This window comes from Myotis myotis, unplaced genomic scaffold (genome assembly GCF_014108235.1).
Source record: "Myotis myotis isolate mMyoMyo1 unplaced genomic scaffold, mMyoMyo1.p scaffold_m19_p_3, whole genome shotgun sequence".
In the NCBI taxonomy this organism is placed as follows: Eukaryota; Metazoa; Chordata; class Mammalia; order Chiroptera; family Vespertilionidae; genus Myotis; species Myotis myotis.
This window is the reverse complement of record NW_023416335.1, coordinates 160,409,539-160,692,702: the sequence shown is the minus strand read 5'-3', so window position 1 is coordinate 160,692,702 and position 283,164 is coordinate 160,409,539. Positions and strand designations below refer to the sequence as shown.

The 283,164-nt window shown below is 48.3% G+C and overlaps 9 protein-coding genes and 3 long non-coding RNA genes across 15 annotated transcripts; 10 read left to right on the top strand and 2 right to left on the bottom strand.

The window, feature by feature from the left end:
• Positions 1–118,782: 118,782 nt before the first annotated feature.
• On the top strand, positions 118,783–126,727 carry HOXC13 (homeobox C13). Its single transcript, XM_036302072.1, has 2 exons — positions 118,783–119,562; positions 125,086–126,727. The coding sequence occupies exons 1-2, from the start codon at positions 118,839–118,841 to the stop codon at positions 125,340–125,342; spliced, it is 981 nt and encodes a 326-aa protein (XP_036157965.1). The 5' UTR covers positions 118,783–118,838; the 3' UTR covers positions 125,343–126,727.
• An 8,177-nt stretch (positions 126,728–134,904) lies between these two features.
• On the top strand, positions 134,905–136,508 carry HOXC12 (homeobox C12). Its single transcript, XM_036297706.1, has 2 exons — positions 134,905–135,514; positions 136,270–136,508. The coding sequence occupies exons 1-2, from the start codon at positions 134,905–134,907 to the stop codon at positions 136,506–136,508; spliced, it is 849 nt and encodes a 282-aa protein (XP_036153599.1).
• A 16,334-nt stretch (positions 136,509–152,842) lies between these two features.
• Positions 152,843–155,421, top strand: HOXC11 (homeobox C11). The gene is made up of 2 exons (XM_036301736.1): positions 152,843–153,649; positions 154,894–155,421. Exons 1-2 carry the CDS (start codon positions 152,962–152,964, stop codon positions 155,124–155,126), a joined length of 921 nt encoding a protein of 306 aa, XP_036157629.1. The 5' UTR covers positions 152,843–152,961; the 3' UTR covers positions 155,127–155,421.
• A 9,472-nt stretch (positions 155,422–164,893) lies between these two features.
• HOXC10 (homeobox C10) lies at positions 164,894–169,968 on the top strand. The gene is made up of 2 exons (XM_036301717.1): positions 164,894–165,729; positions 168,835–169,968. The coding sequence occupies exons 1-2, from the start codon at positions 164,979–164,981 to the stop codon at positions 169,110–169,112; spliced, it is 1,029 nt and encodes a 342-aa protein (XP_036157610.1). The 5' UTR covers positions 164,894–164,978; the 3' UTR covers positions 169,113–169,968.
• Positions 169,969–174,609: 4,641 nt separating this feature from the next.
• On the top strand, positions 174,610–233,972 carry HOXC4 (homeobox C4). Of its 2 annotated transcripts, XM_036298611.1 has the most exons (4): positions 174,610–174,763; positions 231,097–231,212; positions 231,361–232,295; positions 232,788–233,972. In XM_036298611.1, the coding sequence occupies exons 3-4, from the start codon at positions 231,857–231,859 to the stop codon at positions 233,141–233,143; spliced, it is 795 nt and encodes a 264-aa protein (XP_036154504.1). In that variant the 5' UTR covers positions 174,610–174,763; positions 231,097–231,212; positions 231,361–231,856; the 3' UTR covers positions 233,144–233,972. The 2 variants fall into 2 exon arrangements, with proteins under 2 accessions (XP_036154504.1, XP_036154503.1); XM_036298610.1 differs by lacking the exon at positions 174,610–174,763 and adding an exon at positions 225,028–225,563 and having other exon boundaries at positions 231,097–232,295.
• LOC118650298 lies at positions 178,721–179,533 on the bottom strand. Its single transcript, XR_004965982.1, has 2 exons — positions 179,394–179,533; positions 178,721–178,960 (listed from the first exon to the last, which is right to left on the bottom strand). It is a non-coding gene; the product is annotated as an uncharacterized LOC118650298 (long non-coding RNA).
• Positions 179,860–183,081, top strand: HOXC9 (homeobox C9). The gene is made up of 2 exons (XM_036298612.1): positions 179,860–180,423; positions 182,134–183,081. The coding sequence occupies exons 1-2, from the start codon at positions 179,886–179,888 to the stop codon at positions 182,376–182,378; spliced, it is 783 nt and encodes a 260-aa protein (XP_036154505.1). The 5' UTR covers positions 179,860–179,885; the 3' UTR covers positions 182,379–183,081.
• HOXC8 (homeobox C8) lies at positions 188,906–192,397 on the top strand. Its single transcript, XM_036298614.1, has 2 exons — positions 188,906–189,379; positions 190,732–192,397. The coding sequence occupies exons 1-2, from the start codon at positions 188,944–188,946 to the stop codon at positions 191,022–191,024; spliced, it is 729 nt and encodes a 242-aa protein (XP_036154507.1). The 5' UTR covers positions 188,906–188,943; the 3' UTR covers positions 191,025–192,397.
• HOXC6 (homeobox C6) lies at positions 196,310–209,972 on the top strand. 2 transcript variants are annotated; one of them, XM_036298616.1, is made up of 3 exons: positions 196,310–196,828; positions 207,712–208,057; positions 208,790–209,972. In XM_036298616.1, the coding sequence occupies exons 2-3, from the start codon at positions 207,904–207,906 to the stop codon at positions 209,095–209,097; spliced, it is 462 nt and encodes a 153-aa protein (XP_036154509.1). In that variant the 5' UTR covers positions 196,310–196,828; positions 207,712–207,903; the 3' UTR covers positions 209,098–209,972. The 2 variants fall into 2 exon arrangements, with proteins under 2 accessions (XP_036154509.1, XP_036154508.1); XM_036298615.1 differs by lacking the exon at positions 196,310–196,828 and having other exon boundaries at positions 204,912–208,057.
• HOXC5 (homeobox C5) lies at positions 211,989–215,897 on the top strand. The gene is made up of 2 exons (XM_036298617.1): positions 211,989–212,767; positions 213,457–215,897. Exons 1-2 carry the CDS (start codon positions 212,314–212,316, stop codon positions 213,669–213,671), a joined length of 669 nt encoding a protein of 222 aa, XP_036154510.1. The 5' UTR covers positions 211,989–212,313; the 3' UTR covers positions 213,672–215,897.
• Positions 233,973–254,606: 20,634 nt separating the features above from the next.
• LOC118651775 lies at positions 254,607–258,137 on the bottom strand. 2 transcript variants are annotated; one of them, XR_004966345.1, is made up of 3 exons: positions 258,041–258,137; positions 255,785–257,904; positions 254,607–255,026 (listed from the first exon to the last, which is right to left on the bottom strand). It is a non-coding gene; the product is annotated as an uncharacterized LOC118651775 (long non-coding RNA). The 2 variants fall into 2 exon arrangements; XR_004966344.1 differs by having other exon boundaries at positions 255,785–258,125.
• On the top strand, positions 256,735–273,013 carry LOC118651776. The gene is made up of 3 exons (XR_004966346.1): positions 256,735–256,870; positions 269,925–269,979; positions 272,228–273,013. It is a non-coding gene; the product is annotated as an uncharacterized LOC118651776 (long non-coding RNA).
• The last annotated feature ends 10,151 nt before the right edge of the window (positions 273,014–283,164 follow it).

The following is a 283,164-nucleotide window of genomic DNA, read 5'->3' as shown; positions in this document are numbered from 1 at the left end:
AAAGTATATACAGGATTGCTATGTTTACCGGGAGCCCAGGGACTTGATCACCTGGCCCAGGGCTTTTACAACCAGTTTCTGGAGCACCTCAAGGAAGGAGAAGGGGTCTTGCTTATCTCCTTTCCCAAATAAGAGGAAAAGTGATCATTCTAATCTGGAGATGCTGAGGTTAAACTTAGCAAAGGACTTCCTGACAGGAAGCACAACACGACCAACTTAGTGTAGAGTCCCTTCTGTCCTCCTCCCAGGCCTTGTCATCTGCTGCCCCATGTTGAGTACAAGAGCCAAGTATGGTTCTGATATCTCTCACCTCATCCGTTTTCAGGGTTGCCTGGACAGAAGTTTCTCCTCCCCTCTCCATTTCATGTACATATTAAAAAACAGCAACACCCCAAACAGGAAGTGCTTTTCTTTGGTGAGAAGTGCTTTTTGGTTAGACAGGAGCAGTCTTCCCTGCTAAGCCTCTGAAGAAGCCCCCTTGTTTTAGTGACGTCTAAATATGCTAGCCCTGGCCAGTGTGGCTCAGTTGGTTGGAGTGTCGTCCTGTATATCGAAAGGGGGTGGGTTCCATCCCCGGTAAGGGCACGAGCAAGAGGCGAGCGAGAGGCAACCGAGGAGAGCAATGCGGCCAGACAAAGAAGTCTATGAGGAGCACAGAGCAAAGATTCCAGGGGGTAGAACTCCTAGGGGGAAGTGCGCTCTCATATGACTTTCCTAGGAAAAGAAGTCATTGGTGAAACTTAAGGCTTTCACCACTCTCTGGTATAGTTGGGTTTCTCCCAGCAAAGGGATAAATGGACACATGTTGTCTTGAAGAGTCTTACCATGCCATGAACTAGTCTGATTTATACTGGGAATGGACCAGTTTTCATGGAGCAATAGCATCTCAGCACAGGGTATTCCCAATGACCAAGCCCCTCTTCCCCTCTGGTTAAACTCCCAATCATTTGGTACCTCTGGTGGTTCATTCTTGCCACAACTTGTGTTCTGGCTCAGTGTTCCCCCACGCAACAGCTGATGACATCTCTTGGCTTCCCCCATCCATTCAGCAACGCCTTTCCCCGCAACCCGCCTCCTCTGCCTGCTGTCCCAGCCTGTAACCCTGATCTCATTTCCTCCTACCTCTCACACCATTCTAAGACCTCTTGCCTCAACCTGTGCCGGGGCTTCTTTCTTTGCAGCCCCTCTCATTCCTTTGGAGAGCCCACTTCTTTCTGATGGAGGATCTCCCCTGAATATTTGTACTTTTCCCAAGACTTTTAGGAACCAGAGGACTCCCAGAGAGGAGCGTGGCTCCTATCCCCGAGGTTGCCCCCAGCTCCTCAGTGGGGCGGATTTCATGCCTGGGTTGTGTGTTGTTTGTCTGTCTCAGACTTTGCAGCCCCTGAGGCAGTGGCTCTGTCTTTGCAGGCTCAGGGAAGCCTTGGCAGCCAACAAATAATAAATAATACCCTGGTAACACCACCTGCAACTTGCTAATGAGAGTCTTTCCCCTGCCTCGCTCACCTCTTGGAGGTTGGGGGTGGGAACTCCTGAATTCTGGGCAAATGGATGCTTTCTCCTTTTTTCTGTCTTGGGCAGTTAAGGTTGGAGGATGGGGGAAGGTCTTTTTTAGGGGCAGAGGAATATAGAAATGGCCTTGAGGAGCATACTAGATAAAAACTGAGTATACTAATATTTCTTCTGATTGCAGAGTTTTGGAGAGATGGAAATCTTCAGGAGCGGGACAACAGGTCTGGGACTCTGCATTTTTTAGGGTCTTCTGGGCTTTGGTTCTAGAGGCAAACGAGGGAGCTATTACCAGACCCCATCTCTCTCCTCAATGAATGTCTTTCTAAGTCAATGGTTTTCTAAGTTTGATACTCAGGAAGTCATCTTCCTCCGATTCCACAGGTGAGGCCACTCAGTGACATGACTGTCTTCTTTTACTTTGGGGAGTATTAGTGTTAGCACCAAAGGCAGTTTTCTAGAAGGACTTGTACCAGAAGTTCTAGCAGTTGCCGCCAGGAGAATCAGTGGTGATTTGGCTTTGGGTCACCTAATGAGAACAGGATAGATGTGCAATCTTGTCCATTTATGCATTTTTAAATTGTCACCAAAAGTGCCATTATTTTCTGATGTAGGTTTGACTCTATTAAAAAACATATGCTAGCCCTGGCCAGTGTGGCTCAGTTGGTTGGAGTGTCGTCCTGTATATCGAAAGGTGGTGGGCTCCATCCCCGGTAAGGGCACGAGCAAGAGGCGAGCGAGAGGCAACCGATTGCTGTTTCGATGTCTCTCTCTCTCCCACTTTCTAAAATCAATAAGCATATCCTTGGGTGAGGATCAAAACCCCCCCACAAAAACAAAACACATATGCCATCAGGCAAAAGCCCTTTAGACCTTTGTTGTGGTAGTTATAGTAGCAAAAGGGAATGAGAAGAGGATATGATTTTCTGAGATGTCTAATGTCCCATCTGAATGGTCTATCTGAATTAGTCTGTGGTCCATTTTTTCAAAGGCAGGCTTTGTGACCTCTATCAGAAGAGCCATTCAGGATGATTTTGGATTCACTCTAATGTAGTGACCACTGGGGGTGGCAGGTTGGAATATTTGCATTTACCTGATGCAGGTAGCTCTTGGAGTGCCATTATAGAGGCTCTAAAGTGGGGCAGGACAGCAGGGTCGGTGGCAAATAGAAATCACCCCGTGATCTATACTCCATGGCTGCAGAGTACAGTGGATGACAACTCTCCCTTCTCAGTCTGAACCTAGGCTTTGCATAGAGGCTACTTCTGTAGAAACATTGGTTTTGCCTCTGTTGATACCCAGGAAAATGAAGACCAGCTCATCCTTGCTTTGCTGTCCAGTGTCACTCCTAAACTCGAGTTTCCCAGAAACATCCTTCGCAGGCCCCCTCTTGATTCAGGGAGTGTTTCCTCACCATCATCCATCCATCCTAATTTCTGCTTCTCTATTCCAAAATTACTGTTGCTCATGCCCACTGTCCCATGCCTCCCACCAGTTCTTGGGGTGTAAACAGTCCTGTCTGGTATTTGGGGTATATGAGCTCTGTGTTGACTTAATTCTACATGACCCTGCTTGTAGACTGCTGGGGGAGGAGCTAGCCTCCTTTTCATTCCCCTGCATTTGGGATCCAGTCCTGGGCCAAGGAGGCTCATTTTCCCATGTGTAGGAAGCTGATGGGCCCCCTCCTCTGCAACATTTGGCTCCCTGGGTTCTCTGAGTCACCCCTGACCCTGACAGTCTGTAGCAAGGGCTAGACCCATCAAACCAACCTCATCCAAGAGGGCTTAATGAGCACCTGGCGGCTAAGTGCTTTGAGATCTTTCAGATGAAAAGGGCTGTCAGTGGTTCGGTGTTATTATTGTCAGGGTGGTGGCGGCGGCAATTACTAGATAATCAGGGCATCCAGCTCCCTTTGTGGCTCAAGGGAGTGCCAGGCTCTCAAGAGGAATGGCCATCTGCCTTACTTTATCTGCCTTGGGTTCCTATGGGCTTCCTTTTACTATCTGCCATCTTCTCTCTGTAGCTGGACAGGTAGTATTGCAAAAGCTCAGGAAACTCTGAAACGCTGACTCTCTAGGGGGTGAAGTGGTTCTGAGGGGTATAGAGCAACACAAACCAGACTCCTCTTTCCAGCTTTGGTATCGCAAGAGGGACTGGATGTGGAGGAGCATTCAGAACTTAGGGATGGAGGATGACCACCTCATCTGACCTCTGTCTCTAGGATATAAAGAGGTGGGGTGGCTGGTGCAGGGGAACTTGAGAAAACCAACTGCACTGGTTAGCCATGAGGAGAAAAGGAAACAGGTTCTGAGTACAGCTGCTCAGGAGCAATGTGAAGTGTATAGAAGAGAGAGGAAACATGTCAAACGAGGGCAGTGACAGAGGCACCTTCTCTGAAGCGTTCTAAATGAAGAGACTTTTCATCTCTGACTTGGATGGTTGAAGTGGAAGAGCATTCCAGGGACAGAAGGATACTGGGGATAACTTTAAGGAATATGCACTCCTAAGTGAGTAAATTCACAGGCCACAATGATGCTCCGATTTTCTGTCTGAAAGGGGTGGGGTTTATGTTCTGGGCTTTCGTTCCTAATAATAGTGGATGACGTGAGAGTATTTTCAGGGTTAACTCCAATAAAGTTGCTGTTCAGTTGCAACCACAGAGAAAACCTTATCTCCCATCTTGCCCTTATCTTCTACACATTTACTCTGGGAATGAACACCATTTCAAAAAACAACAATCCACCAATAATCTTCCTTGGGGAGGGAGGAAGGAAAGGCACAGAGTTTCCTTGAGGGGTCATTTTGTCCCATCTTTCTGGGAAGGTATTGTTTACCTCCTGAAAAAAAATCTTCTAACTCAGGTAGGGGAGATGCTTTTTTGTGTATAAAAGCCTGAAATGAACATTTCACACACTAGAGCATCTTAAAACTTTCACCTTAACCACAGATGGTCTTTTCTCCTGTTTTTAAAGCCGCAGATTGTGAACAGTGCCATCTTCACTCACATCTACACTGATCAGTTATTACCCTCCAAGTCTACAGATCCTTGCGGTTTGGCCAACATTCTGCATTGTTTGCTGCCAAAAGTGACTGTTGTTTAAATAATATATTTTACCCACTCTGAATTAAGTGATAGTTGTTACAATTATTAGGGGTTCTAGAAAATAATTGTTTAAATGTCACGTGGCTTTGAAAAAACGAAATAAATAAGACAGCTGTGATTAATATGGAGAAGAGAAAGGTTGGACATGGAGGAGAAAGATAGAGAAAGTAGGGAGAAGAGAAAATGCTGACCAATGGATTTAAAGTATTAAAACCTCAAGAAAAGAAGAATGCTAGCCTTTCCCGAGGCCAAAGCAGAAACAACTGGGACATTAACATGAGAGATTAGGGTTAGACTGAAGGAAGCATTGCTATCCTAGGAAGTTGAATAAGGCTGCTTCTGAGCAAGACTGTGGACTCTTCTGTTCTTAAAAATCCTGTGCAAAGGAACAGTGAAAGTGTAGGGGGAGCCAGTGGGAGGGGGAGAGGGAGATGAGAGAGAGAGAGAGAGAGAGAGAGAGAGAGAGAGAGAGAGAGAGAGAACACTGATTAAAATAATCCTTTGCCACCCTCCTAAGCTGTTTTCTGTCTTCCTTATCAGTCAGGATAGTCCAATCCCGCTGACTGAAACAGATTTGATGACTCAACAATGACCAATTAGGCGTTAACACATCTATCTTTGGAGCTATCTAGCCATCTTTATGGAGAACAGGATCTTAAATCTCTGCTCCTCAGGACAGCCAGAGGCTTTGCCTAAACTGCGGAAAGAGCCGTAGACATTTTTCATAATTATAATGACTTTTTACAGGGAGAGCCATAACTCCTGCTCCATAACTCCAGTGTGAGAGAAGAGCCCATTGCAGGCTCTGTGAGGCGGGGAATTGAGCCATCTGAGGGCTGTCTTCTTCAGGCAGACTGTGCTTTCCTACCATGCACAACTTTGGGGAGCAAAATTCACATATAAGGATAAGATGATTTCTATTCTGGGAGCTCTTGAAATAAGAGTCTTGAAATAAGACAGATTGCAATTTTCAGAAGTAGACAGTAAGCGACAAAAGGTGAGGAAGTGGCCCAGCCAGAATGGCTCAGTGGTTGAACGTCTACCTATGAACCAGGAGGTCATGGTTCAATTCTGGTCAGGGCACATGCCAGGGTTACGGGCTTGATCCCCTGTGGGGGTCATGCAGGAGGCAGCCAATCACTGATTCTCTCTCATCACTGATGTTTCTATCTCTCTCTCCCTCTTCCTTCCTCTCTGAAATCAATAAAAATTTATTTAAAAAATAAGAAAATAAAAAAGTCTTGTCATCTTAGTTTTCCAGTTGATTCTTTAGTTCATATTCCTATAAATTTCTCCTAGTGATCTCCTACAGTATGCCTCTAGCTTTTATAAGAATTTCATGACACCCTGGAAGCAGGCCTGAAATCTTCCTATTTTATCACCATTCTCCTTGGCTCACCTTGTTTAATGACTTTTTGGTCTAATTCTCCTGTAAGATATATGTAAGAATATGAATATCTTTTTCATATTGCATTTCAGGCCTTGATTTCCCTCAAACTGCAAAATAGTCTTTTTCTTATCCGTCTAGAAGTCTTGCTTTCCTCACTACACTTAAGAAGCTCTCCTGGGACAATGAGAGGGCAGCTTGTCAAAACGTGAATGATCGCCTTAACCAGTGTGGCTCAATGGATAGAGCGTCGGCCTGCGGACTCAAGGGTCCCAGGTTCGATTCCGGTCAAGGGCATGTACCTTGGTTGCAGGCACATACCCAGTAGGGAATGTGCAGGAGGCAGCTGATCAATATTTCTCTCTCATCCATGTTTCTAACTCTCTATCCATCTCCCTTCCACTCTGTGGGAAATCAATAAAATATATTTAAAACAAACAAACAAAAAAACATGAATGATCAGGCCAGCCAGTGTGGCTCAGAGGTTGAGCATTGACCCAGGAACCAAGGAGGCGCCAGTTCAATTCCCAGTCAGGGCACATACCAGGGTTGTGGGCTTGGTCCCCAGTGGGGGGGCGTGCATGAGGCAGCCGATCATGATGTTCCTCTCTCATTGTTTCTATCTCTCTATTCCTCTCCCTCTCCCTCTCTCTCTAAAAAAATAAAAATAAAAATAAATAAAAAAATTTACCTCCCAGAGCTTTACCTTGTTTGATGCCTTTCTTTGGCTAATTGCATGGCATTAATGGTCTTCAGCGTATGTTCATCCTCACTGATGTGTTTCCGTCTGGGTGTCCTTGACAACAGAGCCTGTGTTTACATTTTTTGCTTTATTCCACACCCCTCACAGTGCAATTTAGAGCCTGAATTCATAATATCCCAAAGTGCTAGAGGTGAATAGTTACCTAGATAATTTGATCTGTATAGACAACTTTTGTTTTTCTTGAAGCATGTTTAGAAAATTAAAATATATATGTGACTGCTTCTACAATCCTCTACTTTGATCAAGTAGACACATTATTATGGGTGTATTTTTTATCATAGAGATTGACCTTTGATATTCTCCTAAAGGATTCTTTCTTTGATCATAACACTAAAAAGATAAGCTACTGTGCTTCTTTGATTCAGTCAGCAAATTGCCTTATTTGTGATAGCTATTGCTCTGGACAAAGGATGCAAAATGAGTAAAACATAGTCTCTACCTTTTAGGTGCTTTCAGGTTGGTGGGATAGACAGATAAGCCAGCATTTACAATAGAGAGTGATCAGACCAGTGATACAAGTGTGCATAGGGTTCTGTGATGCAAGGGGGTATCATTTACTGGCCCACTTGGCAAAAGGGGGTGAGTGGTTATGGAAACATAAGACTAAGGCTAGACACTAGAAAGTCTTTCTCAATTAGATTATAATAAAGCCTGCACACTTCTATTGCACACCTCTGTCGCAGGTCTGATCATGCTCTATTGACTTATTGACTAGGATAGGTCTTATTTAAAGATGAATACGATTAATCCCTGCCATCAAGGAGCTTCCAATCTAGAGAGGAGGACAGCAGAATAAATGTTTAAAATATGATATGATAAGGCCAGAGGTGGAAGCATGGGAAAACTGACAGTTCCTTAGTGAAAACCAGGGGAAATGTTACGCTGCTTGGAATGCTCAGAAAGGATATAAAGAGGATAATTTCAATGACTTACCCTCCTGCTCCTTTCAAGGCTGTGAATAGGTTGATTCAAATTCCACTGTGCAGTTTATTTATCATCTGGAATTTCAGCAGTTTAAAGATCCAGTATATATCAAACTTCCTAGGTCTCTGTCTGGACACCCTTCCTAGTTCAGGAAGCAATTAGTCTGAGAGAGAACAGAAGTGAGAGTGTAGGAGCAGAATATATATCCTTTTACAATAATTTAGTAACAACCCTAGGTAAGTGACCAATAATTTATAGAGTCTATTCTTTTTATAGAGAGATTTCCTTGCTGCTCAACCAGCAAGCTTGCTGGGTTTAGAGGATTAATCTTTGATGTAGTAAATATGCTCAAGTTGTAATTCAGTTGCAGGGGTTAAGGGAACTTAGACTTGTCTTGTGTAAGGGGAAAATATTAAATGGATTTGTTAAGGAACTGCCACAGTATCCTGATTGTCTCTTGCATCTTAGCATTGAGACTTTTAAAACTGCAAGGGACCCAGTAGATCCTCTAATCCAGCGGTTCTCAACCTGTGGGTCGCGACCCCTTTGGGGGTCGAACGACCCTTTCACAGAGGTTGCCTAAGACCATCGGAAAACACATATATAATTACATATTGTTATTGTGACTAATCACTATGCTTTAATTATGTTCAGTTTGTAACAATGAAATTGGGGGTCACCACAACATGAGGAACTGTATTAAAGGGTCTCGGCATTAGGAAGGTTGAGAACCACTGCTCTAATCCAATGCCCTTATCTTACTGATGAGAAGACTGAGACCTATAATACACGAGATGGTAGCAGATCCAGGACAGGAACCCATGCCCCTTGACTCACTCTTTTAATACTACATTAGACTTTTAATTCTACCGTGCTACTTACTATATGGCATATTCAAACGCTAGCTTTACTTTCAAGACTCTTATTGCCTTCCTTCCACTTGGTTCTTTTCTGTCCCTCCTTATTGCCTACTTTAGCCTCCTGTCCATGCTACACAGGGTTTTTTGTTTTTTGTTTTTTGTTTTTGGCCTCTAAAACCTGGGATCCCTTAAGCACGTCCTCAGGCTGGAAGATCTTCACTTCCCTGTTCCTTCTGCCCCTTTATTCTTCTCCAACCCAGCTTCATACTCCCTCTTCCAGGAAGCCTCCCTAAGTAACCTCTCCTGTTTTTGAATGCCTCTTGGCTCTTCGTCTTTTTGGCCCAGGTGTTGATTTGCATTTGCTGGTTGGTTGCTTAAAAGCATTTCAAAGTCAGTTTTAGATATTTATGTTCTACCAATTTACTTAGATTAGGAGCTTCCTAACAGCAAGGCCTGGAACGCACAGGGGGTATCTCGTGTTGTTGCCTGACCACAGCCGGGATTGGATAGGCCAAGAAAGTGAAAATTACTTCTGTAATTGGGGAGAGGAAAGACAAAAAGAAGACTGACTTAGAGGTGGGTGAGTATGGTGATGATGCTTAGGGGTATTTGAAATAATTTCTTACGGTTCTTTCTAGTCCTGGGATTCTATAATCTTGTGAGTCAACTTGGATATGCCACAGCCTTAACCTGATGCTTACCAGTTTGTGGCCTGTGTTAAGTAATAAGACATCCTGCAACTAGTAGGTGGAAGACTGGTGTGCCTCCTGCATGTTATGAAGACAAAAAATAGCTTGGTGAGAGGAACTTCTTATGCGGAATGCATTGTTAGGTGGAGCACCTGGCTGCCCAGTGGATGACCTCGGTTGCCGCCTGGAGGTCTCTACCTCAGGGAAGGGAGGCCCTGAGAGCCATTTTGACCTGAGTTCAAATTCTGTAGAACAAACAAGCTGATCTCTTGCTCCAAGGCCCAGTCTAAGAGGCTCCAGTGTGTTTATTAACTCTTGCATGTCCTTGCCCTGGAGAACAAACAAACAGCTCAACCTGACTCATTCACTCCACCAACTGTGCTTAATTTTATTGCTGGGGTTTGCCAGGAAAAATTCCTCAGACCCTGTGGAAATAAGAGAACCAGTGGTTATCGGTCTTATATATATTCCTATTCCTTTCCCCCATATAACAGTCATTCTCCTCGAAGGTGCAGAAAACTAGAAGTGACTTCGAATTCACTTGTCTTGGGCTCTCTTGTTGCTTGAGGTAAACCAGCTTGCTTCACTGATTCAGTCATTCAACAAATATTTACTGAATGCCTACTATGTGTGAAGCTCTCTCTACTCTCATGATTAGGGCTTGCCAACTCTTTTTTTTTTTTTTTAGTATTTATTAGCTTTTTAAAAATATAATTTATTTAATAAAAGTTTATATAATTTAATTTTAAATAATGGTTGTGTTTAATAACCAGTTTCAAAAATTCTTGAACATTTTACAGTCAGCTCTCAGGAGTGAATGAACCAGTTGCAGCACACCATTGGTTCGATGCGATTTGAACCAGTGTCCACTGTCAGACAACATTTCCAAGAAAGGCTAATGCCTGTGTTTCAGACATACCCCCTCCCCCGCCCCAGAGTCACCGTCTCTCCCAACACTTCATTAAACGCTGCTCATATTTTCCTCCAGAGGAAGGAGGCAGTCTTATGCTCATGTTTGTACTCAATTCCTTCCCTCCCTGTTTTAGAAGAAACCCAACTCAGACCCTCCCCATTGCTGTGATGGGCTGCCTAAACGGTGTAATCCTCAAAACACTCGTGTTCATATGATGTTAATAGGAGTGTCTTTAAAAAGTATTATATGATCAGGTCAGTTTCTGAAACATTGGACTGGACAAAACTAAAATTGTAAACTGCAGGACTTCTCAGAACCTTTAACATATTAATAATTCATTTTGGATCTCCAAGAGAGGACATAATGTGCAATATTATTAGACCACAGAACCTCTTTAAAAAAAAAAATCTCATCGCTTTTTGGGAAATTAGTAAAATTCAGTTTGGGAAATGCTGACACTGTGGAAGGTGTACTGGCCTAAGAGACAGGAACCTGGAACTGCCTCCCTTTCTGTCATTCATTTTTCTAGGTGACTCTGGGAAAGTCACTTCACTTCTCCAAATCTCAGTTCCTTTACTTTGAAAAATGAGGAGTCTGGATTAAATCATCCCACAATCCTCTTCAAGTTCTGACATTATAGATTTTTTTCCTTATTATTCTGTTTCTTTCTTTATGTTTGTTTCTACCATCAGTCTGAGATTCCCTAAGATGGTATTATATCTCTTTTTCTCTGTGTGTCTTCCTGAAACACCTAAGACAGGGTCCAACCAAATATTGAGTGGAATAGAATAAAAATACCCAGCAAGTGTTGGCCACTGTACAAAGGCATCCATAGACAGACGCAATCCCCTAAGAATCAGAAGCATAAAATCTAAGATAGATATCTTGACATACCCATAAAAGACATATAAAAATGGAATAAAACATTATACCTGTGTACGCGATTAAAGAGGGCTGGAATAAATGCACTTTAAACATTACAGGAAAGAAAAACTATTTATGGAAAAAATAACTGTTTTACATGCAGCTGAATGTCTTAAGGGAAAGATCTGAGAAGGCTCCTTGGAAGAGAGGAGCACTGATACCAAAGGAGGAAAGGATATTCTCTGCTAATGTGGTGGGTGAGGCGAGGGGAGTATCCCTGGTTTGTGGGGCAACTTACTTGGCTGAAAATTCAGAGAATGGGAGAGTGTTCATTGGGGAAGTATGATGAAACATAGACCACATACTGGGGTCAGTGAGGGTGAAGAGGAGATTTACCTGGGAAAGTAGGTCAACAAGGTTTCATTTCCAGTGATCTGTGGTGAGGTTGAAATCCCAGGGTACTTGGACAAGACATGCACATGTATGGACGGCCTTGGAGACAGACAGGCTCCCTAGTGGGTGGTCCACACCTTTTGCCTTCTCTTGCATTGGGTGTGATGGGCTAGAGCCCTAGGTTAAGTTCATGCCTCTGGGCACTGTCACTTAGAGAAGATAAGAGTGATGAGCAGAGACACTTATCTTTATAGCTGTTCTGATTTGATTTGCTCTGTGTGCATGTGTATGTGTGTGTGTGTGTGTGTGTGCGTGCGCACGCGCGTGTGTGTAGTCTGTATGCACCTGTCTGTGTATGAATGTGTGCTTATATGAGTGAGTATGCACTCACACACACATATTGCAATGTGGCCGTGTTTTTATATATATATGTTAGCAAAAGTGCTTATATGTCCATCTATTATGACTATGGCAATTGTAAAAGGGTGAGGTTTAATTTTATGTGTATGTGTGTAAAATGATGTGTGCACTACATGTGAATAGTGGTCTGTTTTATATACATGAGACATGTATTCATATATATTTTTATGTATAAATGTTTATATGTGTTTAATGTCTGTATCTTAGGCTGTATCAGAGTTACTTATTTTTATATTCCTTTGCCTTTATGGGTGGATTTGTTTCATTAATTCACCAAATATTTTTGAGAGCCTACCATGTACGAGGTACATTCTAGATATGTACGTGGGGTGTGTCTGTGTTTGTATACATGAATGGAAAGTGCACATGCACTTATGTATATGTCAACAAGCTTATGAAATGTCCGTGTGTATCCTAATTTTCTCATCTAATTTTTAAATCTTGCTGTGCATGTTACTGTAAGCTCTCCTAAATATTTTTGTAAAAAGCAGGAGATTAAGTAGATTTCGTATAAGCATCTAATGTGGGTATGTCCATGTGGAGTAAAATGGCCTGCTCATTATCCGTTTGCAATTCCCTCCTAGGCCTCTCTACCATCTCACCCTACAGCTTCTTGCTCCCAAAGGGCTTGGAAAACAACCGAAGACACTCGTGTGTCACTGTAAGTAAATGGCGCGTTTCCCTTCCTAGTGTGTGCAACCAGGAAGAAAGGCTGGGCGATGGTCAACAATGGATATTAAGCTCTCGCTGTTTGAGAAGACTTTTCTTTTCTTTTTGCTTTTTCTGGCCTCATCTTTTCTTCCCTCAGCAAGTTTTCCTAATGCCTCGAAAGAAAGGCACCAGGTTTTTTCTGCCCCAGAGAAACCAGAAAGAGAGCAAAAGAGATTTTGCTCCAAGGGAATCTGCTCGCATTTTATGGGGTTTGTCAATAATGTTCCTTCATTAAGATAGCATCTCGGCGGAATGAAAGAAGACTCTGCTCTCTGGGAAGAGAGCTGTTTTTTCTTGGAGGAGGTGTGTGTGAGGGGGGCATTAAATAAACCTGTTTTTTAAAAAAGTACCTCTGCTGCAAGGAAATGTGTTATTATTGTAATTGTCTGATGCTAATTATACTTATTACTATAATAACCATTTTGTTGTAACAAATGATGTAATCTTCTTTATTTCTGTCGCTGCCAGAGGTGAGTGGTGTGTCTACAGCAAGAGGGGATTGGGGAGTGTCCTTGGTGGGAGGTGCAATCTACCCAGTGACAATGAGGAAGCTTGGGCTGGTGAATGGCTTTGTAGGGCAGAAGGTATCCGGATTGTTTTATTCCCAATGTTGCTTCTCTCTGGAGTTTCACATTTTAGGCCTTTTCCTGAAAGTATTTAGTCATTCAGTCAGATCTTGGTTTATTCATTCAATAAATATTCATTTTGTAGCTGCTTGGTTCCATATGTTAGAGTCGGCCCCAGTGATATGAAATAAGATAGGATCTTTACTGCTGAGAAGCCCACAGGCTAGTGGTGAAGCCTGATCTGTAAAGCCTGATTATTTTATTTGTTTTTTTGATAATCCTCGCCTAAGGATGTTTTTTTCTACTGATTTTTTTTATTTATTTTTTATTGCTTAAAGTAATACAAAGGGTATTACATATGTGTCCATTTTTTCCCCCCCGCCCTAGACAGTCCCCTAGCCTCCCCTATCCCCCAGTGTCGTATGTCCATTGGTTATGCTTATATGCATGCATTCAAGTCCTTTGGTTGATCTCTTACCCCCCTACCTCCTGTCCCCCAACCCTCCCCGGCCTTCCCGCTGCAGTTTGACAATCTGTTTGAGGCAGCTCTGCCTCTGTATCTATTATTGTTCAAAAGTTTATAATGGTCTCTATTATCCATGAATGAGTGAGATCATGTGGTATTTTTCCTTCATTGACTAGCTTATTTCACTTAGCATAATGCTCTCCAGTTCCATCCATGCCGTTGCAAATGGTAAGAGTTCCTTCCTTTTTAGAGCAGCATAGTATTCCATCTACTGATTTTTAGAGAGAGGGGAAGGGCGGGGGAGAGACAGAGAGAGAAACATCGATGTGAGAGAGCACATTGATTGGTTGCCTCCCACATGCACCCTGACCAGGGACGGGGTATCGAGCCTGCAACCCAGGTACATAACCTTGATCGGAATCAAACCCTCCACCCTTCAGTCTGAGAACTGAGGCTCTAACCACTGAACACTGGCCAAGGCTGTAAACATTATTTTCAATGAACTCGGACAAGTGCTATGAGAGCATGTATGGAAGAGATGAGTTATTCTGTGTATGGATGCCTGAAAAGCTGGGTTTTTTGGAGGAACACTAGGAGTTTGTGGCACAGAGGAGGGCAGTTGGTCATTCCAGAGAGAGGGAACTGTTAAAGGTATGAAGGCATGATAAAGCCTGTTTGTGTTTTAATATTAATATCAACAATTATAGCTAATATTACTTCACATCAGGCACAGTTCTCGGAACTTGCACAATGCTGTGAGGTAGCACTGTTGGAAAGATTAAGTGAATCAATAGATGAAAATGCTTAGAACAGTGCTTGATACGGAGTAATAATAGCTATTTTTATTAATTGGTATCCCTATTTAACAGATGCAAAAACTGGGGCTGCCGAAACCGGTTTGGCTCGGTGGATAGAGCGTCGGCCTGCGGACTGAAAGGTCCCGGGTTTGATTCCGGTCAAGGGCATGTACCTGGGTTGCGGGCACATCCCCAGTGGGGGATGTGCAGGAGGCAGCTGATCGATGTTTCTCTCTCATCGATGTTTCTAACTCTCTATCTCCCTCCCTTCCTCTCTGTAAAAAATCAATAAAATATATTTAAAAAAAACAAAAACACAAACAAACAAAAAAAACAAAAAACAAAAAAAACTGGGGCTTAGATTGAACAACTTACCCGATCTCATAGACAGTAAACAACAATGTTTGGATTTAAAACCCAGTTCTGAATAGGCCCAGTTTGTAACCACTCTTGTAATTAAGGTGTACAGTACATGCTAGGGAAGGGTGATAATTTGTAATGAGACTGTCAAATAGTTTAGGGTTGTAGTGTGAATGGCTTGTGTACCATTAGAGGTCTCTAAACAAGGGGAGTAGCAAGATCCGATCTGTGTTTTAGTAACACAGTTCTAGAGAACCCGAATCATGTGGACAACTGGCCTCTAAGATGGCTAGTCTGATTCAATGTGTTTAGCTCAGCAGCCCACACAGCCACAGGAAGCTGCATCACTACCTTAGTTGGCTGTCTGTGAGACATGGAAGAAAGAAAAGTTGGGGAAACTATCATGTTAATAAGATGTGGGGAGAGAACCCAACCAAACTTCCAAAGCCCCAGAATTGGGCTGTCTAAATGCATCACAGTAATATAATGTTGATAGGCCTTCCCTTCTCTCAGCGTAAGTAGACACTTCAGAATTTCCCAAGGCTGGGGTCTTGTCTGTCTTGTTCACCACTGTCTCCAGTACCCAGCAAAGGGCCTGGCAATAGTATATGTTAATAAATCCATCATATGAATGGCTATTCACTAGTCCTAGAACTCTGGGTACCCCAAACTTGGCCTAATGCCCCCACAATTGAATTTTTCATTTCAATCAAAAAAGCTATTCCTCTTGTTGTTAGTGCTCTTCTCTCCATCCCACCACCACACACACACACATATCCCCCTGCCCCCTCCCCTCCTGTCACCTTAAGTTCAGCCAGTTCTGCTTGGTGGGATTTACAGAGTGCATCAAAGAGAACATTAATAATGCTAACATTTTTGCATACTTACCAGGTACCAGGCACAATTCTAAGCACTTTACATGTTAACTAATGTCTCACGACAACTTTATGAGGAGATACTATTATTATCCCAAATTTACAGATAAGGAAACTGAGCTATGAAGAAGTCAATAACTTGCCCAAGGTCACACAGCTGGTAAGTAGCAGAACCTTGTCCAACATACCAGTGTCTCTTTTTTTTTTAATTTTTTTTAAAAATTAAATCTTTATTGTTCAGATTATTATAGTTGTTCCTCTTTTTTCCCCCATAGCTCCCCTCCACCCGGTTCCGACCCCACCCTCCGCCCTCACCTCCCCCCGCCCCCACTGTCCTCATCCATAGGTGCACGATTTTTGTCCAGTCTCTTCCCGCATCCCCCACACCCCTTTCCCCACCCAAGAATAGCCCACTCCCTTTCTATGCCCCTGATTCTATTATAATCACCAGTTCATTCTGTTCATCAGATTATTTATTCACTTGATTTTTAGATTCACTTGTTGATAGATGTGTATTTGTTGTTCATAATTTGTATCTTTACCTTCTTCTTCTTCTTCCTCTTCTTAAAGGATACCTTTCAGCATTTCATATAATACTGGTTTGGTGGTGATGAACTCCTTTAGCTTTTCCTTATCTGTGAAGCTCCTTATCTGACCTTCAATTCTGAATGATAGCTTTGCTGGATAAAGTAATCTTGGTTGTAGGTTCTTGGCATTCATCACTTTGAATATTTCTTGCCATTCCCTTCTGGCCTGCAAAGTTTCTGTTGAGAAATCAGCTGACAGTCGTATGGGTACTCCCTTGTAGTTAACTGACTTTTTTTTTCTCTTGCTGCTTTTAAGATTCTCTCTTTGTCTTTTGCTCTTGGTATTTTAATTTTGATGTGTCTTGGTGTGGTCCTCTTCGGATTCCTTTTGTTTGAAGTTCTCTGTGCTTCCTGGACTTGTAGGTCTATTTCTTTCACCAGGTAGGGGAAGTTTTCTGTCATTATTTCTTTAAATAGGTTTTCAATATCTTACTCTCTCTCTTCTTCTGGCACCCCTATAATTCGGATGTTGGTATGTTTAAAGTTGTCCCAGAGGCTCCTTACACTATCTTCGTATTTTTGGATTCTTTTTTCTTTTTGCTTTTCCGGTTGGGTATTTTTTGCTTCTTCATATTTCAAATCTTTGACTTGATTCTTGTGATCCTCTAGTCTGCTGTTGGAACTCTGCATAATATCCTTTATTTCAGTCAGTGTATGCTTAATTTCTAGTTGGTCCTTTTTCATAACCTCGAGGGTCTCACTAGATTTCTTGAGGGTCTCACTACATTTATCGGCAGTCTCACCAGACTTTTTGAGGGTCTTACTAAATTTATCAGTGGTTTCTAGAAAGTTCTTGAAAAACCTTAAAAGTGTGGTTTTGAACTCTATATCCAGTCATTTGCTTTCCTCCGTTTCTGTCATTTGTGACCTGTTTCTTTGTCTCCACATTTTTTATGCTTCCCTGTGTTGGTAGAGTGGCTTTGTGTGCTAGGTGTCCTATAGGGCCCAGTGGCTCAGCCTCCCCAATTACCTGAGGTGGACACTCTTGGTGCACCCCTTTGTGGGCTTTGTGCACAGTCTTGTTGTAGTTAAGCCTTGATTGTTGTAGGTATCACTGGGAGGAATTGACCTGTGGCCAATTGGCTGTGAGAGTCAGCTATGTCTATGGTGGGAGAACTTCTGTGCTGAAGACACCCTTATGAGGCAAGACTTGCTTCAGTGGGGCTTTGGTGCTCACTGAGTCTGCCCCCTGAGTGTGTCCCTTATGGATCTGAGGAGTTGTAATTGGATGGTCCCACTCTGACCACTGGGTACACTGGCTCTTGGATCTAAGGAGGTGCTAATTTAGCCCCTGCCTGAGGCTACCCATCAGGAGCTATGAAGAGATCTGCAGATTCCCCTTCCTTGTTTGGGTTTTGAGGGGCCCAAATGAGGCCCAGCTGTGAAGCAATGCAAGCTGCTGTGGGCCTTGGGCCGTCTCTTGGAAGTTCTGGGTCTGTCTGGCCCAGCTGCAGTTTGTTAGGTAATTTTGGATGGCAAGGATGGCAAAGGGCCAGGGCATTCCTATGCAAAAGCCTCTGCCGCAGCTTGGGTGGGGCGGGGTCTCAGGGAATCAACAGGGCAGAGCAAGCAGCTATGGCTGATCCTCAGCCCTGCCCTAAGGTGCCCCGTGTCTCACTGTCCCGGTAATTGCTGCAAGCACCTTTGAGAGAAAGCCGCCCTCGAGTTCCGAGTTCTGCCCACTGCCGGACAGTCCAGTTTCTCCCTGTATGAGTCTGGGTCCCCAGAGACTCACCAGGAACTGGAGTTCAGAGCAGTCGGGGGCTTGTGACTACCTCCCGATTCAAAAAGACAGCCGTGTCCTCAGTTGCCAGCCCTTGCCACGTGCGCCTCTGTACCTCTGCACTTCCGCACCTCCTCTGAGTCTCAGTGTGCTTTTCTCTTTGCTTCTAGTTGTAGAATTTCCACTCAGCCAGCCTTCCTGTGGTTCTGGATGATGTCTGTTTTGTCTTTTAGTTGTATTTTTGAATTTGTTGTGGGAGGCAGCAATTTCTGGTGTTTACCTATGCTGCCATCTTGGTTTCTCCTCACCAGTGCCTCTTAAACTTTAGTAAGCATGCAGAGTGCTGGAGTCTGGTTAAAATCATATCCTAATTCAGTGAATCTGTGGTGGGGTCCAAATTTCTGCACTTTTAATAAGTTCCCCAGGGATGCTGATGCTGTTTGGTCCATGGACCATGCATTGAGCAGTGAGGTTCTACACCTTGTTTATAACCTCAACCACTTTTCTGGCTCACCTTTGTCAGCAGCTGTCAGAGTTATTTCCTGAATAGACAAGACATTTATTTAAAAACAGTTCTATAAATCATAGGAGCCAGCTTCTTCCTGGAAGGAAAAAGACAGTTGACAATTGGCCAGTTGTACTGACACATCTTTGTGATCCTTATGTGAGGAACTGAACCTAAGCAAAGGGAGGGCGGCTCTAGACTTACTCGGTGAGGCTATGCCTACTGTAAGCTCTGAGCACATCTACGGTTTGCTGCTACCAGTGGAGGCACCTCCACCCTATTCCATTGCAGTCATTAGTTGAATTAGACCTAGGTATTCAGGGTGAAAGTGTCCCAGCCTCAGGCTTCTGCTGTAGTCTGTGGGGACTGCCTCTGGAAGTCCCCAAGCTCAGTTGTCTGGATTTCTCTGTTGGCTCCTTCCAAATGCCCAAGTAATAAGAGAAGGCAGGAAGGGATAGGAGAACAAAGCTTCATGAAAAGAGTAGATCACTAAATTTATTAACAAGTATTATTGAAGTCTTGATATTAAAAAAACAATGATTTTATCTCCTCCCTCCCCCCTCCAGGCCTCAGATTAGCTGCAAGCATAGTGTTATCTACTCTCATCCAATATCTTTTCCTAATCAAGACTGCTGTCTCCTTTATGTCCCAGCAAGACCTAATTCCTAAAATAATTCTGAAGACACAGATACATTTTGGAAGATTAAAAAAATACTGCATTAAAAAGTCCACAAATTTGCCCTAGCTGGTTTGGCTCAATGGATAGAGCGTCATCCTGTGGACTGAAGGGTCCCAGGTTGATTCCTGTCAAGGGCACAAGCCTAGGTTGTAGGGGGTGTGCAGGAGGCAGCCAATCTATGAGTCTCTCTCATCATTGATGTTTCCAACTCTCTCTCCCTCTCCCTTCCTCTCTGAAATAAATAAAAAAATATATTTTTAAAAGTCCAAAAATTGTTATTTACTTTTTCTACAGACTTGGTGAGAGCTGTCACAGCTTTCCTGCTTTAGTCCAGATAGCTAGGACCTGACTATAGCCATCTAGGTGAGAGCTGAACCTTTGAGGTCCCTTCTAACTTTAAGATTCTCTGATTTCATTTCAATCACGCCTGAAGACTTCTGCTGCTCAAGTGAGTCAATTAAGACCCCACATGGGGTCCCAGACAGCTTGGGTTTTCTCTTGGAAAAACCTTGGGCAGTTCAGTTCTTAGAGATGGAGCTCCCAGTGGGGGAAGCAGATACCTTGGTGTTGTGGGTTTCTCTCATCCTTTCCATTTCTTCTTACCCCATGACTGTCCTTACAGTGCAGAATAGCACCAGCTATCGGATTGAGTGTTCAGCTTTCAGACCTTCTTTACTTTTCCTATTTAAATAAAACTTAAAACTAGGTTATTGATGCATTCAATAAACATTTTAAAGTGCTTCTTATGAATAACACATTGGGCTAGTTGTTATGGAATATAAAAATGCAAATTAATCATTGTCTTCAAGAATATCCTAGTAGAATAATAAGTTGTGAACTGGAGTTTGTACAATAAGAGAGGTACATGTAAAGTCCTATGGGGGTCCAAAGGAGAGAGAGCAAATGAAGTGATATGTGTGAAAGGAATTTTTAAACTGTAAATACCCCATACATTTATGCTTTTAACTTCTTAAAGCAAAGAGAAGAGAACAAGATTGGGAGTGAGGAGACCTGGCCCTACAGGTTGGCAAACTATGACTCAGTGCCTGTTTTGTTCAACCTGCAAGCTAAAAATGTGTTTGAGCGGTGTTTTTTAAAATGTTTTTAAAGGGTTGTATTTTTTTTTTTTTTAAAAAAGAAAGAGAATGTCAACATAGACCACATGTAGCTTTCAAAACTTAAAATAATTACTTTTGGATCCTTTACTGAAAGAAAAGTTTGCCGACCTTCTGATTGGGACCACATTTGCCATGACTGTATGGCTATGGACAAACCTATAAGCAATGGGGGAGCTACTCATTAAGTGAATAAGATAGCTAGAGTTGGAGGATGAACTGGAATGGGAGTAGTAAGGAGAGATGTCTAGGAGGCAATTCAAAATTCTAATCTAGCATCTAGAAAACCAGTGGGAGATGTAGATGTGGGGTCATCAGCACACATACAGGGATTGAAAATAGAATGGATGAAATTACTCAAGGAGAAGACCAAGGATGGAAACTTGAGAATAACTACTTAAAGAGGAGTATGGAGGAACAAGAAAAGAGTGAAGGAGACAGAAAAAGTGATCCAAGAGGTAAGAGGAGAACAAGAGATTAATCATATCACAGTTAGAGTAGGTTATCAACAATGTTAAATGGTAAAGTGGAATGAAGAATGAAAAGAACCCATTGGATATGTCACTGGTGACTTGTGAGAAGTTTCAGAGTGGTGGAGTTGGGGGTGGGAGGCAGTGTACCAGTAGTGTCTCTCTGGATGTTGGTGGTAGAGGGAAGGATAGGGACCAGCTAGTAGGCTGAGGCGGAGTGGTTAACATCCATTTTGTCTACCATTCAGGGGGTTTATGAGGATCACATTAAATACAGGCAGTCCTCAGGTTACATCGGACTCGACGTACATCGTTTCGTGGTTATGTCGCCATCTCCCATTTACAGTATTTATAAAAAAAAAAAAAGTTCCATCATTTTGGCATATGTACATATGTGCTTTATGTTTTTTATTTATTTATTTTTACCACAAGTAAAGGTCAGGAATTGTTATCTTTCTTTTAAAATTTTTTTACTGTTTCACTTCATTACTGCTGTCTATGTGCTCCATGTGAGTGATGTAGGTGCTTATGTAGGTGGGTTCTGACTTATGGTGAAAATTGTGTTACCTCGTGCCATTGGAACAGATCTCCGACGTAACCCAAGGACCTACTGTAATGTACGTGAAAGTGCTTTGAAACGTTTAAAATACTATGCAAATAGAAGGTGTACTATATAATAAAAGGCTAATATGCAAATCAGCCGAACGGTGAAATGACTGGTTGCTATGATGTGCATTGACCACCAGGGGGCAGATGCTCAATGCAGGAGCTGCCCCCTGGTGGTCAGTGTGCTCCCACAGGGGGAGCGCTGCTCAGCCAGAAGCTGGGCTCACAGCTGGCAAGTGCAGTGGCAGTGGCAGGAGCCTCTCCTGCCTCCACGGCAGCGCTAAGGATGTCCCACTGCCGGCTTAGGCCCACACCCCCTAAGGAGCAGGCCTAAGCCATCTGTTGGACACCCCCCGGGCGCTCCTGGACTGCAAGAGGGTGCAGGCCAGGCTGAGGGACCTCCTCTCCCCCGAATGCACGAATTTTGTGCACCGGGCCTCTAGCTATATTATAAACTAAAATACCTTCCAGTTCTAAATTCTATGAAACTATTTTTTCCCTTTCCTTGAAGTTTACAACTTAGAACCAAAGACTTTCTATTCTCTATCCTCAAGTCTAAACTTTCCATTCTTCAAAAAATTCTGGCAGCTGACAATGACCACATCGTCCCAGTTTTTGACTTTCTGGTATGGAACTACCTGCACCAACTCAGCAAACCTATTTCTCATCCTCCCTGAAAGCCTTGTTTTCCTTCACTTGGGAGACTTACTCAGGCAATATGCCATGATTTAAGGTTGAAGAGTTGCTTGCTTTAAAGGTTGACAGGATGCCAATGAAATTTGAACTTCAGATAAACACAGAATAATTTTTAGTGTATGTCTCATGCAATATTTGGGCCTGGGCATCCTGTATATCATTTGGCAACCCCACCTCCCTTTTCTTTTAGTTTATCGGTATGTGTCTCTTCCTTTAGAACTCAACTCAAAGCTATCTCTGCTCCTTGGCATGATCATTTAATAAAAACGATAAAGCCTTTTGTAGAAAAATAGTTCTAGATTCAAACCCTGGCCCCCTAGCATGCTGTGTAACCTTGATTAAATCCCTTCATTTCTCTGAATCTGTAAATTACCTTTCAAGGCTTTGGTAAGGATTAAAGCAAATAATGTTTGGTATGTTTGCTTAGAATTTAGATATTTATATAAACCTCCTCTATCCCACAGATCATTTCTTTGCTCTGCATGCCTTCTCTGCTTAGATACTCAACTTGTACTTTCTTCATTCATATTGCTGCTTAAGTTTTCAGTCTGGGTCAGAGTCCTGGAGAGGGGGTCTTATCTTTCCCATCAACCAGGGGATGGTCTATCTGGATCATTCCTTGTAGCACCTAAGACAGGGATCTACGCACAGGGGGCCTCAGGATAAGGATAGACTTATAGGCTCCCATGTGCTTTTTTTTCTCTGAATCACTTGGAAAAAAGCTCAAGGTCAAGTCCTTAGGGAGCTCAAGAGTGAGTCTTCCAGCCCACATTCTCTTGCTACTGCTATGGCTTTCTGAGTGGGTTGATGGTGAAAAAGGGTGTGGTAAGTTCTTTGGTGTAAGAAGTGGGAAATCGGGGGGGGGGGGGGTGCAGAGTAATCATTATTGTTAATGTTCTTCTCTGTGACTCAGACTAATTATAAATACTCATAATTCTCTCATAAGAGAGAATCGTAGTGATGGCTTATAGGTAGAAAGCAAAGGTCTTCAATGGATTTTCTTTTTACCCCCAACTTCCAGCCAGAGGACATGACTTCTTTGGCCCAGCTGGGCTTCTCTGTCTGCCCCCAATACCCCTAAGAGGCAGGTGGGAGGTAGAGTATGATGCTCCTATTTCTTTCTGCCTGAAGCGTACTTGCAACCATTTGTATTGTAATACCTACCCACTTCCTCTCCCCCTAGCTGCTGGGGATATGGGTAAGCCGCTAGGTTATCTAGATCTCCCAGCTTTGATTTTTATCTCAAGCCCAGGGGGGTGGGAAATCCTATACCTGACCAAACTCAGTAATACAAGGTGGTATTTTACTCCCCTGCCCCCCCCCCCCCCCCCCCCCCCGCCTTTTGGGTCCCCTGGAGCTTATTTCACTGGAAGGGAACTGCAGGCTGATGTATTTTTAAATGGCTTTGATTTTATCACCTTGCTTAATGATTTGGCACATTATTTATTAGATGGGGAGCTTCCCAGAGGGGCCTGGCCCATTAACGTATAAATAATGTGGCAAATAGTTCAATAGAGCCATAAAAAAAGTGATTTAGAAATAAACTGACCTCTGTTTGTTACATGTAAACGAAGGCTCAGGGTCATAATGTATTTCTTGCCCTTAAGCTGGAATGGTGGGGTTGGGGTAGAAAGGGATGAGTAGGGGGCTCATGCAGACACTAGATTTTTCTACCACAGAAGATTTTTGTCACAGTTCTTTTTTCTCTGCCATGGTTCATGGTGTGGCAGACATGTGTAGGCTGCATCAGCTGTGCGTAGCAGGGTGAATAGATACCTGTGACCTGGGGCAGCCATATGATTGGTAAGGATAGGAGGGTGGTTTCAAGTAGAGGTTTTTTTCTGGACACAAATCCCTATTTGTGATTTTGCCATTACTGAGAAATTAACATTGAACCCAGATGTGTGGAAAGAGAAGTTGATGGTTTGGGAAGCAGGGGCTTATCTGTCCTGGTGCATTCAGGTCACCTCAGTGAGCACCTCAGGTGGAGACACTATCTGGTACATTTCTTCCTGGTATAGTGCATAGCACATAGTAGGCAGTCAGTAAATGTTTATTAAATACATATCCACGTAGTTACTATGATTAATGGAGGGAAAGAATGGGACAGATAATTTCTGAACTGCCGGTGGATAAATAATGGGTATAACAGCTAACATTCATTGAGAACTTAGTATCCACTAGGTATTTTATTAACCCCTTTGCAAATGTGAACTAATTAAATCTTTTTATTGTTTACATTGTGAAATATGACACATTAATTAGAGTATATAAAGAATATAGGTGTATTTTAAAAAGCATATTTTTTAATTGATTCCAGAGAGTAAGGGAGCAGGAGAGAGAAATATCAATAATGAGAAAGAATCATTGATTGGCTGCCTCCTGCACATCCCCACTGGGGATTGAGCCCGCAACCTGAGCATGTGCCCTGACCAGGGATCGAACCGTGACCTCCTGGTTCATAGGCTGACACTCAACCACTGAGCAACACTGGCCAGGTTATACATGCATTTTAATGAGTAATGTGGCACATAGAAACATCCAATGAAACCACCACTCATAAAAAAATACTTTGCTAGCACCCAGAAGCCCCCTTTCTGATCACAATTGCTTCTCTTTCCCAAAGGTAACAACCCTGTATTTTGTAATAAGAATTTTCTGGTTTTTCATCATGGTTTAAGTACCAATATACGCATCTTTAAATAATACGGTTTTGTCTTTTAGAATTTTTATATAAATCCACTCAAACTGTATTCTTGTGTGCCGTGCACATGTTACTCAGCATTTTATTTGTGAGATGAATCCACGTTGTTGCTTGTAGCCGTACTTTGTTCATTTTTTATTGATGTACATATTTCAGTGTATGAATATACCCTAACCCACTCATCTCTTCTACTGTTGATGGGCATCTGCATCCTTTCCAATTTTTATCAATTGAAGACAATGCTGCTTTGAATATACTGAAACGTGTATTCTAGTACTCACATTTTGTAGCATCTATACCTAGTAGTGAAATTTCTGGGTTGTAGGTTATGTGAACATTCAAATTTACTGGGTAATACCAAATTGTTTTCCAAAGTATTTGTACCAATTTTCACTTCAACCAGAGTATCTGAGAGTTCCTGTTGTCCTACCATCCTTGCCAATTCTTGGTAGCCTCACAATTTTCCAATTTGACCTTTACAATATCATTTGAAGTTGGAATTGTTCTTATTCCCAATTTACAGATGATTAAACTGAGGTTCAGGGTGTTTAAACAACTTGCTCAAAGTTGTATAACTGGTGAATGGCAGAGCCAGTATTTGAACTGAAGCCGGACTCCATGCCCCACTTGGTAATCTTGATATTTACACTTTGTCTTGATAATGAATATTTGATAGATTTTGAATAATTATATAGCAAAACTTTTCTGCACATTTAACATTGTTAAACAATTTAGAAATGTGTTATATATTAAATGGACTCTCCCTCTTTGTGCTTACTACCAACTTGTGCAGTGGGGAAGGGGGCTTGTTTCATATTTGGGTGCGGGGAACCATTGAAGTTTCAATATTTAACCTTCAGTATTAAACATCTGCCAGAGAGTATCTAACATGGAGTTGACTGTAGGATGTCCAGAAGAAGCTTCCAGAGATGATCCAGACCACCCCTCTCAATAGGTAGGCGAAAGATCTGTAAATAACTCCAGACAAGGGGCTCCACCCAGGAGCCAGAAAGTCCTAGGTTTTTCATGCTACTTTAATTCTTGCTGCTGTTTTAACTCATTCCCTCTAGTTCATTCTTCCAAAGACAGCCCTTCATATATGATCAAAGGCCCCTTTTCTGGTTTCAGGGTATCTTGTTGGCTGGGCAGAGTTTCCAATAGAGTCAGGGCTTTAGGGTGTCTTTCATCCCAAGAGCTCAAAGCCTCCCACGGACATTAACCCATTAATCACCAAGTTACTCTGTGAAGTTGAGAACTAGTCAGTGGGCGCCTCCCCCGCTTCCCAGGTAGAGAAACTGAGTCCATGACTTGTCTAGAACTGCCCGGGAGTCAGAGTGGAGCCAGGAAAGGAACCTAGATGTCCAGGGAGACCATATCCTCTACTGCTAGTGATTCAGAGCTCCAATTTTCTGCACATTCAGCAGAAAAAGAACTCACTAGAAAACAGTGAAATTTGGGTCTAGCATTACAGGATACTAGAATCCTTTTTGGATTGCTGGGAAAGACAGCCTTGCCCAAGGAGATGTGCATTCTTCAAGACCAAGGCGAGGGTCATCCATTTTTGTGTCTTTAGTTGTGCCTGGTTGACTGTGCTTGGTACATAAAAGACCCGATAACTGTTTGCTGAACGAATGTGTGAACAAGGGAATGGTGGAATGCCTGAATTTGTCTTATTGGTCTGGGCTTCCGCTTCACTCCCAAATTTTCCTTCTAATATAACTATCTTTGGAAAGGGCACGGGCATGAGGAACTGAACTTTGAGTCAAACTTCTCTGGATGAAATGTGATCCTGGGTGCAGCAGTGAGGAGAAGCTCCTTAGGTTGATGGGCTGGGCATCAGGGAGGCGATAGGTGGGAGGTGTTCCTGAGACTCACTCTTACTTTGCCTAAAAAGATCTATAAAGGAAACTAATTTTTAAGCTTATTTCAGGAATTCTCTGAGTTCCTGCCCTTCACCGGTCTGAGTATTCATCTGGGACAGACACCTTGATCAGTTAGTTATAGCCTTCATCTATTTTGCTGCAGAGAGCAGAGCTCTGGGCCACATGACTAGATATGAATGTGAATTTCATTCCCTCCAGGTACCCATCATTTTGGTGACATTCTCAATGGTTTCTTGTTTAGGGGAAGCAGTGAACATATGTCACTTTAAAATACTCTCAGTGTGCTCAGAGATCACAAAATCAAAGACTCTTTTAGTGCTAGAAGAAATCCCCAAGGTCATGACAGACCTTTGTTTCAGTAGATGTCTAATTCAGTTATGAGGTGATTGGAGGAAAGTTATATTGCTGAGAATGTTTGTGTATGTGAGAGTGCTTATGTATATCTCTACATATGAGTATGTATATACATGCAAATCGATTGAACTGTTAGGTGTGAGAATCTCTATGAGTGGATGTGTCAGGAGCAGGGAGGATCACATTTGTGTAGGCTGCTCTGCTTCCTTTGCTAGCATCTTTCCCTTAAGACCTAGTATAACTTTTCTCTACCTTAAGACCTGCCTTCTCCTCACCCATCACTTGATGCTGGTTGGAAGCCCCTGAGAAATCTTGAGGTGGGGGTTGAGGATACTCACTCCCAGTTCTTCTCCTGGCATGACTTTATCAGCCACCCATCGGATCCCATCCTCATTCCTAGGCAGGCTCCCTGCTGCCTGCATTTATCTCCCTTTTTTATGATGTCATTTAATTAGCTCACACATGGTGGTTTTATGGGACAAACATGGCCTTGTTTGCCTTATAACTGGATTTCATGTCTCTGTGGGGATGGGTCAAGAAATCTCAGTCTCACAGTGTTTGGAGTTCAGGAATGCTAGATCTTTAGGAACCTAGGAATTTTGGGAATGATCTGACTTGGAACTCTGTCTTCTGTCAACTAGAAAAGAGTCACTTTTTTATTCTCTAGTTCCCTGTCCCATAGCATATGAGTAATCCTGTTGGGGAAGTGACAACCATGAGGGTGTGTCCTGAATCTGTTGCTCATTTGTCTGTCATACTACCTTTGGCCCATAGACAGAGTGGTCACTTATAGGATAGTTATAGGCTCCTGAGCAATAACTCTAGTGGAATAAGGTACTGATCATAGGAGAGACACTAACATAGGGCTTGTGAGCTTGAGGTCCCCAAGTGAGAACAATGAAGAGAATCTTATTCCTTTGACAGGGGGTGTTGAACCAAACAGTGTTCATCCAGATGCTACTAGAAAATTGGGGGTCACTGTTTATGCAAGTTTATATTACAGTGTACTTTTAATTGGTTGGTTTTTGTCTCATTAGTTGGTTAGGTCAGGAAGGTCTAGAAAGATATCAGAATGAACTACCCAGAACTATCTAGAAAGATGAATTCCATCTGATTTTCCTACGTCTCTAATAAAGGATGCCCTGCTCTCTGCTGCCATGTGTGACAAACTTTTGTCGAAACGGCTTTCCTTCTCTTGCCAGAAAAGTCACCAGTATGTCTTCACATGCACACCTTGGAAATGTCCACAAGCAAGTTCTTGATAAATGCACTGTTCTTTTCTCAGCTTTAGACAACACATTTCTCCGGTTGGTGTTGGTGAATAACTAAGTATGTGTATGTGAAATCCGCACAGAGGCAAGAGATGGGCTAGAGGGGCCACAAGAATCTCTGCTTCTTTTATTTTCCCTTTGCTCCCCTTGCCTCCTCTGCCCTTAGGGATGAGAGTCTCACCCTTAGGCCCTCACTGCTGTCCTCTCCCTCCTTACTCTGGCTTCCATCTTTTATGTCCCCTCCTTAGGCTGTCCCAGATACAACACCCTTCGGGGGTCCTCCTTCTGAAACCCATCAGTCTGCTTTCTCCAACACACACAACAGAAAGACGGGTATGAAAAATAGCCTGGAAACAGGCCAAGTGCTTCTAAGTAAAGGGAAGCTGAGGCTGGTGTCAGTCTGGGTTTGGGAAGAATGTAGGAGAGAATGGCAGTTGGGAGAGGAGCACCCCAAACTGTAACTATGGCTAAGAAGAAATAATGTAATCCTAATCTCAGTACAGACTTCTTTGAATATATTAATATGTTATAAATTTAAAATTGGGTATTTTAAACATCACACTCCCCACCCCTTCTGGAATAGTCTGGATCTCATTCTGTCTAGAGGCTGAGGGTTAGACCAAATGATTCCCAAACTCTCAGAGGAAGGACTCAATCTCTTTGGGACCTCTGTTTCTAGAATCTACTTTGTCAGGATGTCTTCAAAAAAATGTAGCTTAAATCACTCCTGCTGTGTGTGCAGCACTGTGTGACTGGTGATGCAGACAATTCATCTTGTCCCCTCCTACCTGGGAGCTTGTGACAGCACATCTCACCTGAAAAACCATTAGGCTCTGAAAGTGTTGGGACTGGCCCTGGCACGCCTTCGCCCTTCTGTGTGTCCCATCTCTGGATGACTTCAGAGAAGGTGAGGGTGGTGTTCAATGGATGCTCCAGCCTTTCCCTCCTCTTTCCTCTGAATCGCCAATATATTTTCTCTGACAGTTTGCACAGATAGTTAAGATACCGTGTAATTAGCACTGCATTTGAAAGCCAAACATGATTTATATCTGACAAGCTCAGTCATCTTTGAGATGAGTTGGTGTATGCATGTGTATGTATGTGTATGTATTTATGTTGGTTATATCTTTTTGTGGGAGCAGAGGAGGTGGTTTGGCCCTGTGTCTCTCTTCCACTCAGTTACCTTCCTTTCCTGAATCAAGAAACTGGAGTATACAGAGCACTGGACAGAGAGCGTCCCTATTTTTCAGGAGACTCTCGTGTGGTGGGAACTGTGTGATACCCAGAATCCTAACAAACACACAGGCCTAATGAGATAAGGGCAGAGATTTGGGTAGTGATGGAGGATGGAGAGACACTACTGGAAACAAAATGGGTGACATTGGCAGGACTTCCTTCAGGAAGGGTTGTGGGGAGTGTTCGGAAGAGGTGAATTAGGACCAAAGAGAAAAGAATGACCTTAAAGGTCAAAGGGAGAGAAATTTTTATCAAATGAAGCAGTTTTGCTTAGCTGAAAGGAAGTGTCTGAATGAAGGAGTCATAAGACAGTGGAGGGGGAAGAGGGGTGTTTCAATGGGTAGAGCAGTCAAAGTGCTTGGTGGTGTTTCATCAAACTGCTGTTGGGAGACATTTAGGTAGTGCCTTTGAAACACTAGGCCAGCCGTGGGCAAACTACGGCCCATGGGCAGGATCCGGTCCGTTTGAAATGAATAAAACTAAAAAAAAAAAAAGACCGTACCCTTTTATGTAATGATGTTTACTTTGAATTTATATTAGTTCACACAAACACTCCATCCATGCTTTTGTTCTGGCCCTCCGGTCCAGTTTAAGAACCCATTGTGGCCCTCGAGTCAAAAAGTTTGCCCACCCCTGCACTAGGCCCAAGGTGCGGGGTGCGTGTGTATGGGGCGGGGGGAGTGGGGGGTGGCATTCCCTGCAGTGAGAGATCAAACTTGAAAAGAGCAAGGAGTCACAACAATGAAGAGATGAGGGCAGCTGATAGAAGCAGGAGTGAAAGATGAGAAAACACTACCAGAGCCTTTCTGAATATTGCTTAGGAGCTTGTGACAGGGGAAAGGGTGACTGGTTCTTTCCCACTTTCCTTATAATTCCAGTAGGAGAGTTTAAGGTTGGACAATAAAAAGGATTATATAATTTCCCAAAGCAAAATGCGCCATTGCATTGTCTCTGTGCCCTATAATGGATTTGGGTTGTGAGGAGGGTGCCTGGCTTTGAGGCAGAAAGATGAGCAGGGATAGGGCTCATCTTCAACCCTTGGGTATAATGGGAGTGGGGGTAGTTGGTGTTCTTAAGTTTTGCTCTCGGCGTCTCTGGCTCAGGCTTCTGTCAGTACAGACCTGCATCCTGGCCCCGCCCCAACTGTTGATTATACCCCTTGGGATGCATCATTGCTAGGAAAGCAGATGTGCCAGATGTGACATGTTTGAAAGAAAAAAAATTCCCTTGCCGCTGAGCCTTGGGGAGAGTTGCTAATCACCGTCTTGGTGCTGCTCGTGGGGAGGGCAGGGCTGAGGTGGGCTTTGTGCCAGCTCCTAGCCCTTCTGCAGGAGGACCTCCAAGCACCTATGGAGGCAGATGTGGGGGAAGGAGAGTCAGAAGAGAAGGAAGAGGGTCTGAAGCCCGTATCAAATGGAGGAGTTTTTGGTTGCACAGTAGTGGGTGGGCTGCCAGCTTGTTTATCTTTCCAGGTTGAACAACTTATGTAAGGAGGTGCTGGGGTGTGTGTGTGTGTGTGTGTGTGTGTGTGTGTGTGTACATGTCTCAGAATGGGTTTCTAGGAATTCAGCCCATCACTTTTATCTACCAACTTCTCCTGGAGGACCCCCATGACTTCCTGTGAAGCCTCCTGCTCCATATCCCTCCCCACCCTGGACTGTCTGCAATTGTTTCTAGTTTTATTTTCTTCCTGTCCTCAGAAATTGAGCTCAGAACTTGCAGTGTGTCTTGTCCTTTGCCTGAGGGGAGCCTCCTGAGTCTTGCTGACAGATGTCTCAGTCAGGGAAGCCCCAGCATGCTTTGCTGAGTGCCTCTCCACCAAGACGGCGCCTGAAGTGCCCAAATGTCAGGTCCCGGTGCTTCAGCTACTCCCCCAGCCATTTCCCAATGCTGGTGGGCTAGAGGAGTAATTCCTTTGATAAAACTAGGAGAGGATTTGGAGAAGAAATCCAAGACTCTTGGCTCCACTAGAAAGTTCTAGGTCTGAGGTCAAGGTGAAGTAAAAAAACATTGCACAATGCCTGGGGAGTGGATATAATGGCTTTACCGTATCTACAATCCTTAGGAATGTAGTTGATTTAAAAAAAAACACCTGTGCTCAGATTCCTAGGAGATGATTCTTGATTACATCCTTGTTCAGTGTTGACATTTTCCATTTTCTAAAGCAGATTCTAACTCTTCTAATTTGACCCCCGAAAAAGTGGACCTATCATCAGGACATCTAACACTGGCTAACCCTAGGACTTTAACGGGTATAAGTTAGTAGAGTTCTGTTGTCTCTACTAACTAAAAGTCCACTGACTAATCAAATCCCAAAGTAGCTCTATCCGTAGCCCGATCCTTAATCCTGATCCTGAAATTAACCTCAACTCAAATCCCAATTCTAACCATTCTTGTCTCCCTCCACTTCTTCAGGGAATAATTTGAGGGGAGGAGGGGCTTGGGAAAAGAGAGCTGGATGAGGAATGCCTTTGGGGAAAAGGAGGAGGAGGAGACCCAGCCAGGGCGACCTGGAGGAGCCAGTGTGGTATCTGGGAGCCTGGGGCATGATCCCAGTACTTGCCAAGCCATGAGTCACAACATCATTCTCCATGGCATTTTGTTGGGGGTGTGTCTGGGCTGGCAGCTGGTAAACAAGCTTGCTGAGAATGAAGTGCTTCCCCTCTGCCCCCCTCTCTAATTTGGGAGAGAAGGGAGAAGTCTTCTGTCCTGAGGGTCCTTCTCTCCTCTTTTCTCTTAGATTTCACAATACTAAAGTAAAGCAAGAGGAAAGGCTTGGCACTTTGTCAGTAGAGATCATGGAGAGACGAAATCACTGAGAATGCAGAGTCTTGAAGCTTCCAAAGGAGAGGTGACCTATCTAGCCCCCTGAGTGTCATCCCCTCAGGGATGCTGAGTTGCTCCATTCTGCCTGGTGCCTTCTTATGACAGGGCCCACATTCTGCTCCACCTCCCTCCCACTCCAGTCATTGCCAAAATCCAGATAAGCATCCTCTGTGGCTGGATAGAGATCTTTATGGGGGTAAACCTGTGCCCCTGGATGAAATAACAGCTGGAAACACCCGGAACTTTTTCCTGAACCTGCTACCTGTTCCTGGCTAACTTCAGTCATGATGCATCAGTTTTCTATCTACAAGATAAGACCAGCCATGACCCTTTCTCTTGGGGGGCGGAGAACGGGGGAAGGAGCAGGACACTAATGATTGTTTTCTGATGTTGAGGGATGATTAGGACTATTATTATTTATTCCTTGAGGAAGCCAGACCATTAACCTGACTCCAAACACATGTAGTTCAACACAGTAGCTGTCCTGAGGGCTCATGGAAGCTCTACTCCTTAGCTCTTTATCCTTAGCCCACATCCTACTGTAACTATTGTAGTTAGGATTTGGGGGAGGGATGGTGCCTGATTCCTTGATGTGTTCCCTCTAGGCCTCATTTTCATGGCCCGGAGCAGAATTTACACTCCCCTCTCATGGAAGATTTAGCTCCTTTCCCAGCCTCCTCCACAGGGTTTAGAGGCTAAAAGTTCTTTAAAACCAACTAGGAAGTGACAGTAGCAGGACTAACATGCAGTGTGTTATGAAAGGCCTCTAAAGTTCCATCTTTTGGATGACACACAATACTCCAACAAAGCTTACCAAGCTTCCAGGTGCTACCACTTGGCGAGGATTTCAAAAATGCATTTTGATTTAGAAAAAAGTCAAAATATTGCTGGCGGAGGAGAGTGGAAGAAGGTGGAGGAGGGTATGGGGGATAAATGGTGATGGACGGAGACTTGACTCAGGGTGGTGAACATATAATACAGTGTACAGATGATGTGTTGCAGAATTGTGCACCTGAAGCTTGTATAATTTTGTTAATAGTGTCACCCCAATAAATTCAATAAAAGGGAGAAAAAATGTTAAAATGTTTAGGTCAAAAGAGGGTTGGTTGGGATCAAAGTTCTTGCCAACTGCCTCCTTTTTCTCTCTTGCAGTGCTGAAATTTTTTTATATATATTTCTTACTTTTTAAATATTTTTATTGGAAAAAAAAATTTTTTTAGAGAGGAATAGAGAAACAGAAACATCGATGAGAGAGAAACATCAGCTGCCTCCTGCATGGCCCCTGCTGGGGATGGAGCCCACAACCTGGGCATGAGCCCTGACTGGGAGTTGAACCAGTGACTTCTTGGCTCCTGGGTCAATGCTCAATCTCTGAACCATATCAGCTGGGATAGTACTGAAATCTTATAGTAATAATAGCTAATGTTTAAGTGGCATTTTACAGTTCTAAGTTGTTTTTACTTATAAACATACCATAACCTTGTATGCTTGAAATTCTTACCCTCATTTTACAGAAGCGGAAACTGAGGCACAGAATACTGTACCTGTGTGATTTCCTTAAGGTTATAGAACTAGTATGTGGCAGAGTTGGCATTTGATCAAAGTCTAGTGACTGTTACAAAGAATCTGAAGATCTTTTTAGTGTCCAGCTATGAAAGGAAAAGTTAGGGAGCACTTTTTGAATAATTTCTAGGGTGGGGGGTACAAAGTTTCTAACAAAGTCACCGATGTGCTCCTAATTCAGAGGGTTGGGATAAGATGGTCTTGGCCTAGAGCCCAAAAGAAATGAGGTATAAAAAAACAAATCTAACTCTAAGGTCAAGAAAATATTAAGAAAACTGGGAAATAAGTTCCATCATCTGCAAGCTGATAATATTTTATTGATGAAATTGTGGATGTCCCAAGTAGTCTGATGTAGAACGAATCTCCGGAGGCTACTCTGTCCAGGTTCCCAGCTCTAGGCCATACTGTCAATGTGTGGTTGGATGCTCAGTTTTTAAAGACACAGGGGAACAGGAACCCATTGTAGTATTTGATCCATCTTCCTATTATTAATTTTATCTTAGGCCTAATCAATATCTCTTTTGCTACTGTCACACCAGCTCTGTGTTAGTGGGAGTTTGGGGTGGGGAATATCTATATTTACCTATATCTATATCTACATCTACATCTTAATCTATCTATCTATCTATCTATCTATCTATCTATCTATAAAAAGATATTTGGGAAGCTATCTAGAAGCTTCCAGTGTAATATCCACTTGTGAGTTTATAAACAGAATCCATACTTTTCAGGCTTCTTTAGCCTAAATGACTCCAACTCCCTCGGCCTTTTCTTCTCACATCATCTTTTAAATAATACTGGTTGTTCCAGATCTCTCTGGGAGGTCAAGACTCCAAGAATATGAAGAGATGTATTTCCTTCCACCCTGATTCAGGCCATTCTTGCCTTTTTGCTTCATTTGTTGTAAAACCTTCTTAACAGGATTCCTCTCCTTTAATTCTCTTCCTCATAACCATCCTAAACTCTGTTGCAAGATTTGTCTTCCTAAAACATGGCCCCAGTCATGCCACGTTTCTGCTGGTTCCCATAGCTCCTTTGTTGAGTGCTTACTATGTGTCAGGCATTATACTAAGTGCCCTATATGCATCATCTAAATTAATCACTACATCAACCCTGCCTAGTAGGGACTTTTGTTCTCTCTGTTCAAGGATAAGGAAACAAAGCCACAGAGTAATTACAGAAATTGTTCAATGTCTCATGACTAGAAAGAGACAGAGCAGAGATTTGAACTCAGGTACTGGCAACCCCGAGCCCACACTTTCCCAATCTCTCTGTATATTTTTAAATGTATATATCAGGTCGCCTGATGGCAGTACCTGTGATATCTGTCACATCAAGCACCAAGTACAGCACCCTATTTAGTTATATTCAATAAATGCTTGATGATTATGACGATAGAGAAAGAAGCAGTTCTATGGTGAACATGATTGGGAGGAAGGGAAAGTTTTAATTGTGATTATCCATTTTGCCTTGGAGAACATGGACTTCTGATTCACGTGGGCTTTGCTGACTCCGTTTCAAGAGCCCCAACTGTGCACAGAGCTCTCCATTCAGTGAAGGAATCTTCTAGGGACAAGACTGGATTTATGTCCTTGGGAAACTCCCAGGTTAATGGAGGTGGCTCCACTCAGATCTAAGACACAGGTATTTGTATTGAATGTGCATGACTGTTGCAGGTTTGGAGGCTCTGGGTTGTTCTACCAGTAGAAGGAGATAGTGATGGCAAGACCATGCGTACTCTTTGGTGTCTGCAGCTGTCCTTCAAGATGCATAGTCTAGTTGTGGCACAGGGAATTCGGCTGAGCCGTGTAGGTTGTGTCCACTCTGTGGTCTTCAGTGAGACACTCAGCAAGAACTAAAACTACAACTAAGGTCTCAGATGAACCTGCCTGTATGTCTTGGCCTCACTGGGCGGGGGTGGAGAGGTGGCGCCATTTCTATGTCAGAATAACTCCAATCCCTGGGTTGCGCTCTTCCCTCGCCCCCGCCACCCAAACTTTGCTTAAGTGCCCTGCCCTAAAGCAAGAGCTGAGATCTCAGTTTTTGGGGAAAGTGAGATGCAGCGTTGCCTGACAAATGGGTGGGACCCACCCACCCCCTCCCCACCACCCCGCCCAGTTTACGAGCCCAGGGTGGTTCCCTCCTGACACCCTCCCTCTCTTTATGGCCCTGCCGCAATCTTTGATGTCTTCTTCTCGTGAAGGGATAATGGGGAGAAAGAAGCCAACCTCAGCCAAAGAGGTTCTGCCCACCATAGTTCTCAGGCAAGGGAAGAGGCTCCAGGGAGGAAGGCAAGGATTTAGTTTAAGGAGCAGTAGGTTGGACAAACTGACACAGCATCCTTTCAGATCTGTATCTCTTTGGGAAATGCCAACATTAGAGTTGGCCTCTGTCATTGTTAGAAAGAATGTGCATGGGCTTTGAAGTGAGATAGACCTGGGTTCAAATCCTAGATCCTCAACTTTCTGGTTTTTTGACCTTGGGAAAGTTGCTTAACCCTTTGAGCATTGGTTTCCAAATACAAATTGAGTAATAAACTATTCATCTCACAGGACGTCATGAGAACAGAGTAAAACACCTACATAACGTGCCAAGCAGAGTGTCTTAGATCCAAACTTGCTCCCTTAATTAAAAGATAAATTCCCTGAGGGTGGGGATCACATCCCCTTCACATCCCTCCACCTTCTTTAGCACCACAGGCCTCTTGGCCTCTTCTCTGCTTGGGTAAAGAGGCATTTGTACTCCAGCATCCCCCCTTCCCTCACAAATCCTATGATGTGTGCCATTTTTTTCTATGATCTGTAGGCCCCTATCTCAAAAGCCACTTACTCCAGGGAATCCTATAAGTAACCCTCTCTCCACACTTGGCAGTTTTCCTCTTCTCTGCCATATTCTCTCTCTCCTCCATTAAAATGATTTTATTTGCTTTGCTCCTATTCTTATCCATCTATAATTTTTATTTTATAGCTACTCCATAATGGTCTAGGGCCGTCCCTACTGAATCACCAACTGGTCTTACTTTAGGATTTAATTTGGTTTTATTAAAATTACCAAAATTCTCCCTGGCCAGGTCTACACCTGCCCAGGGCAAAGCTCTCTAGGCTGTTGACTGTGAGGCCCCTCCCCTCACTGGTAGATTTCCAGGCTCTTCAGTTTTTCATTCAGCCACAGCGGGGAATGTTCCTGGTAAAGGCACTGTGTGTGTGTGTGTGTGTGTGTGTGTGTGTGTGTGTGTGTGTGTTTGCCCTACTTTGCCTTGTAAAATCTCAGAAAATAAGTTTCCCACTCTCACTACCTTTACTCATCCACTTTTTGGGAGGAGAAAATGCTCACCTACCTTCCTTTTGCTTTGCTAAATCCATAACTGGGAACTTAGAGAATCCCAAGGTATCTGGTTTAAGTACAGCTGAGACCAGTGAAGGTAGCTCGGGTGACAGGTGTATGGGGAGGAAGCATGTGCATGCACGTGTGCTTGTCTAAGTGTGGCTTGAAGTGTAGATGCTTCCCATTTAGCTGTGAGAACATAGGTAGGTTTACACTGCGTAGGGAAAGAGCTGTAATGCCTTTTTAAAAAGTCCATTTAAAAATGATTTTATTGATAGAGAGAGAAGAAGGGGGAGAGAGAGAGAGAGAGAAAGAGAGAGAGAGAGAGAGAGAGAGAGAGAGAGAGAGAGAGAAACATCGATTGGTTGATTCCAATACACACCCCCAACTGGAAACTGGACCCTCAACTTGGGTGCGTACCCTGACCAGGTATCAAATGGGTGACCTTTTGGTGCATGGGATGATACTCAACCAACAGAGCTATACCGGCCAGGGCTGTAATGCCTTTTAAGTGGCTAAAGAAGCTGCCTATACTTGCACTTGGAAGTATAGACACAGTCTATCAGAGGTAATATTTGGTGTGAAATCAATGACAGCCATAGGTTTTAGCTGCTTTATATCTTTACTTTTTCTGTCAAGAGGATATGGGGTAGGAAAAGCTTGGGAGACAATAGAATTTCCATTTAGATTTTCTAATATATTACTTATTCCCTTGAATAAAGATATCTCCAATTAGAAGCAGAAATTTTAGCACTCTGGGTGTCAAACCCAGAAGTGGTAAAGGAGGAAATAGAATTCAACGAAAATGAAAATAACAAAATTAAAAAGAAACCGCCTGAGTTAGATGTCTCCTAATCACACACAGAAACCACTGAGGGATAGAACTCAGGCTTAAACCTCTCCTCCCCCCAATTCCTTGGACATCTTTGTTTTGTTCGCCTGTCTGAAGAGAGACATTTTCAGTTAATCAGAGCGTGAACTTCCCTCTGCCTTCTCCCCACCCTTCTCCATAGTCCTCGCATCCAGGAGAGTACTTCCCGCTTCTGTCTGTATATCCACATCCCAAATACCTCCTAAGGAACGTGGGAAGAATTCTACAGGGGAAACATCAGCAGTGCACTTTTTTACTAGAAAATCCAACAAAGTTAGGTCAGCGAGCTGTTGGGCTAAGTGTCTCTGTTTTGGTGCCTCAACGTCTGTTTCCTTCCCACAGGTTGGCTTGGCTGGAATCAATGGACATCAAATCTACCTGTTGTTTTTAAGAGATGTAGGAATAGAGCTGGAGTGAAAAAGAGTTAGCTTCCTACTGGGAATAATGCAGGGAATCCAGTTTTCCCTTCAGGATGGAATTTTGAATCTAGAGGGTTGAATGAGAAACGAGGCCATTTGAGGTAGCGTAACACTGGGCATTTGAAAATTGACATTTTTCTCACCATCTTTCCTTTCCTTTTAAAAAAAATAATGTAACTTGGAAGAATATGATCATCCTAAAACATTTTATTTTTAATTAAAGAGGGTTCATTATGCTACCCGTCTCATCTCGTCCCAGCGGAGGGAAACCCTGTGTTCAGCAAGTTTGCTAAGAAATAATTATAGGTTCAGATCTTCCCCAGGCCCCGAAATTCAATTAAAATTTTTTTGTTTTAAGTTACTTGCAGTCACATGGTATGTATGTGTGCATGTGCATGGTTTTATTCGTGTATGTTTGTGTGCTCCAGTTTTCCTTGTAACTACGCTGGGAGTGGGTTCTTAAATGTGAGGCTTCTAGAAGACAATCTTCTCCACATTCCCAGCCCAATTTCGCTGGCTGATATTAACATGATGAAATATGCTTCTGTGAAAGGAACCTTACCTTGTTTTTGTTTTTTAGCTAGAATCACCCTGACTGCCTACCACTCCCCAACTCCTGGGATCCTTCTCTGGCTTCTACTGAATCAGGTCAGTATAAACAAGTGGCTCCTAACCCTCACTATGGAGCAGAATCAGGAACTTTTAAACATTAGAGACACCTACGCTCAGATGTGCTGATTCAGCTGGTGTGGAGTGGGCCCAGGCATCAGTACTTTTTAATAACGTGTAGCCAGGGATAACAACCACTGGAGCGCCCAGCCGGCGTGGCTCAGTGGCTGAGCATCGACCTATGAACCAGGAGGTCAGGGTTCTATTCCCAGTCAGGGCATATGCCTGGGTTGTGAGCTCAATCCCGTGTGGGGCATGTAAGGGGCACCCAATCAATGATTCTGTCTCATCATTGCTGTTTCTATCTCTCTCTCTCTCTCCCTCTTTGTTCCTCTCTGATATCAATAAAAATATTAACAAACAAACAACAACAAAATACTGGAGTGATGAAAGCTGTTTCCGGCATAGATGATGCGGGGATTTGGTGATTAGTAAAGATACCCAAACAGGGTCATGAGGCCCAAATTTGACGGCCTGCATTGTTTAGCTCATTTTACAGTTATATGAAACCAGAGGCCCGATGCACGAAATTCGTGCAAGGGGCTTGGCCCTCGCAGCCTGGCTGCCTCAAGGCCCCGCCCCCCGCCCAGTGGTCATTCAGGAAGGTCATTCTGCTGTCCTGTCTAAGTAGCATATTAGCTCTATATTATATAGGATAGTGTTAGCATAGGGCAAACTCTGAGTTATATTTAAACCCAGATGAGAACAGGAATCCATAGATGACCACCTCTCCTCTTCCCCCATCCCAGAGAGGATTGCTTCGTTAATCTACTTAACGAAGATTATTTATAGGGAGGATAGTTATGGAGGATTTTTTTTTTAATTAAATCTTTATTGTTCAGATTATTACATTTGTTCCTCTTTTTTTTCCCCCCATAACTCCCCTCCTCCCAGTTCCCGCCCCACCCTCCGCCCTCACTCCCCACCCACTGTCCTCATCCATAGGTGCACGATTTTTGTCCAGTCTCTTCCCGCATCTCCCACACCCCTTTCCCCCCCAGGAATAGTCAGTCCATTCCCTTTCTATGTCCCTGATTCTATTATAATCAACAGTTCATTCTGTTCATCAGATTATTTATTCACTTGATTCTTAGATTCACTTGTTGATAGATGCATGTTTGTTGTTCATAATTTGTATCTTTACCTTTTTCTTCCTCTTCCTCTTCCTCTTCTTAAAGGATACCTTTCAGCATTTCATATAATCCTGGTTTGGTGGTGATGAACTCCTTTAGCTTTTCCTTATCTGTGAAGCTCTTTATCTGACCTTCAATTCTGAATGATAGCTTTGCTGGATAAAGTAATCTTGGTTGTAGGTTCTTGGTATTCATCACTTTGAATATTTCTTGCCACTCCCTTCTGGCCTGCAAAGTTTCTGTTGAGAAATCAGCTGACAGTCGTGTGGGTATTCCCTTGTAGGTAACTGAGTTTCTTTCTCTTGCTGTTTTTAAGATTCTCTCTTTATCTTTTGCTCTTGGCATTTTAATTATGATGTGTCTTGGTGTGGTCCTCTTTGGATTCCTTTTGTTTGGGGTTCTCCGCGCTTCTTGGACCTGTAAGTCCATTTCTTTCACCAGGTGGGGGAAGTTTTCTGTCATTATTTCTTCAAATAGGTTTTCAATATCTTGCTCTCTCTCATCTTCTGGCACCCCTATAATTCTGATGTTGGTACGCTTGAAGCTGTCCCAGAGGCTCCTTACACTATCCTCGCATTTTTGGATTCTTTTTTCATTTTGCTTTTCCGGTTGGGTGTTTTTTGCTTCCTCGCATTTCAAATCATTGACTTGATTCTTGCGCTCCTCTGGTCTGCTGTCGGGAGTCTGTATAATATTCGTTATTTCAGTCCGTGTATGCTTAATTTCTAGTTGGTTCCCCAATATAAGATCGAGGGTCTCATTAGTTTTCTTGTAGATCTCATTAAGTTTATCGGCGGCTTCTAAACAGTTCTTGAGAGACCTTAAAAGTGTGGTTCTGAACTCTATATCTTCCATTGACAATTTTGTCCTGTTTCTTTGTCTCCGCATTTTGTTATGCTTCCTTGGTGCACCCCCTAGTGGTCTTTGTTCGCAGTCTTATAGTTAAATCTTGATTGTTGTAGCTAATTCCAGGGAGGGTTTGACCTCCAGGCCAAGTGGCTATGAGAATCAGCTGTGTCAGCAGTGAGAGAACTTCTGTCCTCTAGGGAGGTGCTAATCTAGCCTTTGCCTGAGGCTATCCGGCAAATGCCTCTGTGCAGGGCTTGGGTGGGGCGGGTCGCACAGGATCAACAGGGTGGGCCGGAGCGAGCAGTTATGGCGGCTCTCAGTCCTGTCCCCAGGGACTCTGCCTCTCCGAGTCCCAGCACCCGCTGCAAAGCTCAGAGAGAAAGCTGCACTCGCTCTGACCGAAGCCAGACAGTCCCGCTTCTCCCGTTTGAGTCTGGGTCGCTAGAGACTCGCCCGTATCTGGAGCTCAGAGTCTGCGACTCCCTCCCGATTGAAAACGCCAACCGCGCCCTCCGCCACCAGCCCGCTCCTCGCACTCCGCACCTCAGAATTTGACTTCAGCACTGCGCCTCCTCTGAGTGTCCGTATGCGTTTCTCTTTCCTCCTAGTTGTAGGACTTCCACTCAGCCAGCGTTCCTGTGGTTCTGGGTGATGTCCCTGCCGTTTTTTGGTTTCACTTTTGAAGTAGTTGTTCAAAGCAGCAACCTCCGGCGTTAACCTATGCCGCCATCTTGGTTCTCTCTAGTTATGGAGGATTGACTCTAGATAAGCATTCCAGGAGATGGGACAGTATGTTTGGATTTGTTTAGGCCATGATTGACCTTTTCCCCAGTTTGAAGAAAGTAGCTAAAAGCCCCCAGGGTTCAGGGCACAAGTCTTCCTATCAGCCAGGAATATGGAAAGAGGGAGGGCAGGGCTATGTGAGGCCAGATTCTCACCACATAATAAACCAAAATAGACATGTCTAATAGAAATCTAATAAATAAGTTAATAAAATAAATACATAAATGAATCCCCATATATCTCAGCATATAAACATATATAACTTTATATGTATTAGTGGCTTACATAAAATATATGTGTATGTGTAGATTGAAATAGAGTGGTATATAAACATATTTATATGACTACACCAGCCTTATGAGGCATGGAGGTAATTATGCAGATATCTCAGCCATATTTTTTGAAAACTGTAGCCATTTTCATATTTTGACTGAAAATTTATCCAGTATCGTGATGCTTCCAAGTATGTAGATTTATAAATTATGCATATATTTTCTATTTTGTATATAGATGTTGGTTGTTTCTATGTTAGCTTTTTAAGGAAAAATACTAACTTCTGTGTAGATAGCCAAAGTGGACAATTCAGAATCAAATAATCTACTTTGGGGCTTAGATAATCCGCATTTACTACAATTATGGGAATTTGGTTCTAGAACTGCGGTTCTCAACCTGTGGGTCGCGACCCCTTTGGCGGTCGAATGACCCTTTCACAGGAGTCGCCTAAGACCATCCTGCATATCAGATATTTACATTATGATTCATAACAGTAGCAACATTATAGTTATGAAGTAGCAATGAAAATAATTTTATGGTTGGGTCACAACATGAGGAACTGTATTTAAAGGGCCAGAAGGTTGAGAACCACTGTTCTAGAATCTTTACTTATTTGGTGCTACATAGATATGACCCTTTAAACTTTGAACCAAATGAATGCATTTCCTTTTGCCTTTGAGGATATAGGTGTCGGTGAATAGCTAGTAGGACCTATTGGGTTTACTTTTAGTCATCTGCATTCTTGAAGGGAGGAAGAGTGGAAAACTATCCAAGAAATAGCTACGAGAAAGAATTCCAATTTGGCTTTATGATGAAATCAGAATCAAATCTCTCACTCTTTATCCTCTTCTCTCACACACAGTCACACCTGCACACACAAATGCAGGTACATGCATGCATAAATATGCACTCACCTTTTGTCAAACTGACTCTAATTTCTTTCTGGGCTGGACTGACAACAGCTGATGCTCCATAGAGGGGAGGAAGCAAACCTAAGCAGTCTCCAGAGGCAAGAACAGAGCAGCACACTTTATCCACATAGTGGATACATGCCAACCTATGTAGAGATATGCTTTTGTCCCAAAAGGGCTTGATGAAGAAATTGTTTACAAACAACTACAAAATCTTATCTAACTTCTTTGACATTTCTACTTATCTCCCAGCTTGGTGGTGTATCTGAAAGGGGAACAGATATTGGAACTGTGTCTCCCCAAACTGCTTTGAAGAGCTGGGGCTCAGAGTCACATGGTGGACAATAGGGAGTGGGAGGGAGGCCATCCACTGCATCTTCCTGTCCCCGGTGGATAGTTCAGACTGAGTCAACTACAGAGGCTCCCAAGACTCCTCTTTACAGGTCCATTTATGATGATTTTTTTATGAAGAAGAATATAGATGAGTGTTATTAAGATTCCTCTCTGTCTGGGTTGGCTCAGTGACAATTTAGCTGTATACATGCATCTCATTCTCCTAACGGCTTCTTTTAACTTGTTGGCAAAACCAAGATGAGTCCTATGAGGAGAAGAAAACAACCTGGCATTGGAAAGAGGCAACCCTGTCTAAACCCATGATCAGCTACTTATGGATGAAATAAAATAAAAGAGAGTTTTGCCCTAGCCGGTTTGGCTCTGGTTAGAGTGTCAGCCCTCAGACGTAAGGGTCGGGGTTTAATTCTAGACAAGGGCACGTACCTCAGTTGCAGGTTCTATCCCTGGCCCTGGTTGGGGTACCTGCAGGAAGCAGTCAATCTATGTGTCTCTCTCATATCAATGTTTCTCTCTCTGTGTTTTCCCCCTTCCCTCCTACTCACTCTGAAAATCAATGAAAAAAATATCCTCAGGTGAGGATTAACCAAATAAAAAAAAATAATAAATAATAAAATATAAGGGAGTTTTCTGAATTGGTCAGTTGTCTCAAACATTCCACTTTATTAAATGCATCCAATGCAAAACCAATTTTGGTTGTTTTACTTGAATCCAGATCTCCACTTTGGCATGTGTATGCAGGAAGAGGGAGTGGAAATGCTGTGTTAGTTTCATGGATGCTGTGCTAGTTCATCCACTACTGGTGATGCCATTACTCATAATTTAGACATATCAGCCTTTTGGTTTTCACCTGGGAGATATGTGGTCACCCACTACCAAAGCCTGTGCCAGCAGAATGAAGTGGGACTAGAAGGACTGGACCAGCTACTGGTTTACTCACTCAACAAAGATTTATGGAACCCTACTATGTGCCGGGCACTGTGCAAGGTAGCAGAGAACAAGATCTCGTCTACAAGGTACTCACAGTATTAGTGGAAGAAACAGATGTGTTAACAAATGAGTACAATACAATGTGTAAAGTGTGGTGAAAGAACCAATGCACTAAGTATCATGAAAGCACAAGGAACAGTATCTAACCCACTCTGGGTGGGGGTGTGGTGTGTGTGTGGGGGGTGAACTGTCAAGGAGGAGCAGGTGATGAGAGCCAGAACTTTATTTTATTCATCCTGGCATCTCCTTGTCCTAATTATGATGCCATGCTTGTTGAATGAATTGATCAAGGATTCAGTAAGTCTCTTGAAATGCAGTGGCAAAGCACTGTAATAGGAGTCAGGGGGTCTGGGTTCTGGTCTAGGCTCCTCGATTACAGTTCATGGTTTGGCCCTGTCACTGCTTGTCAAGATGAAATTAGGGGAAAATCCTGGACAAATTCCAGACCTCCACTTCTCTGGTTAAATAAAATATACTGTCCCTCCTTCCAATATATGTATAATACATAAGAAATAAAACCAAAGTTTTCTTTCTATAATCCATTCATAAAATCGTTGTCAGCTCACTATAACCATGTCCTTTCCCAATTTTCTGTTAATCTTCTATTTATTTATTTTATTGGATTTATTGGGGGTGACATTGAGTAATAAAATTATGTAGGTTTCAGGGATATAATTCTGTAATACATCATCTATATATTGTATTGTGTGTTTACCACCCCAAGTCAAGTCTCCTTCTATCACCATTTATCGCCTCTTTGCCCTCTTCTACCTCTACCCACCCCCTTCCTTCTGGCAAGCACCATACTGTTGTTCATGTCCATGAGTCTTTCTTTCTTGTTTTTCTTTGCTTAATCCCTTCATCCTTCTCACTCAGCACCCAACTCACTTCCCTCTGACAGCTGTCAATCTGTCCTCTGTATCCATGAGTCTGTCTCCACTTTGATAATTTATTTTGTTCATTAAATTGCACATATAAGTGAAATCATATGGCACTTGTCTTTTTCTGACTGGTTTATTTCACTTAGCATAATACTCTTAAAAAGTGTTAGAGCTGAAGGGGTACTTCTTATAGAATTATTAGCTCTGGGCCTCTAGAACACTTAAATTCTTGCTAACCTCAGTTTTCTCTTCTGCAAAATGGATATGGTAATTCTGCCCTACTTACTATTCAGTGTGCTTTTATTTTATGGTACTTATCACAATTGGTTATTTATATGTAATTAATGCTTGGCAGCAATAGTCATGAAGACAGGAACTGTGTTTGTTTTCCTTTCCTTTTAATTCCCAGCATCTAGTACAGTGCTTGCATATACTAGTCACTCAAGAAACACTTTTGAATAAATAAATGAATGGTATTGTCAGAATCAAGTAAGATGTAGTATTTGAAATACCTTAGGAAAAATGTACAGGTAAAACATGTGTAAAGCATTTTTTTTCCAGTTAACTAGGTTGTACGTTCCTTGAGTTTAGAAACCAAGTCTTGTACTCTTTATTTGACATTCAACCTAGCAGAGCACTTGTCACTTAGTTGGTGCTTTTGAAATAACTATGTTTATCACTGTTGTACTTAAAAGAAAAATATAATACCTGCAATAAATAATCCAAAAGTGGATTTAAGAAAAAATAATTCCATTTATAACAGCATCAAAAATAATAAGATACTTAGGAATAAATTTTAACAAGAAAAGTATAAAACTTGTACTCTGAAAACTACAAAACACTGTTGAAACAGATTAAAGAAGTACTAAATAAATGTAAAAAAATCCCATGTTCACAGCAATACTTCCCAAACTGATTCAACACAATACCTAGCAGAATCTCATCTGGCTTCTTTGCAAAAATTGACAAGCTGATCTCAGAATTCATATAGAAACTCAACGGTCCCAAAATAGCCAAAACAATCTTGAAAAAGAACAAGGTTGGAGGATTTACATTTTCTAATTTTAAAACTTACAAGCTACGGTAATCAAGAGAGTATGGTGTTGGCATACAGAAAGACATGTAGATCAATGGAACAGAATGGGAGTCCAAGAGTAAACCCTCACATTTACAGTCAATTGATTTTTGACATGAGTGCCAAGACAATTCAGTGGAGGAAAATAGTTTTTTCAAGTGGTGCTGGGACAATTAGATAGCCACATGCAAAAAAAATTAAGTTGGATCCCTATCTCACACTACATACAAAAATTAACTCAAAACGGATCAAAGACCCAAAAGTAAGAGCTAAAACTGTAATACTCTTATAGGAAAACATAGGTATAAATCTCATGACATTGGATTAGGTAATGGTTTCTTAGATAAAGGCACAATAAGAAAAAATTAGATAAATTGGACTTCATAAAACTTAAAAAAAAGATTTTAAAAAAATGTTTAGAGAGGAAGGGAGGAGAAAGAAAGAGAAACATTGATGTGATAGTGAAACATCGATCAGCTGCCTCCTCCACAGCCCCTACAGAGGACCGAGCCCAAAACCCAGGCAAGTGCCCTGACCAAGAATCAAACTAGCAACCTTTCAGTGCACAGGATGATTTCCAACCAAATGAGCCACACTGGCCAGGGCCATAAAACTTTTTGCTTAAAAGAATACCATCAAGAAAGTTAAAAGACAACCTGCAGAATAGGAAAAATATGTGCAAATCATATATGTGATAAGAGACTTTCATCTAGACTATATAAAGAATTCTTATAACTTAATAACAAAAAGACAAATAGCCCAATTAAAAATGGGCAAAGGACTGAATAGACATTTCTCTAAAGAAGATATATCCTATATAATTAAAAGCCTAATATGCAAATTGTTCGACTGGGAGTTCAACCGGGATTTTGACCGCTTGCTATGACGTGCGCTGACCACCAAGGGGTGGTGTGGAACATGGCAGGCATCAGGGCGGCGGTGGAAGTGCTGCTGGCCCCAGTGGGCCCCAACGAAAGTGAGACGGCGGGATGGTGGAACAGGTAAGCGGGAAGCGCCAGGCCAAGACAGATGTGAGCAGGGGCCCAATGACCCCGCCAATGGTCCAGCAGTGGTGGGGGGTGGGGCTGCCGCCTGGCTCCCAGGTGCTAAGGGAGCTGGGTGGTGGTGGCGGCGGGGAAGGTCTGGCCCTGACGATCACCCCGCAGATGGCGACCAGCAGCCGCAGGCCCTGATTGCCCAATCAGGGCTAGGCCCTGGGCTGGGCTGGGGAAATGGGGGTGGGTGGCAGTGACCAACCTCCCACAGCGCCTGGGCTGGGCGGGAGGGAGGGGGGGGCTGCGACCTCTTGCTGGCTACCTAGGGGCGGGGGTGATGGGGAAGGATGTGTGGTGAGAATGCAGGGTGTCTGCCAAGCTTGCTCTCACTTCCCCTGCTACCCTCCCCCAGGGATGCCAAGCCTCGGGTGCTGTGACTCAAGCAGAGGGGGGTGCACGGGCCAAGGACCCAGGTACTGCTCAGCGCCCAGAGGTCATCTGGGACCTGCCCTTCCATGCCAGACGCTTGCGCTTCAATTGCTGACCAGGCCTAGAGACCACAGCTGTGCACGAATTTCATGCACTGGGCCTCTAGTAAATATAATAAGCACATGAAAAATATGCTCAATGTCAATTATCAAGGAAATGCAGAACAAAACCACTGGGATGCCTATAATAATAATAACAAGGAGGGATGTGTGGTGAGAATGCAGGGTGTCCGCCAAGCTTGCTCTCACTTCCCCTGCTACCCTCCCCCAGGATAGGGTGAGGAATGGAAAAAACTGTAGTCCTCATACATTGCTGGTGGGTATACAAAATGAATACATCTTCTTTGGAAAACTATCTGGCAGTTACTCAAAATGTTAAACCTAGAGTTACCATATTATCCAGCAGTTCCACTCTTAAATGTATACCCAAGAGAAATGAAAACAAATTGTTCACATAAAAACATGTATATAAATTTCATAGTAGTATTATTCATAATAACTGAAAAGTGGAAACAACCCAAATATCCATCAGCTGGATAATATAGTGTGGAATAGTCATATAATGGAATATTATTTGGCAATAAAAAAGGAATGAAGTACTGATACATGTTACAACCTGGCTAAATCTTGAAAACATTAAGCTAACAAAAAGAAGTCAGTCACAAAAACCACATATCATGTGATTCCATTTGTATGAAGTGTTCCAAGTAGGTAACTCTAAAGCGAAAGAATGGATTAGTGATTCACTAGAGCTGGGAGTGTTGGGGGTGAGGGGAGAAAATGGGGAGTTAATAGATACAGAAATTATTAGCGTGATGAAAATATTCTAAAATTGATTGTGATGATGGTCGCCGAACCCGTGAATATATTAAAAACCATTGAATTGTACATTTTAAATAGGTGAATCATATAGTATGTGAATTATATCCCAATAAAGGTTTTATTTAAAAAGAGAGAGAGAGAGAATTATAATACAGTGCCTGCCCTTACAGAACCTACAAGCTAGTTGAAAACAATTTTTTTTTTGTTCTTAATCTTAAAAATCCTGGCTAACCCATTTTGAAAGTTTATTTTTTTTTTAAATTTATTTTCTATCAGCTACTGCAGCTTAGTGTTTCAGAGTTTAGGGTAAAGTTGCAGGAAGGACATTAGAGGAGGCAAAAAAGGCAGAGAACAGGGGCAAAAGGGAACCCAAGGAGCTAAGTGTTTGGGGAAGAATCCTGAGAAGTCTAGCTAATCTAATTAGTTAAGAACTGTGTCTTCAAAACTCTAAACAAGAATGTTTTTTATTGAGATTTTTAATTTTAGTTACGGTGTTTGGAACTGAGTTGGTCCAGCCACCTTCTTTTGGTCCAAAGACACTAAAAATCTGAAGCATTGCCCGTCCTCAGTGGCTCAGTAGTTGAACGTTGTCCTGTGAACCAGGAGGTCAACGGTTTGATTCCTGGTCAGGGCACATGCCCAGGTTGTGGGCTGGATCCCTTGTGGGGCATGAGCAGAAGGCAGCCGATCAATGATTCTCTCTCATCACTGATGTTTCTATCTCTCTCTCCCTCTCTCCCTTACTCTCCGAAATCAATAAAAAAAATTTTTTTAAAAAGAAGCATTGACATTATATTCTTCTCTGGTCTCCCACATCTGCCTGAAGATCTGGATAATTGGTGGGTGTGGAAAGAAAGCCGTGGAGAACTCGCATCCATCTGGAGAGTGGGAAGATGAGAAGGAGCTAGGGAATGACTCCAGAAGCCTAAGAACAAAATGCTCTGAAAACCTCCCGAGGTACATAATGAGAAGGAATGTGGATGTCTTGATGACTGAATTGACTCTTATCATGCTGTAATTTTAACTCTAGTCTTGGTTTCCTTCTTTTCTCCAGAATCCAGATTCTAGTGACCTGAGTACCTGTCACACCCATTTGTTCTGAACAGCCCCTTTGAATAGAGCCTGTCTGCAAAGAGAGAAGGAATACAGTTAGGCGTGGGAAACAGGAGACTTAGCAAAAAAAAAAAAAAAAAAAAAAAAAAAAAAAAAAAAAAGTTAGCTCTGGTCTTTAGGAAACTATCAGTCTGATGGGAAAAACAATACTCAGCTCTTGAATTTAAGAAATAAAGAATCAGCAAATAGAAAGGCTTTCCTTATTTGAAAAAATAGTTACGTGGATAAGAAAACGTTGAGCTAGTTTTTAAAGGAAGGTCAGATGTGGATTGAGGAAACATTCCCTCCTGTGACACTGGGCCCCAACCACAGGAACAGCTGTGTCCAGAACTGGTTAACTGTGGCCCTTTACCTGGATATCCTGAGTGGTGTGATGTGATGAGGTGAAGTCCATTTCAGGGCTGACTGAGGGGGCAAGGTAGGAGACGCTTAAGAAGTAGTGTTTTGGTTTAAGTCTTGAGTGGAGAATTCGGAGTATTTGTAGTTGCCTTTAAGGGGAGTAGAATAAAAAGGCTAGAAGCTCTTGCTGTCATGTGGATTACCTACACCAAAACAGACTTGTGTTCTGCTCTCTGACCAGCCCTATTCTCTGCTCTTCTTATCCCAACTTGCCTAATTGATACCTTGGTCGATGGTGTCATTAACAATGCTTGAATAATAGCCTGACCGGTTGATTTCAAAATGGGAGAGATGATTAATATGTTGGAAATCCAGCTGGGGGGAACTGGGTAGGGGGTGTTCCAAGAAAAAAAATGGGTAATGGGTCCATCTGTGACCCCCATGGCTCATCCACTGTCTCCTACTGAAGGGAAGAACTTGGGGATATGAGTCTGATTTCCATTTCCTTTTTGGTTTGCTGAGCCCTCGACATTTCCCCTCCCCTACTTCCCCCAACAGCACACGTTCTGACACCTACAAGCTCGTTACATGATGATGACCTATATTTTTATCTTTTTTATGAGCATCAAACACACATCGTCTTGCAAGCACATGTGTTTTTTTCTCTATTGACGTGTGAGTGCCTTTGATGGTAATTTATGGTAGGGTTGAGCAGCCAGGTCTTAATTGTACCCTAAAATTGCTTACCATTTTGATGCCTCCAAACCATCCCAAAATGTACCTTTTTCCTACAGAAGGGTGTGGGGCAACCCCCCTTTTACTGTTTTCTGTGGTAGAATGTGGAGCTCAGAGAGAACATGAGGGAGAGATTCTCCAGCTGGGTTTCAGGGATGCCTTGGTTCCCAGTTAATAAATGCTTTACACGGTTGGGCTGTATGAAGGTCTTGCTCTACTCAGCGAAATTGAACCCAGTTTTTCCTTCATGGTTTAGGGTCAACATGGCTTCACTGGTTGCTCAGAATGGTCAATAAACAGCTCCTACTCTGACATTTACACTTTTCAGGAAATTTCCATTGTGGCCACTTGTGAATTCAGATAGGATTAGAAATAATGTTGTGCCCTTAGCCTAGGCAGCTAACCCAAAGCATAGTAGTCCTTCTGAATTCATCCTATAATACCCCCTGCTTCCACACCTGACCACTCCCTTACCTGGATTAAGTAGAATTCAGCATCCTACAGGATTTCCAGGGGGAACAGAGGAAGAAGAGAATGAGGAATGGAATTCTGAGAATATAAGTTTAGTCCAAGCAGAACTTAGTTCTTAAGTGTAATTTGAATTTGGGCCTTATAGCCTTCTCTGGCTCGGCCTCACTTTATCCCTCAGTACAGTATAGAGCATCATAGAATACTCAGGTTCATTACAGGAGGATGAGTCAAGTCCAGAACAAATAGGAATGTAACCTATGTCTCATGAGCTTATAAGGGGACAATGGAGACTGAAGTTTCTTCTTATCTCTGGAGAGGCCAGGAGTAGCATCCGATGTTGACCCAGGCTGTTGTGCTGGAAACTGGGCTACATATGGACTGAGTCCTTGTTAGCTCTTGTTACAGACTGTCCATTCCAGCTGAGTTCATTTGTTCTCTGTCTCCCACACATGACACTAACCACATGTGCATGCTGGTACTTGTCTTCAAACATTTATTTAGGACAGTTCCCTCCTCCCCCAAACTTATGTACTGTTTTTCTGTCCTCCTTGTTCAACTCTCTCCCTTTCCTCTTTGTATAGCTGGTTCTAAAGCCTTTTCCACCAGAAAGCAGCCTTACCTGGTTCCTAGGACTCCGTTATTCTACAGTTTTCAACATTATATTATTTGCATGTATCTCTCTGTCCTACTGTTTAAGTCTATCAATGGACTGCTTGTGGCCACCTGAATGAGCCTTCTGATTTAAAGCAAAACTATTACCATCACCTTCTTAGGTGAATGAAAATCTCTTTTCTGTTAAAGCCTTTCAAAAAAGAGACTTTATATTCTTCCTTGGCCTCCCATTTTTATGTCCAGTGAAGTTGTATAGATGTGGGTGAACTTGATCAAGACAGGAGCTTCCATGGTGGAATCCATGTGAAATGCCATTTTCCTTATGATAACTTGAAGATTGTTTATTCTAAAACTTCAGAAATTGAGTCAGTTATGAGGCATCTTATCATAATTACTTGATTCTCCATTATATGGCAAGGAGAATCCAAACTCTGTTTCTTGGTCTTCTTAGCCCTCTATAGTGACACTGCCTATATTTACATCTGCATCCCTTCATATCACCTACACACTACAGCTTCATGGGTCTATGTGAGGTTCTTGAACTTGTTCTTTCCTTTTTGCCTCAAGGTCTTTGTACATATTGTTCTTTCTTTCTGGAATGGCATTCTTTTTCTCATCCACCTATAAAGGTCCTAGCCTTCATTTAAAGCCGAGCTTAATATTTTGTCCTCCAATAATACTTCCTAGATCTCTCTAGAGACAATTATTTGTCTCTCCATCAATTATGCTGTCATATTATTTGAGCCTCTATAATAGCACTGCTTTGTACTGGATTAATTTATATATGTAGTTGTCTCTTTCCCTAGATTATGAGCCTTGGGAAGGTGAAGATTATATATATTTTTAACTTTATATTATTTTCTGTGTTTAGATAATGCTTTGCACACTAGGTGCTCAATGATATCAATTAATTGGATAACAAGGTCATGTTTTATGTTTATTTTGCTCTTCTTTAACCATGTCACCTTTATCACTGTCCAGATCAGTCTTTGGGTATTCTCCACCTCCGTCTATGGTAAGAGCAGAGCATCTAAAATAAATGTTAGACTGCAGATGGAACTGACAGGTTTGAGCAGACCCTGTAAACAGATTCATCTTTGGAAAGTTTCTGGACTGATTTGAGATGAGCTTTTCTGCTTGGCAAAGGGTATTTGAAGAAATGTCTGTGCAGAGCCACTCAGGGAGAAACCAGGATCAAGGGAGAGGCAACTGAAGATAAGAAGAAACTGATTTCTGGGAACAAGATTAGTTTATGGATTTTGTATATCAGCAAAAAGGGCAGTATATTTGCTTAGAGGTATTTATTTCACTCTTGGCATCAAGCTTGTTTCCTTAAGCTACAATAATGTCACTGACAGCGCTTTCCTGTCAGGTGCCAAAGGAGGGGCTCACGGTTCTGCTCCCATGTGCTGTTTGGTAGAAGGTGAAGAACGGGCTGTTTTATGACTGCTAATATTCCATATACTTAAGAAAAGACACATCTAAACCTCCAGGGTCTCTTACCAATTCCTCCTATCAACTACTCACACCCCACCATCTCAGTTCTCCTGACTTTCAACAAGGCATTTTCATCCTAAGATAAACTGTCAAACTGTTTTCCTGTTACCCTCTTTCATTTCTGATGGCCCACGTGAGTAATTTCTTAAGTCCTCCTCCTCTGTGCTCAATTCTGTGGCTTCCTTCTTGCCAAAGAAGTAAACTAGAGAAACATAGCCTCCAGTTTCTCCACTCAGAGAAGTGATTGACTGGCCTTCTCTTGCCTAGAAAACCAACAATATTAACAGGTAACAATAAAGAGAGGTTTAGAAGCTGTTGACTTTCTTGATCCCTTTCTAACTCTTTCCACCTTTTCTTTACTCCACAAATGCTGGCTGAGGATCTGCTATGTATGAGGCACTGTTTATTTTACAATGCTTTCCCTCTGCGAGTTTATAATTAATGCTCTTTGTGAGTGGGAGTTTAGGCATTGGTCTGATATGAGAAATCACTTATCAAATATTCCCAAACTATGTTGGAAGTGTGGAAGTCCCTGATAGAGTACAGAATTAAGATTTCTTTTTTTTCGTTAACAATTCTCCCCATTCTTGGTATTGTTATTCATCATTGATCCATCTCTCAGAACTTTACACAGAAAAGTTGTTCTGTGTCTCATTCTGTGATGAGCAGTTAGTCTGTCTGAAACATAATTTTAACATTTCCTGAAGAACTCTAAGGGATGGGGTGGGAGGCTAGATAGTCCAAAAAAATAGAAACCATAGTCCTTGCCCTTAAGGAACTTAAAATGTAACAAATGAGACAAAAAACCATAATTTTCCCAATATCCTATAAAACATATACATATATGCAATGAAATATTATTGAAACCAAATAGTTAGGTGAAACTGGAGCAAAGAAGTCATCTCAATTAGTTAGAGTTAATAAAGCAAGACTCTTTGGAGGAAAGGGTTGTGAGCTGGGTTTCTAGTGGAGGCCATGAAGACAACATTCTAGCAGATAGGAGACAATGTTCAAGCACAGGCTTAGCTGTGGGAATAACTGCGAGTGTGGGGGTTGGTGGATGGGTTGGTGAAGCACAAGGTCTAAGAAGGAAAAGTCAATAGGAATGGGTTTGGTGAGAGATTAGGGTAGAATTGGTGGAGGACCTAGATGATCAGCATAGGATAATGTGTCTTCCTAGCTGGAGTCAGGGGAATAAATAAAATAACTTTAGGATAACTAAAAAATTTATTATTTCCATTAGCTTTTGAGAAAAATGGATTAAGGTTTTTGGAACTCTGACTACTACATGACTAAGGTGCTGTGCTAACATGAGGTAAAGAACAAAGACCAATAACAATAAACCTCAGGTCTAGTTTATTCTAAAATGTGGGCTTAAATTTCAGCAGTAATTATTTATCCAAATGGTCTCTGAACTGCATTTTGATTGGTTCTATTTTGGAGTCATAAAATGACCCTACAGAAGTAAGTTATCCAGTCACATGCTCTTTTATCCTTCAGTCTACTCATTTTGTCTGTATAACAAAATTTCGTGGTAAAGCAAAGAAACATTCACACGTGGTGTCTATCCACTGACCTTTACCTTTCTGGATGGACCATGCTTGAGAGGAGGAATATACACCAAGAAACTACCTCTGGTTTTCCCAGTCTTTTAGAGAAAGATTTCCCAAATCTGGGTTATGCTAACTGACTACAGGAGAGGAGAGTCCCAGACTTTTATGATATTTCCATCTTGGACCTCTGCTGAGATTTCCTCTGCTACAGAATGAAGGGGGGCTCCTTTTCATATAAAGCTTAAATGCTTATGAATGAGGAGGGAAAGATATTGTGTTGTGTCTACATCTTCCCTTTGGTAAAGTTAGGCTTAAAAAACAAAATTCCAGCTGAAACCGGTTTGGCTCAGTGGATAGAGCGTCGGCCTGCGGACTGAAGGGTCCCAGGTTCGATTCCGGTCAAGGGCGTGTGCCTGGGTTGCGGGCACATCCCCAGTAGGGGGTGTGCAGGAGGCAGCAGATCGATGTTTCTAACTCTCTATCTCTCTCCCTTACTCTCTGTAAAAAATCAATAAAATATATTTTTAAAAAAACAACAAAAAACAAACAAAAACAAAATTCCAAGTAGAGAAAGGAAGACTAGAATTATCAAAGAAAGAACTTCCCAATAGAGTGGATTATTGAGATGATTGAAAGAAATTGTGTAGTCCCTTTATCTGAGGAGCTAGAGGAATTGAGTCAATTACCAATTGTCTGCCTGATTTTGGAGGCAACAGAATGAATGAGAAGATCTCCAAAGTTCTGTCTTCAGGCCTAAGGCTCAGTGATTTCAGAATAGGACACAGAGAAAAAGAAGCTAGAACAACTTGAACCCATCTTTTCAGGTCTCTCTTTCCTGTGGCTGCATGTCCCTCTGGTTCCCCCCAAAATATTTTTTGTCCTTCTACTTCAGAGACGGAAGACTTTGAGGAAGTGAGGATAAAATTTATTCAATTGAGATGTGTAAATGGGATTTTGTGACCAATTTTGATATTATTTTCATATCTAGATAAATAGCCAAGGTTGATTTTCATACTGACATCTTTATTACAGATTTTTAAATTATCCACTTTGTGGATTTTTTCAGACTCCATATTTCCACTGCATTGGGTTTGGCAGAAAAGCATCAGAGATAGACACAGATGGTGTGTGTGTGTGTGTGTGTGTGTGTGTGTGTGTGTGTGTGTGTGAGTGACTGACTGTGTAGGTAAAATAATGTACATTTATTTAACTTTTCTGTAGTACTAATTCATTTTGAGCTGATATATTTATTTGTGAGTCTGTTTAATGGTAGCCTCTACCATGAGACAGTAAGCTGCATGCAAGACTTATATCTATTTTGTGCACCATCGTATAGGACTTGGCACATGGTAGGCACTCAACAAATGAAAAATTATGTGTGCCTCTGTTCTCATCCACCGAGTTGGACAATGAGAAGTGCCTATGTCTCAGGGGCTGGGAGATTCTATGCTATGGCAAGCGGATGAGCCACAGAGACTGTGATCAGATCTCCCCAGTGAGGCTGCCAGCTCTAGGGTAGATCCCTTGTCCTCTGCCTATCACTGGCTGCATCTTATCATAATACCTGAGGCACAGGCCAGGGAGTGATCCAGGGCTGGGGATGGGAGGAGGTAAGTCCCAGCTATCAGAACAGACATCTTATTCTACCTGCAGTTGTTCCAGATGTGGCAGGGCTCCCAGCCCACTGACCTGCAGGGCACAATGGGGGGTTGGTGGCATGAGTCAGAGAGGAATGTGGAGCTGGTTGTTTGGGAGTTTCACTCTGTGAGGAGAAGCCGGTTCCCCATGCCTGCCAGTTCTCTAATGGCATCTCCAGGGGCAGAGCCCAGAAACAATTAGTTGAAGAAGACAGATTGAACACCCACACATTTTTGAATCCCCCAAGATGTTGGCAGGACAAGAATTTAAGAGGACAATTGATAGGTAGAGGACAATTCATAGACAGCAAAGTATCATAGAATATTTCAACTGAAAGGAAATTTGAAAGATCAGCTTATTCATACTTCTGCGTTCGTTTTAGATAAATAAAAACCTCTGCCCTTGGATATTTTCTGACCGATAACATGAAGGTCATATCAGGGCAGTGGAAGCTCAGTGTAAGTTCTCCAAGCTTCCATATCCTCAGTCCCCTGGTGGGAGTGAGTGGACACACCAGACAGACCCTCACCTCGGCATCACTCAATGCTCTGCTTCTTCATACAGTGCGCAGCAACGAGCGAGGGCTGCAGGTGAGAGAGGCCTTCATTCTTGGGTCTTACTGGAGAGGTGACCTATGAATCTTGTAAATGTGATGACATCGGCAATGACAGACTCTTTAGCCGCCTGGTAGTCTGTAATTGAAGCCAGGAATTTAGCACACGTTCTGACACACCCAGTCTTCACAGTGGGTTCCCAGAAGCGGGTTCTTGCATAGCCACTAGGCTGGGAGGACCCTCACTTAATCAACTCCCTGACAAGCTCCAAGACCTCAAAGCCAAATCCTAAATTCCCAAACCAAGCAATAATTTTATCCCTCTCTGTTTTCATTCCCAGTTGTGCTTAAACTGTACTAGCTAATTATTCCCAGTTGCAAACTCCCAGTAAGTGAGATCCAAGCTCCATGAAAGTATCCCGGGATATTCTTTTATTTTGTTTAACTGAAATCTTTTTTGTTATAATCAGAGCCTAAAATTGATCAAACCAGAAAGTTTCTATACTGCTTTGAAGCCCCAGGCAAATAGGTTGGGGATTTTTCTTGCTGTTCTCCACCTCTCTCCATAATAAGATGCTTTGTTTTCATGAATCGGCCCTGATCCAGACTTCTAGACTCTGTGACAGGACATTACAACCCTCCCTCTGCCTCCAGGCAGGACTGAACTTAACTCATCCCAGACTGAAGGGTGTCTCCTCTACACCTTGTTTCAAGGTTTCCTGAATCTTCGGCATCATGTGGTTAAACATGCACAGCTTTTGCCCTTGTTGTCTAATCTTACTTTCTTATGGCAATTCCAGCCCATTAGTTCTCATTGTGGAAAGGGAGGTCCATGTTCCTCTTATATCTTCTCAAATGTTAGTTTAGCCTCATCTCTTCTTTATGCCAAAAGAGTAAAGTTGGTGTTATTTGAAATTCACCTCATATCTGAGCAGTGCTGACCTCAGCTAGTATTACATATTTTGGTCACTATTGTTATTGTGCCCCAAACCCAACATATCTCATCCTTTCTTTAGACTGAGACTTCAAATATCAGTTTTCTCCACCTGAGATGCCTTTCCCTCTCATCAGTCCAACCTTCCATTCCTTCTGAATCCTGTTCCATCTCTCAATCTAGATGCACGCCCCCCCCCCCCGCCTCTGCATTCTCTCTGTATTCTCAATCATTCCAATTCCCCTAGAAGCAATGTAAAGAACTTCACTTATGTGGCCTGAAGTTCTGCTCTTGCCTCACTGTCTCCAAATATGAAGTCCGGATTAAGAAAAGGCCTGAGGGGAGGAACCAAGATGGCGGCATAGGTAAACACCTGAACTTGCTGCCTCACACAACCACATCAAAACTACAACTAAAAGACAAAACAGATATCATCCAGAACTACAGGGAGACTGGCTGAGTGGAAGTTTGACAACTAGAGGGAAAGAGAAAAGCGCATCTAGACTGGTTGGAGGTGCAGCGGTATGCAAGAGCAGAGGTATGGAGTCGGGTGAAACGGGCTGGCAACTGGGTGCACTGTGGTCTTTTTCAATTGGGAGAGAGATACAAACTCCTGACTGCTCTGAACTCCAGTTCTGGGTGAGACTCTGAGGACCCAGACTCATACGGAGAGAAACTGGACTGTCTGGCATCGGGCCAGACACGAGGGCGGCTTTTTTTCAGAGGTGCTCGCAGCATTCATTGTTCCTGCATGGGGCCGCAGGACACAGAGACCCAGGGACCTAACCAGGGCAGGGCCAACGGGCAACCATTGCTGTTTTCACCACCCCTTGATTCCCTGAGACCCTGCCCCACCCAATCTACAACCCCACCCAAGCTGTGCGCAGAGGCTTTTGCATATAAATGGCCTGGCCTTTTGCAATCTAAAACCTAACAAACTGCAGCTGGGTCAAAGAACCCCAGAGCTTTCAAAAGAAGGCCTAAGGCTTGTCAGCAGCCTGCATTACTTCACAGCTGTGCCTCATCTGGGCACCTCCAAACCCCAAACAAAGAGGAGGAATCTGCAGATCTCTCTGTAGCTCCTGCTGGGTAGCCTCAGGCAATAGCTGACTTTGCACCTCCTTGGAGATCCAAGAGCCAGTGTACCCAGTGGTCAGAGTGAGACCACACCAGATTACAACTCTTCAGATCCATAAGAGACACAATCAGGGGGCAGACTCAAAGCCCCACTGAAGTAAGTCCTGCCCCATAAGGGTGTTTCCAGCACAGCAGATCTCCCATTGTAGACACAACTGGTCCTCACAGCCAATTGGTCTGGAGGTCAATTCCTCCCAGTGATACCAACAGCAATCAAGGCTTAACTACAACAAGACTGTGCACCCAGCCCACAAAGGGGTGCACCAAGAGCGTCCACCTCAGGTGACTGGGGAGGCTGAACCACTGGGCCCTATAGGACACCTAGCACACAAAACCACTCTATCAACACAGGGGAGCAGCCAAAATGCAGAGACAAAGAAACATGTCAGAAATTAAAGAATGGAGGAAAGCAAACTACTGGATATAGAGTTCAAAACCACGGTTATAAGGTTACTCAAGAATCTTCTAGAAACCTTTGAGAAATTTAGTGAAACCCTCAAGGATATGAAAAAGGACCAATCATAAGTTAAGCATACACTGACTGAAATAAAGAATAATATACAGAGCTCCAACAGCAGACTAGAGGATCCCAAGAATCAAGTCAAAGATTTGAAATACGAAGAAGCAAAATACACCCAATTGGAAAAGAAAAAAGAATCCAAAAATATGAAGATAGTGTAAGGAGCCTCTGGGACAACTTCAAGTGTACCAACATCTGAATTATGGGGTGCCAGAAGAAAACCTATTTGAAGAAATAATGACAGAAAACTTCCCCTACCTGGTGAAAGAAATAGAATTATAAGTCCAGAAAGCACAGAGAACCCCAAACAAAAGGAATCCAAAGAGGACCACACCAAGACACATCATAATTAAAATTCCAAGGGCAAAAGACAAAGAGAGAATCTTAAAAGCAGCAAGAGAAAAACAGTTAGTTACCTACAAGGGCGTACCCATACGACTGTCAGCTGATTTCTCAACAGAAACTATTCAGGCCAGAAGGGAGTGGCAAGAAATATTCAAAGTGATGAATAGCAAGAACCTACAACCAAGATTACTCTACCCAGCAAAGCTATCATTTAGAATTGAAGGTCAGATAAAGAGCTTCACAGATAAGAACAATCTAAAAAAGTTCATCATTGCCAAACCAGTACTATATGAAATGCTGAAGGGTATTCTTTAAGAAGAGGAGGAAGAAGAAAAAGGTAAAGATAAAAATTATGGACGACAAAGTGACAACAAATACATATCTATCAACAAGTGAATCTAAAAATCAAGTGAATAAAAAATATGATGAACAGAATAAACTGGTGAATATAATAGAATCAGGGGCATAGAAAGGGAGTGGACTGACAATTCTCAGGGGGAAGGGGGTGTCGGGGGTGTGGGAAGAGACTGCACAAAAATCAAACACCTATGGACGAGGACAATGGGGGGGGGGTAAGGGCATGGGGTGGGGTGGGAACCAGGTGGAGGGGAGCTATGGGGAGAAAAAAGAGGAACAACTGTAATAATCTGAACAATAAAGACTTATTTAAAAGAAAAGAAATGAAATAAGAAAAGAAAAGAAAAGAAAAGAAAAGAAAAGAAAAGAAAAGAAAAGAAAAGAAAAGAAAAGGCCTGAGGAACTTACAGGGAACCAGCAGTTAGACAGGTGTGTAATAACATGGAAGGCAAGAGCCCCAGGGTTCTAGTGTGGGTCTATAACTTTGGGCAATTCATAACATCTCTGGCCTTTCAGTTTAATTATTTGGACAAGAAAGCATGAAATCAGGGCCTCTCTAAGAATTCTTCAAACTTGAAAATGTTATGAATTTGTGTCTTCCTCTCTTTCTTAGTCTTCAAAATCATGGAGAATTCTACAAGCAAAGAAATCATAGAATAGGAGAGGAAGAATCAATTAAAAGACATAATAACTCACAGAGGAAGGACCATGTGAAGACACAGGGAGAAGCTGGCCACCTACAAGTGAAAGAGAGGGGCCTCAGAAGAAGCCAAACATTCCAACACCTGGATCTTGGACTTCTAGCCTCCAAAACTGTGAGAAATCAATTTCTGCTTAAGCCACAAAAAGGAAATAAATGATAGAAAAAAAGGCATGTTAATATATAAGTGGTACTGGTAGTAATGATTGGTAATTTGTAGTGAATAAGAGAGGAGTAGTAAGGCTCCTGCATCTCTTACCCTCTTATGATCTTGCAAAAATGGCTGTAATACATTTTAGAGGGTAGGGAAGTGGTTATGGCTTATGCCTTCCATCCTCTGCACAGTGGCCTAATATCCTAGACATATGCTAACTCCACTGTGGAAAGCCTGGCCCACCATCACTAAAGTCACTGAAGAGAGGCACTATATTAAGTTCTGACTCGTTTCTTCCTTAGAAATTCCCAAATACTACGTGAATAAAAAAGAAAACGATTTCTATCTGGAACCAAAAGAATCTTTATTTTCTAAATGGAACTCGAGTTTCTTCTATGATATATTGGTCATTATGCTTCATAACAATCCTTGTAAAATAAAAGGCCATAAAACCCAGTAATTTACAAGGTTCTGTGGCTGAGAGAGAGAGAGAGAACAATTCATGTGATTATTACTGTGGATTAGAAGAGAGTTAGAGAAATGTCATGCTGACCATGCCCACTTACCCTAAGCAGGGCCAGACTCACATTAGTTTACTAGTAAACAATTAGACTAATTAGATTTTTTTAAAATGGGGAGACCCTGAAGAGCTACTGGAGAGAGAGGTGGAATAGGCTAATATTTATTAAATACCTACCCTATGCTAGGTATTATGAGACTCTTTATTTACCATATTTGCCTAAATACAAGGTAAAGTTTTACCTTTGCCAAATAATTTCTCAGAAAGAGAAAATTGCCTTATATTTGAATTCTTACATATTATAGAATATGTTTGTTCTCAATCACTTGATTTTTAAAAATTGGGTTCTTTTTGGGAAGACACATTAGCCAGCAAAAACAACAAACCAACTAACAAATAACCCCCACCCCCAAATAAAAAAAAAACAATGCTAGTTTGGATTGTTTATAGAGACTACTTGATGGAAACTGTTATTGTTTTGCTTTTTAAACACTAAAAACTAAAACCACTTCAGTTTCTGGGAACATGATGGGCTAGGTTATTTTAATCAACTTCCTGCTATTTAAATGTACAACTAAAAATGCTGTGTAAAATATTTAAAACATCTTAAAAGCATCAAAGAGCTGACAAGATAGTAAGGGAATACTAGGTCAAATCTAATGAAAAGTGAAAGCTCAAAGTGTAAGTGGAACAGAGAGGCCCCTTTAGACCAGAAGGTATTAGCTGATAAAGGCAAGCTTGAACTCTGGTTTTGATGGATGGTCTCAGAAATTAAAACTCAGGGCTGGCTCAAAGTAGGGAGTCTAATAGAAGACCCTCTCTGCATTAAACTGAAGGCTCAAAGGGTTACACCCTTAGGGTATGGATAAAACAGAGGTACACCTAACCCTTCTGCCACCTTCTTAAGTCTTCTTAAGGATTGCAAGAGACTTTCCTTGGTGCTAAGCAGAGCCAGGGGAAAAATTATAAGCCAGGCTGACATTTGTCGCCCAGATGTACATTACCTAGGCAATCAGGGAAAACCTTGAATTTATTTTAAAATGATTCCAGCCCTAGCCGCTTTGGCTCAGTGGATAGAGCGTTGGCCTGTGGACTAAAGGGTCCTGGGTTTGATTCTGGTCAAGGGCACATGCCCAGGTTGCGGGCTCAATCCTAGTAGGGGGCATGCAGAAGGCAGCCGATCAATGATTTTCTCTCATCATTGATGTTTCTATCTCTCTCTTCCTCTCCCTTCCTCTCTGAAATCAATAAAAAAATTTTAAATAAAATAAAATTATTCCAGACAAGTATTTCTTCTAGGCACCTGGAAAAGGCAAATACAAATTCTCCCTCATTGAAGGCCCCTACATGGCCCCTGCATTCTAAGCTTAAAAAATCCTCTCAAGTAATTCTTTTAATGCAGTGAATAAGCAAGCACACAGGGAGAGAAGGTACCATAATGAGAATTGAGAGAGAGAGAGAGAGAGAGAGAGAGAGAGAGAGAGAGAGAGAGGAGAAACAGACTCACAATGACTTTGGACATCAAAGTTATCAGGTATATATTATATAACAAGCTAGAAATGGTTCTAGGGAACAAGAAAATATGAAAAGTGACCTAGTGGATTTGAAATAGAACCAAATAGAATGAATCTAACAGCAGATTGGATCTAGTTGAAGAGAGAATTAATAAACTAGAAGGCAAGTCAGAAGAATTACGGAAAGCAGTAGAGAGACAAAAATGTAAAAATATGCAAGAGGTTTGGGAGATAGGGAAGACAGATCAAGAAGACCTATCACACATTAATTAAAGTTTAAAAACAAAAGGAGAGAAAGAATAGGGTAGAGATAGTATTTGAAGAGATAATGACACAATTGTCTAAAATGGACTAAATTTACTAAGAAGCCCAGTAAATCCCAAGAAAGATAAAAAGAAATTCACACCTAACATGTGCTAATGAAACTACAGAACATGTAAAGTGAAGAAAAAAAGAAAATAAGGAGCCAGGTAAAAGATCTGCTTCTGACCACAAAGAAGTAACTGATATGAAACTTATCCTTTTACTGTAAAGAACTAGAAAACATATGCAAAAAACTCTTTTGAGACATTGGGATAAGAAGCAACGCAGCCCTAGCCAGTTTTCTTAGTGGGTAGGGCACCGGCCTGCAGACTGAAGGGTCCCAGGTTCAGTTCTGGTCAAGGGCACATACCTGGGTTGCAGGCTTGATTTCCAGTTGGGGGCATGCAGGAGGCAGCCAATCAATGATTCTCTCTCATCGTTGATGTTTTTATCTTTATCTCCCTCTCCCTTCCTCTCTGAAATCAACAAGAAAGAAAGAAAGAAAGAAAGAAAGAAAGAAAGAAAGAAAGAAAGAAAGAAAGAAAGAAAGAAAGAAGCAATACAGACCATGATCCCTGAGAGATCGGAAACAAACAAGGGGAAATCTATAATCACTCTGAGTTCCAGCCTGGGGGCATTTTTCAAACAGCGGCAGCAGGGACAGGGGTCATCAAGCAGAATATCATGGTCATCCTACATTGAGGAGATGGAAATTGGAGTTCAGGGAAGCTGAGGCAGCTAGAACTGGTGGGTTAGAACACTTGAGAGGAGGGAGCTATGCAGAGAAAGAGTTCTAGAAGTCACATACAGTCTCTTGAAATCTTTGGCTGAACACTAATGTGTGGGTAGGGTGAAATTCCATGGTGCTGAGAAAACAACAACAACAGGTAAGTGTAAGTTGAATAGTTCTTAGAGTTTAGGCAGGGCTGGGAAATATTCAAATTCCATCCACCCAGAGTAGGGATATCATTGAACAACATCTAGATAATCAGTTGAGACTTCAGAAGAGTTATGCCTTAGTATGAAGGTTAAAGTAGCCCATACTCATTCCTAACAAAGCTTTACAAGCCTCAGAAAAGCAAAGCTTGTCTTCAACTAACTTAATGTTTGTCAAAACAAACTTCAACACTTTTTAAAAGAGAAAAGAATATAAATACTCAGCAAGGTAACATTCAAAATATCAGGATTTTTAAAAAATTACTAGACACACCAAAAGGCAACAAACTTTGATCCATAAACAGAAGGAAAATCAGTCATAGAAACAGACATAAAAAAGACAAAGATAATGTAATTAGTATACAAAGGCCTTAAGACAGCAATTAAAGTATGCACAAGGATTTAAAAGAAGACATGAGCCTAAAGAAGACAGAAGTAAAAGATAATTTTTATATATTTTTTGTTTCTTTTTTTGATTAATTAAATCTTTATTGTTCAGATTATTACAGTTGTTCCTCTTTTTTCCCCCCATAACTCCCCTCCACCCAGTTCCCACCCCACCCTCCTCCCTCACTCCCCACCCACTGTCCTCATCCATTGGTGCACGATTTTTGTCCAGTCTCTTCCCGCATCTCCCTCACCTCTTCCCGCCCCACCCCCCAAGAATAGTCAGTCCACTCCCTTTCTATGCCCCTGATTCTATTATAATCACCAGTTCATTCTGTTCATCAGATTATTCACTTGATTTTCAGATTCACTTGTTGATAGATGTGTATTTGTTGTTCATAATTTGTATCTTTACCTTTTTAGAAGTAAAAGATAATTTTTAAAGTGTGATTTCTCTAAGTGAAAATGGAATAGCATTAACGGAAATTTTGCTCTATGGACTCAAAAGCAATTAGACACTGTAGAAGAAAAGATGAGTAAGCTTAAAAGCATGGAAACATACAAACCAAAGCACGCAGAGAAAAAAATACTGAAAACCAAAAGAATGAATCTCAGTGACCTATGGGGCAAGATCAACTAATTTAACATCCGTGTAATGACACTGAAAAAAATACTTGAAGATATAGTGTCCAGTTTCTTCCTACTTTGATAGAAACTATAAACCTACAAATTCAAGAAGCTCAATGAACCTCAAAAAGACAACTGCATCAAAGCACATCAGAATCAAATTGGTAAAAATTTGAAAGTAGCCAAATATATTAAAATAAGGAGAAAACATAATGAAAGACAGTAAAATAAAGAAGCAAAGATAAATATTATTAAAGATGTTTTGCCAGAAACAATGCAAGCCAAGAGACATTAGAAGAACATTTTTTAAATGTTAAAAGTATGTCATGTATATAAGCCAAACCAATGGACATGGACAACAGGGGGATGGGAGCATGAGTGTGCGGGGCCGGGGGGGGGGGGGGTGGAGGCTGGGGTTAATGGGGGGGATGAGGACACATTTGTAATACCTTAACTAATAATAATAAAAAAAAACTAAAAAAAAAAAAATTTTAAAAGTATGTAACAACATAGAATTCTATATCCAGTGAAAATGTTTTTCAAACTGAAGGTGTCATAAAAACTTTTTTTCTCCAGGCAACAGAAGCTGAGTGAATTTTGAGTGTTAAAGGAAATTTGTCAGGCTGAAGGAAAATGATAGTTGATGGAAAGGTTTATGTGAATCTAAGAAATGGCAAATATGTAGATAAATATTAAAAGACTTTTTTTGTTTTAAAATTTTCTTTTTTTTTTAAAATATATTTTATTGATTTTTTACAGAGAGGAAGGGAGAGAGATAGAGAGTTAGAAACATCGATGAGAGAGAAACATCAATCAGCTGCCTCCTGCACATCTCCTACTGGGGATGTGCCCGCAACCCAGGCATATGCCCTTGACCGGAATCGAACCTGGGACCCTTCAGTCCTCAAGCCGACGCTCCATCCACTGAGCCAAACCGGTTTCGGCTAAAATTTTCTTTAAAAGATAACTGGTTGGCCCGGCCAGCATCGCTCAGTGGTTGAGCATCGACCTATGAACCAGAAGTTCAGTGTTCGATTACCTGTCAGGGCGCATGCCCAGGTTGCAAACTCAATCCCCAGTGAGAAGCATGCAGAAGGCAGCCGATCAATGATTCTCTCTCATCATTGATGTTTCTCTCTTTCTCCCTCTCCCTTCCTCTCTGAAATCAATAAAAATAATATATTAAAAAAAGACAACTGGTTGTTTAAACAAAAATAATAGCAATGTATTGTGGGGCTTATAACACACATAGAAGTAAAATGCATAAAACAATAACACAAAGTTAATGGAAGTAAACTTGTAAAGTTCTTACATTATATACAAATTGGTGTAATATTATTTGAATATAGATTTTGAGTTAAACATGCATATTGTAAAAATCCTTGAGCAACCAATAAAATAATAAAATGGAAAAGCATAACTATTAAGCCAACAGTGAAGATAAAAATGGAATCCTAAAACTTAATTAATTTTAAAAAGAAAACAAAGAACAGATGGGAAGAATAGACTTAATCTCAATTATACTGATAATAACATTAAGTATAATGGCCTAAATATCCTAATTAAAAGGTTGCAGTTAGAATGAAAAAAAATGACAAAATAATATGTCTTCTATCAGAAATGCATTTTAAGTATAGAGACACAGATAGGTTGAAAGTAAAAGGCTGAGAAAAGATGTGGCATGCCAACACATTGCAAGACGATTGAAGGTACTATATTAATCTCAAAGTAGACTTCAATACATGGAATAGTACCAGAGATAAAGAAGAATATTTCATAATAATAGAAGGTTCAGACTATCAAGAGGCCATCTGTACTAATAAAGCTTAGGTGGTCCTCGTCCCTCACGCGCGATGTCATCACAAGATGGCCACACGCACAGTGGAGGCAGGGCCTGGCAGCCACTCCACACAGTGAAGCCTGGGGGTCCCGGTGTCTCCACTGTCTTACAGGGAGGAGGTGGGTCCCGGTGGAGGAGGTGGGTCACAGCAGGAGAGGGCAGTTGTGGGTGATGGGGCTGGCAGGGGAGGGCAGTTGGGGGTGATGGGGCTGGCAGGGGAGGGCAGTTGGGGGTGATCCGGCCGGCAGGGAAGCTGTTAGGTGTCAATCAGGCCAGCAGGGGAGCGGTTAGGGGATGATCAGGCTGACAGGCAGAAGCAGTTAGGGGCAATCAGGCAGGCAGGCAGGCAAGCGGTTAGGAGCCAGTGGTCCTGGATTGTGAGAGGGATGTCCACCTGCCAGGGATTGGGCCTAAACTGGCAGTCAAACACCCCCCAAGGGGTCCCAGATTGGAGATGGTGCAGGTCGGGCAGAGGGACAACCCCCCCATGCACGAATTTTGTGCACCAGGTCTCTAGTAATAATAATAAATAAGTAGTTGGCAAATTATAGAGCATCAAAATATATGAAGCAAAACCACCATTACTATAAGGAAAAATAGACAACTCTTCAATTACAATTGAAGATTTTAAGTATTGTCTCTCAAGAACTGATAGAACAAATGGTCAGACTATTAGTAAGGATATAGAAGGCTTGAATAACATTACTAACTAATTTGATCTAGTTTTCCTTTATAGAATACTAGAGGCCAGATGCATGAAATTCGTGCAAGGGGCTCAGCCCCTGCTGCTGCAGCTTCGTCCAGAAGGTCATCTGGAAGGATGTTCAGAGGATGTCCAGTCTAATTAGCATATTATGCTTTTATTATTATAGATTGCCACCAGTGACTGCAGAATATATATTATTTTCAAGTACACATGGAATATGCATCAAGATAGGCCATTTGCTGGGCCATAAAACAAGTCTTACTAAATTGAAAAGGACTGAATTCATACAGCATATGCTCTCTGACCACTACAGCCATCACCAAAGAATTAGAATAAAAACCCTAACAGAAGGGGAGTTTTACATGGAGTTTGGAAAAACTGAAGTTTAACTCATTAGCTAGGTAATATTGGGCAAAATGCCTAATCTTTCTAAATACCAGTTAACTCTTTTATAAAATGCAAATAATAATAGTACCTGCCGAAAGATTGTTTTTTAATGTTAACAGAGATGAGATGTGCAAAAAGTTTAGCACAATGCCTGGCACATAATAAATGATCAAGAAGTTTTAACTATAATTATTTTTAAAGGAGAAGAATTTGAGTTACTGGAGAGGAGGCAAACGTTTTTGATACGAAGGCTTGAAGCTTTGCATGAGTATGTCATGTATGAAAGAGAAGAAGCAGAGAACTTGAACCAGAGAGGAGATTCCATTCAGGAAGCCATTAGATGGGGGTGGTAGGGAGGTTGAGAGGGAGGGGGAAGCAGCACAAGAGGTTAATTAAGGCCAAATCAAGGAGCTTTGATTTGATATGATGAACAGCAGTAGCTGTTGCATAACACGTGGACCCCATGAAAACAGCTTTTTTGAATTGTTGACTTATCAGTGACTACTTGCTTTAAAGAAGGGAAAGCCTAGACGCATGAAAGCTGGTTAGAAGTCTGTTGAGATGATCCAGACATAACCAATTTGGTTCTAGACCACGTTAGGACTATACAGATGGTAAGGAGGTATGCCAGACTCAGTTGCTGGGCCACGCCAGTCTTGCTTCCCGGGGATTGCATTCTTCAATAAAGTATTATCACATGAACATCTGCTTCAGGCTCCGATTTCTACAGCAAAGAAGAGAAAAGAGTAATAAGATAGAGGAATGAGAAGGCTTTGGTAATGGCTTGACTGTATATGCCAAAGATTTGGGCAAATTTAAAAGTTAGCTGCAAGTTTGTGGACCTGGGGACCCGAGAAGGGAGGTGAGAAAAGGTGCTCTCCCTGCAGCCAGGAAACGGGGGACTAAAAATCCACTCTAGAGCTCCTTAAGGTGTGGGGGCTCCAGTGTCTGTATCACAAATACATGATTAGAAAGTCTCTGGTTTCCTGGGGACAGTCCTCTCCCTGTATCCTCTTATCACTATTTTGGTATGTATACATTTTCAGTGGGGCTGGATCAAGCTAGGTTTGGCTTTTAATCCATTTTATGGCATAAATTTTAGTAAAAAGGAATGCAATCATGATGACAGACTTATGAAATCATCTTCCCTATCTTCAGTTTAACATATAGTTAAACAACTTAAAAACCTAACGAGTAGACTCATTTCTGCCCCACACAAGACTGCACTGCATGAAACACAAGTTTTTTCCTGAAAACCATCTTTGAAGAGCTCACTTTCCTGCAGACACCCCAGTTCCATTTTTAATAAGAAAAAAAGAGAGCACACTGAAGCAACAAAGCCTTTTGTCAAAATTGGGCTATGCTGGGTCCAAAGAAACATCAAACAAACAAGGATTGGTGTGAGGTAGGAGGTTTCTCTGGAAGGGCTTTCAAATATCTTTTTTCCAGGTAATAGCCCCATATGAGGTATCAAAAGGGGAATAAAAAAGAGACATTAGGCCTCAGACTTATCCTCTTAGGACATGAAATGTGGTAGGAGGTACAGACCTACTACATGGGAATGAAAGAGTAAACCAGGATACTAATACATACACAGAGCCAGCAAGTCTAATACAGACTGAAGTATCCAGTCTTCCCCCAAGTAGCTCAGGTTTAATATGCCCTAAAGCACAACTCACCTACTGCCTCTAAACCTGCTTTCTTTTGTAGTCCCTATTTCAGTTGGAGATGCTCAGCTGCCTGTGCCAGAAACTTGGTCATCATTCTTGACCTTTTTCTCCTTCCATCATCTCCCTCTCCACTCTTATTTAAATTACCAAATCCTGTCGGTTTTAACTCTTAAATATTTCTCTAATCTATCTCTCGGGGAGGCAGCCTGTATTGACAGGAATCTAGGCTAACAGTTTTCTAGCTTGGAGATCCCTATGGTGAGGAGTCCTTTCAGACTCACATTCCTTCTCTAGGTGAGTGACATACAATAATCTTCAAATTTAACAAAACCGGGAGCTTGTCGGCACCCTTCCATCTACAGGAAACTTTCATTGGCTCTTGAAGATGGCTGTGTACGTCAAGCCAAATGGCAGAGAGAAAAGGTGGTTGAGGGATCCAAGGACCCTCCACGATATCCACATGGCCACATTTTATTGCGAATTAAGTTCACCAGGGCTTGGTGCTGCATGTGCCCGTCTCAAGACGGTCAGCTGCCAGGGTTTGGAGAAGCACAAAATTGGATGGATGAGTTTGATTATTCAAATAAAGTAGTTTGACACTTAAATTACCTGAACAATTGCCACTTTGTGGTCTAGGGCAGCGATTTTCAACCAGTGTGCCTCAAGAATTTTTCAAACATGCAGTACCTGACCTCTTTTCTCTTAGATTGGCAAGTTAAAAAAAATGACAACAGCAATAACAATAACCATCTGGTGTAAATGAATAAAAAGTAGACCTATTTTTTGTGTGTCAGATCGGCAAAAAATTTAACAGATTTTTTGGTGTGCTGCAGAATTTTAGTAATTAGCTTTTGTGTGCCTTGAGATGCAAAAGGTTGAAAATCGCTGGTGTAGAGCAACCTGACCCTCACACTGCTGGAGCCACAGGAGATGTGAGAGCCATAATTGTCTGTGAGCAACTGAATGAGGCGTCTGAAGTGGTGTCTGCAGTGTAGGAAATGAACAGACTGTTCAAAGTGGCAAATGAGTAATGTGTTCATTGTGGCAGGCAAAATATCAACCGGGTTGGGAGTGAGTCAGGGGACAAATTTGGGTGATCTCTGGCAATTTTCTTATCCTATTTTTTTTAACTTGGGTTGATTCATTCCCAAGTAACTCTATTTAACATACACTTACCCCAGCATTTCCAATAATTAAATTTCCATCCTTCATGAAGCAATTCCTGGTTCTCCTCATCCAATATTGGTTTCTTGTTTATTCATAGCACCAGGGGACTCAGTCTGTACTGTATTTGTTTGCATTTTATTTATATGTTGCTTTGTGCTTTTAAGCTATTTTTCTCTGTGTGTGTTGTGTTCCCTTAAAGTGGATTTATGTTCTTTCAAGAAAGTCTCTTTAGTAGCCATTTTCCCTTTTCCTTTCACTTGCATTTTATAACTCTGTTCATTTGGTATTATCTCATCAAAATCTCCATGTAATTTCTTAATAATTTTATCTACACATTGCTCTTTCTGCTATTGACTAGAAGTCTGAAAGCAATGCTACATTTGCAGTTAGGATATAGCACATGTGCTAGTAGGTTTTGCTTTACAGATGATCTGCTGTAAGACATCTTTAGGAAATCTTTGCATCTTAAAGCCTGGGTTCCTTGTGCATCCTCTGACTCATTGCCAGTAAACGGGGCCCTTTCCTGTTCCCTCAAAGCATCATGGACTTTGCCCTACTCTGCTTGGAAAATCCTTTCCTCTTCTGTGCGTGTTAAGTGAGGAAGAGCTCACGCTTCAGAACCTAGCTCAAATAATTCAAAACCGATCTCCTCGCCACAGTCCTTTTTACAAACTGTCACTAAGGCCCATGCCCATGTTATTCTAGTTGACTGTTTTCACATTGTTTTTCACCAAAGTACAAACCTCAAGGCCACAGCTTGTTCATCGTTATAACCACACCACCAAATACTGAATCCTCCACACCGTGGGCGCTTATAAAATATTAGAGAATAAATACTCCGTGGAAAAGTTCTTACATAGAACGTTTGCAGCTCTCTGCTCTACCTTCGCATCCCTCCGAGGAGCCTGCCTGTGCTAATTCTTCCCGATGCTTTCTTAAGTATCAGTATCCATCTGGTTCTAGTTTGTCCTTGGCAGCATCCCAGCTCTCAATTGGCAGGGCCAGAATGAGCCCAAGCGTGGTTTAAAACAATTTTTCACTGATGTTTACTCTAATACTTATTTCAAATTGTCTCACATCTACTGTGCGCTAGGTACTCTTTGTTCTAGGTGCTGAGGATACATGAGTTGACAAGACAGTCAAAATCCCTGCCACCATGAACCTTGTATTTGAGTGGTTTACTCTGAAGATTAGACTGAAAAACTAATTAAGAATGAAAAAGTGAGATATACTAGAGGCCCGGTGCACTAAATTTGTACATGGCGGGGGTGGGGGGAGGTCCCTCAGCCCAGCCTGCACCCTCTCAAATCTGAGACCCCTTGGGGGATATCCGACTGCCTCTCGCAATACAGGACCACTGGCTCCTAACCACTCACCTGTCTGCTTGATCGCCCCTAACCCCTCTGCCTGCCAGCCTGATCACCCCTAACTGCTCCCCTACTGGCCTGATCACCCCTAACTGCTCCCCTGCTGGCCTGATTGCCCCTAACGGCCTCTGCCTTGCCCCGCACCCGGAACCCAGGATTCCCTCCTCCCACGGGTCACAGGCACCTGGGACCCAGGCTTCCCTCCCTCTGGCCGGCCGCAGGCACCCAGGATCCAGGCCAGCTTCGCCCCGGCCGGCCGCAGCTGCAGGGGACTGTGGGCAGGCAGCTTCACTCCGGCCACAGCCACAGGTGCCCAGGACTGCAAGGGTGGGCAGCTTGTCCCTCTCCCAGGCCACAGCCTGGATGGTCCCCATTCCTCTCTCATGAGCTCATTTGTGCCTGGCTGGCCCCCATTTCTCTCTCCCCAGTGTTGAGTGTCTGAGCTGTTATGGTGTGATGGTGTGAGGGCATGACAACCATTTGCATATTAGCTCTTTATTATATAGGATATATATATGTATGTATGTATATGTGGCTTTGTTTTTCCACTTTAATTTAGTAATTGAGTTCTAACTGCATGTAGCTTTCTGTCATCATATTTTCCAGTGACAGACACCAACATATACAATATACACACCTGTTCCCCTAGCACCCATGCCATGCTAAATATACACTGGCACCTATACATTACACTTCCAAAGTTGTCCAATCTATAAACTCACTAACCATACATTCTTCCAAATATCAAACCTTCCAAGATGCAAATTCCACTACCTTCCCCTCCACAAATACATATCTGTTCTGATGCACTTTCTAATGTGCATGCATATGGATGCACACACTTGCAGACCTTGGCTCTCTGTCCACTCTCCTTTCTTCTTTCTCTAGCAAGGATTGTTAGGAGCAGACTTTCTTTGAAAACTATCATGTACTTTTATTGGACCAATTTTAGAAATGAACTTAGCAAGCCCTGGATGAAAGTACCTTTTTTTTTTTTTTTAAATCCTCACTCAAGGATATTGTTATTGATTTTTGAGAGAGGGGAAGGGAGAGAGAGAGAAACATTAATGTGAGAGAGAACATTGACTTGTTGCCTTCCATATGCACCACAACCAGGAATCAAACCAGCAACCTAGGTATGTACCCTGACCAGGAATTCAACCCACAAATTTTGGTATATGGGACATGCTCCAACCAACTGAGCCACACTGGCCAGGGCAAAAGTACCTTTTTTAAAAAAAATTGCCAGTACTCGTTCTCCATTCTCCTGGGCAAAGCAGGCCTGAAAGGCTAATTTGAGGCTGGAGACCATTTGACGTAGCACAGCATTCCTAGGGAGGGAAAGTGAGGGATCTCTATTGGGGAAGGACACAGAAAGAGAAGAAAAGATTAGGGAAAAGACAGCCATTCTGTGTAAGGTGCAGCAGTCCTCTTTTAGGTGCTCTTTGTCATTCTCCCTGCCCCTCAGACATTGCTCCAAATCCTACATTTTTAGAGATCAATGTGTTCACTCTTCTGTCTCCAAGCAGAACCCTCATCTGTAATGGGATGCAATGTATGTCATGTGAAGTGAAAGGAGAAAGAGAACTATACTCCAAAGACCATCCTCAATAGGCCAAGCTTTTTATTTTATTAAAACTTTAAAACAATCCAAATGGTAGCCCGGCTGATGTTGGCTCAGTGGTTGAGCATCAACCTATAAACCAGGAGGTCACGGTTTGATTCCTGGTCAGGGCACATGCCCGGTTGTGGGCTTGATTACCAGTGTGGGGCTTGCAGGAGACAGCCTCAGTGATTCTCTCTCATCATTCATGTTTCTCTCTCTCTCTCCCTTTCCCTTCCTCTCTGAAATCAATTAAACAAATATATTAAGAAAACAAATTTATTAAAAAAAAAAAAATCCAAATGGTAGATAGTACTTATCTTCATTTTGTAAATATGGAAATCAAGGTTCAAAGATATTAATAGTGGTGTTGTGACTTAAACTCAGGTTTGACTGACTCTTAGCTTATGATCTTTCTTCTCACCTAAGACTGACCCACCATCAGGGGGTGGGGGGAGGGGTTCAGCAGTGAAGGGGTATTTTTCTGCATGAGTAGCAAGGGTTATGGAGATAGCCCTTCATGAAACAAAGACACTGACTTGGAATAAAAGGGGTCTGTACATTCTAGCAGCTGGTAAAACACTTTCATAGAGATTCTAATGATAACATATAATTCTGTGTCCAGTGGTTTACAATTTCTAAGTGTTTTCCATCCATTAAGCCCCTTTGATCTTCATACCAAGTTCTCTGAAGGATGTAATACCCATTTTACATTTAATGAAACTGAGGGGGAACCAAAAGAGGATCTGTATTTACTGAAGAAATTATTTCTTTCTCTCTCTCTACTGGGGGCCTCTCATGGGGCTATGCATTTTCTCACATATCATCTTTATGAAACATTATAATTTTATTTGAACCATATGATAAAAAATTACATTTAGCACTTTTTTCTAACCAGCTCAATGAATTGACATCTGTCATCTTGATGGGTGGGTATAGTAAAGACCACCCTAAAGGCTACCAGACAGGGGGATTGGTTCACTCAGGAATGTCTCCTCTGTCTGACTATCCTTTCTTCTGTAGCTTCGTTCTATTTCCTTGTGGTTTTTCATTTCTTCAGAAAGAATGAAGAATAGCTATGGGTGGTCCTGTGAATAGTAAGTCTTCAGATATTTGAAGCCCATTATGTGTGGACGATGGTTATCTCCCAGTCCCTATCATTTCATATCAGAGTGGACTTAGCATTAAGTGTTCCTCAGTAGAGGCTCAGAGTCATAATGTGAGTTCACTCTTTTTCATTCTCTGGACCTGAAGACATATTTCAAATGGGTCAAATAGCCTTGCATAAAGCTACTGGCCAGCCCGTCAGTGTTGAATGTGGATTTGAATAGAGAGTGAGGGAGAATAGAAGGCTTGTGACCTAGTTTTTACCATCCTTACATCACTCCTTTCTGCCTTTCATCTCCTAGGCTTCTTCCCCAGACTTAGGACCCTTTTCTTGATTCTCTCTACCTACAGTTCTAAGTTCACACCTATTTCGCCACCCTTTCCAGCTGCTCCTTGCAAAACACACACACAGAGGCACACACAGGAATCCCATGCATATCCCTTCACTTTAATCCTTTATTCCCTGACTTAGTTTCTCTCTATTTAGTCTATTCACATCTTTTTCGCACTTCCCTGTGGAGTTCATTAAAGGGCCTTCTATTTTGTCCTTGTATCTCTGTGCCTTGGTCCCTTTGTCATGAGTTCTATCCCATCTTCCCCACAAGACTGGACTCTCCCTGTGGGAAGGGACTTTATCTTCTCCTGCCTCTGTAGTTTCCCTCTACTCCCTGAATATAAGATAGTCATCTCAGAAGTGATTGACCTACACATCATCTGATAATTCTCCAAGTCAGTGGATTATTTCTTAAGTCCTATTTAAAGTCTTGCTTTAATTTTGGATATGAATCCAGAGTTTGTCAAGAACAAATTTTCCTTGCTTATGACATTAATTCAGGGTGACAGGGGAAGTGTGAGGGAAGGGAAAAAATGATTTGAGGGATGAACACAATTTCATAAGCCAAGTAACTGAGACAGTTTACATGTTTATTATGTTTAAACTATTGGGTGATTAATTTAGGGAGTTTTATAGACAGTTTAATACTTTACCAGATTAAGGAATAAGCCAGTTTATATAAAAGAAGAAAGAACCCTGGTATATATCTACATCTGATATTAAACATAACAAATGAAAGATGAGACATTAGAAAATTGTTCATAAATTTTATGGTTCAGAATGTGGGTACAAATAGCCAACTCTTAAGTATTGGCATGTAAATTGTCTTTAGGAAATTTAAAATCCTAATTTGACTCTTCCTTGCCCATCAGCATTCATCTTGGCTCCCAGTCATCTCCAAATTGGTATTACACACCCTTTTCAATGAATGCTTATCATATATAATAAAAGGCTAATATGCAAATTGTCCTCTCAGGAGTTCGACTGGGAGACCAGGAGTTGGATCGCTCGCTAAGATGTGGGCTGACCACTAGGGGGTGGCATGGAACATGGCGGGCGACCAGCAGTGGTGGCTGGGCGCTGAGGGAGCGAGGGAAGAAGGAGGCAGGGAGGCTGGGAGGCGGGGAACCTGATCAACCCTGATCTCTGGCCAGGCCTAAGGACCCTATCTGTGCATGAATTTTTTGCACTGGGCCTCTAGTTGCAAAGATATAACTCCTTGGGTAAAATCAAATTTAAAAATTAGTCTGAGCTTTTGCCGGGTGGCTCAGTTGGTTGGAGCATCATCACATACACCAAAAGGTTGCAGGTTCAATTCCTGGTCAGGTCACATACCTAGGTTGAGAGTTTGATCCCCAGGTAGGGCATGTAGGGGAGACAACCGATCAATGTATCTCTCTCTCTCTCTCTCTCTCTCTCTCTCTCTCTCTCTCTCCCTTTTCCCCTTTCTCTCAAATCAATAAACAGATCTTCAGGTGAGGATAAAGGAAATCAGTCTGATAATTTCTAATAGTTCATGGTTCACTTCATTTTATTAGCACAGTTGACAAGAGTTGCCTGAGATAAAAATCAAAACTATTTATTGAGTGCCTGAAATAGGTATGGGAAGAGTGGCAAGGTAAGGTCAGTTCAAGTCCATAAAAGAACTAAATCATGTTACTTGAAGTAGATTTGGCCCTATGGACCAACCCCAAATCCTCTCGGTCTACTGCCTGAAATGCCTATTCTGTCCCATACCTTTTTCTCTGACATATAGCTGGTTTAGTTTTTGTATGTTTTTTAAAATTTCACCTGCCTATTCTCTGCTCTCCCGGCCTGGCCTTTTCAGGATGGCTATATATACATACTCACATAGAAAAAAGCTCCCGCCCTTCTTTGTTCCTCTCTTTTGATCACTAAATGCATATGTACAATGCTAAAAGTGCTTTTGGTATTGTCAACTCTGTCATGCAATTGGTGATTTTAGTGGGGAAAAGTGCTTTTCTGAAAGGGCCACTTGATTTAAGTAGCCCGACATAGATAGACCATCAGCTTACTTTGCCCCTATTATTTTGTCTCTCTGTAATCTTTTATTTATTTAAAAAAATCTATTAGGTACTTACTATATGCCATGGATTATACTATACTTGTGGTTCAGTAGTGACACAATATTGTTGTTTCTCTCTAACTCCAAGATATTTAAAAAGCCTAATGAAGGCCAAACCGGTTTGGCTCAGTGGATAGAGCGTCAGCCTATGGACTGAAAGGTCCCAGGTTCGATTCCAGTCAAGGGCATGTACATTGGTTGCAGGCACATCCCCAGTGGGGAGTGTGCAGGAGGCAGCTGGTCGATGTTTCTCTCTCATCGATGTTTCTGACTATCCCTCTCCCTTCCTCTCTATAAAAAATCAATAAAATAAAAAGCCTAATGAAGAAAGTGATGTTAAAAAAAAACAAAAACAAAAACAAACAGCTGTAAGAGGAAGTTGATTTTTTTCCCCTTATCTCTCAAGGTTTTATTATTTGGGAAGAAATTGGTGGCGAGAGGGCCAGCATTGCTAGTCAGAGATTTCTTCTTCACTTAGTTCCTGCCCTGTATAGCAGGGCCTGGTACCCCCATCCTTCTCACCCTTATTTTCTTGCCTCAGGGCTCCCCCCAACCAAAAGGGAGTCAGTCTGTCACTGTAATTAAGCAGCCTGTAATCAACAAAGTCCCATTAAGAAATAATGAGGCCAGTAATGCAATGGGTGCTATTGATGGGGGATTAGTGAAACTCATGTGGTTTCCTACAACTCCCCCACTTCCTGAGAAAGTGGGGGTGGAGAAACTGTTGACTTGGTTTAGCATTAATGAAGTCTTAGCGTTAATACCCGTGCTCCCCTCCACACTCCAGAATTAAACTCCTTACTGAAGATGGATGTGTTGGATGGGACATGGCTCCCCACCATGTATGTGAGCACCTTGCTGGCAGGGTCATATTACAATAATTTCTATATTCCCAGTCTTGTACCTTGTAAGTGCCTAGTAAATGTTCCATGAATTCTGGGGGAGGATGGGCTAGAAATACAAATTGAGCGTAAGAGTCAAGTGCCCTGCCCTAGCTGGTTGGGCTCAGTGGATAGAGCGTCAGCCTGTGGACTGAAAGGTTCCGGGTTTGATTCCAGTCAAAGGCATATGCCTGGGTTGTGGGCTCAATCCCCAGTAGGGGGCGTGCAGGAGGCACCCAATCAATGATAATCTCTCATCATTGATGTTTCACTCTCTCTCCCTCTCCCTTCCTCTCTGAAATCAACAAAAATATATTTAAAAAAAAAAAAAAGAGTCAAGTGCCTCACATTTTTGCTCAAGACTTTGTCAAATAAATCGTGGTTCCATTAGCATCTGGGTAAATATCACTGACTGAAGAGGCTCTTGGTGCTAATGCCATAAGCTCTTTTTATACTTCTCCCATGTTGAGTCCTAGTTTTTATTATAAGTACCTGCAAATAAGGGCATAAGTTCTTGGAGGACAATGACCATTTTTACACAGTTTTATGTTCCACGGAGGGTATGTAAAGTGCTCATGTTTCCCTTGCAGCAGCATGTGGGAAAACTGCCATTGCAGGAAGTCAGTGAAGATCCCAAGAATATCCTTTTCTGTTAATTTTACTGAGTCCACTGAAGCAATGAAAGGACTAAATAATTGAAGATTAAAAATCTAGAGGTTCATGAAAGGCTTTATGCGATCTTCTATGTCAAGGGAGCTTGCTCTGTATTAAGATGTAGTTCATCCACTTGCCTAAAGTGAACGCCATGGAGTCTGAAGAGGCTTCTATGTAGAATCAGGAGAATGATTTCCAAAAGTGCCTTTCAACCAAAGGCTCCTAGAAGCTTGTGCAACCTTCGTATTTCTTGAACGTTTAGTTTTTGTTTTTGTTTTTAAGGGTTGGGTGGACCATGCCTTGGCCGTTGTGACTCAGTTAGTTGAGCATCATCCTATGTACTGAAAGGTCGCCAGTTTGATTTTCAGTCAGGGCACATTGGAGGCAACCAATAGATGTTTCTCTCACATCTGTGTTTCTCTCCCTCTCCCTTTCTCTCTCTCTAAAATCAATAAAAAAAAATTTTTTTTTTTTTAAAAGAGTTGGGTGGACCAATCAGGCAATAGAAAGATACAAGTTCATATAATTCATTCCTCTACTTTGACAACACTGCCTCTAAGTTGTACATCCTCTTCTTAAACAAAGAAAGAGTTTATAACTTCATTCAAGGTAGAAAGTTTTTCTAAAGAAAGAGTCAATATGGGATGGAGGCTAAAAGCACAAGTTTCGAGTTACATAGGTCTGGGTTTCAGTCCAGAAGAGTCCCAATTCACTCCCTTGCTTATTAAGGCAAGTTAGTTAATCTTATCTTTGTGATAAGAATACTGACCACAAAGGTTTGTGAGGGTTAAAAGAAAAGAATGTAAAGTACCTCCAAGCACTGAGCCTGGCTGATGGTGAATGCTCAAACATGGCAGTTGAAATGAATAAAGCTACATCTAGCTTCAGTCCCTCCTCTTCTAGCGTGTGCTGTGTAATTTTGCCTGAATTTATGTGAGCTTTGTGATTGTCCTCATGTGTCTTTGTGTTTTGTTTCCCCACTTGGACTGTAAGTGCCTCTGGAGCTGGTATTCTCTGACATTATTCTTTGATATTACTGAATTCCATAGAAGGTTTTAGGGAAAGTTCCCTGCCCATGTATCAAATTATTATTATTGGCCCATTTGCCATTTCAAGTTTATGGAATGTATTACTTGAACTTCCATATCAGAGGAGCTTGCTCTGAATTAAGACATAGTTCATCTACTTTCCTTAAGCGCATCCAGTGGAGTCCAAAAAGCCTTACATGTATTTTAAAGAAAAAAAAAAAAGGTCAGGAACATAGGTGCACACTGCAGATTGTAGGGAAGAGGAGGAAGTCTGTGGAGTGGAATAGGGCTGGATGAGAAAATTGGGCTTCTTAGACTTGGCTGAGCCACACACTGAATAGAACCTCTCTTCCAGGGCTGCAGGCATGAGCTTTGCAAGTTTGAAAACACAACCACTGGCCTGAAATCTCAGCTGCAGAGTGATCCTGGTGCTAGAGTTCCTTTCCACAATCACCTTCCTTTCCCCAAACTAGAGAGTTCCCTTTCCCCTTCTTTCTTCTTCTGATGAAGATATAATCCTGACAAAAGTTGATTATCTCGTGCTTATTGTCTTTTTTTTTTTTTTGCCATTATCTCTGTGTTACCCATTTTTGTAATATTTGCAGTAAATGTTTTGTCCTGGTCTGGCTTGTTCCTGTCACCCTGCATCCTTGGGTGTGGCCATCTCCTTGCTCTATCATTTGGTGAGGGCTAGAATGAAACAAACTCCTCATGATATCCACTTCTCCTAGGGAAACCCTTCATGCTAGATCAGACCCCTCAGAGAACACCATTCCACATTGCATCAGAAAGCTCCTACTTTGGCTATCAGTGTCATAGTTTGCTACCAGAAGAATGGACAACTGAGACTACAGAGAACCCTTCCTAAAAGGGTAAAAGGCCTGGAAGCCTTTGGTTTAAATAACGTGGAACTCAATCCCTAAGAACTTATAAAGTATAAATGCCTCTCCCAACCCTCATCCTCCTTGCCCCACTATGTCAGTATTTTACTTACTAAAGAATATTTAGCAATAGTGCTCACCTTCACCTAGCAGCATATTGGCTGGTACTATAACATGTCTCCCAAGGGGATAGGTTCATTTGGACAGCAGAAAGCCTTTGCTATTCAGGATATGGGAATGGGGGAAATGGAACCAGAAAAGGTTATATGGGACAATGAGAGAAGGAAAGGAGAAACACCCAAAGTAAAAATGACCTGCCATAAGCTGGATATAAGACCCTCCAAACTGAGGCTTTTGTAACATGAATGATGACTATTAAAGCCAAAAGGCCTTTACTTTCAAAAAGGGATAGTCCTAAACCTACCAAGCACAGGAGAATCCGTAACAATCCTTTGTAGCAGAAAGGTCCTCTGAAGTTTAACCTTAATCTCTCCGGTGCTCTTTTTTGGCCTATATTAATGTGTTGCTTTGTCATCGTTCTTAGGTTGCTTTTATTGTGTATGTTTTGCCTGCACAGGTTAATTCCTCCTGGGAAGGACCTGATTCTTTAGAGCAATTTTTTAAATCTCCTCAGAGGAGCTTGCTCTGTATTAAGGCCCTGCTAGACCTCAAGAGCAACGATCAGTCAACCACAGTTGAAGCACAGAAAACATAATAATCAACTCCCTGCATCTGCGGGCTTTGCTCTAGACTATGATATAATCCAACCATTTTTTAAAATATATTTTTTTATTGATTTCAGAGAGGAAGGGAGAGGGAGAGAGAGATCGAAACACCAATGATGAGAGAGAATCATCGATTGGCTGCCTCCTGCACGCCCCACATTGGAGATCAAGCCCACAACTCAAGCATATGCCCTGACTGGGAATCAAACTGTGACCTCCTGGTTCATAGGTCGATGCTCAACCACTGAGCCACACTAGCCAGGCCCAACCATTTTCTTTTCAGAAGACAAATGTTCTCTGAAGGAGTCTGTGTGATTTTAAAGAGGAAGGGCAGACAGAGCTGTAGAATCGGGTATCACTTTGCCTTTTATCTGAGCCTGTGAAAGGGGAAAAGAAGGGAACTCTTCTCTGAGATGGCTGAGCAAGCAGTAGAGAAAGAGCTTTAAGATTCATAGTGGAAAGAGGCTATGCTTATCAGAGTTTTCCTTTGAGGAACTCAACTATCCTCGTTTTAACCTATTCCCATTCCTTGCCATTCCCACCTGTAATTCTGTCTTGGCAAGAACCTCACACTGAATGTTCTCAAAATACTTTGTAAACTTTAATTAGTTCTGTGGGAAGGAAGGCCAAAGGAGATGATGGTGGTGGGGGCGGAGGGAAGGTAAAGGAGAAGATAGGCAACCAGAGCAGATATGCAGCTTACTAAAGGCCTTTCGGTACAGGAGGAACTCCTGAGTCCCGAGTTTTGGTAAAAATTCCTTAGCCCTCCAGATTCCTAAACAGGTAGTAGGCTCATTCCACTAACCTACTTTGCTAGGGTGTTGTTGATGAATGCTTATAAACCCTAACCTAGATGATAGGTTTGGAAGATTGTTAAGGAAAGCATGTCATTAAGTCCCTACTCACCCCCTCCTTGACAAAAAGCCCTGAAGGGAAGTGGGTGTTAGCCAGAACTGGAGGGTCACCACTTCAATGGGAAGAACTGAGATTCAACAACTGGAGGAATTTTCCAAGAGGGAGGGAAATCCAGGGCACATGTTAGGGGTGAGGGGTGGGCCTGGGTGGAAAGGCCTAAAATAGGTGGTGGTGACACATGGTCAGGTAGTCCAGAAAAGATCATCAAGAAATCATTGTGGATGTCTGTTTTCCTAAAATTCAGGACACAATTTTGGTGGTAGTTACTTTTCCTGCCATTCTAAGATCAGAAAACCTCTTTAAGGCCTATCACGAGAGAATTGGGTATGCGGACATTAGGGACATGGTTTGAGCCTGGGATTGGTCTATGCTTCGCTAAGAGAAGTAGCTAATAATTAAGCTCTGAAGTCAGAGACCTAGGTCTGAAGTCTTCTTTGCCACTTCCATCACTTTGAACTTCATTAAGTTACCTAACTTCTCTAAGCCTTGATTTCCTCATCTATAAAATGGGTCCAATAATAGTACTTAATTCAAAGGTTGTGAGAGTTAAATACAGCAATTCAGGTGAGGCCTTAGCATAGAGCCTAACATGTAGTAAGCACCTGATTCATTTTAGCTGCCATCATTACCTACCTTTTTCCTCTTATACAGGCTATCCACTTTGGAGTTTATACATGGTCATTTCTTTGGTCAGTTCCTGATCTTCTCTGGACTCTTAACTATCTTCTTCCAACTTTAATGAGAAGTCGGGGAGCACTAATATCAGATTCTTTTTCATGTCAGTTAGGACAAAGCAGAATTGGGAAGGTCAACCTGCAGCTGTAAAAAAGATTACCTAGACTAGCACAGCTCTGCACACTAGATGTGCTCTCATAACGGCTGTTAGGTGGCCGTTTTTCTGTTGGATAATTTCTAGATAACTTTCTTTATGATGCTGAAGTAATATTCTCATAGAAACAAGAATCACAGTTAAGGGAAAAGGAACTAATATTTGAATGTAAGACACTTTCCATATCCAAGTCTAATTGAATCCTCCCAGTCACCCAATAAATAGGTCCTTATTATTCCCATTTTATGGATTAAATAACAGAAACTCAGAGAGGTTAAGTGGTTCATTCAACATCACTCTTCTAGGAATGGTGAAACCTAAATGTGAATATAGTTCTGGCTCCTAAACCTGTCCATTTTCTACTACATCCCAATCAAAGGAGTATTCTGTTTTTTTCGACGGTCAATCTATATGCATTTAAATCTCATAACGAAATTACAGAAGAACTTGATCCATCAAGCCATAAGATCTTGAGTATTAATTTATTTAAAAATCTTTCCCCTTATGACTTAAATATATATTTTAATATTCCTTTAGTATGGTGTGTCAAAGCTGAATGTTGCTAATAAAAAAACATAGTATATAGTGCCATTTACATAAAACTCTATAAAACACAAGCTATTCCATAGTGGCGAAGTCAGATCAATGGTTGCCTGGACAAGGCTAAGGGTTGGAGGAGGAGATGGCAGAGAAGCAAGAAGGAACTTCTGGGGGTGATGGATATGTTTATTATCTTGACTGTGATGCTGCTTTTATAAATGTATACTTATGTCAACATTTATAAATAAATAAAAATCTGACTATATTAATCATCTATATACAGAAGTAATGCTGCATTAAAAGTAAAAACAAGGTACATATGTAATACTTTCAATAATAAAGATTTTTTTTAAAAAAAGTAAAAACAGAGTACTAATTTCCCTAAATCTCAATGTATATAAAAACATCTACACACCAGAGCGAAGCTGACCCACGGCCCAAGGAAAACGGCTGTGTCTTACAAGTCCCTTTTCCCTAGCTTCTAGTGCAGCACCTGGGACATAAATTCTCAAAATATGGTCAATGGAACTGGATGTTTCTTTGGGAATTTGCACTAATTCCATAAAATTCAAATATTGAAGCAGCTTGCTAAATATTCATCAGATTGGCTGAACTGAAAGAGCCATGCCAAGAAGCCTTTGCAGATGTCTGAGTTCTTAGTGATCCCGATTTTGCACTTAACCATAAGCCCAGGAAGAAATTACACTGATCTGCTAACTGAACGTGTTCTGGTGTCAGCCAGCTTTGTGAATGCCCATGTCTAGTTGGAAGAAAGAGGTTCTAAGATAACTAAGGAATGATAAGACTGTAAGAATAGCAAGCATTTAAGCTACAGATTGTAACTGGGGTTTACAATCGCAATATCGTTAATATTATACAGATAGGAAAGTACATGTAATAGCATTTTTTAATATCTCGCACCTTCTATTCATCCTCAACAGATAAACTTCCCTTCTACTCTCTTCTCCCAATTAAAAACATCTAATGCTAACTTCCACTTCACCCCACCCCCTTGCCTTTAAACTTTATTATAACCACATAGTCTTTCCCCAAGTATTTTATATTAATCAGAGGAATATATGACCTTACTATTTTTGGATTGGCCTCTCCACTTCTGTTCTCACTCCATCTCCTTCCTCTTTCACCTGTCCTTGACCCATGTTCTCATTTTTTCTCTCCCAAAATGAACCTTTCCTTGAATCTCTTTCCCCTAAAACTTTTCCAATTCCCTTTAACTCTTCAACACATCATGTTTCCAAAGCCTATTTCTCCTGCCTTCCCTACCCAGTTCATGGAGTCACTATCCACACCGACTCTCAAGCTAAAAACTTTGCAGTTACCCTCAATTCTCTCTCTTCTGGATCAAGTTGACCACCAGGGCTTCGACCAACTGAATTGCACATCTGAACTAGCTCTTGATTACATTTCTGCTCTCTGCCCTGTTTTGGTTCAAACTCTGGTTACCGTTACACTGAACTATTGCAACAGTCACCACACACTTCTTTCCCATAGACAGGTTCCATTCTCCAGCAACTTCCACACCACCACCACCACCACCAGAATTATTATAGGAAGCAGGGAGAGGCAGAGTTCATCCAAAATGGTAGTTAATCTAAAACATCAGTTAATCCAAAGAATAGAAAAAGAGCAAATATCATTGGCATTTGTCTTTGGGGTATGTTACCCTGTAACTGCAGATTATTCACTTGATGAACTTTCTCTTGCACATTTGAAAAAGTTGTGTTGTTAACTTCACATCCATTGCCTAGGACTGCCCAGTAGAAATTGCTGCCTGTGTAGTCACGACAAATGTTTATTGGCCTCTACTAACTAGATGCCAATTATTGCTCTGGGTACAGCAGATACAAAGATAAATAACATTTGACTCCTTTCCTGAATGAGCTTATTTATAGAGAGGTGGTAGAGAGAGATTTTTCAAAAAAACTTTAAAACAACATCATGGCCCTAACCGGTGTGGCTCAGTGGATAGAGCGTTGGCCTGCGGACTTACGGGTCCCAGGTTTGATTCCGGTCAAGGGCATGTACCTTGGTTGCGGGCACATCCCCAGTAGGAGGTGTGCAGGAGGCAGCTGATCGGTGTCTCTCTCTCATCGATGTTTTTAACTCTCTAGCTCTCTCCCTTCCTCTCTGTAAAAAATCAATAAAATATGTATTTTTTAAAACTAAAAATAAAAACAACATTATAAAAGTTAAAATGGAATTATAAATAAAAGGCAATGGGCACACAGAGGAGGGAGCGTCTAACTCTTCGGAGGGGAATGCATCAACGTAGCCTTCTCAGAGTGGTGATGATTTAGGCAGTATTAAAATGCAAGTAAAAAGGTTTCATTAGAGCCGAAACCGGTTTGGCTCAGTGGATAGAGCGTCGGCCTGTGGACTGAAAGGTCCCAGGTTCGATTCCGGTCGGGGGCATGTACCTGGGTTGCGGGCACATCCCCAGTGGGAGATGCGCAGGAGGCAGCTGATCGATGTTTCTCTCTCATCGGTGTTTCTGACTCTCTGTCTCTCTCCCTTCCTCTCTGTAGAAAATCAATGAAATATATTTAAAAAAAAAAAAAAGGTTTCATTAGAAAGAAGCTTATGGCCTCACAGGGAGCATGGAACAATAGGACGCGCAGTGTGGCAGCTGCCTAGGGTGAGGCTGGGGAGCTGGTTTGAAGGGCAATTAATGCCATACCCAAGTGCTTGGCCTTTTTCCCATCAGTAAGCAGAGCCAAAGTTTGAGCAAAGGGGTGACCCAATCATATTTATATTTTAGAAAGATAATTCTTGTGGTGGTAGTGTGGAAATTGCCTGGAGAATGGAAGACACCTGGTAGAAAGAGTGTATGGTGGTTGTTTCAGTAATTTTCTGTATCTTAAGAAAACCTCTTTAGCTGGGAGAAACTGCCCCTCTTGGCTAGTCAGTTCTTAGAGATAGATAAGAGCCCATCTCAGAGCCCATCTTTGATATGCAAACTAACTAATCCAGAGCCAGACCTCCTCTAGCTAGCCAATGCACCCAGGAGGCAGTGTTCCTCCACTTCAATCATCCCAGGGCCAGGTACCAGGGAATTTAGACCACTCCTATAGCTCAAAGCCTGTCAAAATTATTCACACTAGGCCAGTGGTGGCGAACTTATGACACGCTTGTCAGAGGTGACACGCGAACTCATTTTTTTGGTTGATTTTTCTTTGTTAAATGGCATTTAAATATATAAAATAAATATCAAAAATATAAGTCTTTGTTTTACTATGGTTGCAAATATCAAAAAATTTCTATATGTGACACGGCACCAGAGTTAAGTTAGGGTTTTTCAAAATGCTGGCACGCCGAGCTCAGAAGGTTCGCCATCACTGCCCTAGGCAATCCTACATTGTTCGCCCTGCCCCGTCTTGACTTTTGCATGGAAAACCCAGTAAAGGCTATGGCCTAAACCTTTCCCTTGCTCCTATTCTCTGCCTCCTGACCGCCCTAGTGTTTTTCCATGTGGCCTGCATGGTGTGCTGTGTCTCCTGTTTCTAGGACTTGTGAGCATAATAAACTTTGTTTTCCTGAGTTTCTCTTCTGTCTCCTCTGGTGGCCCCACCTGACTGACCATCTCATAAACAAAATACAAAACAATAAACCTAACTAAGGAGACAAAAACTTGTCCCCTGAAACTACAAAGCATGGCTGAAATAAATTAAAGAAAACATAAATGGAAACTCATCCCATATTCATGGATTAGAAAAAGTAATATTAAAATGTCAATACTGCCCTAGCGGTTTGGCTCAGTGGATAGAGCGTCGGCCTATGGACTGAAGGGTCCCAGGTTCGATTCTGGCCAAGGGCACGTACCTCGGTTGCAGACTCCTCCCTGGCCTGGGCCCTGTTCAGGGCTCGTGCAGGAGGCAACCAATCAATGTGTTTCTCTCACATCAATGTTTCTCTCTGTCTTTCCCTCTCTTTTCCACTCTCTCTAAAAAATCAGTGGAAAAATATCCTCGGGCGAGGATTTAAAAACAAACAAACAAACAAATAAATAAATAAAGTGTAATTAAAATGTCAATCCTACCTACATGACCTATAGATTCAATGTATTCTCTATCAAAATCCCAATGGCATTTTTTGCAGAAAGAGAAAATAGTTATTCTAAAATTTATGTGTAATCCCAAAGGATCCCCAAATAGATAAAACAATTTTGACAAAGAAAAACAAAACTGGAGACCTTATACATCCTATTTTAAAATATATTGCCAAGCTATAATAATAAAAAAAAGTGCTACTGGCATAAAGACCAGAAAGAGAACCCAGTAATAAATCCTCACATACATAGTCAAATGAACATTGACAAAGGTGCCAAGGCTATACAAATGGTGTTGAGAAGATTGGCTATCCACATGCAAAAGAATAAAGTTGGACCTTTACCTTACACCATATAAAAAATAAACTCAAAATGAATTAAATCCCTAAATGTAAGACCTTAAACTATAAAACTCCTAGAAGAAAACATAGAGGCAAAGCTTTATGATGTATTTGATAATGCATTCTTGGATGTTACACCAAAAGCATAAGAAACAAAGACAAAAATATACAAATGGAACCACATCGAACTTAAAAACTTCTGTGCAGCAAAAGAAACAATAAGCACATTGAAAAGATCTGTTGAGTGAAAATATTTGCAAACCATATATAATAGGTTGATATCTAGGACATATATAAAGAACATCAGTATTCATTGATAACAAAAAATCTCCAACAGTCCAATTAGAAAATGGGCAAAAGACTTTGTCCCTTGTGAGGTGGCTCAATTGGTTGGAGCATTCCCCGTACACCAAAAAGTTGCAGGTAACATTTCTGATCAGGGCACATACCTAGGTTGTAGGTTTGGTCCTGATTGGGGTGCATATGGGAGGCAAATGATCAATGTTTCTCTCTCACATCAATGTCTCCTCTCTCTCCCTCCCCCCCCCCTCAGGTGAGGATTAAAAAAAAGAAAAGAAAAAAAATGGGCAAAGGATTTTAATAGACTTTTAATATATATATATATATATATATATATATATATATATATTTGCCACATATATATATATGGCAAACAAGCATATGGAAAGATGCTAAACATTATAATCATTAGGGAAATGCAAATCAAAACCCCAATGAGCTATTGCTTCCCACCTTTTAGGATAGCCATAATAAAAAAAACCCCTGAAAGTAATAGGTATTAGTGAAGATATAAAGAAATTGGAAATTTTGTGCCCTGTTGATGGGAATGTAAAATGTACAGCCACTTTGTATGGTACACCTCCAAACAGTATGAAAGGTTCCTCGAAAATTAAAATAGAACTGTCATATGACCCAACAATCCCTTCAAGAGTTGAAAATAAGATCTTAGATACTTGCATACCCATTGCACATCTATGTTTATTGTAGCATTATTCATAACAACCAAGATATGGACACCATCTAAATGTCCATTAACAAAAGAATGGATAAAGAAAATGAAGTACATATACACAATAGAATATTATTCAGCCTTAATAAAAAGAAGGCAATCTTGTCCTATGCTGCAATATGGATGAAACTTGAGGACATTATGCTAAGTTAAGTCACAAAAAGGCAAAACTTACATGACTTCACTTTTATGAGATACCTAAAATGGTCAAACTCAGAAACATAAAGTAGAATAGTAATTGCCAGAGGCTGGGAGGAGGAAAAGAGGAATTTTTCAATAGGTACATAATTTCAGTTTACAAGATGAAAAAGTTCTAGAGATCTTTTTGCACAACCGTGAACTGTACACTTAAGGTTAAATGGTTATTTTATGTTATGTGTTTTTGACCACACGCACACACACACACACACACAGGCACACGCACACACAGAATTAATATAATTTCTGGATGATAGGATATGCATATCATCAATTTTAGAAAATAAAGCTAATTTGTTTCCAAAGTTGTTGTGCCAATTACACTCTCACTAACAGTGCACAAGAATTTTTCTCCTCACCCTCACCAACATTTGGTATTGTCATGCTTTTAAAAGTTTGCCTACCTGATGGATTATTTTAATTTACTTTTTTTATTCATCCTCACCTGAGGATATGCTTTCTTATTGATTTTACAGAGAGAGGAAGAGAGAGGGAGAGAGAGAGCACGCAACATTGATGTGAGAGAAAACATTGATCATTTGCCTCCTGTATAAGCCCTGACTGCAGGATGGAACCTGAAACCTGGGTATGTGCCCTTACTGGGAATCGAACCCCAGACCCTTTGTTGCAAGTGACAGTACTCCAACCAACTGAACAACACTGTCCAGGGCTAACTTGAATGTATGGATTACTGGAGAGTCTGAGCATCTTTTCACATGTTTATTGGTTATTTAGATTTCCACTTAAGTGAATGGCTTATTCATGTCTTTTGCACATTTTTTGGTTATTCTGTTTGTCATTTCCTTAGTTGTCTTTTCTTATATATTCTTATACAGATCCTTTATAGGTCATTAGAGCAAAAATCTCCATTTGTGGCTTGTCTTGTCACTTTTTAAATGGAGGCCTTTAAAGAAAACAAGTTTTTTATCTATCCAAATTTATTTATTCTCTCCATTATAATTTATTTATATCTTGTTTTAAGAAATCTTCCCCTACCCTAAGGTCATAAAGACATTCTATGTTTTCTCCTTAAAAATTAAGTGGTATTGCCCTAGCTGGTTTGGCTCAGTGGATGGAGCGTCGGCCTGCAGACTGAAGGGTCCCAGGTTCGATTCCGGCCAAGGGCACATGCCTGGGTTGCAGGCTTCATCCCCAGTTGGGGGCGTGCGGGAGGCGGCCGATCAATGATTCTCTCTCATCATTGATGTTTCTGTCTCTCTATCCCTCTCCCTTCCTCTCTAAAATCAATAAAGATATATTTTTAAAAAAAATTAGGTGGTATGCCCTAACCAGTTTGGCCCAGTAGATAGAGCGTTGGCCCACGGACTGAAGGGTCCTGGGTTCAATACTGGTCAAGGGCACATACCGCGGTTGCAGACTTGATCACTGACCCTGGTCAGGGTGCAACCAATTGATGTGACTCTTTCACATTGATGTTTCTCTCTGTGTGTCTCTCCTTCTCCCTTCCACTCTCTCTGGAATCAATGGAAAAAATATTCTTGGGTGAGGATTAATACACACACACACACACACACACACACACACACACACATTAAAGTGGTGGAATTGAATTTTGAAGAGGTGTGAAAATTTGCAATCATCAAGAAAGGCTTTCCTTCTTTCATAGAAGGCAGATGCCAAGATGGTCTATCTGCCTGGGTTGGAACAGCAGCTGCTGCAAAGAGAGTTGGTCTAATCTCAGTGGGGTTTTCTATCCAAAAGACTTTGCAAAGTTTCATTGGCTTATTGAAGCAATGGAGTCTATTTCATTTGTTTGGTAGTAGGGGTGGTTGCCTGGGGGTTCATGAACACTAGAGAGATTATAATTCAAGTGGGAGGGAAGAAGTGAAGAGGCAATAGACAGACAAAAAGACTCTTGAGCTCTTTGTGAACCTAAATATATCACTAACTGGCTGCAAGGCACAAACCAAAAAGAAGTGTGTACAACTCTTTCTGTTTCTGCTTCCATAGGTATCACTTACCCTTCACCTGGAACTTTCTATCTAGCAGAAATAAAACAATTCTAAGAGGATATGGCAAAACCACAGTGGAAGGATAAAAGGTAAAAAACATTGAAAGTTAGAAATATTCTACTTGAGGTCCAACAGAAATGAGGACACACCTTCCCTAGAGCCTTGGGAAGTTGGACTAAAATGGCTTTGAGTGGAGGAAGGAGGAGACCTCTGGAGCTGCTTGGATCTCTGGGCAGGACTTTTTTTTGAGTCTTATGATTAGGTCAGCTGAAAAATCCTTCTTGTTCTACTTACTGCAGGGTGGCTGCCCCAAAGAGGAGGACACTTTAGGAGCCAGTGGAGAAGGTTTGGGGAAGAAGAGGAGACAGAAAGCCTGTCCTCTAGATTAGAGCAGAAGAAGTGGAGTGATAAGAAAGCTCTAGAAAGACAGACAGAGCCTGGGGATGGATGACACTCCTGGCTCCTCCAAAGGCACATCAATCTTTAACTTTTCATCCTAGGCAAGTGAAGGGGAGCAAGAGAGTAAGGACAATGTAGTGTAAATTATTACACAGCCCTTGGCTTTCAGAGTATCGCCAGTAAAAGAGATTTATGGAGTGAAACTTCGAGCATAGGTTTTTAGAAAATGCTCACACCACCTTCAGGCACACTTATCAACTACATTTGTGCACTCGTGCATGCACATCCCCCCTCCCCCACCATATGCATACACATACATTCATGCCCATAAAAACAGCATATATGCAATAGTGTGCAACGTAATTCATTATGCTTTACAGAAGTAATCCTGTCCACTCTTCGGTTCTTCTGTTTCCACACAGACTCCAGGCTAGATCCAACCACTGACATGGATTTTGTTCAGGTTGACATGGTATGAGAGGGGCACCTATAAAAGTAACAAGGGGTTGCAGAAATCTGCACTAAGGATTTTGAATACATTATGGTAAATGATTGTTCTCGAAGAAGGACATAAGGAAAGCAGTGTTTCTTACAGGTATTCTGTCAACTATTCTACATAAGAGGGAGTGAAGTTTGATCACTAGAGACAGGAAGACTGAAAGGAGTCTATGCTTTGGGCAGATGCAGAAGGCAACTCTTGGAAACTTCAGCTAAAAAATTAGGACTGTAACTGCCAAAACCAGACTGATTGAACCAGGGGTATTGTGTATCTGTCTCCCATCTCCTTCTTTCTATTTCCAGTTTCCTGGGAGTTAGGATCTGCGGAAGAGGAACCTTTGATCTTACACCCTTGGGTGCTCTAATGAGGAAGCCTGACATTCTGTCTGGATTTCTCAGGAGTCAGCTCAGGGGCTTGCAAACAAGGACTTCTAAGCCCAACCCATGGCTAAGTCTTGACTGATTTGAAGCTGCCTCTTCAACAAACTAAGAAAGGCAAAGGGGAAGGCAGACTTGGTTGTTGAGAGGGCAATTCAACCTTCCTCCCACCCATGGTTGACTCTTAACACCACCCAGCAGTGGTCATGACCACTCTTTCCTAAAAGGCTTGCTTTCTTCACTTGATTTCAGTGCTAATGGTTGGGAAGTTGCTTCTGGCATTTAGCTTTCCTCCCTTATGCTTCAGAGCTAACAACATCTAGAACATGAAAGCAGAAGACATGTTTAAAAGCAACTGCAGAGTCATCATAGAGCCTTGTGATATTTAAGGTCAGTTGTATTTGACATTTTTATTTGACATTTATTAGGTTGAACCACATGCAATTGCTACATATTTGACCGTTTTGGCTTATAAAAATGATAATCTCATAAATTTCAGCTGAATATTAAGAACCTACTGTGTGCTTAATAAGACTATGGGGCAATTTGGTGTAATGATTAAAAACACAGAGCTCCATCAGGCAGTCTTGAATAGGTTCTGTAATTTTTATGTGTCTCTGTTTTGTCATCCTTAGAGTGGAGCTAATAATAGTACTTACCTCAGAGCGTTGCTGTGAGAATTAAATGAGCTGTCATATATAACACATTTAGAACAGTACCTAACTAGGACCATGCTCTATATAAATATTGACTATTGTTACATGCTAATCACTGTTATCTCATTTAATTTTATTGTTAAATATTTCAGGCATACAAAAGGGTATAGATAATAAGGAAATTAACATTTATATGTCCATTTTCCACCTTAGAAATAAAACATTACAGATGTAATGGAAACCCATGGGTATACTAGCCCTCTCACATCACTGTCCCTCTGTTCTCAAAGGTAGTCTCTGTTCTGAATTTCGTGCTTACCATGGGCATTTTTATACTTTTACTACATATGTATATAACATAAGCCGTATATAGTATTGTTTCATATGTTTCTTACTTTTTATAAGTGGTGCCATACCATACTTACCCTTCAATTTGCTTTATTGTTCAGTATTCCGTTTTTTATATTCATCTATGTGAATACATGAAGCTCTAATTTATTCATTTTAACTGCTGTATAGTATGCTAATGTAAAGAATGTGCCACAGTTTATTTAGCCATTCTCCTTTGGAAGAACATTGAGGTTGCTTCCAACTCTTTGCTATTACAAACTTATTTAATTAAGTCAACCAATTTTGATTGAGTGCCTAATATTTCTGGGTACTCTTTTAGGTGAACAAAAACAAAACAAAACCCAAAACCACAAAAAAACCAACCTGTCTCCTCAGGGAACTTACAGAGTAGTGGAAGAAAAATGGTTAACAAACATAATGAACATATTTTTTGTTGTTGTTAATCCTTACCCAAGGATATTTTTTCCATTGATTTTTAGAGAGAGTTGAAGGAAGGGGGGGTGGGGAGAGAATGGAATATCAGTGTGAGAGAGACACATCGATTGGTTGCCTCCCGCAAGCACCCTGACCAAAGCTGAGGATGGAATCTGCAACCCAGGCACATGCCCCTTGTCCAGGAATAGAACCCATGACTCTTTGGTGTGCGGACCAACACTCTATCCACTGAACCACACCAACCAGGGCCATAATGAACATATTAAAGACTATACAATACATCGGAAGTGCTGTGAGAAAAAAGCAAGATAAAGGGGCTGGGGAGGGCTAAAGTGGTCTGTGATTTAAACAGGGTGGTCAAGAAGGCCCTTACTGAGATGGTGACATTTGAACCAAGACCTGAAGGAAATCAGGGAGTGAGCCTGTAGTTATTTAGGGGAAGTTTCAGGCAGAAAGAATGGTTAGTGAAAGGTCCAAGGTTGGAGAAATTCGACAATGAATAATCTAGTACATTGCTACCTTTTCCCATTTGGGGGTGGAATTGCTGGGTCATAGAGTATGTGTATCTTCAACAATACTTGATATTGCCGTGATACGCAGTTGGTTAGAGTGCCGTCCCCATAAGCCAAGGTTGTGGGTTTGATCCCTAGTCAGGGTACATACGAAAAGCAACAGCAACCAATGAATGCATAAATAAGTGGAACAACAAATCAATGTTTCACTCTATGTCTCTCTCTTTATCTCTCTCTAAAATAAATAAATAAAATTTTTAAAAAGAAAAGATAAATTTATTTTAAAAATAATTGATATTGCCAAATTGCTCTCCAATTTGTGCTACCATCAGAAGTATGAAAGTTCCAGTTGTTTCATACCTTTGTCAATACTTGGTGTCATCAAACTTGTGCATTTTGCCAGTGCAATGGTGTGAAATGATTTCTCATTGTGGTTTTAATATGTTTTTCTGACAACTAGAGAGTTGAACATCTTTCATATTTTTGTTGACCATTTAGGGTTCCTCTTTTGTTACTTTCCTGTTCATTATTTTTGCTCCTTTTTTTAAAATTGAGTTTTTGTCTCTTTTTTTCTTGCATATTAAGTTTCAAATACAAAACATCCCAAACAGAGGAAAGTGATCTATAATACCTACATTATATATCCAACTAAATAAGGAAAATACTATCATATTCTGTTTCTTTTACAATCAGTATAAAAGCCAGAAGAATCAGGACCAATTCTTTTCCAACAAGAGCAAAATTAAGTTTGCTGGGTCCGTTAACTATTTGCCAAATTTTGGCTTTCATTTTGTTTAGCTAAAGTCATAGGAACAACTCTAATTTAGAACTTCCTAATTATCAGTGTCAGAAAGTTAATTAGAAAAATGAAAGGTATGAGTGATAGCTCTATCTGGTGAAGTGTCTGATTTTCAGCAAGTGAAACATTTTCTGCTGTTTATCCAGAAGTGGGACTTGTCTCTTTCTTATTGATTTTTATGAGTCCTTTATACAGGGTGAGGCAAAAATAGGTTTACAGTTGTGAGTACATGAAGCACAGAGTTTATTCTTGTATCATTATTTAATTATGTATTATTGTATTATTTTCCATATGAATAACTGTAAACCTTCTTTTGTCCCACCTTGAATATCTCAAATATTAATCCTTTGTCCAATCTCTGCATAGCAAATATCTTCTCCTAGCCTGAAATTTGTATATCCATTATATTTATAATGTTTTAAATGCCATAAAAATCATATTATTTGTATGCTGTTTTGAAGTGAATCAACACAGTATTTAATCTTAATTTAATCAAATTTCTCAAACTTTTCCTTATGGTTTGGGTTTTTCATATCTTGATTAGGAAATTCTTTCCTATCCTAAGCTCATAAAGAATTCTCATTCATTCACTCATCTATTTGACAAATATATTGAATGTCTACTATGTGCTAGGAACTGTTTTAGACACAGGGAATACAACTGTGACTAAGATTAACAACCTTGTGGAGTTAGATTCTATTCTGGGAGAGAGACCATAAACAACAGATAAATATAAAATAAACCATAAAGAAAAATAAAGCAAGATGGGGAGATAAAGAGAAACCAATAGGCTGCTTGCTACTTAAATCAAGTGGTCAGGGAAGGCCTGAGAGGGTGACATTCAGCAGAGAACTGAAGATGGTGAGGAAGCAACTAGTGATAATATCCAAGGAGAATCACATTCCAGAGGAAAAACCAAGTGCAAAGGCCCTAAGATATTAACCGGCTTGGTGGGTTACCCAATGTTTGAGAAAATGGCCAGTGTAGCCAAATCCCATGAGTAAGGGGAAGAGTGTTAAGTGTTTACTTCAGAGAAGTAGCCAAGGATTTTATTCTGTGATGGGAAATCATTGAAGTATGTTGAGCAGAGGAGTGATTTGGAAAAAAAAAAAAAAAATATATATATATATATATATATATATATATATATATATATATATATATAATTTTATTGATTTCAGAGAGGAAGGGAGAAGGAGAGAGAGACAGAAACATGAATGATGAGATCGAATTATTGATTGGCTGCCTCCTGCATGGCCCCTACTGGGGACCGAGCCTGCAACACAGGCATGTGCCCTGACTAGGAATCGAACCATGACCTCCTGGTTCATAGGTCAACGCTCAAGCACTGAGCCACACCAGCCGGGCTGATTTGTTTTTTAAAAGATCAATATGACTACTATCATAATATAGTAGGAGGTAAAAATAGAAGCAAGAAGATTGGTTAGGAGTTTGTTGCTGTAGCCTAAGTGAGAGGTAGTATTGATTTAGGCCAGGGTAGTAGCAAAGAGAATCATGAGAAGTGGTCACGTTCAGAATACATTTTGAAGTTAGACCTAATAAGATTTTGCAATGGATTTGATGAGGATTGTATGAAAGAGAACTCAAGGATAACTCCAAGTTTTTTTGCCTGAGCAAATGGATGAGTGATGGTGTTATTTTCTTAAATGAAGAACATTGCAGTAGGAGAGAGATTTGGGGGGAAATGAATATTTTGTCTTTGAAGATGTGTAATTTTGAGGTGTATAATAGATATCTAAGTGGAAGTTGTGAGTTGGAAGAAGTGGTGTTTAGGGGATAGGTATAAGCTACAGATGTATATGTAAAGGTTATTAGCATAATAATGTTTCTTGCTTTAAATTCTTACATATTTTCTTCTAAAAAGTGTCTACTTTTGCCCTGGCTGGTGTGGCTCAGTTGATTGGGTGTGGTCCTGTGCACCGAAAGGTTTCCTGTTCGATGCTGGCCAGGGCACATGCCCTGTTTGCCGGCTGTATCACCAAGGTAGGGGGCATGCAGGAGGCAGTGACCGCTGTTTCTCTCCCTCTCACTTCCTCTCTCTCTAAAAATCACTAATTTAATAAAAGATAATGTGATGTTCATATTTTTTTAAGTGTTTACGTTTGCTTTTCACATTTAGATCTTTAATCCAGTAGGAATTAATTTTTTTATATATAGTGAGAGAAAAGGATTTAACACCCCCCCCCCCCCGCAGGGTGCCCCATGCTCCCCAGCAACTTTTATTATAAAGTCCACTCTTTTCTCCACTGGTTTGAAAAGTCAGGTATCAGATTTAATTAGCACAGGTCTGTTTCTGGGTTCTCTAATCCTTTACATTGGTCCATTTGACTATCCCTATGCAAATTCCACACTATCTTAATCATTATGTGATTCAGTCAGGCCTCAGTGCAAGACTAGAAATAGCTCTAGATATTCCAAGCAGAAAGGAATTTACTACAGGAAATTCAATGCTTACAAAATCGCTGGAAGGACTGAAAGAACAGGAGTCAAAAGGTGCCATTAAACTTGTTAGTTGAAGAACATACCATTGTGGTTGTAATCAAGAGGACAGGAAGCTGCTGCTCTCACCATCATAGCTGCCAGCACCACCTATATATGCCACAAAGCTTCTGAGTACAAGGCTACAGTTGCTATTTACAACAACTTAGTCAACTATCCATTCCATGTTCTTTTTGTCCTTAGCACCATTCTGGTTCGGGTTCCTAGTGGAGAAACCCAGACCTTTATTCCGGAAGGAGCTGGCCTTTAGTCGTCCTGCCTGTATTAGGATGTTCTAATCTTCCATTAGCTTTACCTGAGTCAAGGAGATGCTGTGGTACCTAGAGGTTCCCTGGGTTTTAAGCATACTTCTCCCTGTTCTCACTGCAAGGCAACCACTCTTTCACTCCACCTTTGCCTGATGGTTCAGTGGCATGAAGAATACAAAATGGCCAGGAGTCTGTTAATTCTGAGGAATTAACACCTTTGAACCAGCAGAATTCCAAGTTAAAGGAATGAGAGTCAAGAGAAATGTTCAAGTAGGTCATATGTATGACAGTAAGAGAAGTCAGCCCTGTGTATACTTCTTAGTGCCTAGGTCCTAGGCACTAGGCCCATAGATTCTGGCTATAAAAGAAATATCTCCAAATATGGCTCAAGTCAGTCTTATAAGATAGCACCGCAACTTCACAAGGCGTTGTCTCCCATCTGGCTCTGTAGTAGATTCTTCATTAGGCCATTCTGCCATTCCAGAAAGTTAGCCACTTATTGTTGATGGAGTGCATGGTAAGACTACTGAATCCTGCGAGCATGAGCCCACTGCCTTACTTCTTTTGCTGTAAACTTTGGATGGGAAAGAAATAGTGTGGGATATTATGATGATGAAGAAGGCATTTGGTAAGATCATTATGATGGTATGCTGACATACACATGGTGGGCAGAAAAGGAAAATCGTTATTTCAGAAAATGTATCCCAGTGAGGATAAAGCACTGCCTCTTCCCTGATGGAAGAGACCCACTATAATCAACCTGCCTTACCCGGTCCCCTCAGGTACAGTACCATATGTCTCATTATTGGTCTGTGCTGTTGGCAGACTATCCTTAGGATGTATATGGTAGCCAGCTCTGCTTCTGTGAGAGAAAATCTGTTTTGTTGCATAATTTCCAACCTTGTTCTCATAGCTACTGTATTAATGAGCCCTTTTAGCAAGCCCTGGGTGGCTCAATAAATATATTTTATATGTTTTTATTGATTCCAGAGAGAGGAAGGGAGATGAAGAGAGATAGAAACATCAATGACGGCCCTAACTGGTTTGGCTCAGTGGATAGGGCATCAGCCTGTGGACTCGGGGATCCCAGGTTCGATTCCGGTGGGGGGCATGAACCTTGGTTGCAGGCACATCCCCAGTAGGGAATGTGCAGGAGGCAGCTGATCGATGTTTCTGACTCTCTGTCCCTCCAACTTCCTCTCTGTAAAAAATCAATAAAATATATTATTTTTAAAAAGAAACATCAATGATGAAAGTAATTGATCGGCTGCCCGCTGCAGGCCCCAAGCCTGCAACCTGTGCATGTGCCCTGACGGGGAATCAAACTGTGACCTCCTGGTTCATATGTCAATGCTCAACCACTGAGCCACGCACAATTTGTACTTCTTAATCCCTTCACCCTTTTCACCCATTCCTCCAACCCCCTCCCTTTTGGCAACCATCAATTTGTTTGATGTTTTCTATGAGTTTGTTTCTGTTTTGTTTATTTTGTTTTTAGATTCCACATATAAGAGAAATATGGTATTTGTCTTTCTCTGTCTGCCTTGCCCTCTTTTTCATACTAGTAAACAGATGTGGGGTTTTTTTACTACTCTTCCTTTTTATTTGGGTCAAATTTTGATTCCTATTCCTATATGACTATTAAAACATTGAAAAAAAGTGGGTGTTGACTGGAGGTGGGTGTTGACTGGAGAAATTGAACCACAACTGTTTTCAGTCACCGGATGCTTTGGTAATCATCTGCATGTTTCCACATAACTGAACGATTACATTCTTACTTATCATAGCAGAGGGTTTGAGTTAATTTGCACTTTACTAAAATACCACGATGAAATTTTTAATATTCTATTTTTTTTAAATAGACTTCTGGGTTTGCCTCCAGACAGAATGACCCTCCAACCATTACTTACAGTCTTTGCTAAATGATAATTTCCCCGGGATCTAAGGTGCTATAGAAGACAAACGATAAATTCTTTTAGTCAAACTTTTAGGCTTAGCCAGTCTCACTGATGACATTTTTCTTTCTTTCTTTTTATTTTTAGCTCATTCTCTCCTTCTGTACCTTCAGTCACTCCTGTTCACAAGGGAGAGACAAAAAAGCTTTCTTTGTCCTCTTTGAATAGCATCTTTGCCCTTTCTCCATTACTGAGTAACCACAAGCCCCCACGGAATCACTCAGATCCTTTAAGCTTTCCCTTCTTTCTTTTTGGTCATGAATTTTTTTTCTCAGCTGTAACTCCTGGTGAGTTATCTCCCATTAATGATGCTGACATATAGGACCTAGATAAAGTGCTATATAAATGGCAAGTAATCACAGCCAGCCTTGTCTTTGTGATTTGGATTATCTCAGGCTCGTGTGTTATGGGATCGGCCCTCTGCTGACATTCAGGGTGAAGTTTGCCGGCTGCAGACTTTTTTTTTTTGGGGGGGGGGGGCAGTAGAATATTATAACAAGTGCCAGTACTATACTAGGAGACTTCGAAAGAGAGGATGCTATTATCTGATGGTATGCCTGTTCTTCAATATGCAATGTATATGGAAATTAAGGTATTCTGGTATACCAATAAGTTTTCATAATGTGGCTGCTCTAGGAACCCTGAGCAAATCCTCTGTGCTGGGCATTGGTGGTGAAGGGTAGAGAGAACTCCAGAGAGAAGAAGGCCCAAGCACTAATTCTGGTGGAGATGGGCACACACTCATAACTCAAAGACTAGATCTGTTTAAAATGGTTTTAAAAAGTTGTGTTTTTTTTTAAAAAAAAATGTTGTTTTTACTCCTCAGCACCAAATGATCAATGTAACTGATTTTTTTTCATGACTTGATTAAGTCATCTCATTGTTTTGACACTAATTACAGTCATAATCAAAGGACCCATTTCCAACATTTGTGTAGAACAGGTGACTGTAGGCCTATTCATTCTCAAGTTCATTGTCTATATAACACCAACTCAGCTCCTGAAAGATGAAAATTTCAGTTCTTAACCCCTTAGTCCTCACAATATAAAAAAACATATTTAGAATTTTTCCATTACAAAACAGAACTGAAAAGTTGTTTGGACATTTTTGTTGATAACTATGGTCATCGAATTTTCTTTTCTACCAAAAACTTCTGGGCACTTGGATTACATTATATGTGTGAGATATATATATATATATATCCTAAGACTGTAGCTAGCAGCAACCATTGATTTTATAAACAGCTTTCACATTTAATAGATAAAAAAACAGAGTCAGAAATAAAGTTACTTACCAAAGGATACTCTGCTATTAGGTGGTAGATGTGGATTAATAATCCGCATGTTTGACTCCTGCAGGATTTAGTGCACTTTCCCCTACAATACACTTTAGTGGGGGTGAGAGATTGATTAATTTCTTAGAGTCCTTTCAGAAAAAAGGCATTATGTTGCTTGAAGTAGTTGGTTAGCTGATGTTCTTTCTTATAGACAAAAGAATAGATAATTTAAACACCATTTGAAATCTATATTCTCTTAGTCTTTTCTATAGTATACCTGAGAAAGGGACTGCAGTTACTAGTACTTGATAGCACTTATGTTTTATTCATATCTGAAATGGTGTGTCTTTGTTTATGTGCATTTCTAATATATACACAAATGTTATTCAATGTCTGCGTGTGTGTGTATGTTTGTGTGGTGTAGAGGTATTAGTATTATGTTTTCCTCCATGAGATGCATATCACCCAGACTTTATCATTAGTCTACCTTCTAATTTAATGTCTGATGTCTATTTTTAGTGCATCTGTTGCATACTTTTCTAAGGTGTTCAAGAAGGAACACCATTAGAATATATAAAGACATGCACACAGCCTTAAACACGCATGTGTACACACACAGTCAGAGACGTATAGCCAGCACATGCTCCCATACTGTCCCTGGCTCTTCCCTGGGTACTCCTGCTATAGCTGGCAGGTATTATTGCTGCTTCCGACTGACACCAGTGAAGTAGCCTGCTTTTTCTGTGTTTGCCCTCTTTTGCTGACCAGAGATGACTGCATCAGCCTCATTTGCTTAGATTTTACCTGTTTTCTAAAAGGTAGCCTGAGCAAAAGCTCCTTCTCTGGTCAGCATTTTTACCACAAACACCTTTACCCAGAAATTCATGTTTGGCTCACCTCATCCTGGCAGCTTTATTTCATCAGCTTCTGAGCCTCTTCTCCCGTGATTCTCTGATGCAGAATTTCTGCTCGAGCAGAATCCTGCACTCTCTCCAGCACACCTTGTCCTCTTCAGTCTCTAAACTGCGCGAGCCATTGCCTGACACAAGGCTTTTCCTACTTCTGTCCTCAACTCCATCTCAGCTCTCCTTCCCAATTCTAAATGAGCCCCTCCTTGGGGATCACTCCTTTGTCCGATCCCGCCAGTCTCTCTGCAGCTTCCGCCCCCTGCATTGATGTCCTAATCTCTCTGGCCTCTCAGTCTTCTCACCTTTCTTTCTGGGTTGTGAATATATGCTTCATTTCCCTGCACAGATGGGGTGAGGCTCCCCACATACAGGGATTGGCCTAATCTCTTGTTTTGTGGTGTCCCCTCTCCCAGCCATGGCCATGCCTTGTTCCTGATAGAGTGTAGATTAGCAAACTGGCTGGAATAGAAGCTCGGCCTAATAATAGCTCTTCTATCTCTTTTTTTAATTAATTTGATGTGTTTGGCAACAGCTCTGTTGCTAGAGGGGCATTTTCCAGGAGGCAGAGGAGTGTCAGAGGCCTTGCTCCTATACTTTCCCTTCCCAAATAGACTAGTATTTCAACCTGACAGCTCCCAGCCAGTCCTCTGGCTATGGAGCATTGAGTGTTTATTTTCCTGATGTTTTTATTCCAAAGTCTTTGCCAGGGTCATGTTGTTGAAATCTGCCAAGTGACAGCAGCCCCTGACCCTGCTACTGAATCTGACACATTTTACAGGTATGGCTGTTGTCAGAAAATTATAGAAGCCAAAGGCAAAAATAAAAGGGGCCTTCAGAGGTCATCTTGGACATGCCCCTGTCTCCAGTCTAGTACCCATCCATTTCTGCTCAGGTAAATTAGAAAAGATCTAGTATTCAAAGTGCTACACGAGAGGAATGGGTGTCACACTCTTTAATTCCCATTCCATTATCTAACAGCTCTCCTTGCCATAATAATATACTTCATTTTATGAACCCACAACTTCCCCTTTTCTTTTTTCTTTCTTTTTTAAATCCTTACCTACTGATTTTAGAGAGAGGGGAAGGGAAAAAGAGAAACATCGATGTGAAAAAGGAACTTTGATTGGTTGCCTCCCATACGCATCCCTACCAGGGATTGAACCCCCAACCTAGGTATGTACCCTGACCAGGAATCGAACTGGCAACCATTCAGTGCATGGGGTGATGCTCCAACCAACTGAGCCACACCAGCCAGGGGTTTCATTTTTGAATGTCAGGCCCTTTTCACTTCAATGGTTCTCCCAAAAAAATGGGTGATGGTGAATATAACATATTATCGACTTGAAAATGTGAATTAGCAGATTGGACATAATCCAGAGAAAGTGGACCAAGTAGTCATCCATGATGTATAATTCAATATTTAACCCAATCTGCATTTTTCCAAAGACCAGAGTAATTTCCAGACTGATTTAGCTGTTAACCATAGACATCTAAAATCCTTGCTGGCTAACAATGATAAGCCGGTTTCCAAGTTTAGATTAGTCTCTTTCACAGATTTAAATGCTTTTCGTCTACCCACATCCACACTACAGCTCTTCCCCCAGCTCAGTCTTAGAAAATGCTGGTGCCACTCAATGGCATACACACTTAACAAGGGTCTATGTAATGCCAAGCAACTGGTCCTAAGCAGGAGAAAAATGCCATCTGATTAATCCATCCACTTGCTGCCATATATCTGGATATTTGGAAATAATCCAATAAAGGATTGAAGTTTTATTTTGTCAGCTTGCAGCCCTGAATCTTGTAGTTGAGCAGTGTCCATGGACTAAGTTAACTGCATCATCAACACTTCATTTGTCCATTTGGCATGATATGGCTGGACAGGCTTTCTTCCCACCTGATGACCTCAAAGCTGGCCTAGTGGCTTGGCACTGATTATAAAGAGAGACGCCAGTGTCTCAAAAGTGCCAGAGAGTCTGGCAGGCCTCCTGACTATTAGACAGCTGCTGTATTTCCATAACAGAAGAAGCAGAATGCAAAACAGAACTGCAGGAATGAGATGGCCCTATTTCTAGTGTTGGAAGAGACAAAAAGATAGGAACTGATTTCCTGAGAGTGACTCTAGCCTATATATCCAGGGAAGAGAATGGGCGGGGAGGAATTTGGGTGAACCAATTCAAAGCAATGTGTCCTCATCACCTTTGGAGAATATGCTTTCATACCAGCCACCTTTTCAAGGAATTGATTAGGTTGTTTCTATACAACCTAGTGAAATATGCAGTGATTCTTTACTTAGATCTAGAAATCTATCAAACCAAATAATTCAGGTAATCTACTTAAATTCTTAAATTGTCCAGATTTACAGTCTTTTGTCTACATGTCAAATTAAGTAACTAATTGCCAAAGTTCTGCTTCATTTGGTGATATGTAGTTTTCAACTACGGTAGCCCTGATCTAGTTGGTTTATCTCCCCAACTCAAAATCACTAAAACATTGTTCAAGCCAATCCTTGACTCTCTCAAACTCTTCTTGAATCAGAGGGTCTGAAACAGTGTTGAGGATAGGGAGAGGAAGAGAAACACAAGATTAAGAAACAGAGAACCCCACATTACCCGCCTCTTCCCTCTATAGGCATCTAAGATGAAGCAATCTTAGAGTTAGGGAAGGAAAATTTCACATTAAATCAAACTCAGAATCTTGAAGATACATTGGACTGGACATTTTAACTACAGATTTGAAATTGTGTATATGACTTAAAGCTGTTATATGACTTGAAGCTGTTATAGGACTGTCTGTTACCTAAGAGTGGGTAGAAGAGTCTTGGGGCCTCCTGCAGTTTTAAACCCGAGAACCAAGAAGGATTACCTACCATCCATTGACATTTTAAGGGGTGACGGAAAACAAAAATTAAGTTGCATTTTGTCTTTTAGAGAGAGAGTATCAGTAAGGATGGCCTGGATGACAATAATAAACTCTAAAAATGTGCAGAGGCTCAGCCACATAGAATGTTATTTCTCCCTCAGGTAAAGTGCTGGACAAATGATCCTTATCAGTGGACAGCTCTCCTCTACATGCAATTCTGGGATCCAGGCTCTTCCCATTTGTGTCTCCACTGTTCCCTAGGGCTTCAAGGTTGGCACCCAAACACAGAAAGCATGGGAGAGAGGGGATGGGGACATATCACTTGCTAAAGTAGTCACATGGCCACATCAAACTGCAAAGGAAGCTGGGAAATGTAGTCCAGCTGTGAGCCCCAGAGAAGAACTACCAGATTTGGGGGGAGGAGTTGCTATAGAGACCAACCTGGAAAATCCTCATGGAGTTCCAATGATTCAACCACTGTAGAGAGCATACTTGTAATAATACTTTTTTCTTAAACAACAACAACAACAAAATCATCACTCTCCAAAGAGACTTTCCTCCAGATGGTGTGTGTTGATGAATGGATGAATGGGGGAGAAAAGGAGAGGACTCCAGTGAGAGAACAGAACAGAAGTGACAACAATCAGGTGGCCATGAAGATGAACAAGTCCCCTGTAACTTGACTACTCAGACCTTCCACTTGCAGGAACCTGATTCCCCCCACCCACCCACCCCTCAGCCTCCTTCTCCAGTTTCTGGCCTCTTGTGTAATGAAGATGTGCCTGAAATCCCCTAGGTCTTGGGAAGCCTGGAAGTGGATGCAATCCTAAAAACAAACAAACAACAACACCTTTTTGCTACTGAAAGAATCCAGTAAAATTTGCCACAGGACACAGAAGCCAGTAAAATCCAGTGAAGGCAGGGGAATTGCCTGGCCCTTCAACCCTAAACAAAATCATAGTTTACATGAGATGAATTCCCAAATTGGATTTAATTTTTTTAAGCCTCATTTTGAAGGACCAGAAGACACATCTGGTAGCAATGAGATCATTACAATAAGAATTTGCATATTTACACACACACACACACACACACACACACACACACACACACACACACTCTTTCTGGGGGAGTTTCACCTGTGGTGGAGCAAACAGTTCATAGGACGGATCACTGAAAGCAACTCAATCCCTTCTGTTACCTATATCATGGACCTTAATCTCGCTAATAAAAGGGGGTCTCACTCTAGCCGGTTTGGCTCAGTGGATAGAGCGCCTGCGAACTGAAAGGTCCCAGGTTCGATTCTGGTCAAGGGCACATGCCCAGGTTGTGGGCTCCATCCCCAGTGGGGGACATGCAGGAGGCAGCGGATCAATGATTCTCTCTCATCATGGATGTTTCTGTCTCTTTCTCTCCCTCTTCCTTCCTCTCTGAAATCAATTTAAAAAAATTAAAAAGGGGGTCTCCATTCTCCCCCCTCCCCCCAGAGGTTCCGTTCTGCAGCGACAGTCACTACCTTCTTCATGCTGTGTGCAGGGAGCACTTTCCTTTCTCCTCATTTCGCTGGAGTTTTGTATGAAGCATCCTCTCCTGGAAGAACCAAATGCCGGCGGGGTGGGGGGGGGGGGGGGCGAGGAGGAGAAGGTCTGTCAAACCTCCCAGCGAAGAGCACATAAGGCTTCCTAAGTAAATATATGAAAAGCACTTTGGGAAAAAACAATCCGTTAGTGTAGACACTTAGGCGTTGAGATGCTTCCCCGTCCCTCCAATGCCACAATGAAGAAGGACCCTGCCGGCCCCTTGGCGTGAGCAGCTCGGAGTGAGGTTTGGGCGACTTGGAGAGTCAGGGGTCCCCGCTCCCCTCCCGCTCCTCGCCGCCCACGCGGAAGCCGGTGCGAGGGCTTCGAAGATCTGGGGACCAGGCGGCCGGAGACGAGTGGCCAGGGCGCTAGGGCCGGGTCCCCTGGCCACCGCCCGCCGCTCCGACGCTGCCTGGAGAGGGGGCCGCCCTTCTGGTAAAACGGCTTTTGGGGGCGACCGGTCACCGCCACGCGAGGGCGAATGAGGGAGAGGGGCGCGGCCCCTGCAGTGGAGACGGGGCGGCGGACCCAGCGCCGGGAGCGGCGGGAGGCGCGGGGCGGGTTTGAAAGTACATATTTCTCCCCATTTGGCTTCCCCCGCTCCCTTTAAATCAATCGATTCCCTTAAACACACACACGCACACACACACGCACACACGCACGCACGAGAAACACGAAGATGTGGACGGGCAGGCGCCACCGGGTCTGGGTCCTGAGGTCGGACGGGTGCAGATTTCGTTTGGTTCCGGCTGAGAAAAAGAGGGTGGCCGGGTCCCAGGCGGGAGCGTGGGGACTTCGGCCTCTGAACTGTGTCTGGAAACAGCCTGGGGGGCCCTGGGAGGGGCGCTCTCCCCGGCCGCCCGCAGGAGGTTCTGCGGGGCCGCGTCCGCACCCCTGCACCGGGTCACGCTGCGGGCGGCCGAGAAGCAGCTCTGAGCACCTGGCCCCGCACCCCTCGAAGCGCAGGCCTGGAAGCGCTGGTCGAACGCATGCGGCTGCAGCGGCGGGAAGGAAAAGGCCAGTCCTCAGCTCAGGGCGCAGCCGTCCCCCCGCCCCATTTCGGCTGCGGGAGGCCGTCTGTGTTCGAAGGCAGACTAGGAAGCTGCTGGGGAATTAGATAGAAAGGCAGTATTTCTGGGCTCTCTGAATAGCCCTGGGAAAGAAACTTGAATAATGCAAGGTGATGGCCCCACTATCTTTTCTGATGAAGTCCCCGTGGCCCCCCACCATGAGCCTGCACGTGGAGCAGGCTCTGTCCCCAAGGCCTTGAAAAGAGGGGCCTTTAAATACTTGAAACTGAAGCTACCAAGTAAAGGTTGAAGAAATGGTGGAGAGGGAGGTGCTTAGGGTGGCTTCTTCATTGTTCTAAGGGTTTATGACCAAGGAAGATTTTGAAGTTATTACAGATACGCTCCCTGTTCAGATAGCATGGACCTCATTCTCCAGGCCCTCTGTGTGGGGTGGTCCCAACTGCAAGGTTCTCCATGGAAGTGGGGGGACAATACTACGGCACTCTAAAGAAAAACATCACAGCAAAATCATCTTTAAACATCGGACAACTCTTCCTCCCACTTACCTTTGGTTATTTGAGTAATTTAAGAAAAGGTGAATTCGGATTGCTTGTGGGGACTCATCATGGCTGGACAGAAAAAAGACACCCCCCCCCCCAAAAAAAGAGAGGAAAATCTAATAGAGATGGGGCAGTGTGCTCTGCAGGATGGTGGACTGGGTCCTCGTGCACTTTTTCCTGGTGGTACAAGGATAGAGCCTTTCTGGGGTGTCTGGAAGGATGTTGTTTCTGTTATGATAAAAGGCACGAAGCTAGATAAAGTTATGGAAATTCAGCGGGAGGGAAAGGGAGCTCAAGCACAGATTCTCTACTTACCTTGATGGAATATATCTATCTTGGCAGGAATAATATTTGGGTTATAGTTTTCCCAGGATGATTGAAGCTGGATAGGACCAGTCCGCTCCACAGAATCTTTCGGCTGAATGTGCAATTGCAGAGTGAATTTGGGCACCACCCCACTTGCCATGAACCGGCAGATGCAGGTCCATATTCCAAGCTGGGCAGAGCATCTGAGAAATCCCTACTGGTTCAGACCCTGAGGAGTGAGCCCTGAGAGGCCAGGGTGGAAACGGAACGGTTGTCCCTGGATCTGGTGAAGAGCAGCCTCTAATGGCTGCACCCAGAGGCCCAGACCACCAGATCCAGCGAGCAGTCATCTTGCAGGGAGAGGGTTCGGGATTGGGCTCTCTTCTTCCCAAGATGAATCGCTTTGGAAAAGCCTTTTTTAAAGGGTTGGGCTAAGATTTGAAAAGTGATGAGAGGGAATTTCTTACTGGCAATGTTTGAAAAGAGAAATCCACCACTGCTTATGATCCTATCCCTACTATTTAAAGTACAAAGTATTCTAAAGATTTAATACAAGGGGGAGCAAAGGTAGGTTTACAGTTGTGAGTATGCAAAACACAGTTTGTTCTTGTATTACTATTTATTAATTATTGTATTATTGGTCATAGAAACCACTGTAAGCCTACTTTTGCCCCACCCTGTACAGGAAATGTGTAGATCCACAGGGCACCACGTTTAGAAGTCCATTTGAAACATGGCTAACTGTATGGGGATGCTGTCATTGAGAGTTTCTATAGAAAACATGGCCCTGCCACTTTATATGTATTATATGCAGCAAATGGCAACAAATAAATAGCCACACAGAAATTAGCACTGGGATTCCTATCATCTGAATAATTTGCTTCCCCCTTTTACCCTATGCCAACTAAGATTTACCCAGCTTTGCAGCAGTCTGTTCTCATGGCTTTTCTGCCTCTGGCCTCCAGCCCTTCCCACCCACCCATTCACTTACTCCCCCCATTTTTATTTTTATTTTTTTTGAACCAGGGAGTCTCTCAATCTTTTTTCTTTCTTTCTTTTTTTTTTTTTTTTTTAAAAACATTTGTTGGTGTATGATTTTTCTTTTATCACTTCCATATTTCAAGACTGGACATTTTTAGAAAAGAAAATAAGATGTTTTTCTCCCCCTTTTTTTCCTTTTGGGAGGTGTCCTTTCCACAGGAACAGGCAGAGAGAAGGGAGAGAAAGTTGGCTGTTTCTTGCTCGTGGTGGTGGTGATTGTTAACAGGAATTCGCAACCAGGAAGTGTCCCTGCGGATAAGCACAGAAGCCCCGGAGACAGGGGGACCTAACTCGCCAAACCTCCAAATCTGTCCACACCAGCAGGTCCATGAATGCCCAGCCCGGGTGAGCCCGCGCCTCCCCACCCACCCAAGCTCCCAGGGATCTCATTAGCGTCTGCTCACCCCGCAGATAAAGACACCCGCCTGTGTGCTCAGCACGAGGTGCCCACAGAGCGCACACAGTGCACCCAGCGGGACCGCGGGCGGGACTGCCCCGCTCGCTGCATCAGCTCAGGCGCCGCGGGGAGTGGAGCGGGGCTTCCCTAAGCGGGTACTGAACCCGCTGTCCTCCGTGTCGGCCATTTATTGTCCGGTGTGAAGGCGGCTTTCACCAAGCGTAACCTTGATAGGAGTTATTGAAATCTAATACTAAATAATCACTACACATAAAAAAAAAAGACCGGCCGATTAAAATAAATAACGAACTCTCGAAATCTTGAGAGCGACCCAGAGAGGACAGAGAAAGGCGTAAGATGCTGGCGCCCCATTCCTCCCCGAGCACTGAGCAAAGCCGCAGTGACTGCTATCTCTTCAGGGACTTCGGATCCTAACGGGAGAAGGAAAGCCTGAGGGGACTCGCCAATCAGGCTCCGGGAGTGACCCAAATCTTTTAAAATCCTTGCAGGGGAAACATTGTGCTGAAGAACAGACCCAAAACAAGGATTCTGCCCGTTTGAGTGAGGCAGCAACTTGGTTTCTGGCAGCCACGTATTTCCCCTAAGATGGCTGGGGAAATGGTCTGAGAATCATATACGGCAAAGTTGCTCCTGGATAGCCTCAGACCTGGTGTCTTTATTCTCTCTTTAAAATAACATTTAAAAAAGTATTTTTGCCTTACATACGCCTGAATACAATTTCCATTTAATTGCTAACCGCATCAGAGAAAACACTAGAGGAGGTGGATTTAAAAACATCTGTGCCAACATATATCCTTTTTGTAGATCTATCAAACCCCCTTCATACATCTTAGCATCCGCATGAAGACAATTAAATACTTAAACAAATTTTTAAAGTAAGCATGACTATGTTGTCATATTCAAGGGGAATATTTTAAAATTTTTACAAAGATTACCTAATCATATGGATATGGGTATCCATGGACATATATTAATATTTATCTAAAGTTCCCTTAACAAAGCATATATTCTATACTTATTTGTCTAGAGATGATAGGTCTATAATAGATGAAAGAAAAGTAAATCTCTATTACTTTTTAGAGAGAAATTCATTAATAAGCCAAGCACAGGGGGAAAAAAGAGTTATGTAGGAGTGCTTTAAATCACAAATGCAGATTCTAGCCGAAAGGGATTTTCCTAAAGCCTTGGAATAGGAAAGGGATTGCACAGGTCCCCTCCTCCCAAGCCTTAAGAATTGCATCTCTGAAAACCCTGAGGATGCTCTTTTCTCCCATCCATTTGCTTACTTGGTCGCCCAGCCAAAGGAGAGAAGGCCACCTCTAGAGAGAGCTGGAGTTGCTGGATTCATGGGCGTCTTCTTCAAGTTCACATCCTAACTGCGTTTCCTTTCCTTTCACTCCCACCCTATCAGCCTGCCTCAACAGCACCCGTCACCATTGACCTGAAAATGTCTCCATGCTCTCCAAGTACAAGGCACATCCATTGCAACACATGTTCCCCAGCATGTGGAATGTCCAAAAACCCAACTCAACAACCATTCTGCCCAGAAATGCTGAAGGTCACCAAGTGCCTGAAAACTCGGGTGGTCTCTATTTCTTCTTATCTGAGTTAATGTTTCTCTGACTTTGCAAGTGAGTGCAGTCATCTTTGGGAAGAGAGAAAATGAATGCCCCCATCCTCCTTTCTGGTTCTTTCGGTTTCATTGACTTTGCTGCATGTACAAGACAACACCACAATAAAGAGAAAAAAAGTTATTTTAAACACTCCATAGAGAAAGGGAAGTTTGGGTGAAAAAGAGAAGGCAGGAGGAAAGGGAGCCTCCCCGCCATCTCCCCAAGGATATCATAGGGATAGTTTCCCTTCAGTCACTAAAACTGCACCAAATTATATATATTTTAGGAAGTTTGAGTCAATCACCACTAGCGGGGCTCTGGTGCCAAGCACGCTCCTGCCTTTTGCTCCATGGGCCCCATGCAAGGGTGGCTTTTCTTTTTTTTCAAAGAGGGGTTTCTTTTCTTGCTTTAGTGGAGTCTTGGGTATTCACTCCCCCACCCCACCCCCGCCCCCTTTTTTTTGGAGATGGTGAAATTAAATTTTCTTTCTTTTGATAAGGCATTTTTGAAGGTCCTTTAATTTGGGGGGTTCTGCTCTCTGAGTGATCAGAGTATGTCTTCTGCGATGACTTCTGAGGGTGTCTGGTCATGAGGGGAGCTAGGCTGTGATTCATTTGGAGTACAACTTTCTCTCTTCCCCATGTTGAAATATATATGCATCCTCTACCATCTGCCTTTTAGGGCCCCACCAAACTCCAGTTCATAGCATTATGGTGGCATAAATGGGGTCTCTCACCTAATTAGAGTTGAAATGTCCAGCCCTCAGCTATGCCTTTTATATTTAGTCTTTCTCTGGGAGAGGTTAAACAATCTACTTTAACCAGAAGAACGCTGTTTTGGAATCCACAGCCCCTTCTTGCCCTGATGGGGAAAATATTATTTTCCATATTCTCTTTTAAAATAACTGAAAATTAGAGAGAGGTGGGAGAAAGAGAGAGGGGGCGGGGGGGGGGGACCCATGAACCTGGGAGGTGGCATCTGTGTGCATGCCTACTTCCTTTCTAGGAGCCCCAAGTCTAAACTTTAAAAGATGGAGGAAGTGATTGAAAGTGATAAATACCTTTTCCAAGCTTTTGGTTTGTTGGCTTTCTGACCAAAAGGGGCCTTTGTTAGATCTCTGCAAGGAAGCCAACTCCAGCCCCCAGTCAACACTCCTCCACCTCTTGCCCAACCCCCCTCAGCTCTCCTGTCTAACTTGAAAATGAACTTGGACTTCCCTCTCAGACAGGCCCTAAAACCAGGAGAGATTTTATTTGTCTGTTTCTGAAGGGCTTCCTAAAGGGGGAGGTGTTTGGGGGAGAAAGGAAAGGGACAGAGGGCTCTCTCTCCCACAGCAGAGGATGGGGTAGGGGTGGGAGCCCTGGAGAGGAAAGAAGGGGGAGGAGATACTCTGTTAATTTCTTAACTTTGTGTTTATCCCCTGAACTTCTTTTATCAATTGAGGGGGGGGGGGCAATTGACTGGCTGAGATGCTGCCAAAAAAGAAAAGGGAGCAGGAGGGATGAGGGTTAGAAAAGAGATGGCCTGGGGAAGGAGAGGGTGAGGAGGGTTGGGAAGGGGCTCTGTGATGAGCTTGGCAGGGGCTGGGAAGCAGTGGAAGAAAGAAGGTTAGAGTAGGGACCCTGGAGGTCTCCTGAGAGTTCCCCATGGAAGGGGTCACCTGATCGCCCTGCCCAAACCCAGTGTACCACCAGGCAGGGTCTGCGATTAGGGGCAGCCGGAGGAGAATCCAAGAAAAGACTGGTAATAACAACCTAAATCAGGACCCCTATGTAGGTCCCTGCAGAACCAAAAAGGACAGTTTGGTGTGGCTCCCCAAACTGTAAGCCCTGAGTGGGCAGCAGAAGGGAGTGGATCTCTTTACTGTCTGAAAGAGGGGAGTGGATAGGCCTGGAGGAAGGCAAGTTTGGGTTTGAGAGCAGAAAACACTGAAACTAGGAGAAAGGTGCTGTCTCAGCCATCCTGGCCCCATTTTCCCCCAAACTGGGGGCCCAGGGAGGGAAAACAATAAATGTGGAAGAGGACAGGATGGCAGCCGCTGGTCAGGAGGCGAGTTCGCAGACTGGGAGGAGAGGCCCGGGTAGCTCTTCTCTGAGGCCAGGCTGTGGGTGTGGAGACATTAAAGTAGAGCAGGTTCCAGAGGGACCCAGGATCTGGGAGGTGGCATCCATGTCTGCATGCTCCTTGGGCCGAGCAACCTTCCAGAGCCCACAGAGGTGGAGGGAAAGCAGCCAGGAGAGGGCTTGGCAGGGCCAGGGAGCCCCAGCCAGGATCAGCCACTTTTTTTTTCCTTCCCCAACAACACCACCCTTTGAAACTCACCAGGAATTTTCTCCGACTGTGTGTGGAAGGCTCTTCCGAATTCAGACACACTCTCCTCTCAGGGCTCTTTCCTTGGACCCCTAACCCATTCCTATAAGTGGCCCCTCCATCTTAAAATTCCTTTCTTTCCTGGATAGTTCAAGCCTGATGTGCCTTCTCCTCCATAAATTTCCTCTTCTATCATGCGGCCTGGACCCTGGACAGGAAAGGGACCCCCCAAATCCTTGCCCAACCACCAAAGCCCCAAGTCCGGGGGCCAGAATCCAGACCCCATGGTGGTGAAGCTCTTTGTTTTCCTGCAGCCTTAACCCACCTCCTCTTTTTATAACGGGACTTTCTCCCATAAAAGGGGGGGGGGGGCAGGAGCTTCAGAGCTTCAAGCTCTTTTTTCTCTGGAATATGGAGGAAACAGAAGAAGGAAGAAATCAACTAATGCTTAATTTCCAGAGAAGACAATCTGGGTATTGAATAAGGGGCACACCGCGCTCATTTCTCTCATCCTTCTCCCTAGCCTGCCTGGCACGCAAGCTACACCCACGTGTATGCCTCAGTCCTGCACCCTCTTGCTGCCAATGCCATGAACTGCCACCTCCGGCTCTGTCTTTAATACAGTGGGCCAGGAATCCCACCCATCAGCTTCAGAAAGACACGGGCATCGGCCTCCTCCTTTTCCTGGCATTTTCCTCTGGGATGTCTAAGTAGAAATGAGCATGTAAATTAAGTGCGGGCACAGAGGGATGGCTAGATCCGCAGAGGTCTTTACTGGCGATAGAGGATTTCGGCAGAGGGCTGGGCATCTTTAGAAACACATGTGGGCTGTGCCTACAAGGGCATGTGCGGAACAGTGCATGCACCCTGCACTGTCCCTAACGTCACATACGTCACACACGTCCAGTGAGGAGGCACAAAGAATATCACCTTTGAGAAAAAGAATTTCAGAGTTGAACCTAGCTGGGACTCAGTCCCCAGAGGAAGCTGAGGGCAGAGTGGCTCTGGAGCTCGCCCTTGCAAAGGTCCCTTTGTAAAAAGAGCCCAGAGCAGAGCTCGGCTTTCCGACCGACCAGCGCTGCCGGGCCATTTCCCATCTTCCTGTAGTCTAATGCAGCGCAACTAGAGACCGGGAGCCACACTCCTGTCCATTGGTCTTGATTTCCTGTACACTTCGTCCGTTTTCCAGCGCCGCCGCCGCCGCCCAGTGTGTGCACCCCGGCGGGGGGGGCGGGGGGGGCGGGGGGGGCGGGGGGGGGAGGCGCGGCGAGCGCGAAGCCGAGGGTTGCAGCGCCCGGCTTTCTAGGGCGGGATCGCCTCGGAGGTGTAATTACTACGTTTCCAGTGGTGCATATTCTCCCGGAGTGTTTAATTTGGTTTTATTTGTGTCCCAGCGAGATCCACATTTTTGTCGGGGGAGGAGGGAGAAGCGACCCCGGGCTTAAAGTTAATTAACCAACAAGGCTTTGCTCTCCGCCGCCCGCCCGCCCGCCCGCCCGCCCGCGGGCTCTGGCAACGCCGCCTCCCGCCCGGCTCGGCGCGCCCCGGCCCTGGAGCCGGCAGTTTCAGGCGCGGAAGGTCTTGGGGAACCGAAAGAAGGAGCATGAGGACACTGCACCGGCCGCTTTTAACTCCCTGAGCCCTGGCCGTTCCCCTCCAGCCTTCTCACCTCCACGCGTCTCTTGGAACCTACATCTTCTTAGACTGGCCTTGACGAAGGGGACGTTGGTTCCAGCTTTCTCCTCTTGTCGCTAAATTTTGGCCGCTTAGTGCCCCTAATAAATGGAATTGTAAAATTGCCGGGTTAATGAAATCTATATCTCATTGCAATAGGAATAGTTAATGTCCTTATATAAACCTGGAAAAGAACATACCATTAATTTTATTTATTGCTGGGCAGCCCTGCACCCAGATCCTCCCCGCGGTTCTGCCCCCTACTCCTAGAAGCTGGGGGCCTCTAGCAGTGGGCTAGCCTAGAGCATTCGTGTACCCCGGAGGGAGCCCCGGGACTGCAGTGGGCATTTCAGGCCCTTTGTTTGTCCTCGTGGCCCCACAGAGCACGGTCCCTGTCGCCTTGGTTCTCCACTCCTCAGGGATCCCACACATCACGGGAGGGGAAGCCAGGGCCTCAGGACCGCCTCTCCCCTCTTGGCTGGAAACCCACCCAAAACCCTCCCCACCCACCTACCCCCACCAGCCAGGACACAGGCAGACGCAGGGGGGTGGCGGGGGGGGGGGGTGGCAAGGTCACAAGACCCAGTCTAGACCGGCCAGGCCAAGTTTACTCTCCTCGTTTCACCTTGACCTTGGACTCCGGAGGCAGGGAAGCCAGTTTCCCAGCCAGGAGCGAGCTCCCAGAAAGACCTACGTTCACTTCGGCTCCTCTCTCCTCCTTCTACCGTCATCACCCCTCATGCTAGCCTGCTTGCCTGCTCCTGTAACCTTTCTGTTGTATTTTCTGCCTACTGCCAGCCCAGCCTGAAACCTGATTTCCGAAATATAAGGATGTTGATCACACTGATGAAGATTAGTTTCTTATCCTAACTCACCCTTGCCAGGACCTCTCCATGCTCTCCATCTTCAAACACCACCTTCCCCTATAGGAAGAAGGGAGACTGCGTGGCTGGGTCTCAGAATAGACCTGGCCATTTGCTCTTGGGGCTGGCGGGGTCCAGTGGGTCTGGCTTAGCCTGAGGTTACTGTGAGCTGCCTGGACAGGAGTACCCAGCATGTAAACGCTGCAGCAGGGGCAGAAAAGAGGGAGATGCTGCAGCCCCTCTCCCCTCTTTCCCCCTCTCTCTTTATGACCTCTTCTCCTCAGGGAGGCCCTGTGCAGAAAGGGAACTTGGCTCAATTCCACCGAGATGTGCCCTGGAAAGGGTTGCCTCTGTTAAGGCATCAACTTGGGCATAGGAAGGCCCATAAGTAAGTCGGGAGATTGGGAGGGAAGAAGGGGGGGGGCTTTACCGTAAGTTGGTGTTAATTTGTCCTTTGAAATATGGGACAATTTTAAAGCATGAAAACAATTCACACTATAAAGGAGCTAAAACTGCACTGATCCCGGCTCTGCCCGGCCCACTGGCCCACACCAGCCTAACGGCCCAGGGCCGGCCGGGGCTGAGGTCGGTCCTCCTGGGGCCTCCCATCTCTTCCTCATTTCAAGTTTCCTTTTGTACACAGATATGAGAGCAGGGGTGCTCTTATTCACATCCAGCGCTTTTTTAGCTTTCCTAGACCTAATCCTCGCCCCACTCCGCCCCCCTTTCTTTGAAAAATCTCACTCCGAGGCTTTTTATTTCTATTGTATATTGAAATACCAGCCTATTCTATTGCCCCAATTTCCCATTTCCCTCCTTTTATTCTCCATGTTTCACTGAGAGCATCTCTACTCCGCATGGTGATCTGTGCGCGGGGGCGGGAGGGGAGCCATCGCATCCTTCCAGCACTGTTGGTTCCGCTGGAGAAAGACTTGCAGACCAGAGTCCCTTTCAGAAAACTGGGGCTTTAGGTTAAGTGGCTGGAAGTAGGAAATGGAAACGCCATCCCGTCATGAAAGTCTCTCTTCCTGCCCGGCTTCGGGACCTAGTGAGCTTCAGGGGAGTCGACCTGGCCCCAGCCGGGCTCCCCACGCCCTGCCCCCGCGCGCTGACGCCTGCTTTCTAGTTTCTTCACTTATTAAGAAAAAGACCCAGTTTCTCCCTCACCCTAAGCTCCAAGTCCCAATCCACTCACAGCGATCTTTTGGGGGGTGGGATTTGTCTCCCGCATAGACATCCTAAGCCTAGGGGGAGACGCCCAGGAATAGTCCTCGCCTCTCCAGACCCCTTTGCATCGGCCAAATTCAGCCTCCCCGCCCCCCTCCTCATTCTCCCTCCCCGGGGCCTGCCAGGGGGCGTTGCCCTGTCCCTTTAAATCTCCCAGCGCCCACCTCTTTGCCCCTCCTGACAGCCAATCAGCACAGAGCTTTTCCACTTTGCCCCGCCCCACCTGGAGGGGTGGGAACTCCAGGAGACCGGGCCCGGCTCGCTCCGCGCTGGCCGAGTCACGTGGGCGCGGGAGGGGTGTGGAGGGGAAGCGGGCGGCCGCCGGCGGATTTCTTAATGAAGTGTCCCCGCATGCGTAGAAGGAATCTGGGGGAGGGAGGTGGCAACACCAGGAGGAGGGGAGGGTGGGGAGGGACAGGAGGAGGGATGGGGGAGGGGAAAAGAGAGCGAGGTGTCTCCCCAGCTCGCTGCCTCTGGCAAGTGGAGTTTTTAAAAAGCTCGCGCAGATCATGTCATGACGACTTCGCTGCTCCTGCATCCGCGCTGGCCAGAGAGCCTTATGTACGTCTATGAGGACAGCGCGGCGGAGAGCGGCGGCGGCGGCGGGGGAGGCGGCAGCGCGGGCGGAGCGGGGGGCGGCTGCAGCGGAGCGAGCCCCGGCAAAGCCCCGAGCATGGACGGGCTGGGCAGCAGCTGCCCGGCCAGCCACTGCCGCGACCTGCTTCCCCACCCCGTGCTGGGCCGCCCACCGGCTCCCCTGGGTGCCCCTCAGGGCGCCGTCTACACGGACATCCCGGCCCCGGAGGCGGCGCGCCAGTGCGCCCCGCCGCCCGCGCCCCCCACCTCGTCCAGCGCCACCCTGGGCTACGGCTACCCGTTTGGTGGCAGCTACTACGGCTGCCGCCTGTCGCACAACGTGAACCTGCAGCAAAAGCCTTGCTCCTACCACCCGGGCGATAAGTACCCGGAGCCGTCGGGCGCCCTGCCCGGCGACGACCTGTCCAGAGCCAAGGAGTTCGCCTTCTATCCCAGCTTCGCCAGCTCCTACCAGGCGATGCCCGGCTACCTGGACGTGTCGGTGGTGCCTGGGATCAGCGGGCACCCGGAGCCGCGTCACGATGCGCTCATCCCTGTCGAAGGCTACCAGCACTGGGCTCTCTCCAACGGCTGGGACAGTCAGGTGTACTGCTCCAAAGAGCAGTCGCAGTCCGCCCACCTCTGGAAGTCTCCCTTTCCAGGTAAGGATGGGGCCCGAGTGCCGCGGCCGCCGCCAGGGACCCTCCCCGCCCCGCCTGCCCCCGGGCTCCGCGCCCCAGCCACCCCCGCCGTCTGGTCCCGGCGCGCCGGCTTTGCTGGGCTGCCGATGGAGCTGGCCCGGCGAGCTGCGCTGAGGAATGCTCCGGGGAAGAAATCTGCTCCGACACGTTCCCCGAAGCTGCCTGGCTGAGAGTGAAGCAATCACAGGCGCCCGAGCGCCGGGCCGCCGGCTGCGCTCGAGTCGGTAGCTCGCCGCCTCCTCCCCCAGCCGGCTCCAGTCTCGCGCGTGGCTCTGTGCGGGCGAAGCCCGCTTCCGGCTAGGAATGGGGGTGGGGAGGGCCTAGAGTACCTTGGAATCCACAGTCACCAGCCCCAAACCCACAACCCACCGAATAACTGGGGGGGAAAATAAGAACCCCCATTTTCTTTGCCAGAATTTCCAAGATCGTTCAGGCACTAGACAGTTGTGTGTGTGTGCATGGACCGGCTCCCGGCATGTGTGTGTGTGTGTGTGTGTGTGTGTGTGTGTGTGTGTTTTCAATAGGAGTCCGATTTGCCACGGTCTACGGAAATGTAGGATACTACCTTTTTCTTTTCTTTTTTTATGTATTAAAAAAATTTGGCCATGAATTTCCCAATTGTTAAAGGAGCAGAGCTAAAATCTCTCTTGAGAGGGTGTAGAGAAAGAAGTTTGAAGCCCTCTCCTGAGATATAAATTTTATTTTTCTCTCTGGTATACTGAGTTCAAATAATGTGGGTGTTTCCACTGCTAACTCCCCCAAGTGTGGGGAGAGAGAGTTAGCCATGCCTCAAACACAGAAAGAAGGTGGTAAGGATGAGAGATGTAGGGGAGGAAGACCTGTTCTGAAGGGACCTGGGGTCCAGGCCCAGGCTGAGAGCCCCTCAGTTTTGTCTGGCTATGTGTGGGGTATGGGGCGTGGAATTCACCATTGCCCTATTCCTCTTTAAATGAGGCTTTCCCTAAACAGGAGGGGATCTTGCAACCCACCCAAGGGTTTCTAAAAACCATATGGGAGCTTTGAATTCAGCACCGCACGGAGAAATCAGGATTTGGGATCTAACAAATCCAGAGCTTCAGTCTGCTCTGCCTGTAAGTAGAGCTCAGGGAGAGAGGGCCGACTGGCTCCCTTCCAACGTCCACAGGGGCCCAGTGGGGCCCAAAGCAGCCACACATGTCTCCCCATATTGCCCAGAGGTCCCCCAGCTCTGCATATGGGCTTAGGGACATTTTCATTGGAAAATATAGACTGAAGACCTCTTAAGAGTGGGCCCGAAATTCCTCTGCATCCGGGACTGGGGAAAGGGCATATGGTGAGAATATCACTGAATTATGTTAGAAAGTGTAGCAAATAACATTCTTGTAAATATTCTGAGACTACTCAATATAACATACAACTGAATACCCCGGTGGAACCCACCCTAGGCACCCCATTTCTGGTTGCAAGAAGATTTAAGGATGATAGAATTTTAGTACATGGTATTATGCATTACATATTTGGCATTGGCGATAATATTTTTATATAATAAAATTTCTATTATTAACCACCTAATATGAAATATACACTAATATATTTCTAGAATACAGGCAATTCACATGTAGAGAGATGGCCCTTTAATCCCCCAATTCTCCCAAATGGAAAGGTCCTTAGGAATTGGGTATCTAGCAGGAATTCTTGGAGCAGGTGGAGCCAGTAGGCCATTCTAAAGGGCCAAAAGACAGGGGAGCATATACCCACCAGGCCCTCTCTGGGCAGAAGTGCAGGTCTGGAGCAATGGGCGATGGGTTTAATGTGAAGAAGTGAAGAGGAGCTTCTCTGGCATCCTTATGTATTCCAGAGAGTGGAGTAGGGGTGAAGGATTGAAGAGAAGCTCAGAAATATCTTTGAATAAAATATACATTTTAAAGATTCCCAGGGGGGAAAAACACACTAGAAATAAACACTTTGTGATCACAGCCTCCTAGAGAAAAATAGCTTTGAAATAAAAAATATATAGCCCAACTGAGATGTAATACATTTGCAAATTATGGCATGCAAATTACAGCATGGAAATGGATATAAAACCCAGTGTGTCTCAGCAGCTATGTGCTCAAACACTCCCTGTGTGGAAATAGAATCAGGCTGGTGTATCACAGTGAGTGCAGAGGTCCAGGCAATAGGCAGATGAAAAAGAAATGATCTTCAGACACCCTCCATCTTTCTGCCCACACAGAGATCTTTTAGAAGCAGTGAGATTTCCAGATAACTCTGTCTATGCAATTGTGGTTTGTTCCGCAGCATCTAGGCATAAACACTACTGTCTCTCTTCAGTGCCTCTGGCTCTGAGAAACCTCATCTATGGCAGCCTGGGCTGCTGTGGGAGATGGAGCAATTGTTCAGAAAGATCCAAATAATTAGGGCCAAGATGTGTTGTGGCTTTTTCCTTCTCCCAATTATACAGACCCTTGCTTCATTGCGCGCTCTCTCTCTCTCTCTCTCTCTCTCTCTCTCTCTCTCTCTCTCTCTCTCCTCTTCCTTCCAATGGTGAGTGTAGACTTTTTTTTTTTTTTTCAGAGAGAGGCAGAAATTTTGAGAGAGAATCAGCAAAGAAAGGATGGGGAGAGACAGAGAGGATTAGGAGAGAGAGAGAATGAGAAAAACATTTAGTGGGTTCTTTGGGCCATGCTGAAGTACCTACTGACAAGCCTTTGGATTTTGGTTGAGAAGAGCAACTAGGATTTCTAGCTGAGAAGGGGTCCTCTGCAGAGCTCTGTCGTGGCAGTAAGTGGGCAAGAGCGAGGGAGCAGTAGGGACCTGTACACAGAGCTCCAAGAGAAAGCTATGGCTGAGCATTGATTTGATTTTTATTTGCTCCTCAAAGGTGTCTATTAGATTCCCAGGTGTGAAGTGGTTTGGGTGCGTGTATGCTCTGGGGGGAGGTAGGGAAGGGTTGATTGTAATATTAATTAGCCAACTCCCCTATTTACGTTAGGCAGTATAGACACTATTCCAGGTCTAAGCTTTAGATGTTCCCACATCTGTGGATCCCACTTCCTTTTCAGACAAGACAACAGACAATGAAGGAGGCTTCTGTGAGAAGGCAAGATAGAAGGTATTTCCCCAGGAGGTCTTAAAAAATCCCCAGCAGTTTGGTCTGACCCATGAAAAACTTGGCCAAATCAATCCTGGTATTCTACAGAGAAAAATAGCCAGCTTAAATCAATTACTTGTTTTTTAAAACTGATTTTTAGGGTTGCATTGATTAAACCTCATTGGAAAATTAGAGTTAGGGTTTGGGGGACCCAAAATTGGGTAGGTAATTGTGAGCATTTACAGAAAGTGAGGGGAAAAACAACAACAACGAGGACAATTATCTGCTTACTTCAGGAATTAAATGCACTTTTATTCCATTTTGCTCTCCAGGGATAAGAAGGCATTTTATTTTATTTTATTTTTTGAAAAGGAGATATTTTAAAGCTGGATTGTATCAGGTGGTTTATTTCCATTTGAGAACTCACTGTGTCATTATGTTGAGTCCAAAAATCTGGGTTTAAAATCTTAAACTTAAGTTATTTTACCCAGTCTAGAGCCTCAAATTCTCATCTTGTAAATGACTTTACTAAAATAATCCTGAAAAAAAAGTTCTGGGGATTAACACAAACAAAAAGAAAACCTCACAATGACCTCATGATATCATTACTTACCTTCTCTGTATTATTCTTGTCCCAGAATCATCAATTTCCTGAATCATAGTTACATCTGTAAGAGTAAAAAACAACTTGAGAACTGAGAGGTTTTTTTAAAAAAAAATTATCTTGTACAAAAAAATCATTTTTAACCTAAAGGATCTTCTCTGTTAAAGTGAAGTTGTTTTGTTTTTCAGATTTTTATAAAACCTTGGCCTATTCATACCTAGGCAGAGACAAGGGACAAATCCAACAATTTTCCTGAGAAATTGTCATCACGAAGACAGCCAAACCAGGCCATTGGAACCCCCCTCTCCCATATTCTTCCTGAGCACTTTTTCTCAGGAGTCATCTCTCTCCATCCTATAGAGATAAGGGTCCCAGTGGGAATGGGTATAGGGAAGGTGTTGTAGGAGGGTGGGGTGAGAACAGCATTTCAGGAAGAACTTTGTGTTTTCACTCCGGACTGTTTCTACACTCTCAAAGGGTAGAGAATGAAGGAGAAACCCCCAATATTCTGTCTTCTTCACGAGCTTCTGTCTGAAGAAGTCTAATAACTATATTTTAAAAATTAAGGGGCCATTTATTTAGACAATCTCCCTAGTTTCCCACTTCCCCTTGAAAGTGTGGCTATGACCTTTTTATTGACAGAGGTGAGGGTGGAGTGGAAGGTGGGTACAAGTGACAAGATTTTTGGTTTTGGTTTCTGTGAAATTTTCAGAGTATAAAGAAACTGAACTACTAGTGGTTAGGGTGACAAGGTATTGAGGATTTAGGGTTAGGATTCCTGCATGGGATGAAGAGAGTTTTCTTCGGCTTTGGAAGAATGGAGAGGGGAGGGGGTTGGAGCAGAGCAGAATTTGCTCTGTTTTGGTGGGTGGACATTTGTGGGGGCTAGGGGACATTGAGTTCTTTCTATAGACTTATGTGAATAGCTGATTTTACCCCCCAAGAAGGGCTCTCCTGGTGCCTTCTCTGGTGGACAGACCCTGAGGCATGGACCCTTTACTTCCAAGGACTGATTCTCTATATCTCAGGACCAGGGCCTCCTACCTTGGATGTTGTTAAGTGGCTCACTAAATTGGACTCCTAGACTGATGGGCTCCCACGCAGGCTGGTGTCGCCTGGATTGTTCTTCTCTCTGTCTAGTGGTGCGGGCATCAGATTCCTAGTGCAGAGCCAGTGAGCAAAGCCGTGGGCAGCCACTTAGTGGTCGGTGCCAACTGCAGCTATCTCCCTGCCCGACATGTCCTTCCTCAAACCTACGACAGAACATCTCTCTCTCATACTGGAGCAGAGGATGAGCTGATGGCTGCCCAAATGATTTCACTGCAGGAAGGCCTGCAGACCAGAGTGAAATTTGAAGGGACCCCTCTAAGGGCACAGAGATTCTAGTGACACAGAGATTCTAGTGACACAGATTGCTGTGCCAAGCCATAATGAAGCCCAAGACAAAAGGAAAATCGGTAATACTGTCCCAGTGTTTATTTTAAAAAATTGATACTTTGTTCATCATGGATATTTTGCATTCATTTTTATTTTTTAAAGCATTGTATTCAAGTATTATTTATCTTGATGACTGAGTATTTTGTGCCCCCTCCTTTAAAGTTTGAACCAGAGAAAAATACCACAGTGGCCTCACCTCAGTCGTGGCCTTGCTACTAGAGAGCAAAAGATCTGGGGGCAATCCGCTGGCCCGCTTTGAGTCCCTGCCAGAACTTTGCGCCCAGTCTGCGGTGCGGTGTCGATGCCCGCAGCCCAGTCCAGGGTCCAGCCACACGACTCACTAGCTGCCCGCCTGCCTTCTCTCCCCCCTTAGACGTGGTTCCCCTACAGCCTGAGGTGAGCAGCTACCGGCGCGGGCGCAAGAAGCGAGTGCCCTACACCAAGGTGCAGCTGAAGGAGTTGGAGAAGGAATACGCGGCCAGCAAGTTCATCACCAAAGAGAAGCGCCGGCGCATCTCTGCCACCACGAACCTCTCCGAGCGCCAGGTCACCATCTGGTTCCAGAACCGTCGAGTCAAAGAGAAGAAGGTGGTCAGCAAATCGAAAGCGCCTCATCTCCACTCCACCTGACCGCCCACCCGGCCACCTTCCCCCTCTATTTATGTCGCCGCTTTGTACCATAACCAAACTCACCGAAGGACCCTTCGCCGGTGCAGACGAATATTTAATGTTAACAAGAAAGAGGAACCGTTGCTGGGAGGCAGAGAGTATCCAAGGGCGGGGCGCCCTGCCGTCCCCCTACTCCCCACCCCATCCTCAACCCCCACCCCCATCTAGATGGGATCTACTGGGCCTCAACAGCTTTGGAGGTGGGTCCCTGGCGGGCTGTGGGAGCAAAGCTGCCGGTCCCCATCTTCCCCCCCCCTCGCCCCCCCATCTCCTTGTAAGAAAGCCAAGTGGCAGCGAAGAGCAAGAAGAGCCCAATGATTGCAAACAAAGCAGGGTTGGAGAACCCCAATGACCCATTCTTGCCTCCTCTGCCCAGCAGGTAGGGGATCCTCCTGAGGTATCTCAACCTCAGTGCAGGACCTGGTGAGCTTAAAATTTCCTTCCGGTCCCCCCCTGCTCCCTGTCCCTACTGCACTCCTTAGTTAGGCAAGAATTCCCAATTAGGATTTTTCTGTGCATATTTTAAAAGTCGTGTTAATATTAATGATTATTATTAGGGGTCAGGCACCGTGATTGGAGTACAGGCAGCACATAGGTTTTCTTTCTTTCTGTTTCAACACAAGCTGGAATTGGCCTAAGAGCCACCTACCCCCCTCAACCAGGAAACTGAATTTCTCAGGAGCCGCCTTTGCCTCCACTGCCTCCTCTGTTCTGCTCTCCCAGTCATCACACAGGAATCCAAGGTCAGAACTCAACCAGCCTTCTAAATATTTTTCCCTCCTCCTCCTCCTCCTCCTCCTCCTCCTCCTCCTCCTCCTCCTTCTTCTTCTTCTTCTTCTTCTTTCCTCTCTCTCTCTCTCTCTCTCTCTCTCTCTCTCTCTCTCTCTCTCTCTCCAGGCCATAAAGAAGTAGAATCTTTTTTTCTTAAAGAAAATAAATAAATAAAGAACCACAGGATGGAGATTGGGGCCCCCCAGCAGAATCCCTCTCCAGTCACTTCTCCATGATGGCAATAGCTGAGAACAGAGGCCTCATACTTTCACTTTTACTGATTGTCCAGAGGAAAGCAGTTTTCTTCCAGGAAGCCAAAATAAGGGCCCCCACAAAGCCAGCTAATGTAGACGCTGCCTAACAGTTCTCTCTTCAAGGCCAACTTGGTGCTAGGGGGCCCCTCACCTTCTCCCACTGACGCATTACAAAACAGTGTTCTTTTGCAATGTTCATCAGAAATAGGCTTTTTAAAAATGTTGTGTATCTGTATATAGTATTGTGATGTCTGAATGACAATGTATTGAATTGAATGCAAAAAGAAAAACCCACAAACCTGTTTTTAAAATAAAATCTTTTTTTGGGCCTTGATTTTATTGCTCAAAGTCTTTTGAAGCCTCTCTTTCCAGTGGCTCTTCAGAGAAGTTTCTGATGCCCTGACTCAGCCAGAATGGGCACTGGAAGAGCACAGCCATCACCCCAGCTGGGAAGATCCCTGACTCATATTTTGCTCCAGTTTCTTTTTTTAACTTTGGGTGGTTGAAACTATCTAGACAGGAGAAAAGTTTTTTCCATCCTGATGGAGAGAAGGATGTCATCAGCAACTGAAAAGGCCTGGGAGCAGGTGAGTGAGAAAAACACTTGCTATTTCAGTTAGTAGTTGGGGCTCAGATCTGGATTTGGGTGCTGGAGCTGAATGCTGTAGTGACAGCAGTGGAAAGCTAACTGGAGGCCCTACTGTCTGTAGAGGGTCCCAAATTCCTACAGCCAGTTCAGGGCTGAGGCTAGGGAGACGTCCGCACCGCCACCCCTGCCCTGCTCGGTGTTCCCAGGCTGCACTCTTTCTTTCCCCAATGACCTATGTAGAGAGGTCAGGCTGCTAGGGTCCCTGGAGCCCCCAGTTCACTAAAGCAACCCCACTTTTATTCTCCAGCATTCCTGGAAACCTCGGTCTTTCAAGCAATCTGGAGCCCCATAGGCCCTGCCACTAATTTGTTTTTTTCTGTCGAGTCAGTCCATGCCTATCTCCCTATCTGGCAGAGTTAATGAGATTGTTAAATTGTCAGGTTAGGAGACTTTTAAAAAGCAACATCGCCTAAAACAATGTTATCTTGGATTAAATCTTTACTGCGGCAATTTTTATATATAATATTCTTCCTCTCCTGAGACACAGAAAGACTGGAGGCATTGAATTGGAAATTAGCATTCTCTGGTCTCCCTTTACCTGATGGCTGAAGTTTTAAATATTTTATTGAAATAAATAAATGTTTCTGAGGATGAAACACACACATGCACACACAGGGAGTCTGAGAGACAAAGAGCCTGGAGAATTCACCATCTCTGGAGGCTTTGCTACTGATATGGCACCAGTCCCGTTCAACTGCATTTTAACTCTGGGTTAACTATCAAAGAATCATGTGCTGGGAAGTAGAGATTTAGGAGGTGTAAGTGAATCTCCCAGGAATAAGGTTCATTTTTAATTCTATCTCCCCTTTCTCTTCCTATCCACCACCCTAACCTTTCCCCAAAACCAGAGTCTCCCTTGAGATGAAAAGAGTTGAAGATTAAATGTATGCTTGATCAGAAAAAGAAACTGAATAGATAAGAGGTCTGGGGCTCTCTTGATATGGTCCCCACCTCTCTCTGAAGATGCATTGGGCAGTCCCACAACACGCAATGTACACACAGTGGAAGTTGGAGACTGGGGCGGGGGGAAGAAGTCTAGAGTTCTCTGAGGGGCCCTCCGCTTCTGCACACAAACCCATACATAATCAAATGAGTGAATCTTTCCACACACAGAGGGACCGGCACTAAAGCCCCAGAAGAGGGCAATGAAAAAGAGGAGAGCCTGGTCAGCATGGCTCAGTGGTTGAGCCTTGACATATGAACCAGGAGATCATGAACCAGGAGGTCATGAACCAGGAGGTCATGGTTCGATCCCCACCCCACCCCCACTCCATGGCACATGCCTTGGGTTGCCAGCCCTAGCCCCAGTGTGGGGTGTGCAGAGGGCAGCCTATCAATGATTCTCTCATCATTGATGTTTCTATCTCTCTCTCTCCCTGTCCCTCTCTGAAATCAATAAAAAAATTTTTAAAAAGAGAAGGAGAAAGCCTGTGGAAGCTCACTGGGGTTGCACTGGGACCCTGGTAACCCAGGCAAAGACTGAAGTCTCTTTGAGTCCTTGTGAGTCCCAATGTGTTTAAGACCCTCTCAAGCCCTGGATTAAATGTGTCTGAATGGATTTTGGGGAATTGTCATGCCTGGATCAATTTTAAGATGCCTCTCCCATAAAAGTAAGTGAGCATGAGAATGGGAACTCCCATGTGAGACAGGTATTGTGTGACTGTGTGTTCTGGGGTGGCAACGTTGTGAAAATGTATTATTCTTTTCCTGATCATGTTGGTCCCTTACCTTTCTGTCCTCCAAGAATTGGCATTCTCACTGGGGACTCTGTGAGACATTCCTGTCAAGTTGTGTGTGTGTGTGTGTGTGTGTGTGTGTGTGTGTGTGTGTGTTTAGAGCCTTTGACCAGTGGAGAATTTCCTCAGCCTTTACTGCCTGTGTGTGCAACTATGTAGGTAGGAGTGTCGCCAGCCGGCACTTTTCTCAGTGTATAGAATTGTTTTCTCTTCTTTATTCAAATCTATAAAAAGGCTTTCTTTCTAAGGCCAGCCTCCTAATGTTGGTGTGAGAGTCAGGCTGCAATAAATATGAGAGTGCAAGGGAATAGCAGGGCTGTGAGCACAGAGGCTTCTCCTGGAGACAGCCCTCCCCTCTGGGATGGAAGCCCCTGCTGTCTTTCTCACAGTCTGAGGTGGCATTCTCCACCCGTCATGCCCCACCAGGTCAGGACCGGGGATCCTGGATGGGGGTGGGCTGGAGCCTCACAGGACTCTCCATCTGGGGGCCACTCTCCCAGGCTGCCAGGGAGGGCTCAGTTACATCCTTTCCATGTCCTTCCCCACCAACATCTTCATCCCCAGGCCCCGGGCCAGCAGACGGGGCCTTTCAGCCGCAGTCCCACAGCCAAGAACCCACCTGAGGGAGCAAGGCCAGCAGTTCTCGGGAGATTCCTCCACTGCTGTCTCTAGACCATCTGCTCCTGCGGCTGATCCACAGACAGCTGGGTCAGCAGTGAGGGAGTACAGCAGGGACAGCCCTCTGACATTCTCCATGGCTCAGGGGATTGGAGCTGGGGACGCGGCGACAGCCCCTCTGTTCAAAAGAGAACTCCCCGCGCTAGGATCCACCAGGGTGTGACTCAGGTGGCCTGGGTAAGGACGGTGCTGATCCCAGGCTGCTGGCCTGAGCCCACCCCTCAAAAACCTCCAACTGCTGGATCAGATGTGTATCCAGACCTGCGTTGGGGGAGGGTGGAGGGGCCCTGGGAAGCGAGGAGCTCCTGGGAGGAGGAGGGGGCCAGAGCCTTTCGCAACCAACCAGGCTCTTCCTCTTTTAGCCTTGACCGTGACTAGGTCTTTCTGACCTTGACATCGCAAGGAGTACATGGGAGGGGGGAGGGGGGAAAAGGCCTTGATCTTCCGGTGGCCAGAGAAGGGGAGGGCCGCGAGCCCCCTCGACGCGCCATCCCCCCTTCCCGCCAGAGCCCGCCGCCTCTGTTTACACACAGAGGAGGTGTCGTCTTCAGTCTAGACAGGGGCGCTAATAACGACCATAAAAGGCGGCCTCCCCAGAGATGCTCGCAGCTCAGCTCCCGCGCGCCGACCGCCGGCGGCTCCCTCCCCTCCTCCGCCCCGCCCTCCTCAGATACCTCGGCTTGGCCTGCGGCGGGTCTTGGGGAAGGGGGAGAGGGTGTCTAGAGGCTGAGAGCCCCCGCCCCGCATCCTTCCGAACCTCTTCCGTCTCCAAAGGTAAGTGGACCCCGCTCTTCCGGCCCAGACATCCTCGGGGTGAACAGCACGTCCTCCCCACCACCACCACCACCAGCCTCCTGGGCCCGTGGCCCCTACTCCGACCCGCCCGCGCGCCCCACCCCGCACTGGGGGCTTGACTCCGGGGGAGCGTTTGGGTAGCTGGCAGAACAGACCCCAGGCAGATCTCAGCCGCTGCCCAGAGCTAGGCCTGGACGGAGGCCGCGGTCACAACCAGCCGCCGGCTGTGGGGCAGGGGGGTCCGGGGGTCGTCCTCACCCCACCTGGAGCCCCAGGTCTGCGGAGACCAGGCCCCCTTCCAGGCGGCTGTGGGTGTGGCGTTTGATGAGGGTGTGCTGTTGTGTGTTTTTTAACTTGGCCCCACACCTTTCTTGACACTCAGTAATTCACTAGGCGGAGGAGATCCTCTGCTGGTGGAGGTGGAAAATGTCAGAGCCACGCAACTATTTAACTATTAGCGCGCCGGAAAGACAGAAAATGGGGAAAGATGGCCCATTTGGGGATGCTCAGGTGAGAGGTGGAGAGATGGCTTCCCAGAGGTTCCCCCCAGGACTCCTCACCCCTTCCCCGTCTCCTGAGTGGCAACCGGGCTGGGGTCTTGCGGCGGGAGGCAGCTCAGAAGGAGCTGCGGGACGAAGGACATGAGGACGCTGCTGATCCCAGGCTGCTGGCTCGAGCCTAAAAACCTGACTGGGCCCCCTCACCCAAGGCTTCTCTAACGCCCCCACCTCCAGGCTGTAGGTCCTTAGAAGGCAATACCTGGAGAAGGGGCCTCCCAGATTTCTTTTGTAAGTCCCAGAGGAAGACCTGGGAACCAAGTGGGCTCCGACCTCTGGAGGAGCTCCCTTCCTTTACCTCTGTCTGGTCTGAATCCGACGAAGGCCCTGTTGCAAGCCCAACTGCCCTAAAGGGGTGAAACAGAGAGGCCTGAGGGTGGGGGCCCAAGCCGTCCACATTCGCCGCTTTTCATCTCCCCTCTCCCTGCCTGCTCAGCCCCTACTCAGATCTCCTTCAGGGCCCAAGCGCTGCCTCATTTGCATATGCGGCGGAGCCGCTCTCCGCAAACTAGACAGTGACCTTGAACCGGGCCACCGCGGCCTCTCCACTGACGGGGAGAAGACGGCACCGCCGCGCTGCATCATTCCGACCCCGGGAAGCCCGAACGCGGCCGCTCACAGCTGCTCCGCGGTGGCCTGCGCAGCCGCCTTGACCCCGCCACCAGAACCGGCGTAGATTTTATAATCAGCTCCTCTCGCCTGGCTCAGCGGTGGCAGCGACTCGAGGCCCCGCGAGAAGGCCTCGAAGATGCGGGAGGGATGGAGGCTCAGGCAGAGAAGGCGCGGGAGAGGAGGCAGGGCCTCCAGCTGGTGGATGCGCGGAAGCACGAGGGCTGCCACGGGTCTTTACGGAAAACCTTGGACCACATCCGGGCCTTCAGTTTTCATTAGCCCCTGAGTTAATGAGAGGGGCATGGCTGAGCCAAGACCAGCTGCAGCAGGAAGCCGTGGCTCAGACGCTAGCAAGCAGGTCGCCTCCTCTAACCTTGTGATTTGAGGAACGTGCAGGAGCGTGGACGTACAGATCGCTCCGCGGTTCCGGAGCCGAGGTCCCCGGCCAATTATAGTTTTGCAGGCGGCTGCGAAGTGCGAGCGGATTAAGCCCGCGGTCTAGACGCGGCTGTCCAGCGCTTCAGGCAGGGAGTCCTTCCCAGCATCCGTTCCCAGCCCCACTGGGCTCAGGGCTAGCAGCTCTAGCCGAGTCTGGATTTAGATTTGATTTGAAGCCTCGCACCCGAGCCTCCCGCCGGCCCTGGGGACCCAGGCTGAGAGCGGCGCTCTGGGGGCTGTTTGTCTGAGGTGGTTAAGGAAGGGAGCTGCGTGCAGCGGGTGTCTTACAGGCGAACAGAACCGCGGTGGGTGCCACGGGAGGCTGAGCGCTTTATGTTGGCCGGGTGCTCGCTGCGATCCTGTAAACCCCTAGGACTAGGTTCACACTGAGTCCCGAGGAACAGGACACTGGAGATGCGAATTTCTATGATGATTCTTGGCAGCTCTCCCTGAGAGGCTTATGGTCCGAAGCTCGGAAGAAAGGGGGCTTAAGCATGTGCCAGTGCTCACAGAGTCCCAAACCTGGGGAAATGGCCTTTTTTGACGGGGCCTAATCAGTCTGATAGAAACTGCGAGTGCAGGAAACCTTCACTCCATCCTCGTTTCCCCTGCGTTGCATCTGCCGCCCTGTGGCCGCAGCTCTGTGTGCCGGGCGGCTGGCCCGAGGGCAGCGAGCAGAGGTCTAGGCCTGGTATTTTCAAGCTCGGGAGGACTGGGGAGAGGCTGAGACCTTCCTCCTGGGGTCCCCCTTCTAGAAGATTGCGGTCCTCGGGGAGGGAAAAGAGAAGGGGGAGAAGCCTCACGGGAACTAGTGATTATTCCGCAAAGCTCAGCTCGGCATTTCTCACACCAACAATAGCGGCCGTGAGCCGAGGCCTGCAGACCTCGCCGCCAGCGCAATGTTCTGATTGAAAACTGCGACAATATTAAAGTCACACCTTGTTTTGTTTTATGACCAAAATAACCCGCAAATAAATTTTTTAAAAATTAAAATTTCAGTGGCGCTCATTAATGCATCATGAAAAGGAGGCATAAATAATGTGTTGGAGGTGCTGTGACGTGGGATTTGCAGCTGAGGGATGCTCCTCTCTGCAGCCGCGCAGCCCTTTAATCAGTCACAATAAGGCCAATCCAGGCGGGTCTCTTGCCCACTCTTTGGCGCCGGGTTCCTGCGGTTCTGACTGGAGGTGACTGCGCCAGGCTGGCATCCCACTGCTTGGTCTCGGTTAGGCAAGTTGGGCTCCCAAAGGCTCCTGGGTGGGGGTGGGGGGGCGGCGGCTGGCGAGGCAGCCTGGAGGGCTAGGGCGGGGAAGGGGCAGACGCGAAGCGTCTAACTGTGGGGCCGGCAGGGCAGGCCGGAGGGGCGACGCCTGCAAGGACGCATTTCTGGGGAGTGAGCAGCTATGGTTTGGGATATGAAATCGCCCGGAGCTGTGGAATTCTAAGAATCTGCGTCTCTCTCCTCTGCGTCCTGCAGAGAAGAGAGAGAAAAAGGGAGATGAGAATTTTTTGCTCCGGTCTGCTTCGGCTTTTGCTCAGGCATTTAACTTTCACCTACATGGGTGTGTTTTTTCTCTCCCATATGGAGTCTCTTAGTCTCTAATCTTCTCTAAATCTTCTGGTGTTTTCTCATATTTAGATGTTTCCTGAACTATTTATCTCACCTCGTATTATTAAAGCTGGGCATTGGATAAGGAGCCTGAAATACTGAAATAATCACATGGAAATTCGACTATTTTGTCTACTAGGCTCCGAGAGAATACACCTACTTTTGAAGGTTTTTGTATTATGTGTGTGTTGGTTTGTGTGTGTGTGTTTTTTTTCTCTTTTTAAAATCCACTTGACTATGATCTGTGGAAAGGGTTTGTGATTTCCCTACCTTGATGAGTCTCACCAATGGCAGCTTTGGGTACTCAAGCCTTTTCCCGGCGGACCTGCTGAGGCCAGCACCATAAACACTGCAGTTCTTTCCCTCGCTCCCAGCACACCTAGTGGCTTCAGCACTGCTATCTGATGGTCCCAGAGCAGGTTGGGCCAGGTAGGGGGTGCCAATGTCTTCTTCACAGTGGGTGTCAGGAGCTTCCCAGGCCAACCAAGCTCTGCTAGGGGCCCGGAGACTCTCCTGCAAAGACTCTGGGAGATTCCCCCAGAAGCCCCTGTGACCCACAGAATCACGGTCAAGAGCAGTCCAAGCGCCCACATTCTCAAGAGCAGGTAGGCAGGTTCACATAGAGCTGGGCGCCTTCTTTTTCTGCCTCCCTCTGCATCCTTTCTCTACAGGTTGAGTGGACGCGTGAGGCGAGGGTGGCTCCCAGCGTGGGGGGGAGACCCTACATTAATAATGCTCCCTGAGTCCTTCCTGGAGGAAAGGACCCCACATGCCTCCCCCAATTCCTGAGGAGAAAGAGCTGAAGAAGAAAAGCTCAGCAGCCACAGGGCCGAGAAAGACAGCAGCAGGAGAACCTGCCCTTACCCCACTCGCCTCTACTGTAAATAAACCCCGAGCCAAAGGGCTCATCCGTCTCCTTAAACAGCCAGTAAACTTTATATGACACAATATCTAATAGTAATTTATTGGGGAGATATTGTAAATTCCAACGGTTTTAGTTAATAAAGGAGCTAATTAAAGAGGGACGGGCTGTGTTGGGCCAGCTGTTGGTGAGAAGATAATACATGGGGTGGGGGGTGCAGGGTGCAGAAGTGTGTATGTGCGGGTATTTTTGGTGTGGCTATTTTCCCCTTGCCCCGCGTCGGGCGACTGGCTCGCTCTCTGCGTTAGGTTTTATATGATTTCTTTAAAAAACTAGAAACCAGCGAATAAATCTGTCCCCGCGTTTCGTGCGCCCCCCCCCCCCAATTGGGGAAGGGGGAAGTTGGAATTGGTGCGGGGTGGGGGGGATTCGCTGTCCCCACCCATCCCTCTGGCGGCGGCACCCACGTGAGTTGGACGGCCAATGGGTGGCCGGTGCAGGTTTAACTATGTTTAATGTCAGATAGCAATAAAGTAGAAGCTGCCGGTCGGGCCCCGCGGAAATGGGAGAGCATAATCTCCTGAATCCCGGGTTTGTGGGGCCGTTGGTGAACATCCACACGGGGGACACCTTCTATTTCCCCAATTTCCGCGCGTCCGGGGCGCAACTGCCCGGGCTGCCGTCGCTGTCCTACCCGCGCCGCGACAACGTGTGCTCGCTGCCCTGGCCGTCGGCGGAGCCGTGCAATGGCTACCCGCAGCCCTACCTCGGCAGCCCCGTGTCGCTCAACCCGCCCTTCGGCCGCACGTGCGAGCTGGCGCGCGTGGAGGACAGCAAGGGCTACTACCGCGAGCCGTGCGCCGAGGGCGGCGGCGGGGCCCTGAAGCGCGAGGAGCGCGGGCGCGACCCGGGCCCGGGAGTTGGACCCGGGGCCGCGCTTCTGCCGCTGGAGCCGTCAGGGCCTCCTGCGCTCGGGTTCAAGTACGACTACGCGGCCGGCGGCGGCGGTGGCGACGGCGGTGCGGGACCCCCGCACGACCCGCCCTCGTGCCAGTCGCTGGAATCCGACTCCGGGTCGTCCCTGCTCAACGAGGGCAACAAGGGCGCCGGCGCGGGCGACCCCGGCGGCTTGGTGTCACCTTTAAACCCCGGCGGCGGGCTCTCGGCCAGCGGTAAGCACCCCGGCCCGCTCCCGAGACGCGCTCAGGGCGGGACGTCTGACGGGGCGGGCCGGCTAGGACCGAGCTGGGGCCGCCTGGGGTGACAGAATGTGTGGTGAGGAAGCACTTCTTTTAAAAAGAAGTGGGGGTTGGGGAGCCCTATAAACATGTAAATATCCCCATAAAAGAACTGAGGAGATTCCCTTCTGCATTAGCCCGCGGCTGGAGGGGGAAGGGAGCTCGGGAGAAGGGAAATTCTGGACCGAGCCTTCCCCAGGCCTGGGGGGTGGGAAGGTGAGGCCCCGAGCTTGGTCCCTGCTCCTCCAGAGCCTCTAGCTCCGCTTCCCCACAGCCTCCATTACCTGCATGTTTTCGCCAGCGGAGACGTTTAACTCTCGCCACTCGCTCATGTCTGTTCTAGCAGATCAGGGACCCCATCCCGGAAGATGTGAGAGGAAGGGTCCGGGAAACCCTGGAGAAGAGGTCTGGGGAGAAGGGAGGGAAGAGGAACATGGAAGGGTGAGGGATACTGCAGTGGTAGGTAGAGTTGGGGAAGCAAGGAAAAGAAGTGAAGGAGGAAAAGGAGGAGGAGGAAGGATGGGAGTTGGTAGGGGTGGGGTCTGCGTAGAAGAGAGGAGTCAGGAGAGGAAGGGCTTGGGGTTGGGCGTGAGGCCAAGGTGAAGAGGACTCGGGAAGGAGCAAGGGCTCTGCGCCTGTCACCTCTGGGTCTTCTGGCCAACCCTCGCTCCTGGTTCATCTCCACCCAGGCACGCCCTGGTACCCGATCCACAGCCGCTCACGGAAGAAGCGCAAGCCCTATTCGAAGTTGCAGCTGGCCGAGCTGGAGGGCGAATTTCTCGTGAACGAGTTCATCACACGGCAGCGCCGGAGGGAACTCTCAGACCGCTTGAATCTTAGTGACCAGCAGGTCAAGATCTGGTTTCAGAACCGGAGAATGAAAAAGAAAAGACTTCTGTTGAGGGAGCAAGCTCTCTCTTTCTTTTAGGGGGCAAGACAAGGGAGCCAGCCCCAGACTGAGCCTGTCTCTGGCAGAGAGCAAGAGGGGGCGCTGTCTGGGACACAGGCTCCCCGCTTAGGATGCCAGAAGTCTCTGGCAGGCCCTCTCTGGACGTCCTCTTGTCTGTTTTCTTCGTGTTTCCCTCTCACACACCCCCAGCAGGTCCTGCCAGGCCCCAGGGAGAAGGGAAGAACCCAGCCAGGGAGACAGAAAGCCCACAGCTGCCAGGGATAGAGACAGGGCAAGGTGAGGCACCGGGGAAGGGTTGGTTTGAGGCAGACTGAGGCTGAGGACCCGGGCGGGCGCCTGCTCCCACCACTTCCCTTCTGTGATCTGAAGTCTGCCTGCAGGAGTAGGCAAGGGTGGGGACAGAGGAACAAAGTCTCCCAGAATTCGCTGCTGGGATTAGGAGCCGCTGACAGGAGGAGCAAGAGTGGAGGGCATCAGAGAGAGTAGAAGGGGACAGGGTAGCTCTGGGAGGGCAGGAAGAAGTGGGGGAATCCAGGAGGAAGTGCGGTTTGGGAGGACAGAATGGTCAGCAATGCCCATGTCCAGAGTGTCTGGGTCCTCCCAGCCTGGATGGCAGAGCAGGCAGAAGCATGAACGGTTGGCAGACCTGGCTTCAGACAAGGCGATCACAGCCTTATGTCCTCTGTAGGGCAGGCTGTCCAAGCATCTCCTGATCCCCAGCCCTCTCCCAAGCCTTCTGCCAGCCCCTTTGCTCACGGGTGTGCTGCCATCCTCTCTTCCTGCCCCCTAAGTAGCTGCGGACCAGAACCGCAAGCCCCGCAAGCCGGGAATTGAAGGCTAAGGAGATGCAGCCTCAGGTTCAATAGCCACTCTAGGGACCCCCACCTGGCCCTCTGGGAAACCCAAGAGGCTGTGAAAGGGACTGCGAGCATGGCATTGATTGGCGGGCGGAAGAGTTTCTGGCTGCCGGAGCTAATTCTCCCTTTCCCGCTGGCGTTCATGGTCACGGCCGGGCTAGAGGCTGGACTGGCATAATTTATGAGGCAGGAGGAGAATCCGCCCCTAGAGGGGCTACTGGCCACAGTGGCCCTGCTCAGTCCGGGTTTCCCAGGCTGGTGACAATGAAGGAGGAGGCACTGCAGCCTCCCACCCAACTCCTTTCTGTCTCCCACTCCACCCTCTCCCCAACTTGGCCCTTTGTCTCAGGATCCACTGCCTCTGCCTCTGGGCTTCAAGCCTCGGAGTACAAGGACCAGAGCAGAGGGAGGAGCACATCTCCAGGACCTGTTGGAGGCCAGAGAGTGGCTTCTCCAGCGGAGGGCCTTTTATTCACAGCCCCTATCAGGCCCGAGCCCGCCCCCAGCCCTACCCCCCAGCCTGGCTTAGGAGAGAGAAGTAGTGAAGGAACTTGCCTGCCTTCCCATATGCCTTTCTTTTTAATCCCTTTGGGTGAGAGTCCCCCATCCTCCCATCCATCCACCCTTGCCAAGAGCAAGGGACTGATGGGAGTTCAACTCAGCTTGGGAAGTGTGGAACTGGCCTGCTAGCTGGGAGTTCTTCCTGCCTGGGAAGAGTCTCCCCTAATACACCCTTGAAAGGTACCCCCCCCCCATTCTCCCACCAGCACACAACTTCAAGTCCCTATACAGGATTGTGCAGAGGCAAACTCCTAGGGACAGCTAAGCCCAGCACACCAGTGGGCCCAACCCACTCTCCTGACTGTACGTGAAGCAGGCAGCTTCATATCCCCAGATACAACCCTGTAGAGTGGCCATATAATCACATGCTCCCATCCTCCATTGGGCACCTGACACACTTCCCCAGCCACATAAACTTGTTCCACTGATGTGCAAGTTTGCAGCAATCACTGCCATTCCAGCCGGCTGCTGGTGCTGGGTCTGAAGCACTCTCCCCTTTGCCTGCTTACCCATGTACCTCTTGATGCAGCCCCTCCTGTGACCTCAAGGGCTGGGGGGTGGTGGTGGTGGTGCTGGAATCCATCTGCACCACTCCAGCCTGACTCCCACCGCCTAACAGAGAAAGAAGAGAGACCAGAAGACTCCCAAAGGGTGGAGGGACAAAGATATGCAATATTCTCTTCCTGTTGCTTTAAACTTGACTTCTGTGAACTTCTCTGTCAATCTGTGTCCTGTTATCTGTGTCTGTTGCTAGTACCTTGTGTAGTCCCTGTGGGTAGATGGCCTCTCTTCTCTCCCTCCCCAGCTCTCTGTAGTACGCCCTCCTATTCAACCAGCTGTCTTTAGCACGTTTTCCCCTTTATATAGTCCTTGTACAGAGTTACTTCATCATATTAATATTAATAATACTAATTAAAACATGACTGTATGATGATGTGATTTTTTTTTAGAAAAAACATTAAACTGGTTCCCCCCACATTGTCTCCTCTGCCCGGAAAGAATGGGATCCTCAGCCTCCTAGCTGTTTTCCACTTTATTTTCTCCAGCTCAGGTGAATAATAAAAATAATAATTATAATAATAAAGGAAGAGCAGCTTCAGGGGCAACAAAAATATATGGGCAATCAAGATCTGTTGATGAGCTGCCATCTCCATTCCTAAGCAATTACTGGCAGAGAGAAAATTGGGGGACCATAGACTGGGGAGGAGGAGAGGAATATCTGAGAAGTCGTGGGCTGTAAAAATAATGTGAACAGCTTGGAGGAGGCTGAGACTACCTACCTGCAGGGCTGGGAAAAGAAAGTCTGAGCTGCAGGATCTTCACAAAGCAAAACCAGGGTAGGGGTGCAAACAGGTTGGAGCTGGGATGATGAGAGTGGGATCTGGGGCAGGGTTTGGTGGGTCCACACTTCAACCCCAAGGCCCTGACTCCTTGGCCTTGCTCTGGGAGCATATGCTGTGCACTGCAAGAAGACTGGGCAGGGGACTAAAGACCACTTGAAGCTGGAGAAATAGGCTTCATCTCTGTTGGCCAGTGACCTCCTCTGGGCCATGCCAGAGAGAGGCCCAGGTCCAGGCCAGAGTCTGCGTTCCAGCTGAGTGCATGAGCCCTTTGCACCGCCACCTCACCCCTTCCTTGTGGGTGGAACGCCCTCCCTCTGCCTCTGCCCTTGAGCCTCTGATCCTTGAGTTTCTCTTTTTCACAGCCTGGCTCCAATCATAGAGTCTCCTCCAAATTCCCCCTCCACCCTCCAGGGCCCTCTCCGGAATGGCAGGGGCCCCCACCCAAGCCCAGCCTGCAAACCACGCCTTCTGCCCTGAAAACTTTGTCGCTCTTCCTTTCCTTTCTCCCGCAACTAGTAAAACTGGTAAATTTAAACCAAACCTCATCTCCCTTTGCCCCGAATCCCAGCTGTCTTGTATAGCTGAGGGGTTCAGGCAGGAAGAAGATGATCCCAAGCTTTGAGGGTACTCACACAAAGGCCCTACAGAGTGGGGGCAAGGCTGGGAACAAGATAGCTTCTGGCAGCCATGAGCTGGGGGAGGGACGGGGTGGCTGTGCCTGGATCTGCATAAAGCGGGGAGGAGGATCTGAATCCCAATGAATCCAGGGACACATCTATACAGGAAGTTAACAGTGAAGACATTTCTGGCTAAAAAGGAAGGAAGGAATTTAGGGAGGCCGGGAATAACTGGCCCTTAATTTATTCCCTCGATTTATTCTGCGATACTGCAGATCTGAGAGAGAGTAGATCTTGTTGGGTGGTGTCTACGCAGCCCCCCCCCCAACTCAATAACTGGGGGAACTGTCAGTGAAGGAAAGACACTATAATCTCCTCCCAATGGCTGAAAAACAAGTCCTTGGGTCTCCTGGCCAAAGAGAAGGTCATAGTTGAGACACAACTCAAATATTTAGGGCACACCGCTTGAGCTCTTGATCTGGGCAAAGATTGCATCTATTTTGCAACTATTTGTCTGGTTTAAGGCCTCAAACTACAATTTACTCCACTGACTTTCAGACAAAGCATCCTGTGTCTTTACTGGGTCTTCAGGGGCAAGAAAAGGGGAGACTTATCTGGATAATTCAGATAGAAACTAATCCTGCTGTTGTGTGTTTGTAAGCTTATACCATCCACATAAATTGTGTATTTGGCCCTGATCATCCACTCGGTTCTACTCCACTCGGACCTGCATAGACGCAGCGGGGGTATTAAGCCACTGTGCAGCGGACCAAGGTGGTCCCGGCAGCGCGGGTTCTGTGGGTACTAACGCAGCCAGAAACCCGGCGCGGTCGATGGCTCAGACCCAGAGCAGAGAGGGGACAGCCAGCCTCGCTCTGCGAACAAAGCAAACCCCCGGGATTTAGGTTCCGGACCGACCGGAGCCCTGCCCATCCTCCCCGCCATTACCAGGAAAGTAGGAGCGGTTCTTAGGCCTTGGGCCGCGCGGGAAACACACTGGGGAGACCACAAGCCTCTCTGCGAGGCGGGCACATGGAGGCGCCGAAGATTCCGGTGTGATTCGACTCGAGGTGGCTGCAGGCCCCGCATCCCGGAGCCGCGTGGATCACGAGCCTGTAGGTCGGAGTGGCTGCCCTTCCGTGTCTGTCTCTGTTGAGACCGAGTTGCCGGTTTTCCTCCGCGAAGTGTGAGGCCGGCGCCCGCGCCACCTGGACGCCCCGCAACACTGGAGGCGGCGCCGCGCTCCCCGCTCAGGGAAGGCCCCCGAGACAAAGGCGCATCGGCCGCTGAGGGATGACGCGGGCGCCTGGACCGCCCTCTCCCAACCCTGGCCCGGCGGGCGGCAAGGGCTCCGGTCCAATTTCCCGCCCGGCCCGGCCCGGCGCAGGCTCCAGTCCGCTCCAGTGTCCCGAGGCGAGGACAGCCGCGCGCTTCCCAGCCCCGGGGGACCCGCGGAGCTCCCCGCCCCGCTGCGCCGGCAGCTCTGCTCGCCGCCCTCGGGCCGCGGGGCCCCGGAGGGGTGGGCTGACCCCTGCAGGCCGGAGGCTGCGGAGACGGGTCCGGCTCAGCCGCTGGTCCCTGACACCCCGGGCCTGGAGGACGCCCCGAGTCTGAGGCGCTGCGGGGCTACGGGAACCAGGCCTTTTCCTAAGTGCCTTCCCTCGCTGGGCGCGCGGTGTCCCCACTGCGGCGGCCCGCCCTCCCGCCGCGCCTCTCACCCCCAGCGCCCCTGCCCGGAGGCTCCTGAAAGCCGGCACTACCCCAAGGAGCCTGGCAAGGGAGCCAAGGAACTTGGGCTTGGATGAGACAAGCCGATTTGTGAGTGTTTTCTCCTCCCTGAGTCGGAGCCACTTCCCTGGTGCGTGGAGACTAGCCTCCACTTTACCAGTTTCCCTGACCCAGAGCAGAGAACTTCTTTCAAAGGCAGGTCTGTGTGGATGGAACTCACCGCCGGCAGGGAAAAGATGTTCCATAAAATGCACGCAAAGTGAATATATTGAAACCTTCTAAAATGCATAGATATCTATATTACATATACATTCTGGGCATGGAAAATATATTTCTCTAGAAAATATACATACGGAGGCACTTCTAGCTATTGTATGGAAAAGCAATCTCCTGGAAAAAAGATTACATAAAGCCAGGTATATCCACCACATGTAAAATTCATTTACATATATAAACAGCACCCTTCCATATGTTCCACAAAGGGAATGTACAGTCCTGCATCTATTTAGCTACACAGTGCATCTAAAATCAGTGCATAGAAAATACATCCAGACAGTAATATGTCCACATAAAACTGCATTAAAATACATACATCATATTATTATATATACACAAAGTGCATATCTACCCAGTGTATGAAAAAATATATTCTGTAGATTATGTTTGCATACATGGTGTGTACCAAATATAGTTGAAAAACATTCTTTGGGTTCACATATCGTATTTATAATACACATTTCTCAGCCAACCTTTAAAACAGTAGTGGGAGGAAGATCGGGCATTGGCAATGACAAACTCCATTGGCTAGCCTCTTTTCTGTACTTTATTTCTATTATTTCTGTCTTTTAAAAACCCTTCAATATCTACATGCATTATTTATATAAGTGGTCTACTATCTCTGACTCCCTGTTGCATCTTTTGTCTGAAGTCAGGGTCTATATTTAGAGGGCAAAGTCCTGTTTGCAGCAGGGTCTGACTGCATAATCACTGGTGTATGGAATTAGCATTATGTAATTAGGTTATCCCCTGTGCCTCAGGACGTGTTCTTCTGGACCTAATATAAATATATTATAAAGTTACTCTGGGCTGACAGGTAGGGAAGGGGGGAAGAGAAAATGCAGCAGCCAGAGAAGTGTGTAACAGGCCGGCTGAGCTAACAGGCAGGTTCCAGGTATGTGCTGAGCACTCGAGAGCTCCTGAAAATGAAGAGTTACTTAAATTTAAATGTTTTAATTCTTTTAATCTAAGTCTAGGGAGTAGCATGAAGCAAACACTGGACCTCTTCTTCTATGCCCTTCTCACATCCCAGAGCAACCCTACTCCTCCCAGCTACCCCGGGTCTGGTTCTGGCCTATCCAGTTCCTCAGCTCCGGTGCCCACCCTTAACCTTGGTGGAGTCTACACAGACAGCAGGGAAATTATATCCCATAATCCCAGCTTTTTTTCAACAAAACCTACTCCCAGTGCTTTTTGAGAGGCAGTAGTAACTTAAAGCATTTCCTGGCACTGAACTAACTCTGTTTTGGCCCCCTAAAAATTAGTCCCATGTGGGTCTTTCTTTAGCAGCTAAAGATCCAGGACTGCATGACACATGCCTATGGAAAATTCTTTGAGAGGCAGTGCGCTCACACCCAGCAGAGATATTGTTTATGAGTCGATGGGTTCTGTGTAGATGCGGCCATATTTTACTGTCCAAAGGAATCAATTAATTAGTGCCTTGCCAGTCCCCCCCACCGGATGCTGCTTGGCTGAGCGCGAGCGGCTGAGATAGATGTGCTCGGCCAGCTTGCTGGTCTTGTTAACAAGCCTCGTCATAAAGATGAAGATGATAAGGACAGCGAGGAAGCCCTGGTGGCCTGGAGAGGGTGGGGGTGGGGGCTTGCAGAACCTAGCCCAGCAGTCTGTAGGACAGCACTGACCCACGATGCTGCTCCCGATGCTGCTCCGTGCCCGTGCCCCATTCTCCCCTTCTGGGGCGTTCATGCTGTGGCTTGGATAATTCTCACTTCCCTCTCCTTCCCCGAATTTTCCCTTTTCTTCATCAAGCCTTCGATTTTTAAAAAGTCCTTTAAAAAATACATAAACCTCTGTCTACGAGTGCCTCTCTTGCCCTCTGCCGCGTTTGTTCAGGGATCTGCCACCGCCGCCGTTTCCTTCCTCTGCAATTCTCCCCGTGGTTCATCTCCGGCTGGTCTGGTGCTCTCTTCCCTCCTGTGGCTCTCTCTCTGGCTTCACAGTTGCTTTTTCTACCAAGTCGGTGCTGACTCAGGACCCAAGGAGCTTATAAAAAAATAACACAAATACCCCCTGGTTATCTCACTGCAGAGTGAACACCCCTACATAAGCCAAACCCAGTGGGGAGATACCTTGGCTGTAATTGCTGGTTTGGGTTGCAGCACTTAATTATGTTTATTCTCACCAATGTGCATACTTAACAGAGAGATATTGATATTAGAGGGCAAGGGGGAATTAATTTTACTTTTATAGTCACGTATTAAAAGCAGAAGATGATCTGAGAATCCTTTAAAGGGGCCAGTATAGGGAGGAGGGGAGAAAAAGAGAAGGAGGGGGAAGGGAGAAATATGACTGAAGGTGAACAAAGATCTTTGCCTGAAGAAACAATGTAATACTAGACAGAACTATAAAGTCTGGGAATGTAAGAACCAGGACTCTCCCAGCCTCCCCCATTTGGAATTCTGTCCCCGGCACTTCCTGCTGAAATCCCAACCCTGACTACACAGCAGCATTCAAAGAAGAATCCATGCAATTATCCGGATAATTGTAGGGGGACAGAGGGAAAGCATTTCTCTTTTATTGTCTGATCCTCTCTGGTGTCTTTGCAGAAGAGGGGGGTGTATGGGATATAGAGTAAAAGGAGGTGGTAGGATCTCTCAGTATCACCCTATCCCCTACAAGATGGCTACTCCTAAACCAAAGAGGTCTGAGGCAGGAGCTTACAGATACTGGAACCTACTGAAGAAGGGATAAGAGAGTTTGAAGGCCTCAGTAAAACAGTTCCATTTTTGAGAAATTTGCTTGGCTTTACTTTTTTCTGCATAGACCTGTCTCATCTACTATTGTAATTACCACAAGTAAGCAAATAATAGACAATTATAGGGGTGTCCATAATATCATTTATTTTATAGCCTCACAAGACATGATTAGAGTTAATGTTGGTGGCTCTATTGGAGCCTGGGAGGCAGCAAGAAGTGAGGTAGAATGGCCCCTCTAGTCTTTCTTGTTCCTATTTTTATGTGTGTGTGAATCTCCAGAAATCCCTAATTCTCTAAATCTCATCCCCAGATGTCTTAAGAGAAATCTTTAGGATTTTAGGGGCTAAGAACTCAGAGAAGGCCAAACACAATTTGGTGTTTAAATCTCCTCTTTAGTCTCAGGAGCAGTGATCTCTGCTTTCCCCAACCCCCCACAATCAAGGCCTTTGCTCTCTGCTTGGTTCAAGACCTCTAGGGCCACAGAGACTTTGCAGGTGAGGCCAGCGGGAGGAAAAGAGGGTCTTACCAAAAAGAAGTTCATTGTCATCTCTGACTGGGCACTGGGCCCAGAGTGAAGCCCCTTTGACCCCAAATTGGCCTTCTTTCCTGAACCCTCCTCCCTAAGGACATGTGGATGGGGAGGTGGGGGTGGGCAGAAGCCAGGCTATAGCTGTGGAGATCATTTGGGGTGGGGATGGGAAAAGAATTTTAAAAAATATGTATTTTGTTTCTGGGATTCAAAAGACCAGAACAGAAGACTGCGAGAGAGGGGAAGAAGAGATTACAGTAAAGAGCTAGGCAAGAGAGAATCAAGGAAAACCATGAAACCAGCAGGCACGAGGGAAATGAATGAGTGAAAGAAAGGGATTGAGAAGGTGTGGGAAAGAAGCAAGGAAATAAAAAGGAAAAGGTGGGGGGAGGAAGAAAATTACAGAAAGGAAAAAAGAGGGGGATGAAAAAAGGAAAGAAAAGAGAGAAATGAAAGAGGAAGGAAGGAAGGAGGGAGGCAGAAGCCAGGGCCCGCCTGGGCGCTCGCTCTGCCTGGCTGCCTGCAGGAGTCTGGGTGGGCGGGGGGCTCTGTGACAAAGTGAAGGTCAAGTTAGCATCGTACCTTATATGGAAGGTGACGGTCCTCCATTTCAGTCTTTCTTTCTGCCAAGATCTTGTAAACACTGAATTCTTTGGGGTCTTAAGAAAGGGGACCCCCCTCCTTCCTTTATTGGGGGTGAGCTCCGCTGGCTAGCTCACAGAGAAGTCTACTAATGAAGACTGCGGGGAAACTTTTCTCTCCCTTTCTCTCTCTGGCTCCGCTCCTGCCAGCTGGGGCCCCCTCCCTCCCTCCCTCCCTCCCTCCCTCCTTCCCTCCCTCTCTCCCTCCTTTCTCCACCCAGACGCCTCTTTTCTCTCCACTTCTCTCTGTCCACCGGGTCTCTCGCCTCTGTCTGCGACTCAGGCTCCGTCTCTCTCCACACCCCCCTCTCCCCTACTGCAGACTTCTAAATCCGTTCCATTCCACCACGCAGCGGAGCAGGACATTAGAAACGGAGAGAAAAGTAGCCGTCACAAAGAAAAGTTCATTTACAGCTTACATTTCTATTACGGTTTCCTTCCGAAAACAAGGCGGTACGCTCGGTAAGGAGAAGTGAGGCAGCGCGGGGGCGGGACTGGGGGATGATGAGGCAGGAGACTTGGATTAATTGATTTCTCAGAACCAGAGGCTGAAAGAAAGCGCGAGACGCAGGAAAGCGAGAGAAAGGCGTTTTAATCCTGTAACTAGCAAAGGAGGCTGCCACCGTGGGCTCCAGAGCGGTGCCCGGGCGCTGAACCCGCTCCGCCTAGGGGCAGTGGGTGCGGAGCAAAATAGTGTATTAGATGTGTGTTGGTTTGAGGGGTCGGGGAGAGGCAAGGATGGAGGGAGACAGGGAGCGACGGTACAGCGACGCTGCAGCTGGCCCGCCTGAGGGAAAGCGAGCTCCCGACTCCCGAGAGGCGAGAGGCGGCCGCGTCTGGGCTGCGGGCAGCGGGCAGGCTCAACCTAAGGCGCTGGGAGCAAGGAGCCTGATGTGGAGCCCTTGATCCTTCCCCTCCAGGGGGTACTAGGGGTGAGGCCGAGATAGAGGCGGAGAGAGGAAGAGTGTGAATGTGGCGTGGGGTGTCCTTTTTCCTGGACCTCACAGCTTGTTTTCACCGCTCCACGCCCCAGGAGCCCCTTTCAAGTCAAACCATTGCTTTTTTAATGGGGATTTTAATGGCACGAAGGGAAGGGTGCTCAGAAGCAATGGTGGGGCTTCTGGTTGAATCCGATGCCCCACAAACCCCTAATTGTTGTTGCCTCCACCCTTCTCAACTGGAAGCCAGCCTCTGGGATCCGTCCCCTCCCTTGTACCTATTTAGTTGAGGGCGCCTAAAGGACCGGACTGGGGCCTAAGGCCCAGGTTAGGAAAAGCCAGGAGCGGTGAGGGTGGTCAGTGGAGCCCGCCCACCCCATGTTCTGATAATGAAAAACATAGGGGAGGATTTGATGATTTCTGCTGGTGTTAAGGACCCTCGCTTTCAAACACAGCATCTGACCCTGAGATCTAAGGTGATAATTGTCTCTCCCACAAACATTAATCCAGGCAAAGGTCCTGCTGCAGGGCTCAAGGGGCTGAGGGGGTGGCCAGGGCACGGACATTTGCTGCCAGGAAGGGAGCAGGCGGCCCTCCTGGATGTTATCTGAGTTCTGTAGAGAGTATTTTAAAAGGTCGAAATGGACTGGGCAGGCCCTTTCTGAGGTGGCCCTCGGCTCAAGGAAGGAGAGCTCCCGGAAACAAGGGCATTTAGGAGCTGGGACATTGCCCCATCGTGTGGGGAAAGACTGAGACAACCAGACCTCATGCTGCAAAATGTGTTTCATATCAGAATGTGTTTCCTCTCCGTGACGGAAAATGGTAGTGGCTTGGGAGATTTCGGGACTTGCAGGGAGTGGGGCAGGGTCAGACACGCTGGTGGAGGCAGAGGCTGGGGTCTGATTGAGGGAGGGTGGAGGAATCTGAGGGAACAACATTGGGAAGGTATCACCCCAGCCCATTTCCTCAGAGAGGCAAACACACACAATGGGCCCCAATATTGAAAAACACCAGATGATCTGTTTCTAAGGGACATAAACAGGCCAAGCAGATGCAGGTTAATAAAACCCGCAAAAGCCCAGACAGGAACACTTAAAATGCCCTAGAAACAAAACACACCGTGACAAATTCTCATCCAACACACAAGTACATGCCCCGGAATGTTCCCAGGCACAAAGAGGCCTTCCCCATGTCGGGTCTCCACCCGTGGACACTCAGGTGTGCCTGCCCAGCACGCACAAAGCACAAAGCTGTGCGCTCTCCTAAACCCACCAGAGAAACCCCTGGTGGGAGGAATAAGCACTCAGCTGCACACACACCCCACAGAGCCAGGCCAGTGTCTCCTGAGCCTCAATAATGCACGATCTATACCCAGAGATAAAAGTCTAGACAATAGATGGCTGTTTATGACAACGAGGCTTTCCAAGATTGGGGCCTGCGATAAATCTCTGGTGAATCTTCCTGTAACTCAACTTCTGGCCCTCGTGCCCAGAGACCACAGAGAGGAAAGCAGCAAAATGGGGAAGACTTTTCAATCATGAGCAGAAGGCGACTTCCGCACTGGGGCTAGGGAGTGCAGGCGGCCACACTGGCCCCAGGTGGCGTGTCCACACTGCAGAAGCTTTTGAATCAAACTTCAGAAAACAGGGGAGTTAGGCTCCCGGGCTCTGGAAATAGGGTGAAATGTGCAGGCAGATGGGAGGGCCTGGAGGCTGGGACAGACCCACAGACCATTCTGGCTGCAGGCAAAGGGTCTTTTTTATTGGTGACTGAATCTCCTTGCTGTGTGTCACCTGAATTCTTTCTCTCTCCTTTTCCTTTTTGGATTGATGGGCTGTTCCCTTTTGCATTTTCGACCCAGGCATCTGATTACAAGTAAAGAGCCACTGAGTTGATCTCATAAAAATGCCGAGAGCTCACTTTGATCTGGAGAACTGGGTCCGAGCCTAAGTAGGCGCTAAAGTCCCGGAATGGTGTCCTGTCCAAACGGGGCCTCCGCTCCACCGCTCCACCTGGAGCCCTGAGCCCTGCTCCAGCGGCCCAGCAGGGCCATCCTGCGCAGAAGAAAAAGCATTTTCTGTGCTGCTGCAACTGGGTTGGGAAAACCAAGATCCAAAGGTAGTTGCTCCATTTCCAGCCTGCTTTTAAGACATTTCCTTCATTTCAGAGCATTTGGTGAGGGGGCCAGTGAAACTAGCTCGTAAAATGGGACTTTTATGGGGAGAAATGGGGTCGCATTGCTAGCCTCCTGGGACAATCCCTCCGCTGAGAAAGGTGGGTGGGGCTTCAGGGGCAGAGGAGCTGCCCTTCTCCCTCCCCTGATCCTGTCCAGGGGCCAGCGCAGCAGCATCCATCTGTTTAGGTGGTCTGACTTGGGCTTTGGGCTTGGGGTAATGGCCAGGGCTGAGGAGAGGTGGGCGCCAAGAACCGCCAGTCCTATCCCCTTCTAGTTCCCTAGAGGGGGGTGGGAGGTGTCCCCAGTGCAGAATAAACTGCTGGCCTGAAAATCCCCAAGCATACTAAAAGGATTATTAAACAGCCAGTATTGCTCTAAGAAAGAGAAATATGTGCAAAAAGATGCAAGCTGATTTCTAATGAGGGTGCATCCTTGGCAACCCAGCCTCTGAATCGCTGAGAGTGTCCATGTGCTTATTGTTTATCTCTATTGATTCTACCCGGCAGGGACCAAATTTATAATTCAAGCCCACCAGAGCTCTACCAGGCCCTGGTTTTCCTCCCAGTTCAAGGTCGGTGGGGTGGGCCCCTTCCCCTTCCACAACCCATTCTAGAGGCCAGACACCAGGAGGAGGTGGTCAAGCTGCAAGGCAGCCTGGGCTGTATGGGGGATGCTGCCCTGGGGTCTCCCCGGCTGGAATGTGGGAGATGCTGCCCCCTTCTGAAGCTGTCTCTGGTGTCCATGTGTGGAAAAGAAGCATGCTCGATGGAGTTCGTAGCCCTGGCCAGTGGCCAGAGTACCTCGGCAGCTGCCCAGACCGCAGCTGCCTTCCAACGGGCGGGCAGGCAGGCAGGCAGTGCTTACTGAGGCCATCAAGAGCCCTAGGGTGGGCAGGATGACCCGGAGGAGGAGGAGGAGGAGGAGGATTTCATGTGAAAGCTGGAACCCCAGGATGGTGGAGGGGCCACAGGCACCTTGAGACCAGAAAGAAAAAGCCACCTCCACTCCAGGCAGTGGGGCTTACTAGGTTCTTGGGAACAGATTTGGGGCCACGGATGGGTCTCATGTTGTGGGAGGTACTGATGCCCTGGGGTGCAGCCTGGGGCAGGCAGCTCAGTCTATGTTTAGGAGCGGTCTAGACCTAGGGCCAGGCAAGGAGGTCGAGGTCCATAGCCCATATCATGGGCATTTTTGCCAATCAATTCTTTGCTGACCTCAGTGGCAAGGGCCTTTTCTCCTTGACCTCAGCACCAACCTCCAGTTGCTGGGATTTTTTTTTAAGTTGTTGAAAATTTAAGTCAGACCAAAACTCGAAAAAAGAAGAAAAAAAAAAGGAACTTGATGCCTCACTTTTAGGAGGAAGAATATTATTTTCAGAAGCCTCTGTTGGGAGACCCTAGAGTTTCCTGGACATCAACTCCTTGGACATTCTTTTCTGTCTTTCTTTTTTGTTTCAAGGAAATAGAGCTGCCAGCAGCAACTTGCAGCTGCCTGGCTCACTTTTATGGTGGCCCTGGAATAAACTTTGGTGGTCAAATTCAAGTGCTCAGGCCCACAGCTGTCTCCTCACAGGAAGCGCACCCCCTCCCCACTGGCGGCCCTGGCGGTGCAGAATTTGCCTTGGGGGCTTGGGCCCCACGTTGCCCTGGAGGCCAGAATGGGGAAGAAAGCAGGACCCTGGGAGAAAGTGGAAACCCAAAGCTGAGACTCTGAACCCTCATCCACATCTCTGCAAGGAATAGTGATATCTCTCACCAACCTCTTGCTGGTTCCTATCACTGTTTGGGGAACATTTTGCCTTCTATAAACTCAGGTTTAATGAGGTCACTATGAACCCCATAAAAGCCATAGTCCATAGTTCCCCATCATTATAATTAAAAACGCTGGCCCCAGCTCACCCTATAAAAGGGGGTAGAAAAAGGAGGAAAGCAACAGATTTTTCTTTTTGCAGCCCCTTACTGATAGAGAAGTCACCTATAAAAGGGGGTAAAAAAGAAAAAAGGAGGAAAAACAACAGATTTTTCTTTTTGGAACCCCTTAGCAATGAAGCAGTCCAACACTTCTGCAAAGCCCCAATCTACTTCCTCTTTGCCCTCAGTTACGATCTAGTCAGGACAAAAAAAGGGCCTTTTAGTCAGCGATGGACGAATGGGCAGAGGGTGCCAGAGTCTTATCCCTGGGTATTCCAGAGCCACCCCAAGAACGAGACCCACGGTGGAGGCAGTTACACCCCAGATGCTGCTCTAAAGACTGAGCAAATTTGGAAAGGCGGGGCGGGGTGGGGGGTAAGAAGGAATAGATTTTGGGGGGTTTTATTTGGGGACAAGGCACTGTGTTTGTGTCGTCCACATCTGGTTCTGGGGCCTCAGTACTTCATCATGCTCAGCAAGGAAAATCAAATCCAAATGATATTTTTAAAATGGAAACAAATTTTAATCCAAATTTGGGTGTAAAGATAATTTGGGTCATTCCTGGCTGTTCCCTGAGTGCAATGAGCCGAGTCTTTCGGGGGCTTCAATTCCTCCCCTCCTACCAGAACAAATCATGCTCTGACAGCTCCTCCTTGGATCCAAGGTTGCTCTCTGCTCGTGACAGTTGCTCCAGCCCCTTGGACCCAGTCCAGAACCTTTCAATAAAGTGCTTTTCAGCTGACCAATGTGTCCTGTGGTGCCCAGAGGGATGGGAGGCCAGGGAGGGCAGAACCACTGAGGCCACCCCTTGGGCCACAGCCATCCAGAAGGCTGGCAGACCTGGTGGAAGAAGGCAGGGCAGGTCTGAGAAACAGGAAGGCGGCACCAAGGCCTGGCTGCGGCCCCTGGGAGCAGGGCTGGGAGCTTCCACTAGGGAGTGGCCCTAAGCGCTGCCTTGCCTGCCCAGGTTCCTCAGCTCCCTTCCACTGCCCTGCTGGTCTGTCTGGAGACTCGCATCTGGCCACACCACACACCTCTCAGTCCCAAATCATCTAAGGAGAAGAGCCCCAAACCTAGTCCCGCAACCATATCCTTCCGGAAACCCCCGACATTTATCTTCTTTTCAGCCCCCAAGCGGAGGCTGAGCCCCCAACCCAAAGAGAAGATACATGGCACTCATTCCAACCTTTTTCTTTGGGGTTTGAGATTTAAAAAATCCACCGTGGAGGTAGCTTTCTGTGCATTGATTGACAATAAAGTCAGGCATGAAATATTCACCCAGGGCCACTCTCCCATACTAAATATTTAACACAACATTAGAGACGGTTTTTCCCAGACTTTGCCAGGCACCGGCTGGGCGGCTGGCGCACTGCTTTCCACTCCTTTATGACTAATCTAAGTCCCTAGCTGCCGCAGCACAGTGAGCCAGACAAAGTTGGAACATTGGCTTGCTACTGGGCTGCCTCACCTTTGAGAAACTTCAGATACTCTTCTGAGGAGTCTCTCCAAAGGGAAAAGGTAGTCTTGACACCCAGTCCTGGGGGGGGGGGGAGAATAATTGATTTATTCCAACTCTTCCAAGTAGGCGCTGGCCCCTCTCCGGCTGGCGGGCTACGAGTCCCTGAGAGTTGGGGGTGAACGATTAACATCTCTGGCGGGACCAGGCAGGGGGGAAAGAGGTCCTCATCCCCATCCTAGTCTCTGCTGACCCAGGGGGAGGAGGCTAGAACCCCTTGCGTGAGAGCCCTCCTCCTTCCCCCAATCCTCGGGAAAAGAGAGCAGCAGCTAGGAAAAATACATTTACCCCCTCCCAGCCACCGCCCCTGCCCATCCCACCGCCCACCCCACCCTAACCCTCTCTCTCCTCCTTTGCTTGCTCTGTGGAATGGAGAGGAGGAGAGTGAGAGAGAAAAAACGAATACAAATCTGCAATTGATTTTCATAATGTTTCTGCGGTGTTTGCAAACCAATCGCCTGAACGTCCCCATCTTACCTAAGAGAGAACCCCTCCTACGTCTGCGAAGTGCTCCGAACTGATATATGACAATATCTACTTTGGATCACGTGCTCGGGGAGAGAGACTAAGACGGATAACGCGTCATCTCGCCTTCCCAAATTTTCCCCCCTCGCAAGACCGGGTCCAAAACGTCCATCTGGAGCCGGCAGGAGAAGAGAACGATGTTTAACTCGGTCAACCTGGGCAACTTCTGCTCGCCGTCGCGCAAGGACAGGGGCGCTGATTTCGGGGAGCGAGGGAGCTGCGCCTCCAACCTCTACCTGCCCAGTTGCACTTACTACATGCCCGAGTTCTCCACGGTCTCCTCCTTCCTGCCCCAGGCCCCTTCTCGCCAGATCTCCTACCCCTACTCCGCCCAAGTGCCCCCGGTCCGCGAGGTCTCCTACGGCCTGGAGCCCTCCGGCAAGTGGCACCACCGCAACAGCTACTCCTCCTGCTATGCGGCGGCCGACGAGCTCATGCACCGGGAGTGCCTGCCTCCTTCCACCGTCACCGAGATCCTCATGAAAAACGAAGGCTCCTACGGCGGCCACCACCACCCCAGCGCCCCGCACGCAGCCCCCGCGGGCTTCTACTCCTCCGTCAACAAGAACAGCGTCCTGCCTCAAGCCTTCGACCGCTTCTTCGACAACGCCTACTGCGGCGGCGGCGGCGGCGACGCGCCCGCCGAGCCCCCCTGCCCGGGCAAGGGGGAGGCGAAGGGGGAGCCCGAGGTGCCCCCGGCCTCGGGACTAGGGTCCCGGGCTGAGGCGGGGGCCGAGGCCGAGGCCGAGGAGGAAAACACGAATCCCAGCTCGTCCGGCTCGACCCACTCGGCGGCCAAGGAACCGGCCAAGGGAGCCGCCCCCAGTAGGTAGCAGCGGCCGGGAACCAGGCGGGCGGCGAGGGAGGGAGGGAGGGCGAGGACAGGGGGGAGGCGAGGGGAACGGGGACGGCCTCGTGTTTTGGGTCAGCCTGATTTTATGTGGAGTTTTATAAGCATTCAAAGGATTTTATTATAACCTACAAAGCCCTCTCTCCCAACGACTCGACTTTTTACGATGGAGAAAGGGTGGGGAGGGAGGGAAAAGGGCTCTTTGGAAAAAGCCGGGTGAACCCCCCCTCCCCGTTATCTCCCTCCGTCTGTGAAATTTTTAAAAGCGCCACCATCGCGGGCAATATTAACTTTGATCGTGAACTTAGAGGAGCATTTAAGGAAGGATGGGGAGCCGGGCTGCCGAGGGGTGGGAGGGAGGGGAGGGGTGGAGGGGGAGAAAGGGGAGGGCGAGGGAAAGACAGGGAGAAACTCCGAGAGGGGGAGTGGTGGGAGAGAGAGGCGACGGAGCAGAACCTGGGACCGGAGAGGCCAGCCGGGGCTGCTCTACTTCGTTTAAAAAACTAATTTTGAAATGTTCAAACTGTGTTGTCGTGGGGCCTTGAGCAGAACCCGGAGTCACTCGGGGTCAGCGGCGACGGAGGGACGGGGCGCGGCGGCTCCGGGCGCCACGGGGCTCCAGGCCTGGGTCCCGGCGGTGCCCCGCTCCCCGCGGCCTGTGCGCCCGCCCTGCCCGCTCTGCCCGGCGACCAGGGAGGCGCGGCCACGGGCGCCGGGAGCGCGGGGCCCCCGGAGCGGCGCTCGGGTGCCCCCGGTGCCCGCTCGCCCTGCTCGCTCGCGCCTCCCGCCTCCCGCTGCTCTGTCCCGCTCTCACTCCTGCGCGCTCGCTCTCCGCGCCCCCCGCCCCCCATTTCTGGGGGAGGGACGGTGGGTTCCCCGAATCCCTAGGAGGAGGCGGGAAGGGCCGGGCCGGCGGCCGAGCGGATGGGGCCGGGGCGCACTTGGCCCCCGCAGGCTGCCTTCCCCCCTAGACTGCGTCAGCCAGGGCTCTCGCCCGAGGGGCGGGGGTCCCGCGTGGCCCGGGTCGGGGGACCGGCCAGACCCGGCGGGGGTTCGCGGCGGCCCCAGCGCGGCGCCCGCAGGGAGAGGCGGCCGGCCCGGCGGGAGGGCGGCCCGCGGCGGGGCTGGGAGCGGGGCCGCCGGGCGCCCGGCGGTCAGGGTCGTCCGGGTCTCACGTGTCTCTCTCCCCCTCTCCTCGCACCTGCCCCCTCCCCTCCAGACGCCCCCCGCACCCGCAAGAAGCGCTGCCCTTATTCGAAATTCCAGATCCGGGAGCTGGAGCGCGAGTTCTTCTTCAACGTGTACATCAACAAGGAGAAGCGGCTGCAGCTGTCCCGCATGCTGAACCTGACCGACCGGCAAGTGAAGATCTGGTTTCAGAACCGGAGGATGAAGGAAAAAAAACTCAGCAGAGACCGGCTGCAGTATTTCTCGGGCAACCCTCTGCTGTAACCGCAGGCCGGGCCCTTTCTGGGGAGAGGGACAGGGGGAAATTATCTTATTTTATTTTTATTTTTGATTTTCTAACTCGCCTTCTTTCCGCGGGTGGAAAACTGGACTGTGGCCAGGGCTGGCCCCGCCGCCGTGGCCCGCACTTCCTCCCGGAACCCCCGCACCTCCCGCCGGACTCGCGCCCTGGGCCAGGCCCGGCCTGGAAGGAGGGTGACGGGAAGCGCCCGACCCTCGGCGGGTGGACTCCCTCGGCGCCGAGGCCAAGACTTTATTTAAAAGAAAACACACCTCGCGACGAGGTCTTGCTGCTCGGGCCGGTGGGGGAGGGGCGAGAGCCGTGGCGCCGGGGCCCTGCGATCCAGGAACCGAACGCTTTCCCTCCTCGCGCGAGTGAACAGATCTGCCGCGACGCCGCGTCTGCGGCCCGAGACTGCTGGGGCGACCGGCCCCCGGCCCCCTGCCCCCCTGCTCGGGGGCAGCCGAATGTGATCCTGCCTTGCTGTGAATTTCCGTACCTTCGACCTGGTGTTAGGTGTGCAAAGTCCGTGTCCTACCTCCGTCTGCGCCCAGGCCCCGCCCGAGCCTAGCTGTTCTCCCTGTGAATGTGTAGAGCCCTCCTTTACATTTCTTAACGGGTGCATTGAGGTTTCCCAACCTTTTTTCCACGTCGTGCCCCACTCCATGGGTTTATAGCTATAGTCTATGCAGTTGTTGCTCCCCCCCCCCTTTTTTTTAAGGAAAAAAAGATTGGTGTGGGTGAAGCAGTAGGGAGATGGGACTGGGCACCTCCCCCATGCTGGGGCCTGGATTTTTGTAAATAAATTTCACAAGCATTTCTTTCTACCCTGAGGGGTTAGGGGGAGGACTCGCCTGGAATGAGATTCAAATCACCCACCTCTCTCCATGTGCGTGAGTGTGTGTACATGTGCAATCCCCACCCTGCTTCTGTCCCAGAGGGATTGTTGTGAAATTCTTATGGTGGCAAATAAAGATATTTCATTCTGTTCAATATTATGATTTTATTTGACCCTTTTATTAGCCTCTCTCCTCTTAAAACCCTCAATACTCCCAAGGTGGAGGCAGAGGCATGCGGGCAGAGCCCTGGTGGTGTGGACAGGCTGTGAAGGTGAGGTAGGCCAGGGCTGGTGGGCCTGCACCCCACCCCCTCTCCCAGGGCAGGGGCCTGAGTGTGGCGGTAGCTTCCTCCCCATCTCAAGCTGAGAATATTCCGTGGCTCCTCTTAAAGCTCTCTTTTCTCACGTGCAGCCCAAGCTGCGTCCAAATGCCCAGCAATACTTTCCGTTTAAGTACACGTTTGTTGTGGAGTTAATTGTAACCATCATCAAATTTAAATTTATAGGAATTTTCTTGGCTCCACTGCCCTCCTGCCAGATGTCTCCGTCTGTTGCAGTTAAATGTGCAGGGTTGAGGATAGGGCGCTCTCTCTCTCTCTCTCTCTCTCTCTCTCTCTCTCTCTCTCTCTCAGAAGACTGTATTGGATTTTTTATATACAATTTTGAAGGAGAGAGGGGAGAGGAGGAGAAACCAGCCCCCTTCCTTTCCTCACCTTAGCTGCCCCTGAGGGTGGGAAGGTGGGACTGGGCCCTTCCCCTGAAGCACAAATGGCCAGGCTCCTCCAGACACAACAATATCTTAGGCTGGGGCCACCCTAATGTGTATACACTTGGTGTCCCCAGGAGAAAGGCCCAGAGACTTGTTTTCTAACAGGTTGGCTTGGGGTGCGACACTGGTGAAGATGGCCTGAGAGAACAGTGGGCCACGCCTATGCATGTTCTTGTTTTTCTGCATAAAGATAACCATAGGCCTTTCCGCACTGCACTTTCAGTGAGGGCACTCTGGCCGTCTCAAATACAAATTCATTCCTTATTTGGGGTCAGATATTTGAGGCCAATTCTTGTATCTTTCCCCCTCTTTGGAACTGCTCTTATGCAATTCAAAGAAAATGTTTTTGTCAATGCAATTCTGTTGAAGGGAAGATAAAAGTGCCAGGACAATGGACTGTTGCTTCTAGTCTCCATCGTCCTTTTTTGATAACTGAAATCCCTGCAGCTTAAGTATCTGACTCTCTAACTGAAAATGTGGTTTTGAGACAATATTTGCAAACTAAGCTGTATGTGCAATGCAGCCCCACAGTTCCCCCATGTGCCCACACACAAACATGTTTAAGTCAATGTGCCTATGGGCACACATGAGAAAGAATAGCATTTGCATGCTTTCCCTGTAGCATGAAGTAAACCTGACCACATGCACACCTAGGGCTGTGTCCTCTGTGGTGTGTAACTACTGGCAGTGTTTGGTGACCAGCAGGCATGCAGCTGAGGGCCCTCTGTGTATGAGTGTGTGTGCGTGAGTGTGAGACTTCTCTAGGTGTTTATCTACTAGTCAGATCCAGGAGGATTGGCCTGCTGGCCACGTTTCCAATAAAGTAACATGAAGATAACTCTGTAGAACAAATCTGTTATAAAGCAAGATATTAATCTCCAAAGACTCCTATTTCGGAGAAAAATATTTTAAGTCCTCAACTACCACGTTCCCTGCAATGTGCAGCCCAGAAAAGGTCCCGGACTCCAGGAGGGATTTCTGAAGGCTGGGTGGGGGGAGTCATAGTGAAAGAAAAACAAAGCTGCTCTGACCCAGGCCCAGGAACCTGCCAGCCCTTGGCGACCCTCTAAAAATAAGAAAAAAAGGGGGGGGGGTTCTCTATCTCCCAAACAAACCCACCTTCGGACCCTGGGGATGTCCAACACCCTTTTGTCAGGGCCACTCTGGGCTCAACTTCTCCGGGTAATCCCCTCCAGCCACAGCGCTGCCCTGGAACAAAAGATCCCCGTCTAGACGCCGCCATAAAGCGTTCCCCCCACCCCACCCCCGCGCCTCTAAACCCAGTTTCATTTCGCCCTTAACGACCCAGTCTGGCCTGTGTTAGAAAACGTTTCCGCCCTAAATAGTAAACAAGCCGGTAGTGGACGGGTCTTGGCACCCCCAACACTCCCCAGACCCCCGCTCCATTACCCCTTGCCCCGCATTTCCCCCTTCTCTAGCCTTTCTCAGCTCCCAGCTCCCCAACCCCCTTTCCCCGCCACCACTCCCCACCCCCAGTAAATAAACCCGAGGCCGAGTTCAAAGTTTCCTGGAGCTAAGGAGGAATGTTGGTTGTAAAAATCCAAGTTTATAGCGCACGTGGGAGTTTACAAGGGTATTAAGTGGTGTGGGCTGAGAGCGCGCACTCTGAGCCCCTCCCCCTCCTACTATGGGTTTTGGGGGTGCAGGAGGAACCTGGGGGGACTTGAAAAGAGAAGTGGGTTGGGTCCAGCCTTGGGTTTGGGGTTTCTTTGTCACTCAGACTCTAGGTTGCTGGGAAATGATGATGGCAGGGCCCCTAGGAAGATGGCTCACAGGAGCCCACTGGGAGCCTCTGAGAGAAAGTCCATGGGTGCTGTGAGGTGTCCCAGACGAGAGGTTGGGAGCTCTGCTCTGCGAGCTGCAGACCAGATATCTGAAAGGTGAACAGACTTGGGGACACCTAGAGCCAGTTCTCACCCAGAGGGGGGGAGACTGCCTGGGGCTAATTTCTTGAGAGGGCTAAAGGCAGAGAGGACTTTTCTCTCCAGAGCAAAGAGGAACTTTGAACTTCAAGGGAGTCAAGGGCATCACCCCTTCCCTTTCCCAACCTCTCTCAGGAATCTGTAGGGCAATTCGTTTCTGGGCCAATATTCCCTCAAGGGGGCAGTCCCTGGGGTTTTCTGGTGCCCCAGGGCTGGATCATGCTGTTTGCTGAACCCTCCCTTCTCTGGGACCCACAGCACCCTGTGCACGCGACTACACTCTTTATTATTCATATAAACCTTTGGAAAAGGCATCGCCCGGAAGTTTTTATAACTTTGTTTGGCATAAAAGTTTTACAAGATTCCTCCTCCCCTTTTTTTAAAACTTAAAGTTTTGTTTTTGCTATGAATGAAATTTCAAGATTTGGGGGAGGTTGGGAAGACAGAGGCTCTGGGGTCCTGGTGGGGGTATCTGGAGCTGCCTTGCTCTGCCTAAGGCAAAATAAGGCTTACAGATTGAGGTCAATATTTTCTGAGGCCCACATTGGACCCAGCTTTGGGGACTGCCAATGTCAGCAGGACCAGACCTCCCCCATCATGCCCTCTTGTTTGACTGCAGGCAACATTCTCTCTCTCTCTCTCTCTCTCTCTCTCTCTCTCTCTCTCTCTCTCTCTCTCTCTCTCTCTCACACACACACACACACACACACACACACACACACCCTCAATCCACTACATAAAGTGGAAACCCATAACCTTGATTCAGACCACAGATTTTGGGATTTGGGAGGGTCTCTGTACACACAGCCCTGCCTCCTGCTAAGTCCACAATGGGTTTGAAGAAAGACAGAATCCAAAACGCCAAAGAAATTCCTTTTGCCCAGAGGTTGCAGTGGTTGCCAGACAGAAGAAGGATGGCCAGCAGGGCTGCAGTCTGGGAGCTCAGAGAACAAAGGTGCCCAAGTGGACATGGCCTTGGGCTACTAAGCCTAGCAGTGAGCCCTTGGATCTGCTTCTTGAATCACCTGGGATTGACAGAACCCCACTTCTCCATTTTCCCTGACTGCAGCCTTAGGGAAATCAATTGGGCTCAAATTGAGGTTATTTTGCTGTTCAACTCTGGAAGTCAACACAAAGATGAAGCTAATTCTCAAAAGATAGGCCTGGTGGACAAGGCTCCTTTGGGGAGATTGAAATGAAGATACCTGAGCCCTGGAACCAGCGCTGCAGGGAGCCATCGGAGTCAGTTTCTCCTCTAATGGCGACTGTTAAGGCCTGGCCTCTGGCCGCCGCAGCCCTACACTTCCCCTTGTGAGAAGCCGAGTTAAGACTGAAGGCAGGAGAAGGTCAATTCCAAGCCTGAGCAGCCGGCTGGGGAGGGATGCGACCAACCGAGCCCGATCCTCTCCCCTCACAGAGCCCATCGCAACAGACAAACAAGAAAGGCTAGGGAAGAAGGTCAAGAGGAAGGGAAGCACTGAGAAGGAAAGAAAAGAGCAAAGAATAAATTGCATAATAAGGAAAGAAAGAAGGAAAAATGAGAAAGACAATGAATTAAGGAAAAGGAAAGGATCAGAAAAGGAGAAGGAAATAATGAACTGCAGAAAAAAAGAGAAGGGAAGAAAAATGCAGAGAAAGAAGGGGAGCAAAAAATAAAAAGAAGAAAAAAAAGGAAAGAAAGAAAGGAAGGAAAGAAGGAAGAAAGAAAGAGGTAAATGATGAAAAACAGATCTTGGAAAAGGAATTTAGCCGGTAAGGAAGGAGCGGGAATTCACCGGAGTGAGCTGGCCCAACCACAGCCCTGGCTCTGGCTGGAAACCCGACCTACTGGGGCAACTTGGAAGCAAACCATTAAAGTGGGGAGCAAGGCCTTCCCCCCACACACATCCTCCCACCCCATCTCCTCCTCCCTAAGCTTCTCTTGGACGCGTTTGCTATCTGGTTTCGATTTGATTCAGGAGGCAAAGTTAAAGCATTGGTCGGCTTCCTTCCGAAAGGAAAGGCGAGAAAAGCAGTTATGCTGGTCAGGCTGTTAGACTTCTGGACTCGGGATTGCAGGAAGCGCATTTTTGGGTAAAAGTGAATATTTGTGGCTCTGTATACAAAATGAAGCCCATTTAGACACACGTGTAATTGGTAAACTCCATAGCATCGGGGTGCAAATGTGTGTACAAGGTCCAGATGTGAGAGCGACTCTAATGGTTGGCTGCCCGGGTGGAGTGGCTGCGAGATCGGGGAGACCAGAGGCCCCTCCAGGCATCCTCAGCCTCCCGTCTCCCTCCCTATACCTGTTTGAAAAGCAGTTTCCTGGGCTTCTGAGCATTTGTATTTTGTCTGGGATTTCCTTTCTCCCAATTAAGCCGAGGCAGAGTCTGGTGTTAGCGAAAAAGAAAAGCAAATCTTTCCTTCAAGTTTTGGAAGGAAAATTATTTACCTGGGACTCCAAAACAAGAGGAAAAAAACCTGCAATTTTCACCACTAGTGTGATTTTGTTTTCTATTTTGCTTGATGAGATTTCAAGACACACACTCTTTTATTTTTTATTTTACCGCAAAGGGAGAGACCCTTTTCCTTTTTCTCTTCACCTTTGGAATTTCCTAGGTGACTTCCCTAACCTCTTAGAGAAACTTCACTAATTTTCCTTGGTGAAATCAGGGTGTTTCTGGGGGTGCTTTGAGGGTGTGAGCCAAGAAAACAGCCAGCCGAGGTTCCTTTCTGTTTGTTAAGCACTCCATTTTTCTTCTATTTTTACATGGAGACCCCTACTGCCCCAGCCCTCGGCCTGCCCCTGGAACCCACCAAACACCCTGGAATGTGACGGGACCACCTTCCTCCTCTCCCTGGCCCACAGTCCCTCCAGCGGCATGAGGCCCAGCCCTGCCTCCTTGCCTTCTTCCCAAGGTCCGGGTACTGGGAAGAAGGGCACAAGGGGCTAGGACTCTTGGGGTAGGTGGGATTTGTCAAGTTGTGGGTGCAGCCTGAACCCCTCTCTGGCCTGCAGCCCCTGGATTTTTACATCCTCAAGTGGAGGCAAAAAGAGGAAGCCCAAGAGTCGCAGTTCTCTTGGTACTCCTGGGGAGCTGGGGAAATGTCTCAACACGGCAATTCCAGCAACACAGGCTTCTCCTGGACCCCGATCCAGTTCCCCGGGGTGCAGGTCTGAAGGCCTTGGCCCCGGGGAGCAGGGCCGGTGGGCGCCTGGCGGCGGCAGGATGGCCCTGGCAACTCCGGTGCCTTTGAACGCCAGGCCCGGACAATAGGACTGAAACGGCCTTTGCTCGTGGCCTCGGGAAGACCGAGCTCAAGGGGGGCAGGGCTGGGACCTACAGCCGACCGACCCACATAAGCGCTCCTCTTGCCCCCTCCTCACCCTCACCCCTCAAGTCTTCCTTCCCATCACCCCCACTGGGGCAGAATTCCAAAGTCTGAAAAACCCTACAAGTTGAATTCAAGTCTGCGTCTGCACGGGCTCCTGTTTAACAGCTCCGAGTTTGCGTTTATCCTGCGTAATTAAAGGCAAACATTTGTCCCACCGGGGGTCCTACTTAGGCTGATGAATTTGATTTCTTTTTTCATTAATGGGCCGTGTTTATCATACTTCTAATTATTTCAACTTTAAACACTATTTGTTCTTGTGAGGAAGTGGGAGTCCAGGCGGGAGGTTCCTCGTCCCACGGGGATGACTTCCATTAATAATGGCAAGGATTCCGGAGCAACTCCATCCCCTCCCATGGGTGAGGTAAGGAGTGAGTTTGGATTGGGGGTCGGGCTGGTAGGGGGAGACTGGTCCTAAAGCCCAGTGACTCCACTCCCTTCCCGCTGCTTCCCCAGGTTAAGCCTAGGGACTCGCTGGGTTTGAGAGGTAATCTGGAGTTTGTCTCCTTCGCCCTCCTCCTCAGCCTCCCTCACCCCCTCCCAGGCTAAGCTCAGACCCTTTCTCTGTGAGGCTCCTTGCAAACTTCCACTTCCCGCTGCCCCAGCCCGATCGCAGCCTAGCCCGGCAGAGGCTTCCGTCGTTCTGTGCAGGCCCCCAGCTCCCAACACCGAGAACAAGACCAGGAAAGGCCACGGTGGCCAAGTGGCACCTGAGCAGAGGGAGAGGGCCCAGCCAGAACCCCAAACAGGGAGCAAGGCCAGGGGTCTGGGACGCCAAACTCCAGGGACCGGCACACCAGGCAGGAAAATAAAGGCACTGTGAGAGAGGGGGGAGGGAACCCCCCAAAGCCATATAATTTTCAATTGCTCTGGTCTTTAATTTCATCGCCCCATAAATGAGGAAATATCAGTTCCCATACTAAATTTTTATCCCCGGCTGATAAATATGACGGGGAATTTTCGTTGGGTCCTCGTAAAAGCGAGCAGTTTCGATCAAACTGGTGGGGAAAGACTTATGCAGATAATGCAAACAGAGTGGCCATAAAGTCTCCTCCGTTTCCCTCGGGGTGGGTGGTGGGACAAAAGGCCCGCTGGATTGAATGCTCCCGGCTGTCCCACGTCTCCTTTGGAGCCTAAACAGCCTAACCTTGCCTGGGCCAGCCCCTGTGCCGAGCCCACGGCGACCTCTGCAAAGGAAAACACAAAACCATTTCAAATCTCCGCTGGCTGGCCCTGCAAGCAAGTCATACGTTACAGATGTTCCTCCAGTTTTTCCTGGGTTCAGGGACCCCCGCGCCTTCTCTCTGGACCACTGGATGAGAGAATTCCCGCGGATTTATTTCCGAAGTCCCCTTCTTGCTGCCCGGCTCAGGCCTCCTCACTGCCCCACGCCTCGGTGCGCAGAGCTCCAGTCCTCTTTCCCCGCCAGGCTCCAGCCCTTCGGAAAGTAGAAACCTGAGGCTTGTCCAGGGGAGAATGTGGGGCGACCAGAAAAACAAGTTATCTTCCAGATTCCGTTTCCTAAGGAAGGCGTGGCGAGTTTAGTTCGCTTTGGGAGAAGGGCGGTGGAGGAACGAAAAGAACTATTTCAGACATACTTGCCCCTTACTTCTGGCTTCCCTTTATTGAAAAATAACCGCAGGAATAGACTCGAACCTTTTCTCCTTCCAGAAATGCCCCCAACTCATTCACTCTGCACAGGACAATTCTCTGGGCAGGATTTTGTCGAGCCTGGTGTCTTGGTTTTCCGGGTGAGACGCAGCTCTCCCAAACCGGCTGAGGCCCCGCGCGTCCCTTTTTTCTCTCTGGGAATAGTCCCTGTCTTAGTGGGAGCAAGGTCAATTGGAAAGCGAGAGCCACTGGGGCCTGGAGCGAAGCAACCAAACCCACCCAAAGGCCAAAGCCTTCCTGCCCCCGAGATGGTGACCCAGGAGCCACCCACCCAGCCAGGCCCAGGCGGCGCTCCTGGGTCCGACCCTGTCTCAGGCCACCAGCTTCCTCCTCCCCACCCTGGCTCCCCGGGAACCTCCTTTCCCCAGGCAGCCCCGGAGTGAGGGGACCCCTCCCTGACCTCGCCTCCTCTGGAGATTCCCTGTCAACTCCGAGGGGAACTTGCAACTTGATCAACTTCCGTGACTGGCGGTCCCCCAGCTCTCAGTCCCAAAGGCCACGGCGGCCAAACGAGGATACAGGAAAGCAGAAACTTTAGTTCTGTTTGGGATTCCTTAACTTTTTCTCCATTTCTCTGCCCACTGGAGCCCTCTCCCGCCAAAGGACCTTACCCTACTCCCACCCCAAGGAAAGAAGCAGAGGCGAGAGTCCAAGGAGAGGAAAAGGGAGGTGAGGAGAGGGGAGGAAGTACCTGAACGGTGTCTTGACCTTTTAATTTGAATTTGACTGTTTTGAGCCGCGAGTTGCCTCGCTCTCTCCGTCTCTCCTGCACTCCCCCCCTTCCAGCCCCCCTCCCCAGGAGTACAGGCTGGTTCCCGGGTAAACAAACCCCATTCTCCCTAGACACCCCCAACCCCCACCTCTGCCCAATCTCCCTCCACCCTCCTCCTGCCCCTGTCGCCCCCGGGCGCTTCCTTTGTTCGCGGTGAAGTGCTCGGGCGCCCCTACCCCGAGGTGGTTGCTAGGTGGCGCTGTTACTCCACGCTCCGCGCTCCGCCTGCCGACAACTTGACCCCGCTGACGTCACGGCCGTCTGAATCATCAAGGCCATTTTCAAATCCCATTGGTCTAGCTGTCACATGGTGAGGACCGAATGTGCGGATAATTATGGAGCTGATATTCCCCCCTCCCTTCTTTTCCCTCCCGCCCCCTCGAACCGCCCCCCCTCCCGGATGGGGGGAAAAAAAGATGTCAGCTCCTCCGCCGTAGTATTGCTCCTTAAAAACCCCTCTCTCTGAAAATGACATGCCCTCGCAATGTAACTCCCAACTCGTACGCGGAGCCTTTGGCTGCGCCCGGCGGAGGAGAGCGCTTTAGCCGGAGCGCAGGCATGTATATGCAATCGGGGAGTGACTTCAACTGCGGGGTGATGAGGGGATGCGGGCTCACGCCCTCGCTCTCCAAGAGGGACGAGGGCAGCAGCCCCAACCTCGCCCTCAACACCTACCCGTCCTACCTCTCGCAGCTGGACTCCTGGGGCGACCCCAAAGCCGCCTACCGCCTGGAACAACCTGTTGGCAGGCCGCTGTCCTCCTGCTCCTACCCACCCAGTGTCAAGGAGGAGAATGTCTGCTGCATGTACAGCGCAGAGAAGCGGGCTAAAAGTGGCCCCGAGGCAGCTCTCTACTCCCACCCCCTGCAAGAGTCCTGCCTCGGGGAGCACGAGGTGCCCGTGCCCAGCTATTACCGCGCCAGCCCGAGCTACTCCGCGCTGGACAAGCCGCCCCACTGTGCCGGGACCAACGACTTCGAAGCCCCTTTCGAGCAGCGGGCCAGTCTCAACCCGCGCGCCGAACATCTGGAGTCGCCCCAGCTCGGGGGCAAAGTGAGTTTCCCTGAGACCCCCAAGTCTGACAGCCAGACCCCCAGCCCCAATGAGATAAAGACCGAGCAGAGCCTGGCGGGCTCCAAAGGCAGCCCCTTGGAGAGCGAAAAGGAGAGGGCCAAAGCCGCCGACTCCAGCCCCGACACCTCGGATAACGAAGCAAAAGGTAAGGCCGCCTGGGCCCTGGCCCGGCTGGAATGCTTGGTTATTTGGTCTTCCTGCCCGGGGCGGGGGGAAGGGAGAAGGTTGGGCCGAGGAGGCCCTGGTCCTGGACGGTCCTGGGAATAAGACCCCAGTTTGCGACTCCTGTCTGCTGAGCGCCAGGCGGGAGGCGCGTCCTTTGCCAGGGAAGGTGAGCGGCCAAGTGGAGGTGCCGGCAGGCTGCGGACGTGGGCGCCAAGACCCGGCCTGGCGCGCACCGCGGACCGCCTGCAGCTGCCCAGGCCGGGTGACCACTCCCAGGCCTGTGTTGGGTTTGGTTTGCTTGCTCTAAGCTGTTGTCCTGGTGGGGGCTGATGTCCCCCGCTCAGGTCAGAAGCTTGCAAAAAGCTTAAAATGGCGATCTTGGGTCAGGGACTAAGGAAGACTGGGGAGAAAGGAGATTTCGCTTTATACTGTGTTTTTCCAGTTGAAAACTGTTTCCTGTGAAGCGCGATTTGTTGTTTGTGTGTCTCATCTGTGCGTGTGGTTTGGGCTCCTGCGGTTTGGGGCCGGGCCGGGGCCTAGGGCAGCGGGGCTGGAGCGGAAGAGGTGGAGGTGAAAGGCTACCCGCCGCGTCCCTCCCTCCCCCAGACGCCTAGCCTGGGTATGGCGTTGGAAAGGGGCATTTGGACTGTTGTAAGTTTTTTGTCTCCCTTTTAATTTTTTTCCTTTCCTTTTCTCTGGTTAAATTTTTTTTTCGTTGGTTTCTGATAGCTGCTTACACATGAGTGGTTGGGAAATTTCTGTGTGAATGGCAAGGAAGTGTGGCGTTAGCTGCTTTGCATTGTGATTTTGGTTTGAGAGAAAGCTTAGTCAGAGTTCAAGCTCAGGGTTCAAGATTCATTTTTGCCGCAGGAACTGGAGGCCTTCCGGACCTTTCTCTGACACCTGGAGAAAGAACGTGGAGGAAACGGGAGCAGTGGAGTGAGGCGGAGGAGACTTGCTCTCCCCGAAAAGTTGGAGCCAAAAGCATCAGAAAGGCCCCACTGGGAGGGGGTGGGAATAACACTGCTCCCCAAAGCACTGGCTCCTGGGCGCTGTATATAAGAGGGGCTGCCTGGGTGTTGAGGCGGATGGACTAGTTAGAGCTGAGCAGCCTGGATTTTGTGGTGCTTTGTACATGGATGCGGCACACACGCACGCCTGGCGACCTGTGTCACACTCACACACACCCCTCTCACATGCTCCACACACACTCAGCATGCCTGTGCACACTCACACACACTCTCTCTTTTGGGGGGGCAAGGGCTAAGCCTCCCCTCCTTGGTTCTCCTCTGCAAAGGTGGCCTTGGCAAATTACCTCATGGAGACTCTGGCCAGAAGATCAGGTGTGTTCAGGATTGAGCGTGAGGGGGAGAGTGAGGCACCCACACCCACAAAGCCTTCATGGTGGCATTGGTGCAACATGAAAGTTTAATTTTATACCCTTTCCTCAGACCCTGAGCTTGGTTGGGGTGTAGATATGTAGGGTAGGAAAAGCTGTCCTAGCCCCACCAAAAGCAAAGTCAAGGTTAATAAGTCCACCTCTTGACTCAAACTGCCCTCTTTCTGGTAGGCTCCATTTTCTCTCCTGCCCTCCCCACAACAATCTAAGTCCTCCCACCCCAACTAATCCCTCTCAGCCCGCCCTTTGCCTCGGCCCTTCTTGCCTCCCCTCTCCCATTTTGATGTCTCCACCTGGCCAGAGGCAAGAGGGCTTTCGGCCAGACTTCACCATTTGTAATTTCTTCCTTTCCTCCAAAACCCAACAAACCTAATAAGAAAATAAACAAGACAGAGTTAGATGTGAAAAGCCTTTCAATAATTTGACTTGGAGGCTTCAGGTGCAGAGGTGGGAGCAGAACGAAGGGCATTTGGATGTTTTAAACTACAGCCTCAAGTTTGCCGTTTTTCTGGTGCTTCCTGGTTCCCCTGGGCCCCCCACCCACCTCCCCATCAAGATGAGATCCAGGAAGCTGGCGATTTCATTTGGCATTTGGGAGACAGAGTGCAGACCATCCGCAGAGTCCTTTGCTGGGTGCCCATCTCTGGTCTCTGGACTCTGGGTTTTTCCCTAGAAAAGATGGCCCAGATCTCTTTTGCTGCTTGAAGAGTAAGGCCAGTCCATTTCAGCAAGAACATGGTCCAGGGAGAGAAGCTATCAATAAGATAATGGGAAATACACACTCTACTTATAGTATCTCCTTATATAAATAACAATAAATAAATAATATGTGTAGGAGAATGCTTCTGTGCAGGAATACTACACACATACATGCAGGCGTCCGTCTCTACGTAGACCAGGCAGGACATTTCCAAGAGGCTGCATTTCCTCAGGATATCTCTCTCCCTTGACCTTAGGTCCTATGGCCAGGGCTGTTGTCCGAGGGCCTCTCAGCATGCCCCAGAGCTGTTGCCCCTGACCTCTGCTGCCTGTACAAGTTCCCTTGCCTCAGCGGTTGACACCCGGGGGAAATGGCCAGGAGAGGAAGAGCTGGCAATGGGAGATCAAATGGGACAGTGTCATTCTGTGGCACTTCAGGTGGGAGCAGGGACTGGAGGTCTGGTATGGGACAGCTGCAATGGCCACTGGCTGCAGAGAATGGGGAGCCATCCCTCCACTGAGTTGAAAGGGGTCAAAGCTCTCTGGGAACTGCTCTAGCCAGCAGGATGGACTCTGCCACCCAGTCTGGGGCCTGGAAAATGCTTTTCCTTCTGGTTGGATTTTTCCAGAGCTGGAATGGAACAGAGAGGAGGGAGGGCCTGGTGAGGTTTCAAGTGCCCACCAGGGTGAGCAAGCTGAGGGAGTGGGGAGTACTCAGAATCTGCTGGGTCAAGGTGGATTGGGGTAATTTAAATTTACTAAATCCTTTGGAGGCAAGAACCTCCTGTCTTTCTCCCCTGTAAATCTAGACCCCAAAGATATTCTAAGGGCCCTGAGCCCAAGAGGACCCCACCAGCCAGGCCTGTGGAACAAGAACAGCTACCCTGTATTCCATCAGCCGCCCCACAGCAGGCTGGCAAAGGCTGCAGCATTCTGGAGGGGTTGCCTCTGCAGGGATACTTATGTAAATAATGTTATTTTTAACAGAGGAGATAAAGGCAGAAAACACCACAGGAAATTGGCTGACAGCAAAGAGCGGAAGGAAGAAGAGGTGCCCCTATACTAAACACCAGACGCTGGAATTGGAGAAGGAATTTCTGTTCAATATGTATTTGACGCGAGAGCGCCGCCTGGAGATTAGCAAGACCATTAACCTTACAGACAGACAAGTCAAAATCTGGTTTCAAAATCGCAGAATGAAACTCAAGAAAATGAACCGAGAGAATCGGATCCGGGAACTGACTTCCAATTTTAATTTCACCTGAGCCCTTGGCCTCCCTTCCTCCTCCCCTCTCCCCCCACCCCTTTCTTCCTTTCCCCGCCCCTCCTCCCTTTGTGCCTGGTGGTATATTTTTTCCCTCCCTGAGTATAAATGCAACGCGCCTGCAAAAAAGGCAAAGACCTCAGACTCTCCTTCCAAGGGACCAATGGTTCGTGCTGTGAAGATGCGTCCACCTAAAGCATGAGAAATGGGGTGCAGGGGTTTGGGGTGTGGCGTGCCTGCATAGATAAGGGTGGGAGTGTGACTGGTGTGTGTGTCAACCCCTCACTCACCCACGCACTCACACACAGCATCCTGTTCTCTATGCGAAGTTAAGGTCGAATACACCCAATTGGGGGGAGGGGGGAAAGAGGACAAAAATGAACCAGAGAAGGTCTGTAATCTCACAGAGCACAGTCAGAATTGCTCCTTTCTTGCTGTATTTCCTCCTTAGAATAGACGTTTTGGGAAGTTCGGCTAGTGTTTGTATGTCCATCGTAGCACCCAGTGCCTCCACCAAACCCTCTCCATGTCTTACCTCCCAGTCGCTCAGAGAATCTGCTTGAAGTCTTGTATTTGTACTGCTTTCTGCATTTCTCCCACCCTCCTAGCACCCCACATCCCCCATTCACTGACATCTGAAAATTTCCATCCAGAGGAACAAAAAATTTAAAAATAGAGCATAGTGAAGCTAAGACAGATTCCCCGCCCCCCTCCCCCCCCCCCCAGTATCACCCTGTCCCTGTCTGGCAGTTGTGTTATTTAAAGATATTCTGTATGTTGTATCTTTTGCATGTAGCTTCCTTAATGGAGAAAAAAAAAATCCTAATAAATTTCCAGAATCATAATCCTCAAATGGGTGGTTTTTGTATTTAGTGGTTTTTTTTAGCGACACCCCCTCCCTAAAGAGGCTGAGTGTGTGGATGTGTGTGTTTTGTGTTTGACTCATCTCCTAGAGCCTTTCTAGAACGTCTCTTGGCGGGTTTAATGTAAGTGAGAGACCATAACGTTGATTTAAATATTATCCAGGTGACCACAATAAGTCAAGGTCATAAAACAGTAATGTCAGGACGGTCTTGGTGCGCGCGAGAGGTGGATTTTATGATCTGCAAATATAATGTGGTGCTGCAGTAAAAGATGCATTTAAAGGTGACTGGAGGAGGGAAAGAGGCAGAGAGCAAACTGCAATCTTGAGGAGCAGACGGATCTGATTGCCTGGGGTGCTGGGCCAGGCACACCTCACCGCTGCCCGGGGGAACCCCAAGAGCTCCCCACCTATCCAAAGAGAGGAATAAACTTAACCGCTGGAGGGGGACACGAGGAGCTCAGCCACCCCCCTCCCCTCCACAGCAGCAGCAGAAGCGCCGGCAGCGGCAAGAGGAGGAGGCGGCGACAAGGTAGGAGAAGCGGTTTCTTGTTCTTCTCTTGGCGGCAGAGTGGGGACCAGCAGCGTCCCCAGGTGCCCGGTGCACGGCGGGCAGAACAGGAAGGAAGGAGTTTTGGGCACCCGAGCTTTCCGAGAGCCCGGGCTTGCTTGTGGACTTGTGGATGCTGGCAGCGGAGGGCAGTGGCCGTGAGCTCCCTTTCCTCCCCTCCTCGGCCTGTTGCTGTGGGGTCCAGTGGTTAAACGGGTAAATTGGTAGGTTTTGGCTTCTTTCTCTTCCGCTGGCACTTAGGGTTGCCTCGAGGTTGACACATGGATCTCGATGTCGCTCAGTCTGGCTGTCTGCTGAGGGGAGCAGAGGGAGGGTGGGCTAGAGAGGGTTGGAGCTTGACGCTTAGGTTTTTCTGCTTTCTGCTGGTTTGGATGTGAGCCTCATCCAGGCTCTCGGTCCCCACACTCCCCAACCATGGGGCTTTGCCAGGCAAGTGGCCTGATTGGAAGAGGCGCTGGAGCACAGGCTCTGTGGTTCGGCTACCCACAAACACAGGGAAGCCAGAGTTGAGCTGAGAGGGAGAGGATCAGAGGGAATCTAGGAGGAGAGTGCGGAAGAGCCCGATGGACAAGACAGGAGACCCAGCTCCAGAGTGGAAGGACGGACACTTGGGCTTCCCCCAGGGCCAGGGCCAGAGGCAAGGGAATGGGTCCGCTGTGGTGCTGGAGGTGGAGCGTGGGTTTGGTGACTGGAGGTCCCATTTCATCAGCATTTCCCTGAACGTTTTGCTTGGACCAGAAGCTGATGAGGCAGTCAGACCCCTACCCACCCGGCCACCCTAAGTGTACTCTCTAGTCTTTAGGGAGGTTGTGGGGGCGGAAAGGGGGACGGGGCTGAATTTCTTCCTTCCCCAACCCCCTTCCCTTCTCCTCCCGATAGATGCAAAGCTGAATCTCCCGCCCTGCTCGCTCAGCTGATCTGTGGCTTAGGTAGTTTCATGTTGTTGGGATTGAGTTTTGAACTCGGCAACAAGAAACTGCCTGAGTTACATCAGTCGGTTTTCGTCGAGGGCCCCAACCCACCTATCCAGCTCCGTCCCTCCCCTGTGGGCCTGCCCCACAGCCCCCTTCCAGGTAGGGCACATTGGATACAGACTGAGGAGGGCAAGCTGTGAGTGGGGCCAGGCCGGGCAAGCCTGAAAACCCCACTTTCTACAGTCTACTCCTCAGCCTGTCCCAATCCCTGGGGCTCAGGGAGAGGAGTTTCTCCTGCAGCTATTGTTTCCTGGACTCAGCTGATGGAGACAGACAAAGACGGTCTAGCCAATTCCAAGGAAATTGAGGAATTTGAGTGAGAGGTGGTCTGGCAGGCCAGCCGGGGTAGGGCAGGGTCATTAGGAAAGAGAAGAGCACAGAAAGAGAAGGGAGTCTCTGGAAGGGTTAGTTTCCCTCACCTGCCACCTCCAAGGAAAAACCATGCCTCCAGAAGGCTGGGGCGAAGCTTCTCCTTAGAAAAGTGGGGTGCCCGGGGGTCCCAACAATTGGGGACCTCTGAGCACTAGCTTGTTCACCTTCCCTCCCCCTCTATAGCTCCCTGCCCAGGAGAAGGGCATAGTTAGGGTGTTTGTAGGTTAGAGGAAAGCATCAAGTCCAAGTAGAAATGTCCCCCTCCTGCCCCCCACACACACACTAGGAAATATTAGGGCAAGAACCTAGCTAGCTCTGGTCTCAGTCTAGCTGTCTGTGGCCCGTAGGCCTTGGGCTGTGGTGTCTGTGGCTGTCAGGCAGCTGCTTGTCTTTGCATTGTGTGGAAATGTCTGGGTGAATGGAGGCTGCCAGCGCCCACCTTTACCATATTGTTGGGAAGGCTGTTGGCTGATGCCAGGGAAGGAGGGGAGGAAATGGAGTGAGAGGAAATCTGAGCAATGTGAAACTTTGCAAAGCTGCTTCCCCTCCTTCCCCATCCACCCCTTGCCCTTGGTTCCTCAATTCTGGACCCTGTTGCTAGAGAGAAGCTCTCAAAAGAGGTTTCTCTGCCTGTGGAGAAAAATGGGGGGGGGGGAATCCAGGAGAGTGGGGGAGATATGCCCCAGTTCTCAGGGAGGCTGGGAAAGAGAAAACCAAAAGGAGGACAGGTTTTCTTACTTTGGAATTATTATGATTATTAAAACATTATAAACTTTCAGACAGGGAAATAAAGTCATGTCCCTGTAACAAAACATATACATGGAGTTCCATATTCTTGCAATTGTCTGCTAGGGGATATCTGTAACCTTGTATGAGTGTGAGTCGCTGTTTCTACATCCCTGTCTCCTCTAGGCTCTCTCAAATCCCCTATATATATTTACCTGCATGCTCATTTATTTTTCTCTATGTTATACAAAGAGATTTATTTTCACCCTGAGGAGGATAGAGGAGAAAATGGGAATAGAGCCTCTCTTCACTCCAGCTGAATTTGTCAGGTTGACTTTCCATCTGTTCCTTAGCCATTTGTAGGGGGAAAAATATCTTCCCTTGGATGGAAGTGCTCAAATCTCTCTATGGCTCTCAGGGAATAGGGAGGTTTTCAGAGAGGAAGACCAGCTGGTTAGAGGCAGTCAGGGGGACCCCCTGTTTGGGAGCCCCCAGCCTTCTCTGAATTTTCAGGTTGCCAGAAGCACCGGCCAGTTGGATGAAATGAGTCCCCAGTAAAGGCGGGTGCTCAGGAGTGCCTGTCTTGGAGACTGGGTCCCTGATGGGCCGAAATTCACCAAGGAAGGGCTTCTGTGCTTTGGGTCTCTCTGCCTCCATTTCTGTTTCAGAGCCCAAGAGCTGATATGGGTTGGTCACTGAGCCTTGGGTCTGGGTGTCCAGCCCAAAAGAATCCTGGTGAATGGGGCGAGTTCTCATGGGGCCAAGGTGAGGGCCAGTCTGATGGCCAGCGTCTGCCCCGAGGCCCCTGGGGCCATGGATCATGGCTAAGGTGGTGGTGATTATTTATTCGCTTCGCTGGAAGGGAGTCTTCAGAAGAAACAGCGTGAAGAGGAGGGGAAAAATTATCTCTCTCGTCTGCAGATATTAAGATGGATTTTTATTTCTTAAAGGACCCTCCCCGCCGAGAGCGCATAAGCGTAAACTTAATATATGCTCCACAGCCCAACTCCAGAAATCGCAATAAAAGTTAAAACCTCCCCTACTGGTTTTTTTTAATTATGATATGGGAAAGAGGAACAGGATTTATAGAGCTGAACTCTCGGCATGTGAGTGTTTAAGACTTGTGGGAGAAGGAGGAAAAGGCAAGAGCTCGCCAAGGAGAGCCTGGGGCTCCGAGATCTCTCGCGGCTGCGGGGGCTCTGGCTCAGCCCCGCCGATCCCGGATCCTCGGTGGCTTCCCCGGGACCCTGGCTCCCCAACACCCTCCGCTGGGGCCCCAGGCCTGGGTCGACGCGGAGATGCAGCTCTTTTCGGAAACAGGTGAAGGGCGGCGGCGGCGGAGGGGGCTTCCAATGGGCGCGTCAGGGCGCCGGGCTTTGTGTGGGTCCGGTGCTCGGAAGGAGGTTTGCAGCCCGGGGCCAGGCGGAAGCCCGAGTGCGCCCGGCGGGCGCCGCGCCTGGGAGGGGTGTCGGGCGGGCGTGAGAGCGCAGACTAGGTGGATCGCGTGTGTGCCAGCACTTGGGCTGCAGACGGAGCGGAGCTGGCTCCCGGGGCGGAGGCCCGCGGCGAGCCGGGCAACCGGATATTGAGTCTGTAGGAAGGACCTTGAGGTCTGAGTGGTGTTCGGGTGGCCGCGGCGGCGGTCCACAGTGTGCAGCTCGCAGTGCGTGGGGCGCGGCGGTCCTCGTGGGCGAGGCAGCAGGCCCCGCACACCTCCGCAGGGGCAGGGCCGTGGCCAGGACGTGGGAACCGAGGCCAACCCAGGCTCAGAGCATGCAAAATAAAGGCAGTTAAGGGTCTTTCTTTCTTTCTTTTGCACATAAGGATGTCTTTTCTTTTTTCTCTCTTTCGGAGATACCTGGATTGGGTCCAGAACAGGTTGCCCGCGGGAGGGCCCGTGAGCGGCAGCGCGCGAGGGAGGGAGAGAGGGAGGGAGGGCGAGACAGAGGGAGGGAGGGAAGGAGGGCGGGCGGCGGCGGCTGCGGTGGCCGGGGCTTCCCTCCCCGGGCGGGAGGCGGCTGCCCTGCATCTGTGGCCGTGGGGAGCCGAGGAGCAGGTAACGAAGGCGCTTCCCGAGGCGGGATTGGACCAAGCCAGAGGGACCCAGTCCTCCAGGTCTCTGTCCAACGCCCTGGAGGGGAGAGAAGGTAGGGAGATCGGCGCCCACCGGCCTGGCAGAGAGGCCTCAGGGAATGTTGAACCTGTATTTGATTTCAGGCTCACACTCATGTTGTGAGTCCGTCTGCCTCTGGAGATGCGGTTTGCCTGTCTGTCTGTCTGTCTGTCTGAGCCGCCCCACACCCTAGGCTCTCCTTCCAAAGGCTGAACAGTTTGGGACAATTGGTCGGAATGTGCACTTTCATTCATTGCCTTCTCTGCAACTCAGTGGGGCTGGTGGCTGTGCCCCTAAGTTGGAAGGGAGCTTGAGCCCAGCCTCCTGGAAGCCAGATCCTCTGGTTCCCTCCGCCTGGGGCTGAGTTCCGGCTCCAGGTTCGCGGGTTGCCCTGAGGTTGGAGGCCAGACAGCTCCCAGTCGCGCAGGGAGGGCGGGGGAGAGACTAGCGGCTCTGGCCCCTTAATTGTACCCGTATTGTCTCTCCTTTCGCCACCTCCGCTTCCGCAGTCTGGGCTCCAAAGTCACTGCAAATTTCCTTGCGACACACACATCACAGAAAGATCAGGTAACAAGTCGCCAGGGCCATGGGGCTCCAGGCAGGGAGCACCCCTAGCTCCGGGGCCCTCCCCCTCCAGCCACTCCCCAGGCTGGGAAGCGAGACCGGTTGGGGGAGCCGGAAATAGCCCCGTTTGCTGCCGGGCGGCGGGGCAGGGGGCCGGCGGGCGTGCAGGCCGTGGCGTTGAGAGGGCCAGGTTCACAGGCCCGAGGGGGTTCGCTCCTGCAGGGCGGAGGGGCCGGGCTCCTGGCGCGCGGGGATCCCGATACCCACCTGGGGTGGGGGCAGGACGCGGTCTCCTCGCGGCAGGCCAGGAGGGCTCCGCTTCTGCTTCCAGCGCAGGCCTTAGCCAGCAGGAGTTGTGTGTGGGTGTGTTTTCCCCAACAAAGAGGGACCAGGAGAGAGAAGGGGGGAAAGTAGAGGGGAACCAGGGAGGGGGCGGGGAGGGGGAGAGGGCAGCGAAGAGGTGAAATGAGCCCATTTCAGGGGGAGATGGAAAATGAAAGCAAATGGAGCACAGCCTCCTCCTCGCGGGCGGTGCGGACGAACCCGGGAGCGGCCTCCCCGCCTGCGGCGGCTGGGATAGCCCGCTGGGGGCACCGGGGAAGCCTGTTTTAAATTTAATCCGAACTTGACGGTGTGGATTGAACCGGAGGGAATTTAAATCACTAAAAAGGAGGCGCAGGGCGAGGGGAGAGGATGCCTCTAACCTGTCTGCCTGTCTGCCTGTCCTTCCCACGGCGGTGCTGGCTTGCTTGCAGTCTTAGCTGCCCAGGTTTGAGGTGATGGATAAGGCTGCCCCTCCCCCTTAGGGGGCTTTCCTGGGCCCAGTGGGATCTTTGGGCGGTGGAGAGGAGTTCTAAGAACCAGAGTAAGGGCAGAGCTGCGAGCTGAAGCTGGGGTGACCCTCTCCACAACAGGGGTTCCCAGTGGCCTCCCATCTCTTGAGTTTCCCCCACTTGCGCTGAGGAAAATTGAAGGGGTGAAAGGGAGTCTTGGAATCTGCCAGGGGATTCAGTAGGAGTAACTGACCCTGGGAAGACAAGCCCCTCCTTCGTGGTGTCCCCACATCCTGTGTTCCCGTCCCTAGAGGCCTGGATTTGGGGGAGCCTGAAAATCTGCTTCAGAGCCTTGACCTGCCACCCTACCTCCAAACACAGAGAATGGGGGTACAGGCCATATGCAGTTGTGGAAGCACAGGGACCTGGGCCTGAACTCAGGGGCTCCCAGCCTCTTCCAGCCCCCCCTCCCCCCTCTCCAAGGCCAACTCTCTAAGCAAGGCCTAGGCAAAATGGGGTATTGGTGGGGAGGGGGCTGTGGGCGAGGCCTACTTCCTGATCCACAGCTCTGTCTATGCCTGAGTAGGGAGGGTCTGAGTTCACGCTCTATAACTAAGGTGACAATCTCCCCCCAGTTTCATGGGGAAATTGACAGCAGCAGGGAGTGTGGGCCGAGGATTTCAGCTGTGATTTCAGCTGCCCCATGCTGCTGCCTCTGCCGGTTGGGCAGGGCTGGAAAAAAGGCAGTGGCCAAAGAGGCTAGGAGAGAAAGGGGCATCTGCTCGAAGCCACTCTGCGTGAGAGCTCTCCCCCAAAGCAGAAGCCCATAGAAGAGGTTCTTCAGGGGGATCTTTCTCCTAGGAAAGCTGAAATTGGGGCCGATGGGCCCTGTGGCCCGGCAGAGATGCAAAAGAGGAGCAGGGCGTGAAAACTCCTTCATCATGTCTTCTTTGCTCCTTGACTAGAGCATGGCTCAGCCCCAGCTGCCTGGAAGGCTGCCTGGGCTGAAATGGGGTTCTATATCCCAGGAGCCTAGTGTACCCACAGGAGCAGGACGCTGGGAAGGGCAGGAGAGAAGGCCTCTTCCTCCTTTGTGTCAGGACAGAAGTGGCCGCTGTGCCTGGAGCCTGTCCCCGGCAAAGGCCCGGCAAGCAAGGGGACTGCACAATGCCATGGCTGCTCCGCCAGCTCTCTATCCCATCCTGCCTGCCTATCACCGCCCTTCCTCTGTCTTGCTCTCTGCACGCCTTCCTTTCCCTGCTCTCCTATCTCTTTTCATCTTGCCTCCCCTTTTCTTTAATTCGTCCCTCGCTCCTTCTTTTAAGCCTAATCCCCCGTTTCCTTTCCTTCCCTCCCTCCTTCCTTCCTTCCTTTCTATGGGCCTGATGCCCTGTGTGTTTCAGTTTTTCGGTCTCAGGCTGTCTCGGGCTCAGTCTCTCTCAGGCTCTGTCCCTGATGTCCTCTTGGTCACAGTCTGGCCCCAGGCCCGCCAAAGGCTACATGTCTGCCAGCAGCCGCCCAAGAGCTGGTCAGGGTCCCCAGCCGCCAGGGCTGGGGGAGGTGCTGACGGCGCTAGGGATTTGGAGAAAGCCTCTGCAGGGGGACTGGAACCTCTTGTCTTTTCCTTGAACTAGTGAGGGAGAATTTTTGATTGACAGCTAACCCAACTCCATCAAGGCCAAAGAGATACTCTGTTTCTTGCTGTTATTTGGATTTTCCAAATCAGTTTAGTCTGGGGGAGGGGAAGATAATCCAATCAGAGCCGAGGGTGAGGAGGTTGAGGCCCCCGGGTCTGTTCTCCCCAGCCCTTAGGCACTTCTCATATCGTCCCCCCCTTTCGTAGAAATCCCAGCCCCGCTTGACCGAAGGGAAAGAGCTGGAAAGGGGGAGGATCAGGGACGGGGGATGGGGCCTAGAAAGCTGGGGTGAGTGTTTGGACTTCACATCTATTCTTCCCCCCCTCAACTTTCCTCCTCCCCCCAACATACATACTACACTCTCTGGGACACCTCTCTCCAGTCCTTCTCGGCCCAGAGGAGACAGGTTGGCCTAGGTGCAGGAGAACCGCCTGGGCCCCCACCCTGGCATTTGTTTGGTCCCCTCCTGGGGACAGGAGTGGGAACGAAGAGCAGGCATCTCTGATCTGGAAGCTCCTTCCTTCCCTGCTGCTTCAGAGCCTCCTCTCAGCCTCAGCTCCTGCCTTCTTCTTCTCGCACAAACTGGGACTCTTTCCTTCTGACCCTGAAATTGCACCCCTCCTTCAGACTCTCTCTGCCATGCCTAGGGTGCATCTGCCTCTGGGGACATCACCTGCTCTTCTCCCCCACCAGCCAGCCTTCCTGCCCCCTCTTTTGCACTCATACTGAGAATTTCCTGCTTGTCCAAAGCCACCTTTACTAAGCCACCGTGGGACAGTCCCACGGAAAGCAGAGGACTGGGTACCAACCCCCGAATTCAAACAGGAGGGTAACAGCCAACTTATTGGGGGAAGGAAGCCTAGTTGTCTGTTCTTCCCTACAATCACACGGCTTCTCCAGAATTCCTGTGTCCGATCCCAAAGAAACTGCTTTCTCCCAGCCCTCCGTTGCCTTTTTCCCGTTCCAAAAACAGCCTACAATTTTATTTAATGAAAGACACATTTATGAACAATCAAATGATCCTCATAAAATTTTTATTGAAGGACGTAAAAACAAGCTACTTGCCCACGACTGAGGTCGCTCGCTTGCCTTGCCCGGTCTCACCCTGGCTCTCTGCAGACAGAACCCAGGGGTGACTTCTTTTTTGGGGGGGTCAGGGTGTCCCAGAGATGGAATTGGGGCCAAGGTGGGTGAGCAGGAAAATGGGAGGAGGTTGCCCCACTTAAGTTGTGTAGATCTCTCCTCCACTTCTTCCAGCTGGCAAAAAAAGAGAGAGATAGATATAGACAATAAATTTAAAATAGAGGTGCTTGCATATCTGTACCGAAGCAGAGAGAAGACTTTTGATGCTAAAGGTGTCTGAGGTCCAGAGGTCCTACCCCTCCCACCCGCGGACCACCTTCCCTACCCTTCCCCTGCCCCATATTTGGGGGGCTGAGTTGGCCAGGGCAGAGGCACTCTCCCCTTTCTCTCCTTCCCTCCCTCCACCCCAGCTCCTCCAGTCCCCTCCCACCCTCCCTCTCTCGCTGCTGCGGCTCCTGAAAGAAATACATACATACACACTATTTAAAAACGCATTTTTAAAAGCCACGTTCCGAACTGACAATCGCTGATCTCGGCTCGCGCAGAGACTGCGGGAGCGTCGGGCCGACAGAGACAGATTACGTCAAGAAATAGTTCCTCCACCTACCTCGGCGGCCGCGGTCCCCAGGCTCCGGCGCCCAGCTCCGCCCCGGGGGTCCGGGGACCCTGGCTCCGGGGCTGGCATTTTCACCCCATTGAGAAATCCTCCTGGGGGCGGGGGCGGGAGGCCATCTGCTTATGGGTGGACCTGGGCAAGGGGGTTCTCTGCTGAGAGACGAGTTGTCCTGAGGGGGTGACGGATGCCTTGGGTCCAGAGCTCCGGACCCCCAGGAAAACGCAGGTCGCGGGGATCAGCAGAGAAGGGGGTGGGAGAAGGTATAAAAAAAAAAAAAAGGCAAGGGGAAAAAAAAAAAAAAAGCCCCTGCGCATTGATCCGCGCCGTATTTTTGGGTAAATACGATCACGTGGGGGCCGGGGAGCCAATGAGCTGCGGGGAAAAGGCTGGAAAAATAATTACCTGCCTTGATTGTTCTGTGAGCAGATAAAAAGTACATATACAGTTCATACAATAATCTTATGTATGTAAAACCCCGTTACGATGTCGGCGACGGGGCCCATCAGTAACTATTACGTGGACTCGCTCATCTCCCACGACAATGAAGACCTCCTAGCGTCCAGGTTTCCGGCCACCGGGGCTCACCCCGCCGCCGCCAGACCCAGCGGCTTGGTGCCGGACTGTAGCGATTTTCCGTCCTGTAGCTTCGCGCCCAAGCCGGCCGTGTTCAGCACGTCGTGGGCGCCCGTGCCCTCGCAGTCGTCCGTGGTGTACCACCCGTACGGCCCCCAGCCCCACCTCGGCGCCGACACGCGCTACATGCGGACTTGGCTCGAGCCGCTGTCCGGCGCCGTCTCCTTCCCCAGCTTCCCGGCCGGGGGCCGCCACTACGCCCTCAAGCCGGACGCCTACCCCGGGCGCCGCGCCGACTGCGGCCCGGGCGACGGCCGCAGCTACCCGGACTACATGTACGGCTCGCCCGGGGAGCTGCGCGACCGCGCCCCGCAGACCCTGCCCTCGCCCGAGGCGGACGCGCTCGCCGGCAGCAAGCACAAAGAGGAGAAGGCCGACCTGGACCCCAGTAAGTTGGGAGCAATTTTCCTTTACAACCGGCGCGGGAGGGGAGGAGAGGCCGAGCGGGGGGAGCCGGATTACAGCCCCTCCGAGTGGCGCAGGGAGCGCGGGAGAGGGGTGAGGGCGAGGGGGTGAGGACTCAATAAAAGCGAATTACCTTGGGGAGCTTTCAGGGGCAGGAAGGTCTGAAAGGGGGCCCCGAGGAGCCAGGTTGGGAGAGGGCTGAGGGGGGCTCCTCTCCCAGGAGCAGGTTTGGAGGAGAGACCCCCGCCCTCCACACCCCCAGCCCAGGCTTTTTGGCTCAGTCGTTACTTTCGAAGAAATGCAGACAGGGCCATGGGGCTGGGATGGGGGCGAGGTTCATTTTATGGTTTGAGGTGGGATGGGGCAGAGATGAGGAGGACACTAGGGGCAGGGAGAAAATTCACCCTACCTCCCAGCCAGCATGGGGGGTGGGTGTCCTCACACCACTGGAGATTAATAAAACTCAAGGTCTATGGACTTCTCTCCCAGGACCACTGAGTGCAGGGTCTGGGGGAACTTGGAGAGACAGGACTTGCAGAGTTGGGGGAGAGAAGTGGGGTCCCAGCCTCAAACTTGAAAGCCCTCTTCTGAGGGTCTGCAGGAGAGAAGGTAGAAAATGGGGGTGTCAGGGATGAGGAGTGGGGAGAGACATCTCCCCCGATTAGAGAATTACTCTCTCTCTCTCTCTCTCTCTCTCTCTCTCTCTCTCTCTCTCTCTCTCTCTCTCTCTCTCCAATCTGGGAGACAGGAGCCTTTAAGTGTTGCAAAGAAGGGCAGGGGTAGATGGGGAGGGGCAGGTGGGAGCTGTAGGGCCAGGGAAAGGAGAAAGAAGGGAAACAGCAGGGGAGGGGTGCAGCCCCCTGGGTGTGAGGAAGTGTCTGGGGGAGTCCCAGGAGGGGGCTCAGGAAATCCTTTCCTCCAGCCCCATAAGGGGCCAGGGCCTAATTATACCCCTCTGAGCCTTCCCTCCTTGCCCTCAGCTACTCTCATAAACCTGAAATTGGAGGCTTAGCTCCTGCAGAGCCTGTCCTGGGGCTGGCAGGAGGCGTGGGGGCCCTGGAAGTCAAACAGGGAAGCTCACATATAGGGGGGCCTGATTCCAAGGCCAGCAGCTCTCTGGGGAAGAGGAGGAAGGCTTTTCCTAGCCCAGCATCACCCTGAGAATTCGCCTCAGCAGGGTTGAACTCGGAGAGCGGGGATGAGCAACAGCGCTGGAGAGGGTAGTGAGGGGCTTAGGGACTCTCAGGGTCAGGAAGCAGAGCTGCTGAAATTTCAGGACTTGGTCGTGGGCTGGGTGGATGGGAGGGGGCAAAGGAGGAGGGAAGTGGGGAGGAGAGAGACCTCACTATAAAAATAAAAAACAAGAGAGAGAAGCATTTATGGGCCTGTGAAACAGTTGGGAATTTGGACTTTCTATGAGGATATTCTCCAGTTACTGCTCTTGAAGCTGAGGGCCAGACTGTTGGGGCCTGGGTAGCTTTGATTTCCTACAGTTTTAGGAAACTGAAGTCGGGGGACATGGGGAGAGGGGCAGAATGCAAAAAGAGTGAGGGGAAATGCCTACAGCAAAACGTGTCCAAATTCAGGTTCAATTATTGGGTTTTGATAGCCTGGCTAAGACTGGGGGTGGAGTGGCAGGGATCCTGGGCTGGAAAGGGTCTCCACTGACCCCTGCCTGTGTTTGGCCCTCCAGGCAACCCCGTGGCCAACTGGATCCACGCCCGCTCCACGAGGAAGAAGCGCTGCCCCTACACCAAGTACCAGACGCTGGAACTGGAGAAGGAGTTTCTCTTCAATATGTATTTAACCAGGGACCGTCGGTACGAGGTGGCCCGGGTTCTCAACCTCACCGAGCGGCAGGTCAAAATCTGGTTTCAAAACCGGAGGATGAAGATGAAAAAGATGAATAAAGAGAAAACCGACAAGGAGCAATCCTAAACCCTGGCCCGGCCTGCTGCCTCGGCACAGCCAAGGGAAAAACAAAAAACCCCACAAAAAACCCAGCCCAGGCGGGAGAGAGCACGAAAAAGGAAAGGAAAAAGCAAGATAGAGAAAAGCCAATCAGCTTAAAAAGAAAAAAAAAAAAAAGGAAAGGGAAAAGGAAAACTCTTGCGATTTGGGAGGGTTCAGTGTTGAGAAATTGGTGTTTTAGAGTTAGTTCTACCCAGCGAGGATCAGGAGGCGGGGAGAGAAACCGCATTCTCTTCTCCTGCGCAAATGAAATAAATGACACACACAATGTGATTTTTTTCCTCCTTTCTTCAGAGAAGCCAGTACTTGAATCGCTATATTTCTATTTTTTTTTCCTGTATCATATTTGGTCCGGGCCATCTCTCCCCAGGCCTGGGGTGCTCTGCGTGCAGATTTTGTACAAAAAAAGATACACATACACATACAATAATGATTCCCAGCCCAGGAGCTGAGGGGCGAGGGCCGGGGATGGTGCCGCAGGCTGGGTCCAGCGCGCAGGCCGGTGCCTCGGGCGTGTACATAGCCGTGTTTCCTATCATCCCCCCGCGTCCGTCCTGTAACGTGCTTCTGTTTGTTATGGTAGAACAGCTCTGTGTTAATATATGGAAGTCACTTAAAAAACCAGAAACCCAACTGCATCCAGTTCTCATTATTTCTCCTCCCTGTGGCTCCCAGGCTGCTGTCGTGGAGGAGGCAAGTGCTCAGATCCTTTGGGGGAGGCTGGAGCCAGGAAGGGGCTCTCTTGACCTCCGGAGGGCAAGTGCCTGCTGCTTCTCTCCAGGCTGGGTGGGGTGGGTGAGGGCTCCAGGGTGGGTGGAGGCTGCTTAGGCCTGGGTCCAGTTGTGCCTGCTCTGATAGCTGCCTAGGAGTTTCCTGGTAGCTCAATGGAGTCCAGGGGGGTGGGGGCATGGCATGAATGGCTTTCCCTCACTGTAATTAATTGTAATAATTTATGAGTACAGGAGATCGGAGGGAAGAGATAGGTGAAGATGAAAGTTGGGTGCTGGGTGAGGGCCCGGGCTGGATTCTTGCCTGACTGCATCGGTGCTTCGAGGGATGGCTAGGGGGGTTGAGTAGGGAGGGTGTGCAGTTTAGAGGAGGAAGGCCAGCAGGCCTCGGGGAGAATAGGCGCTGAGGACTTCTTTGAGAATAAAAGGAGGAAGATGAGGGGGGGGGGAGAGGAGAGAGATATATTAAGGAAGGAGAAAGATGGCAAAGCCAATACAATCAGAATTAGATTTAGTTTTCACTTCTCAGTGTATTCTCTGTCTCTCTAATGGTTAGTTTGAATGTTGGTCTTGGGTGCAGGGGTTATGCTGTGCAGCTGCAGCATTTCTGGGGGGTAGTGTGGCCAGGGCCCAAGGAAGCTACTCAGGGATGAGTCAGGCGTGGATCGTTCTCTGGTGGCTGAAGGACCCCAGGCATAAGGAGGTAGAGATGTGTGTCTGACAGCCCGGTGGGACTGTCAGCTGCACTGTACCCCAGAGTGCCCTCCCCAGAACTGGCAGTTTCATCTGCTAATCAGAAGCAGACACAACTGCAGGGTATGCCTCTGCCTGGGCGCCCCCTTTCTCGGAAATCCCCCAATCTGGAAACTATTAAACTCAGACTGCCTGAAATATAGCTCTTTAATATCTCAGGCTGCCCATTCTGGAGAGGGTGCAGGGTGTTGCTCTGAATTCTTGGGGTGTATCATAAAAGAAAATAATTGGGGACCCTAGGCCTTGTGCAGCTCCTGGGCCATTGCATTGTCTTACAGGATTGGTGAGGCACTTGTAGGGGCCAGCCCCTCCCCATCATTTGAATGTCCTACCCCCTCCTTCCATTAAAGGCTCCCCTGTTGGGGGCTGGAGGAAGGTGGGAAGGGGTGAACATTTTGTGTTGATGATATTTTGAGTTGGGCCATCAAAAGTCGCAGACACCGGAGTGGTGTTCCCAGTAGCTGAAGCACCCTCCCCTCTTTCCCGCTTAAGACACATCCTTTCCAATTCCAGAATCCATTGTTTCCTTGGTCCTTTTGAAAGGTGCTTTGCCTGTAGATTTCTCGCTTTTTCGCCGCCTCACTCCTCCCTTTGGCCATTTTGCTGTTCTGTGACCCTGGCCTCAGTTCGCACCCACTGGGGAACAAGGCACCCATCTGCCCGGGTCCTGACCGCGGGGACTCAGGCTTCTCTCCCAGCCCCGAGCTTGGCGGCCTTTCCGGGCTTCCACCCGCCCCTGTTCCAAGGCCCTTTCGCCTCCCCTCGGCCGCCAGCGGGGCCTGCTTCCTGCAGCCTGCCCAGCCGGCCTGAAGGCGGGCAGCAAGGAGGGCGCAGGGCTCGAGGGCCCTGAGGAGAGCGCGGGATCCAGAGCAGGCCCACCCGCCCGGGCCCACTGTTCAGTACCAGCTCAGCCGCCTGCAGGTCAGGATTGGATTCAATTTTTATTTATTATAATTTGTGAGTCAAAACCACCACGACACAACACACATCTGGGGAAAGAAACGAAAGCGGGGGGAAAAGGGGCTAGCAAACGCCCTCCTGCCCCTAATCTTCCCCTCCCACCTCTCCTCTGCTCCTTTGTCAGAATCACAAAACCCTAAAGGTTGTTCCACTTGGAAAGGCAGGGGATAGGTACATTTCCGCAGCACCGAAATGCCACTTTTATGGCGCTGTTTGTCTCCCTGCACTGGATTCTGAATGGGGCCGAACAAAACAGCAGCGCGGAGCTGGCTAGACGTCTGGGCTTAATTGTTTTATGGTTTAAATAAGGTGGACACTCTTCCCTTTGAAATCAGATTATAGGAATGTTTTGTCTATGGCCCACGGAGAACAGGACCTCACTGGCTGGGAGGGAGAGGTGGAGAGAGCGCGCGTGAGAGAGGGATGGGCTGCAAACCAGGGGGCAAACAGCCGGGAGAAGTCAGAGTCCCACCCCAAAGTCCAGCGGGCAGCGGCGGAATAGGCGGTGCGGGACCAGCAGCAGGGTAAGAAGAGCCAGGAGTTCAGGGTGCAGCCTTGGGCAGGTGGTTGCGGGAGCTTCAGAGCCTGCGCCGGCGTGCGCGGAGGTGTTCCCAGCCCAGAAGTGCGCCTGAAGAGGGGAGGAGGAAGGATCGTGGCAGTGCCTTTGCATGGTGTCTCTTAATGCGGGAAGAGAAGGTTTCAAAAAGAGAGAATAGTGTGAGACCTTTGACAGGTTTGTCTCGAGAACTTATAAAACAAAGGAAAAGCGGTCCCGGGGGAACTCCCTTGCAGGGACCCTCCTTCCCCTTCCCCATTTGGAAACTCCTTCCTGCCACTTTTCACCTTAGGGCCAAGCCTGGGACCTGCTTGCTCCCTCCCTCGGCTTTTCCCCCAGCTGGACTGCATTGGAGAAAACGAACGCGAGGTGGCGCTGTTGTTCAATATTAGAGGCGGCGGCGGTGCCCCTGGCCGGCCTGGCCGCGCTGACATTTGAGGCCCGGCTCCTCGGAGCAGTGGCGACAAGGCCCCGCGCCCCGGTCCAGCCCGGCCCTACTGGCTGAGCAAATCAATCCTCTCACCTGCGAGGTGTAAATAAATCGTGAGCGGTGGCGGGAGATGGGCCCTGGCCCTGACAGCAGGTTCGCAAGGGAGGCGAGGGAGGGCGGGTGTCGAAAATAATCGCTTTGCGGAGGAGATAAGAACGAAGCAGGCAGCGCGTAATTAACACAAAAAGGCAGAATGACCCAGACAAACGAACATAAATCCGTGATACCTAGAAAGGCGGTGCAGGCCTCGAGGCGAGGGACAGAGACTCCCCCGCGAGGATGGCTGCTGGTGGTTCTTTATTTCCTGGCTCCCGAAGGGAAATCAACCAGTTACGCATAAAAGAAAAAAACACAATCAAATGAAAGAAAGGAAGAAAAGGCGAGGGACCCCCCAAAAGGGGAAACCAAGTCCGGCCAGGGTTTTCAGGATTGGTGAGCTCTCAGAGCCGGCGGCGGCGGTGGTGGTGGTGGTGGTGGTGGTGGTGGTGGTGGTGGCGGCGGCACACTCAGGACAGTCGCATTCCAAGACACAAAGACCCGGAAGAGTAGCTGTGTGGCAGGGATTTCGCTGGCCCATAAACTGTAACGATATCCCCTCCACCCTCTAAAAGATAAGGTGCAGGCTCCAGAAGGGACCCGACCCGGCCTGCGGAGCCTCCTCTTCCCAGGCAGGGAGGAGAAGTATTTATGACAGTCCCGGTGATCAGATGCTGGGAGCCAGAGTCCATCCGGATCCGCTCAGCACTGCAGAGCAGGCTCAGAGAAGGCAGGGCTGCAACCAAGGCTGGAGCATGCTCTCCCCTGTCGTGTCCTCCACTATCCTGGGCCCTAGGGAGACATGAGGCCCTGGCACAGCCTTCCTCTGACCCTCCCCTCCCGCTGCTCCAGGGTCTATGGTCTGGGCTTCACAGAGTCTGGGCAGCCCCGAACTCAGGTGGGGGTGGGTTTCTCTAAATTCAGAGGATAGAGGAAGCATCTCTTGCTTGGGCATCAGTGAATCTCCTTGGAGAATGTGGCTGAGGGTGGCCATTTCCCCAGAAATTATTTAAATAATAGAGGGGTGGGATGGGGAAGCTTGTTCTCTCAACACCATCCTCCCCTGCACTGCCATGCCTTCCTCCATACCCAGAGCTGGCTTCCAGATGGGGAAGAAAAAGATCTGGTTTCCTACGGCCTCCTTCCTCATCCAGGATGTGGGAGCCTCAGGATGTGGACGGAAAATAGGTAGCAAATTTGTTCATGATGCAAAGAGCTAACGCTGGGCGTGTATTTGTTAGGCATTGTTTTCCTCTGTGCCAGGGTGTGCATGTGTGTGCACAGTATCTGTGAAGTGACAGGGGTGCTTCAAGGCATGATAGTTTAGTGAGCGTGCATTTGATGTTTTTCAGGGTGGAAGGTAGCATATACAGTATCTGTATATCCCCAGTGTACCTCAGTGTTGCCCTGTGTGTAACAACCTCACACACTGTACGGGGAGAGGGCCAGAAAAATCATTCTTCCTCTTCTTCATTCGTATGCACACAGCACACATATCTACAGCTCTCTCACTTTCTCCCTTTTCTCTCTGTCTGTGTTCAGCCCACATAACTGCACGCACATATGGCCAGAAAGGGTGCTGATGAACTAAGGTTCTTTTATTCATTAGAATTAACTTGCATGTGCCCTGTCTTGGGGGTGGGAGAAACCGCCCAGAGAAAGTGTGGGTAAATATTTAAAGAGTGTCTGTTGACAGTTCTCATCCACATCCTGGCCTGGGCAGCCTGCCTGGGGAAATGGGGGGTGAGGTGAAGCCAAGGGATGTCCAGGGCGGGCTGGCATTTCTTATGATGGGGTCAGGGTATGTGGGGTCAGGGTATGTGGGGTCAGGGTATGTGGGGACAAGTGAGAGGCCTGCTCCAGTCTCCTCCAACCTTGATACAAGTAGCCTCCTGAGAAGAAACATCCTGAACCAACCCAGCCAGAAGCCAGAGATCCACCAGCTGCCCTCTCCTCTGTCCCCACAAGCAGCTTTGTACTCAGAACCCCCAGCCAAGCTCCTGGCCATTGCCTGGGCTTCCTGCCTCAGGCAGGAGCTGGCGTCTGAAGGGGCAGTGTGGCTGGGCTGGGTATATGCAGCGACCCCACCTCTTCTGTACCCAGAGCAGCAGCCAGAGAGCCTCAAGGACCCCGGAAGACAGGGCAGCCTCCCACCCAGGGGAGGGGCAAGAGGCATGGCGATGTCTGGTGCCTGGAGTGTTTGGGAATAGGATGTGCTTGTTCCTCTTCAAAGTCTCCAGACTTAAGGACCCCATAGGATTCCGCCTTTTGGTTCAGGGAACCTGCTCTCCCCTGCTGGTGTCCATCCCCTGGGGGCCTTATACCTGTTGAGGTAACCTGAGTTGACCTGCTGGCTCAGGTATCTCTCCCAGAGAGGAAGGGAAAGAGAAGAGGGGGGAGAGGCACCTTCAGATCTGACTGCGCACCTTGGAAAAACTGGCCCCAGCCATTAGCTTGGGCTGGCTACCCCCCCCCCCCCACACACACACACATACACCACACCCCCATCCCTCCCCCTTCCTCTCCTCCCTCCAGGTCCCCCCCAGCTCTGAACCCCTCAACCCCCCCACCATCCCTTCTCTCTCTCTCTCTCTCTCTCTCTCTCTCTCTCTCTCTCTCTCTCTCTCTCTCTCTCTCTCTCTCCTCTCTCGCCTGTCTTCATGTCGTGGATTGATGAACGCGAATCGCGTGTAAGCGCCGCCACCGCCGGGAGTCTGAGGAATTCGCCTGGGCTGTTAAAGGAAAGAGCTAAGTGAGGGAGCGCGAGCTCTACCTACCGACAGTGAAGAGAGCCGCCGCCGCCGCGCCCGCTGCCGCCGCCGCCGCCCGCCCAGCCCGGGAGCTGCGTGAGCCGGCCGGCCGGCCCGGCGCCCCACCCGCCCAGCCCGGCCCAGCCCCGGGGACCAGCCGGCCGGGGGTTCGCTCCCGGGGGGAGGGGAGTTTCGGGGGTACCGGGCGGGGGAGTCTCGAGCCAGAGGGGAGGGGGCGGCGGGTTTTCATGTGCCCAGCATGAGCTCCTACTTCGTCAACCCCCTGTTCTCCAAATACAAAGGCGGCGAGTCCCTGGAACCGGCCTATTACGACTGCCGGTTCCCCCAGAGCGTGGGCAGGAGCCATGCGCTGGTGTACGGGCCCGGCGGCTCGGCGCCCGGCTTCCAGCACGCCTCGCACCACGTCCAAGACTTCTTCCACCACGGCACCTCGGGCATCTCCAACTCGGGCTACCAGCAGAACCCGTGCTCGCTGAGCTGCCACGGAGACGCCTCCAAATTCTATGGCTACGAGGCGCTCCCCAGACAGTCCCTTTATGGGGCTCAGCAAGAGGCGAGCGTGGTGCAATATCCCGACTGTAAATCCTCCGCCAACACTAACAGTAGCGAAGGACAAGGCCACTTAAATCAAAACTCGTCTCCCAGCCTCATGTTTCCATGGATGAGACCCCACGGTGAGAAGCCTTTTCTCTTTCCCCCTCGGTCTCCCGCGCTCCGGGGTCTCCCCCTCCCTTGCCTCCTTTTTGTCTGTCCTGGCTTTCCCTCCTGGCTTTGGGGTCTCCCCGGCCCCACCTAGGTGCCTGAGTGGGTTTCTGGAGGTTGGGAGGTTCAGCTGGGGGTGAGGCACGGGGCTTGCCTGGGGTATTGGGGGGACTGGGGTGAAGGGGAAAAGGTGGTGTCTGGGTGCAAAGGGTTAAAAATCGTTTTCTCACCTCTGTTTGTCTGTCTGTCCGTCTCTCCCTCTTACCATCTCTAAGATCAAAGTTGGTGAGGTGGCTGGGAACGGGCCTGAGGACCCTGAGGTTATCAGCCTTTGGAGCAATCAGGGTCTCCATAAGGCACAGAGCCTTCATCCAGGACAGTGGGCAGGCTTTCCTGGGGTGAAGGGAGACCCCTGTCTCCCTCCCCTGTCTGGGCCAGAGGGTGGTAAGACCCCAAGAACAGGTGCTCTGGCTCTCTGGGGGCACCCCCTGCCTTCTGTCAGAGAGCTGGCCTTGGGGCCACTACCCCAACTTCGCTGTACAACATTGCAGAGAAGAGAGGAAGCCAGAGAGGAGAGAAGAATGCTCTCAAGGAGGGACCCTGCCGATTGGAGGGCTCTGAGGTCCTGGAGAGCCTAGCCAACCTACCCCCAGTCAAAGGCTAGTTGAATCTCCTGGAGACCCTAAGAGTGACGCAGGTCATGTGCCCCTCAAAGGGTGGCCCCTCCTGGCCCAATTTCGAAGTAAAAGGGGAAGCGAGAAAGCGACAAGTTCCAGCGGGGATGGCCCGTGATTTATTTGCTGGTCTCCAGTTAGCAATCAGGCCAAGCAGTGATACATTCCAGGAGATCAATTATTTTCCTTCCTGGCAAAGCCTTAGTCAGAGAGATTTGATGAGGAGACAGTGAGCAAAGCCCCTCTTCTTTACCCCCAGACCTTTTTCCTTTTTGGGGGGAAACAGACTGTCCCCAGCCCTGCTCGCCAAATGCCACTCTGCACTTGTAAACAAAGCTGCAAGGGCCCTTTTCCTGGGACTGCAGGCCCGGGAGTACCCTGCAGGGACCCCCACCCCCGCCCCTGCCATCCCCCAGGTTCCAGACAGACCCCCTTCCAGCCCCCACCTCACCCACTCCCAAGGTGAAGCAAACCAAAACAAGCTCCCAAACTTTCCTGCCCTTGCCTGCTCTCGCCCATCTGCCCTTGCCTGTTCTGCGGGAGGAAGGGGGACTGGGAGATCGGAAGGAGGACTTTAGGGGAGAAAGAATGGCAGGGGAAAGCCGAGCCCCAACCCAAACATAACAAGACTGGGGTTCTGTTCTGTCCAGCTCCCGGGCGGCGCAGCGGAAGGCAAACTTACAGCCGGTATCAGACCTTGGAACTAGAAAAGGAGTTTCTCTTTAATCCTTATTTGACACGAAAGCGCCGGATTGAAGTCTCTCACGCCCTGGGACTGACTGAGAGACAAGTGAAGATCTGGTTCCAAAACCGAAGGATGAAGTGGAAAAAGGAGAACAACAAGGATAAACTGCCCGGAGCCCGAGATGAGGAGAAGGTGGAGGAAGAAGGAAACGAGGAAGAGGAGAAAGAAGAGGAGGAAAAGGAAGAAAACAAGGACTAAGCAAAAAAGAGAGACCCCCACCCCACCCCTTTAGCAACTCCCTTGAAGTTTCGTTTTATGGTAGCGGATAAATTGAGAAGTTTACGACTGTCATTTGCTTTTATAGAGAATAGAATGACACTCACAACTCTAACTACCTGTCAGATACTTGCAGTTCTGGTTTTATTACCTTTGGACTTCCCCCATCTTTATTTGTTGGGGGGCTGGAGGGGGGAGACTGAGACACAGCGGAAAGTTCGGAGCCTCTGTCTCAGTCGTTGCCCCGACACACACACACTTGTCCCTACCCCCACCCCTCAGAGACCAGCCAGGATTGTAAGGTCTGAGACCTGCCCTCTTTGCCCCCTCTCGCCCCTTCTTGCCACACTCCCACCTCCCTGCTCCTTTGGTATTTATTTTAGAGGGGAGCCCCCCTTAAAATGAAGAAGACTCATGGCTTTGTGTTTATGCTAGGATTAGACTATTAGATTTACTTCTTTTCAAAGGAAAGAAGGAAGGAAGGAAAGGAAAAGGGGAAATGTTTAAAGAAATAAAAAGGTGATAGCAAGGAATATTCCTTCTCCCTTTCTGGGGCTCCCCTCCCCCCATTAGGAAGACCACCCCCAACCCCCACCCCCACCCTTTCCAGAGGGTAGACAGGAACCTGCAGTTGCTGAAAATCCTACCTAGTCATCCCATGGTCACTCAGGCCCATGCCTCCCTCCCCTTCGCTGTCTGATTTCTGTTGTTGGGCCTAGCTTCCTCTGAGCTGCATTAGTGTTAGTGCTCAGAAATCACCATAATCATGAAAACAATAATACTGATAATACTGATAATAATAATAATACTGATAATAATAATGCTGATATCTTTAACATACTACCTAAAGGGAACCTGCAATAATCTTGAAAAATAAAAAAGAGAAATTTTTAGAAATCCTAATATGGGAGAAAAAAAGAGAAAAATTTTAAAATGAAAAAAAAAAAAACCTCCAACGTATTTTATCACTACCTATAGAAAGAAATCCTGCTTTGAGAGTATTCGTAATGCGGTTTTGTTGTCGTTTGTTGCTGCTTATTTCACTAAGAAAACCCAACAACTGAGACTGCCTAGCTCGCCGGTCCTGTGCGCTTTTATTGTGCTTCTAACCCCAGTAGAGTAGAACTAAATTGCACTGAATGTATAGTTAACTCTGTCTTGAATTCTCTGTTTATGCAATGTGCTCGAAAGGAAAAAAAACGTTAAAAATATATCTATAATAATAATTTTTGGTCATTTGTCTTTACGTCCAGCTATGAATGTAGATTTTGTGTCCCGGCAGCCCTGTTCCTGGTCCAAGTACTTTGTATTGTATACGTGAGTCATAATAAAAATTTTAAAAAAGGAGAAAAATATGTGAATCTGGAATGACTTGTTTCTTTCTCCAAAACCCCCTCCCCATGACCTGCCCCTCTTCCCCTCCTCATCCTTTTTTCGTAACACTCTGGAAAAGGTCTCCTCCACTGACCTGGCTTTGGGGTGTGGGGGGTGGAGCTCATGTAGAGTTGAGAGGGCAAGCTGGGCTGGGAGGGCAGGTGAAAGGAGGGAGATGAAGAGGAGGAGGAAGAGCAGTATGCTCTTGGGAAAACCTTGGCTCCAAACAAAGTGGGTTTCTGGATGCCAGGATCCCAATGGGGAGAAAGCATCTCCCCACTTATCCACCTTACTCCTCCTCAGCCCTGGGCTGGGACCAGACAAAGAATCTGCCCCCATGCCCTTCCCAAAGCTAGGCTTTTTATTTCCAGGGCTGGGGCTGAGGAGGAGGCATTGAGGTTCTTTCTGATCGCCACATGCCCCTCATGGCCAACCCTGGGCGGCCAGCACCCACCACTAGAACAGTGAACAGGATGGGGAAAATATGAGGCTCAAGGCAGCCTGGAGGACTTGGCCGGAAGATGCCTAAGCATGAGGAAGCTTAAGCCTGGGGGGACAGTGAAAAGAAGGGGAAAGTGAGTGAGCTGGTACACCAAGCAGAGTGGGTCCACATTCTGAAATTCAAATTCAGTCAGCACAGAGCCATCACTCACTTAACCCACCTGCTCCTACTCCAGCCTCTGCTCTAGTTGTTTCACGCCCAGTCCAGGCTTCACCTTGGCATTTGGGCAGCCTGCCCTGCCCTGCCCTGCCCTCATAGTGCAGGCCATTGGCCTGGGGAGAAGGGACAGGCCTGCTGAGTGCACAGTCCCTCCTCTCCAGCCACAGTAGGGTAAGGAGAGTCTTCATTGGACTCCACATTCTCCAAAATAAAGGGTCAAAGGCTAAGGGACTCAGGGGGGCAAAGCGGTCTCTCACTCTTCCCTGGGGTGGGGTGGGGGGGTGTCTTAGAGAAATCTGTTTATGCCAGTAAGATTCTGGTCAAATAATACCAAATTCCAGAGATACAAGTCATCTGACTCAGTCAGGAGAGGGGGAAAGGGGAGGGGATGAGATCTTCTGTTCTTAAAAACCAGATCCCCAAAGACTGAAATATTTTGAAGCCAGTTCTCTCTCTCTCTCTTCCTCCCTTCCTCTCTCTCTCTCTCTCAATGATTTTCCCAGACTTAGGCCCAGGCCAACTCTTGCTTTGTGTAATTCCACCCCGTCTGTGTCCTGGCTCCCACGCAAAGTGGTCCTGAAAATAGGATTGAGTCGGGGATCGTGGATAGGGAACTACTGCAGCCTGAGAGGGTGCGGATTGAAAGCCCATGCTGGGGGCAGCCGGGAACAGCTTTGAGCGGCTCTGGGGGAAATCATTCGGAACCTGGGGTCCCTACGGAGGGCTACAGAGCCGGCCAGGTAACCCGGTTTGCTGCGCGAGACACCGCTATCCGCCAGGACAGCCCTGAAAGACAGCCTTGAGCTCCCACCTCAGGCCTTCCCACCCGCGCGCATCCTCTCCAGACTCGGGGGGCTGGCGGAGGGCTGTTTCATTTTTAACTGTGGAATTATGAAGGCTATTACTAAAGACCGCTGGTCCAGGAGCTGAGTGGGTTGAACCCTGCACTAAGTGGCTCAGAAGGCTCTCACCTCGTTTTCCCCAAACGTCCCATTCATCCCTGGCCCAGCTCGGCAATGCCCGTGGCCCCAGCCCGGCGTCGCAGGGCGGGGTGCAGATGGAGCGGGTGTCGCTAGAGACGTGGGCCAGACCTCGAGAGCGCCAGCCGCCCCCTCTTGCAGCACCCACTCCCCCACCCCTTCTGCCCGCCGCCTCCGTTTTCTCGTTTGGAGAGAAGAGGAGGTAAAACCCGTTTTATGGGGGAATTTAATTGTGAGCAGGATGCGCTCTTTTTAGAAGCGCGTCTCCCTAACGCTCCCGCCGTCCCATTACGGGAATGGGGACCATTCGGCTGCGGCAGTTAGAACTCTCTCCCATTCTTTACTTTTTTATTAGCCAATCAAAGTGGCTTCCGAAAGCGATTTGTGATTTGTGAAAAATAGTATCTTTCAAAATGCTGAGTTGAAGCATCTCCCTCATTTTGCCTTGAATTTATTATTCTAATCTCAACCGTAGAGACGGGATAATGCAGCTATTAAGTTGGGGGGCAAATTCGTTTCTCTGGATTTAAAAAAATTCCTCATCACGTTCGCTCTCTCTCCCACTTCATCGCTGAAGCCAGGGGAGGTGCGGGCCTACAGGGAATGGGGAAGGAGGGAGGTGAGGCGGGTGCTGAAGGTCCTACACGGCTCCCTGGACCCCTGGACGGAGAGTGGATTGGCCCCTCCATCCTCATCTTTTCCCAATGAGCTGCCCCAGCGGCTGGAGAAGTTCCCCCGCCCCAATTAGAGCGAACTCCGGACAGGTTGTGTCACAGACTAGAAGTAAAATTTCCGGCGAGCTGCCCGCAGGGCTGGCCCTTTCTCCCTGTGGCCCATTGTGAAAAGCTGGGCCAGCGCTTCCTTGTTGTAATTTTTAACTACCTGTTATAAAATTTATGGGTGGGTTTGTAAAAGAAACGAGGTCCCTGCATCCGGCGGAGGGAACTGCTTCACTTCTGTGGGGGAAGCGTGGGGAGGGGATGAGGGACCCCTGTTGGTTGGGGTAGGGCACCCAGCCCTGGGAGTCCCCACGCTAACTCGCTAACTCCGTGTGGGTCCAAGGGGAGAGCTTGGGGCCTTCAAATCTCCAGCTGTGGGAAGAGTGATGGGGCGATGACTGATGGGCAACTAGTCTCTATGGGGACTTTCTTCTGAGCCCCCACATTGGACACATCGCCAGAATTTGGGGTCTGGAGAAGGGTGGGGGTGCCTCGGTGCTCAGAATTTAGTGGCGAAGGTGGACTTTAGGGAGGGATGAGGTTCTTTATTCAATGCCTCCAAGGTGTGTCTCAGCTGCCAGAACGCGCGGGGAATTTTTCTGAAAAAGGCAGGCGGGTGTGGGCTACCAGACAAGACAGAAAGGGCTTCAAACTGCCTTGCACCTAAAGGAAAGAGAAGTAGGAACCAAGATCTTGGGCCTTCATTTTATTTTTAATTCCGAAAATATTGGGAGTAGCTGCCATCTCAACCTTGGAATTGAGAAGACTGGACAATAGGGGTGGTCTTGGGGGGAAATGTATTTTCTCTGAAAAAGGAACCTGGGGATGAGAGGTGCTTTGAGGGTTCTAGAAGCGGCTCCCAATTCTCACCCCCTCCTGCTGTCTCTGCAGGACTGCCCAGGGCCAGTCTAAGCGCTCTGGACTCTGCAGACACGTCAGTTCAGGCCTGCCCCTCCCGTTCCTGTCTGGGGTGCAGTGGGGGGCTGCCCAGACACCCCATTGGGAGGTATGTTGTTCACTTACCAGGAAAAAAAAGGCAGGGGTAAGGAGCATCCCTTGTCAGACCCTTCACCCTGCCAGCCCTCACTGCCCCAATGTCACAAACCTTTGCAAAGCTTCGGTTCCCCCAGAACCAACCTTAATAACCAATTTATTAAGGAAAATATTTAAAATTCGGCATGGCACAGGGAGGCAGCCGACTCAGCGCCAGAACTCTTCCTTGCCTCCTCTCGCATCCCCCTCGCCCTTCCTGCGCCCGACCGACCGGAGCGCGGGCCCTGGGGGCGCGGGCGGTGGGTGGGGTGCGGTGGGAGTCGGGGGCTGCTCCCTCTCGGAGAGAATTGGGTAAACATGGCGACCGCGGCGCCCATTTGCACACGCTACACAAATGCATCGCATTCCCGGTTGTTTGCAGAAAATTTACAGCTGAGTAATAAAAGTTTACGATCGACTCACAAGTTGGATTGGCCACAAGAAGTCATGTGGATTCCATCCATGAACGTGAACTTTTTATTGTGGTTTGTCCGTTCGGAGCGCTCCTCAGAACAGTCCTCCCCGTAAGAGCCTAACCATTGCCAGGGAAACCTGCGCTGGGCGCTCCCTTCATTAGCAGTCTTTTTTTTATTAATCTGATTAATAATTATTTTCTCCCCCCCCCATTTAATTTTTTCCCTCCCAGGTGGAGTCGCCGGAAGCTGGGGGCACCTGGGGAGGGGGGAGGGGAAGAGGCAGGAGCGGGGGGCACCTCTCTCCCCTCCGGACCGCGGCCCCCCAGGGGAGGAGGACTGCGGCGCGGGAGTTGAGGCCGGAGCTGCAGATGCCTCCCCGCCCCTCCCCGCGGCGCTCCCGCCTGCCCCCTTCTTGCAACTCCCCTTAATTTTATTTGGCTTTTTGGTTACTAGGATTATTTTTTTTATTTTAAAATTTATATAAAGTATATATGAGTGTGTGGAGCAGAGACAGGCTCGGCAGCGGCACAGAATGAGGAAAGACGAGAAGGGGAGAGAGAGGGAGAGGGAGAGAGAGGGAGAGGGAGAGTGACAGCAGCGACCGGTAAGTGTTTCCTTATTGGTTCAAATATGTAACTAATGGTCCGTGGCTGGGTGGCGGTTTCAAGATAAGGACGCAGCGACGGGTCTCGGGCAGAGAGGAGCGGGGGTGCGAGGGGGTGGGCGCGTGGGCCACTGTGGGGAGGAGATGTGTGTGTGTGGGGGGGGGATTGGGTTAAACTGGAATATTAGGTAGTCGAGGGGGGGGGAGTGTTGTCCTGATGTCACTGTGCGCCGAAGTTGGGGGTGAGGGGTGCGGCGGGAGGCTGCGCCCGCGGGGCTCAAGGCCGGGTCTAGTGCGCCGCCCGCCGCCCGCCGGCGCTCACCGCGTCCTTACCTGTTATTTGGATTTGCGGCCTCTGGGCTAATGGGACCGGGACTGAGGGGGCCCAGAGGCGCCAACTCCAGGGCGGAGGAGAGGACCTGTAGGCTGCGGCCGGCGCCCCCCAACCCCCAAACAAACTTTGCAGCGCCCCTCCCCGCGGCGCAGCCCCCTCCCTCCCGGAGAGCGTGGCTGCCCCGGCTCGCACATGCGCAGTGCGGGCGCAGGGCCGGGCCGCGGAGCAGGAAGAGCGCGCCGCCGGGCGGGCGGCGGGGCCTGTTAATTGGCAATTAGGGGGGAGGCTGGTGGCGGGTGAGCGTCAGCGGAGGGGAGAGCGTCTGCGCACCCCCAGCTCCCACTCCCATTCGAGCAGCTGGAAAGAGGGGAGGTGCCCAGCACTGCGGGCGGGTGGGTGGGGGTGGGGGACTCGTGCTCCTCCAGCGCGGGGAGCAAAGGGGCCTATTTGCCTTCTCTCCCCCGGAGGGCGTCCCCCACCCCCAAAGCGGCCACCCCACCCAGGATCCATGCTGGACAGCGTCACCCACCTCGGCCCGGCTGCTCTGGGCGAGGAGCGGCCCTGTCTGGGCGGACGTGGGCACTGGGGAGGCCCCAGCCTGGGTGGACAGCCCAGGCCTCGCCGGCTGGCGGGCCTCCGGGGTGAGTGGAGGCAGTGAGGCTCCAGGCGTGGCCGGCTCCCGGGGTAGGGACGTCAGCATCGGGCGGCCCGGAGGGTTTGGGGCGCCCGGGCTCTCCCTAATAATTGGTGCTAATGGCGTGTTGTATAGTCCTAACCCGACACATATGGTTTCATAACACAGTGGCTTAATTTCTTCCAAATGTACGTGGCCCTGGATGTGTTGCAATTTGATATATGACCCGCCCTGCTCCCTGGCCCGGGTCCGAGGCGGCCGCTATATGTGTGAGCTTCTGTTTATAAAGGGCGACGCGCGCGCAAACGCCTGCACGCCCAGGCGGACACACCCCAGAGCGGGGAGCGGGGGCGCGTGCTTCTCGGGAGGCCTGGCGTCTGGGGGCCAGACTCACCTTCAGTCCGAGTCAGGAGCGCCGCCCCCCCCCCCCCCAGGGGCCCGACCGGCCTCCATCAGCCCGCGTGGGGGAGGGGATCGCTCCTCGATTTCCTGTTTAAACCCTGACCCGTCGCCTGGGGGAAGGGGGGGAGGGGGGAGAGAACCTGTTTTTATCAAATTCTTAAAAATATAGTTCGACTGCATTCAAATCAGACCCCTTGGGCTCGAGTTGACGGTGAATCTTCCCTCCCCTCCCCCCACAATCCCCTTCCCTTCCTCTCCTGCCCCCCCAAAATTCCCCTTTCGCAGACGACATAAAGGCCTCTGAGGTATTCTCCCGGGGGAAGAAATGGCATTTTCTCTCCCCCTTCCCTCCACCCCCCCAATAGGACTGTGTGTCGGCAGAGGCGCCTGCCGAGGGGCTAATTTCGCGTTCCTTGTTTACGATCGAGGAAAGCGCTCGGCTCTCCCCAAATGGGCCCAGCCCGCCGCCTGCTCCGGCTGCCGCGCGCTCTCCCGCCGCTCCGGCGCGGCCCGGGGCTGCCTCCGGGAGCCAGGCCGCGGCCACCGGGATCCCGAGTCTGTGAGACCTGAAAAGGGCAAGGGGAGGCCAGTGGGCCCGTGGAGGGGCCCCCGGAGGCCTGAAAATGGGAGCTTTTCTCCTGTCGTAATGTGGGAACCCGCCGACCGGTGAGGCCTCTATTTCTCTCTTTCGCCTGCATTTTATCTGCCCCCGCCCCTGCAGATGGTCATGCTCTCTGGGGGCGGGGGGGGGGGGGGCACAAGAGTCTCCTTTGTTTGTCCCTGGGGAAAGGGTTTCTGAAGAAGGCCACTGGGGCCATGGGGATATGAGAGGGTCCCTTCCCTTTGGAGGGGTGGGCCTGGGCAAGGCGGGGTATTTCTCTAGGCGACAGGGTGGATCTAACAGAATGTGCTGTTGGTGAGCTTGCAGGGTGTTAGGGTTCCGGGTGGTCGGTTAATAGCACCATCCTGAGATGTCCTTGTATCATATTTGTATCAATTGATTTTCTGTCTCTTCCTGACGAGGGTCCTATAGGCATCCAAGCCCTTCATCCCTAGACTCCGGATGAGACAGAGGATGCAAAGCAAGTACAGCCGTAGGGACGGGCCTTGGTTTTCCAGTTTTCTAGTCTGGCCAGGGGATAAAGCCGGCCCCAAACGCCAGCCCCTTCCTTCCCTCCTTACTTTCGATTTTCATTCCTTTTCTTCTTCCCCTCTCTGGCGCTCAAACAGAAGCACAAGAGGGGCTACCCGTGGCAACTCTCAACCACCCTGCAAATCCCCTGTAGACGTGGTCCTCAGTGCAGGAAAGTACTCAGGGTGATTATCTAATAATAGCTTGGGCTGCTGAGAATAGAATCTGGCTCAAGGACTCTGCACACCAAGGGCTCGGGGCTGGGCAGAGGCACGGAACCTGTGTGTTAGCGCTTGGCAATGCTAACACAAGCCCCCAGTATTTAGCTCTGAGTCCACTCTTTGGGCACTTCAGGCCTGCCCCTCACAGGCTTTGTCAGCCCTGGCATGGGCTGTATTTCATGCACCAGTTCCTAGCTAGGAAGAAATGGGCAGAGCAAACCCTTTCTCTCCCTGGTTTGACAGTTGTGATTCCCCATGAAGAATTCGACCTTGTTTGGAGAAGGCGGCCTTGTTGGGTTGGCTGTTGTGTTCTAAAACCAGCCTTGGTAGCTTTATACACATTTATACAGGCTCAAATGTACAGACTCAGACTTTTGAATGAATATATACAGACTCATATTTCCTCATTGGTTAATTGTATATTACCATGCCTATATTCGCTCAAACACCGTTTTATGTGCATGCAAAATTTTATGAGCCCTCACTAGGTGGGCATGGGCTCGAGGAGACACTGGGTGCACCAAGAAGGCTCTCTGTGTGTGCTCTGTTGAAATGTGTACAATGTGTACGTGTACGTGCTGCAATTGAAGTATGCGGGTTCCGATCAACAACAGATACTACAAAGGCTTTCTCAGACCTTAATACGTTTGCTGTCCCAGCAGCTGGGCTGGGGAAATACTGATCTCTTCTGCTTTCTCTCTACACCTCCCACCCTGCCCCTGAACTTCCCCAACTCAGAGACTGTTTTACTAGGGGAACCCAGCTGTGTTGAAAGTGAATTTTGTGGGAAAATCTTCTGTGGGGTATGTGGACCTTGCTTGGAGCAATGGGCTACTAGGCCCTCATGCTTAAAGCCTTGCTGGGGCGGTGAAGTTGGTACGGTGGTCTCTGGGTAGTGGCCTGGGGCAGCTGTGGGCTAGGGTACTGGAGAGGCCTGCCAGAATGGGTAGGAGTGTGGTGAACATCTATCCTCTAGCCTTGCTCACTGTGTCCGTTTACCCGGTCCCAAGATTTGCCTGCGTCCGTTGTCTGTGGGACAGATTAGGGGTTCTCTAAGTTCCCAAAATACCCAGATCTGGTTACTAATGGGACTTTGTTTTAATCCAGTCTGCTACATAAGCTAGGAGAAGGCTGATGGGGCAATGCCAGAGGGTCTGGCCCCCTGTGGGCCTGGAGCATTGAGTGTGGGCCAGCGCAGGCAATTAACCAGCCTCCTTTCCTAGCCTTTCTCCCTAATGGGGCCACGAAAAGACAGAGCAAGGGGGAAATAGAAATGTCCTTAAAAGAAAAAAACTCATAAAAGAAAGTAAGGACAGGAGAGGGGCTGGCGGCATTTTCCTCTACTCCTAGGCGATCAGGTTCCTACCAAGACTCTCCTGTCCAAACATGCTATGGTGCGGAGGCTTGCAGCTTCCTTCCACGTTCTCTCCGTTGGCACCAACGGCGGCCTTGGGTTTTCAGGCCTTGGGCACCCCTGGGTGCCGGTGTGACATTACCCCCAAATTGTGCCCCTCTCCTGGCCCATGGCCTCTGCCACGGCGGCGGCGGTGCAGCTGCCCCTGTTTATTGTGTCTGTGAGGAGTTGTTTACTTGTTTTGTCTGCTGCCACCCTGCGTCTGAAACCCGCCAAACCAGCAAACTCACCCAGGAGAACAAAGTGCAGTGCTATCCTGACTCCCTCCCCTTTCCAGCACCCCGCTCCAGCCCTTACAGCTCTTACCTCCTCCCTCCCTCTCTCTTTCTGAAGGGAGGAAGCAGAAATCGTTCTAAAATAGGGCAGCTGTTTATAGGGTTGGGGGAATTATGGGGACACCATAAACCTTCAGTGTCCTGGTGGTAGAGAGACTTTGAGCAGCCCTCCCCTTGCCTCCAGCTTTTCTTCCTTCCCCCTGGCAACTGCCTGGTTAAGGTGGCCACAGTCATTGAGAAAGTTGAGCCCCCCTCACCCCTCTCCCCCATTCCTTTTTGCAGGAGTTTTCCCTGAGACACAGGTTGTTGGGTTTTAAATCAGGGTAATGTTGGCAGATTCGTAAAGCTAGATAAAGCATGTTGCTCACCCTCCCTTCTCCTCAGCCCCCCAAAATAGCAGTGAATTTAAGCAAATCCTACAAAATTAAATTGCCCCTTCGCTAAAGATCCTATAAATTTCCAATCCCGCCAGGTGTAGAGTCAGAGAGGCGGCTCGGTTTGCCTCTAATTTTGCTCCTGGCTATCAAACCTAAAAGAGTATCATTGAAGTAAGTAATATTCTCCTTTCTGAAATTAATTCCCCCCTCCCCATCTCTCTCCCTCTTTTTGCCAGCACAGATTAAATGGTTCTTTCAAATCTGCAAACAATAAAGGATAAAATTATTTATAGGGAAATGAGGACTATGTTTCATTGTTGGCTTATTGTTCCAGAACATAAAAACATTTTATTTTCAAGTGGGAGAACTTACACAAGGGGAAGAAGGGGGAAAGGAAAACCAAGTGAGGGGAAGCAGGGCACCCCCACACAAAGCTCCCGTTATATATAACTTTTATGACATTTACAATTTCCTCATGACAACTCACTGTGACGTCATAAATGCCATGTTCTTGAATTTTATAATTCTCATAACCCTCCAAAATCGGCCTAAGCAGTATTTGCTCAGTGTGGAGGGATAGAAGAGAAGCCAGGAGGTCAGGAATCCTTTGGCCTCATTCTGGGGGCCAAAAATATTCTGAATATTTTGGATTTTCATTTTTCCTCCTGGACCAAGCAAACCACTTGCTTTGCCTCCCTGAAATGCCCCTCAGGATCAGAGCTCCGTCCCTTTCTTGAAGGCTCTCTTTGTGCCCCCTCCTCAGCTCATATCAGCTGCTTGGGAGAGAGCTGGGACGATTGGGGGCCAGGCCACAAAAGCCAGAAATGATTTCTTCCAGAGGGAACCCACAAGGGCCTCAGACTGAGTATGATGGGACAGATATACTTGAGACCTATTTTATTTTTTAACCTTCAGCCAGAGAAGTGAATTGAGAAGCCAAACAAACGCCGATGTGGGAGTTGATGCTTGCTGATGGTAGCAGCATTAAGTGGAGTGGTAGTAATGAAAGGTCAGGCAGAAATCTGGAAAGAGAGAGGGAGGAGAGAAAATATGATGTGAGTTAGCAGAGCCCCTCCATGTACCTTTCTTCTCTGTTTAATGACACATAAAACAAAAGCAGCTTGGGCAGCCTCTAAACCTCTTAACTCGAAAGAGGAGTCACCAGCCCAGGCCTCCGAGGTGTTTGAGGCAGTTCTCAGGCACTTGACATGCCCCATCTGGCCTCTTCCTTCTCCCCCCTTCCCTGTGGACCCCCAATTTTATTCAGCTGGCCAGCTGGGGCCATGTCCCTTTATAATATCAGCACCCCCTGATGGAATCCATTTCCGGGTTGGGTGTGTCAAATTTCACCTTTCTCCAAGTGTCTCCCTGCCTGAACTTTGAAAGGAGAAGGAGCATATTTGGGAATGCAGTGTGTATATGGGGAGGTATGTACTCAGACAACTTCTCCCACATATCTGTGAGAAACTGGGGGCCCCTAGAGTGAGCTATTCTTTGATGTCTCCAAGCAGACCCAGTTCCCTGCGTTCAGGTTCTTTGGTGGTGGACTGAGAGATTCTGCAATCCTTTTATTCTGGATTCTGTGGAGATCAAAGGAGTTCATGCACAAAACACTGGGCATTTGGAGTAGGATTTAAAATTTTTTTTAAAAAATACAAAAGCTAATCATAGACCAGTCGGGGCCAAGTGAATAGTCAGTTGCTTTAGAACAGCAAAGTCTTAACCAAACAGTGCGATTGTGAAGTGAGCTGAACAAGTCCTGAAACTCAGCTTTCTCTGCAAGAGGGATTTCAGCCCTTGCCCAGTGGCACAAAAGGGGCCGGTGGGGCAACAGCTCCTTCCAGCTCTGGAAATTAAGAATTGGCGGGTGGGTCAGGCAGCTGCGGTGGCTTCCAGGCAGCTAAACACCAGCCCAGCCGAGGCCGAGGCCGAGCGCTGAGTACTGCGGCTCCAGTGTTGGGTCCCTGAGCAACCTTCGGAGGCGCCGAGCTGTGGCTGGTGGCGCAGGCAGCCAGGAAAGGAGTGTGTGTATCTGTATGCGAGACTGAGTGGGTCACAGACATCCACACGCAGACTTGGGGGATCTAGGGAGAGAGGAAAAAACGGGCAGAACACAAACTAGCAGGACCTCTGGAAAAGACTGCTCCCAAATAAAAATTTTAGATCTCATCCCTCTCACTTCAGATACCCTTCCCTAAGAAATTAATATATTTCCCAGAGCAGAATGGAAAGCAAAGGCAAGCAAGGTGAGGCCTGACTACGAATCCCTTCTCTTCTCGGCCAGAGCCCAGTTCCACCCACCCTTTTCCCCCTTCAGAGGCACACAGGCCCCCAGGCCCTGGCCTGGAGCAGGGTGAGGCTCCGGGTAGGAGTGCTTGACTAGCCTTGGGAAACCCTCAAGTGCCCAGCTTCCAATTAGACCCTTAGCCTTGGGGACTCCTGACCAGGGACTGCCCCCCACTCAGGCTCAGGGCATGCCTGCAGTAAGTTTCTCTCCTATAATTAGTGCTTGTGAAAAGCATGTGTTTTGGATTGGGGAGGGGGCTGGAGCAGCAAGCGGCAACTTTCCCCCTTTATTCCTGTCCTGTGTTGTTTGAATTCTGTTTTTGAATCCACTAATTACAGCTGCCAAAGCAAAAATCTGCTCTTGCTGCCAAACCCCCTCGGAATGCCTGATTTCCGAGGCCGAAAGGGCAGAGCAACTCTGAGACCTGCGGGCCTGATGGGGGGTGTTCTCTGATTCTCCAGGCTTGTTTTATAGAAACAAAGAACAAGTTATCCCTCCCTTCCTAGGACTTGTGCATATTTACAGAGCTCAACTGCAGTTTTAATAAAACATCTGTTCTTGCTTCTGTTGATGAGTTTCCATAATTGTTTTCAGACAAATTTAACAGGAAAATAGAAATATATTTAGAAAAACCCAAGTCCCAGCTTTCTCCCCATAGACAGTCGTTCTTTTGCCAAAAAAAAGAGAAAGAAATTAACATAAAATGAGAAGAGGAAAATGTAATCCAATGGAGGGAAGATCGGGCTCATCTGACCTGCTCTCCCCCCTTGGAGCGAATCCTTCCAGCAAATTTCAGCTGCATAATTAAAGATCTAACTGAAAGAAGGAAGCTTCTTTCCTCAGGAACGGAAGGAGAGGGGGTAGAATGTGGTGGAAATTAATTTTGCTGAAAGTCTTTAAGCTTTGGGGAAATTATTTGTGTTTCTGCTTCCCCTTCTCTCCCCCTCCCAACATTTCTGCCCCCCCCCCCCCCAGCAGCTGGTTTCTGTTCATTATAAATCCGAGAGACCTTTCAGTCTCTGCCCTCTGTTTAGGGACGTAATAAAACACTTAACTTTCCGGGGCTGAGATTTTCCTCAGGTCGTCCGTCCCCCCCACTGCCCTTAGGCCCAAAGGAGACTCTCCCCAACTTTGGGGCCCCTTTCCCCTCTAGACTTGGTTTAGTAGGGGCTCAAGGAAACTCAGGCATCCTTGCTGAAGAGCTGCAGTACGTGTTTCCCCAGAAGCCCTTTCTTTCTTTCAAGGACCTTCCTTCCCCCACCCACCCATAAAAGAGATTTAAAAATACATAGAAAATCAACACTCATTGAAAGCAAAACTTCATTAAGATGTCCTATCTTCCATCATTCAATTTGTTGTACATTGCAACAATTTAATATCTTGCAGGAAATATCACTGACATGATTTATCCCTCTAGCAATCTCTTTCTGAAATGGGGGGGTGGAATTTACTCTTTCTTTGGCCTGTTCTACGTGTTACACCACTACCCTTAGGGCAGAAATGAGTCTGGGAACTCTGAGAGCGGCTACTCCTGTCCAGGGGTGCACTGACTTGTTCCTTAGCTCAGCCCCCTGGGTCTCCCCGCCCCTATTTCTCTCTCTCTCTCTCCCTTTTGCCCTCCAGGGGGCCTGGAGCCCCAGCCAGCTGTTGGAAACCTCTGTTCAGGCATGCCATGAATTGGAGGACAACTGGATTCTAGAGGGGATAGCAATTCACGCTAGTGTCTGTGTTTGTGAACCTGTCACGTCACCCCAAAATGAGACGATTCATCTAAAAATTTCTTCTTAATTTAAGAACCCTCCTCTACCCTTTCACCTTCATCTCCGTGGGGAGAGGAAAGTATGGTCCAAGAGGAAGAACCTTTGTAATTAAGGGGTCTTTCCCCTACCCTTCTAAATAACAGCAAATTCCCTTCTCTGAAGGACTGAGCCTGTATTTTCAAAAGCCAACACAAATTATTTGGCAGGAAGACTCTTCAACCCGGTAAGGAGCTTCATGTATTAACTAACATGTTGTCGCCACCAGCTCCTGCACACTGTCTGCTTTTGGGTTCAAAAACTTTATCCCCCCACCCCAGCGACACTCCAGGGAAACCTTAACGTTACAGAAGATGAATAAACGAGTTTTTTTCCCAGCATAGTGCCGTTTATGGCTTTATTGCTACCCATTGATTACTCCGCTTTGTTACACAGAAGGAAAAGATCATAAAATCTGGCGACATCCGGGTCCTTGTTATAGCCAGTCCTCCCCCCCCAAAAAAATGATGAGGGGAAAATATGAGCTTCCATTGCTCTCTTCACTTGCCCACCACCCCTTTTTTGTCAACTCAAAGTCGTTTTAGCCTATGTCAGCATAGCAAATTAAGTTTGGATTAATCAGGAGTAAAACCCCATCTGCACACCTTCCGCTGCTTCAGTTCACCCACTGCGGCTCCCTCAGACTCAGACTCAGCTGCCTTTTCCTAACCTTCTCTTCCTTTTTCTCAGCCTCAAGGTGGAAAGAAAGGGGGGGGTAGGGGCTGCTGAGAGGCTGGGCCCCACCAGGTATGGCTGACCCTCATGTGAGAGCTCCCCAGGAGCACTTTGCTGGAATCTCTAAGCCCCAGAGCTCAGGTCCAAGGGTGCCTCCCTTAGCAGGGTAGAGAGCCCAGAGGGGGCAGGGGGCTTCTGACGTGTGCAAGGGCTTGAGCTTGCAAGATGCTAAATGTCCATCAGAGCTCCACCAGCCTTCTCTTTCTGGCTGGATCTTACGTGAATTACCCCACCGGCCCTCAATGGCTCCAAATCATAAATTCTCACCAACATAAACAGGAGTTGATGTGTCTAGAAAGACTCTGAGTTCTTTCTCCTTCTTTTCGCTCTCTCTCTTTCACCTTTTGCTTCTTTCCCTCCCTTTCCTATAGTATTTTTATACATTCTCCCTTTTAGGCAAAAATGCTGCCAGAGTTTCCCCCAAAAGGGGGTGCTGAGGAAGAGGCAGAGGGAGCTGGGGAGGAGGAAAGCAGTTGCCTGGCCCCTCTGCCCACCTCAGATCTGCCACTACCCTGAAGTCTCTCCCTTACCCCTTGAGACCTACTTGCTCCCCTCATGCCCCCTACATCCAAGACTCTCAGCCACACCCTCCTTCCTCTGAGCATCATGTTTATGAATTTCTTCTTACTCTTGATTTAAAAAATTATTGGGGAAAAAAATGCTGGTTTGGTGATGAGGAATCACTTCGTGGAATATAAAACCAGGATTTCCTGTAGGATTTCTGGGGACCCCCCCTGAGCTGAGAGGGAGCCCCTCCCATGGAGAAATCAAGATGTAATTTTAGAAGAGAGCAGATATAAATGATGAAATCGGATTGAAAATACAGAGATTCCCCAGCCTGGCTCTGGCCACTGCACAGCAAAGTTAGCTGGGGCTGAGCGAGTGCAGCTCTCCTTCCCTGGGCCCCAAGGCCCTGCTCACGGACATTCACCCTTCCTTCACCTCCACATCAGCTCCCTTACGTGTATATATATTTTAAAAATCCAAGTCTTACTTTCAAAGCACACACTTAGTCTCAACTAGGGAATCAACAGAAGCAGAAGCGATTTTTTTCCCCCTTCTTGACATCTGGCTTGCGATTGGCTGGAAGGGGGTCAGCTGACTTTGTCATTTTGTCTGTCCTGGATTGGAGCCGTCCCTATAACCATCTAGTTCCGAGTACAAACTGGAGACAGAAATAAATATTAAAGAAATCATAGCCCGACCAGGTAAAGGCAAAGGGATGAATTCCTACTTCACTAACCCTTCCTTATCCTGCCACCTCGCCGGCGGCCAGGACGTCCTCCCCAACGTCGCCCTCAATTCCACCGCCTATGATCCAGTGAGGCATTTCTCGACGTATGGAGCGGCTGTTGCCCAGAACCGGATCTACTCGACTCCCTTTTATTCGCCACAGGAGAATGTCGTGTTCAGTTCCAGCCGGGGGCCGTATGACTATGGATCTAATTCCTTTTACCAGGAGAAAGACATGCTCTCAAACTGCAGACAAAACACCTTAGGACATAACACACAGACCTCAATCGCTCAGGATTTTAGTTCTGAGCAGGGCAGGACTGCGCCCCAGGACCAGAAAGCCAGTATCCAGATTTACCCCTGGATGCAGCGAATGAATTCGCACAGTGGTGAGTTTTACAGCTCCGAGATATAAATTAAATAAACTGAACTGGCTTTATGACCGGCTTCCCTAGAAGAACGGGCGGAGAGAGTTTTTTATGGCCCCATAAAAACAATCACGCTCGTCTCCTCGCCGACGCCGAGACAGGGCCCCCTCTTCTGCCCCCTCTGCTCGCCTCCCGCTTGCTCGCAGGGGCCTGGCCCCCTCGGCCCCTGACTGATTAGAGGGCTCCAAGGCGAGCTGGGGAGGGGGGGGGGCGCGGCAGAAACAGGGCAGGGAGTGAGGGGAGGAGGCAGGGGTGGGGGAACCCCCAAAGTCGAGTCAGTCTGAGGAGCAGGGAGGGGGAAAGGAGGGGACAGAAAGTCGGGGGAGAAGTTTGCAAGGAGCTAGGGTGCTTGGGGAGGTGGGGGAGTTCAGTCGTTGAGAAATAGGGCCCTCATCCCCAGGGTTGAGGATTTTTCAAAATCCAGCATTTAGATTTACAGCTTTCTGGCTGGTTTTTGCCCCCTGCCCTGCCACCATTCTGTGGGACACACACCCACCACCCTACAGGGTGGGGGGACTGAAGTTGGGATCCTGGCTGTACCCCGAGTGGGGGTGGGGCAGGGCGAGTGGGAGCAGGCTGCAGGGGCCCTGAGCTGCTGGCCCAGTTGGGAGGGCCAGGACTGGACTGGGCTAAATTGTCTGCGGAGGGCGCCTCGCTGATTGTGTTTAGTGTGTTTTGTGCCTGGATCTCCAGGGGTTGGCTACGGAGCGGACCGGAGGCGCGGCCGCCAGATCTACTCGCGGTACCAGACCCTGGAACTGGAGAAGGAATTTCACTTCAACCGCTACCTAACGCGGCGCCGGCGCATCGAGATCGCCAACGCGCTCTGCCTGACCGAGCGACAGATCAAAATCTGGTTCCAGAACCGCCGGATGAAGTGGAAAAAGGAATCTAATCTCACGTCCACGCTCTCAGGGGGCGGCGGAGGGGCCGCGGCCGACAGCCTGGGCGGAAAAGAGGAGAAGCGGGAAGAGACAGAGGAGGAGAAGCAGAAAGAGTGACCGGGACTGTCCCTCCCCCCTCCTCCTCCTTCGCCCCCAGCGCCCCCTGACCACACGCTCTGTATTTATCGCTGGCACAACTGGTGTGTCTTGGCACCCTAAGGAGCATTAGGGAGTCAGATATGGACCTGAAAGTAAACTCTGGACCCCCGCCCTCACCGCACAAACTCTCTCACTGCGCGCCGCCGCCTCTTCCTCCTCCTCCTCCTTCTCCTCCTCCTCGCTCCCTCGCTAGCTCGCTCCCGGCTTGTCTGCAGGCCCCTTCCCCCGCCCAGGCCTTGGGGGCTCTGTCCCTGAACCTCGCTTCAGACGCCCCTGTTCTCCCTCGAAGGAGGACTTGGCCTCCCACCCCCTCGGCGCCCCCTCCCGCCCCTGCGCATAGAGCCGGCTCCCGGGCCCGGGGCCTCCACTCCGGGGCCTTAGGGCCCGGCCTGGCGGCGGGGAGGGCGGGAGGCCCAAGGAGGGCGCGTCTTGGCCCCACAGACACCCCCAGGGCCTCCCCGCAGCCCCTGCCCGGCCCCTCTGCCCCAGCAAATGCCCAGCCCAGGCGAATTGTATTTAAAGAATCCTGGGGGTCATTATGGCATATTACAAACTGTGACCGTTTCTGTGTGAATATTTTTAGCTGTATTTGTGGTCTCTGTATTTATATTTATGTTTAGCACCGTCCGTGTTCCTATCCCATCTTAAAAAGGAAAAAAAAAAGAGAGGGAAAATTACAAAAAGAGAAAAAAAGTGAATGACGTTTGTTTAGCCAGTAGGAGAAAAAAAAATAATAAATTTAAAAAAATCCCCTCGTGTTACCCTCCTGTATAAATCCGACCTCTGGATCCGTCCCCGAATATTTAATAAAACTGATATTATTTTTAAAAGTTTACATCGGGGTTTCTGTGACTTCGCTCGCCCGCCGTGCCTTGGGGTGAAAGTTGGGGCCGCTCCCGGAGCCCCGCGCCCGCTGCAGCCTGCGAGCCCCCAGCCTCTGCATCGCCTGGCCGGGCGGGCGCCAGCCTGGCCGCCCCTCCGCCGGGCTGGGAGGCCTCTCCTGGGCTCCCTACGCGAAGCAACACACTCACCCCGCAGAAAAAGCTGCTTGGGATTTTGATGGGGGTCAGGGAGACGCCGGGGCTGGTCGGCTTGGTCTCCAGCCCCACGCAGGCCTTCTTCCTGCCTGTGATAGTCTGGGGTCGGTCTTCTGAACCACAAGCCTCCCCCCCACCCCCCAAACCCAGAAAAGCAGCACGATCCAGGGCACCAGGGCTCCCCCGCCCACTCTCGGGGTGAGGAGGGGGCGCTCTGCGAGCAGCCCCCTGCCCGCGCCAGGCCGATGGTTGCGAAACCTGGCGGAGGCGGAGAGAGGAGGGGAAACGAAGACAGCGGGATTTGAGCCCTTCGCCCGGACTGAGCGATTCAAGGACATCTCGAGCAAGAACGCCTGGAAACTGAGCTCTCGCCTGCTCTGGGACTCCTGACGTGGCTGGGACAAAATTCCCTCTTCCTCACAGCCCCAGCCCAGTCTGGTTCCTCACTCTTTCTTCCCCCCTCAAACTCCGCGGGCGAGGAGCGCAGCTAGGCCTTAGCCTTTCCCCAGCTCAGGCCTTCTCTCCCTAAGCCCAGCCAGAGAAACCCGAGTGGACCTAGAGGGCGAGGTAGTGAGGGGGTCTCCCAGAGAGAAAAAAAATCCGTCAGAGTTTTCCAGACTTTCCAGATCCCCGCCAGCGCCCCCTCCAGCGCCTCCGCCTGCAAGTGGGGGCGGGGGGGGGGGGGGGGACGGGGACGGGAGGGACGCTTCTCCTGGCAGGGGCGGGGATTTCCTGGGGAGAGGCAGGCAGGAAAGAATAAGACTTGGAGCTTGGGGAGGGGGGTCGGAAAGGGGCCGAATGGCTGCACAGCCCCTGGCCATGGGCTGTGAAGGTTGCCCAGGCGCCTGCTCTGCCCACCCCCTTCTCCTACCCCCAGTCAGGTTCTTCCCGCACTTCCATGTAGCTCAGAAATCCCTCTCCTGTGGACCTTGTGGATTTCAATCCCTGGAGAGCCTGGTCCAGAGACCTTTCCTCCATAGGGCACAAAACAGGTCTTGTCCTCTGCCCTGCCCATATATTTGTGGAGGCTTGAATCTTGCTTTTCCATGCCCACAATTAACATCTATTTTCTATCCGAAATATCTGACATAGGTATCACATGAGGGTCATACACGGGGATGTAGAGCCGCCTTCCAGGCCATTGTGTCTGGTTCTACACACACACACACACACACACACACACACACACACGTTGAAAATGACCTTGTTGCTACTCTGGGGTCTCTGACATGATGAGGTCTACTCGGCTACCATGGCTCCTCACCTCCAGGCTCACCCCAGAGTCCCCAGTACTCTCAGCCTCATGACCCCACCCCACCCCCATCTAGTTCTGCCCACCCAGGATCACTTCTCCTGGGCATCCTGTCTACCTCTCCAGAGGCTTGGTTCACTTTTCCATGCTGACAGGCAACTTCTCAGCAATGGCAGTGCTTTGGGACATCCAGGGAGAGGGACCTCCAACCTGAGATAAGCCCCCTCTAAGTCCCACCTGGGCAGGCCCCCTCCCCCACTTAAGTCCCCTTCCCTCAGCCATTATTGAAGATTGGAAGGCTCTGGAGGTGAAGAGGACAGGTCTATCCGTTACCAAAAAAACCCTCAGTGCATCCTAAACGAGGCCTCCTCTTCCCTTAAAATTAAATACAATTTCAAAGGCCATTTCAGGGGTTCGTTGCAGCAACAACCAGCTTCTCCTCTACAGGGTAGAAAATCCATCGGTCTGATAGGGGAGCCGGCACACCAGGCTGCAATTTCTCCAAGTAGGCACCAGGTGTCGCTGTGGGCTCGTTGTCCCGGCTACCCCCAATTCCAAAGAACCATTTTTTTTTCCTCCCCCTTCTCTCTGTTTCTCTCATTCCCTCTCCCCTTTGGTTAGGCTTTGCCAACATATCAAGATGCGTTTCGCCGGCTTCCATCACTAACCTCCCGGAGGTCATCAAACCAAATTTATGAGTGGTCGCTGGAGTCACGTGACTCTATTTAAGGCTCCCTTATTTGGGAAGAGCGCATAGGATAAAGAAAGAGATATCTCCACCTATAAATTGTGCACTTTGGAGAACAAAAAACCCCTCAACTTCAAAGAGTCACAAATCACCCTTAATCAAAAAGGGTGCAGAAATTTTTTTGGGCCCTCCCCGCCATGAGCTCCTACGTAGCCAATTCATTCTATAAGCAGAGCCCCAATATCCCTGCCTATAACATGCAAACTTGTGGGAACTATGGATCGGCCTCAGAGGTGCAGGCATCCAGGTACTGCTACGGCGGATTGGACTTAAGCATCACTTTCCCACCGCCTGCGCCTTCCAACTCTCTCCACGGGGTAGACATGGCTGCCAACCCCCGGGCTCACCCCGACCGCCCCGCCTGCAGCGCCGCGGCCGCTCCAGGACACGCTCTGGGCAGAGACGAAGCGGCTCCTCTGAACCCCGGGATGTACAGTCAGAAGGCGGCTCGCCCAGCGCCGGAGGAGCGAGCTAAGAGCAGTGGGGAGATCAAAGAGGAGCAGGCGCAGACAGGGCAGCCCGCCGGACTGAGCCAGCCACCGGCCCCGCCACAGATTTACCCGTGGATGACCAAACTGCACATGAGCCACGGTAAACTTTAGGACTTCATTTTGCGCGCTCGGGTCCGCCTGGGTTTTATAGGCCATGCGGGGCAAATAAAGAAAAAAAACCTGCGGCCATAAATTTTACGATCCAGGCATCAATGGCTCGTAAAACTGTCCACTAAAAGGCTTAGAGGCTGTGTGCGCCCAAATTTACGACGACATAATTGGATCATAGGAACAAAACGTGTATAAAAGGCAATATTCAATTTTTGGGGGAGAGGGAGGGAGTTAAAAAAATAGAGGGATCTAAAGGGTGAGGAGCGCGGGGCTCCAGCGCGGGGATCCCCCCGCGGCTCCCTCCTCCCCCGTGGAGCCGGCTCGGCCTGCGCTCGCCGCTCCGGAGGACTCCAGCGACTTGGGAGGGGCGGGAGGGGGGTCCCCGGTGCTCGGATCTTGAGGGTGCTTATTGTTCGGTCCGAGCCTGGGTCTCCCTCTCCCCCCACCCCTCAGCCCCTCTGGCTGCGGAGTGAAGGCTGCGGCGGAAAGTTTCCTGCCTGGGCGGCGGCGCCTCTCCCGGGGCTGGGCTGGGCCGGGCCCGCCTGCGGCCCGCCGGGCCTGCCTCGCCCTGCTCGCCTCCATCCCTCCGCCGCGGGTCGGGGCCTGGGACTCGGGTGGGGACGCTGAGGCGCTGCACGCTATTCACCCCTTCCTGGCTTGGGGGGGCTTATATTCCAGAGACAGACGGCAAGCGGTCCCGCACCAGTTACACGCGCTACCAGACTTTGGAACTGGAAAAAGAATTCCACTTTAACCGCTACCTCACTCGCCGCAGGCGCATAGAGATCGCCAACAACTTGTGTCTCAACGAGAGACAGATCAAGATCTGGTTCCAGAACCGCAGGATGAAGTGGAAGAAAGATTCCAAAATGAAAAGCAAAGAGGCTCTTTAGGAGGCGGCGAAGAGGCCCGCCCGGAGCGCCCTGGCTGCTCCCACTCCCCTCGCCTTTCCTTTCCGGTTCTCCTCTCTGTATTTTAGGGCAAGGGCGGTGGCCGGGGACCCGCTCCGGGCCTCAGAGACAAAAGCGCTTTCCCCGGCACCCGCATCTCCACCGACCCCAGGTTCCCGCGGGGCTGACCACGCTGTGCTGACTCCCCTTAGTTCTGCTGGGCTCCGGGCCGCCCCGGGGCCAGCTCCGCAGGCTTCCCAGGGCTGTGGCTTCCTGGCGCTGCCCAGGCTGGCGCCGACCCCACCGGACCGGCCTGGGCCGCCTCTCAGCCTTCCAGCCCCAGCTGGACCCACCCCCGTTAAGGTGGGCCGTGTGGTTGCTGCAGGCCGGGCGCCCCGACCCTCCAACCTCGCGCTCTCCTTTGTTCCCGGTTTAGGCTGGCCAGGCCGCTTCGATCTGGCGAGAGAGTGGTTGTGCCTGGGGGAGTCTGGCGCCAGATTCGGGGTGCTTCCTTGTAGTGACTACACTCAAGTTTTTCATTTTTTAATGATTTGCATAATAAAAGGGGGAGCCGATTGAAGTCTGCCTCCGGCCCCTTGGGTTGTCCTATGCTCTCTAAACCTTCCTCCGACCCCCAAACCCGGGAACCTCTCCAGCCTGCGCCCTCTGCATGCCTTCAGGCCCCCAGCCTCAGACCACTAGCGAGCTCAACTATTGAGGCTCCCTGCCACAGGACCCCAGCAGCGGTCCTAGGGGCTCCTGGCTGCTAGTATCCTTGCCGCCACTTTCTGTGCCCGCCTGCCCCATCGCTGTTGTACAACTATTTATTGACGCCAGGTCTTTCCTGAAACTATATTTTGTCATAGCAAATAAAGACAAAGAGAGAACAGGACTAAAAATGCAGTGGCTCCTCTCTGATTGGGGCACGTATTGGGCAAAAAAGTCTAAATGGGCTGTGAGGTGGAGGGGGAAGCCCACAGCCTTTAAACCTCCTCTTTAAAGGAATTTTTAGGAGCTTCTTCGGGTATTGAGACAAGGCAGGTGAAAGTGGGCTCCTGTCCTGACCCCTGGCCCCAAGAAGGGCCTCTGGGGGAAGGGGAGGACCCAGGTGCCTGTCCTGTGCTGTGGCCATCCAAGGCATTCGGGCCTCTGCACCCCATCCCCTTTTTGGCTGGGTGGCTCTGGGGTCTCTAGACTGACAGCGGCCCTCACTGCAGGCAAGAACGAATCTGCAGGGACTCGTGGCTCTGCGGTAGGGTTAAGGGGTCCCCGAGGGGCCTAGGTGGACATAAAGTGCTGAGCCCTCAGCCGAGGGTCCTATCTGGTCGCAGAAGGATCCTCAGAAAGAGTTGGTGCTGCTGAGTAAAGGGGTTCTGGGAAGTTGGGGGTGTGCCTCAGCTTCCTCAGATACTGGCGGAGGGCGAGTAGGGCGGGCAATCTGCAGGGTATACCTGCCTGGCAGGAATCTTCAGACCATTTCCCCACCTTCTAGGGCCTAGGGCTATGCGGGACAATGAGCTGGAAAGGGGCTGCATAGACCAGTGCCTGAGTTTCATCTGTTTGCCATCATTTATCTCTGGTCGCTGGGATTTTGTGTAGGGGGAGGGTGGGCAGAAGGGAAGGAGAAATGGCAGATAATTCAGGTGGTGCCTGAGACTGGCTTAGGCCCATGCTCTGCTCTGATTCAGGCTCTTGGGATGGGAAGGGGGAGGAAATACTTTATAGGAGAAACAAATGTGGGAAGGGTCCATAAAACTTTACTGCATTTCCTCTCCCGCCTCCCACAATGGGGTGATTTCCTGGAGCCAAGCCTAGGCCCCCCATACTGGGGGGGGGGAGAGGTTCAGGAGCTGGGCTAGAAGGTTTTTCCAGCAGCCAAGAGGGAAAGAGAGCAGGGAGGCTCTGGGGAGGGGTAAGGGGAATATTTATGATTATTAATGCTGATGCTCCTTGGATTTATTATAAGGACTGACTTCTCTGCATCCTATTGCCTAAGCCACCTGTCATTTTTTAAAAGACCCAAGAGCCTTTCCTCACTCCACGCTAGCCAGTAGGAGGTCTCACCAAATGTTTATTGAACTGCACCCATTGCAGCACCCTTCTTCACACTGCACTCACTCAGACCAGATTAGGCCTCCCGAAGTGGCTCTCCTCCACCAGCACACAGCAGACAGCCCAGCGCCAGCTCGCCCACTCTCTCTCTCTCTCTTTCTCCCTCTCTTTCTCAAATAAAATGTGTAATTTTTCGTCAGGGAGTTATTTTAATTTTTTCTCCATGCTGAGTAAAACTATTGGGTGAGCGGTGAAGCATGGAGAAGCACTGGCGTCACCAGTGGGTAACCGTTAACTAAGAAAGAGGCCCTGGTGCCTGCCATCACCTGCCCCAGCCTCCCTGACTACCCGAGGCCCTGGGCTTCCTAAACCCCAGGGGATGCACCGCCACAGGGGGAGACCCAAGGGCTTGGCCAGGGGTGGGGGCAAAGTTGCTCAGACCCGCTGGGCAGGGCGCTCCAGCCCCACCTTGCACTGACTGCCTCCTCCCTGAAGGGTTTGGGCCTCTCTTTCACTGGAAGAGCTGGGCAGGCTTGGGTGGAAGCAGCCATGACACCCGTTCCGGTCCTGTCACAATCTGCAGGTCTTCGCCCAGGCCCCAGCCTCTGCTTCAGCAACATCAGCAGCCACAACCCTGCACTGGGAGTGGGTACAGCCCAGACCCTTGCTTTTCGCCCTGAGCAGAGGCTTCTACTTTGGAGTCTGAGGTGGTTCCCCCACCAGCCAGCCACCTGGAACAATCTCCACGTACCAGGGTTTAGCATTACTCTGGGGGAGTTAGTGGAGGGGCTCCTGGGTCCCAAACAGAGACAATAAAGCCTGCCTCTTCACTTTGCCCTGAAACCCACCCCCTCTGTCATTGAGAAAGAAGGGGAAGAAGCATGACTTACCTTCCCGGGGGAGTGGGAAGAGGGGGATACGGCCCACTCTGAGCAATTAGAGGAGAGAGGAGGAAAAAAATAGGAGGAAAAAAATATCAACACGACCTCGAAGGAAGGCGACAGGTCCTTATGGAAATAAGTAAGTAAATAAATAAGGATCCACCCTCTCCCCCCTCCCCACCCTGCAAGGGGGGTGTGGGGGTGGGGCAAAGGAGCAGCACGAGGTCTTTTTAGTGTAACTGAGCATTAGAGAAATACCCACGGCTTCTATGTGAATTTAGGAGTTTGAAACTTTTGGAGGTTATTTATGTGAATGGCCCGAAGGCAAGCCCGTGAGTGGCTCTTGGGGGACCACGTGATGTCATTAAACCAAGTTTTATGGTGTAGGGAGAGCTGACAAACCCACAATATATTTACATCATATATAATCTTAACTGTCCAGCCACGCAGCTGCTGGTGAGGTTTAATGCTAGGACAGAGGGCCTGGCAGTTAGAGGGGATTACGGCGCTGGGGATGATGGTGAGAGAGGTTACTTCTTCGCAAATGAATCCCAGGCGAATGCTGTAAGTTAATTTTCTCTCTCTGACCCTTTCTCCCGTTTACCTAATCTTCCCACTTTGTGAGAGAAGACAGTCCCCACTCATTAAGGGGAGGGGAAGAAGGCCTCCCCAGGCACCAGGCACCGTCAGGCTGGGGTAGGAGAAGAGAAGAAGCCGCTGGGAGGTAGGCGGATGGGGGAGCTTGTCGCCCCCAGACTATCCCTCTCCTCCCTGCCCTTGTTCCCTCCAGTTGTTAGTCAACTGGGGTAAAGAGAGGCCTGGGCTCTTTAGAGCTTTGCCAGGTCTCCCTGACCCCCTCTCCCTCCTCAGTTGGGAAGAAAGACAGGAGCCACATATGGGTGTTTGGTGGGTGTTTGCAGGAGTATGTGAACCGCAAGCGCAAAATGCCTCTGGTCCAGGAAAGGGCCAGTCTGGCCCTTGGCCAGTGACCCAGAGTCCAGGCAGGGTAGGCAACTGGGGAAGGAGGGCTTTGGGACTTCTGAACCCACAGGCTTTGAGCTGAAATGGCAGAAGCATCTTAAAAGTGGCCAACTGAACCCCAGGGGTCCTAACGCATCCCCTTCTTCTTCACCAGTAGGCCTGGGTGGGCAGCTGTCTCAACCTCAGTGGTCTGGGGTTTTAGTCTGTCTGGGGCCAGTGTGGTTTCATGCCTCCTCCTCCCTCTAGCTGCTGGGGTCTTTCCTGGCATCCCTAGCCCTTGCCAACGGTAAAACCAGGCCTGGGAGGCCTAGAGGTTACTCCTATGAGTGGAGTGTAAGTGGGTGGGCGAATGGAGGCAACTGTCTTTATTAGGCTGGCCAGGCCTCAGCCCTCAGGAGGGAGTGGGTTCTGGTGGATGGAGCCACCAGGGCCCAGGGTGGGCATGGCACCCTGGGGACAATCTCAGGCTGGGGCTCCCTTCAGGTTTCTGGGAAGGAGCAGAATAGGCGGCAAGCCTGGAAGGCACGTGTCCTCCACACCTGTGAGTGGTACCCCACCCTGCGGGTCACCCAGAGCTAAGCCAGGAAAGCGACAACATGTGAACTCAGGCTCCTTGAAGGGGCCCACCAGCATCTCGAGGGATTCCGAAGCAGAGGGAAGGTGGTCCCAATGAGGGCAGCTTGGGCAAGAGGAGAGGAGGAGGGGGCGAGCCAGGTCTATACCTTTCCAGAATAGTGGGGGACTGCCTTGGAGCACGAGGGGGACTAGGCACCGCATTGTGAAGAGGTGCATTTGGGGAACTGGGAGAGAGGCTGCTAGCTCGCCCCTACCGCCCTGGAGACTGAGGAAGAAGCAGGGATCAGCACCGACAGGGAGCCCCGGCAGACTCTGGAAGGGGGAAAGGGGAAGGGGGACAGAGACCCAAATACACCGTCTGAGCTGGAGCCCCAGCCCCCACCCTGGTGGTCCGTGGTCTGTGTGAGGATAGCGAGCGCCGGGACTGGGGAAATCCTACGCCTCCCCTGGGTTTCTCTCGGAGCTTCCGCTTCCCCACCCTCCTCTCTAGTCTTTTATTTCCTGGGGGGCGGGGGCGTTCAGATCCCCGAGGATTCTCACATTTGTAGAGTGAGCTCTCAGGTTCTCCCTTCCTCATGTCTGGCCCTCCTCGACTCTCCCCTCCCCACGTCTGTGCTTTTGAGGGTTTCTGAAAACTTTCCACCCAGGCAGTGGGGAGATGGGAGTTTCCCTTGGTCTATAATTGTTCCCCTCGATCCGGCCTCCTCAAAACTTTAGGGAGCGAGTCTCATGGTCTGTAACCAAGCCTTCAGCCAAGACCCCACCTGGCACGACTCTCAGCCTTCCCCGACTCCTGGCCGAACCTCTTCCCATTCCCTCCGCTCCGTGTGGGGCGGTGTACTCGGGTTACACAGCGTCTCTTAGGGGGACTATGACTTCCTTGTCCCATTTTCTGTTTCTTAGGCTCAAAAATGTCACTCCTTCTTATTATCCTAATAATAATAGATCGTCCTTCCTCTCAAATAATTTAACTCGGCCAGTTTTTTTGCTGTTTAGTAGTGGAATGAATGGAAGTAGGACGAATACAAATTGGGCATGAGGTTCTTGGTTTTCCCACCCCCACTTCGCGCTCTAATTGGGGGGGTGCACTGGAGAGGGGGGGATGGGCAGTCAATCAGGTGCCCCAGCCAACCCGGAAAGCTTTAAATTTTGTTCCTAGGTCTTTTAACCCTAGAAGGGTCAAGCAACCAATCAGGAATGCTCTAAGTAGGGTCACATGGCCCTCACCAACCAATCAGGCCTAAAGTACTTGGGTCTCTGTCTCGCTCCACCCGGTCCCTCCACCTTGGCTCCCTCCCTCCCCACCACTCCCTATAGCTCCTGGGTCCGCCCTATCTCAGATGCCCAGGGGAGTAATGCTGAGCCTATTCTAGCCTCTGTCCCTGAACCAGCTGTGGAGAACCCTTGGCTTCTATTCTAAGTTGTACCTGGAGGTCAATCTCAATTGTACAAGGATCAGAAGTTGTGAGGGTGTCCTCTGGATTACTCCCATCATGGCCTGTGTGATCCTACCCAGTTCTCTAGGTTTTATAGATGTGGATTCTAGATTAGGCTGTGCAGCAGGTGTGGATATGAACTCGAACCCTGAATTCAAATTCTGAGTATGATTATTCCCTATACACTCACCTTGTACAAGTTATCATTTTCTTCCGATCTTCTTGGGGGCAGGTGTGATGATTAGAAGAGGCCTCTTTTGATTTGTGTTTCTGGAAATGTTCCAAAAGTCATTAGCTTTATCAACGTGATGATCCTGTGTCCTGGCCAATAGCTGTCAAAGGATACAGTCACTGAAGGTGTGGATTTCAATGTTTATGTGTACATGGGTCAGGTCAGAGGAGAAACTATTTCTGAGCAAGAGCATTTGATGGCACAGAGAGTGTGCATGTACGACAGAAGTGTGTGTTTCCTAAACATTTTGGGCTGGGCCCTGACCCAGCCCACTCAGGAGTTCAGACCAGGTATTTCTCTCCTCATCCCCCCACCCCTCTCCAGGACTTTGTTCCAGGGTTAATTTTCTGGTTGAGTTCTCCTCCCCTCCCCTTCTCCTTCTGATCTCTGGTCCTCTTGAGCTGACTGAGGGGTGAGAGTTCTGATGGGCTGTGCCCCTGGGACCTCTAAGCCCTCCTCTGAGGGGCCTCAGGGGTGCAGGATGGGAGAGGTAATACAGTTTGAGCTGGGCTTTGTCAGCACCCTCCTGTTTGTTTGTCTTCTGGGTAGGGCTGGTTTAGGGACTATGCCACAGGTGGGAAGGATTAGAAAGTGAAGCCAGAGGGAAGGCAGCTCTTCTGGAAACCATTGAGCCCCCACTTTCCGCATCACCTTCATCACACTGCTCCATTGACTCCCTCATGAGTTAAGAATGAAAGCACACACATTCTTTTTCCCTGGTAGATGGTGTGGTAGTCTTGTCTGAGACCAACCCGCACCTCCAGTGTGGATTTCTCACACTAGAGTTTCCAGATCCCATGAAGCTGGGGAAAGACAGGGGGCATTGGTTGTCTAAGCAGGCTCTGAGAAGAGAGATTTTATTGCTCAATCCCTTCTAATATCCATGTAAACTTTTTCTTTCTCTTTGACTCTGCCTCTCTGTGTGTGAGTTTCTAACCTGGGCTTCAATTCTGTATTTTCTTTTGATGAGGAGACAAGCACCACCCTGAGCCTCTACCTCGGTGGGCCTGGAGACCTTGGAGCCCTTTGAGGTGGAGAAGGGGGAAAATCAGGACCCCAAGCTAGGGATCTTTGAGTTAGAGATTCAATATAAGGAAGGAATGAAACTGCTAGAGGGCCAAGAAAATCACAGCCCCTTTTAATGGGTCCTGGTAACGCAGAATGGTGTGTCTGTTCTAATAATATCTCCTTCAAGGGCTTTAATGGGGCCCCAGAAGCCAAAGGAATTTGGACTCCTGAACTGGGGTGATAAGAGATCTCTTGATCCTTGAGTCCTACAGAACCCTGGGATTCATCTCCCTCTCCCATTCCTAAGGCTCACTGAAGGGCAAAGGGGAACAGCAACACCCAGGAGAAATCACTGTGTGGGGGGAATGGGGATGAAATTTGGGCCTTGAGTAAGCTACACTAGGTAATCCAGCACCTTGTTCATTCTCTGATGGCCAGGCCTTGGAAGCTACAATGAGAGGTTGAATAGAAGGCCCTGGGCATGCTGGGGAGCCAGTGCAGGTAGGAGGCTACTTCTTCACACCTGATACAAGTACAGAGAAATTTCTCCCATGATCTGCGGCCCTGCATGGGCTCAGTTCCCTGGGATCCTTCAGTATGTGCATGCCACAGCTCTCAGAGGGGTAGAGTAGACTACTAGGTCTTCCCTAGAAAGATCCCTATTTCTCCCGCCCCTGGCCCCAAACACCACACATGAACACACAGAAGTATATGTATGTGCCCAAGTATGGTGTGAAAGAGGTCTGACGCCCAGGCTGCACACAGTAAACCAGTCTTGAACCAACTTCCCAGTCCTTGTCCTGCCCCATTCTTCCCACCCACCCAGCATGGAGACCATTTGTTCTGCCCTCCCCACCTCTGCCCTCAAGCCCTGGGCAACTGTCCAGTTTCCCTCCTTCTGCCTCTCTGGGAAACCAAAACCTAGCGCAGCCCCCACAGATGGTGGCGGCCACGCTCTTGGTGACCTTTAGTGTCCTGCTGGCCTGTTGGGTTGTGGAGAGTTGGGAGATAATAAGGGACCCTGAAGCCAGACCCTCATCTGATCAAATCACCCTTACCCTTTGCTCCAGGCTCAAATTCCAAATCTCTCATGGCTGATTCTTCACTCAAGCAGTAGAGAAAAATCTAGACTTCTTTAAAAAGTCACCTAGAAAGCCCAGGGTGTGTGTGTGTGTGTGTGTGTGTGTGTGTGTGTGTGTGTGTGTGAAGTAAGTAAGGGTCAGGTCTCTCATTTTAGATTGTGTCTCTCCCCCTCCTCTGGATAGAGGATAGGGGCGTGGGCCAAGGTTTTATTGAGGGTGCTTTTCCTGTTGGGAGTAGAGACTGGGTCATAAAAGCCTAGAGGAGCTGTTTTGATCTGGTGACTTCTCAGGAAGTAGCATCTGAGGTTTTGCTTTGTAAATCATTCTCCCCCAATCTGGCCAGCAAGATTGGATTGCACTTCCCCAAGCCCACCTGGGGCCCCTCTATACCTCCCTTTCCCCAGTAAACCAAAGAAGAAAACTAAAAGGAAATCCAGGGCTCCCCAAATTTTCCACCTCCAATAAGAAAAGAGCTCATTGGTGATTCCCCTCCTCAAAGTTCCAGATTTAAAAATCAACCTAGGAACCTTTCATTTTCTTTTGTCCACAAAGACCTTGCTCCCCAAACCCCTCAACTAAGAAGGAACCAACTTCCAAGTAATCAGCTTCTGAGCCTGGTGGTAGATACAATGACTCCTCAGGGCTCTGCTCTCCCTGTGACCCCTTTCCTAAGCCCCAGATTCCTTCTTGACAAGGTGGAACAAGGTGTATAGGGGAGAACTTAAGAAGAAGGGGTGGGATTGAAGCATATAAAAGTCCCCATCTAGCACTATATGAATGGAGGAAATTCTTCAGTCCTGTGGTGACTGGTTTTATGTAATTAAGATGGGTGCAGGGGTGTCTGTGAAAGCTCACAGCCTTCTCCCATTTCTCTCTAACACAATTCTCTGCAAACAAAATCATATTTTACCTACATGGCTCCATTTTGTAATGTTAATGAACCTTCCCCTCCTAAAGACACCCCAATTTCCCATGGGTCTCCCCTGAGCCTGGAGCTAAGGAGCTGAAGGGAAAAAGAAGTAAAGAGCGCTCTACCCCCATCTCAGTTTGGGCTCAGTAAATCAGGACGTTTTCAGGCCCAGGCATCAGGGCTCCTATCCACCGCCAGAGAAATGTCTCCACATGCTGGCAATGAGGCTATAGATTATATGAGATCCTGGGCTCTCTTAGTATTTGCACAGGCTCTAGTGTACCCTTGTTTATGTCCCAGAGAAGTCTGGGCTCGGGCATCCCAAACTCACAAGCATTCGAGAATTGCCCTCATTCCTAGGACTCCACAAAAATACAGGTGTCTTTATAGAGAGCTGAACAATCCTGTCGCTGTACACGTGAAAATGTATTTATAGATCACTCTATGCCTCTATAACAGGGTGTATGTTTTACATCTCTCTCTATTCCACATTTAAATACAAATTTATAGATCTCTAGATTTATAGATCCACAGTGAACATAACAGTCCTCTGTCGAATTCCTGCATGCACATTTCCAATCCTTCTATAGTGTTGGATGTATATGCTAGGATGTATTGGTACAGCTCTCTCTCTCTCTCTCTAAACATCTAGATGAATATTTGCTGGGGGCTTTTTTTCTCACTTGGAAAGAACTATGCATGTGTTGCTCAATCTCTATTTTGAAAAATTTATCTAGATTTATATAAGGGTCCCCACTCCTAAAACAGCTATTTATTGAAGCAGAATATTTGGAGATCTTTACAATCTTTGCAGAAACTTAACTATTAGAACATATGTTTAGAGATGGTTCCATAATGCATGTAGGGGCATAGCTCTCAGTCTGGAAGGATTTAAACTTACTGTCTCTCTCTCTCTCTCTCTCTCTCTCTCTCTCTCTCTCTGTGATCAATAAAGAGTGGGGATAGGGAACAAATATCTTTTGGATGTTTTGCTTATTAAAGCAAGTGATGCTGTTGCTATTTCCAAGGCTATCCTCAAATCTAGTCCAACTGAATTATCTGTCCCCTGAAAACCCACTCTAGGGACCACAGCCTCTCTCCAGACTGTCCCTGTGATCTGAAATCCCAGCCCAGGCTCCCCAACCTGCAGCGCCTCCTAAGAGAGCCACGAAGGAGAAGGGGACTGAAGAAAGGGAAGAGTCTTGCAGCCCAGCTCCTCCTGGCTCCCAGGGCGACGCTGATAGAGGCATGAGAGCCCCCACCCCATCCACCTGGGCCTTTGACATTGGGGAAAGGGTGGCAAGCCCCTCGTTATTTTTGTAGGGTGCCCAAATGGTGCCAGGGCCACTGCCCAACCCATAGGTGCCCCATCCCCAATTGTTCTTGGTGCCCAGGGCCCAATTAAGCGGCCGCCTCGCTCCCGGCAGCCGCACTCTTATCGGCGGGATTGATGCCTCGGCGGCTCCTGTATATCATTTCCAAGATTTTTTCTGTCCAACTCCTGGCTCCTTTGGCTTCCTTGGCTTTGACTAATGATTGCTACAGATGCCAACGTCTCCAGAATTCTAATAGCCAGGCAGGCGGACTCTTATTTACCCAGCAACATTGCTGCTGGGGAAGGAGGTTGGGGAGCAGAGGTTGGGGTGTTGTAGATGGCAGGGGGGAGGGGGGCCGCAGAGAGAAGGTTGTGACCAACTCAAGTTTCACTGAACTTCTTCCCCAGCGAGAAAGACATTCCCAACTCCCTCCTCTCCCCAGGGGAAAAATATAATCATAAAATACTGCTAATAGTAAGTCATCGCTCGCCTCCTTGGAAAGGATCAAAGAATGAACAGACCGTGGGAGAATAATCAGAGAGGTGTTTATTAGTTGTAAATAGATGAGACATTAAGCGGAACACCAGCGGTTTGGGGAGGAAAAAGAGGGTTGGTTTTTTTGTGTGTCTGGAGACAAGAAAGGCTACGGTGGGAGAAAGGGTTTCTTTTCTTTATTTCAAGTCTTCCCCTTCCACTCCCCACCCCAAGTCTGTTCTGCTCAGAAATTAAAATTTCTTCCCTGTCTCCCTCCCTCGGCCTCACCTTCAGCCCCTCCGATGCAGGGACTGCGGCGCGTTCCCGGACAGCGGTGCGGAGGCGGCCGCCGCCACAGGCCTCTGTGTGGGGCTGGGGAGCGACATCAGACAACCGGCCAAGGGCAGGTGGGGGGCTCCGAGCCCCAGCCCTGGGGTCCCGCTCGGGCGCGTAGTGGTGGAAAGTTGTGGCCATATTTGCTTCTCTGGGCGCTTCTGGGCCGCGGGCGCAGGGCCGAGTGTCGGGGACGAGGCTGGAGCTCCCCGCTGAGCCCAGAGCCGGGCGCTGCGCCTCCGCGGGTCCCGGGCAGACCCCCTCACACCCCTTCCCGGGGCGAGGAGGAGGCAGCCCGCGGGCAGCCGGGCCCGGCCCCAGGCTGCGGCGATCATTCATCGCGGCCGCTTCCCGGTAGAGAATAATGGAGCCCCCAGCATCCAGGCGGGACCGCAGCCGGAGCCCCTCGTGGCGGGCGGCCCCCGAGCCCGGAGGACCATTTCGTTGGTGTGAAGGGCGAGGCAGCGGCCCGGCCCGCCGAGGCGCCCCAGGGGCAGCCTCTGACTCACAGCCCAGCCCGGCAGGAGGACCCCGAGAGACAAAAAGGGAACCGGGAGATTAAAACCAGTCGGAAGCAGAGGCGTCTCGAGGCGGCCCAAGCGAAAATCAATCACGTAATTAAAACGGGGAGAGGGCGAGGCCCGAGGCTGGGGGTCTGGGGTCCGGAGGCCGCCGCCGAGGTGCGGGCCGAGGCGGGCGAGCGTCCGGGGGAAGGGACTCGCCCGCGGGGGGCCACGCGCGGGGGCTGCGGGCAGGCGGAGAACAGACCGCTGTGGATCCCTGCCCCGCGGGGCCGCGCGGGCCGGGCCGCTCCCAGGCCGAGCCCGAGCGCCCAGGGCCCCTTCTCAGACTCTCCCGTTTTGATGAGATTCCGGCTGTGTGGTTAAGGGCTGCTCCCGACCCCAGTGGAGCCACGGATCTGCCCAGGAAAGTTTGTCTGCGAGCACAGGTGGCACCGAGGTACTGGCTGCCTCTGGGTTTGAGGGCAGAGGGAAGTGGCACCCTGGTTTCAGGCACTGACATATTGACCTCGATTCCCCCAACCCAGAAATCAGTGCTTGCCTTTGGAATGACTCCCATCCACCGAACCCAGGCTCAGAAGGGGGTAGGAGGCGGGTGGGTGTATTAAAGGGGAAACTTGGGGCTGAACAAACTGGACCCCTTCGGGCAGGAAAGGAGAAGGAGCAGTTCCTGGAAGAAGGAGATGAGGCTGCGGGCAGCTGATTTGTGAGGGAAGGATGGTCTTGTTATTATGGAGGTTAATAATGGTCACCCCTGGTACGGCCGGCCAGCCTGCAGAGGTGATTTCTACACAATCCTTTCTCACGGAGCCTTCTCCCCAGAAGCCAGGGGTTCCCCAACTTGGCTGTGATGGGGGAGAATAAAATAAAGACCTTCCCCTCTGCCCCTGCCCTTCCTCTCCCACTCCTTGAGGATTCCAGCAAAAAGGGAAGTTTATAAAATCTCCATGCCTCCCCTCATTTTCCTCTGCTCTCTTCAGTTCACTAAAACTCACTGGCTTTGGGTGTTGGGCTTTTGTGGGTGCCCTTCTGGTGAAGCTCGGCAAAGTCTCCAGAGTCCTGTCTCTGATCCTGGAGGAGACCCAGGCTTCCCTTGCTTGCTCCATGGAATGCTCCGTCTGTCCTTAAACTTGCCAGTCTCTGTCTTCTTTGGTCCTGGGTGCCTGATCCCATGGGTCTCTGGGAGCTCAGAGGCCACAAACAGATGAGGGCAGATGCCCTCATCAACCCCCGAAAGGGATTGCAGCTTCCTATCATCACCTTAATTCTGAGAGCACCAGGCCGGGAGCCTTCCATAAAAGACCCTAAAGCCAGCGTAACTCCTGAATCTTTCAAAACTGCATTTAAGCTCCTTTAAAAACAGACTTCCTTCCCCCCTAAACAGGAAAGCTCAGGTCACAAATCTCCAGGAGCGCAAGCTTCCTGCACCCTTAGTCAGAATTTTGACAACAACAATATTCATAATAATAAGAATTAAAGCTTACATCAAGGGAGAAAGGGACACCCCAGTCCAAGTTTTAAAGGGGTTATAATCCAGCAGCCTTGGCCTGGAGTGGGGGTCAGTGAGGCCAGGATGAGCAAAGAAGGCAGTGGGGAACCCAACCTCTTCTAACTAACAATTTCTCCAGCATAAAAATGAAACATCAAATTCGTTAGCCCAGGGCCTTCATTTTTCCCCTTCCACATTATAACTAGTTATTGAACTCGCTGGAAGATCTAAAGGCCATTTGCGAAGAGACAAATTTCAATGGAGTTTCCCCATCAATAACCCCATGGCAGTGACCTATTGGAACAAGTCAAACACCCGAGGTGAAATGCAGGTCACTCTGTCTAACCAATATTAAAATGCGGCCACTTTTTAAAAAGCCACTTTAAACGAGATTTGAGGAAAATTGAATTCCAAGGAAGGCAAGGCAAGGAGGGGGAAATCCATGAGAGGACCTTGCCTATGGTCTTGGAACAAACAAGGGAAATTTATCTTTAATATTTTAAAGGGGGGCAAATTAACATTCCATGATTGCTTTTTCCCCCCCAAGACTATAAGCGATTCCAGGAGAGAGAGAGAAAAAAGGTTGAGTATTTTCTGGTGACACGTCCAGGTTATTAAAATCATTTTAGACCAATTCATTACTTTTACTGACAAGAGATTTAAGAAAAAATCAATTAAGCATTTGCATATTCTTTTGCATACATTAGCCCTGCCTGCTGGCATTAGAAAGGGACAAAACACACACACACACATACATACATACATACACACAGAGGGGAAATGGGATAAGGGTCTTGCTTTAGTTTGGGGTTTTCAAGTTGTTTGGAGAAAAGAATAAAAATGAAATGAGTTATTTGATTGCATACTATCTAAAAGTCAATTTATTTCAGGAAGGAGAAAGAGATATGTTGTCATTTTCAATCTCTAAAATAACAAAAACCACATACATACACTAAAAGCAAAACCCTGCACTTCTGCGAACGGGAAAGGAATGACTCTCATTTTCCTTCTCTTTGCTTTCCAAATCCTACATTGGTTCTCCCATTTATTTTTCTCCCTAGGAAAATTCAGGGAGCCTGAGAGGTGGATTTTAATGCAGCACAGAATCGGTGGAGCCGCTGAGGTCTCTCAGCCGGCAGCGCGTTACTGGGGAGGGGAGGAATATGGGTTATCCAACGGTCAGTATGGTAATCCGGGCACAATAAGGCCTCGCACACAATGGACACATATTTTTCTTCAGCGGTGTCAGAAGGGAAGCGCTTTGTACTGAAACATGTTTCCGAAAGAGAAACCAGATCGAGATTTAGAAAGGATATGGGGTCGGGGGCATTCGGAGAGTGTTTGGAAGCTGGCAAAAGGTAGTCAGAAAAAAATAAAAAATAAAATTGGGTCAGAGAGAGGTGGAGGGCAGAGCCAGCCGGAGAGTAGAGAGATCCTTGGGTTGGCAAGGCCAGAGGCAGGAGGCCGATGCACAAAAGGAGGCAGGACTAGACCAGATACTAGGCGTCACTGCAGGAGAGAGCCGCTGCTTTAGTGCCTCCCCCGCCCCCCCACCCAATTAAGCCAATGCTAAGTGCAGGAGTCTTCCGTAAGGGTTTGATTTCCGTACTGCTAATAAGTGAAAATGCTTGTATGTATGTGTGTGGTGCAGTCTGGCTTGCTATTTTCCCCATGTGATAGGCGACTTCCTTGCTATTAAGCTATAGAAGCCCAAAGAGAGTTTTTTTGGTAAATGATATAGATAAGTGTGGGCACATTTGGGGGAATCTCCCAGATTTCACTTTATGAATGTGCATGTTGAATCAGCTGTGCAAGCCTGGAATGAGAACCCCACATATATTTGTGGCTGCATAAGGATGCATTTAATATATTAATAAATATTAATAGTATATATTTGTTAGCTGTAATAACCAAAGACAGATTTGACATTTAGTTGGAGGCATCTGAACTCTCCGTATCTACTTACACATACTGGCCTGAAGTGGGTTTCCTGCTCCCGCTCCCTCTAGCCACCTGCAGGAGCTCAGAATCCTGGGGAGTAAGCTGGTAGGCTGTGGGGTGGGCAATACCTTGGGAAGGACTCCCTAACAAGCCCAAGGGAGTAAGGAGACAGAAGAAATGAGGACTGAGGTGGAGGCAGGGCTGGCAGAGGTGAGTGTGAGGGCTGGAAGAAGGGGAGCCAGGCCAAGACCTCACCAGGTCAAGTGGGGAAAAGAATATCTGGGCCAGATTGGGGCGGGGCGGCCTGACCCAGGTGCTGGCCTGGAAGAGAGGTTGGGGGTGGAGCTGGAAGGCTCTCAGTGCCTTCAGCTCCCCTAACCCCGCCTGAGAGTCACAGAGCTTTGGGCCTCCCCTGGGGGCAGTCTGGGGCCGTGGTGCAGACTCCTATGTAGGTCAGCATTCAGCGTTGGTTTCCCTTTGCCCTCTTCTTGCTCCCCCCCCACCACCAATAATTACAAAAAAGAAAACCCTCACACACTCCAAACCACTATCAACCCAACAGCAGCCTTCCCCTCCTCAAAGTCTCAAGTTCCTCTTCCAACCAAACCAGCCAGTCCTCACACGAAGAGGGTCCCGGACAGGCGTGGGCAGGGGATCTCAACCAACTGTGGGCATTTGGAAATCTCCTCCAAGAGATGGTGCACCTCCAGGGAATTCCTGTCCCCTCACCCACCTGATGGCAGGGGGCAGGGCATCCAGGGACCCCCTCCCCAGGCACCTGGGCTGAGGGTGGGAGGCCTGAGCATCTGAGGAGGGAAGGCAGCCAGGGCCCAGGTGGAGGAGCAGCCCCTTTGGGCATCAGCTGTGGCCCAGTGTAATTCCTGCCTTAGGGTGAGCCCTAATTTGGAAGTGGGGACCCTCTCTTGCATCGCAAAGGTGGTGAGAGACAGGTTGAGAATCTCCCGCCTTCAGTCTCCCTCTCACAAGGGCTTTATTTTTTCTCTTCCCCTCCTCATTCCCTTAATTGCAGATGTTCTAATTAAACCCTCAAATAGTTGTTATGCCGTTTTAAAAGGTACTTATTCAAGTGTCAACCAGGCTGGGCTGGGAGGAGGCAGCGTAGGGCGGCGAATTAAAGGTAGATTGACTAATCACGGCGGCGATCATAATAATAAAATCAGAGGGGGAAAAATCACATTACGACTTTTCGTGGAAAGGAGGGAGCAGGCAGCCAGCGGCCGCCAGCCCTGCGCCGCCACCGACACAAAGAGTGCGGGCGATTCCGCGAGACTGATTTATGACGTTTTACAGCCCTATAAAAGCTGTAGCGACGAGGCAAGCGCTCCTACCACCGCTGGCAGATTTAGTCTAATAAATAAAACATAAACAGTTAACTTTATGTGTCACTTTTATTGTTATCAAGTAAAATATAGCTGAGCCCCGGCAAGCTATGATTTTAAACTATAATTGTTATCAAGTACAACAAGGGGACCCGGCTCCCTCCCTGGGCTCTCCCTTCTGCCACCCGCCCCCCCCCCCAACTCTGTGTTATGGGATCAGTTAATTGGAATTGGTGGCAGGACGTGGCCACCCCTATGGGGGGGGGTGAGAAGCAACCCTTCTTGCCCCCTCCTCCCTCCATGGCCCTGCCACCCTGGACACAAGGGAATTCCTGTGGGTTGGTGGCAGAGAAAGGGGAGGGGGCAGAAATGGACGGGAGACATCTCCCCCCTTAGGTGTGCCCAGCCTACCCAGCTGGGTGAGCTCACCCCTCAGCTTTTGGAAGGAAGCCTGGATATGGCCTTTGGGAATGTGTGTTTACATGTAAACACATGTGTTACATGGATACAATCCCTGGCCCCAAGCAAGCCCTATCCACACAGGCCTGCCTCCCTCTTAGCTAGGTCTGCCCTCTGTGGGGATGGAGAAGGAAGAGCGCCCAGGGCCCTGGCGGGACACAGCTCAGGCGGCGCTGACTCCTGGCAGATCTCTCTCCTCCTTGCCCCAGCTCCTCAGGAAGCAGCTTGCAGGCAGTGGTCAGAAAGCAGCAGGCCAGACCGAATGGAGGGTAGGAATAGCAAGCGGCAGTAGAAGAGGTCCTAGGTTCCTGGGCTGGGACAGGGAGGCTCAGTGGGTGCTCGGGAGGGCAAGGCTTCTGAACTCTGCTTTTGCCAACCACTTCCTGTCTCTCTTCAGCGGGGCTCAACCCCCAGACCTCCAGAAATGACGTCAGAATCATTTGCATCCCACTGCCTCTACCTGCCCGGTCCAGCTGGGACCCTGCCTCGCCGGCCCCTTGGCCAGAGGGTTGGGTGAGTGTGTCTACACGGGGAGGGGGCTGGACTCTGGTATGCTTGGATGGGGGGCACCCCAGGCTCTTCAGCCTCCTGGGCTCAGCCTGGGCTCCTCCCCATCCAACCTCCACTCCAGTCCTCATTCAACTTCCTCTTCCTGCGAAAGAGGGGCGCTGCCCCGTGACCTCCACAGACAGACAGGATGGCCATGCATGGAAACCTCCGGAGAAGCTCAGGAGCTGAGGCCCCCGGGACCCATCGGCAGCCCGAGGGGAGACTTCAGGAGCGGGCTGAGTCACAGCCTCCCGACAGCCCCCCAGCGCCCAGGCTGGGGAGGAAGGCTGGGGGCGTCCTCTCCTTGCACAGGGGAGGGCTGTCAGTCTGTGGGGTGTGCACTGAGACACCCCAGCCCCTGCCAGCTAACCCCACCTCGGCACCACCACCACCCCAGCAGCACCACCACCACCACACACACACACAAAAATTGGATACATTTTGAATAAAGCGATTCGGTTCCTTATCCGGGGACTGGGTGTCTCCGTGTGATTGGCCGGCGGAGTCACATGGTGAAAGTAACTTTACAGGGTCGCTAGCTAGTAGGAGGGCTTTATGGAGCAGAAAAACGACAAAGCGAGAAAAATTATTTTCCACTCCAGAAATTAATGATCATGAGCTCGTATTTGATGGACTCTAACTACATCGATCCGAAATTTCCTCCATGCGAAGAATATTCGCAAAATAGCTACATCCCTGAACACAGTCCGGAATATTACGGCCGGACCAGGGAATCGGGATTCCAGCATCACCACCAGGAGCTGTACCCACCACCGCCTCCGCGCCCTAGCTACCCCGAGCGCCAGTATAGCTGCACCAGCCTCCAGGGGCCGGGCAATTCGAGAGGCCACGGGCCGGCCCAGGCGGGCCACCACCACCCCGAGAAATCACAGCCGCTCTGCGAGCCGGCGCCTCTCTCAGGCGCCTCCGCCTCCCCGTCCCCAGCCCCGCCAGCCTGCAGCCAGCCAGCCCCTGACCATCCCTCCAGCAACGCCAGCAAGCAACCCATAGTCTACCCATGGATGAAAAAAATCCACGTTAGCACGGGTAGGCAACTTTGCTTTTTGCTCTCCCCCTCCCTCCCCTCTTCCCCAGCGCTCCCCACCCTCCCCGGCCCCCTCTGGCCCCCGTCCTCCTTTCTCTCCTTCCCCCTCTCTCTCCAGGAGCGACTCTGGGTTAGCACAATTGAACTGGATTTACGAGCGAGAATGGGTAATTACATCCCCCATAAATTTTATGGCTTAGCTACTCTGGGCAGTCCGAGCCATGTGCTACGATCTGTTATGTATGTGTGAAAACTATGCTCGCTTTCTAAGGGCGCATAAATAATTCAGTGTCGTTACAATGAGGATTCCCCTCTTATTACACTACAAAGTCTCCAGCTTCCTTCAACTTCTTTATAACCCATTTAGCTTGATGACTTTATTTCCACCACCCCCTCCTCCTGTTCCACAGAGCTGAGGTCGGGGTGAGGGTGGGGGCAGGGAGCTGCTGCCTCTGAACCCCACTATTTGCTTTTCCCCTCCCCAACCCCCCCAGTGAACCCCAATTATAACGGAGGGGAACCCAAGCGCTCGAGGACAGCCTACACCCGGCAGCAAGTCCTGGAATTAGAGAAAGAGTTTCATTACAATCGCTACCTGACCCGAAGGAGAAGGATCGAGATCGCCCACTCGCTGTGCCTCTCTGAGAGGCAGATCAAAATCTGGTTCCAAAACCGTCGCATGAAATGGAAGAAGGACCACCGACTCCCCAACACCAAAGTCAGGTCAGCGCCCCCGGCCGGCGCTGCGCCCAGCACCCTCTCGGCAGCCACCCCGGGCACTTCTGAAGACCACTCCCAGAGCGCCACGCCGCAGGAGCAGCCGCGGGCAGAGGACATTACCAGGTTATAAAACATAACTCACACCCTGCCCCCACCCCATGCCCCCACCCTCCCCTCACATACAAACTGACTCTTATTTATAGAATTTAATATATATATATTTTGGTTCTTTTCTCTCTTCTTCCCACCTTATCCCTTGTCAGTTCCAAACAGACAGAACAGATAAACAAACAAGCCCCCTGCCCTTCTCTCCCTTCTACTATTAAGGACCCTAAAAGCATGTGATGTTGTCTTAGCATGGTACCTGCTGGGTTTTGTTTTGTTTTTTTTAAAGGCCATTTTGGGGGGTTATTTATTTTTTAAGAAAAAAAAACTGCAAAAATTATATATTGCAAGGTGTGCTGGTCTGGTTTGGGTGAATTTCAGGGGAAATGAGGAAAAGAAAAAAGGAAAGAGATTTTTAAAGCTAATTCTCATCCTTCTCCTCCTCCTCCTTCTCCCCCCTCTTTCCTTAGGCCTTTTGCATTGAAAATGCACCAGGGGAGGTTAGCGAGAGGGAAGTCATTTTAAGGAGAACAAAGCTATGAAGTTCTTTTGTATTATTGTTGTGGGGGGAGGCTGGGAGGAGATGGGGGAAGACAGCAAACAAAGCTACATGCATCTGGAGAGCCTCTCAGAGCTGTTCAGTTTGAGGAGCCAAAAGAAAATAAAAATGAACTTTCAGTTCAGAGAGGCAAGTCTATAGGTAGAATCTCCCCACCTCGCCCCCCATCGTGGTTATTGTGTTTTTGGACTGAATTTACTTGATTATTGTAAAACTTGCAATAAAGAATTTTAGTGTCGATGTGAAATGCCCCGTGATCAATAATAAACCAGTGGATGTGAATTAGTTTTACGTCAATGTCTGATGGTTTCTTTTTATCCCCCTCCTCTTTCTGGTCTGGTAACATCCCACCTTCTCTATAGTTACCTAAGTTTACTCTAAGCAAACACACAAACCTTAACTCTCAACTCTAGTTTTACAATAGCCTTAAAAGAACCAATAAGGGGGTTGGGATAGGGGATCCTCAGAAGAGGGCATGTGGAAGATGAGGGCTCATTTCTCCTGTCCCTTCCCTCTGACTTTGCAGAGTTCAGACTTTCATGGGGGTACTTACAGTGGGCCTGCGGGGGGGGGGGGGGGGGGCTCACTTTTCTGTAGTTAGGCACAGTGCCTTCTTTTTTCTATTTCCCTCTCCTACCTTCTCCCTTCTCCGTGCTGAACAGGCCTGCCTAATTTCAGACAAGAAGGCAAGTTTAGGGAGAAGGGGAGAGTTTTGATCTTTTACGGCTGTTTTTTGGGGGGGGGGGATTAAGAAAGATGCCCCTTCAACATGTACGTTCTCCTTAAAAGAAGAAAGATTTTGAGCTGGTGACTCTGAAGCAGCAAAGTGGCCTGTCAGGATGGCTTCTCTGTTTGTTTAGACTTGGAAAGAAGGGTGAAGTGGAGGCCAGAGGCCTGGGAGGCCCCTTGCATGGGTAGGCCTCAAAGCCTGATGCCTGGAGATAATGAGGAACTTTTATTTTTCCCCCCCTAACTTTTTATCATGGACCTGCCAGGTGTTGAGAAAAGATACAGGGAGAGGCAGGGACCACCCTGTTTCAGCAACCTCCTAGGTCCCGGAAAGGCTAAGGGAAGGCTCTCTGGCTGTAAAATTTTTGTTTTAAACTTATTTCCTTGGGGCTAAAAAACAAAAAGAAGCAAAATAAGAAAGCTGGTCTGGATTACCTGAATAGTTAATTTAAGCCAAAGGTTCCCAAATAATTCTGGTTCTGAAGGCCAAGCTCTAAGCATGACCTGCTCAAATTTTTGCTTGTTTGTTGGGATGTGGGGGAGGCAGCTGGCGAGTTTCTCAGGCAATTTATCCAAATTTTAGGATGGAGCACTATCAGAAGTAGAAGAGAGAAGGAGGAGAGATCTGGGTACGTAGAGGAGCCCGGGATACTCCTTCCCTTTCTCCCCAGATTCTGGAGTGAAAGGCAACAAGGGGACCAAGTTGTAAAAATCTGTTTGGTGTGCTCTGGATTTATTTCCTCTTGTACCACTTGCTGGCTGGCTGGTTCTTGGAGGGGTGTGTGTGTGTGTGTGTGTGTGTGTGTGTGTGTGTGTTGAGGGGAATCACTTGGTCCTGTAGGTCTACTTTCTCCTCCCTCAATGGTGCCCTGGAGACAGCAAAACATGCTGCCTACAGTGCAAGGAAGCAGGGCCAACAATTATCTAGAGTTATTTTATGTAATCAAGTGAATTAGGGGCCAAATCTGACTGGAGCTGCTGTCATCTTGAGAGAGTTGACTTTGGGGCAGGAAGAGAGGGTCTCGCTGTGCTTGGGAAAAGGAAAGGAAGGTCTGAGGGGTGGACCTGCGTGTCTTTCCAATCCTGTGAGGAAGCTAAGATGGGAAGAGAGGGGTGGAAAAAGAAAATTAAGATCCATAGTCCTTTCCTAACTTTGCTCGTTTGGTTTTAGGGGAATTTATTCCCTCTCCTCCTGAAAATGGAAAAGATGAAAGCAAAGAGGGGGGAAACCACTGTCTTTTATTTCTTCAGCTTCTCCCTGAACTTGTTGAAGGAAAAGCAGATTAAAAGAATTGGGACAGTCTTTTATTTCCCTTTTTTAGGGGCTCCAGTTTCTCCTTCTGCTCCTCACACATAGACGCATAATCATTCTTTCTGTATCTCTATCCCTCTTGGTCTGAAACATCAGAAATCCATAATTCTTGACCAATAAAATAAAACTAAACCCCTTTACATTTGAGTTTTTAGATTTCGGCCTCTGATCTTCCCTCCAGTGGGCTCCATTCTCTCCTCTTTCCCTAAAGCTCCCCTTTGCCTTAGACCTGACCACCCAGATATAAGGATCAGGCTGCTGGGGAGGGTTGGGGAGAGAAGTGTGTGGGGCCAACCTGGGCCAGGGCCCTTAGCTCTGGCAGGCTTGGTCCCCTGCAGCTGTTGCTCCCCCCGATGCTGCTACAGCCTCACTGGGAAGCCCAGGGCTGAGGGCTGGGGCTTTTTATTGAAGTTGGGTTGAGCAGTGGGGAAAGGCTGAGGGGGGCGGAGGGGGGGGGGACGCAGCCCAGGTTCACGGGGAGGGCACAGCATTTTCTCTTGCATCGCCTTTATATTCACCAGCGCCTCTGACCTTTCCCCCACCCCCATCTCCGACCCTCCCAAGCCAGCTCTGGCTCAGCCCCTGGTCTCCAGATAGGATGCCACTGCCTTTGTAGGGGTGGCGGTTTCTTGCCCAGAGTCATGGGAGAGGCCAGGCGCATGAATGCCTGCTAGCACCTTGTACCCCTCTCTCCACTGGCCAAGTGAAAAGAAGACAGGGTGAAACGACGACACCAATTTTCCAAGGTCCTTCTCTCCAAGCACCAAGAGATCCCCACAGGTCAAAAAGCCCCTTGACATGTAAGTAGTTAGCACTCGATCCCTCTGGGGGCGAGACGCATAGCAGTTTCAATTCTCTCTCTGTTTGCCATTTAATTTTTATCTCAACTCTGGTCTTGGGGAGGGAAGGCGGGAAATCTAATCCTGAACGGACGGCTTCTACTTGGGGAAAGTGGAGTTTCTGCGCTGAGTGGTGTACCTGAGAGAAAAAACTTGGCCTGAAAAGGGGAGAGAGCTGAGAAAGTGAGCCTGGGGGAAAGGCCAAGCAGGGCAACTATATTTCTTTGAAGCCTTCTCAGTGCTGTTTGTATGGAACTTGCCTACAAAGTTTTTTTCTGCAATCTGTGCATCAGCTTTTTTCATGCATGGATTTGGTGGATCCAGAGTGCCTGTGTGTATTTTGGGGGAGTGGTAAGGAAGATAAGACAATTAAAGGGCTCTCCAGAGCTTGGGGCCAGGGTAGCCCCTGCTAGGCACAGTTTGTCTGCTTTTCTAAGATTATGGGACAGTGACTACCAAGGGAATCCTTGAGATTGAGGGCGGTGTGATGACGGGAGGAGCAGTGGGCTGGGGCAGTTTCAGCCACCTTTTCTCTGCTTTTTGCCCAGTCCTGGGAGAGTTTGCCCTCACAAAGCCATTTCTCACGGTTTCCACAGCTTCTCTCTGGCACCCCACCTTTGGAGCGCTAATTCTAATGGAAAGTTCCCCTTTCAATAAACCATTCTCAGCTTGGAAAAAGAGAGGGAGGATCCCCCAACTCCAGCGGGCATCAGAGGGAATATTTATTGCCTCTCTGGATGTCATTACCTAAGAATACAATTTTATGAACTTCCTAATCTGTTAGCTTGATTTATCTGGATGGGCAGGAGCCCAAAATAAACATTTGGGGGATTTGGTAGAAAAGGAAGTCTTTGCCTCTGACCAATCTTTCTGCTAGAACTGACCTGCTTTTTCTGCACCCCGGTCACTAGCCACATTTTCCTTTTTCTCCTGCAGCGGGTCCCGAGTTTTAGCTGCCTCTTGAGAAGGAAGACTGGTAGGGTGCATTGTTTGAACCAGAGACCCGAGGGGGTCCGTCAGCCACCTCAAAACCTGTGCGGCTTGAGGAGCTCAGATCCCTTTTGGGTTTGGGGAGCAGAGGAGAAACCAAGGTTTGCTCACTGCCCTCCAGATCCAGGGGCCTCTTTTCAGAACTGGCTCTCCCTCCATTCCTCGGGATTTTTCCACTCTTCTCTCTGGTGTCAGCTCTGTAGCTTCTTTGAACCCAGGGTCCATCCAGAAGCTGAGCCCACATCCACGCAAGGAGGGGTAAGGCGTCTGCAGCCCATCCTTCCTGCTTTCAGTTCTGAGGCCCAGCTGACAAACCAGGAGGCCTGGGAAGCAAGGGTGGGTAGGGAGGGTCTGGGAGTGTGCTTGCCGGTGAAGAGGGTTACAGAGTCTAATAATGGGAAGGGACGATTTTAAATGTCCAGCCCCCATCAGCAACTGCCAGATTCTGGAAGATCAGGTTCTCTGGGGTCTGCTCTGCCAGCCGAGATAGGTATGGATCAAGCCCAAAGAAGTGTCACCTCTACTCACTCCTCCTTTCGGACCCTCCCTCTCAGCGTCAGAGATTGCGAGAGCAAAGTATATTTGAACTCCTGGGCAGAGAAATCCTAAAACGGAGTCTGAAGGCAGGCACTGCCAAATAGCCCAACCCTAGGTTCCCGCTCTAGTCTCTGGCTTCCCGGAAGCCGGGAGCAAGAGAAGGGGGCACCAAGCGGCTTGCCTTCATGGGGGTCCCAGCGCCGGGGTCTTGAGGATCGCGAGCCCCGCAAAGGCGAGATGCAAGAGGCTGGCGGTAGCCTGGCTCCTCCTCTGGGTTCCACGCCGAGTCTGCCCGGAGGCGCGTTGTCGCCTTCAACTGGGTCACGACCCCAGGCTTGGATGGAGGACAATAGGGCGCTGGGCTGGGAGGCGGACGCGGGGAGCGGGCTGCGTGGCCGCCTGAGCGGGTTCACTGCGCGATGAACCCGCTCCACACCCCTGGGGTTTCGCCCTTCAGAGCCCGAGCGCCGTTTCCTTTCCCCTCTTCCACCTTCCATTTTTTCATAGAAAATTGAGCGTGCTCTCAATGAATTGCTCTTCGACTGACCAATACCCCAATGTTACCATTACCAGATAAGATTCCCTTTTTCTTTACAAATGAAAGGATAGTTTTCTGAATTACAAGAGCAGGAAATGGGGCCCTCTCAAGATTTGGGGGGGGGGTGGGGGTGGGGGGTGGAGATGGCAGATCTAGTTAGTAGTGGAAGCAGTCCCTAACAGGGACTTGGCAGCACTGAAGAATCCCAGGCCATCAAACCAACAGTCTCTTCCATCAGAGGAATTCCAGACCAAGAATGGGTCCTCCCCCCACCTCCACCCCAAATCTTAGGAAAGCTTGCCTCCCTTTTCTTCTGGCCTTTGTCTCTGGAGGCCAGGTTAGGATCAGGGCTCTTATAAAAAGGGAAACACATTCTCAAATCTGATGGGCAGGGACAAGGCTGGGCTATCCATGGGGGGTTGGGGGGCGGGGGGGAGTGAGTGAGTCACTTGGAAAATTTCTCCCAACCAGTTTATTCTTGTTGGGAAGAGCTCTACTCACCCCATGGCCGTATTTGTGACTGTTCCATTGGGCGGTAGCACAGTATTTGTGACTTTGTACATGTGGATCTTCCCGTTCAGCTGGAACAGACTTTGGAAAACAAGGTTACAGAATAGGGGTTGAGTCCTAGATGGAGCGGGGAAAGGCAGACCATTTGAGGAGAGGAGAAAAATGGGGGAGGTATGGAATATTCCTCTTGTACATTTGCTCATGCCTTTAGCCGCCTTCCTCGAGCCCCTCACCTCAACCTAACCTGACTGAGAGACTCGAGGTGAGGTGGGGAGATGTGGGCCTCCCAGCAAGAAACCCTTCTTCTTGGACTTAAGTTTCTCTGATGATTTTGAACTGTTTTAGAATGTGACTGCCTTCAGCTCTGTCTGTCTGTCTTTGCTCGGCTGTTCGAAGGTCTCTGTGCAACATTCCTGCTGCTTTCTGTGTTCCATATTCCTCACATCCTTGCTCCTCAGGCCCTCTCATCCTGCAGTAATCCTCCAGGACAATCTCCAGCCCGTGCTGCTCCTGGAACTCTCCTTCAACTGAGAAAGCAGAGGAAGAGGAACCAAAAGGGGGGGCGGCAATCTGGGAGGGATAGCTGAGGTTCAAAGGTTTCTTGATGAGCTTCCAGTCCAGGCCACCTCAGGGGCTGAGCTGACAGCTCCAGAGTGGCCCCTGGGCCAGGAGCGAATAGAACAGGTTTTATAGCCTGGGGCAGATGTTGGTTTAGCTATCTCACCCCCAGTTCCCCTTTATCTCTTCTCCACCAAAGAGGCTACAATCCCCATTATACCTTTGTTCTCTTTCCTTTTCCCCCCTCCTCCCCCTCCTCTTCCTCCGTTTGATCCTTCCTGCTTTCCCCTCAAATTATTTCTTTAGATCTGGAAGCATCTGTTCCTGCCTGCCCCTCCCCCAGTACCCTCCTTTCCCCCCTCCCTTCACATCTAGCAGTCAAAGAAGTCCCCAAATGGAGGGCCTCTGTCCTCTAGCCAGTTCTGTTACCTAGGGCCCAGAGACCTTTGGACCCAAACTTTGAGACCACTCCCCAACCCCTAGTCACTTTCATTTTTTCTCCCAGCTGGAGAGGGTCCTGGAATTGCAGTTTGAGTCCTGGCCTGCCAGGGACCAGTGTCTTCTCTTGGGGGCAGTTATCCATTAAATTCAGGTAAAAGCAAGGAATCTGAAGTCAGAGGAATTGGTGCTGAATTATTTAGATAATTTGCCCTAGTTCTCTGCTGGGCTCTTTTGGGCTCCAGATTTTGACCATATCTTCAGTTCTGACATAGAGGAGAGATGGCCTTTTCTCACCTCTTTAGCTGGTCATTATCACCCTCTCTAACATTTTTTGAGCAATGAAAACACCCCTCAGTCCCTCCCAGAATTCCCTAATATAAACCAAGACAGTGCACATTGGAGAGCCTTTCTTCTCATCTTCCAAAAAATAAAAAAGAACCAAAAGTGACTCCCTCACATCCTCCTTCCTCCACTCATATCCAAGAATATGTAGTCTCCAAAGCTTGAAGGAGAGGGTTATAAACCCAATCAGGGCAGACAATAGCCTGCCTTTTTCTCTCAGTCAATCCAGTTGAATCTGTGTCCAGTTAATTTCAGGCCCAAGACTCTTGGTAGGCCTTTTTTTAGCAATAACCCATTTTATATCCCAAAGTACAAGACTGGAATATCCCAAGGTCCTTGTCCTAATGCCCACATTTGAAAACTGCTAGAGAAAGTGAGTCCTCTTCCCACCCTTCCCTCCAGCCCTACCTGGGATCCTGGCCCTTCTCTCCTTGAAAGCTGGTGGTTAGTCAAAAGCCCCAGATTTGTACCCCCCATGGCTCTGCCATCAGTTTCCACAGTGATGAGAGGTAACTGAACTACATTCTCCCCTTCCCTACCCCACTAGCTGGATAGACCTAGACCAGCCACTATGTTCTCTGGAGGAACCTGATCTAAGAAAGATTCAGGAGATCAGAGCCTATAATTTTGTTATAGCATCTCTGGTAATTAATCAGAATGGAAGGGAAGACTGGGGAGAGAGTCCCTCCCTCTAGTCTATAATTTCAGAGTCCTTTCTCTCTGTACACATGTTTACCTAGAGGCATACCCTCAAAACACAAATAACACATACATGCAAGGACCTCAACACATTCATTTCTTCTGTTCATATATGCATGAATAGGTGATTTTGCTAAAGGTAAAATGTGTGTATGTGTAGAGTTGATGACTGACAGAGAATAACATTCCAACTAGAGCACCTATGAAGTAGGTTCATTGATTTATCACTGATGTCACTTCACTGGTGTCCCCTGTTTCCCAAAGGCCTGCTCCTTTGCTGAAGACCATGTGGCATAAGGACTCATTCTTTTTTTTTTTTTTTTTTTAATATATTTTATTGAGTTTCTACAGAGAGGAAAGGAGAGAGATAGAGAGCCAGAAACATTGATGAGAGAGAAACATCGACCAGCTGCCCCCTGCACACTCCCCACTGGGGATATGCCCACAACCAAGGCACATGCCCTCGACCAGAATCGAACCCGGGACCTCTCAGTCCGCAGGCCAACGCTCTATCCACTGAGCCAAACTGGCTTCGGCAAGGACTCATTCTTGATTCTGCAATTTGTTTCCTTAGATCTGGGGTGGCTAAAGAAGAAGCAGGTGGGAGTCAGAGGCTTCTAGAAGATCAGCTTCCTCACAGTATTCTTGCTTCTATGTCATAGTTAAATCAACACCAGAAACATTTATCTAACCCTCCAATCTATGCTATTCTGCTCATAGGGCAGGACCTAGGAAACAACCAAAACCACCACAATAGCCACAGCAACTACAGAGTAACTATGTCCTGGGATTGTTAACAGCCTTACAGTGACACTGTAGGGTTGAGTGGATTAATGTATGAAAAGCACTTATATGAGCATTTGGCATACAGTGGTCTTTCAGTAAGTGCTATCTATTACTATTAACAACAATAGGCATTTTCTTAAGTGCTTATTAGGTACCAGGCATTGTGCTAAATTCATTCTCTCACTTGAGCCCTGTAATAACACTGTAAGGAATATGCCCCTTTTACAAAAGGGGAAGCTAATTGAGGCCCAGGAGGCTACTGATATGCTCCACTGGTAGAGCCAGGACTCCAATAGGACTTATCTGACACCAGAGTGGGTGCTCATGAACTCCAATTCTTTGTTCATGATGGCCATGGGCACTGGCTGATGGGACTGAGATTGGCAGGGAGCACTAGTGATGGTGTAGGGTAGCACCAGATTGAGGGCAATAAGCCTAGCAACCTGGGTTTTGCTACCTGGCTTGGTTTTGCCTTGGCAGGTTCTTGACCTCATCGACAACAGGCTCTAACCCAGTGGCTCGAAAACTTTTGGGTCTCAGGATCCCTTCACACTCTTAAAAATTATTAGAATCTCAAAGAGCTTTTTTGTATGGCTAATACCTATCAATTTTACCTTCTTAGAAATTAAAGCTGAAACTTTAAAAAATATTCTAAATAACAATAATAATAAATATATTACATGTCAACATAACTAACTTACTGTGAAAAATAACAATTTAGTGAGAAGAATGTCATTGTTTTATATTTAGGCAAATCCCTTTAATATCTAGCTTAATAGAAGATGATTGGATTCTCATATCTGTTTCTGCATTCAATTTGTTGTAATATATTGTTTTTGGTTGAAGTATATGAAGTACAAAGCCTCATTTAGATATGAAGTTGGGAGAGAAAGGACCTCACAGAGCTCCTGAAAGGGGTTCTGGGACCCCTAGGGGGTCCTTGGACCACACTTTAAGAACCACTAATCTAACCAACTGAGATAACCAGCAGAAATCACTGCATAATAATTATATTTGGCAGCTTTTTAGCTCTTTAGTGGTGCTTTTAACTCCAAAACTCATCATCATTTCATTATTCTATGCTATATTTAAATTGTGTTATTTTATGCAAGTTACTCAGTCTTTCTACCCCATAGATAGATAGGTAGGTAGGTAGGTAGGTAGGTAGGTAGATGTGCTATGTATGTTATAGGTGCATATTCATTATTTTTAGTATGAATGTGTAGAGTAAAATATAGATTTATAGATAAAACAGCTTTTATATGTTTAGCATTATTTGACATGGACAGCTGAGCTATTAATATCAGTCTTGTTTTTCAGAAGGGGAAACTGAGTCAAAGAAGGGTGATGTCACTTGCTGAAGATGACATACTCAGCAAGTGTTGGACAGTAGACTAGACCTCCTGTCCTCTGACTCCTAGACCTAGGCTCACCTGCTACAATCCCTCTCTCTAAAGACATGGTTGCATAACATGCATTTGGAAGATGAACACACTATTTATGAAAGGATATAGATTGATTTTAATTGGAACATACCTATATATGCGAGGAGAAAAATACTTTGTATCCCTGTGTGTAAAGTTACAGTGCTGTTGAGAGATACAAGGCACTAGCCTGCCAATGTTTTTCCTTCCTTACCAAATTCCAAGTGTCTGTGATCCAGGGCTTGATCTATCCATTGTCAGGGATATGTTTTCCTTTCAGGTTCCCTGTTGGTATGTTCTCACCAAGAGTATGATAGCCCAGCTCTTCACATGAACATACAGAAAAGGCGCACTTAGAAATAACAATCTGATCCCCTTCTCTTTTTTTCTATATATCATGTCTAACATACCTTTTCAAAACAAGTGACCTACCAGTGTACAACCTAGGAAAGCATAGCTGTTGAACTGAGGTGTGTATGTGTCTCTGAGATGCAAACGTGGAACCCTTGGGTGTCCAGAGACTTGTCTAGGCACATCCCATGCAAATGCATGAACAACTGGAGTCTCAGTTCTTTCATTAATCAGATAGGTATTTACTCACAAGTCCTATATTTCATGGCTGTATGAGGCTCATGTTTATGCACGATGCGATGGGAAGAACCCTCGGTGGGAAGTCAGGCTGCCTGAATTCTAGTCAGAGCTTTCCACTCCCAGTTGCCTTAAACAAATCACTACCAGTGAGAGCCACCACTTCCTCATCCCCATAATGGGGGGAAATCATTATAGCCTCAGCTATATCTCCAGATGGGGAGTGTAGTGGGGGAATAGTAGGAAATGCCTGAGTGAACGTGATTCTTTTCTAGTAGGGAAAAGTCAAACAAAATAGTAGAGAGAATAATATAATCAAACACTCATGTACACATCACCTCACTTTAACAGTGATCGACTCACAGCCAATCAAGTTTCATCTAAATTGAACCCAACCCTACCTCATATTTTGAACCAAATCCTAGACATCATATAATTTCTTCTGTGAACAGTTGAATTAATATCTCTATAAGAAAAAAACACACTTTTTACAACATAACCACAATCTGATTATCATACCTACTTTAAAAATGTAGCAAAATTATTTAGCTTTTAAAGTGTAAAAAAGATCTAAAAAACGCAGAGTAGCTGACTCCCCTGTGCCTCAGGCTCGGGGTTGATACATGTCAATAAGGGAAAATGAGGAGAATGGGGAGGAAAGGATGAAGTTTCCTTTTTTATTTCTATCTTAAAGTCCCAGTTCACTTCCAGAGCTTCCTCTCTCCTCATTAGGTACATTAAAAATGGGCTGAGAAGGGATCCTGGAGGTCTAGATGTGGTAGAGGCAGACAGAATGGGTCCTTGGGAGACACTGCAAACCTCATCTTGGAAGAAAATCACTTTTTGAGCCAGCTGGGTCTAAGCAGAGGGACTGTCCAACCATTCTCCAGCATCAGATTTCATCCTTGGCTTGCCTGGTATTTGAGAGACATCTGAAGTCTCACTGGAGTTACTGACCTCCAAATACATGCAGATACATCTAATAGCATCCTCTTATAGAAACTCAAAGGACATATGCCCAGAGGCACAGGCAAATCTACCTGCTCACACACTGGTCATTACAAACACATGCACACACTCAGAGGCCGATGCAAATGTACAAGTAAGTATCAGCAAACTCAGGCATGTGGGAAAACAGGCACAAACCCAAATACTCAGACATATGTGAATATGCAGGGATACAAACATGCAGGTCCAGGAACAAAAATAGAGAAAAAATCAAATACGAAAGCCCAGAGACATGCAAATACACATTGGGCCATTTTCACTAATGACCAGTTAACATGGCCAAGCCCCATTCCAGTTGACTCCTTCTCTCCCATCCCATCAAATGAAGGAATTATTGGCCAAAGCTCTCATCTGAGTCACATCCGTGCAAACGTGCACCTGAGGTAAGTCATCCCAAGGTCTTCGCACTGCCCCTACCAGCACAAGTTTTCTACCCCCAAGTCTTCCCTCTCTCCAAAAGACAAAACTAAGAGTAGTGTGGTATGGCATGTATGTGTGTACGTGTCCATATAAACACATATCTGTATCTTAACAAGACAGTTCCGTGAGGAGGGGGTGGACACTGGCCATGTACAGATTTCGCGTCACCTCAGGCTGACGAGGGAACGTTGCTTTGCCTACACTGTGTTACAGCTGTAGGTTAAACTGATTTTTTCACTAAATTGATTGACCAAAGTGGGTGTTTTGGCATCTTGTAGACGACCTGAGAATATATTCTCTGGGTCTGAGTGAAGCTGTGTCAATTGTCTGGGTTGATTCTTTTGAGTGAACTTACCAATCAATTCAAATAACGGTGATGGCACTGACTGGGCCTTGCATGGCCACAGAGTGATTCTGAGTCAAAAAATATGGACAGAATCTGACAGTTTAAAAACAAGATCCATCAATTAAGTAGAGATAAAACAGTGGGGCTGTTTGGCACTATGTTCACCAAAACCAGCCAATTGACGAAAATGTTCTCATTTCAACCACTTTTTGTGAAATGCAGCATCAGAGACTCAGGGGACCCAATGTGTTTGCATTGCAAGTTGGATCTACCCTGGCATTTAGAGGAAGGAAAGGCTAGCGTAAGTGGCTGTATACTTAGAAGGATAATGTGGTGATTCAAAGCTGTGCGGGTGATTGTATGAGTACATGTATCTAGAAATGTGTCCACTTAAAACTAACACCATTGGCAGGAAAGGAAAAGTTGTATAGTGTAACTGGAACTATCCTTTTATATAGAATCACAGAATGTTAGAGGTTTTTCTTTCTTTTTTATTGAATTTGTTGAGGTGACATTGGTTATAAAATTATATAGGTTTCAAGTGTACAATTCTACAATACATCATATGCATATTGTATTGTGTGTTTACCCCAAGTCAAGTCTCCTTCCATTACCATTTATCCACCGCCTCCCCCCCCCCATACCTCTTCTACCCAGAATGTTAGGTATTGAAGGGCCCTTAGAACACGTGTGGAAACTGAAGCTTGGAGAGTTTTAAAGGACTTGCCCAAGGTCACACAACAAGTGAATGGCCCAGACACACTTATACACCGTATCACTTTGCTGGGGCTGCCATAACGAAGTACAGTCTAGGTACTTTAAAATTGTTCTTTTCACAGTTTTAGAAGCTAGGAATCCAAGATCAAGGTGTTGGTATGGTTGATTTCTTCTGAGGCCCCTCTTCTTGGCTTGTAGTCTTCTTCACATGGTCTTTCTTCTGTGTCCGTCTGTGTCCCAATCTCCTCTTCTTATAAGGACACCAGTCATATTGGATTAGGGTCTACCCATATGACCAAATTTTACCTTAATTACCTCTCTTTAAAGGCCATGCCTCTCAATACAGTCACATTCTATGGTGCTGGGGGTTGGAACTTCAGCATATGAATTTGGGGGGAACATACTTCAGCCTCTAACAGACTGTAAGGCTCTGGACCCCTGAGTCCAATGCTACCAAGCCCACAGATAGGTGAACTGGTGTATTTTTTTCCTGAATTGATTCAATTTTGTTTTGTTTCTTAGGGGTCGGGAAGTTGTTACTTAGGACCGACATAAAATTAAAAAATGTTTTTCAGAGTCCAGGCCTAATGGGAAACCGAGTGGGCATTGCCTAAGGAATCTAGGATTAGACAGACCACCAAACATGAGAAAAAGACATTTCTAACCAGAATATTTGGACTAGAAGGAACCCTGTGAAGTTGACTTGACTGTCCAGACTGGGGGTAGGGTGAAAACTTACCTGGTGTGTTCAGAGTGCACAGGTGTCCAACAACTCTCATGACCCCAAGGTCTTCCTTATATATAATCAGCATCCTGGTGCTAAGCTCAACTCCCTTCCCTTGCATTCAGTCTTCAACTTTGGACAATAAGAAAGGTTTTTACCTAAGCTTGAGGAAGGCATGACAACATACTCAGGACAGCCAGCTTCCTCTTTCTCTCCTCCTCTGAGGCTGAGAGTAGAAAGTCAGAGGCCATAAAAGAGAGAAAAAAAAAAAGTGCTCTTACCCTTTTACTCTCTGTCCCGGGACCTTAAGCCCCTCTCCAGGCCTGGTCAGCTGTAGGGAGTGGATTGAGGTGATTTGGCATGTAATGTGGTGCAGAAGCAAGGGAAGAGAGAAACCCTCTAATTTTACAGAAATCACAGATGGGCTGCAGTGGGCACATGATGTGGGTATGTTGAGGCATGTGCCAAAAAAGTGGCCACAACCAGGCAGGAGGGCCCACATTATTATGATGGTTGGTGCCTGTGTTCTCTGCCATGAAAAACAAGCTTCGATTCTGGGGTTGGGAGGAAGCAATTCCAATAATAGTCAGCTGAAATGGGAAGAGAGCCAGATGCAGTGTGGTGGTAGGAAGAATACTGGTTTGAGGACCAGAACACCTGGATTCTGGTCTCTGTCTGAGCCTCAGTTTCCCTTCCTTCACAATGAAGTGGTTCAATTAGGTTATCACTAAGATCCTTCCAGCTCTGAGACTCTAAGCAAAAACTAGAGGGTGCTGGGGGGCAGGGAAGGAATACTCTTTGTAGCAAATCAAATGATGGACTATGTGTCTCCGTGAACCAAACCAGGCACAGAAAACCCTCCATCTTCATTCCAGAGTTGGTGGGGGGTGGGGAGTGGGGGTGTTAGCTGTGGTGTCTCCTCATTTGACAACTCAACCTTTTCCACCGGGCTCCTGCAGACACGCCATGGGGAGCTGTTTCCCTTAAGTACCCTGCCCTGAGGGGAGGGAGGCCAAGACAAGATGTGGCAAAACAGTGGGAGGGGTGTCTGCATGATGCCAGTCGCCAGGTAAAAACAGAGAAATCAGCCCACTATCTGCTTAGTTTCAAATATCAGAATAAAGGGATCCAATTGTATAGCTTTCATCTGAAGTTAATGGATAATGAGATGCAGGATCAGCCTTATGCAGTGATGCAATTTAAAGCCCCCAGAAGGCTCTGTTTCCCACTCCCCAATTATCTTGCCACCGAAATGCCTTAAGTTCCACCAACAGAGCACATGGTATTAAGTTCAGTCCTACCAGATCACATCCTTTAAAATACAAAAGCACCATGGGGATACTTTATCAAACAAGGATAGAACAGAAAAGTAGTGCTTAGAGGGGAAGCTCAGGAGATGAGGGGCTCTGAAGATTTATCTCTAGATACCTCTCAGCTCAACATTGGCTGGCCCTTGTGAGAAAGCTAGACTCTGCCTGGGGAAGTGGGAATCAAGGACTCTCCTAGAAACCAGACGCCCGAGCTAAGGGTATATTTCCAGTCTTGGGAAAGAGGTGGGTAGTTATCATGCTGAAAAATCATAGGTGCTGCTGGTTAAACTGAATTCAGGGAGATGAAAATTCTGATAGTGCACATGCACTTGGATCTGCCACTGTAGAGGCCAGGGTAGAAGTGCCTTGTGGAGCCCTGTCTACATGACCAGAGGATGTAAAACTATTTCAGAAAAAAAAGTTCCCCCCATTTATGTGATTATCTGCTGTTTATCTAATCCAGGAGACATGATTTGGAGGTGTTAAAACCTAGGAGATGAGGAAACACCCAGCCAGGGTTCAAACCTGGCTATGTGACCTTGGGCAGGTGACTTAACCTTTCTGATTTTACATTTCCTCATGAAATTCAGCAGAAAGCACCTGGCATATAGGAATCCTCTGTGAATGGAAGCTATTTTAGATGTGAGTATTGAGGGGGCTTCAGGACACTACCCTTGAATTGGAACCAAGTCATCGAATGAATGACTACCGTCTTCTCAAATCATAAGCTAGAGCCAGCCGTGGGCAAACTACGGCCCGTGGGCCCCCCGTTTGAAATGAATAAAACTAAAAAAAAAAAAAAAAAAGACCGTACCCTTTTATGTAATGATGTTTACTTTGAATTTATATTAGTTCACACAAACACTCCATCCATGCTTTTGTTCCGGCCCTCTGATCCAGTTTATGAACCCATTGTGGCCCTCGAGTCAAAAAGTTTGCCCACCCCTGAATTCATGCATGATCTTCTTAGCCAGAGGATTCCAGTCTTTTTCCAACTTAATGCTACCTCTCAAGATCTGGTTATAAAAGAAGCAGAAAGAGTTCTGGATCCTTCCAAGCAGCCTAGAAACCTTGGATTTGGGACAAGGATGGCCTTACCCACAAACAGGATGGGTGGCTATCTCCATGATATGGTTAAAAAAAGGCATAGGCCAACCTCACACAAATTTATATCATGCCACCTGCCATGGGTCTGAAATTCCATCATGGTAGCTATTTCCTTCCATCTGGGCAATGGCCTCTGAAGATCACTACAAAAAGCACACCAAAAAAGTACATTTCAACACATTGGTGAAGGTCCTAATCTGGCATTCTGGCCCCGTAGAGATGGGGCTGGGACTCAAGATGAGTAAATTTTGATAGGAGTGGGGATGTGAAAGTGCCAGAGGCATACAATGGGAAGCATGGGTAGCAGAAAGACATGAGGACCATGGAAAGGGGAAAAGACACCAAATGGCTTATGGGACCACTGAGAATGTCACTATGCCACCTGTGGTTTAGGGAGCTAAAAAGTACGTTCAATTCTAACTTTTCCAGTTCATCTTCATATTGACTCTACTTGGCTCTTATACCCTCTAGTTCAGGCTTGCTTCTTCCCAGGAGCAACTGCATACTTGGGCAGAGAGGTGGAGTGCTGGCCTCAGGGACTAGGTAGTTTGAACAGCAACACCCAGGATCTCAATGACAGGCCAAGAGGCTCTGTCTCTGACCAGGACTGTTATGACATCAGCTACAGTTCTCCATCCTGGGTTGGGGCCAAGGAAATGAGTATCTAAGCGTATGCTCTGCAGATAACGGGGACTCTGGGGGCCTTTTAGGTGGTCCAAGAGTCCACCCAGAATCCATCATCCAAAACTATGTGTCTGGTTTGTGTTTTAATTATAATCTCTGAGAAGATATGAATTTATATTTAAAAGTACAAAGAAATGAATGTTTTTTAAAGCATAACAATTTTCATGATTATTCACTCAAAAATATGTGTGAATATTATATATAAATTCTTCTTTTCTTTCCATTGCCAAAAGAGGCCAATGAGATGTGTGGGGCCTGGCATCTCTGAGCTCTATCTGGCCTGAACAATCTGAAGGCCACTAATGTGGACGTTATATTTGCAGGACTGGCCACACTCCTAAACTTGACTCATGTTTTGGCATCATGGCTGCACGAGTCCTCTGTCTAACCTGGTCTGCCTCTTAACCATGTTCAGGCTGTTTCTGCCCCCCAAAGAGCAGAGAAGTAAGAACTTGGTTCCCCCCCACTTTATCCTAAATATTACTGTGATGTCAGGGAAACAATATTACTACCTACGTCTCTCTGGACCTCAGCTACTACCCTTCCCAACCTTTCCTCCTCCAAATTATGGGGAAACTTCCATCATTATGATGAAAAAAAACTGGGAATGGGAGGGAGAATTCGGAATGGGGAGACTGTGCTAGGCAAGCGGAAAGTACCGGGAGGGGCTCTGTAAATGCTCCATCTCTGAGAGGGTGACTTTGTGGGTGGGAGGAGAAGGAGCTGAAGGGTGGTAATTAGCTTATTATTGTCTCCCCTGGGTGTTGTGAGAATTCCTTAGGAGACACTTGTAAAAAAGCCCAGGGAAGACAGTAAATACACATCTAATGATATGCTAAATAAATTATTATTGTTATTATTATGATTATTATAGCAATTGCAACTTGCTCCTTGCATTCAAGTTTCCACTAGAGATGGGAGTTGGTCCCCTTACAGCCTGGCCTCCACTGCTGTCAATATGCCCCAGACTCCCCCACCCTCCGGAATCAGTGGAGTAATTGGTAGTGTGGACCAGTCTTTAGTTAACAGCAGTCCGGGGTCTGCAGAAGGGGAGCACATAAGGAGCTCCGTATTCGCGCACACAAGGCCTCTGCCTGGTGCCTGCTCTAGTAAAGCAAAGCAGGAAAAGGGCTTTGCCGAGAATGGCAGGGTTTATACCTGGAGAGGAGCTTCTTGACTCCCAAGCAAGGGGACTCAGGGAGGGCAAAAGCAAAATCAGACAACTGGGCACGGGTCACGGGAAGAAAGGGAAATTAGACAGTTAGGAATACTCAGCCCAGATGTCCTGTGCTTCCCCGGCAAGCCCAGTAACTGTGAACAACACTGAGTGTGTGCATTTTGCTGGGGAGAGAGCAGATTGTTTTTATCAGTTCTCAAAGGGGTCTGGAATCCAGAAACAGCTAAGAGTCATTCAGCCCAGGTAAAGGAACCCAAAATCTCTGGGCTCAAAATGTATAGCCAGTGTCTCTTCATTCCCTGCCTTTGGCCAAGGACAATTGTTACCTGAACCCCAAAGGAGGTTAGAAGGTTGTTTGGAAGGTTCAGAGGTTTACAGCACCCCTTCCACACACCCTCCCCCCTCCCATCCCCCCCCCCCCCCCATGACACCTGCCTTAGTCCCACTTAAGCAAACATATGTAAATGCTGGCCGCTCATTTCCCCACCCTACATTTCTTTAGGGAAAGCAACCACGGTCCCTGTGTGCGTTAGGTGTTGGGGGGAGGGGAAGAGAGAGTTGGGTGTCTGAGGAGGAAACTCAAAGGCTGGGGGACCGAAATGAGATCCACATTTAACTTAGCTCCCTCTCCGGACCTCAGTCCCTCACCCAGCACAGGGTAGGTTGCCTCAAAGGGTCCTTAGGGGAAAATTTGGGAAGGCCTGCTCCGTTCAAAGCCTTGTTGGGAAAGGGGAAGGCTGACCCTTCCCTGCAACCTGGGATCCTACTAGATGGGGAAACTCAGAACCTGTCAATCTCACCTGTCACTGACAATGACTGCCTGTCCCCAAACTCCTGGAAGCAACTATGCTACTGGGACCAAAGTGTGGGGGGCAAAGATGAGGAGGATAAAAAATAACTTTATGAAACAACCTAATTAAGGGGCATGACTAGATTAGAAAATGTGTGAGCTTTTTAACGTTAAAAAAATTTAAACATTAATTCTGCTCCATTTGGTAAGTATCCCTGGAGCAGAGCAGGGCAGAGAGAGAGGCCTTTTCCCACAGCCAGGCTGGCTGTCTCTGCTCATATATTTTTATTTGTGTACTTTTTAATGGACCAAGTGGTGGTTCCTCTTTGGGCGCCACAGGCCTACAGAGGGCTTCTTCCCAGCCCAAGTCTGGGCTCTGGCTTAGTTTTCATATACTTGAGAGTCTGGGGAGCCAGGAGACTGGGGGTGGGGGGCAGCACTTGCCTTGCCTCCTCTCCCATTTCCTGGCTCCTGGTACCTCCCTCCACCCGCCAACTCAGGCCAGACGAGCTCTAGGCCTGCAGAGCCTGCCACAGCCCGCCGCCATGTTAGCCCCAGCCTGGCTCTGGCCCTGGGACCCGGATACCTGCTACCCCGCTGTGGCTGAGGAGGGCGAGACTCTCTGCCAAAAGCTTTTCAAATTAATTGCCACTCAGTTTGCTTCAACAAGTATGTAGTGGGCGACTCCTCTGTGCCAGGCAGCAGAGAGAGTCCCTGTCCTGGAGAGCCAGTCCGGGGGGGCAGAGGTGTGTGGAGGGTGGCCCTTGGCATTCTTTCCCCAGCATCCGAGAGACTGAAGCTGGCCGCCCAGCGTGAGCGCAGGGAAATCTTTCGCACAGACCATTCACAAAGATACCTGTGACTCCTTGGTTTAAAAAAAATAATGAACTTGGGTTGGGTGTGTCGTGCCCCTCCCAGGGTTGGTGTGGGGGGGGGGGGAAGGATTATGGAGCCTTAGCCCAGGGGTGCCTGGAAGAGGGCTGGCGGGAGAGAGCCGTGTAGATGTGAGTGAGAGAGGAGAGCGCTAGACGTTCAGCTCCATGCTCCCTGCTCTTTAAAGTCAAAGAGCATAAAAGCCCAGGGCAGAGATGTTAGGGAGCTGGAGGAGCCCCAATATACCCAGAGGGGAGGGAACCCCAATTTCAGGAGCAACAGAGCAGTGGCCCCGTGGAGCAGGTTAGGCCCCTGTGAGGAAGGCCTCCTGAAACCCTCATCAGAACATGCCCCATACTAGAAAATGTACCCCTCAGTCCACCAGGCTCCCAGTCCCAGCGCACACTCGCCAGAGGCCCCGGAGGCCCAGGTGAAAGCAAGCTTTACTTGGCAACATTACCTTGGTGTTTTGGCTGTGTTATCCGAGGGCAGCAGTGGGGAAAGTGCACCCTGCTCCCTGCCTTTCCTTCCTAAATCTCTTCACCTCTGAAGCCCACTTTTTAAGACCCTAAAATTAGGGTTCAAGAAAAAATGCACAAGGAATTCGGGAGGGGCTAGGGGATCGCTGACCTTCAGTGCATTAAAAGCCGACTGGAGGCCGCTCCCTCCCTCCGTGGAGGGTGTCTCTGGGTTGTAGGACTGTTCACGCCTACCCTTCCATGAGACCCGCACCCACTCCCTTCTGCCGCTAGGCTAGCCCCTGACAAAACCGGTTTGGGCCTCGGCCTCCAGTGGGTGTTTACCAGGTGTTTGCCCTTTCCTCACCGTCTATCGGTTCCTGCTGAGCCCCAGGCACTCTCCATTCCCCTCCTCTCCTAGCGGCTTCCTGTGCTCTGTTTACCCTTTTGTAACTCCATCCCTCCACTAGTCAGAACTCTGCTAGCTGTCTTCCTAGATGGCCCATGCAGCTCTCCAGTTGGCCCTCTGGAAATACTTCCGTGAATAAGTCTCTCCCAGCCCCTCCGTATAAATATGTCTGTACAGAGATAGACTGGCCTAAGCCCCAATTTACACACATCACGAGATAATTACACCCTTATATACATACAGATATCTCTATGGAGTTATATTCGCAAGTGTCTATAACTCTCAAGAGAGATAGCAGCATGTACATATAGGACTATAATTACTTATGTCTATTTTTATAACTATGTAGTTATAAATAGATATGCCTATATATAGTGATAATAATATAGAAATATCTCCATAGCCATATATGGCTTTAAGTGAATGCTCTAACCACTCTATATCACAATCAATAAGTATATATCTCCTGGTATGTAATTCCAACGATATACATTTATCTATATAGCTGCTCAGAGATATAAATCTGTCAGGATATCAAATGTCCATAAAGCTGGATGGCTATAAGAGAGTCGTATATTTTCCCATATATAAATCTGCTCCTGTAACTATTGTATATGCACAAACACAATGGAAATAATTATATTTTCCTCGAGCATAAATCTGTAAATACAACCACAGCACATTTAGGTATGGTTAGAGATAGAGCAATATTTTCTAGGCATCAGTCTGTCAATAGAGCCACCAGTGCTTCCAAACAGAGAGAGTTCTAGTGGGAGTTATAAATAAACTCTCCAGATGTGAACGGATCAGTAGAACTAGCTATAAACACCCGGCTTTTCTTCTTCTTCTTTGTAAGATAATCCTGACGTGAGCGCAGTCACATCTGACAGGGCACAGAGGTGTCTGGCACCGATATTCCCCCCAAGGAGGGTTGAGGTGGCTGGACTCTGGGAAGCCCTGCAGGAGTCAGCAGCCCACAAGCTCCTTCTGTGTCCGTCTCCTGGTGGCCGAGAGCTCGGGCAAGTGGAGAGGCCTAGGGGAGAAAAATGGAGCAGAGACTGGCTTGAGTCACTTTACCCTCCTCTTGGACCCCAAATCCTCGCACTAAAGAAGCCCCAACCTGGCATCCCAGCCAAGAGCAGAAGGGTCCGGAGCTGGGGAGAAGCGGGCTGCAGGCTGGGCTTGGGAGGGAGACGGAGCGAGCGGTGCCCGCCGCCCTAACACCCCATCCCTGGGCCGCTGCCTCGCCTGGCAGCTGCCTGGAACCCAGACCCGGGGCCTCTTCGATCCATGTCCTGCGCTCAGCGGTGTGACCAGTTTTATTTTCTTTTATTGTTACTTTTGCCCGATTGGCTACCGTAGTGTCCTCCACCCCGTGTGGTTTTCAAATTCGAGGATGCCCCGTTCTCTGTGGAATCGGTGTGTGCACTGCTTTCAAAGGAGTGACGCGGTGGGAAGTGTATCTCTCTGTCTCTTTTCTGACCAGATGGGTCACCGGCTGTTGAAAAAGCATCCAAACCTCTGAAAAGGTTTGTGACTTAAATCTTTTTAAAAGTCCTCACGCTCGTTTGTTATGGTGATTTTCTTTTCTTCTCTTATAAAAGTTGGCTAATTTGTGTTTTTATATTTCCTCTTTGATTTTTTTTTGTAGATACAATTGTTGTTAAAGGGGGGATTTCGTTAGACCCGAAACTGTGGGGTGCCTCCCTCCCGGCCAGGGTCATATCTCTACACCTCTGACTCTGTCCTCCCCTAAGTAAATAAATTCATGTAATCATCAGAAAATTGTACCTGGAGAGAGTGAGGCGTCCATGGAAGGATCCGGGACCGTGTCTTCTCTTCCGTTACGGAAATTCGCTCTGTTCTAGCGCGAGCCAAGGAAATTTCAACGGGCCTCCACCCCTTTCTCCTTCTTCTTTTTCCTTTCTCTCTCTCTCTCTCTCTCTCTCTCTCTCTCTCTCTCTCTCTCTCTCTCTCTCTCTCTCTCTCTCTCTCCAAAGACCCTTGGAAGGGAACTTTCGCTGGGCCTACCGGAGCCCTGCCCTTGCTCTCCCCTCTCTCCGCGGCCATAAATTCCACCCCTGCCTGGCCAGCCGCGCTCGTCCTCCAGGGCACCTCCACCTCCCGGCACAATGGGCCCAGCTGTGGTCATTGCCTTATCCATGTCTGTCCCTACATGGTTGGCCTTCTCTTTAAAACAGGGGCTCCAGAAAGTCCCCAAAGCCACCAGCCCTCCCCTGATCACACGAAGCAAAAGCTGGAAAAAAGCAGCAGGAAAGATCGGCCTCCTGGCCTCCCTCAGCTCCTCTGGCTGAAGAACCTTCTCTGGGGGGGTCCCAAACCCAGCCCCCAAGGATATACGAAGAAGCTAACTTCTTTTCCTGTCTTCCCCTCAGATTCTGTGACCATGACCCCTTCCCCATCCCCTCTTTAAAATATCTCCTCTTGCATTTTACTGTTATCCTGCTAGGGAGGGGCTGTTAACTACTGTTTTTATTTATCGTTATTATGATTGTTGTTGGAGATTTGTTCACTGGATTCAGGTACAGCAGCCAGACCCAGAGGGAAGCCTGCTTGTCACAAGCGCACACACACACACACACACACACACACACACACACCCCTAGCAGGTGTGCACACATAGCATATGCCCACAAGTGCCTGTTCCATTCAGGCCCTGCACAACAATTCACAGGAGGCAGACATCCGCCTGCCCCAGCATGCAAACAACACACTGCCGGCGCACACCAGCTTTCAGGCACAAACACCACCCCCAGACCCTGCCAAAACCCACGCGTGAGCGAGGGGAGCTGGTAAGGAAAGGAAAATAAGTGAAACCCACTTGCAAAGATCCCTCCTCTCCCACAACCTGGAAGGGTGAGTCAGGCCCCTGTCTCTTTTCCCCCAGTCTCTCTCTCTTTCTCTTTTTTCTCCTTGTTTACAGCTTCAGAGAGCTCAAGGCCCATAAATCTTGAGGGGCCTACAGAGCGCAGAGCACATTTGTATGCATCGTTAGGACTCGCTAATACCTAAGCCCATTAACGACCGTGTATGCGCGTGGTTTCCGGTGTGTATTAACTTATAGTTAAATTCTGGAGGAAAGGGCATTGTGAATTAACATATACCAAATCCATCACGGGCTTTTGTCATAGATTAGTTGGTCATGGGTTTGGGGGAGCGGGTTGTCTGAGGCGGGGTATACACCCTTCAAGCTCTCTGGAGCAAGCCTGGGGTACAGGGGCAGACAGGACACTCTTACCCCAGCCCCCGGCGTTCAGATGCCCCAGGCCAGCGGCTGCACACCTTCCGGACGGTGGAGTGGCAGGGGGCCCGGTCCAGAAGGCGGTCGCCGGAGGGAGGCCGGCTAGGGGAGGCCCCACCGGCGGCAGGCCCGGGCTGTGCTGGGGCCGCTGGGCCGGTGGCCGCTGGGCCGTCTGCTTTCTGCTTTCCGAGAAAAAACAAAACAAAACAAAACACAAAACGAGAGTGGAAGGAACGGCAAGTGGAGTCGCTGAACTTTAATTAAACCGAGAAGATGGTGGAGAGAGGAAAAACCGATGGGAGCCGGAGGCCGAGAGGCCGAGGAACGGAAGCGAGTCCGGCGGCAGCGCGGGAGCTGGAGACCTCGGCCAGCGGAGAGAGTGGGGCGGCTTTCCTCTCCCGCCCAGCTTCTCGGCTCACACAGGCAGCCAATTCCAGCCCTCTTAGGAAAAAGAAAGAAAGGAAGGAACAGAAGGCGAAGAGAAAGAAAATCCTTCTAGTGATATGGCATGTTTCCGCCAGGTGTTCTGGTTCCAATGACTCGGATCCCGCTGGAACCCCGAGGACCTGCGCAACGGGGCCTGTGCAGACCGGGAGGAAGGATGCCGGGTCTAGGGGGAGGGCGGGGAGGAAGGTCCAGCTCTGGGGTCCTGCAGAAAATGCCAAAGACAAAACAAGCCACATTATTGTGTCCGCGTGGCCCTCGTTGCCTATTTAAATACTGCAAGCAGAGGGGTGGGGATAACCGATCAGGATGGAGCGGGCTTGTGGAGCGAAAATGCACACCCCTGGCCTCTGCTGGCGCAGCTAAGGGGCCTCCTCCGCGAGGCGAGGCGAGGCTCGGCTCGGGCGGCCGCGGCGGCGGGCCTGGGGCCCGGCTGGGGCCCGGCTGGGGGAGGGGAGGCGGGAGCGGGGCGGGCCCTCCCCGGGCGCTGTGAACTTTAGCTGGGCCGCCGCCTGTCAGCCCCAGAAAGCGTTAAAGGTGCAGCAGCCCGCGCCAGCCTCCGCAGCCGCCTTTGTACGCGTGATTTATGACTTCAATCTTGGTTCACCGAGAGTTCACACGGCTTTCGCTGCTGTTGAAGGTTAAAAGATGGTCTTCGCTTGACAAGTGGGACTATTGAAAATTCCTTCTTCTTCGTTTTTGTTTTTTTTAAAGAAGCGAAGAGCGGAGGCTCAGGAGGGAGAGAGAAAAAAATTGGGGGAGGGGGCAGGAGTTGCAGGTGGGGAAAAATGGTAGACCAGGAAAGTTTGCCCCCCCCCCCCATTTAGAAATGGTTGTAGCTAGGATTTGGGAGTGTCTCTTGGGGCAAGGGGTAGAGAATAGGAGGAGCAAGGGAAGGGATTTAAAGACCTCATATTTGGAGGCCAGAAGAGTGGCATTTTTTCAAAAACAGCTCCTGCTTTCACAGTTATCTGGATAACTTGGGTCACACCTAACTGGTGCTCCTCTTGAAACCAGGGAAGGAGAGAGCGCCCGGTGAGGGGCTGGGTGTGTGGTCCCCATGCCCAGCTATGGTGCTTGACAGACAATCCACCTTGCCCGAGAGCAGCTTTTCACACACGTTCCTGTACCCACAGATTTGGAAAAGGGTGTTTTTAGGTGTCAGTGTTCCAACTCCCTTCACCCTGTAGATTTAGCCTGACATGCATATTTGATACACGTGATGAGGCCAATGGGAAAGCAAATCCAGACCCCTTTCCAATGCCAGATCCCCCTGGCCCACGATTTGTTCACTTTTTCCTTCTGGCGTTTGAAGAAGATGGTCAAGGATCTCCTAATGGCCAGAAGATAAGGCCCCTTTGTGGTTTAAGTCCTTAATTATTTGGAAGAACAGGATCTCTCCTCCTTTTTAGGAGGGGGAGAGAGAGAGAGAGAGAGAGAGAGAGAGAGAGAGAGAGAGAGAGAGAGACACGTCCCCCACCCCAGAGGTGAGGATCTTAGCTACTCTTTGAGGTTCCTGTGAGATGTTTTAAAATCTGCTGGAGTGGGAACTGGGGATCATGGGTGTTGGGGAGGGAAGCATAGAAAACTGGTTCTGGTGTTGGACAAGCCTCCCCAGCCCATTCATGGTGTCATGTAGATGCCTTCTCAGGAGGTCAGAGTCAGCCACTCAAACCCAGATCTGGAACCAGCAGCATCCACCAGAGAAGAGGTGCTCTCTGTTTCCCTTCCCACAGAGTTGAAGTGGCCTTCCGCCACAATAGGAGGGCTCCTAGGCAATCCCCATGAGACAGGAGGTGTGCTAGGGAGAAGAGCCAGAAAGGTGGCCACACCTCCCTGGACACCCAGTGTCAGCCCCTCCTGCAGGGTACCCATATATAAATAGCAAAACAGGCAGCAGGGGACAGAGAGACCCCAGAAATCTAGAGTCCAGGTGCTGAGGTCACCTTGGCAGGGATGACCCTCTGGCCTCAGTAGGAACAGAGAGGCAGTGTGGCACTGTGATTAGAAGCTTTTTTGTGGAGGGAGCTGTTAGGGGAATCTGCCAAGAGAGTGAATGAATCTCTTCCAGGTCTAGTTGGGAAGCAGAGGAATGAAGGTAAAGGCCTTTAGAATTAATGGCTGCACTGAAGTCCCCTTCCCACCCCCTCCCACCGTGTTTCTCCCTGAGAAATAATTTCAGTGGACTTGTGCTTATCTGCAAGTCTGGAATAATTATGAATTATTAATGCATAATTAAGACTGTTAATTGTGACCATTGCTCTCCAGTGGGCTGGTTTATTTCCTTCTCTGAGAATTCCTGGGCAGCCTCTGTTAGCCCTTGCCCTCAGAACAAGCAAACTGAGGCCTGGCCCCTCTGGAAAGTAGCCCTTGAACCTGAACCCTATGTGGAATGGTTGCCTCATTACTAGTCAAGTCATGTTGCACCTCATAGAGTATTTGCACTCAATAAACTACCTCCCACTAACTTCAAATTTTAAAGTGTTTCGTAGGCTTGGCTCCTGGGAAGATATAGTGGTACCTGGAAGTGAGACCCCCAACAAGGGAAGCAGTTTGGTCTAGCTCTGTGTGGAGACAGGAATTAAGGCCTGGTGGCAGGACTCCCAGGCAAAATTCTCCAGTGATCTAGGATCAGGGATGGGCATTCTGCCGACCCTGCCCTCAGGACATGCTGATCTCTGCGGACCCCTGAGTACACATCTGGCTCCTTTTCCTGAGGTCCCTTTCCACCCACCCTGCTCTTCTATGGGCGGCAAAGGCTTCAAGATGTACCGTACCCTGGGATGGCTGGAGCTGGGAAGCAGGACCTGCCTGTTGTTTCACATCTGTAACAGCCTAGAGAGGGAGAAAATTGCTCCTATTCTGTGAGACTATAGCCACTTAAATCCCTGCCTACAGCTCACCTCCCCCACTCTGAGACATCTCTGAAACTTCGCTTCATCTCCTCCTCTCCTGCCCTTTGAAAATGCTGTTGGGAAGTTGAAGCAGCTACCCCTAGAGCAGTGGTTCTCAGCCTTGGCTGCACATTAGAATCACCTGGGAATCTTTTTTTTTAAATCCTGATTCCTGGGCCCCATCCTCCGGAAATTCTGTTTCTTTGTTACGGGGTGGGGCCACAACATTAGTAACAAAGAAACAGAATTTCCGGAGGGTGAGGCCCAGCATTCAAGATTTTAAAAAGATTCCCAGGTGATTCTAATGCAGCCAAGGTTGAGAACCACTGCCCTATAGAGAGGTAGAAGTAGGAAATGAGGGAGGGGGTTCAAACCCAATACTTCCCACGAGTTTTACCTCCATTCCTCAAGCCCAGTAAATAACCCTGATGTCAGGGTGTTGCCCCTCCTTCCCCCAACTCTCTCTCTCTCCCCTCCCGGAGGCTGAGGCTGCTCTAAGACTTTAGCTCTAAGAAGATAGGACATTCCGGGAGCCAACCCCCATGGATCTCCCAGTGCCTCTCTGGTTCAGAGCGAAGCCAGTGGCCCAGCCAGCATGTCAGCACTTCATGCCACGGTGGAGTGGTCCATGGAGTCACCTCAACCACCATCCCAAATCTCACTTGCTCTTCCCCTGAGCCACCCCAGCATCCCTGAGTCTCCCCCAAACCAGGACGCGGGTAGGAAGCCCATCCAGAAGATCTCCCATAATTGGAGAGTATATTTTAATTTACTGTTTGGTGGCAAATAAAGAGACCTTGGGAAAAAAGAGAAGGAGCAACTGAGCCTGGCGTCCGCCCCGCCGCCCCTCCTCTGGACATTGGCTTTCTGGACGAAACAGTGCACTGTTGTTCTTGGACAACCATTCCCCATCATCTCAGTTCGAAGGCTTGAGTTTCACCCTCCGTTCACCCCCATTAATCACCCCAGCAGCTAAACATCACCCAGCCCCCTCTGGCCCTTTCTCTTCTTCTTGCCCTTAGTATTCATGGCGGGGCATTCCTCACTGCTGCGTGCCTTACAAAGGCCCCTCCTCCGAAACTAGGTCCCTCCCCCTCTCCAGCTATTCAGTCCACAGTGGGCACTGCTCACCATTCCTGCCCTTCTGCTGCCAGCTCCCCCTCCTAGGCCCCAGTCCCCAGCTTTTACCACAGCCACTACCCCATTCCCTCACCATGCCCTCCTTCAGGCACCTATCTCATCCCCACGCTGCTTCTCATTTGTCTCCCACCACGGCTCTTCCTTGCAAGCCCCATCTACATGCAGCCCCTTTCTACACTCCTCTTTCCCTTCCCTCACCAACACATTCCTAGGCCCTTCAGGTCCTGGCTTTGAAGCACTTCCCTTCCAGCCTTGAGAAACGGAGAGGCAGGGCAGCACAGTGGTGAAAAACATGGCTTTAGGGTTCAAAATCCCAGATGTGTCACTTGCTAGTTGTACAATCTTAGGCAAATTACTTAACCTCTCTGAGTCATCCATAAAATGGACATGCCCACTGACCGTATAGAGTTGTTGTGTAGATGAGATTAAATTTTATTTGCATAGATCCAAGCATTCAGCAGGGGCTTGATAAATGGTAGTTATTAATATTAGAAGCTTCTCATGAGGAGAGAAAAGTATGCTCTTCAGATTCCAACAAAAGTGAAGGCATTGCCTCCTCAACCCCTGAAAGGGAGGGATGAAAATTCCATAGTCCTATGGATCAACAGGGCCCCTTTGCCAGGCAGCCATACTCTTTCATTAGCCCTAGAGATTCTCATTTTTTTTGGTTAATCCTTACCTAAGGATATTTTTTCTGTTGACTTTTTTAGAGATAGTGAAAGGGAGGGGGAGAGACAGAGAGAGAGAAACGTCCATGTGAGAGAGACATATTCATTGGTTGCCTCCCGCCCATGCACTGACCAGGGCCAGGGACCAGGCCTGCAACCCAGGTACGAGGTACAAGGTATGTACTCTTGACCAGAATTGAACATGTCACCCTTCAGTCCGTGGGCCAGAGCTCTAACCACTGATAAAACTGTCCAGGGCTAGAGGTACTCATCTTCTGCTGCACACTGGAACCCCTTGGGCAGATTTTAAAAATACTAACACTTGCCCTAGTCGGTTTGGCTCAGTGAATAGAGCTTGGCTCAGTGGATAGAGCGTCAACCTGTGGACCGAAGGGCCCCAGGTTTGATTCTAGTCAAGGGTACATATCTCAGTTGCAGGCTCAATCCCTGGCCCAGGTCAGGGTGAGTTTAGGAGGCAACCAATCAATGTGTCTCTCTCACATCAGTGTTTCTCTATCTCTCTGTCTCTCCCCTTCCCTTCTACTCTCTCCAAAAGTCAATGGAAAAAATATCCTTGGGTGAGGATTAACAACAAAAATTACTAAGACCTTGTTCCAGATCCTAATTTTGTTGATCTGAAGTAGTGCCCAGGCATCTGCCTTTTTTAAAGCTTCTCAGGTGATGCTAATATGCAGCCAGGGGTTGAGATATGGGCCCTAAGAGGTGATATAAGAGTGAGAGGAGGGCTGCCACTTTGCCTTCTGTGTGTAAGCAAAGAGCATGTGGGGAAGGATACTCAGCCGAGGGCTTCTTCTTCACATGGGAACCACCCCCTCACCAGCCGCCCCCTCAGTGGGGGAGGTGTCACATAGGATGTGCTTCTCTTGAGATCCCAGAATTTCTGAGACTCTCATTTTCTCATTTCCTACAACTATTAGGGGCCACCCCAAGAGGGAACAGGGGAATGGACAGATTGACCTCTTACAGGCCCCTCTTTCATCAGAAAAGTGAATAGTCCCCAGACCACCAGCGACAGAGGCAGAGGCAGAGGCAGAGGCAGCTAGCGGGGAAATTTGCAGTTACATAGTAAATGGAGTTTCTACCTGGTTGCTACAATAATAGGCCAAGCAATTAGGATACAAGTTTCCAGGATCTTTTCCTATATTTCTAAAAAGATAAATCACCCCCAAGAACAGAATCTGCATATTGTAATTAACTGATAAATATTTCATGCCTGGTTCAAACTTTCTCCTCTTCTATTTAATGGCCACAAAGTTGAGCAGAGGAAACAGGGGAGTGAGGAAAGGGGGTGGGGAAAAGGTCCACATTGGCTTGGGGGAGGGAGAAACTATCTTAGCTGCTTTTTTATTTACTCTCCTGTTCCTTTAAGGCAGTGGTTCTCAACCTTCTGGCCCTTTAAATACAGTTCCTCATGTTGTGACCCAACCATAAAATTATTTTCGTTGCTACTTCATAAGTGTAATGTTGCTACTGTTATGAATCGTAATGTAAATATCTGATATACAGGATGGTCTTCGGTGACCCCTGTGAAAGGGTCCTTCGACCGCCAAAGGGGTCGCGACCCACAGGCTGAAAACCGCTGCTTTAAGGACACATTGCTCACCTGGAAAAATTGGATCCCAGGTGGAAGAGGGTGTGACTTGGGCTTGTTGGCAGCCTTGACCTCCTGCAGGAGAGGTTAGTGTCTGGTGACTCTGGAGGTGTTAGGAGCAGCAGGCTTTGGAGTCCAAAAGGCCCAATGTTTGAATTTAAACTCTGTTCTGCCATTTATTAACTGGTTGGCTTTAGGCAATTTACTTAATTGAGCTGAAACTCAGTTTCTTCATCTGTTAAACAGGCATGGCAATTTTTTCCCTGTCTGAGTGCCTGTGCTCTCCAAAACATGATAACTGTGGTTATCAGAAATCACAATTATCATTAATAGTCACCTACGGCCTTGCCTTACACCCCTTCCCTCGCTCTACCCTATCCCAAAGTTTATGGCACTTAACTGAACATTTACTCTGAGTAGGGTGAATGTCTTATCTCATTTAATCAACACAACAACCGCAAGAAGGGAATATATTATCTTTATTTATCTGTATTATGCAAATGAGGGAACTGGAGCATGTAGCAGGTAAGCATCTTGTCCAGCGTCACACAGCTGAGTGGTTAAGAGCATGGCTTCTGCAGTTTGATTGTGGTTTCAAAAGTTGGGTCCTCTTTCATCAATAGCTGTAGGATGTGGCCCTGGCCAGTGTTTCTCAATGGTTAGAGTGTTGGCCTGGGCACCAAAGGGCCTTGGGTTCGATTTCCAGTCAAGAGCACATACCTGGTTTGCAGGTTCGATGCCCAGCCTAGGTTGGGCCACATGCAGGAGGCAACCAATCAAAGTGTCTCTCTCACATCATTGTTTCTCTCTCTCTCTCTCTCTCTCTCTCTCTCTCTCTCTCTCTCTCTCTCTCTCTCTCCTTTCCACTCTCTAAAAAAAAAAAAAAAAAAAAAATCAATGGAAAAAATATCCTCAGGTGAGGATTTTTTAAAAATAGCTATAGCCCTAGCGGGTTTTGCTCAGTGGGTAGACCATCAGCCTTTGGACTGAAGGGTCCCCGGTCCGATTCCAGCCAAGGGCACATGCCTGAGTTGCAGGCTCAATCCCCAGTGTGGGGCATGCAGGAGGCAGCCCATGAATGATTTCTCTCATCATTGATGTTTCTATCTCTTTCCCTCTCCTTTCCTCTCTGAAATCAATAAAAATATTTTTAAAACTATAACAAAAATAAAAAATAGCTGTAGGATGTGACATAAGCTACTCAACCTCTCTAAGTCTCAGTTTCTTCATCTATAAATGGTCACTACCTGGAAGGTAATGGTGAGAATTAAGTGAGAAATGCATGGACAGTGCCTAGCTCAATGCTGGCACAGGAGATGCCCAATAAATATTAGCTGTCATCATCATTATCACCATAATCATCACCATTATACCACCAGTGGCAATCAGGTCATGGTGTCTCCTGCTCTTTGGTGTTGTTTAGAGGTTGTGTGAGAGGGTTCTCCACAAGCCACAGAGCTGCCCTCATTAGCCCCCCCCGCGCCCCCCCATACACACACACACACACACACACACACACACACACACACACACACTTTAGTACCCAGGACTTGGGAAAAAGGCCACTAAACAGATTATGATTCCATTTAGGGAATTAAATAAAAACTCAAGACTAACTCAATTTGGCTTCTGATGAGAGGGAAAGGTTAAAAGGGATTGAGGAAGTGCCTGGGCATGCTCTCAGAATTGTAATTGGCTCTGGATCCTGCCCCCAGACCCTCAGCAGGGCCCAGGCCCAAGGGGAATCCCCTGGGGTGGGGAGTGGGGACTTTGGAACTTGAGTCACCTGGAAGTGGGTGAGGGGTCCGAAAGGCCTCCAGGAACATTTCCCTACGGGGACCCTCTCCTCACAGCCCTTAGTCAGCCTAGCCCTGGATCGCAGGGGATCCCAAGACTGGGTGGGGAATGCGGCTTAGTCCGAAGTGGGGCCTCAGGGGAGCGGGTAAAGAGTGCTGCTTGAGGCAGTCACCTCCCTGAAGAAATATACCTGTGCTGTTGTGCTTCTTTAATGACATCTAAGCAGTGCTGATACTGACATCTCTTACTTTCAGATATATTTATTAGCCCCAAGACATTATGGCATGTGTATGTTTATAAACATATATTCTATGTGTAAATATCCACTCAGCTCTCTTTCAGCTTCAGATTATTAGCCCAGATTATTAGCATTAGCCCAGATTATTCCTTTTTAAATTTTTATTTATTGATGAGAGATATTTGTTGTTCCTTTTTTTGTTAATCCTCACCCGAGGATATTTTTCCATTGATCTTTTAGAGAGAGGGGAAGAGAAATAAAAAGACAGAGAGAAACATCAAACACATCGGGCATGCACCCTGACCTGGGCCCGGGCAGGGGCGGAGTCAAACCCAGGACCCTTTGGTCCACAGGCCAGTGCTCTAGCCACTGAGCCAAACTGGCTAGGGCTGTTGCTCCATTTATTTATGCATTCACTGGTAGATTCTTGTAGATGCCCTGACCTGACCGGGATCAGGTTGGCATGTTGGCAGGATGCTCTAACCAACTGAGCTTCCCAGCCAGAGCTAGCCCAGATTATTCTGAGCACCGTGAACTAAAAGTAAAAGTCAATTTCTGCTTAAGGGAGAGTGATAATTTGTCTCAGCATTTCCTCCTTTGAAGCTAACTCTCTCCATCCAGGCTTAGAAAGACTGTTATTTCCCATTGTACAGAAGGGGAAAGTGAGGCTCAAGGAGCCCAGGAGCTTGTTCAGAATCATCGCACAGGGTGGGATCCTAGGATGATTCCAAAACAGAAACTATTGTCTTGAGGGAGAGGGGGCAGGGAAAGACCCCACCTCCGCCCAAGCCTGAAGCCTGAGGCCTCCCCAAAGCCGCATGGGTTGGGGGCAGCGCCTGGGAAGCCGGCGCTGGTGGAGGGAGGGATTCCGGGGCTCGCCAAACAGCGGGGCCTCAGGCGAGAGCGTCGCCAGCGCGTCCTCATTCTGCGATTACTGTCAGGGGACCATCCATCAGCGCCGCCCAGGACGCTCGGCCCAGACTGCCCGCCGCCCGCCTGGGTCTCTCCAGATCGCATTAGCGCGGGGCGAGGGCGCACTGCGGCACCGGCTGCCCGGAGAGCGGCGGGTGGGCCACTCCGGGGAGTGGACTGGGAGGGGGAGGGCACTGCGGCACTGCGGGGGGCCACGGCGGGAGCCGGGCAGAGGTTGCCTTGGGACCCCTCCCCTTCTTACAATCTCCGGGTTCTGGCTCTAAAGTGATGAAGGGAGCGCTAGACGGAGGGGGGTGCGGGGGAGGAGGAACCCAGACACAAAAGGCTTCAGGGAGGGAGCCGGGGTCGTGCCTGGAGGAATCACCAGAAACAGACAAGGAGAACACCTGTCAAAAGGAAAACAGGAGGAAGTTGGCTGGGAAATGGGAGACTGGGATGGAGAGGGCAGAGAATGTGGGTCAAGGGGGAGGTAAAGATTTAAAGGGGAAGAATTGGAGACGAACAGGAGAGAACAGGAAACCCCTGGTTGGAAAAAAGCTTAGACATAATCTAGTGCAACCCCCTCCTTTTACAGATGGAGAAACTGAGGCCCGGAGAGGGCTCTCTCATCCAAAGATCCACTCCAGCTGCTAGGGGACCAGCCCCTGCCCCCCCCCCCATACCTTTATTCATTCAGCCCACCGGTTTTGAGCACCCGTTGTGTGCTGAGCACAGGGATCCTGGCATAATGCTCAGTTCCCACCCTTCAGAAGCTACAAGCTTTCCTCAGCGGGGTGGAGGGCTGAGCATCCAGAAAAGTTTCCTCCCCAGCCTTTCAACACCCCCTCTGCTGCCTGCATATACCCTCATGGATTGTGGGGGTTCCAAGGAAGAACCCCCTTTCCAGTCTCCACAGGACTCCCTAGGAGCTGAGTCAGGAGTTTGAAGTTTGGCCAACTTGTTCTGCTCCAACAGGCCAAGCCTGAGAACAAGGCCCTTCTTCCTTTCTTGGTCTGTCCTCTGGGGCTGGGCAAACCCCACACACTGCAGTGAGATCAAGCAGTGTTAACAGGACTGGGGCTAGACACAAAGAAGGACTTTCAGGTGCCACAGTCTGAAACCATCTTGTTGGGGCTCTAAAGCAGCGGTCCTTCCCTGAGGGTGGAGTTGGCACCATCTTCCGGGAAAGACCTGTTCTCTTTGGTCAGATTGTCTAGTCAGCCCTTTATGAGGGTTAGTGCTTGGCATGTGCGGGGGTGGGGGGGGGGTCCCCAGAACCTGCTTCCTGTACTCTAGACATGGATGATGAACTGACATCTCCTTGGCTTCCTCCCCAGTCCCTGCCGGCCCTGCAGCATCACGGAATCCCTGAAGCCTCTGCAACTCCCCGATCATCTCATCGTTCCCCTGGCTTTGGGAGAACTGTGTCTGAGTGGTTCCATCTAACCCTCCACAGCTCTCTCCGTAACCCTTTCCCTGACCATCAGGAAATGCCTCCTTATATCTAAACTAGATCCCTTCTTCCCCAGAGTCCCTCATCATCACTTTGACTTGACTTGGGATCTTGTCATGACCAGGGCTGACGCAGAGCGTCTTTTCCACAAACACCTCTCCCTCCCTCCCAGTGCTACTCATCCAACCCTCAGTGAACAGGCAGGGGATGGGGATAAAGTCCCTCCAAGAGCTCTGGAAACTTCTCTTTCCTCATTGGAAACAAGTTCCTGCATGTTCTGAGGTTGTGGTGGTTGTTTTAAAGAAGGGGTCACCTTCCCTCCACAGCCCAGGTTACATTTAGAGGGAGGCAAATGTGAGAGAGTTTCTTGTCCCAGATTCTCAGCCTCTGTGCCAGCCTCCAAAGAGGCGTGGAGCTCAGGAAAGAAGAGACATGAGCAGAGCAGGAGAAGGAGCAGCTTCTCAGGGGTGGGGTCCTCAGAGGACAAGAGAACTGGACACTCCTATAGCTCCAGACTAAAGACCCACAGGTGAACTTCAGAGCTGGTCCTTCTTGCAGGCAAAGCAATGCCCTGGGGATCTAGCCAGTGGAAAAGCCTGGGAAAGAGGCTATTTCTACAGCCCCTGACACTTTATCCAAAGGAAGATGGCAGCCTCACTCCAGGAGCAGTACTGGAAGCTGAGAGGTTGGGGGTAGACAGAAGCACTTCTTCCAAGGGCCTGCTATATTTCCACGCCCAGCCCAGAAGAGCAGCCAAGGAAGGAGGCCTTGGCAATAACTCTGTGTCTCTACACTACTCTATATGCCTTGTCTCGTGTGATGCTCAGTGCTGGGTTCAGCGCCTGGCACAGAACACGTGCATGTTGTACAAACGGATGAATGAAAAACCATGGGAGGAAGGTCATGATCCTCGATTATAGATGAAGAAACAGAGGCACAGGAAGGTTAAATGACTTGCTCAAGGTCACATGTCTCATCTGGGGCAGGGCCAAGTTGCAGTGGCTAGCCACTTTGGTGGTCAAGGGTGGTGGAAAGAAGGCAGAAAGGGAGGGAATATGCTGATACCACGTGGGTGGACAGAGGAGAGCTCATAAGAGATGACTCTCTGGGAAAGATGACATGTAAGTCATGCACATTTTAAAATATCTCTCTGAAGGTTGATGTGCAGCATTTACACAGCCCTGCAAATAACATGGAGAGGTCAAGGGGGAGATCAGACCATTGACGCCCAGGAGAAAAAGCTGACACTGAGAGTCTGAAAAACTGACCCCCAGAACTTTGCTAGCCCCTAAATGCTGAGTGACATCAGGCTAGCCACACCCCTCTCTGAACCTGTAGAGAATGGGGATACCAGATGAGAGGAGGGGGTGGATGGGGGCCAGAAGGGCCAGCTCATTGTCCTCAAGGCAGCAGTCGTAGGCATCAAGTTCTAACCTCCCTGCATCTATTTTTTGTTGTTGTTTTAGTGTTGTTTTTGTTTGAATATAATTATTTTGTGTTTTTTCAAATAGGAAATACATATACATGGTTGAAAACTCAAAGGCACCAAAAATTGTACAGTGACAAGTAAGTGTCTCTTCCGTCCTCAGGACTACCAGGCCACCTGGATCCTCTCTCCGTTATAACCACAGGAGCCACTGCCTTGTGTAACCCTCCAGAGATATTTCTACTTCTCCTGGCTTCTACCCTGAAGTCACCACAAAGCTGAGCTGAGCACTGAGGTTTCAGGGAGAGGTGGTGAAGGGACACACCAAACACCCTCAGGTTTTCCATCCACACTGGCGAGATGGCTGCATGATTAGTTGATCAGAAACCCTGCAGGTGCGAGAGGGAGGGGTCAGGGGCCAGACAGAGGCAGAAAGCCTCTCCAGGGCTCAGGTGCCCACACTGCTGTCCCAGGGCCTTGCAGAGCCTCAGGGCCCTCAGTGTCAGCCTAGCTGAGGTGTCAGGTTGGGTCCTGCTCAGGTTCTCCGGAGGACAGGCTCCACCTTCCCTCGACTACCTGCCGCACTGTTGGAGTCTAACTCCAATTCCTTCTACTTTAGGTGTAGCCCATGGCTTTCATTCTGCCCTCCGTGGACATGGGACATCCGATTTGAAATGGTGACCTGGTTCCCTCCCCTGACCTACATACACAATCTTAATCTTCCTTCAGGGCCTGTAATTCCACCTTGATCTTTTTTCCGGTCTTAGAGGACACATGCCTGCTTTGCTGTCTCAGCCACCCTCCCCCTGACCTCGAGGGCCTCTGAATTCCCAGTCCACCCTTCATTTCCAATCACTTCATTCTTGCCTGGCACCTCCCTTTGGTATTATCATCCCAAAGTACAGGCTGGTCACAGAGATGATGAACTCCCAACCTAAAGTGAAGTTTTGTGCTAGAATCAGGGGGTAAATCCAGGCGAGTCTCTTTTCCAATGGAATCTCTCCATTTGGGTGATGCCTAGCAGCCCAGTGGTCAGCAAACTCATTAGTCAACAGAGCCAAATATCAACAGTACTTCTTCAAAATAGACTCCCCCAGGCCGAAAATCGACTTCTGCGCATGGGCCATGAAGTTTCAATTGCACTGTACGTGCGCGCCTGCATGTGGTATTTTGTGGAAAAGCCACACTCAAGGGGCCAAAGAGCCGCATGTGGCTCGCGAGCCGCAGATTGCCGACCAGGGCCCTAGCCCAACTCTTGTACTTGTGCATATCACATTGACCTTCAGTTCCTCATGCTTGGCCTGCGGTGAGATAAGACACAAGGTAACCCCAAACCTGGGATGGTCCCCCCTCTCCTCCAAGCCCGTCCCTGGTTAACCTCATTCTTTGCATTTGCTCATTAAGCAGTTATTACTGAGCACTCTTCCAGGTTCTCAGGATACATCAGTGAACAAGACACAGAAAGACCCCTGCCTATGTGGAGTTTACATTTTAGCAGAGAGTCAGTAATAAACAATACATGTATTAAATGAGTAAATTATATTACAACATATTAAGGGTGGCAGAAAAATATAGGTCAGGGAACAAGGGATCAGGATGGAGGAGAAGGCTGCAATTTTAAATATAGTAGTCAAGAAGGTCTCGTTGACAATATAGTATTTGATCCAAAACTCAGAGGCAAGAAGATAAATAAGCCACAAGGGTATCTTGGGAAAGAGACTTCCAAGCAGAGGGAACAGCTGGTGCAAAGGCCCTGGGGTAGGCATATGCCTGGCAAGTCTGTGGATCCTGGAGACTAGTGTGGCTGGAGTAGAGTGACCAAGGAGAAGAGTGGGAGGGAATGGCATCAGAGAGGTAATGAGGGGCCAGATGACGTAGGGCCTTGTAGGCTGCCTTAATGACTTTGATCTTGACTGCAAGTGAAACAGGGAGAAAGGAATTACTAGACTTAAGATTTAAATGGTCCTTCTGTCTTTTGTGTTGAGAATAGATTGCAAGGGGGCAAGGGAAGATGTGGGGAAATTTATTGAAAGGTTATTGCACTAATCCAAGTGAAAAGTGAGTAGCAGCAGTGGACATGGTGAGAAGGGCCCAGATTCTGGATTTGGTGACAGTTTTGTCTTTCTTGGTTTCCGTCCTTTTAAAAATATATATGTTTTAATTGATTTTAGAGCGAGAGAAGAGAGAGGGAGAGAGAGAGGAACATCGATCTGTTGCTTCCTGCATGAGCCCCCACCAGGGACTGGACCCACGACATGGGCATGTGCCCTGAGTGGGAATGGAACTGGCAACCTTTCCGTGCACAGGAGGACGCTCAACCAACTAAGCCATACAGGCCAAGGCTGGTTCCATCCTTTTCCTCTCTTCACTCTCTGTCTTCTTTTCTAGGTTGTGTGCTTTCCTCTTTCCTTGAAGACTTTTTGAGGGTGGGTCTTAAGCCCTGTCCCCAGGATCTGTCCCAGGATCCAGGACACGGCATGTGCAAAGGGCAGCAAGCCCCAGTGCTGCCTAGGAACCGGCCGACAAGCAGGGCAGCCTGGAGCCGGAGCGGAGGGGAGGAGGCTGCTGTCTCTGAAGACTCAGTGATGGACAGTTATTGAAGGCGCTCAGCTGGGGGCTCCACTCTAGTCTTAATCTGAGCCGCCCTCGAGGAAATCATAACCAGCTCTTAAAAACATGTTAAGACCAAAGCTGGTGAGTGTGTTTGAGCAGAGATTCAGACAGCTACTTAACACCAGGGGCCTCTGGGCCTTAGATTCCTCTCCTCCTCACCCTGCCCTCTCCCCGCATCTGGCTGGTGTTTATCGGCCAAGACATTGTTTAAATCACACTCGCTTCCTATAAACATTTTACTTGAAATGCCACCCGCTGCTCCAGGAATTCATCTATCACCAGCTCAGGGGTGTATTTGAGGAGCCTGGGGTGATGTCTCCCCATCTCTCTCTCCTGTCCCCCGTCTTCCCTCCTCCCCTGACCCATATTCTCAAGTTTCACGCCACAAGAACAACTTCCCCTCAGTGGAACAGGGCACTAGTGCCAGGATTATTTATAAAAGTAGAGATGGCAACGAGCTATGGGAACAGCCCGGCCATGGACACTTTCTCTTGCAAAGTTCAATAAATGGACTCGGAACACCGTTTACCACCTGTTGTCGCCATCTCTTCTGTGTTTCCTGCTGGCTTCAGGGAACATGAGGGGAGGGGGGAGGGGAACAGGGGTCTAGACCAGGGCAAGGCTGTCCTCAGAGTAATATGCTTATAAACCATGCCCCAAATAAAGTTACCTCCTCACTACACCTGCGTTCCCTGCCTCTCATTTCTGGCCAGGCCCTCCCTGCCTTGGGTGAGCTCTCATCTTAGAAATGAGCTGGTCTTGGGTCTTGCTCTCTGGCAGGGGGCCCACTGCTGTCCCAGAAAAACCCTCATCATTCTCTCACCACAGTGGCAGAGCTGGAACTCAAGCTGAGGGAAGCATCTGATCTGGCCTGAAATGGGGTGCAGGAGATTCTGGGGGGCAAGGGTTCTTCCAATGAAAGATTTTATTTGACTCAACTCAAGGGAAAGAAAGTAGAGGCGGGGAGATGGATGGAGTCACTTCCCAAGGACTGGAAGCTTTCTGACCCTCCTCCTCCCCAGCAACAGCCATTGACGAGTTGTCCTGATCTGAAGGCTCGCTGGTGCTTGGGGCTGGAGGATCCTAGCCATTAAATGGCTTCTCTTCTGATCCCATTTACTTGGCCAGAGTTGCATTAAGGCAAGGCATCATCAGGCCCTTCCAAAGGCCTGATCCAACCCCTCCCCAGACACTGAGGTGCCTCTCTCTCTTTCCTCCCACACCTGTGCCCACCCTCCACCCTCCACACTGAAGAAGCTCCTAGGTGAGTTCCAGGGAAAGTCCAAGTGAGAAACTTCTAGAAGATAGTGAGAGATCTGAGTGAAACTCAGGCTGGGGTAGGCAGGTGAGCAGCCCTGGTTTTTGAGGGTCAAGTAATGCCCCCTTTACAAGCCAAATAAAGAAAAAAAGTTCTAAGGGGAGCATATGACTCCATAAAATAAAGGGACATAATTGGGAGCGATATCTAATTTATCTATTGAATGCCTCCTACGTACTCTTTTATCACTTAGATGGACAGAATATAATTGGTGCGCTGAACGCCATCAATCTCGGGGCCCGGGCTTCCTGTGCTGGCTACACCTATTACTGTCAGATTATGACACTGTAATACCAAGATCAATGACATTTTAAATGTGCTCCAGTTATGGGCAATTGCTGACAATAAAAACAGTGACAAATTGATGAAACTTGGGCAGCGATGATCTGGTGTCAAAAATAAACCATAAATAATCTGCTTTCCAAACTGGGAGAGGTGCCTGGCACACCAGCTCAGGGGGGAAAGGCCCAGGGAGAGGAGAACCCATCCTACGCACAGCCTCTTGGCCACTCCTGGGGCCCCGCCTGCTTTGGAAAACTCCCACTTGGCTGGGCTGCAAGGCCCCCCAACAGGGAGACAGAGAGGCAATCCGGGTCAAGCCCTGAAGTGTCTTCAGAGAGAATCCCCATACTGAGACTTTGGGAAGTGCCTATGTGTGGCTGCCAAGGCAGGTGGTTGATCCCGCGAGGTCCTGCCCGCACTGAAGAATGAGGGCTACCTGGCTGAGTCGCAGAGTTGGGCTGAGCCAAAGTCAAAGCTGAGAGAGACCTTGAGAGTCTGCTTGTTGGAGGGTCTGGCTTTGTCCTCCAAACTGGCTCTTAGAGTGCCCTGGATCCTTCCTACCTCACCTCAAACTCCCACAGGTATTCTTTCTCTAGGGAACCCTCCACCCCTTCCAGGAGCTGTTTGGTGTGTCTTTCCTCTGGGAAGGACTTAACACAGATGCATCCTGGGTGCTGGGCACCAGTGGGAGTGGGGATGGCTGGCGGAGTGTTTGTTCTGGGACCATGGGGAAGGGACACAAAAAAGAATATGAAAGAAAAAAAGAAGAAGAACATGAGCTGTGGCTCCTTCTCAGGTTTTGACTTACGTTAGAGGTTTCTCAATGAAAGGGAACTCCAGGCCTTCAACCAGCGGAGCGATATGGGGGTTCATTAAGGTAGAACTTTCCCCATTCCCTTTGTTTCGGTTTGATAATGTATATTTAAATTTTTAATTCATTCATTAGTTATTTCCCCCTATATTTGCTTATTAAAAATTTCTAAACATGCATAAAAGGTAAACAAATATTTAAGTGAACATCCCAGTTCCATATTTTTAAGGGATTGCCTTACTTTGTAGTTTTGCTCTCACACATCTCCCTCATTTTAATCATCACAATTTCTTAATGTGGGCACTACCACTGATACTACTATTACAAGGTTTACTACCATTGGGAAGCATCAATTGAGCAACTCCTACATGCCAAACTCTTTCCAGGTGTTTTACATAGATTATTGTTAATCCCTATAGCAGCCCTGTGAGATGGGTATTATTTTCCACATCTTATTTTTTTAATTTATATTTTATTGATTTTTTAGAGAGAGAAAAAGGGAGAGGGAGAGAGAGGGAAAAAACACACACATTGATATGACAGCAAAATATGGATCAGCTGCCCCCTGCATGCCCCCTACTAGGGATCAAACCAAGGACCCTTCAGTGCCCAGGCTGACACCCAACCAACTGAGCCACCCTGGCTAGGGCCACGTTCCACATTTTAGAAGTGAAGCGAAACAGAGGCTTAGAGCGCTGGTGGCTTGCCTAATATGATAGCCAGTTAGCAGCAGAGCAGGAAAGGAACCTACGATGTTGACTCTTTTTTCCACAGTCCCTTTCACAGACCTCATTTATCCATTTTATAGGTGAGGACCCAGAGGCTAAGGGCTCCCTCAAGAACCTACAGCGGGCCAGGGGCAGAGAGGGACCTAAACCTAGCTTTTCTAACTCTTCGTGCAATCCACCCACGCTCGTTCTAGATGTACCACAAGCGCCTCCTTCCCCACAAGAGAGCCTACTGTTCGCTCAGCCAGCTGCTCCGGCCTCGGGCCCTGAGAGGCAGCAGTGGACTGCAGGCTGCTTGGAGTCAAGCTGACTGATACTGAAATCCTCACTCTGCTACTGGGCAGCCGTGTGCGCGCAGGGAAGCCACTTCAGCTCTCTGAGTTTCAGGTTGTAAGAATTTAAATGGAGAAATGCACGCAAAGCATTTGGCACCAGAGCCTGGCATATAGGAAGTGCTCACTAAGCCGAAACCGGTTTGGCTCAGTGAATAGAGCGTCGGCCTGCGGACTGAGAAGTCCCATGTTCGATTCCGGTCAAGGGCATGTACCTGGGTTGCGGGCACATCCCCAGTAGGAGATGTGCAGGAGGCAGCTGATCGATGTTTCTCTCTCATCTCATCGATGATTCTAACTCTCTATCCCTCTCCCTTCCTCTCTGTAAAAAAAATCAATAAAAATTTTTTTTTTTTTAAAGGAAGAGGGTGCTCATTAAATGGTAGTCATTCGAGAAATAACCTGAGACAGTGGTAAGGAATTAAACAATCAAATTTAAAAATCAAACAGAGAAGTGACTTACTTGGGGGGAGCACCCATTGAAGCACTTCTCATTGGGGTACAGGTGCCCGAGGGCTGCATCACAGTGGCCGCACGGAGGGGTGTCACAGGATACATAAGAAGCCTCTCTGAGGTGTTTTGATGGCAAATAGTTTAAAACATCATTTTTATATTAAGACACAAAATATACTCTGGAATAAAATGCCAAGTTTTCTAAACCTTAAGGCCTCAAAAAAATGTGGTCCTTAGTGAGGGCCCTTCAAACTGAGCCCCAGGCTGCGGAGGTCCAAACCACTCTCCTAACATCAAAGGGGCTTTGGCAGAAGAGCTGGGAGTCCTTTTGTCAGGGCAGAGCCTGGGCTACGAGCCAGGATCTCTGACTCCTTCGCTCTTTAAAAGAGCAAAACAAACAACATGACTGTTTCCACCTTCCTGCTGTTTAGCCTTCCAGTTTAGCATTAAGAACATGAGGTGTTGGACTTAAGACAACCTATTTTTTTTTTTTTTTTTTTTTTTACAGAGAGGAAGGGAGAGAGATAGAGAGTTAGAAACATCGATGAGAGAGAAACATCGATCAGCTGCCTCCTGCACATCTCCTACTGGGGATGTGCCCGCAACCCAGGTACATGCCCTTGACCGGAATCGAACCTGGGACCTTTCAGTCCGCAGGCCGACGCTCTATCCACTGAGCCAAACTGGTTTCGGCAAAACAACCTATTTTTGATTCCTTCCTGTATAATAATTACTAGCCAGGCCACTAATCATCAACAGGGTGAACAGTCACACTTTATAGGTGGCTGCAAAGCAGATCACTTAAAATTGGTCGGATTCTTCAGGAAAGACCCAAAGGCTGACTGTTGCATAGATCTTTGAAGTTTTATGACTGGAAGGAATGTGCCTATCTGGGTCTTGTTGACACTTTTCTCTGTTTACCCCCGACTTTAGTAGGCAGGTGCCCTCTGTTGGCGCAGCCTTGGGCCTGCCCAGGGCTCACGGCTTCCGTGTCCTCAAAAAGCCCTTCCGTGGCCTTTGACTCATTAGGGCAGTGATGGCGAACCTTTTGAGCTCAGCGTGTCAGCATTTTGAAAAACCCTAACTTAACTCTGGTGCCATGTCACATATAGAAATTTTTTGATATTTGCAATCATAGTAAAACAAAGACTTATATTTTTGATATTTATTTTATATATTTAAATGCCATTTAACAAAGAAAAATCAACCAAAAAAATGAGTTCGAGTGTCACCTCTGACATGCGTGTCATAGGTTCGCCATCACTGCATTAGGGCATCCACAGGACACACACCCAACTAGGGCTGCATTCCCACCATTTACCTCTACACCCTAATTCCTGGCTTTTCTGAAGTTTTACTTTATTCTTCTTAATAGTACAAGTAATATATTGATGGTAGAGAAATTGAACAGTCCCAACAGATGAAAGGAGGAGAAAAAAAAAGCCTCAGGAGTTTTTCCACTGAGAGACAGAACCGTGGTCAGCTGGGCAGGTCACAGCCATGTGGTGTGTCCACCTGTTTAATGTGGAAATCTACATAGTGTAACTCTGCTCAGTGTTGGGGTTCGGGAAGGTGTAAAGTGTATTGCTCTGATAAAAATCAGAAGCCTGCTCAAGTTCAAGGTGGGAGGGGACTGGGCCCAGACTGATTGAGGATCATTAGGTTGGTCCTTGGTGACTTTAAGGGTTGGACCCACAGGGACCTTTCCAATGGATGTTACTACCCCTTCAAATGGCAGGTTCTTGGAGAAGTGGGATGACCAGACCCTGGCCAGCCCACCAAGATTTCCCCCTACACCTACTCCATTATTCAGGATATTTAAAATTCCTTAAGTAAAGAACACGTCTAATTGCCAAGTGACTTAGGTCCATAAGAGCTCCATTTGGGAGAGAAGGAAATGCCTTACTCTGCCAGGTCAAACAAAACGAAGTGACCTCTGGTCCCCACAAGAGAGGGGTCCTGGGGATGGTAAAAGCATTCCTGCCCCAGAACCCAGGGGTGACGCAGGAAATGCCACTTAACCATTCCCAGGACCCAAAGGACTCTGGGCCAAGCGATCAAAGGTTCAGGTGAGGAGTTGGAAAGAGGGACAAAAACAGATGAGGTTGGAACTGGGAGCTGTTAGGCTCGGCTCAGGAAATCAGTGAGGGGGACCAGGGGGAAGAGGGTGTGTCTGAGAAGGAGAAGAACAAGACAAACAGGGGACTGTTTAAAGGTGAACTGGCAGCGGAGGATGGGTGATGCTGGGCCTGGGGCGGGGGGGGGGGGGGGGGCGCGGGGCGGCGGGTTGAGGAAGGGAGGGGTGGCAGTGGCTTTGAGGGAGCTCTTTGCAGAAGGCAGCCCTTCGAGGTGATGGCCAGAATTCTGGGTCTTAAGAGCAGGAAAGCAGGTTATACTTCACATCCTTCCTGAAGAGAGAGATTGGATTTGGTCAAGAATAAGTCCCTAGGAAGCAATTGTGAGCGCCCCGCCGGTCCATCTTGTTGATGAATATGGAGTGGGAGCAAAGTTGGGAGTGTGGGCGTCTGACAAGGTCTTTATGATTCTAGAATCACTTACTGCACCCTCTTCCTCCTCCTCTGCTTTGGCTAATGGGCTGCGGGTACCCACCACACAAAGGGCAAAAAGATACTGTGGGGGATGCAGAGGCTGCGCCCTGCCCGCCCGCCGTCTGAGAAAGCTGGTTTTTGAAATTAGTTTGTTTTTCCACTACCCTTTACCCCCAGCAGGACCGAACCTTTCCTCTTCAGTCCCTGGGTCCCTTCCGATCCTTCATAGCCCTCAATCCTGAGAGCTGGAAGGCAAGTCTGCTCCCTGATGCCGGTGCCTCCTGTGCGAGGCAACCTCACCTACTCTGGCCCAGAAAGGTGGCATCTGGATTCCTCTTTCCCTGTAATCCGGCCTTTCTGCCTGGGACCCTTATTTTACAGACAGACCCATTGGGCTGGGAATGGGCGCGTCATCCGGGATTGCTCCTCCCCTATTAACCTTTCTCAGTCAACAAATACTGATTGAGCGTCTTCCGTGAGGCAGGCCCTGTTCCTGGTGCTGAAGAACAGCATGTATAGAGCAAATCCCTGCCCTCATGAGCTTGCCATCAGTGACCTACCCTGTGGATTCACCCTTCTAAACGTGTATTGCCCTCTTCCCCACAGTCACCATCCTCGGTCCTTCCCTGTCACCTAGAACTCCCTGATTGGTGCCCAGAGTGACCTTACAAACCCAGATCTACCCTTGCCAGTGCTCTGCTAAAAACCTCATATGAAGACATTTTTAAAAAGGCAGAGTGAAAAAAGAAAATTAAGTTGTGAATTCTATTGTAACCATTGGACAGCTTTTTAAAAAGTACTAATATGCCAAGTGATAGTACAAGGCCTCTTGAATATATGTTATTCATGCATGTACATGTGGTAAAAATAGGAAAACATGGATGATCTGGGAGAACCACCCCAAATTCATGACGGTGATGCCTCTGGGAGGGAGGAGAATGGAACTGGGGAGGGGAAAGGGCAGCTTCAGTTTTATCTGTAATGACCTGTCTATTAAAAAACAAACAACAAACCTCCAGAGCAAAGCTGACAAGATGATAATAATAGGTTAATACAACTGTAAGTCTGGATAGTGAGTACAAGAGTGTGGCACTATTCTGTTTTGGGTATTATAGGAAAACTTGCCCACATTTAAACCATAAAACTCTCAGGGGTCCCTCACTGTCCCCACCTCCTCGGCCTGACGTATTGGGCCTTCCTACATCGAGGCAGCCGCAGTGCAGTGGCCGTTCCCCAGAGACGCCACAGGTGCTCTTGCCTCGGGCTCTGCCCCGGCCAGATGCCTTTCCCCGTGCTCCTTCTCTCCTGCCCCTGGCTGGCGTGGGAGCTGGTTAGGATCGGGGAGGGAGGAACGTTCTGAGGAGGACAATTCTTTCTTGTCCTGGTTTGTATTCAGCTGCAACTAGAGAGACATATCACCTGTTTCTTTTTATTTAAAATCTGGTTTGTTTCAAAACTGTTATCAGTGAGGGGGTGGTGGAAAGAGTAAGACCCTCCACAGAACCCGCCCCCACCCCAGCCTTCCCAAATAGCCTCGCCCTGAGGCAGAAGCTTCCCCGCAGAAAGAAAACTGATAACCTCATCCCCTGGTCTGGCTCTGTTAGGGTGATCGTCTGGTTCCCCACTGCTGGTGGAAGAGCTGCGTTGGGGCAGGTCGGTGCCATCCTGTGCCTGGAGGGAGGAAACTCGGCCTGGACCTGGTTTGAGCATAGTTCCTGGTGGGGTGCTAGACAGTCTCACAAACCCTGGCCAGAGCACCCTCCCACGCCACCCTGCCCCTGATTTCTCTGCATCCTCTGAGGTAGATTTGGGTTACCTCTCCCACATCATCCTTGCTTCCCCTTTCACAGGCTAGAGTAGGCGTCCCTCATATGCTTGTCCCTGCATGGCAACCGTCCTTCCTTCTTCACAGCACACATCACCCTGAATTCTAACTGCCTGGTATGTACCCATCCTCTGCACCAAACAGTGCTCTTCCAGAGGGCAGGATTGAGTCTGAGTCTGTCTCATTTGCAGTTGCATCTTTAGCTCTCATGACTCCACCTGGCTCATAGTAAGTTACATATATATATATGTTAGAGGCCCAATGCATGAAATTCATGCAAGAGTAGGCCTTCCTGTCCCCAGCTGCTGGTACCGGCTTCCCTCTGGCACCTGGGGCCCGGGCTTCCCTTGCAGCCCCAGCTTCATCTGGAAGGACGGAAGGACGTCCAGAAGGATATCTGGTCTAATTAGCAATATATATATATATATATATATATATATATATATATACATATATTCCTTACCCGAGAATATGTTTTTATTTTTAATATGATTTTTAGAGAGAGAGGAAGGAAGAGAGACAGAAAGAAACATTGATGTGAGAGAAAAACATCAATTGGTTGCCTCCAGTACATTTCCCGCCAGGGGATAGAACCACAACCTAAGTATGTGCCCTGACTGAAATGGAACCCACAACCTTTGGTCTATGGCAGCGGTTCTCAACCTGTGGGTCATGACCCCTTTGGGGGTCGAACGACCCTTTCACAGGGGTCACCTAAGACCATCGGAAAACACATATATAATTACATATTGTTTTTGTGATTAATCACTATGCTTTAATTATGTTCAATTTGTAACAATGAAAATACATCCTGCATATCAGATATTTACATTATGATTCATAACAGTAGCAAAATTACAGTTATGAAGTAGCAACGAAAATAATTTTATGGTTGGGGTCACCACAACATGAGGAACTGTATTAAAGGGTTGCGGCATTAGGAAGGTTGAGATGATGCTCCAACCAACTGAGCCACCCGGCCAGGGCTCAATACGTTTTTTAATCCATGAATTGTTCCCCCCATTAGACTGTGCACACCTTGTTGACAAGGACTGTGCCCTGGTCATCTCTGGATCCTCAGTGCCTTGTATAGAACGTGTGGCAAATAGTAGCTGCTCAGTACTTACTGAGTTGAGTGATTGGACCTCGGTTACAATCTGGGTAGAAGGAGAGAACCTTTGCTTCTCTCTCCCTCTCCCCCAACTGTGCCAGGACTGGTGATTGAAGCTGTAGGGCCCTTCCTGTCTTTGATGACTATACATTCAAACCTTTTAGTGGTACCACGGAAAGTGGTGGCCAAGGCCCTGAGTCCAGGTATCCCTTCCATAGCCGGATGCAAGTATGGGAAGACCCCTTTGGGGACAGGCTGCTTCAGGGCCTCTTTCCACTCACTTCAATCTCCAACATCATTGAAGTTCTCACTGTTGACCCTGAATTCTTCCTGCTCCCACACAGTCTTGTTTCATCTTACTCTGCTCTCAGATATGTGCTGTAGCCTAGTGTGTGTAAGTGTTCCTCAGCCCAAAACAAAATATAGAATCTGTCCTCTTTTAGGACCAGTGTTTCCCCCATCTGGACCTTATGTTTCTTATATTCTACTTCCAAAACCAGTCTCTCCCAGGAAGTCTTCCTTGGTTGGCTAACCATGCTTCAGTTTTCACCCACTTCTCCACCTCTATTCCCATAGCACTTGCCCTTTGTACTTGCTCCCTGTACTGTTTAAGTGTGGTTTCTGTCTTCCTAACCATACTGCAGAAGTATGTGCTGTTTTACGCAGTCTTGATAAATGATTATATCTTATCAAATTGACAAGAAGAAAAACACACACACCCCAAAAAGAAATTAGAGGAAGCTTGTTTTTCCTTTTTTGCTGTAACAAATTAGTGCTAGCAAGCTCCTTAGCGCTATGAGACAAGAATTTTATTTTTGCGAAACATTTCAGGACACATAAAGTATGTGTAAATACCCAGGAATAAAGACCATGTCTTTTATTTGTGTCATTTGTCTAATTCCTTCACTCTATAGGATTTCCTTAAAATCAGTGTTCATTGCTCGACTTAGCTTTGGCTTGTGGTCCACTGAGATCCCTGGATTCTTTTTAGCCAAAGAGTTATGCCAGCCATGTGGATGTAGGTAGGAGAAGGACCTTTAAGTGAGACCCATGGGAAGAGGTGGCTCTCCTGGGCCTCCCTCTCCAGCGTGTGTGTGTGTGTGTGTGTGTGTGTGTGTGTGTGTGTGTGTGTAGGGGGAGGCGGGGCAGGGGTTCAATGGGGAGAATAGAGACAGATATATATACTAAGCTGGCAGTCACAGGCAGGCATGGGGGAGTGGAGAAAGGGGAAGAGAGGAGTCTGGGCCAAGGCCAGAGGTGGCTCCCAGGGGAGTCCTCAGAGCGGGCAGCCGGACATGGCTCC

What these genes read in the sequence shown, in the direction of transcription:
- HOXC13 (XM_036302072.1), top strand. Translation starts at nt 118,839, where the DNA reads ATGACGACTTCGCTGCTCCTGCATCCGCGCTGGCCAGAGAGCCTTATG. An exon ending in CTGGAAGTCTCCCTTTCCAG is followed by an intron (nt 119,563 to 125,085) that starts GTAAGGATGGGG and finishes CTCCCCCCTTAG; the next exon opens with ACGTGGTTCCCCTACAGCCT.
- HOXC12 (XM_036297706.1), top strand. Translation starts at nt 134,905, where the DNA reads ATGGGAGAGCATAATCTCCTGAATCCCGGGTTTGTGGGGCCGTTGGTG. An exon ending in CGGCGGGCTCTCGGCCAGCG is followed by an intron (nt 135,515 to 136,269) that starts GTAAGCACCCCG and finishes ATCTCCACCCAG; the next exon opens with GCACGCCCTGGTACCCGATC.
- HOXC11 (XM_036301736.1), top strand. Translation starts at nt 152,962, where the DNA reads ATGTTTAACTCGGTCAACCTGGGCAACTTCTGCTCGCCGTCGCGCAAG. An exon ending in GGCCAAGGGAGCCGCCCCCA is followed by an intron (nt 153,650 to 154,893) that starts GTAGGTAGCAGC and finishes CCTCCCCTCCAG; the next exon opens with ACGCCCCCCGCACCCGCAAG.
- HOXC10 (XM_036301717.1), top strand. Translation starts at nt 164,979, where the DNA reads ATGACATGCCCTCGCAATGTAACTCCCAACTCGTACGCGGAGCCTTTG. An exon ending in CTCGGATAACGAAGCAAAAG is followed by an intron (nt 165,730 to 168,834) that starts GTAAGGCCGCCT and finishes TATTTTTAACAG; the next exon opens with AGGAGATAAAGGCAGAAAAC.
- HOXC9 (XM_036298612.1), top strand. Translation starts at nt 179,886, where the DNA reads ATGTCGGCGACGGGGCCCATCAGTAACTATTACGTGGACTCGCTCATC. An exon ending in GAAGGCCGACCTGGACCCCA is followed by an intron (nt 180,424 to 182,133) that starts GTAAGTTGGGAG and finishes TTGGCCCTCCAG; the next exon opens with GCAACCCCGTGGCCAACTGG.
- HOXC8 (XM_036298614.1), top strand. Translation starts at nt 188,944, where the DNA reads ATGAGCTCCTACTTCGTCAACCCCCTGTTCTCCAAATACAAAGGCGGC. An exon ending in TCCATGGATGAGACCCCACG is followed by an intron (nt 189,380 to 190,731) that starts GTGAGAAGCCTT and finishes TGTTCTGTCCAG; the next exon opens with CTCCCGGGCGGCGCAGCGGA.
- HOXC6 (XM_036298615.1), top strand. Translation starts at nt 207,658, where the DNA reads ATGAATTCCTACTTCACTAACCCTTCCTTATCCTGCCACCTCGCCGGC. An exon ending in GCGAATGAATTCGCACAGTG is followed by an intron (nt 208,058 to 208,789) that starts GTGAGTTTTACA and finishes CTGGATCTCCAG; the next exon opens with GGGTTGGCTACGGAGCGGAC.
- HOXC5 (XM_036298617.1), top strand. Translation starts at nt 212,314, where the DNA reads ATGAGCTCCTACGTAGCCAATTCATTCTATAAGCAGAGCCCCAATATC. An exon ending in CAAACTGCACATGAGCCACG is followed by an intron (nt 212,768 to 213,456) that starts GTAAACTTTAGG and finishes CTTATATTCCAG; the next exon opens with AGACAGACGGCAAGCGGTCC.
- HOXC4 (XM_036298611.1), top strand. Translation starts at nt 231,857, where the DNA reads ATGATCATGAGCTCGTATTTGATGGACTCTAACTACATCGATCCGAAA. An exon ending in AAAAATCCACGTTAGCACGG is followed by an intron (nt 232,296 to 232,787) that starts GTAGGCAACTTT and finishes CAACCCCCCCAG; the next exon opens with TGAACCCCAATTATAACGGA.